The 263,594-nt window shown below is 41.5% G+C and overlaps 10 protein-coding genes across 23 annotated transcripts; 8 read left to right on the top strand and 2 right to left on the bottom strand.

Annotated features, from left to right (window-relative positions):
* Window positions 1-41,097: 41,097 nt before the first annotated feature.
* Window positions 41,098-54,916, bottom strand: ANP32E (acidic nuclear phosphoprotein 32 family member E). Of its 2 annotated transcripts, XM_029230845.1 has the most exons (7): window positions 54,517-54,916; window positions 51,524-51,673; window positions 50,918-51,040; window positions 49,641-49,806; window positions 48,389-48,570; window positions 43,222-43,273; window positions 41,098-42,490 (listed from the first exon to the last, which is right to left on the bottom strand). In XM_029230845.1, the coding sequence occupies exons 1-7, from the start codon at window positions 54,568-54,570 to the stop codon at window positions 42,420-42,422; spliced, it is 798 nt and encodes a 265-aa protein (XP_029086678.1). In that variant the 5' UTR covers window positions 54,571-54,916; the 3' UTR covers window positions 41,098-42,419. The 2 variants fall into 2 exon arrangements, with proteins under 2 accessions (XP_029086678.1, XP_029086679.1); XM_029230846.1 differs by lacking the exons at window positions 41,098-42,490; window positions 43,222-43,273; window positions 49,641-49,806 and having other exon boundaries at window positions 48,406-48,570.
* A 15,052-nt stretch (window positions 54,917-69,968) lies between these two features.
* Window positions 69,969-76,860, top strand: CA14 (carbonic anhydrase 14). The gene is made up of 11 exons (XM_029229710.1): window positions 69,969-70,879; window positions 72,840-72,860; window positions 73,825-74,004; window positions 74,517-74,659; window positions 74,886-74,981; window positions 75,177-75,243; window positions 75,441-75,598; window positions 75,707-75,827; window positions 76,047-76,067; window positions 76,193-76,277; window positions 76,400-76,860. The coding sequence occupies exons 1-11, from the start codon at window positions 70,825-70,827 to the stop codon at window positions 76,461-76,463; spliced, it is 1,011 nt and encodes a 336-aa protein (XP_029085543.1). The 5' UTR covers window positions 69,969-70,824; the 3' UTR covers window positions 76,464-76,860.
* Window positions 76,861-77,369: 509 nt separating this feature from the next.
* On the bottom strand, window positions 77,370-80,829 carry APH1A (aph-1 homolog A, gamma-secretase subunit). Its single transcript, XM_029231120.1, has 6 exons — window positions 80,548-80,829; window positions 79,819-79,989; window positions 79,579-79,652; window positions 79,212-79,334; window positions 78,931-79,058; window positions 77,370-78,509 (listed from the first exon to the last, which is right to left on the bottom strand). Exons 1-6 carry the CDS (start codon window positions 80,658-80,660, stop codon window positions 78,375-78,377), a joined length of 744 nt encoding a protein of 247 aa, XP_029086953.1. The 5' UTR covers window positions 80,661-80,829; the 3' UTR covers window positions 77,370-78,374.
* A 1,961-nt stretch (window positions 80,830-82,790) lies between these two features.
* Window positions 82,791-89,173, top strand: CUNH1orf54 (chromosome unknown C1orf54 homolog). 3 transcript variants are annotated; one of them, XM_029227188.1, is made up of 7 exons: window positions 82,817-82,960; window positions 83,402-83,467; window positions 84,659-84,742; window positions 85,144-85,202; window positions 85,620-85,730; window positions 87,855-87,953; window positions 88,634-89,173. In XM_029227188.1, exons 2-6 carry the CDS (start codon window positions 83,422-83,424, stop codon window positions 87,948-87,950), a joined length of 396 nt encoding a protein of 131 aa, XP_029083021.1. In that variant the 5' UTR covers window positions 82,817-82,960; window positions 83,402-83,421; the 3' UTR covers window positions 87,951-87,953; window positions 88,634-89,173. The 3 variants fall into 3 exon arrangements, with proteins under 3 accessions (XP_029083022.1, XP_029083021.1, XP_029083020.1); XM_029227187.1 differs by having other exon boundaries at window positions 82,820-82,960; window positions 87,852-87,953; window positions 88,634-88,712; XM_029227189.1 differs by lacking the exon at window positions 87,855-87,953 and having other exon boundaries at window positions 82,791-82,960.
* Window positions 89,174-90,825: 1,652 nt separating this feature from the next.
* CIART (circadian associated repressor of transcription) lies at window positions 90,826-95,316 on the top strand. Its single transcript, XM_029227287.1, has 6 exons — window positions 90,826-90,877; window positions 91,440-91,856; window positions 92,024-92,099; window positions 92,327-92,405; window positions 92,541-92,643; window positions 94,739-95,316. The coding sequence occupies exons 2-6, from the start codon at window positions 91,452-91,454 to the stop codon at window positions 95,264-95,266; spliced, it is 1,191 nt and encodes a 396-aa protein (XP_029083120.1). The 5' UTR covers window positions 90,826-90,877; window positions 91,440-91,451; the 3' UTR covers window positions 95,267-95,316.
* A 5,506-nt stretch (window positions 95,317-100,822) lies between these two features.
* MRPS21 (mitochondrial ribosomal protein S21) lies at window positions 100,823-113,702 on the top strand. 2 transcript variants are annotated; one of them, XM_029231208.1, is made up of 3 exons: window positions 100,823-100,870; window positions 101,305-101,419; window positions 113,416-113,702. In XM_029231208.1, exons 2-3 carry the CDS (start codon window positions 101,337-101,339, stop codon window positions 113,594-113,596), a joined length of 264 nt encoding a protein of 87 aa, XP_029087041.1. In that variant the 5' UTR covers window positions 100,823-100,870; window positions 101,305-101,336; the 3' UTR covers window positions 113,597-113,702. The 2 variants fall into 2 exon arrangements, with proteins under 2 accessions (XP_029087041.1, XP_029087043.1); XM_029231210.1 differs by having other exon boundaries at window positions 100,851-101,088.
* A 9,026-nt stretch (window positions 113,703-122,728) lies between these two features.
* Window positions 122,729-142,368, top strand: PRPF3 (pre-mRNA processing factor 3). Of its 3 annotated transcripts, XM_029229549.1 has the most exons (17): window positions 122,729-122,853; window positions 124,827-125,017; window positions 126,038-126,168; window positions 127,423-127,518; window positions 128,155-128,301; window positions 129,876-129,959; window positions 130,169-130,389; window positions 131,357-131,663; window positions 132,336-132,502; window positions 133,284-133,363; window positions 135,346-135,489; window positions 136,428-136,527; window positions 136,700-136,813; window positions 138,182-138,300; window positions 138,570-138,653; window positions 139,706-139,767; window positions 141,985-142,368. In XM_029229549.1, exons 5-17 carry the CDS (start codon window positions 128,284-128,286, stop codon window positions 142,129-142,131), a joined length of 1,647 nt encoding a protein of 548 aa, XP_029085382.1. In that variant the 5' UTR covers window positions 122,729-122,853; window positions 124,827-125,017; window positions 126,038-126,168; window positions 127,423-127,518; window positions 128,155-128,283; the 3' UTR covers window positions 142,132-142,368. The 3 variants fall into 3 exon arrangements, with proteins under 3 accessions (XP_029085382.1, XP_029085380.1, XP_029085381.1); XM_029229547.1 differs by lacking the exon at window positions 127,423-127,518 and having other exon boundaries at window positions 122,743-122,853; window positions 141,985-142,347; XM_029229548.1 differs by lacking the exons at window positions 122,729-122,853; window positions 127,423-127,518 and adding an exon at window positions 123,897-123,958 and having other exon boundaries at window positions 141,985-142,347.
* Window positions 142,369-150,730: 8,362 nt separating this feature from the next.
* On the top strand, window positions 150,731-234,772 carry RPRD2 (regulation of nuclear pre-mRNA domain containing 2). Of its 5 annotated transcripts, none has more exons than XM_029227369.1 (11): window positions 150,731-151,126; window positions 186,895-187,024; window positions 205,382-205,482; window positions 206,339-206,416; window positions 207,692-207,744; window positions 208,339-208,465; window positions 210,148-210,323; window positions 220,507-220,789; window positions 222,036-222,296; window positions 224,479-224,679; window positions 228,080-231,679. In XM_029227369.1, the coding sequence occupies exons 1-11, from the start codon at window positions 150,922-150,924 to the stop codon at window positions 230,848-230,850; spliced, it is 4,386 nt and encodes a 1,461-aa protein (XP_029083202.1). In that variant the 5' UTR covers window positions 150,731-150,921; the 3' UTR covers window positions 230,851-231,679. The 5 variants fall into 5 exon arrangements, with proteins under 5 accessions (XP_029083202.1, XP_029083199.1, XP_029083203.1 ...); XM_029227366.1 differs by having other exon boundaries at window positions 150,811-151,126; window positions 222,039-222,296; window positions 228,080-234,772; XM_029227370.1 differs by lacking the exon at window positions 206,339-206,416 and having other exon boundaries at window positions 150,811-151,126; window positions 228,080-229,261; window positions 229,402-229,706.
* Window positions 234,773-239,678: 4,906 nt separating this feature from the next.
* On the top strand, window positions 239,679-250,902 carry TARS2 (threonyl-tRNA synthetase 2, mitochondrial). 2 transcript variants are annotated; one of them, XR_003794491.1, is made up of 18 exons: window positions 239,679-239,868; window positions 240,196-240,392; window positions 240,707-240,830; window positions 241,508-241,632; window positions 242,414-242,531; window positions 242,650-242,714; window positions 242,969-243,047; window positions 244,228-244,374; window positions 244,565-244,663; window positions 244,966-245,183; window positions 245,662-245,824; window positions 246,042-246,179; window positions 246,362-246,439; window positions 248,339-248,439; window positions 248,656-248,753; window positions 248,928-249,000; window positions 249,482-249,596; window positions 250,557-250,825. XR_003794491.1 is itself a non-coding variant. In XM_029229183.1 (18 exons), the coding sequence occupies exons 1-18, from the start codon at window positions 239,803-239,805 to the stop codon at window positions 250,703-250,705; spliced, it is 2,157 nt and encodes a 718-aa protein (XP_029085016.1). In that variant the 5' UTR covers window positions 239,685-239,802; the 3' UTR covers window positions 250,706-250,902. The 2 variants fall into 2 exon arrangements, 1 of the variants encoding a protein (XP_029085016.1); XM_029229183.1 differs by having other exon boundaries at window positions 239,685-239,868; window positions 248,652-248,753; window positions 250,557-250,902.
* A 566-nt stretch (window positions 250,903-251,468) lies between these two features.
* ECM1 (extracellular matrix protein 1) lies at window positions 251,469-257,574 on the top strand. Of its 3 annotated transcripts, none has more exons than XM_029229186.1 (10): window positions 251,469-251,572; window positions 252,837-252,899; window positions 252,980-253,081; window positions 253,188-253,265; window positions 253,360-253,440; window positions 254,559-254,881; window positions 255,150-255,524; window positions 256,039-256,259; window positions 256,429-256,516; window positions 256,944-257,574. In XM_029229186.1, exons 1-10 carry the CDS (start codon window positions 251,503-251,505, stop codon window positions 257,172-257,174), a joined length of 1,632 nt encoding a protein of 543 aa, XP_029085019.1. In that variant the 5' UTR covers window positions 251,469-251,502; the 3' UTR covers window positions 257,175-257,574. The 3 variants fall into 3 exon arrangements, with proteins under 3 accessions (XP_029085019.1, XP_029085020.1, XP_029085018.1); XM_029229187.1 differs by having other exon boundaries at window positions 252,977-253,081; window positions 255,198-255,524; window positions 256,944-257,400; XM_029229185.1 differs by having other exon boundaries at window positions 252,977-253,081; window positions 256,944-257,400.
* Window positions 257,575-263,594: the final 6,020 nt, after the last annotated feature.

Genomic DNA, 263,594 nt, shown 5'->3' with positions numbered 1-263,594 from the left:
AGGGAAGCCCCATGGATTAGATTTTGAGTGTGCTTGATCAAGGGTACCAGAATATAAAACTGGATAAGAAAGAGTTTATTAATTTAGGGGCACTCTCTTGGGATATAGGGTTTACATTTCAGCAAGGACACCAGAGTTGTTTCCAATGTGTTCTTAGAGTGCTCCTAGAAGCCTGGAAAAAGTGATGTCCCACACTGAGCAAAGTTGGAATGCTGGAATTGCCACATCAGACGGTGGAGGAAAGGATTAAAAAGCTTAGGGAATGGACATAGTGGAATGGATCTATTATTTGAGGCCTGAAGACCCACCAAAGGATTATATTTCATGGAAGGTTCAGAAGACAAACCATTCACCACAGCCACTAGAGGGGCACCAGCATCACTAAGTTCAGTGGTGGCTCGTCTCTGCAGAGCAGGAGAGGCAATCACAGAGCTGGGATCATTGATAGCAATGGAGATAATCAAACCCCCCTCCCCATCTCCACCAGCTGAGGCCAAGTGGCAACAGTAGGAACCAGGGGGTCACAATTATCTTAATGAACAGCAAGATTGAAGGGCCAACCAAGGGGGCTTAACCCACAGAGATCTGAGTTGGTTAATAGAACACGATATCCCTAGGGACAAAATAGATGGGCATTGTTTAATATATAAAAAGAATGCAAGACTAGGTGAACAGGGAGCTGAACACTGTTACCCCACTAAAAAAAAATCATGATCCCTTGATGTGGAGAAATTGGAACCCTTGTGCACTGTTGGTGGGAGTGTAAAATGGTGCAGCCACTATAGAAAACAATATGGTAGTTCCTCAAAAAAATAAAAATAGAACTACCATATGATCCAGCAATCCCACTCCTGGTATATATCCAAAAGAATGAAAGCAGGATCTTAAAGAGATATTTGCACATCCATGTTCATAGCAGCATTATTAACAGTGGGCCAGAGGTGGAAGTAACTCAAGTGTTCACCAAAGGATGAATGGATAAACAAAATGTAGTATATACATACAATGGAATATTATTCAACCTTACAAAAGGAAGGAAATCCTGTCATATACTACACCATGGATGAACCTTGAGGACTACTAAGAAAGCCAGTCACAAAAAGACAAATACTGTATGCTCCCGCTTATATGAAGTATCTAAAATAGTCAAAGTCATATAAACAGGAAGTAGAATGGCGGTTTCCAGGGGCTGCAGGGAGGGGGAAATGGGTTGTTTTTTAATGGATGCAGTTTCAATATTGCAAAATGAGAAATTTCTGGAGCTGGGTTGTACAACATTGTGAATGTGCTTAACACTACTCAACTGTACCGTTAAAAATGGTTAAGATGATAAATTTTATGTTTTTTACCACAGCTAAATATATTTTTTAAAAAACACTTTATAGGGCTTCCCTGGTGGCGCAGTGGTTGAGAGTCCGCCTGCCGATGCAGGGGACGCGGGTTCGTGCCCCGGTCCGGGAGGATCCCACGTGCCGCGGAGCACCTGGGCCTGTGAGCCGTGGCCGCTGGGCCTGCGCGTCCGGAGCCTGTGCTCCGCAACGGGAGAGGCCACAACAGTGAGAGGCCCGCGTACCGCAAAAAAAAAAAAAACACTTTATAAAAAAGTCATAATCCCTTGTCCAGTTCAAAGACCTGAAACTGCTTTCAGACTTGAAATCTATTGAATGAAAAAGTGTCCAAGTCCCCAAGAGAAAGGAGCCTGCAATGTCACAGCAAGTATACACTGTAATACTTGCAAAGGGACTCACAGCCATTTTACTTGGGTGACTGTAAACTAGGAGGTTGGGGGGGAATATCCGGCAGGATACAGGCTCTGAAATGATACTGATATTCAGAGACCTAAAATGTCATTGTGGACCCCCATTAGAGTGATGGGACATGGGCCAGGTCAAAATGGAGTCCTGGCTGAAGTCAGCTTAAAGGGGGTCCACTGGGTCCATGGCCCCACCTAGTGGTCGTTGCCCCAGTCCCTGAACGTGTAGCTGGGATTGCTATATTTGGCAGTTGGCGAAGCCGCCACATTGGGTTATTGGTTTATGTGATAAGAGCTTTCACAGTGGAGAAGGACAAATGGAAACCTCCAAAACTGTGCACCTCTCCCCACTCCTCTGCTCCCCAGACAAGATGGTAAATAAAAAACAATACCCCATTTTGGAGGGAAGATAGAAATCAGTGCCACTCTTTAGGATCTTAAGGATGCAGGGATGGTGGTCGCTACCATACCTCTGTCTAATTCACCAGTCTGGGCCCTGAAGAAAACAGATAGATCCTGGAGAATGACTATAGACTGTTGCCAGTTCAACTCCACCCCGATTGCAGCCACCATGCTGGACGTGGTCTCATTGCTAGAGCATATAAATATGACTTCAAGTACATGATATGTGGCCACTGATTTAACAAATGCATTCCTCTTTACCCCAATCAGGAAAGAGGATCAGAAACAGCATTCATGTGGACTGAACAACATTCATTTAGTTTTCTCCCCAGGCTGTGGTAACTCTCCAAATCTATGTCGTGATATATTCAGAAAAGATCTAGACCATCTCGACATCCCGCAGAATATCACATCGATCCATTGCATCAATGACATTATGCTGTTTCAGGAGACTGAGCAAAAGGTGGCTAGCACCTTAAAGCCTTGGTAAGACACAAGCACTCAAGAGGGTGAGATATAAACTCTAGGAACATTCAGGGAACTGCCCCTTCAGTAAAGTCATTTGGGGTCCAGTGGTAGGGGTAAGCTAGGACACCCATCTAAAGAAAAGGCAAATTGCTGCATCTTGCATCCACAAAGAAGGAAACACAATCCCTGGTGGACCTCTTTGTTCTGGAGACAATATGCTCCACCCCCTAGGAATACTGCTGTAGCCCATATACTGGGAGACACACAAAGTTGCAGCTTTTTTTTTTTAGAAGAGCTTACACTTTTATTTATCCTAAACCTGATTCCAGTCTGACTCCAGAAAGTAACTATTCACTCATTGATCCAACTAATATTTTTTGAGGACCTCCTATGTGCCAGGCACTGTTCTAGAAGCTTGGAATATAAGTTACACAAAAGAGACAGCTCTGAGCCTTCCTGGAGTTTGTAGTCTAGCAAGAAGTATTTCCATGGCCACCTCCTTGGCCCCAACCACCATCTCTCACCTGAACCACCACAGGAACCCCTGCTTGTCTCCCTGCTTCCACTCTCACTCTCTTTCCATCCAGGTTCCACAAAACAGCCAGAGTGACATTTTAAAAATACGTTAGGGACTTCCCTGGTGGTCCAGTAGTTAAGACTCCACGCTTCTAAAGCAGGGGGCCCGGGTTCGATCCCTGGTCAGGGAATTAGATCCCGCATGCCGCAACTGAAAAAAAAAAAAAAAAAAGATCCCACATGCCGCAACTAAGACCCGTCGCGGCCAGATAAATAAATATTTTAAAATACATATACATAATACATACATATATAAGTTATATCATGCATGTCACTCCCCAAGGCTGCAGCTTTGAGTGGGGCCTCAGGGATACTGAGCCCCATCAGCAAAAGGAGGTAGAACTGCTACTACGTGGGACAGGAATATGTGTGGAACTCAGGTATCCACTTGGGCACCTCTTGGCACTCTGTGGCCTAACTGTGACATGAATGACAAGCGCAGCCCAGCCTGTGAAGGGTGAGGGTATCAGGGCTCAGACCTCCTCAAGAATAAGGGTGTGGGCTACACCACCCAGTAAGCCATCAAGATCAGCAGAGGTGACAGTGGACTGATCTCCAGAAGAGAGGGAGAGTGGAATTTAGAGTAGATAACGGAGCAGGGAGACAATAAGTTACCAGCTGTAGCCCCAGGACCAACCACAGCAACAGCCAGTGGTTGTCCCACAGACCTCCCTTTTCGAAGTCCCTTAGGACCCTGGAGAGCTCCCCCTGCTTCTCCTCTTCCCCACTCAGCAGATGGAATCCTTAGAGCACTTCCCGTTACTTGCCTACTTAAAACCATCGAAGGGACTTCCCTGGTGATCCAGTGGTTAAGACTCTGAGCTGCCAACGCAGGGGGTGTGGGTTTGATCCCTAGTCAGGGAACTTGATCCTGCATGCGGCAACTAAGATCCCGCATGCGGCAATGAAGATCCCACGTGATGCAACTAAGACCCGGCACAGCCAAATAAATAAAAAAATTTTACACACACACACACACACGCACACACACACATAAAGCCATCCAAGCTTCTCGTCACTCTCAAAATAAAAATCCAAACTTCCCCTTCATCATCTGACCCATGCACATCTCCCACTTTATGTTGCCCAGAAGCAGCCACACAGACTTCGTTTCTGTTCTTCAAACACACCAGCCTCTTTCCTACCTCAAGACCTTTGCCCTTCCTAGTCCTTCTGCCTAAAAAAACACTAGTTCTCTTCCTTAAAATTTTTTTCAAATGTCAGCTCCTTTGAGAGCTCTTTACTGGCCACTCTGTCTCAAAAGCACCCCTTCCAATGGAACTGCTCCCTATCATGTCCCTCTATTTGCTTCTTTCACAACAATTAGCACAGTCTCATTATTTGCCTCATTTACTGTGTTATTATCTCTCTCCCTGAGTAGAATATAAGCCCCATAGGGGCAGGGCCTTGACTTGTTCACTGTTATCTCCCTAGCACTCTGCTCACAATATAAATGCAAAAATTGTTTGCATAATGAATGACTGAATAAAATGGTGCCTAACCCATGCACACATCTGCCAAATTCATCACAACCATTTAGTTCCATTGTAATAATATTAATATATTTTGATGACCCATTCCAGTTTTTGTTTGTTTGTTTTGTTTTGTTTTGTTTTGCGGTACGCGGGCCTCTCACTGTTGTGGCCTCTCCCGCTGCGGAGCACAGGCTCCGGACGCGCAGGCTCAGCGGCCATGGCTCACGGGCCCAGCCGCTCCGCGGCACGTGGGATCTTCCCGGACCGGGGCACGAACCCGTGTCCCCTGCATCAGCAGGTGGACTCTCAACCACTGCGCCACCAGGGAAGCCCCCCATTACAGTTTTTAAATAGCATATTCTTGTTTGCTATTAATAGCTTTTACATACATTACTTATTTTGATCTTAAGAATTAACCCTGTGAGGAAAGTAGGGCAGAGATGACACCAAATTAAGGATTAAAAAAAAAAATTGAAGCTGAGAGAAGTAACCAAGTTAGAGAGTGCCAAAATCTAAATCTAAAATCAGGTATTGGGAAAACGCAGTGATGTCCAGCACCAACTACCAGGTTTAGGCCAAACTTCACAGGTTATGGGCCCAGTCCTCCACAAGGCTGCCCTCACTTCAGATACCAGTCACAAGAGCAGGAGTCCCACTATTCCATCAAGTTTGAGAATTTGCTAGAACTACTCACAGAACTCAGGAAAGCATTGTACTTACTATTAAAGTATTAGTACAAAAGGATACAAATCAGGACGAGCTGAAAGAAGAGACAGATGGGGTGAAATGTGGGCGAGACCCAAACATGAAGCTTCAGGTCATCTCTCATGGAGTCCTGGATAGCATTACCTCCTCCCGGTTACACCGTGTGCCAACATTCAAGAGTGTTGCCAAGCAGGGCTTCCCTGGTGGTGCAGTGGTTGAGAGTCCGCCTACCGATGCAGGGGACGCGGGTTCGTGCCCCGGTCCAGGAAGATCCCACATGCCGCAGAGCGCCTGGGCCTGTGAGCCATGGCCGCTGAGCCTGTGCGTCCGGAGCCTGTGCTCCACAGCGGGAGAGGCCATAACAGTGAGAGGCCCGCGTACTGCAAAAAAAAAAAAAAGAGTGTTGCCAAGCAGAGATGCTTACCCAAGTCTCTGGTGTCCAGAGTTTTTATTGAGGCTCAGTCACACACTGCCCACACCTCTGACCTGTAGTCTCCTGTTCCTCTGGAGGTCAGAACTGATACAGCATCTTTCAAAGCCACCATCATAAATCACATTGTTAGACTGGTCAGTGGCCAAACCCCCCAGGCAGACAAAGACACTCCTATCAGGTAGGACATTTTAGGGGCCTAGATATTACCTCCCAGTAGCTGAGGGCAAAGGCCAGGCCTCTCTTTGGGTAAAGTTAATTCTTCATTATACAAGGGAGATTTACTCTTCCTTCTTTTTTTTTTTTTTTTTTTAATTCTAAGTCTAGTGCTCTAAACACACTGCTCTGTTTAATCTTGAATCTCTAAGTCTGACCTATCTTTCCTCTTTTAGAGTCTGCTTCAGGTCACATGTTGCCCTGGAGAACTGAGAAGGATGATCAGACCTACAACCAATTATGGCCCTGAGAAAGCAAGAGAACAGAAGTAAGCAAAGTCTTTATTATCAAACAAGAAATATGCTGTTTATAAAGAAAATTATTACAAATTCTCTTTTTTTTTTTACATGATGTTGCTGAAATAAGATCTAGCAAATGTAGCTGTTAGTAAGGAAAAGACTAAAACAATGCTGGGCAGTGACATCAAAGTAACATAATACTGTAATCTAGTTGACATTCTCTGATGATATACTACTACCCTGCAGCCTGTAATTCCCTACAGATTAACATGCCAAGAAAATGCCAGTTACTTATTGGAATGTAAAATTCAGATGATTTTCACTGAGGTCAGGGAGTGGGGGCTCGTTATGGGTATGTGTATGTGTGGCTTCTTTCTCCCACTCTTTACAAAAGTCAATAGTGATCATTAACTTTTGAGGAAAAGGTGTCATCACACTGTCATTAAAAACCACTTATCAAGTCTCCAAACTGCGAAGTATATTTTGTCTTTGATTGTATCCATTTGTTTATTTTCCGTTCTCCCAACTAGATGGTGAGCAGTTCACAAAGGTACTCAATAAATATTTTTAAGGGACTTCCCTGGTGGTGTGGTGGTTAAGAATCTGCCTGCTAATGCAGGAGACACGGGTTTGAGCCCTGGTCCGAGAAGACCCCATATGCCGCGGAGCAACTAAGCCCGTGCACCACAACTACTGAGCCTGTGCTCTAGAGCCCGCGAGCCAAAAGTACTGAGCCCGCATGCCTAGAGCCCGTGCTCCGCAACAAGAGAAGCCACCGCAATGAGAAGCCCACACACCGCAATAAAGAGTAGCCCCTGCTCGCCGCAACTAGAGAAAGCCCACATGCAGCAACGAAGACCCAATGCAGCCAAGAATAAAAATAAATTAAATAAATAATTTTTTTTAAAGGCATTGAAATTGTGGCCAGAAGGCCAGGTTCCCATTCTGGCTCTTCTCCTTATTGATTGTTTGACCTTGGGCAGGTCTCAATTCCTAAATCTATTTCCGCATCTGCAAAATGGAATTACTCACATTTGCTCTACTTACTTCATAGGGTTATTGTAAGAATCAAATGCATACGTGGATTTTAAGGTATTTTGCAAACTGTGAAATGTCTTACTAATACAACATTTTTTTCCAGTTAGAAATTATTTTTAAAGTGACATGGGGGGACTTCCCTGGCGGTCCAGTGGTTAATACTTCACCTTCCAATGTAGGGGGTGCTGGTTCGATCCCTGGTTGGGGAGCTGAGATCCCACATGACTTGTGGCCAAAAAACCAAAACATAAAACAGAAGCAGTACTGTAACAAATTCAATAAAGACTTTAACAATGGTCCACATCAAAAAAATCTTTTTAAATAAATAAATAAAGTGACATGGGGACTTCCCTGGTTGTCCAGTGGTTAAGACTTCGCACTCCCAATGCAGGGGGCCTGGGTTCGATCTCTGGGGGCGGGGAACCAGATCCCACATGCTGCAACTAAGAGCCTGCATGCCACAACTAAGATCCCAGCGCAGCCAAATAAATAAACAAATATTTACAGTGACATGTATTTTACTAGGATGTAAAATATGATTGGGGAAACAGACTCAAGAATTCCAAGCCTAAGCAGATTGAGAGCAGGGAAGCTACCTCTCACCTCATCAGTCCTGTAGTAGTCTAGAGGGACCTCTTCCTGCTCTCTATCAATGTGTCTTCTGTGAGTCTCAGTTTCTTTATATCAATTTCTCTGAGCCTCAGTTATGCCATCTTTTACATGGGAATAAAACATGCCCTATTTACCCCAGATGGTTTGATGGGAGGCTCAAATTAGATCATTGTTGCTAAGGTCTCTTTGCCAGCCATAAAGTGCTATAGAAATGTAAAGAAATCTGGTAATATTTTCCTAAAGGTGATGAACTTTCAGGAATAGCTTCAATAAAGCATAAAAGCCGAGGGTATGGGAGGCTTACACTGGGAGGCACATCCCAGGAAAGAATAGAATATGCTTCACTGTCTTGGGTTGGTTTACATATTGCTTTACAAACTCCATTCTGGCAAGGTCTTGGAAGAAAGTAAAATGAAACACAGGCCCTTTCACATCCATTGGCTTATTAAATCTTACCAACACTGTGTCAACCAGGAATTATTATACCCATTTTGCTGATGGGAGAACTGAAGTTTGGAGATATTGATACTTTCCCAAGATCATGCAACTGGTAAATGGTTGCCTCTGAAACTAACTCTTCCAACATCAGTGGGAGAGGACAAAGTGTGCTTAAACCAAAGGGAAGAACAAGTGGGTGGTAGCCTTACAAAATGGCCCATTTCTCATTCCTCCCAAGCTATCAGACCCACTCTCTGTCTTTTACAAATACTTCCTGTTTCTCACAATGGCTAGGGGGCCCAGATAAACAACTGTGACAGCAGGTAGATTTAGGATACAATACAGTGACTGACAGCCATGGGTGGACAAGAGGGCATTTCTACTGGAGGGGAATATGGTCAGTGTTCACAGCTGTGGCAGCCTCCTCCCCTGAAAGATCTTTAATTGGTGAAGAAGTGTCTATGCCAGCTTCAATCCATCCCTGTTAGACATGCCCAGTTCTTAAGTCACATAGACTCAAAGGTCTGCATAAACACTCACTACTCTCCCACCTCCACCCTCATAACTACATTCACCCTAAGGCTTAGGCAAGTCAAGAGCAGTTCCTCAGTCACAAAAATGCCAGGGTCCCTGTTTATATATAAACCTTTTTTCATGACCTAAAATTCTTCCTTTATTAATTCATATCTCTTCTCTTATGTAAAAATCTAATTCAAATACCAAAAATTGGAAATAGCCCCAATGTCCATCAGTTTGGAGACCAATTTAAATAAATTATGATAACACATTCATTCAGTGGACTATTTTTTTTAAATGCATCATTCTTTTTTTTATAAATTTATTTTACTTTTTATTTATTTTTGGCTGCATTGGGTCCTCGTTGCTGCGTGCGGGCTTTCTCTAGTTGCGGCGAGTGGGGGCTACTCTTTGTTGTGGCGTGCGAGCTTCTCTTTGCGGTGGCTTCTCTTGTTGCAGAGCACGGGCTCTAGGCTCACGGGCTTCAGTATTTGTGGCACGTGGGCTCAGTAGTTGTGGCACACAGGCTCAGTAGTTGTGGCACGTGGGCTCTAGAGCGCAGGCTCAGTAGTGGTGGCGCACGGGCTTAGTTGCTCCGTGGCATATGGGATCTTCCCGGACCAGGGCTCAAACCCATGTCCCCTGCACTGGCAGATGGATTCTTAACCACTGCGCAACCAGGGAAGTCCCCTTTCAATGGACTATTAAACAGTCGTTAAAAAGAATGAAGCAGATGCGGCAAGACTGCCACAGTATAACGTTAAGTGAATTAGTAAAGGGAAGAGCAGGGTGTATGGTATGCTCCCATTTTTATAAAAAGAAAAATATTAAATGTTTTAATAAAAAGAAATATTTTTAATGAAAATACTAAAAATTTAAGCTTACAGTAGTACAGAAAACTTCTAGAAGAATACACAAGAACTAGTAACAGTGGTTGACTCTGGTTAGGGAGACATACTTTTCATTGTACAGCTTTAGTACGGTTTGAATTTTGCCGTGGCATGTATTACTCTTTCAATTAAAAAACAACTTTAAAAATGAACTCAGGGGCTTCCCTGGTGGCGCAGTGGTTGAGTAGTCCGCCTGCCGATGCAGGGAACACGGGTTCGTGCCCCGGTCCGGGAAGATCCCACATGCGACGGAGCGGCTGAGCCCGTGAGCCATGGCTGCTGAGCCTGCACGTCCGGAGCCTGTGCTCCGCAACGGGAGAGGCCACAACAGTGAGGGGCCCGCGTACCAAAAAAAAAAAAAAAATGAACTCAAAATTTTTTCCCTCAAAAGATTTCCTTGTCCATCCTACTTCTCAACTATCTCCTAAATCTGATCACCTCCCTCCCTCCCCCTGCCTCTGCCCCAGACTAACTGCTAGGGATTGACGGTGCTTTTCCCTTGGAGACAAAAAAGCAGAGAGGGAAGTTTTTTTGTTTTGGGGTTTTGTTTTTTTTTTTTACACAATCATTTTAAAAGAATAGCACCTGGTTATCCACAATATTTAGTTAAATCGAAAGCTATTGGAAGGCACATCACAGTCACACCCACTTACAAGCCATATCTTGAATTACAGAATTGTTTGAAGGTCAATTTTTAGCTGTTTGCCTTGAGTGCCAAAATTGCTTTTCACAGTTCTGTCCCTGCAGGTTCAGGCCACCAACCCTTCTCTCTTCAACTAATGCAACATTCTTCTAATTAGTCTCACTGATTCTACTCTTTCTCATTCTCCCTCTCCTATAATCCAACCCAATACAGCAATCAGAGTGATCTAAAATTTAAATTTCATAGTCATAGCCCCATTGCCCTTGAGTTAAAGTCTACTTTCTTTAACACAGTTTATAAGGCCCTCCAGATCTGGATTCTTCAGCCTCAATCTCCCTCTCCCCACTGCCTTTGCTAGATGCCTCAGGGCCCCGCCCCCTGCTCTATACTCCAGCCATATTGCATGTGTACTAAACTTTCTGTTCCCTGAACCAGCAGTGCTCTCTCTGGCCTTAAACTCTTGTATCTGCTGCTTGCACTTTGGGGAGCACCCCACACACGCACAACTTGACTGCAGAGCAGCAACCAAAATATATGTGCTGTCACAGGCTTTCCTCTCTGAGGCATACACTTCTCCTGTTGGAACAAGTATCCTTTCGATTAAAAGTAATAAATCTCCTCTTGTTTAAGGAGCAGATGGTTAAGTTTGTTGCTTTTGCTTTTAGCAATGCTCTTAAATGGGAAATGAAACCTATAGGCATAGGCATAGAGTGAGAAGAGATCAAATATTAAGGCCAAGAACTAATTCCTAGCAGCCAGGCAGAAGTTCCAGGGGGGTCGCTCAAGTTCTTTACGTCAAGACCTCCACAAGAGCTCCACAAGGGCCCCTCTCGTCATAGACTCAAAGTTCTAGCAATGAACTCAAAGTTCATCCTCCAATGTGTGATGGCCAAGTTTACTCAGAAATCTGTGAATCACTTGGACTCCACTTCCCCTCCCACCTCCAACCTCCCAACCCTCACCCAGCTTCCATTTTGATGTTTAATAAGGGAACTTTCTGTGTGCACGTGCTCCAACAGAGATAACATTTAAAGGCTCGTACTTGAACTGAAGGATGCAAATATCCCCCAACAACACAGAACAGAGACCAGATTTTTCTGGTTCTTTGGTAATGTCCACACCATACCCATTCTTCAAAATCTGTCACACTTCCAGTTAACACCAGGTAACAATGAACTCTCCCCATGTGCAATGGCAATTGTTTATTCAATTTACACTTCAGCATATCTTGTCTTGAATTGTTCTCTGACAGCAATAGGCACTTTCAACAATAGTCGAATGGAAAAATACCGAACTGGGAGTAAAATGATCTAGCTTCCAGTCAAAAATCTGCCACTAACTCCATGTAATCTCAAGCAAGTCAACTTTCCGGGCCTCAATGCTCCCTGCAGAATAAGGCTGAACTGCTTATCTCTAAGGATCTTCCACAGTCTATGGGTCAACGACTCTGAGCTCCTCAAAGTTCGGGAGCACAGGCCACATCCTTTCTCAGGGCTAGACACATAATAGGAGCTCTATTGATGAAAATAGGAGCTCTATTGATAAAACCATTGATGAAAAGGTTGCCTGGCCTCAGCCCTTCTATACCAAACCAACATGCCACAGATGATTGTGTCTTCCTTGAAGCACCCTCTCAAAGTCTACAAGTGAGTCTACAACTTCACTGATACAAATCTAACAACTTTTAATACCTTGTTCTACTGGAAAGTTATTCCTTAGCATAAACTTAAATCTCTCCAGATCAACCTTCAAGACAGCTGAGAATCATCAGCTTCAAATTTGTCTTATTTCCCCCACCCAAGGACTCCTTTTTGCTGCAGCACTTAGATTCTAGTTCAGAAAGCAAATACTAAAGCTGGGCCACTAATTTGTTAGGTTCAACTATTTGGCCCTACTGCCCAGACCCCCAGTGTTACCACTAAGCAAGCCAAGAGATTATGTGAATCACTGACTGACACTCAAAGGAAAAAGATAAAACAAAAACAAACTCCTTTTCAGTAATTTCACTTAGAAAACCAAGTAGAGTGGCAAAAAAAAAAAACCCACCAAAAATAAAAAAGCCTAATATTTTAAGCTTTTGGGGATGTTGGGGGTGTAGAGTTCTGAAGAGCTGGTTTCCGAAGGGCACTGCATACCAGACAAAGTAGTACAAGAGCCTCCCGGCTGTTGTGTCAATGAAGCCTTTCAGGCCTTCCACACTACTTCACTTGTTCCCCTAAAGTAGCGGTTTCTGGAAGCTAAACTCTCAGCTGGCGAGAACAGTGAACCCTGTGCCATTTGTCTATCAACTTCTTTAAAAAGAAAAACCTCCTGTACAGCTGTCTTGTTTTGCATTTTCTATTCTGTACTTCAGTACACGTAATGACAAACAGAGGAGGCAAGGGGCTCTTTTAAAACTGTGAAGAAAGAAGAAATAAAACAGTGCCCAGAAGTCTCTGCTTCAGCTATTGGGAAAAGTTTGCAGCCCATAGAAACGAGCACTAATTTAAAATAACAAAAAAAATTCAGTCTTGAGCACTAGGAATTAACAATAAGGCATACTTCAGGTTTTGGGGTACATAAGAAGAGGTACACAGTACATGCCTCCTTTCTAAATTAAACAATATAGTCTTCCAAAATGTGAAGGCAAAAATCTTTTCACTTGTGAATTTTATCTCAAAAATCAACTTAAAAAAAAATAAATAAATAAACTCAGAAAATCTTTTCACAATCTACTCTATTGGCACTACCGTAGGAAAATAGTGCAGATAATTCAAAGTAGTAAATATTCCCCAAAGCATTTTTTTCCCAAAAACATTTTTTTACCACACTTTTGTATACCCAGTGTATGTTTTACAGAAAATGTATCTTTGTAATTTTATTTTTCTTAAAGTAATTGCTTAGTATAAGTAGTTTACACCACTTGAGCCCACACCCATTGACAGCATAAGAAAGCAGTTCAAAGAGTGCCTAAAAAGAATGGAAACTAAATGTTTTCCCCAAATAATATATTTTTTAGAACCCAAAAACCCTACATGTTGAAAACTGGTGTTTAAAGGAATATTATTTTAAAAGAACTATCAACACTATCCATTTAGAAAAAAAACTAGCAATGTCTTAACACATCAAGAACTGAAACAAACTGATAAAACCTGAGAAAATTACAAAGTATATAATAATATAAATAAATAAGAAATAACCGGGCTTCCCTGGTGGTGCAGTGGTTGAGAGTCCACCTGCCGATGTGGGGGACACGGGTTCGTGCCCCAGTCCGGGAGGATCCCACATGCCGTGGAGCGGCTGGGCCCGTGAGCCATGGCTGCTGAGCCTGCGTGTCCGGAGCCTGTGCTCCGCAATGGGAGAGGCCACAACAGTGAGAGGCCCGCGTACCGCAAAAAAACAAAAAAAAAAACCAAAGAAATAACCATAAATATGAGGAATTGTTCGTACTTAATAGTAGTCATCAAAGAATTGATACTAAAACAATAAAATAACATTTTTTGTCTCCCAACTTAGCAAATGAAAAACAAATGAGACTACTTCAGTGCTGTTGACTGCCATGAAATGGGCCTCACACTGATGGGGACAATACTTCCAGTAAGCAATGTGTCAAAATATATCAGGAACCTTAAAAATGGTATACTCTTTAGCTTGGCAGCTCAACTTCCAGGAACTGGACCTAAGGAAAAAAACCTAAATACAAAAAAGAGTTGGTTTACAAAGATGGTCACTGAAGCATCAAATGGGCATGGCTGAACAAATGATGACACATCTATTGTCAAGTAGGTATTTTAAATGAAATATATGAACATTTTTAATGCTTGTGATATAATTTTAAGGAAAAAACCAAAATAAACAATTCTATTTCATGATCACAAGTCTTTTTAATGTTTTTAAAAGACTTAGAAGGAAATATACAGAAATAGTTGTCTTTAGAATTATGGATTCATGTTTTTCTTTTTTTCATATTTTCAAAGGGTCCTTTTCATAATGGAACAAAACAGATTAAGCTTAACTTTAAAACATACTGTCTCTATAATGTGTAAATAATGCCAGTGTGACTGCTAGGATGAATATGAAGTTGTTTTTGAAATAACTAGTTATTTCATTTTAACTCAGAATCCATGATGAACTCTCTCTCCTTCTGCATTTCTGGAACCATGAATTTAGTACTTTGGGAGTTTAGCACTTTAGGACTATAGTTTAAAATTTAACTAAATCTCTATACTAATATTACTTTCCCACTCGATTTCAAGCTTAATGAGAGCCAAGATCATATGGTTTTTACATAGTGAACCTACCACCCACTCCCCAGCTCTTCTGCATATAATCAGAACTTCATGATGACGACTGTTTCTCTAATTGGTAAAGAGCTAGTAAGTAGAGTTCAGCTAGCAAAATGATCAAATATAATTGAGACCAGTTACTATAATTGACAGGTAGTTACTAAAAATGCAGTATATTAATACTACTCTCGCCATATTAGGCAGACAAATAAGTGCCAGATGAACCTCAATTCAGAATGTGAACAAATAACCTCTTGGCCATTAAAATCAATCCATTTGAGACCTACTTAGTGGTTCTAGAGGACTTCACATTACCCCTGTATTTCTACAGGCCTGCCCTGGTCCCGGTCCATTTCTCAGAGTTTTAGAAACTCTCATTGGCCATCATCCCTGGCACTGCTCCCACAACCTCCAAAATCATAAAATTTTTACCTTTACCTGTGAGTCACCCAACTAATTGCGTGACTTTGGACAACTTATGTGCTTTCAAGGTTTACATTCCCTCCTCTATAACTTAGAGCTACACTGTTCAGTTAAAGTAGCTATTAGCTACATGTGGCTATCGAGCACTTGAAATGTGCCTCCTGCAAACTCAGATATGCTGTAAGTGTAAAATACATATCACATTTTATAGACTTGGTATGAAAAAATAATGTAAAATATCTTAACCATCTTTATATTGATTATATATTTAAATGATAATATTTTGTTAATTAGGTTAAATAAAATATATTATTAAAATTAATTTCACCAATTTTTTAAAAACTTTTTAAACGTGGCTACTAGAAAATTTTAAAGTAAATAACGTGACTCAGGGGCTTCCCTGGTGGAGCAGTGGTTAAGAATCTGTCCGCCAATGCAGGAGACACGGGTTCAAGCCCTGGTCTGAGAAGAACCCACATACCGCGGGGCAACTAAGCCTGTGCACCACAACTACTGAGCCTGTGCTCTAGAGCCTGCGCTCTAGAGCCTGCGAGCCACAACTACTGAGCCCGTGTGCTACAACTACTGAAGCCTGTGAGCTTAGAGCCCGTGCCCTGCAACAAGAGAAGCCACTGCAATGAGAAGTCCTTGCACCACAATGAAGAGTAGCACCCGCTCTCCTCAACTAGAGAAAGCCCACACACAGCAATGAAGACCCAATGTAGCCAAAACTAAATTAATTAATTCATTTTTTAAAAATTGGCTCACATTATATTCCTATTATATGGCTTGCCCTGAGGGACTACAGGACTTCAAAGACCCCTCCTCCTGGATTTAAACAGTCTTCCAGGGAATTCCCTGGCGGTCCAGTGGTTAGGACTCCACGCTTTCACTGCAGAGGGCACGGGTTCAATCCTTGGTGGGGGAACTAAGATCCTCAAGCCATGTGACTTGGCAAAAAATATATATATATATTCTTCCAAAATTTGTTTGGCTTCAAATCTCTGTTTTACCACTTAGTAGCTTTATAACCCTAGGCAGTTATTTAAACTCTCTGTGTTTAGTTTCCTCATTGGTAAAAATGGAGATGATGATAATGATAGTACCTAGCTCCTAGAGCTCTTATCAATATATGGATTAAATGACTGTACACATGTAATGCACTTAGAACTGTGCCTAGCACTTACAGACTAGTGTTAGCTATTTTCATCATCATTATTATTCACCAAGGAGAGCAAAGTCACAAACTATGCCCTTACTGTTTAAAATACCTAGATGAAAACAGGAAATATCTTGTATAATTCCAAATATAGTGTTGCTTAATATTAAGGGATGTATTATAAATATCCAGGTAGTTCAATGAATTTCAAGCTTTAATTCAGATGGATTATGTTCTATATATCCATTCATTCAACTACTAAGTATTCCTTGGACATCTACTATGTGCTAGGCATTTTTACAAGTATAAACAAAACTAGACAAAAATTGCTGTCTTCATTGGGTTTACATTCTAGTAGAGGGCAGTAAAGCCAATGACCAATAAAGTCAATCTGAACTACTTGGGTTTTTTTAAAATCACATATTCTTGGATATTTAAAAGAGGCCTTAAGGGACTTCCCTGGTGGCGCAGTGGTTAAGAATCAGCCTGCCAATGCAGGGGACACGGGTTCGAGCCGTGGTCCGGGAAGGTCCCACATGCCACGGAGAAACTAGGCCCGTGCACCACAACTACTGAGCCCACGAGCCACAACTACTGAGGCCCGCTCGCCTAGAGCCCGTGCTCTGCAGCAGGAGAAGCCACCGCAGTGAGGAGCCCACGCACTGCAGCGAGGAGTGGTCCCCACTCGCTGCAACTAGAGAAAGCCCGCCCGCAGCAACGAAGAGCCAACGCAGACAAAAATAAATAAAATAAATAAATTTATTTTTTTAAAAAGGCCTTAAAAGTAAGCTCAAAAATTATAAAAATTTTCCTAGTTTTTTCCCCATTCCCAGCACCCTTTCAAAAGAATGATAAACCTAATTAGTATTCTGTACCACTGCACCAATTAGTACCTACCCAGAGCTAAGGGGAAAGAAGCTACAACAAAGATGTGTTTAAGCTCATTACTTAAACCAAATGAAAGCGTAAGATTCAGAGAATTATTTTCATATCTGTTTCAGAGTTTGAGAAAATATACAATCTGATGCAACAGATTATAGGATTTTGCATTTTTAAACTTAGAGTTAATTGATGAGAGCAAAATATAAATATGTGCCACCTAGCAATTCCATCCTATGTGTATACACTAGAGCAGAAAGCAGCAACCTTTTTCTATAATGGGTCAGAAAGTAAATATTTCAGTCTTTGCAGGCCATCTAATCTCTGTTGCAACTACTCACTGGGCCTGAAAACAGCCATAGACAATATATAAACAAATGAGCGTGGCTGTTCCAATAAAATTTTATTTATGGACACTGAAACTTGAATTTTCATGTGTCATAAAATATCAGTGTTTCTTTTTAAACTTTTAAAAGCCATTCAATAATGTAAAAACCATTCTTAGCTTCTGGATCATACAAACACAGGTGGAAAGCCCTATGGACCGGGTCACAGTTTGCTGACTCCTGCCTTAGAGAACTCTCACACATGCACAAAAACAGCTACATATGAGAACATACATAACATCATTATGTGGATTAGCAAATAATTGGAAATAACCTAAATAACTATAATAGGAGGATGATAAATAATATTGGTATAACTGGAGATACTTTTATCAACATGGATAAATCTTATGAACATAACGTTGAAAGGGAAACACAAATTACTGTTTAGTTACATGCCATTTATAGAAAGTTTTTAAATATGCAAAAACTATATATTACTGTGCATATTTAGCATATATAATAAAACTATGAAGAAATAGATGGGATTGTTTAACATCAAAGTCATTTACCTGGGCACCTGAGCATGATGGCAGGGTGAGAGACAGGAAGAGAAGGATGCAATTGGAGAAGGGTGCACAGAAGGTTTCAGTTGGACTGGTTCATAAATGTCCATTCTTTATACTGTGTTGTATACCTTGAATGTTTAATAATAAATAAAAAGGAATGTGTAGGTTTAATGTGAGTTTAGCAAATGGTTTGTCCTGTTTAGGGGAGGGAGTTTCAATTTTTATTAAAATGCCTAAAATCTTAGGCTTCAGCCTGGATATCTCACACTGAAAAGAGAAAATATTGTTTCATTCTTAACAAGTGGACTGATCCTTAGGAAAAAAACAGAAAATGGTATTGCATTCTTCCATAGTTAACTAATGTAAATACCTTCAAACAAACTGGTTATTATTTACCTGTTTTGAAGATTCAAAGAGCTGAGTCAGACTCTACCTCATTTAATGGGTTCAATCAGCTCTGCCCTTCTGCTGTTAGTCCCCCTGTCCCAGACACATCCTCCACAGCATTACAATGATCCACATGCTCTAGGAATAGCGACTTTCCATCACCTTCTTTGACAGAGCAAATAGAAGTGTAGGTGGCAATGACATTAGTGTTTCTGTGTGTGAAAAACGTAGCATGAATTTCCCCCTTTCTCTGGCAAAAGTTCACATGGCATCATTTATAAAAAGAAGAAAAAAAATGCTTGCTCTGCTTTTACTGATTTCAGAAAGAGTAGTCATTAAAACTGTCTTTTGGCCTAGAATTACTTAAATAGTTCTTTAAGGGTCTCCTAAAGTCACTTATCTTCAAGTAACCTAAATCACAAGCTCCTCTTTAACTTCAAAGAAAGACCCCCAAAGTAAAGTAATATCAGTCACAACTGTTGGGCAGGTACTGCCCTCTAGTGCTTTACACTTTTAGAATAAAAATTTTAAATACTGACATATCAAAGTCTGTCAAAAATTAGATAGCGTCCTCTTGACCAAAGATTTTTCAACTTCACACTATTGACATTTGAGGCCAATAAGTCTTTGCTGTGGGGGCAGCCCTGTGCAATGTTGGATGTTGAACAGCATCCCCAGCCTCTCTACCCACTAGATGCAGTAGCACCCCTACCTCAATTGTGGCAAACAAAAATGTCTCCAGGCATTGCTAAATGTCCCTTGGGGAGCAAAATCGTCCCTGGTTGAGAACTGCTATAGGCTGTCCAAAACATTCATATTAGTCCTGAAAGTTATAAACAAAAAGAATCTCTCTAGATTCATTCATTTGAGTGAAATAAAAGAAACTTTCATTTCTGCATGAAAAACAAAAAAATAGAGAATTAAGATTTTCAGTTCTTCTCCCCACCCCCAAAATCTTGGCTGGTGGGAAACTCTTTACTCCGTTATGTTCCAGCTTCACTTCTTAGATCTATTCACTTCCTTTCAAAGTGCTTAAAAAATAAAGCTTGCACTTCTAGCTGAATATAGGGAACACGATCGGGAAAGGGTGGGGGGAGGTATGAGTGTCTGTACTGTGTTCTAGCAAAATTTAGAGGGTCAGGCAACAGAGAATCTGTATTGGTCATAAACATAATATGAAAATTCTTATAAAATACCAGAGGATGTTTCAAATCTGGACTTAGGAAGTTTAATTAGGAGGGTTTATTCAGATCTGCTATGAATGACTTTTTCCTCATGTAAGTGCTTTATGTGTGTAAGTCCTGATTCTATGAATTTTAAAGCCTACAAATGACTGAGGACTAGATATTTTAAAAATAAAACGTAGTTTGGACTGACATTGAATGAAACTTCCTCCCCTCATCAAATTTCTCACTGGCCCAATTGGTTTTACTGGAGAAATAAACAAAAAATAAGAATCAATAAACAATTTTAATTCACTTATATAATTAAAAACATATCATTTTTATTAATACATTCAGATCTAATATTTTATTTATTGCTTAGTGAAATTGAAAGTATTAAAGCTCTACGATTGTCAAGCTCTTATTAGCAGAACCTTGGAATGGAAATCTATTTTAGCTGCACAGAGCAGTTTGTGATCACTCCTGACCTCTTAGAGGCTGTTGCTTTGCTGAACGTTCATATCGGTTTCATTCTATACTCTCTAATTAAATTCAGTTAGAAAGTCTTCTAGTCATATAATAAAGCCAGGGACAAAGAGGTTTTAGGCTCTGATCTTTTAAAGGACAACCAAATGATTTAGAATGCATATTGTTTAAATACAATGTACATAGAAAAGTTAAAAACAACAACATAGAAAAGTTACATGACATGGATCAAAATAAAAAGCTAAAGGAAGGGATTTCCCTGCTGGCACAGTGGTTAAGAATCTGCCTGCCAATGCAGGGGATATGGGTTCGAGCCCTGGTTCCGGGAAGATCCCACATGCCGTGGAGCAACTAAGCCCGTGCACCAAACTACTGAGCCCGCGTGCCACAACTACTGAAGCCTGCATACCTAGAGCCGGTGCTCTGCAACAAGAGAAGCCACCGCAGTTAGAAGCCTGTGCACTGTGGGCAGAATAATCGCCCCACCTCTCCTCCGAAGTCCATGTCCTAATCCCCAGAACCTGTGAATATGCGACCTTACATGGCAAAAGGGATTTTGCTGGTATGATTACATTAACAATTTTGAGATGGGAAGCATATCCTAGATTATCTGGCTGAGCCAAATGCAATCACAGGGTCCTTATAAGTGAAAGAGGGAGACAGGAAAGTCAGAGGAGATAGAATGATGGAAGTGGAGGTCTCAGTGATGCAATAGCTGGCTTTGAAGATGAAGAGGTTACGTGCTGAGGAATGCGGGCCATGTCTAGAAGCTGGAAAAGGCAAGGAATGAATTCCCCACTAGAGCCTCCAGAAGGAACACAGCTCTGCCGACACCTTGATTTTATTCCCATAATACCCATTTCAGGCTTCTGACCTCCAGAACTATATAAAAAGTAATTTGTATTATTTAAAGTGACTAAGTTTGTGGTAATTTGTTGTAGCAGCACTAAGAAACTAATACAGGAACATTTCATTACTCTTTTAGTACTTTTAATATCCTGTTAATTCAGAATTTCAGCATTTGAGTAATTACCTCTCATACTATTGCCATGTTCATAATTTTTAAAGGTACAGGTGCTCTCTTTCTCTGGTTGCTAATAACTATCACATTTTACTAAAACATACTTGCTATTCACCTTTAATAACATGAATCTCAAGATTAAAACCTGGAGGCTAGTACACATACAATGAGGAGAATCTACTCTAGCACTGCAAGACAAATTTAGTGGACATGAAACACGCATTTAAATATGTGGCAATAGCTACCTATCGAATCTCAAGAGACAAAAAAAGTCCAGTAGCCCAACTATACTGGCTGTTAAACAAGTCGAAATTTGATTCATAAAATAGAATCTGACTTCAAAAGACAAAAATGGCAAAGTTAACAATGCTACTTTGAGGTGACCCTTTAGCAGAAAGCTGACCTTTGTAGCAGTTGTTATAAACAAGTTAAGTCATTGTAGGAGAGAACTGAGCTTGATATATTATGAAAAATAGGCCTATCCCTTTCATGTAGGTAGAGAGAACTGGCTGAAATTTTATTCTCATCTCATTTCACTAGTATTTTAACAGTGAAAGCTGTCACTGTGAAGGCTCATCACACAGCACCTGTGGTGCCTCATTTTGATATAGTAATTCCCAATAATCCTTTTGATCGCAAGCATCCATAAACTCTTCCTTTTCATGGAGAAGTATTATTCAGACACTCTTTAAGGAATTATAATTACAATCTTTAAGGGTTACAATACCTTCAAATAACTAAACAATGGCATATACTCCCAGAAGAAAACAACTTTCCTACCTTTGCCAACCCACTGACAAATTTGGAAAAGATACAATTCCAAACAACGGTCATTACTGCTTATGATTTTGACTCTTGAAACTTTATGAAGAAAACTCTGTATACAGATTATTTTCTCATCTTTTCCAAAGTACTTATGAAAAACAAGAATTTTTAATCCAGATGCTATTTCCTAAATTGGCCAAAAGGTGTATTCCTTGATTTGAAATGGAAGAAATTATTTTAGCTTAGCACTTGTTGTTTAAGAAAGTAAGCTTCAGAAATTCTCTTGCTTCATCTCCTCCTGTCAGGTTTCAATATCATCTGGTGATTTAAACTTTTAAAATAGTGTCTACAGAGTAAATTAATTCGTTACAGAACATCTTCTTTATTTTCACCTGGCATCACTTTGGGCATCAAGGTGTCCTTTGTACTAAGCAGTTTAATCTGAATTGGCAATATATGGATTATGCATATATATAGTAATTTGGAGATTTTACTGTATTTCTCTTATGGAATGCTTTATATAATTTATTTTTTCTCCTTCTGTGATATGGTAAAATGCCTCTAGAGAACTTTATGGTTTATGTAACATAAAATTACATAAAAGTGCAACAAGTAAAGTATGAGTTTAAGGAAAAATATTTCAAGTAAAGTAAACTCTAGCTATTTTTAACCTATACTTGAAATTTTTCCCTTCTTGTACTTCTGTAATGAGGCAACTGATAACTAAGGAATTCTAAAAATCTAAACAAGCATTATAAACAAGGCACTGCTGCAAAAGGTGGAAGATGCAAAGACAATTCCTGCCCTCCAGGAGTTTTCATTTTGGTGGGGACCAGAAGAATGATGATAAGAGACTAACAGCCACATCATGTGGGACCTCTAGACAAGCAATCCAAGGATACGTTAGAGAAAGACTGAATCCAGAGGGATCCATAAAAGAAACTGCCCTGACAATGGATAGGATCTTAGTGAATAGAGATGGGGGACATTCCAGGCAAAGGGGAAAGTGTGACCAAAACCAGAGAGATATGGTATACTGTTTTCCAAGGGGTGCTGTAACAAAGTACCACAAATTAAGTGGCTTGACATAACAAAAATCTATTCTCCCATAGTTCTGAACGATAAATATAAAAAATCAAGGTGTTATCAAGGCCATGCTCTCTCTAAAGGCTTTAGAGGAGAATTTTCCTTGCCTCTTCCTAGCGTCTCATGGTTGCCTGAAATCCTTGGTGTTCCTTGGCTTATAGACACATCAGTCCAATCTCTGCCTCCATCATCACATTCTCCTGTGTGTGTCTCTCTTCACATGACTGTCTTCCATGTGTGTCTGTGTCTCTTCTCCTATTCTTATAAGCATACCAGTCATATGGGATTAGTGCCCACCCTAATCCAGGATGACCTCGTCTTAACTACATCTACAAAGATTACATCTACAGAGACTCTATTACCGAATAAGATCACATTCACAGGTACTGGGGGTTAGGACTTGGACATGTGTTTTGGGGGGACACAATTCAACCCACAACATATGGTAATGAGAAGTTCAATGTGGCTAGAAAGTAGACTACATCTTGGGGAAGAATGAAAATAACACAGGAAAGAGTTGTAGAAGACCTTGATGAATAAGCAATGGGTTATGCCACAGAATTGTTTTTTCGTAAATTTATTTATTTATTTTTATTTTTTAGTTTTTTGGCCACGCCGTGCAGCTTGTAGGATCTTAGTTCGCCAACCAAGGATTGAACCCAGGCCCCGGCAATGAAAGCCCAGTATCTTAACCACTGGACCACCAGGGAATTCCCCTGCAGAATATTTTTAGGTAAAAGAGTATTACTAATGAAACTATCCATTTGGGAAAATTAAGTTGTCATTATTATGTAAAACTCATGTGAGAAAAAGACACAATAACATGCGGAGAGTTACTTTAGGAATAGAACATGTTTGTGATGCCTCAAATTAAATGGTCTCATGAGGTTTATAAAGAATAGGACATACAAGAGAGACTGGTTATAGGAGATAAGAGATGAGGTAAGACAGAGTTTGAGGGCTCGGAGAATAGTGGTACGATTATTATCATTAGTATGTTAGTTGTATTGCATTTTAACACCAGTTCTCTGACACTAGCTGGGTGCCCTACAATTCGACTCTGACACTATCCACTGAGAGTTAGTGCAGACCCCACAAGTTAAGGGCAAAGTCCTTCACAAGATTGCCCCCATTTCAGACACCAGCCACCTGCACATCTGCTGACTACAAATTCTCAGGTTTCTTACAACCCCTCAGGTTTGATGATTTGCCAGAACAACTCACTGAATTCACTGAAAGCACTGTAGTTACAATTAAAATTTTATTATAAAAAATACCATTCAGGAATAGCTAAATGGAAGAGAAACACAGGACAAGGTCTGGGGTGGGGGATGGGAGGAGGGGAACACATGCCTTCTCCTTATGCAATCCAGTGCATCACCATCCTGGCACATTAATGTGTCTATGAATCAGGAAGCTCCACTGAGCCTCGGATCCAGAATATTTATTGGGGTTTCACTGCATAGGTATGATTGACTAAATCACTGGCCACATGACTGAATCCAATTTCCAGTCCCTCTCCCCTCCCAGGAGGTTGGGAGTGGGGGTTAGGGGAGTGGGGTTGAAAGTTCCAATCCTTTAATCATGTGCTAGGTCTTTCTGGTATGGCCAGTCCCTCACTTGAAACTATCTAAGGTCCCACTAAGAGTCATTTCATTAGCATAAATTCAGGTATGGTAGAAAGGGGCTTGTAATGAATAACAAAAGGTACTCAGGAAATTCCAAGTTTTTGAAGCTTGTGCCAGGAACTGGCGACAAAGACTAGATATATTCTTTATTATATTACATGCATATTAATAACAAATATTTATTAAGGACTTGATCTGCAACAGGTACATTTAACTCTCACAAAGCCTTATTATTATCATCTCCATTTTACAAATTAGGAAATTAAGTCTCAGGGATCATATGAGCCCCAACTTCATAACACTAGTAAATGGTAAAAATTCGAAGTCAGCTCAGTTTACTCCAGAGCCCATGCTGGTAACCACAATGCGTACTTCCTTACTGCGTACCCTTGGGCAAATCACTTTACCTCTCCAGACTATCTAGTAAAATGAAGGGGCTATGATTACCAATGCTCCTTTCAACTCCAGTGTTTCCCTTTTTCATTTAAATTATTTCAAAACACCATAATATCCTACTTATGAGTAAAGAATAATTTACTATTACTCTGTTGTTGGACATTTAGGCTGCTTCCAGTTTTTCCTTAATATAATTAACCCTGCAGTGAACATCCCAGTGCACTCACTGCTTTACAGATTATTTCCTTAGAATAAATTATTAGAAATAATCCTATCTAAATATATTTCAGTAATAAGGATTTTTTTAAATATTGTTAATCTAATGAGAATTTTAAATTATCATTTTAATATACCTGCTTTTAAAAAGCAATATTATGCTATAATAGGAATTTAGGGAAAAAAATAACACATTTTATTTTAACTTGATTTCTTTAAAAATTTTTATCACTAATTTTTTAATATCAGGTCTAAGTCTTCTTATCTTCATAAAATTACATTTGTCAATGATAATAACAATTCATAAGAAGAGAAGATAACACATTATACTTACACCTGATTACTTTTAAATTGTAACATCTTATTCACAGATGTATCCCTAGGGCTTAGAACACAGAAATCAATAAGTACTTATTGAATGGATAAACTTGTCTTGGTCTTTTTGTTTATTCTTTTAGACTAACTTTATAAAAAATTTTCAGTTCCTTCAGTTCCCCCCTAAAAAACCTCCATAAGGAATTTAAATGGGAATTGTATTGAATTTTTAAGTTGATTTAAGATGGTGTGAAATCTTCAAAATGTTTAGGGTTTCCATCCAAAACTTAGCATGCCTCTCCTTTCATTCAGCGGTGAAAAACTAAGGGTGTTTCTATTAAAGGGTGTTTCCAATATTTTTTCTCTCTGGTAATAACTTGATAGTTTGGATTATATAGGTCAAACACATTCCTCAATAAAAGCATGCCTGTGAGTTTTATTTGTTGATAAAGTGAATGAGATATTTTTCATTACATTTTCTACCTAATTATTGCCAGAATAGTAGATTTTTTTCCTGAACTACTTTATTAATTCAAATGTTCAGTTTAACATAAAAATTCTATCATCTATTTCCCCCTAGGATTTAAACCACTTATTTATTTACTATCTTATTGCATGAGTCAGAAATTTCAAAACAATTTTAAATTATAGTGAGTGAGAGACTAAATATAAAAATGGATAATGGCCAGACCATATAGAAAATAGAAACCTGACCCACCAGCTGCACCCACCTGCCCAGGAAACCAACCCCTTATCTACAATAAACAACCCAGGAAGCCAGCCTGCTATGTCAGACTTGCAGGAAGCCAGGCTGCTATCTATAGTGACAATCCAAGTAGCTAAACAATAACTTCTCTAACAAATGGCTCAAAATGGCCAGGACTTCATTAATAACTGACAGCTTCCCTAATTTTGGTCCCCACTTCCAATGTGGGACCAACCATAGAAAGCCAAATATGCACCCCTAACCAATCACACAGGATGCCCCATTTCTAGTTAGCCTGCCTACAAGCTTCTCCACGCCAGCAGCCTCCAATCAGCGCACACCTGAAGCCTTCCCTTTTTCCACTATGAAGCTTTCCCATTTCTGCACCTGATTTTGAGTCATTGACAAAACTCAGGTAACAGAGGCTGATTCCTTTGCTATAGCAAGCTCAGAATAAATAGCCTTTGCTTTTCTCATTTGGTTGGTCTTCATTTATTTGCACAGGCAATAGCGGGCTTCCTTAATTTTGCTCCTCATCTTAATGGAAACATCCTTAATTTTTTTTTGCCATTAAGAATAATACTGTTATTTTAAGAATGGATAAACAACCAGGCCCTATTGCATAGCACAGGGAAATATATTCAATTTCCTGTGATAAACCATAATGGAAAAGAATATAAAAAAGAACGTATGTATATGTATAACTGAATCACTTCGCTCTAAAGCAGAAATTAACACACCATTGTAAATCAACTATACTTCAATTAAAAAAAGAAAGAAAGAAAGAAGAATACTGTTATTTTGAAAAATATTTTTATCATGTTGAGGTATCCTTCTATTCCATTCCTAATAAGTACTTAAAATAGAATGTTTACTTTTTATCAGATATCTTTTCAACATCTGAAAAGATCTTGGATTTTTCATTTTCTATGTTTTAAGATTAGATTTCTTATTATTAAGCCATCCTCAAGCATTTCTCAGCTGTGATTAATTATTCTTTCAATATATTTTAATATTCATTGGCTTGTCTTTTTATTTAAGATTCAAAGTCTATATTTATAGGCAAGACTCATTTTTAGTATTCAGTACTAATCTTACTAGTTTTATTTTCCAATGGATAATTTTATTTTCAGACTGAGAGGGCATCTTTTAGGTACTTAAAAAAGATGAACCAGAATGTTAGCAGCCACCTATAATTATAAAGGAATAATAAACAAATGCCTCACCTTCAAGAGTATAATAACATGGGGCTTCCCTGGCAGTCCAGTGGTTAAGACTCCGTGCTTCCACTGCACAGGGAGTGGGTTTGATCCCACAGGCCAAGCGGCATGGCCAAAAAAAAAAAAGAGTATAACAACAATTCAGATGTATTCAAAAATGAGGTGAAAATAAACCTACTTGCAAATATCTGCTTTAATTAAATAGAAAACCATTATTTTAAGCATTGTCTTTATTGGAAAATTCTCTACTGTAGAGAATCATAGCACTCAAGCTAGAGAGAAAAGTCTATTGATATTAGGGACAGAACTTAAGACTTCTCAGAAATAAGAATAGTAAATACATAAAATAATGCTTTCTTTTAATGCTAACCTGTTCCGGTATTAAATGAGAGTATATGTTTCGCATATCAAATTAATATATGTTTGGGCTTCCCTGGTGGTGCAGTGGTTAAGAATCCGCCTGCCAATTCAGGGGACACGGGTTCAAGCCCTGGTCCAGGAAGATCCCACGTGCCGCAGAGCAACTAAGTCTGTGCACCACAACTACTGAGCCTGCGCTCTAGAGCCCGTGAGCCACAACTACTGAAGCCCGCATGCCTAGAGCCCGTGCTCCGCAATGAGAGAAGCCACCACAATGAGAAGCCCGCGCACTGCAACGAAGAGTAGCCCCCGCTCGCCACAACTAGAGAAAGCCTGTGCACAGCAACAGGACCCAACACAGCCAAAACTAAATAAATAAAATAAATTAATTTTTTTAAAAAATTAATATATGCTTAAAATCTGACTTCATGAAGTTTACTATCCTGCTGTTAATGATATTAATATTTTTAAATAATTAGACATAAGTAAAATATAACCATAAAAATTTAATATATGCTAAAAAGGAGATATCAAAAATCATTGGCAAAGGGATAGATGATTCAATAATAAATAGTGCTGGAAAAACTAACAATTTGGGAGCATGGAGAGGCAAAAAAGAGTGTCCAAAGAATGGGCCCAGGGGCTCCCCCAGGGTTGCCTGACAATGAGCTGGCTGGTATCTGGAGGTGCCTGATCTCACCTTCCTCCAAAGTCTCCAAGTGCTGGACAGCTAGTGTTTCCAGCAGCTCCCTAAAGAGCTGGCACCCAAGCTCAGTCTATTTGACACCCAAATTCAGCTCCACTCTCAGCCCACTCCCATGTTTGACCACAGCACACCTGGTGCACTCAAGCAAGTACACCGCTCTACTGGAGAGTGAGTGCATGGCCCCTTGCATCCTCCTGACCCTTCTATTTATGAATTCCTGCTTGAACCAAATAATACTTGGTGTTGATTGCCTGAGCCCTTTGCTTGAGGAAATGGGTTTAAACCCTGACCTCACATTATGCACCAAAACTAATTCTGGAAGGTAAACAAAATAAAGTCAGTAAAATAAAGTTAACAACAACAACAACAGAGGTTAATAAAAATAAATCAAGACAATGAAAAGCTAGAATAAAGTAGAATTAAATGATTTTCAAATCTCTGGAGGGTGAGACAAATTTCTAGGTTTCATGAGAAGAAGATAAATCACAAATAAAAACACTAATTGATTTACTACTTACTACATAAATATTTTAAACATTCATATAACAACAAAAAGACAAAGAGAAGAAATATTTCATTTAATATGGCAAAAGGTTAAAATCCCTATTACATAAAAAATTAATACAATTGATTTTTTTAAATCAAATCATTGAAGCCTAATTGATAAAGGTTATAAACAATCTACAAAGGACCACGCAACCAGTAACCAAAGAAATGCAAATGAAAGCAACAACAAGGTACCATTTTAACCTACTTTTCCTCCTACTTTTCTGACAGCTCCTTCTTAGGCTCTTTTGCTCTTCATCTCCCCAACCTCTGTATGTTGAAGTGCTCTAGGAATTCAACAGTATTTAGACTCATTACCTAATGACCTCAACCAGTCTCATGGCTTTACATAGCACCTATTTATCACTGATTCCCAAAATTTATATCTCCAACTCAGACTGGAATATCCAGCTGCCTACTTGCCATTTCCACTTGAATTTTTAACAACAGACTCAAACTTAATGCAAATATATCTCATCCTGTACTACTGATAATGCCTCTCTCTCCCAAACCAGCTTCTCCTGCAGTCTTCTCCTTCTCAGTTGATGGCAACTCCATTCTTCCTGTTGCTCAGACCACAAATCTTGGTACCATCTTGACTCCTCTCTCTCACATGCCACATCTCAACAGTCAGCAATTTCTGTCAGCTCCACCTCCAAAATACACCCGGAATTCAATTCACTTCCCCCACCCCCACCAGGATCCAAGCCACCATCATCTTTCACCTGGATTATTGCAATAACCTCTTAACTGGTATGCTGGCTTCTGTCCTTGCCCCTCTTCCTCTGTTCTCAGAAGAGTAGCCATAGTGAACCTGTTAAAACCTAAGGCAGATGCTCTCACTCCTTTGCTCAACTCTCCAATAGTTGCCCATTCCCATTCAAAGTAAAATCCAAAGACTTTACAAGCCCTACATGATCTATTCCCTTCTTACCCTACCTCATCCCTTATCGCCGTGACTCCATCTAATATTGCTATCCCTCTTGCTTACCTTCTTCTAGCCACGTGGCTTTGGTGTCCCTCTAACCACACAAGCCATGCTCCTACCACAGAGCCTTTGCATTTGCTATTCTTTCTGGAATGCTCTTACCAAGATATCAAATCACTCACTTTCTAATTTCCTTTGGGTCTTTACTAAAAATTTGCCTTTATTTTCCTCCTCCCCTTTCCTTCATTTCCTGGCAATTCAGTCTTAAAGATATTCAGTGGAGGCAGAACAAGGTACACTGGCCCATAGTGCTGTGTCAGAGCCAAGCAGGACCAAGAGGGCACCCATGCAGAGGGGTGGTCTGGCATATGGGGTGTCAGACCTGAGCAGGGTGAAGACGTGCTTACATGGAGTGGTGGAGCCCATATTGAGCCCATATTCAGTCAGAAGGGCATCGAGGCAGGGGAAAGGGTGGCAACAGAGGAAGAGATTATTTATACACAGAGGGTTTGATCAAATAAGTAAATACGTTGAGGATAAAGACAGCTAATTTCCCACTAATAGAGTATAGAGGTACAAAGATGGAAAGGGATAAAACTAGAATGAAAACTGAAGTGTTGGATTGAAATTGAAGTGAACTCATGGTTTTCAATATAGTTATAGTATAAATATAGTATAAATAATAAACATAGTATAAATAAATATATGTGTATATTGTTTATATATATGTATATGTATACATACAAAAATATTCTCGGTCCACTGAAAGTACCTGGAAGGAGCAAAATGCCAATAGCAACGAGCATACCTAGCGCACAGAGTGTGGCTTCAAGATAGCATTCTCAAGGGCTCCTTGGAGAAATGCCTGATTCCAGGGTTGGGGCAGGAAAGTACAAGATAAGTCTGGAACATCTTGGTATGCCAGAAAGCAAGGACATGTTCAAAGAATGATCGGGACATGATGAAAAGACACAGAAGCTTAGCTTGAAATGTTCCAATGGGAAAATGTGAAAATAGTTTTACCACCAAAATAATGATACTAGCTCACTGATTAAAACAGGAAACTATGAGCTCATATAGACATAGACAAATAAACTGAAAATCTGATGAGAAATGTCATCAAGTATCTCCGCACAAAACACTTAATTACAAAGAGAAGAAGACTAACTTTAAAGTGGCGAAGTTTGGAAGACACCATTTAAATCAAGTGATCAAAGTAAACAGTATCACTAATGGGCCAAATAGAAATTATGTGCCATCTGATAAGATACAACAAGAATACAGCATTGCTTCTGTGATATTCCTGCCAAAAATGTATAACCTTAAGTCTAATCATAAGGAAACAGCAGACAACCTAAATTAAGGGCTATTCTACAAAATAAGTGGCCTGAAATTTTCAACAGTGTCAAAGTCATAAAAGTTGAAGAAACACTGAGAAACTGTTTCAAACTGAAGGAGACTAAAGAGACAAGATAACTAAATGTAACAAGTCATAAGGGAGAACTGGATCTTTTTGCTATGAAGGGCATTATTGAGACAACTGACAAAATTTGATGGGGGGGTAGGGATGAGGATAAGACAGTAATAATGTATCAGGGTTAATATCCTTATTTTGATGGTTACATTTTGGTTAAGTAAAAAAATGTCTTGGGCTCCCCTGGTGGCGCAGTGGTTGAGAGTCCGCCTGCCAATGCAGGGGACACAGGTTCGTGCCCCGGTCCGGGAGGATCCCACATGCCGCAGAGCGGCTGGGCCCGTGAGCCATGGCCACTGAGCCTACGCATCCGGAGCCTGTGCTCTGCAACGGGAGAGGCCATAACAGGGAGAGGCCCGCGTACCACAAAAAAAAAAAAAAAAAAAGTCTTTGTTTATAGGAAAGACACCCTGAAATATTTGGGGAAGGTGGAACATTATATAGGTAAGTAACTGACTTTCAAATGGTTCAGGAATAAAAAGGTTTTGCTACTATGCTTGCAAGTTTTCTGTAGGTTTGTGATTTAAATTTAAAACATTTTTTAGAATTTTGTCACTTATTCAATGAGACCTTACTAGCCACTCTAAAATGCTCACCCCAATGACACTTCACGTTCTCCTTCCTGCTTTAGTTTTCCCCTTTAGCACACATATTTCATTTATTTATCTAGTTGACTGTTTCACCCATGAGGATCTATGCGGGCAGGAATTTTTGTCTGTTTTATTCATTGCTGTGTCATGAGTGCTTAGAACATTGCTGGAACACAGCAAGTGCTCAACAAATAATGAATAAATAAATGGATAAGCCTGTTAAATAAATGTTTGAAGAAAGATATAACCATTACAAGGACGGGTGAAATAAAACTGTTACTCTCATCATCAATGATAGTTTGTTAAAAATCCTTTTGGAATTGAAAGTCATAAAAATATTAATATCCTTTAACCTATAAATTCCACTTCCGGGAATTTATTCTAAGGAACTATCCTAAAATATGGGGAAGTAATCACAATGTCAAGGTATTCACTAGAGTGAAAAAAAAAAATAAAGGAGAGAGATAAATATTCAAAAAGCATTGGATAAAGTATGCCATACCCACAGATTAAAATTCTATTTCAAATCCCGCCATCCTCTGAGCCACCTCTCGCAGTCAGCGCGTCCCAGCGCATTCCCTCCGTGCCCCTCCATCTGTACCCACATTTACACCTCCACACACACCCGAAGCCACAAAGTATACCCTGCGCGCTCCAACTGCACTCTGTTTTTACCTTCCTGGGAAACCCCACACTCCACCCACCTGGACCAGGCCCTGGCCCACGTCCCAGCCTGCAGCCGTCCCCTATGCTGTTGAAAAGAGAACATTTCCGGATGGAGGGGCTTGGGTAAATGGGCCAGTTTCCCCATCGCAGGGTGCTGGCAGTTGGGCTGGGTCCGAGAGACCGGTGCCCTGAGTCTGTTCTTCAGGGGAGAGGCTCCAGGTACAGGCAGCGATGGTCTCCTGAGACGAATTCTAGACACCTCACTACTGCTGGGAGGAACAATCGGCCCCAACAATGTGCGTTTGGGTTGCTTTGGCCTTGGACCTTGGGGCCCCATGGTTCCTGGCCAGGGGCTCACGTCACTGCCCCAGAAGAGACTTGCGCCCCTTGCGTGTTCAGCTCACTCCCCCGTTCTGGCCTCCGGCTGTCCTGCCCCTGCACAGCGTCGGAGCCAGAGCCCTGTCCCGGACACCTGGCCACAGGCCCTGAGCCGAGGCGGCGCTGCACTGTGACTCTGAGTAGGAGGGAAGGCACTGAGGAGGACTGGGGTTTGCTTAATAGGTGGGATGAGCCACACTCCTCACGGAGGAGTCTGGGACAAGGGGCCTCCAACACTGGGGCACCCAGGTGTAAAAGAAAAAACAATTAATTAATATATTAATTTAAAATAAGGCTATAGGTATAAAGTTTCAATTATGCAAGATGAAAAAGTTCTAGAGACCTGCTGTACAACATTGTGTTTATAGTTAACAATGTAGTTAAATTTAGTTAAAATTTTGTTAAGAGGGTAGATCTCATGTTGGTTTTTTATCACAATAAGAAAAAGACTATAAAATATATATAACTACATGTAAAGGATGTTTTAAAAAATCTATCATGCCAATCTGTGTATGAGTACAGATATGGAATTAAACACATTAAAAAAATTCTATTTCATTTGAAATTCCATTTGTTTTGAAATTTCATTTCATTTGAAATTCTAATAATGCGGGAAACTGCTTTTTATTAATGTATTATTACATGAAGGGAAAAAACAAACAGAATATAAATTTACAGTCTGTTAGTCCAACTAAATAAAAATATGCACTTTAATAAGCAATTATTGTATTGGAGCAAATTTTGTTCTTCTCTATTTTCCAAATTGTTGGTAATATGGTTGTAATTTACATTCTTAAAATACATCTATAATAAATTTATATTTATTTTTAGAAAACACATCATGGATGAAATCAGCTAGATGTAGAAAGTATTAACCCCATGAAAGAATAACTGTTTGGCTGAAGAGATTAGGAACATACAAACCAAATATTGACTAGTCTGCATTCAAATATGACTAAATATAAAAGAGGTAAAAAAATTTTAAACCTGTTTGAATAAAATGTTAATAGAAAAAAGTGATTTACATAAACTCAAAAGAAGAATTTGGCAGTATCAGTGTATTACTGCTGATGCAAGACATGTTAAATGCAACAAACTCTAAAACCACCAAAAAGGTACACTCTACTGGATCAGGGTAGGTTCATCATGCTTGTCAGGCCAATAAAATATCCTTCAAGACTATCCAGCACGCCCCGTTCTGATTCCATGCTCACCAGAGAGCCTTCTGATTATTATCTTGGCCTCCCAGTTAACTTCTTCTAGGAAAGGCATATCCTAGACCTTCACATAGCCACATGAGTACTTGAAATAGGGCTAATCTGAATTGACATGTGCTGTAGGTATAAAATCCACCCCTGATTTTGAAGACTCTGTATGAAAAAACAAATAAATAAACTACCTCAGTAATAATTTTCTTGATTACCTGTTGAAATTATAACATTTTGGATAAGTTGGGTTAAATAAAATATGCTGTTAAAATTAATTTTACCTGTTTCTTTTTATCTTTTTAATATGGCTGAAAAGAAAATTTTAAATTACTTTTGGGGCTCACATTTGTGGATATTATTATATTCCTATTGAACAAGTACACTGAACAAGAATACTGCAGTTGGGACTTCCCTGGCGGTCCAGTGGTTAAGACTTCACCTTCCAATGCAGGGGGTGTGGATTCAATCCCTGGTTGGGGAGCTAAATCCCACATGCCTTGCGGCCAAAAAAACAAAACATAAAACAGAAGCAATATGGTAACAAATTCAATAAAGACTTTAAAAATGGTCCACATCAAAAAAATCTAAAAAAAAATAAAAGAACACCGCAGTCAATGTAATTATACCATCTCCCTATAAAGCAATAAATTGACCCTCTGGTTTAGACATTAGCCTCTTGTGAGTTTTCATGGCACAAGCCTGTCCCTCACAGGCTGATCAACTTTGCGTTGACAAAATTAAGCCATGCTAAATGGAAGATGAGACCTTCGCTGCAGTGAGCAAGTCAAGGTTCTGGCATCCTCTGAGCTTCCTGGGCACAAGCTGTCAGCTCAGTCATTTCTCTACCTTCCATCATTTTCTCTCTCAGTTCATAATCTTGTGTTTAGACTGTGTTTTTCAAAGGATAGGGTTGTGTATTATTTATCTTTGTTTTCCTAGCACTTAGGTGCTTTAAACAAAGATATTAAAAAGTTTGTTAAATGAACATTTTTCTACATCCTTTGCCTTTGATCATAGCTACAGGCCTCCTTGCCTCGAAATACTGTGCATAACCTCCTCACTTCTTCATCCGTTAATTGCCACTTATAAAGATTGAACACATAAAAACCTGAAAGTGAAGTTATACAGTCACGTGAGCTAAAAATAATAATATCTAATGTGGAGTGAAAGCTTCATAAGCATCACAGCACACTATATTATCAAGGACAGAGCCTTAGAGACAGACTACAGAATGGATATTTCATCATTATGCAATGACCTACATTATATGACCTCTTATTTGTCCCTTAACTCCAACAGCAACCTGAGGCTAATATAAAACAGTGGTGGAAGGGAAAACAGATGACACAAAAAGAAAAGGAGGTTTATTATGGGATCAGTGTAATGATTTGGCTTCATAACATAGACCAGATGGCAATAGCCCCTTTCTCAGCAGGTGGCTTCTCAATGTCCTGTGGGTTGTAAAAAACAAATTCACTATCAACCTCCTCTGCTAATAATTATTTCTGAGTACTGTGGCAGTATCAAAACCATGCTGAAAACACACACGATCCCTCAACACAAGGAGAACTAAATAAATAAACTTCTAAATATTTACTTCTGACAAAAGGAAAATCCTCTTCTGAGAAATGCTGTTACTCAACAGATCTTGGCTTCTAAAAAGCCAGGTATGTTCTCATCTTTTATTTTAAATGAAGAAGATGGCCTTTATTTTACCCAATTTTTTGGCTGTTTTGCAAAAGCCATTGGAAATGCCTGAGAAATGATTGGCATCAGTTTTACTGAGGTTTAATATTTATAGTTGCTAATTCTGTAAAATCATGAACCCTTTTTCTTTTTTTTTTTCTTCACCACGTGGCTTGTGGGCTCCTAATTCCCCCACCTGGGATGGAACCCGTGCCCTTTGCAATGAAAGGGTGGTGTCCCAACCAGTGGACTGCCAGGGAATTCCCCATCCTTTAATATTTTTATAAAAATTGTGTATACAAGAATTCGTTTGCCTTCATTTTCCATACCTCCAAAGAAACCTTTCTGGTGTACAAGACAAACTGAATCAAATAGTCTCTGAAAGGTGACTTACCGATTCCAATAAAAAGTGTAATTTGATGACAATTTCTCTTCAATAGTTTGAGACACTTCTAACGAACTACAATTCAGTTGCCTTAACTAAAAGCCTGCAAACTGACCTTTACAAAATTTTCCCAGTAGAAGCGTTCTTTCATTCTAGGAGAGAGAAAAGATCGTACATATGTTACAGCTCTTTATCATTTTACATATGGGCTGAGCGTCATTTTTTAGTGACTTCCCTCCAGATAGTTGGTTGCTCTAATATTTTCCAGAATTGATTCGTCCTTAGGTATCGACTTGACTGAACTATTAAGGCTCACATCAATCCAGAAATTCTGGCTTTAAGATAGGGAAAATGGGAATAGGAACCGCAGAGCAGGCTAACTCCTAGGGACAAGAAGCAAAGTTCACCACCAAACGAAGGTCACTCAAGTGCAAACTTGAAGCAGAAAGGCACAAGGAGAGGGAGAAACAAAGTGGCCTCAGCTCGAATCGCATTTAGAGATCTAGAAAACAGACATAACACATCTCAGTTTATAGTCGTTAAATCGGATGATATTCGTGAATGTGGGACTAAGAATCATGCAATATTTGAAAATTAGAAAGGAAACATAAGTTCTGTAAACCGTTAAGCGAGGGCTGTAAAACCTGAGTAAAGAAAAGGAAGGTCGTAAGGACCCCACCTTCCGGGAGAGTTCCAGTCCGCGTTAGCTGGCGGACTCAGGAAGAGGAGGAAGAAGAGGAGGGAACACTTCAGCGGGACCCTTGGCGCCCAAGCTCCCGGCGCGACTTAGAGCAACAGGCTAATGCATGCGCAACTCCCTGACCTAAAGACGAGGGGGCGCCCCGGCCCTCGTTTACCTAGAGGCGGGGAGGGCGGGGCGAAAACACGTGACCGGGTTGCGGCATTTCTGGCCCAATCCGAGGCGTCTCGGAAAGCGCCCTTGCAGAGCAATTCGGGTGGCCCCTGTTCGTCCGTAATTTCCTGGCTTTTTGACTCCGCTCTTGAATGTAAGAATTTAGTTTGTCAGAACTTTCTTCCGTGTGTTCCGTGAATGAAATTAGTGGCACACTCTAAAGTGACTGGCGCTTTTTATTTATTTTTCTCTGTAACTAGAGTGTATTTCTGTAATTTCAAGTCCTGTTGCTCTCTCCCCAGCACGCTCAGGTCCTCTTCCTACTGCGTGAGACTCCAGAATCGCTGGAGGGCGCCTTTCTGTAAAATCAATCCCCTAGGAAGAGAAAAACTGCTTTATATCTCAGTGGTAGAGGATTAGGGAAATTAAGGTAAAAATTTAAAGAGGCAAGTGTCCCATAGGACTACCACAGATAGCCTCAAAGACATACCCTAAAAGACTACTTTATTTCAATATAAGCATTTAAGTAAAATCTCCCGCTCTGTTTATTCCAGGCTGCTATCAAGAATCTGAAGCAATGATACTGGGATAAGATTACCTGCAAGATGTGGTTGGTTCGCCCCAGAGGAGTGTTACGAGAAACAGGTTTTAGAGAAACTCAGTCTTAAAGCTGGAGTCCTTGAAGTGAGAAGGGCAGGGAGTAAAAGCAAGATGGATGGGGCTGATTTCTAGGGTTCTGATCCATCATGAACTTTTACAGCCCAGGAACCTTGGCATTGGGAAATCAAGCAGTACTGCAAAAGGATAAGATGCCAAATATGTCGAAACAATAAACAAAGGAAATTTCCCTCCACATATCGCAATATGGATAGCTTGGTAAAAATAAGACCCCTCACCTGGAATCCTGTTCAGGAAGAGTTCACTCATTTCCTACAAATAATAAATCCTCAACACTGCAGAAATGAGTTTGTTCATAACTCAGAATATTCTCAGAAAACGGGGGCGGGGTGCACAGCTAAAAGCTCTGAACCTGCACTGGCTTTTCTGCTAGAGTTGCAGCGTGATGGTAATTGCTGCTTCCCTTGCAGACACTAGCTTCCTCTGTTGCTGCTGTCATTGGTTCTTAAGAAATATAGTTGCTCCAACTTCAGTTCCTTCCGTGATACTTACAGATTCTTCTACCAACCCTAGTATTCCTCAGACACAGCTGTCTATATGAATGACATTGAGCTCCATTGAGTACACTGCTACTGGCTTCTTGGTGCCAAGAGATGACTGTGGGAGAAAATGCCTTCCAGTGGAGAAACCCAATAGCCTCTGTGAGTTAATTCTGGAGCTGTGGAGTGAGTCTAACCAGGAAAAGTTACAACTAAAGTGGAGGGCACAGGTCATGGCCTTCATCTGCAAGATGGTGCCGTCTGAGTATTTAATAGGAGAATCAGAGAAAATAGGGAACTGTTTACAAAGTCACTTCTTGAACAGCTAGAATGAGTTGTTTTCACCAGTGTTGTGTGCCTATTTGGTGGCGTCAGTATTGACAAGTAATGTGGATGTGTCCATTTTATAAGTAACCAGGTACAAATGATGCCTCAACAAAAATCTAAATTATTTGTAAATATTCATAACGTTGAAAGTCATACTTGCTTCTGATTCCTACTCAAGCAGAACTGCTGTCATGGGCTAACCCTGCTTCAGGGTCTTACCACCCAAAAAAGTGGCTAGATTTGTATAAAAGTATTTTACCAATATATAAAGCCTTTTTAAAGATTCTCCTGGAAATCATTTTGTAATTTCCATTTTGTGGTAGAACCTGTTCTCCTTCAAGTTAGGGCTCTTCATTAGACTAGTAGTAACACAAGTAGCTGCCTCAGGCCAAATTACCCAAGCCTGGTTCTCAAATCTTAGGCTGATTAGTACATGAAGAAGGAATACAGTAGTAGAATGCTATTATTAAGCAACAGCTGCAGAATATCATTGCATCCAGTACTAGGAACAACAGAGGGGAAATTTTCAGCAACAGGGAGAATAAATGTCACGTGTTCCAAAGCCTCTCTTTAAAATATAGAACAAGGAATAAACAATACTTAAAAGTATTTTTGAATCACAATCTGTCACAGAATTGCTTCTTTACCTTCACAATCTGTCACAGAATTGCTTCTTTGCCTAACACCTCCACCAAAAACTTTTAGTGTATTTCTACCATCTTCTTTAACCAAGAGGGGAAAGGCTTTGAATATTTTAAGCCATAAAACCAAAAAATACCATACTAATTTCAATAAATAATTCCTGCAGTTGAAATATACTTCAATATTTTCCATCTGTCAGGAAGCAGAATTCCATAATTAAAATACCCTTTCGATATTAAACTGTAAAGCAATCATGAAAACATTACTTAACATTACACTTATGCCTTGACTTTATAAAATAGATTCCAGAGTTGTCTACAAATGAAACATTTTAAAAATCACTTATGACAGGAAAGCCAAAATGAGAGCAGAAAAAAAATGTTTGAGTCAGGTTGGATTTACTCAAGGTTAACAAGCAAGAATTATTTATACTTACATTACCTAAGGACTCTGAAGGTAAACATTATACAGTATTAATGGAGACTTTGCACTCATTTTAGAAAACTATTTGGTGTACAAGAGGTTTATAATCACTTTAGTTAACTATAGATATAGTTACTTCAACTGTAGGTAATAAGTTATTACTTCAAATCAAAACACAAAAAGTACTGGCTCAATCTGCAACTCAAAAAGGAAAATCAATTTTTTCTGCTCTTTGGAAAAAAAGTTAGTAAGCTGATGAGTTAAACTATTACATTGTAGTACCTCACATCACATCCAAGCGTTTGAATGTTAACTTTCAAGCTGATTCTGTTTCTAAAAAGACCTTCATAGCCCCCAATGGTGGTGTTCAAAAAATGAATGTCATACAGTGAAACTAATCATTAACAACAAATCTTCAATTTATTTGAAGCAATTCGGTTTCAAAAACTTTAAGTTACAGCAGTCACAGAAAAAAAAACACGGAACAGTCAGAAATAATAAAATAATAATCAGGAGTACTGCATTTTTTTGTTTTTAACACTGTCATGGCTTTATTCAAAACACAGTTGCACAAAAGTATTAACTTCAAAGTTTTTAAGGAGGGTTTTGAGGAATTCAACACACTATATACATACTGCCATACAAAGAGCATTAAAATAGGACCAAAAACTTCTACAAAATATAAAACCCACCCTTACTTATTTGCATGAAAATACCACCCACAAAGCTAAGTAAGTCTTAAAAAGGTTTTTGGAGGCTCTAAGTGTTGTTTTCAAACCAAAGAACTCTCATGTTGATTGCACAATAAGATGATTGATAAGAAAGTCAATATATAGATTTAACTTTTAAAATAAGTATTTTATAATCTGGCATACTATGCAATGAGAACCCTTAACGGACTAAAACAGGGCATTATAATTGTTAAAAAGGAGTAAAATGTTAGCCTTTTGGAGATTCCAATCCCCCCACTAAACTTATCCCAACAGTTTTATTTCAGTCAGTTATGCAAATTTTTTAGTTTATCCACAAATAACTTCATCATTTTTTACTTTAAATCCCCAAGTCATACATTTTAAACCAAAAAAGAAGCAATACTATATTCAGTAATTTAAATGTGTCCCAGTACGAAAGTGTAACTTCAATTAATTTGCTGATACTAACTTTTTAAAAACTTACAAATATTCAAAACAAAGGGGAAAAAATTTTTAGATAGCCAAGATTAAGAAAGCAATTGCCTTGAACATGGAGCCTCCACAACAAAAAAAGGAGATGTACTTGCCTACTCATAATATTATATTTAGTAGCTGTATAAGGAAACACACACTCACAGTTATCCCAAATATTTTTCTATTTTTAATGGACATCCACCTGAAACCAAATCTTAATTTTAATATTGATTTAGTTTCAAATATTTTTCCAGCTGTCCAGTGTATTTCAATTAAATGCTATATCTGGTAATGCTTTAAAACTATAGAAAGAATAATTAAAGGTTCTACTCAGGAAAATTAGAAATACTTTGCAGAGTGGTATCTAAATCACTTGGGAAGCTAATCTGATTTGAATGTCTCATTAATTATCAACAGGCAATTGTTCTGACTTTTGAGGAACACACATGCTGCTTCCAAGAGCCTCCTCTGCTTCTTTTCTTTCTTCATCCTCCTAATACAGTCTGTACATCTTGTCAAGAAAGAGATTTACAGTAAGCAGAGTCTGTTGCATAAAACTGTATTGATAATAATATTCCTATTTCAGAAAATACTCAATTTCTTTCACTTAGCTTGTTTAAAGCTAAGACAGGTCTGAAAAGGTGGTTGAGGTATAAGACAAAGTCATCTTGGGTATCCATAAGTTTCCCAACTCTTTTTTGAGAAGAGGGGAGTGAAACAAGAAAGGAAGGTGATCATAAAAGAATCACTGAGAGGAAAACAAAGAATGCACACTTAAAACAAAATAACAACCGTTGGCAGGTCATGATCTTCGACTTGAAGAAAGGGCTCTCCTACATGTCTCTGAAATCAGTATAAGCAATTTTTCCTTGGAAACTAAAATCTTCTTAGTCACCTGGCTTAAAAGGTTTTAGAAGCCTTCACAAAAGCCATGAACTATATTGTTGAATAGAACCTTTACTATTCTGCTCCTACTTTCCAAGCTACTCATGTGACAAAAAAGCACCCAAATACCCTCAACCAAAAAAAAAAGTCACTGCCTTCAAACTAAAGATCTCTGGGTTGCCTCTAAAAAAATAACCAACTTATAATTCAAGAGACTATTTTCATTCCAGATTCCAGCCAACTGTGATTTCAGTTAATTTATAAATAACTTTAAAATCCTATGAATGAAATGCACCATATTACGCCTGTGTAAAAGCAATCATGTTTTAATTATACTAAAAATGACTAACACAGTGAACTTTAATTAGAAAAATTAAGATTCTAAATAAATTGCTAGGGAATTTCACAATGGGGTCAATGAAAATTTGTCTCTACATACAATATGATCATTAACAGACTAGTTAATCTTATTTGGAATGGTAAGGCAAAAATAGTAAAACCACACTTTTCCTATAAAAAGTTACACATTATCTTCTGTAGGGATAGCTATCGTACATGAAGAAACAAAGAAGATGTGATCACTCTATTGCACACCCAGGAACATTAGGGAATCTGGTCTTAGAATGATCTAGTCATCCTCTTCCTCTCCATCATCTTCAGCATCTCGTTTCCTCTTTTCCCCTCGAAGACCTTCTTCTTCTGAAAGAGTAAAAGGAAAACTGTAAAATAATTTTAACAAATGAATATTTGTTAAGCTACAGAATTTTGAATCTTAGTGAAAAGTTAATGGTGTATGAAAATTATAGGTTAAGTTTCTCCTCTGCATTACTTTCAATTTCAGTATTGAAACAGCCTTAATAGACTTAGAAATCCACAAATAATGACAGCTTGCTATGCGCCTTAATAGACTTAGAAATCCATAAATAATGACAGCTTGCTATGCACCCTTGTGGCCAAATCATGAAGTACAGATCAAGAAACCAAGGGCTTGACATCATTGGAATTGTTAGTGAATTTTTAAATTTCTTGAAAGGCCTAGGTAAAGAAAGGCAGAGAGCAAATCTAAAACGGGCATTATCTGGAGTTCAACTGTTCTTCTCTTATAAGTAAGGTTTCACCCCCTCCAAAATGAAAGGCCCTAAGAAAATAATAAACTGAGCTTATGGTTCCATTATCTCTTCATTCCTGTTTAGAAAATAAATGTTACAAGCTGTTTTTTTTCTTTTAAATGGAATTAATGAATACCCTGAGAAAACTCCTCTTTAAAAAAGGTTTTACACCAAAAAAAAAAAAGGTTTTACACCTTTCAAGGAATTCTATTATATGTTACCAACATCAAAGAGATCAGTGATAATTTGAATTATAGACTCATTCTTTAAAATCCATGAATAATAGCTTTTTAGGATCTTTGAATGGCTAATGTAACTCACCCTCTTCTTCTTCTTCCCCTTCTTCAACATAGTCATCATCATCTTCTTCATCCTTGAGATTCAAATATTCAGTTTGAATATGATGCAAATGAACTTATTTTCGAAACAGAAATAGACTCACAGACATAGAAAACAAACTTACGGTTACCAAAGGGGAGAGGGGGTGGGGGAGGGATAAATTAGGAGTTTGGGATTAGCAGATACAAACTACTATATATAAAATAGATAAACAACAAGGTCTTACTGTATAGCACAGGAAACTATATTCAATATCCCGCAATAAACCATAATGAAAAAGAATATGTATATGTATACATATATATGTATAACTGAATCACTTTGCTATATACCAGAAACTAACACAACATTGTAAATCAACTATACTTCAGTTAAAAGAAAAAAATTCAGTTTGAGAATAAATAAGCCATGACATGGGCTATTCACTGTTTGATAATAATACATTCCAATAGGAGCAAAAACTATGGTCATCCTGTGTTCTGACAACCTCTGCCTCACTTACAGAGGTCTTTTTTAAAAACCCAACTAAATCTAGTTTCTTCATGAAAACAAGTTATGTTTGAGACCAGCAATGTTCAAAAGAACTTTCTGCAACAATGGAAATGTTCTGTACTTGTGCTGTCCAATACAGTAACCACTAGCCACAGGTGGCTCCTGAGCATTTGAAATGTGACCAGTGCAAATGAGGAACTGAGTTTTAATTTTATTTTACTTTAACTAAATAAACAAATGTGCCCGGTGGCTAATGGACAGAGTAACTTTTGACTATTTCAAAGACACAGTCTTCTGTTTTATAGACTGAGGAAGGATCACCTGAATCTTAGCCTGAACATAGCTACACGTGTTGAATAAGTCACTTAATCTCTCTGGACCTTAGTTTTCCAATCAATGAAGAAAGTATTTATCTAGAAAGATCTCTAAGTTCCTTCTACATCTAAAAATCTACACATCAAAATAGCAAATGTCAATAAATATCACAATAAAACTTGATCTACAACCCCTGTGGAATGAGTTGTTCTGGATAGCTAAGATTTAAACATAGCCTTGAAACATCATAACCATTTATTTTTTAATTTAGCCAACTGGGATAAAATCTCTAAAGTACTTCTACCATTTTATGCTAAACGTAACAAATCTTTTTCTTGAATTGTCATAGTCACCATTGTGACCATGAGCAGTACACTAATTAGTATATGCCAATTCTCTCAAAGCCTATTAATATATATAAGACGGTTTTCTCCTTTTTAAAATGACCCTGGCCTCTACTTTGAGTTGTATCTTTCCCTAGTTTTTATGCCTTCTCTTTTGCAGTTAGTTACTATTTCAATTTTAATCTGCTATGGATTCAGAAAATAGATCAACAAGCTTACCAGAACTGAATATAAAAGAGAAAACAGGATTAGAATAATGGCTTGAATACTCTCCTACAAAGAAAATGTCTTTTGTTACGTATACCTTTTACAGTTACCGCCTTGTGCTTGGTTGTGTTCCAAATGATTAAGTTCTAATAGATGTTTGAAAAAATGGAATCAAGCTAGGGGTTGATTGGAGGGTCCCCCCTCCAACCCCAAAATAGTTTACCCCTCCTTAAAAATAGTTTTAATGGCAAATGTTAAGAACTGCTGGGTAGTGAGGAAAAACCTGGACAACCCACACTTTTCAAAGTATCCACAGCTCTATTTGTGTCTAGAAATATTAAACAGAACCTATTTTTCCAGCATTTAGCTTAAAGCCCCTGAGAAACTAAACTGCATGACACTTATATCAGAAATCATTCTTATACAGTCAATTCAAACATGAAAACATTCCATACCAGAACACCCAAGCTGCCAGGAGCATAAGCAATAGATGGGGTAGCAAATAAACTAAGGAACTATAGTAAAAATCAGGAGAATGTGTGGGCTTACATTTAAAGAAGAAAAGAAAGGAAGAGAAGAGGGGTAGAGGAGAGAGGGGATGGAAGAGTGGGGAAAGAGAGAGGAAAAGAAGGAGAAAGAAAAGGACATTTTAAGCATTTCAAATCTGCAAGGAATGATAAATGAGGGTATTTAAATATTTATAATTTTTAAAAAGCCACTTGAAATACTAATCACATTTATTCATGATAATTTAGAAAAGCCCAAGTCTAAAAAGCAAATTACTTCTCTGGATTTTGTTTTAAACAAAACATGATTAATCAATTCATGTTTTTATGCCTTTTTTAAAAAAATATCATCTATTAGATTACCAGAGACTTGCTCTGTAAAGATTATGGTCTTAGTTCCTAACTAGTGGGTAATAAAATGTTTCCTCATTTGTACTATGAATAGTGCAAGAACACCATAATTCCCAATTCTTCTAAAGCCCCCATCTCCATTTTTAATGAAGTATACTACACATACATAAGTCCTTCTTTATACATATTAATTCCTTACCTCTGAAGAGCAGCTGAAATAGAAACAAGACTCAAACAAAACAGAGCTAATCAAATACCATTTCTATTTCCTTCTAATTTCTTTTTTAAATCTTATAGTCTCTGAAGTTTCTCTGGCTCTTAGTTTCTAAAAACAAGGCTTCGGGCTTCCCTGGTGGCGCCATGGTTAAGAATCCACCTGCTAATGCAGGGGACACAAGTTTGAGCCCTGGTCCGGGAAGATCCCACATGCTGCGGAGCAACTAAGCCCATGTGCCACAACTACTGAGCCTGCACTCTAGAGCCTGTGCTCTGCAACGAAGAGTAGCCCCTGCTCGCCGCAACTAGAGAAAGCCGGCGTGCAGCAACAAAGACCCAATGCAGCCAGAATACATAAAAATAAAATAAATAAATTTATCTTTAAAAATAAAAACAAGACTTCATTTTAAAAAACATCCAAATTATCTCCTCATGATTGAAAACTTCTGGTCCCAGCTACCACATTGACTTAATGTTGTATGTATTATCTTAGAGATGTTTGATCTATACTCCACATCATTTTTAGTTAATATTTTCCAGTACTCAATGGAATGATAAACATTTGCAGTTAGCTGAAGGTCATTTTTAAATGACTTAATACTATTTAAAGAAGAATTACTGGCAGAGAAAATAAAAAGTCAATTGCAGGGAATTCCCTGGTGGTCCAGTGGTTAGGACTCCGTGCTTCCACTGCAGGGGGCATGGGTTCGATCCCCGGTCAGGGAACTAAGATCCCGCAAGCAGTACAGCACAGCCAAACAAACAAACAAACAAACAAAACAAAACAAAGTCAAACTGCAAAATAACAAGTCCATTATTTTACTAAGTAAATTAAAACTTAGGGGAAAAATATTCAAGTTGTATGCTGATGTAAACTGAATAGGTTGCCTTTCTCCCTGAATACTTAAAATACTTAAAAGTTCTGTTCTTCATTATTGTAAAGCTAACTCACGAAAGCCCCAAACAAATTTAAGTCCCTTTTTTTCTACACTAGTTTCATATTTAAAATGGTATCAGAGGGCTTCCCTGGTGGCGCAGTGGTTGAGAATCCGCCTGCCAATGCAGGGACACGGGTTCAATCCCTGGTCTGGGAAGATCCCACATGCCGTGGAGCAACTAAGCTGGTGCGCCACAACTACTGAGCCTGTGCTCTAGAGCCCGTGAGCCACAACTACTGAGCCCACATGCCGCAACTACTGAAGCCCGCACGCCTAGAGCCCGTGCTCCACAACAAGAGAAGCCACCACAGTGAGAAGCCCGTGCACAGCAACGAAGAGCAGCCCCCGCTCACCGCAACTAGAGAAAGCCTGCGCACAGCAAAGAAGACCCAACACTGCCAAAAATAAATAAATAAAATAAATAATAAAATTTTTTTTAAAAATGGTATCAGAGAAACATCATCATTAATTAGTGATACTGTCTATCTAACTAGTGTAAAAGTCATTAGGAGAACAAATAAAAATACAATTTCTAGTCTAAATAAGAGATGTTATTTTAATAATAAATATTACTTTAAATTATGAATTATGAAAACAAAACTCAATAATTTAACATTAGGAGAAAATAACTTATCTAAACTCCCAGGGACTAAAGATCATTTGTTCAAGTCAACTGATTTCCTGTGAACCTACTATGTCCCAGTCAATGTACTGGATGCTGAGATAGAAAAATGAACAGCCCTCCCCTGAAAGAGCTATCTAGTAGAAAGTGGCCAAATAAACAAGTTTTTACAGAAGTGTCTACAGGCAACAGACACCTAATCAAGGTTCAAAGGTAACAGAGGAAGGAGTGACTGTCTCTTAAAAATTACAGAAAGCTTCAATAATGAGGCAACGCCAGAGTTGAGTGTTTAAAGATAAGAATCACGAGGCATGATTTGAGTGGTAGTTACACAAGTATGTACATATATAAAATTTCACGGAGTTGTACATAAAATCAGTCCACTTTACATGCTTTAGTATATTTATGTTTACCTGAGAAAAAAGAAAGTAAAGTTCATCAGAAGGCATGGGTAGAAAGTCATTTCAGATAGAGTAAACAATGTGTATACAGACAGAAAGGCAATAATAGCTTCGTGTGATGATTTAATGTGGTATTGAGGGAGATGAAGCTAGAGAAGGTAGCAGAGGTTAGATAATGAAGGGCCTTGTATGTCTTGGTGGCAACAGGGAAACATTAAAGGGTTTCAAGCAGGCCAGTGATATGATCACATTTGCATGCAGACTACACAGGCAAGCACTATGGAGGATACAACAAAGTGGTGACGCTGTTCTCAAAGAGACCATTTAGAAAACTACTAGAAAAGCATAAGCAAGAAATAATTAGGGGAAAGTTTTCATGAGTGCCTATAACGTGCCAGCAACTAGATACTTTACACATATTAGTTTGTTAAATCCTTAACGACCCTATGAAGTTGGTATAATCTCAGTTTTATAAATGCAGAAACTGAGGCTCAGAAACATTTGTAAAATGTTTCCACTGTCCCATGCTGCTGAGGGAAGAACCGATTTGAAAGCTATCTAGGAGGTAAAATCATAGGGTTTATGATTATCTGGATATAATATGAACTGAGGGGCAGTGGGAAAAAAGATAGGCACACACACACACACACACACACAAGTTAGAAACAACTCTGATTTCTACACAGCTTACTTTTTATATTACTTAACCCTATGCCTAAACAGTTAATTTTCAGTGCACATAAGAAGGTCTATTCACCTGAATTTCTTCTTTCATTAAGTATGAGAGGCCCACCTCCTCTTCTCCCTCTCCCAGTTCTGAGCCTGCTTCATCTTCATCCTCATCCTCATCCTCGTCCTCCTCCTCCTCTTCCTCTTCCTCATATCCTTCAGGTGGACCAGCTTCATCTTCCTCTTCCTCTTCATCATCTTCATCTCCATCTTTAAAAATATTTTAAAAGATAAGCAAATGTCCAGGCAAATGTTTTTGCCTTGGCCCCTCAAACTCGTAAGCCAATGGGTAGAAAGTATATCAGGGTGACTTTTTTTTTTTTTTTAAGATTTCTCTTTTATAACATCCCATTTACTGTTTGAGAAATATGGTGTCTAAATACTAAAATTTTCCCAACGTATAGATTTTTCATCAAAATATTACATGGACTAAAGTTTATTTTACTTTGTGGACACTTCAAAATCTGCCTGTCCATCATTCCATCATTTTATAACACTGTTTATCTATCAAATTCTTCTTACATGTGAAAAACTTTTCAACCAGTAGTAACAGTGTCCCATTACTGACAACAGCTTTTCTGTCATCACATCTATTAGTCACCCATTTATCCAAAAATGTATATTCAACTCTCTAGAGCATTTCCATCACCACCACCACCCCCCAAAAAAAAACATATCCATTAACAGTCACTCACCATCCTCCTCTCCCACAGCCCTGACAACCATTAATCTACTTTCTGTCTCTATGAATTTGCCTCTTCTGGGCATTTCATATAAATGGTGTCATACAATATGTGGCTTGAGTATGGCTTCTTTCACTTAGCAGAATGTTTTCAAGGTTCACACACTGTAGCATGTATCAGTACTTCAATTATTTTTGTGGCTGAATAATATTCCATTGTATGGATTTATCACATTTTGTTCATTCATCAGTTGATAGACACTTGGGTTGTTTCTACTTTGTGACTTGTATGGATAATTATGTGATGAATGGTTCTTTTTTTTTTTTTAGTACTATTTTAAAAGTTACCACTTTTACTGGGTGGTGGTTAAGTTTACAGAAATATAAAATTTCATGGAGCTTAATATTATAACAATCATTAAATTCCCCAAAGCTATCAGAAATCTGAACGAATACAGGACTAGGGCTATAAGTTTTTAAATTTTTGTCTTACTAACATCTTTTTTTCCCCACACCTAAATACCCAGGCCCAATCTAATCTGCCAGCTAGACTGGAAGCTATAACTGTGACACATTTATGAGTATTAAGAATGATTACCTTCATCATCCTCTTCTTCTGAGTCTGGTGCTTCATTATCCTCCTGGTCAAATCCATCTAAGTACGTGATTTGCTGTAGCAGTTCAAAAATACTTTCTCTATAATCTTCCAGGTTTGTGATCTCACAGTTAAACAAGTCAAGACTCTTCAAATTTTTAAGATTTTGCTGGAAAAGTAAAAAGTTAAAAATTACATTCAAGATTTAAAAACTCATGTTATTTATTTTTAATTCATGAACCAGAACATGTATACAACTTTAAATCAAGAGAATGATTTTTGGATTTTTAGAATTTTATAATGAAGGGTTATTATATCAAGCACAGCTAATTCTCTTAATGAGGCCCTGGCACCTAAACTCCATGGGAGTAGGAACTTTGTTTTGGCAACTGCTGTATCTCTAGCACCTGGCTTAGTGCCTTACTCATAGTATGCACTCAGAATACTTTGTTGACTGAATCTGTGCCTAAATAGGCAACAACAATAACATGGTTAGTTTAAATCCACAGTCAAGCTTATTTTCAACAATTTCAACCTCCTCCCAAGCTTTTTTGAAAAAATCAGAGCAACAATTTTCAGAGTTTCACTTCATCCCCTTTTCCTTCCCTCATACCAGGAAACAAAGGAGCAAATAAAAATAATCAAGAAGAAAGAAAAAGGAACAGAATTTAAGAAAATACTGGAAATTTTAAAACCAGATATTCAGCTCCTGAAGTTGATGATAAAATAAATTTTTCACTGATTTAAAAATTTATCTGGGGCTTCCCTGGTGGCGCAGTGGTTAGGAATCCGCCTGCCAATGCAGGTGACACAGGTTCGAGCCCTGGTCTGGGAAGATTCCACATGCCACGGAGCAACAAAGCCCATGCGCCACAACTACTGAGCCTGCGCTCTGGAGCCCGCGACCCCCCCCCCTCCCGCGCACCTAGAGTCCGTGCTCCGCAACAAGAGAAGCCACCGCAATGTGAAGCCCGCGCACCACAACGAAGAGTAGCCCCCGCTCTCCGCAAGTAGAGAAAGCCCGCGCGCAGCAACAAAGACCCAACGCAGCCAAAAAACATAAAATAAAATTGTAAAGTAAATAAATTTATTTTTTAAAAATTTATCTGAATGTTTTACTCCAAAGGAAAATAAAGCAGTATCATCTAGATCACGACATATAAGAAATTCAGAAGTTTCAAATGAGTGACATAAATACAAGTCAGTAAGATAAAATTCAAGCAAATCTCAGAAAAATTCAACCAAAAAAAGCAAGTCCAGAGGCAAACCTTTCCACTTACCAGAGCTTCTACTGTACTAAGATCTTTGATTTTGTTTCCACTCAAATTGAGGTAGGTAAGGTTTGGACATTTCTCTGCCAGGACTTCCAAGCCTCCCGAAATTATATTGTCACTAAGTTCCAACTATATATTCAACATGGGGAGAAAACAAAGAATGGTGAAGGCTTAGGACACATCAAAGATTTCTCAAATGTATCAATTTTAAGAAGAAAACAATTGTCATTCTCTCTGGCTTCAAGGGACTGTCACAGTCTTTAATTTCCAAAATCCCACCTATGACTGCCAAATAAAATATTAGAATCTCTATATAACAGACTTCTAACTCAGGTTTGGTTCCAGTTGTATAATAGTTGGATTTTATGTTTCAAAGAAAAACATTTGGTAGATGTTAAATTCATGCCATAAAGCGATTTCATTAGTCAATTTAAATTTCCAAAAGTAATATGACAGCTGATTTCAAAACCCTACAAAACCCCATTTTCCTACCTCTAGAAACTTAGAACCTTCTAATTAAAATGCAGAATGGTTGTTTCATTTGGGAAAAAAATATACATAATAGCCCACGGCATCAAAATCATGATGCTTTCACGCCTAGTGCCAGCTTACCTTTCGAAGTTTATTTAAGCTGGGCAGCCGGGCCAGTGAACTTAGTTCCACATTAGCCATACTCAGAAACTCTAGTTTTTTAAAAGTATCATTCAGGCCCTCAATTTCCCCATTGACACAGAGGCAATTATCAAGGACCAACTCTGTCACCTATAAGAGAGAATATGAATGATTCTTTAGTTTGCAGTCTGTTTAGCAAAAGACCTGGGTCCTGACACTCTGGAAATGTGAATATTAAAACCACCAATTCCCTCATATAGATCCTTTTCATTCTCCCCCCAAATTGAAATACAGTCTTAAGTCATCATTATAAGTTAACTTTTTAAATTTAAACTTGGACTAAGAAGTTCAATGCCTGCTTCAAATCACTAATAAAAAAATTTTAATTGCATAAAAAATAAGACTTTGAAAAAGGTCCCATGTGAAAATTGTTTCTGACCCTCATGAAAAAGACCCTCAACATCAGGGCATATATTTATGCATGAGGGGATACCAAGGCTACTGAGAAAGGATTTAAGTGAGTCCTAAAACAGCAGGGAGAAGAAAGGAAATTGTTTTATTCACTTTTTCAGTTTAAACCCCCTTATTTTGGTTGATAAATGTCACCAAAACTCAAAAATACCTTGTTACCCTTCATGAAGAAATGTTAGAAAGCTCCTTCTGAGACAGCCCAGCATTCATATGTTATTTGTTCTAATATCGAGGTGAAACAATATCACCCAGAACAACACATCCTTGACAAAATGCTATTTTTCCCTGCCACCCTGGTAGAATTTTTGTGACTTCTCCCCAGTCTTGGGAAGGGGTTGCTGGATCCTCTCTTAGGTCAGAGTTGTAACAAAACTTTCTGGTGTGGGCCTAAATGGACTTAATCTTAAGAGGGAGGCAGGAAACCCTGGCTCTCCATTCTCAATGCAAAAATATGTTTGAGGTATTTTGAGAAATATAAATTAGCAACAAGGAATGCTACCTTCTCTATTTGAACATGACATAATTATTTCAGGAAGCAAAGAAGGCATCATAATCTGTTTAGAGAGGAGGAAGCCAAGGCCCAGAGGGTAAGAATGACTGCCTAGGGTCAGTCACAGTATGTGGCAGAGCTGTGCCTCCACTTTGTCTTCTGACTCCTAGTCTAGCGGAGTGGAGAGAGGGCCACTAGGTTTGGTGTCAGAAAACCAGTTCTTCCACTTGAGTAAGTAACTTCACTGCCCTGAGACTCCTTCTGCTAATTTGGATTCTACAACAATACCATCCACCTTACAAGTCTGTCGGAAGGAGGAAACAACAAACACGAAAAGTGCTTTGTAAACTGTAAAGGGCTATACAAATAGAAGACCGTTATTACACCACAGGGGAAGGAGGAGAGGCTGCAAAAAGGCAACATCCGGCACTCCCCAAAACTGGCAAGGAAATTACTAGGGATAGGATAGGTATAAGAATGGGGAAGGAGGGGCAAACCCACTTTTCCAACCCAAGACATAAAAGAGTATTCGAAATGTGTGCTTCTTTGAGGCAGCATTTTAACTTTGATTTTGTTTGTTTTTTCCTTAAGCCCCTAAAGACTAGGCCCTAGGAAACTTCAAGTTATCTGTGGGATGACAGTAGTGACTGTTTCCTCCTCCCTGCTATCTACCAATTTCAGCAAAACAGAGACTTTTTTAAAAGTACATAAAGACCTTGGATTCCCACCCTTCACGCCGCCACAGCCCACCGAACAGACCCTACTCATCCTCCACGCTGGTATGCACAAGCACCACCTCCACCCCTGCTGGAAAAAAATTATATCCCTTATATTGCAATTCTGGGGTTTATTTCAGAGGTCGCAATCAGCAAGACCCTATAGACATTTTCCTCTGCGACCAGAAATGCGAGGTTCCTCGTTGGCCATGGGCCCCGCTCTCGCGACCTGCCGCTCCGACCGACGGGAAACCCCACAAGGGGCGGGGACTCCCCAAGGAAAAAGGGGGTCGCCTCCCAGCCCGCGTTCCCCTAGCGCCTCCGCCCCGGGCGGGGAGAGCTGGGTGAAGCCGAGGAGGCGCCCGCGAAAAGGAGGCGGAAACGCCTCCCGCCCGACCCCCGAAAAGTTGACCACGACCCCGCCTCACGTGGCCCCTCCCAACCCCGTCTCTTTAACTAAGGCGACAGCAGCGAGAGCGCATCATTTAGTTTCGCCGAGCCCATCTTGAAAACACGAAACTTCTACGACCCATTTGTTAAGTTTTGTGAAACCGTCTCCAGGGATCAAAATTGGAGTTGCAGCCACCACGATACGACACGCCGAATTTCGTTACACCGCGGGGGGACGAAGGGGATAAAGCCTCGTGTCCTCTCCCCACCTTCGGTCACTGCGACGAGTCCCAAAACTTAACCGCGGCCGAAGAACGGGCCGCTGACCCAGATTCCGCCTGGCGGCGGGCGGCGCGCACCGCTTCCCGGGGGAGTGGGCGCCGCCAGCAGTGGGCCGTCCGCGGACTCCGCGAGCGACCCCAGCCCGCGCCCGGCGCGACGTCGTCCAACGCCCAGGGGACTCGAGGCCGGAGACGCCCCCCAGCCCAAAAAAAAGAGTTGGCAGCACTGCAGAAAAGTTGGACTAACTTCTCAGGCGACGATGGCTGCGGCAGAGGCGAGTGGGACTGGGGGGTCGCGCCCACGCCGCCGGCCCCAAGGAGCTGGAACGTGAGGAGCTTAGCGGCCGAGCGGCCCCCAACACCCCGCTTCCCGCCTCCACGAGGCCAGGACGTCTGACTCGAGGAGAGGAGAAGGGGCTAAGCCCCCAAGCACACACAAAAACGCCCCTAGAAACTTAAACCCTTCGCCATTTTAAGTAAAAGATTTTAATGATTTAAAAGTTAAAATTAAATATTTTCCCCCAGCCCTACCCCCAGATGGGGGTTAATTCATTACCCCGCCCCACACACCCACCAGGACCCCCAGAAACCCGATCCTCCGAATACAGGGCTGGTGAGGAAGGGGAGGGGGCTGAGTCATCTCACCTCCTCCGGGGCTCTGTCCCTTAACTCCAGGTTAATCCTCTTCTTCATCTCCATGTCCTCCTCCTGCTCTTCTGCTACTACTCTCCTCCCTTACCTTTTCCTGCCTTTCCCACTACCCCCAACCCTAAAATTTTAAAAGATTTGGAAATGAATGAAAAGAAATGCAAATATAAACGCCCACCACCACCACCAGATAGGTGTGGGGGAGAAAGAAGGGAATAGCAAATGGAGTCCAAGGAGTTGGGACTCTAACTCAGCTGCCCCCACCTTCTTGTCCACACACTCGCGCGCGCACTCACACGCACACACATACACACACCCGCAGTTCCTTCCCCTTCAATGGCTGCTCGGAGACTGAGCCTCCATGACACGGCACCGCCAACCCCCTGGCCTACACTCCACCCACCTCCCGAATGTATTGGTTGATTCTTCAGCATCTCACTACTCCATTGGGTTACATAAATGTCTATCAGTCTTTAGGGAGGACCTGAGCCAGAAACACTGTGCCTATTGGCTACGACCAAGCGCGCAGTTAACTCCGATAGGTCCAGGAAGGTGTTCGTCCCGGGGAAATGATTTTGAATCCCAATAGCCCCCCTCCTTTTCTTTGTGTGATTGGCGCGCTTTCCCTAGGCGACAGGACGGTTTTGAAGCCTGTTGGGTTTCTTTTTGTTTTTGTTTTACCTGATTTTAGTGTTAAAGGAAGGAAGAAAGCATCCTTCTTACGTGTGGAAGTTGCGAGACAGATAATTTAGCACACGGCACCCACCCCGCTCTTGGCGGTTTTAAAGCACAGCTCCTGCTTTGCAGCCAAAGTGTACAGCAACGTGCACATCACATAAAAAGGACGCCTTCGTGGCACTGTCCTGCCGGAGATAGGCTTCTGGTGCAGAACCAGAGCAGGGATAAAGATGGTAGTTTAACTTCCAGCAGGAAGGACTGAACGATTTTGAAAGCAGTTGGGTGAGGTATAAGTTAGGCACCTTTAAATAAAACTACCCTGGAGGAATTGTTACTGAGGTAATTGTTGCTGTAATAAACACTAAGACCTTGGAGGGAAAACAGTGCTGGCCTAACGAAAATCAGACATCAACGCGCATAGAAATGGTACTGCAATGCCTCTCCTTTCTAAAATCCCTTTGGTTGGTTTCCATGGAAATCTGTAGTTTAAATGTGCTTTTAAAAGTCTGTCAATGTGGAATATAAAAGAGGTGTAAGAATGATTTTAAAAAATTTTGTCTTGAGAGTCTAGTTTTTCTTAGTTCTTGCTTAAATTCTGTCCTTTCCATTCCCTTATACCTTTCTCAGGATAAATACCCAAAGAAATTCCAGATGATTTGGGGAAGGAAGTGGGTGACTTAGTACAACCTCTCCCAGAGCTGAGTGTTTTATTTGCTATTTTTCCAGCTTCTCAAGTTAGAGACCTTAGGATACAGATTTCTAACCACTCCACACCACCTCTCCTCCCATACTGAGACACACAGCTCCTCAAATAGGCTTACATTTAAAATGTAAATATCTGGTATTTGGCATGTTAAGTACTTTAAAGGAAAACAAAATAGTGACTGTCTTTTCCTTGCCAAGTGTTTCCTTTGAATTCCCTGAAAAGGAAATTTTATGAAGATGAAAACAAAGCGGGAGAGGGAGAGCTTTTGGTATAAAATGACATGGCAGGGGGCAGGTATTTGGAGTTAGTTTAGTTAGTTTGTTTGTTTGAATACAGGCCAAAGGAAGCCAAGATGATATAAAACTGAACCAAAATGAACTGAGGAACAGTTCAATGAAGAGTTTAAAAAACAAGAGAAGGAAAAAAGGGGCTACAAAGAAACCTGGAAACACATTTTAGTACCAGCTTAGGAAGAAGTCCTGTGTTCTGATCCCCCTAGCCATTGCAGAGTCTGGAACTCTGGAATGGAATCCCAGAGAGAGTTCAGGGAAGGAGATTCAGATTTGGGAGTCATCCACATATGAGTGATAGTTGAGGGCATGAGAACAAAATAAGATGTCCACAGAGAATGTATATAAGAAGACTTATCAGGCAAAGGAGAGCAAAACATGGTTGAGGGGAAAGAGGAGAGAGAAGTTAAGTTGTCTACCATAGTTGTCAAAGAAATTGAGGAGCAGGTAGAAAAGAAGGAGGTGAATTTGTGGGGAAAAAATGTATGGAAGCCAAAGAATTTAAAGGGAGAGATGATTTTGGGGGTTAAATGGTAGGGCTTTTGTAACAGAACACAGTAGACAGAATGGGAGAGTGGGCTAGAAATACTGAATGTGAGGAAAGGCCATGAATTCATTTCCCCACTGGATAGTGGCTGCAGAAAGTACACCATAGTAAGCATAAACAGGGATCCACGAAAGTGGGCCTTACCCCCCATACCCATTGTCCCCACCCTCATATCATCTCTTATCTCCATTACCTCAATACCCTGAAACTTTCTAGTCTTAATCAAGAAACCAGGATAAATAAGATGCAGGGGAATAAAAATTCCCCACAGGGCTAGTACACAGAAAGAAAGGTGCCCGGGAAGGGGTTGGATGAAGAAGAATACTACCAGACTAGCAGACAGGTGTATGGAGCTAAATGAAGGATAAAAGAATGAAACACAGTCAGACATGGAAACAACCTAAATGTCCATTACAGATGAATGGATAAAGAAGATGTAGTGTGCATGTGTATGTATGTGTGTGTGTGTATATACCTTTAAAAAATGAAATAATGCCATTTGTAGCTACATGGATGGACCTAGAGATTATCATACTAAGTGAAGTAAGTCATAAAGAAAAAGACAAATACCATTTGATATCACTTATATGTGGATGCTAAAATATGACACAAATGAACTTATCTATGACACAGAAACAGACTCATAGGCATAGAGAACAGACTTGTGGTTGCCAAGAGGGAGGGATGGATTGGGAGTTTGGGACTAGCAGATGCAAGCTATTATATATAGAATGAATACACAACAAGGTCCTATTGTATAGCACAGGGAACTATATTCAATATCCTATAATAAACCATAATGGAAAATATGAAAAAGAATTATATATATAGGGACTTCCCTGGTGGCTCAGTGGTTAAGACATCACACTCCCAATGCAGGGAGCCGGAGTTCGATGCCTGGTCAGGAAACTAGATCCTACAGGCATGCTGCAACTAAGAGTTCACATGCCACAAATAAAGAGCCTGTGAGCCGCAACTAAGGAGCCTGCCTGCCACAACTAAGACCTGGCGCAACCAAATAAATAAATAAAAGAATATATACATATATATAACTGAATCACTTTGCTGTACAGCAGAAACTAACACAACATTGTAAATCAACCATACTTTAATTTTTTTTAATTTCTTTAAATTAAAAAAAAAAGAAATAGAGTCAGGAAAAAAGCCAAACTTGTGAAGTAAAACATGTTTTAAGCTGAAGTAATGAGGCAGGGTTTAAATGGTAGAATAAAGAGTGAGGTTAAGGATTCAGGAGTAAAGGAGCAAGGAGTGGAATGAGTGAGAGGATAGTTCAGAACACTCCTTTAATGCACCAATAAGAAGCATGCATCAGGATATTATTAACTCAACATCTTTAACGTTCAAAAACTAAAGTCATTTCTGCTGCCGAATATCTTCTCTTGCCTCTCCAGATCCACTCTTCACCCTTCTCCACCCTGCTCTGCTACCCAAAACCCACGTGAACTGCATCAAGTCCTATGACTTCCTGCATTTGGTCCATGGGGGAGGGGCACTGACAGGAAATTGGAAGTCTGCAGCAGACTGAGGTTGGAGTATTTTTTCCCCAACTGCCTCTGTGTCAGGTGGGTACAAGAGGACCAACTCCTTCTACTGAAAGCCACAGATCTGTTTGGGGCTATAGCCAACACTGTGATGCACCACCCAGATTTTCCTTCAGGAACGAGGACTTATTCCATGGTACTGGGAGTACTGCCGGAAGATGACCTTCAGCTGTCAGTACTTGTAGGGGTTGCCTCAGCTGAAGAAAGTTGCCTTGCCCAAGGTTATACCTCCTTCTGGGGGCATCCTACATCCAGTGAGTGATCAACACTGGGGTATAAAGGCCCAGCCAGCCCTTTTGCCCTGACAAGACTCATTCATCCCAGCTCTAGAGCACCCCCAGGCATTGACTGAGAATTTTGTTGGACTGCATTGCCATTCAGTTTCTCCCACAGCTTAATCCTGCTTCCTTCTCCTCCCTTCCACAGGTATTGGTCCCAAGAGCATTCCCCTGAAAATCTCAGTAAACATCCCAAATGCTATTTCCATCTCACAGTTGAGTTCCTAGGGAACCAAACATGTGACAAAGCCACTCTCTACATAGCTACCCTCTGAGAAAGCCCAAACTGACCTATGGGAGAAACTACATGGAGAAGCCTCCAGCCTACATGAAGAGGTGAGAGGTACCCAGCCAGCCCTCAGTTTCTCCAGGCCCCACTGTTTCCAGCTCCAGCCACTGTCTGATTGCAACCACATAAGAAATCCAGAGCCAGACCACCCAGCTGAACCTGTCCCCAATTCCTGTCCCACAAAAACCATGAGAGAGAATAAAATGATCATTTAAACCTCTAAATTCGGAGTTGTTATACAGCTATTGTAACTTGAACAACCCCCTCGATCACATTTTTCTGATCAAGACTCACTAGTGCCCTTTTGCTCTGTACTGGTGATAGTCATTCTACTCTTTTTAGTTGTTTTGCTTATGCTGTTCTTCTACTTTAACCAAAATGATTTTTACCTCCTCTGAATCCTTAGGACTTATTAAACGTATTCAGCGTTTTTCCTATGCTGCCTTGCAACGTCTCATATGTGTTATCTAATTCAAGTTTGCCCGACCAGATTGGAATTTCCTAGAGAAAAACCAAGTCAGTAACTTGGCTTCCTCTGGCATCACTCACAGGCCTTAGCACAGTGCTGAGCACACAGTGGGTACTCAAGACATGTTCAGTAATTGATTATGTCTCAAATAACTCTGAGATGGTAGTTTAAATTCATACTCCCACTAGGAAATACAGAGTTTGGTTGATGCCTTCTTGAGGAATAAGTAATAGGAGCTAAGGATAACTGCAAACTTCTCTTCCTCTTAACTTTTTACCTTTCCGTTTTCCAAACTAGTTAATTTGCACTCTCAAGACAAAACTAAGCTGGTGCAACTAATGCCAGTGCATTTTCTCCAGAGTTCAGATTGATTTAGAACCACGAGAAACTTTTCCTACCCATACCTCTGAGAAATCCCAGAAAACCATCCAACAGGGTCACTACTGCCCCTCTTGGCACCAGGATAGATGATCAATACTCAAAGAATATGAACAATTCTACAGGCTCACTGTGCTAATATTCGGTGAAAAGCTTCCAGGTCAACACCCGCCAAGGCAAAGTAAGTTGTTATATTTGTATAGGATCTTAGAGTTAAGGGCTATATATCTCTATATCTATATCTATACCTATATCTATAACTATCTAAAATGAGCTACCTTTCCAAAGGAAAAAAACCCTGAAGTTTATTGTGGCTAAATGGTGGGGTAAATTGTCTCCAAAGATGGCCATGGACGATTTCTCCCACCCTGTGCATATATGGCACTCATCCCATCAAGAAGTGGAGTGTATTTCCCCTCCCGTTGAATCTGGGATAGCCTTGTGATTTGCTTTCACCAATAGAATGTAGTGGAAATAACACTGTGCAAGTTCTGGGCCTAGCCCTTAAGAGGCCTGGTATTTTCTGTTTTGCTCTCTTAGGGATCAGTTCTCAAATAAAGAAGTTCAACTAGGCTGCTGGAGAGAGAGGCCATATTTAGAGAGAGGCCCTAGATGATGAGAGACTATAAAGAGAGAGAGAGCCCAGACATCCCCCAAGCTGTCCCAGCCACCCCAGTGGAGGTCCCAGCTATGTGAGTGAAGCCATTTTGGATCGTCCAGCCCTTGTCAAGCTGTCCCAGCCAACATCATGTGGAGTGGAGATGAGCCATTCTACCATGCCCTGCCCAAATTTCAGAATCTTAAGTAAATAAAGCATGGTTTTGGTTTTTTTTTTTTCCAGCCACGCCGCACGGCTTGCAGGATCTTAGTTCCCTGACCAGGGGCTGAACTTGGGCCTGGCAGTGAAAGCACCAAGTCCTAACCACTGGACCACCAGGGAGTTCCCAGCACAGTTGTTGTTGTGGGGTTTTTTTTGTTTTTTTTGGCTGTGTTGGGTCTTCGCTGCTGCGCGCAGTCTTTCTCCAGTTGTAGCGAGCAGGGGCTACTCTTCGTTGCCGTGCACGGGCTTCTCATTGCAGTGGCTTCTCATTGCGGAGCACGGGCTGTAGGCACGTGGGCTTCAGTAGTCACGGCATGCGGGCTCAGTAGTTGTGGCTCGCGAGCTCTAGAGCACAGGCTCAGTGGTTGTGGCGCACGGGCTTAGTTGCTCTGCGGCATGTGGGATCTTCCTGGACCAGGGATTGAACCACGTCCCCTGCATTGGCAGGCGGATTCTCAACCACTCAACCACTGCACCACCAGGGAAGCCCCATGGTTGTTATTTTAAACTACTCAGTTTTGAGGTGATTTGTTAGCAATGGATAACAATAGCAAAACTAGGGATATACTCAAGGTCCTACGATTAGTGCTTTGTGAAGATGAATCTCAAACCCGGTTCCTCTGATCAAAGTTCACATCTTTTTCCGAAGGTGACCATTATAATCCTGTTTAATTCATGTACACAAAATGTTCTGCTCCCTAAAATATTCTTACCCCCATTAATGCCCCAAATGCCACACATAGATATTCAATCTTATGACCCCTGTTGAGATGTAAGAACTCCACTAAATTTTAATTTAGTTGAAGATATTTATCAGATTTTTTTTGAGAAAAGGTTTTGATTGGCACCATGAATACTATAAAATGATTGAACTGCCACACATTTTCCAGGTTTTTTCCAATCTCATTCTTTCTTTAATTTGGGAACATTTTCTCTGTAGGGATTTTCAGTGAGTGGTGAAAAGGGAAGCATACCATTACAATAAACTCTTGATTTTTGCTGTATGAATACCAAATTCTATGAAATATCTGCAAAAGGTTAAAATTCTAGGTTGATATTCCCCAGTTTGAGTCACCTCTTTATGAGGTGTACAAAGGGAGTACAAAACAGTTTTAACATTAGTCGAAGTAAAACAAAATTGGGAGAGTAAGTCTCCTAGAAATAAATCTATATTGCAATATCAAATAGAAATGATTTAGAGATTTTGCACTCTAAGAATTATTGCATCATTGCATTTCTCCAGTAGCACAGATAATAGTTACCTTAAAAGAAATGTGTAACCTTGATAACAAGGTAACTTTCAAAAAATAACTTGAAACTTCTAGTTAAACATGGAGAATTTAATATAGTATATACTTACCTCCATTCCTTCCCAAACCTACTAAAATGACTTTGAAGGAATAAACCTAAACCCAAAAGGACAAAGAGACTGAACAAGGAGAAGACAGTTGATGAGAGAGCCCAACAAAATTATGGAATATGTGAAGCTGATGAACCATGTAGTTCAGAAAGGCTTTCTCCTCACTTCTGATGTTTTCCTTCTTGAAAAAAAAGAGCTCAGTTAGTACAGCTGGGCCTCTCCCAGTCCTTTATTCATCCACCCTAAGTGGAGTATTCCACTTCCCTCCATCCTCTGTGCTCCTGGGAGAGAGAGCCTGTTCATCAGAACACACATTCTGCTGTGTTCCTCCACACTGAGGTCTGCCCCAATCCAGGCTGCCTGATTCTGGGGTACAGTTAGCAGGCCCACTGACTGTCAAACTAAGCTGCATCCTCCAATCTGGCCTCCAACAGTAATAAAGGAGATATGTTGACCTCCATATTTACTTTTTGCTTTATTTCTCAACTTGTTCAGGATGCTTGCACAAAGAAGGAATGCTAGTATTGGGACCCCCTCAGAGACCCCATTAGACTAGAGGTAATTGTCTTAGCAGAGAGGAGAAAGTTGAAAACTTACTGCCTGCAGGAGATTGAGAGACAAACTGATTTACACTGTAGAACCCCACAAAGATTTTGAATTTGGAAACACTAAGAATCCTTGAAGATGAGGGTGAGCATAGGGCTAAAACAGAAGAAACAGGGCTTCCCTGGTGGCGCAGTGGTTAAGAATCCGCCTGCCAACACAGGGAACACGGGATTGAGCTCTGGTTTGGGAAGATCCCACACGCCGCGGAGCAACTAAGCCCATGTGCCACAGCTACTGAACCTGTACTCTAAAGCCCGCGAGCCACAACTACTGAGCCCTCATGCCACAACTACTGAAGCCCACACACCTAGAGCCCGTGCTCCACAACAGGAGAAGGCACCGCAATGAGAGGCCTGCACACCGCAACAAAGAGTAGTCCCCGCTCGCCGCAACTAGAGAAAGCCCACGCACAGCAATGAAGACCCAACGAAGCCAAAAATAAATAAATAGTACACACCCCAAATTAAACCCAAAATGAAATATCACTACACACCTATTAGATTGGTTACTTTTTTTTCAACTGACTGTATCAAGTGCTGGAGCAACCAGAGCTCTCAAACACTGCTGGTGGGAATAAAAAACACTATGAAGAACAGTTTGGCCGTTTTCACAAAGTTAAACATACACTTACCACACGACCCAGCACTAGGTATTTAGTTAAGAACAATAAAAACGTACGTCCACTCAAAAACCTGTACTTGAATGTTTATAGTGGTTTCACTTGTGGTTGCTGAAAACTAAAAACAGCCCACATATTCTTCAACTAGTGAATGGATAAACCAACTGTGTACAACTGTATAACAGAAAAACTCAGCAGTAAAATGAAGCAAACTCCTGATACGCAACAACATGAATGAATGCTGAGTGAAAGAAACCTGACTCAAAAGGCTACATGCTGTATAATTTAATGCATAAGACATTCTGGAAAAGACAAACTTATAGGGTGAGAAACAGATCAGGAATTATGTCCGGGACAGGGTGATGTCCTGATTATGATGGTGGTTACACGGCTTTATGCATTTGTCAAAACTCATAGAACTCTACACTAAAAAGGGTGGAGCTTCCCTGGTGGCGCAGTGGTTGAGAGTCCGCCTGCCGATGCAAGGGACACGGGTTCGTGCTCCGGTCCGGGAAGATCTCACATGCCGCGGAGCAGCTGGGCCCATGAGCCATGGCCGCTGAGCCTGCGCGTCCGGAGCCTGTGCTCCGCAATGGGAGAGGCCACAACAGTGAGAGGCCCGCGTACCGCAAAAAAAAGAAGGGTGAATTTTACTCCATGTAAATTATACCTCCAGAAACCTGACTTTAACAAAAGGAATGAGTTTGAAATTTTTCATAATAAAGAGTTTTTTTTTAAAGTATACACCCTCTTTCAATTCTACTTCTGGGAAAGAGTTGGACAAATGTGTAAATATATATGAACAAGAATATTCTGATTGAAGTATTGTTTGTCATAGGTAAAAATTTTTTTAAAAACAAAAAACACCTACCAGTCCAAAGGCAGAGGATTAGTTAAACACATTGGGTTTCTACAATACAATACTATGCAGTTTAAATTGCTGACAGGGATATATATTTATTGACATAGAAGAATGTTCACAAAGTAGTGTCAAGAAAAAAGGTTATAGGCCCATTATGTATATAGCTTGGTCCTATTTTTGTAAAAAAAATAATATTTATACACACAAAATATATGCATTTAGATATAGCATCATAGAAAAAAGATTGTAAGTTAGCAGAATGGTAACAGTGGTTATCTCTAATTAGGAGAATTTTGAGTGATGTTATTTTTCTTTTTTGCTTTTTGGAATCTTCTCTTTTCCTTAAAATAATCAGGTATTATTTGTATATTGTAAAATAATAATTAAGAGGAAAAGTGACAAGCCATTGCTAAGATCTGATATTCTCTACCATTCTGGAGCCAACTCCAACATTTCCTTTTTATTTTTTAAAAAAGGAACAAAAAGAAATTCTTGCCAATGTGCATGGATTTGTAACCAGCCAGTGATGGTGCTATTTAAATAAAATATATGTAATACATGAAACAATAAGCATGTTTGATGGTAGAAAAATGGGGAGAATGCAGGATCTATGAACTCATAAATAACTGCATTTCACTTTTGCAAGTATTGCCTTAGAAATGACTTGAACCTTTAAAAAAAAAAAAAAAGGTTTGTTGGTTTTGTATTTGTATTTCCTCCTCAAAGCAATGACTTCCCACCAGCTACAGGGAATTAACTGAGGCAGAAGCAGCCAGAGTCAAAAATGTCATCTGTTTCCTTTAAAGGTTTTTGGTTTTGTTTTTAAAGTATCTTACATTTTGAGTGGTGGGTCTGTCAGAGCCTGCTGCTTTGTCCTAGTAATATTTCTACATGACCCCAACCAAGCCACTTTACCCTTCAAGACTCAAGCTCTTTTTTTTTTTTTTTTTTTTTTTTTTGCGGTACGCGGGGCTCTCGCTGTTGTGGCCTCTCCCGTTGCGGAGCACAGGCTCCGGACGCGCAGGCTCAGCGGCCATGGCTCACGGGCCCAGCCGCTCCGCGGCACGTGGGATCCTCCCAGACCGGGGCACGAACCCGTGTCCCCTGCATCGGCAGGCGGACTCTCAACCACCGCGCCACCAGGGAAACCCTCATGCTCTTTTTTAAAAATATATATAGATATTTTGAAGCAAATAAAATGTCGATGAAAGCACAGCAAGCTCTTTTCCTTTAAGGTTTCAAAGAAAACCCAAATCATTTGTCACAATCTGATCTGAGAACAGACTTCTTATTTGGGGGATGATTAAACCAGTAATAAGCTACCATCGTCACAAGATTTTGCTATATTATCATCTGATTCCTATTCCTATAGCAATTCAGACATAACAATTCTTTAAAAAACAAAGAAAAAGATATCTTTAACTAGAATCTTCTCACTATTGAAGGGAAGTGGCATAAGTGTTACTGTCTTTTGCTTGGGTTGGAACACAACCTTCATTTGAGTTAGATGAATGGTAAAGAATAAAAAGAAAAGGGAGAAGTCAGGCAGAATGAGGAGGCCACCAGAGCAGATGGAACAAATTATTATAATTCCGGGGCACCATGATATCCTTCCTTGCAGAGGAAGCAGTTTATTAAATATATTAAGGAGAATCCTGCTTTGACATAACGTATCCTTTGGCGTCATCTCAGAGACAGTGAAGCATGGGTCTGCCTGCTGTGGAGTGCACTTTTTATGTTCTCATATATAACTATAGGCCCTGGTTACGCACCCATCCTGTGGAAACATTGTCGACATCAGCTAAAGAAAATCTCACTGCCAATTGTCCACCCCCTTGGTTCACATAACACTTTGTTCTACCACTATTTAGAACTTCTCACTGTTGTATTCTAGTAATTGGGTAAGGTATCTGCATCCCCTAAAGAGATTGTGAAGTTCTTGAGGGCTGGGATTATGTCATTAATTTTTTATTTCTAGGGCCTGCCATGTTGCCTAGCACCTAGAAGTACTCAATATATGTTTGTAAACTAGTGAAAGTATTGTTGCTAACCTTTGCAAAAGGGACTGCAAGAACAATTCCAGATGGCTGGAATCTCTACAAAGAATGGCAAACTCCTGGGAATCCCCTGGCAGTCCAGTGGTTAGGTCTTGGTGCTTTCACTTCCGTGGCCCAGGTTCAATACCTGGCTGGGGAACTAAGATCAAGCCAGGCCGTGCGGCAAAAAAAAAGAAAAAAAAAAGCAAACTCCTTACCACCTCTGCTCCTCCAATAGGTGTAGAGCACTGATTCTCAAGTGTGGGCCCTCAGACCAGTACCATCTAACAGGTCACCAGGGGACCTATTAGAAATGCAAGTCTCTGGGCCGTTCTCACCTTCTGAGAAGGACCACATTCTGCCTATGGAATGTGTCTCTCTGCTTTCGCTTTTAGGGATTCAAGAATCCCTCTTGAATTCTTTCCTGAGTGAAGCCAAGGACCCTCACTTGGCAGCCTGTCCCAGGAACTTGCCCAAGACCTGGGACATGACCATCCTCTTGTGCCCCATTTTCCTCCAACCTCTTTACAAAGCGTTATTAATAAATCTACTTTTTACCTATCAAAAAATGCAAATCTCTGGACATACCCCAAACCTACAGAATCAGAAACCTTGGGTCAGAGGCCCAGAAATCCGAATTTTAACTAGGCTTTCCAGGTGATTCTGATGTACAATGACGTTTGAAAACCAAAAAGAGAAAGTTCAATGGCACCTATGTCCTTTTTCTGGTTTAGCTTAGCAGCTCTATGACTAGCCATGGGAGAATCCATAAATCCCTCAAAACTCAGTCTTTATAGGGTATAACAAGAGAGTTGAAATGATGCCTGAGGACCCTCCTGGCCTAAAATTCTGGGAAAAGGCAGAAAGAAAGTAAATAAATATTCCAGTGACTAGACTCATTCATTCAATCAGCAAATATTTATGTACCAGGCAGTGTTCTGAGCATGGAATCAATGCATGACACAAAGTTACTCCTTTTTAATTAAAGTTGCAACATTTCAGACCACAAACTTTGACCTGTCTTCTGTCTACAAGATTCTCATACTGCATCTGTCATGCGATGTGAACTGGAAAACCGAGAAAATGATCCAGAGTTCTGACCAGCCCCTCCCCCAAATTACTTTGACTTTAATTCTTGAAAGCTTTTGTGTTTGCTTAAGGGCCTTCAGTACCAGTGTGTTAGAAGACAAGCGTGTGATAATAAATGTGATTATCAAAATAGAGTATCTCTATGTTACTATGTTACTCTATGTTACTACTCTATGTTACTATGTTACTCACGGCGCAAAGTTGCTTGCCCTTTTAGGAAACTGAATCCATCTAATTCTGTCTCCTCATCGATTCTCTCTTCTAGGCAATTAGTCACCACCTGTACTGTTTGAGCAAATTCCTGTGTTGACCATTCCTCTTTCCTTTTGATCTGCCTCCCTCCCTCGCTAAACTCTCATATTCCCCACCACACAAACTCAGAGCACTTAGTGGGTTACTGCAAGGTGTTTTAGACTATTTACCGTATTTAGTAAGTTTAAATATCCTTTTAAGACAGGACCCTTTAAGGGACTTCCCTGGTGGAGCAGTGGTTAAGAATCAGCCTGCCAATGCAGGGAACGTGGGTTCGAGCCCTGGTCCGGGAAGATCCCACATACCGCGGGGCAACTAAGCCCGTGCACCACAATTACTGAGCCTGCGCTCTAGAGCCCGTGAGCCACAACTACTGAAGCCCTCAAGACACAACAACTGAGCCTGCGTGCCACAACTACTAAAGCCCACGCGCCTAGAGCCCGTGCTCTGCAACAAGCCACCGCAATGAGAAGCCCATGCACTGCAACGAAGAGTAGCTCACGCTCGCCGCAGCTAGAGGAAGACCCAACGCAGCCAAAAATAAATAAATAAATAAATTTATTAAAAAGGAAAAAAAAGGACCTCTTAAGGAAAAAACAAACCCTTGGGACTTACCTGGTGGTCCAGTGCTTAAAACTACACGCTCCCAATGCAGGGGGGACAGGCTCGATCCCTGGTCAGGGAACTAGATCTCACATGCATGCCACAACAAAGATCCCACGTGCCGCGACTAAGACCTGGCACAGCCGAGTAAATAAATAAGTAAAACAAGGCAAGAAAAAACAAACCCAAAAGTCACCACACTTGGATACCTTTGACTCTCTGACTGGTTCATATTTCACTGCATTTGGAAGGACAGGAGATGGCGCCAGAAGGCAGCAGAACTTGGTTTTAGCAGGGTTTCAGCCAACCCCAGAGTGAGCAAAGGGCTAGAGGGAGAAGTAGGAATTAAAACAAAGGCATCAGAGTTTGAGTAGCAACTGTGGGGGGCTTTTTTTTTTTTAACATGTAGGGGTCCTCCTGACACTACTCCAAATCAGCCTGGTGACAACAGGAATATCCACAGTAAAGCCAAAGGTAAAAATAAAGGCAACTCCGATAAAAATTTTTTAAAAATAAATAAATAAAGGCAAGTGCCTGGAGTTTGCCTCCTTTCCCCCTCTCTCCTAGATACCAGGGCCTTTGTCCTTTTGGGAAGCATGAGGGCCTGGAGGGACTGCTCACTCAGAAGTGGGAAGGTGCTGATTTGGGGCTAAGACATCTTTGTGAAACATTATTCAGTTGTGTAGGCAAAATCCCAAAGCCCACCAGTAGTGAAACACTTCCCAGAAGGAATCACACACAAAACATTTTGAATTGAAACTTTAAAAATTAAAAAATTCATAGACAACCAGGAGGTGGCGCCTGGTAAGATACATTACCTACCTTGGGAGGCTGCATCACAGCCCCAGACACTCCAGGGGAACTCTGTCCTGGCAGAGGTCATTCTGTCCGGGCCTCTTCTTTCCTACCTTGCAAAAGATGTCTCTGCTTTCTTTCTTTTTTCTGTTCCTCTGTGTTAACTGTCCTGATTCCCAGGAAGTCTAATTTACACTTTAAGCCTTTTCTTCTTCTTAGATGGGATGAGTGGGGCTTTGGGGGAACTTTGAAACATAAAACTTATCTGTAAGGGAAAAGTAATTCAGAGGGTGATGAAAGAATTAAAAAGGAAATGACATCTGCAAAATGGCTTTGCTTTCCAGATCAATCACAGTGGACAGAAAAGCATGGTAGGCTCCTGCCTCTGCAGGGGCTGATGATCTAGCAGATGCATTATTCTGTTCAGTTGGCTTTTATCCTGCACCCTTATTTAGCTTCCGCTCCCTTTGTTTTGGCTATTTATTGCTACTTGGCAGAAGCAAGGAGGGCAGAAGGAGCTCAAACGGGTGCATCTTTCTGGCTGTGACTCCGGTGAAGGGTATCAGGAAAAAGAGATTTCAAGGTCTGGCCTGAAGTTATCTTTGGGTTTCACATTCTGTAGTGAGGGATTTAGGATGTACATTCCAATCGGGATTTCCAGTCCCGTGGGGGAACAAACACCAGCCCACATTCCTGAGACTCGGCAGCCTCTATGCTCCACTTGCCCAGTTCTCTGGTGGCAGGTTTCACTCAGTCCCAAAAGTCCTGCCTCAGCCCTTTGTCGGGCAGGAGGGAAGATCCTGGGCCCCTCTTCCACTCCAACGGGATCACATGGTCTCTCTCTGCTCCCTCCCTCTCTTTCCCTGGAGTCCGCCTTTTTTCTGATGGTGGTAGTGATTGTTTCTAAGGTCACCCCGTCTCTCCTCCTGCCCTGGCCACCGTGCCAGGGGTCAGTGTCCTCTTTGGTGACAAAAGCCGCCCTAGATCTGGGCTCCCTGGGGAGGGAGATGGCTGGGCCTCACAGTTGGAGCCGCTGTCTCTCCAGGGTGTTGCTGCAGCCCCGCCCCCCGCTGGGCACACAAATGGTCTTTATTCAGCAAACAAAACCACCCCCCTCCCAGGCCACACAGGCACGTGGACCCAGCCTCACCGTGGGAAGCCGGTGGTGACAGGCGCAGGAGAAGGAGACCGCTCCAAACAAATTCTCTTTGCCTCACTTCTCTTCCTTATTTTCCACACCCCACGTTCTGGTCCTTGACTTCCTCCCCTCCACCCGCACCCTGAGTCTCCCAGCTCCTTCTCGTTTACCTCTCTCCTAACTCTGCACTCTTCCTATTCCAGGGCGCTCACATTCTGCAGGGCGTGGGGAACGGGTCCTCCCACCATCTGCCCTACACCATCCAGGGAGTTGCTCCTCAGAGGAGAAGCCAGATGGGGAATAAGAAACCCTGAGGGAGCTGGATGGGACCCCAAAGGATCGGACCCCCAAACCCTCCGTTCCTGCCCCCGCCCATTCCAGGGGACACCCTTCTCAACAGTGTCTGTGTGAATAGCAGAGGAAGGAAGAGCTCACCCCAGCTGCGCTCCTGAGCCAGGGCCAGGGCCCCTGTGAAACCCGCTGCGCTGCGCTCTGAGCAAGGCCATCCTGCATGCTTAATCGGCTATTTAAGGAGCTGTTCGCCAACAACCCAGACAGTCCCCACTCCCCACGTACACCCGTCCAGAGCCACCTTAAAAGCGGGAGGCAATTGTGAAGTAGCTGGCCAGCAAGTGGGGTGAAGACTGCAGAGGGAGATAAAAAGAGAGGGCAGAAAGAGAGGCAGAGAGAGATTTATCCTGGGGACCCAGAAACTCACGGTACCCCACTGAAAACCAAATCCCCTGGAAGCCCGCAGAGGCACAAAGAAAGCAAGAGAAAAAGATAAATACACTCAACTCCAGGAAACTTCTCTTCTCTCTCCCCCACCCCTCCGCCTCTCTCTCTCCCCTCCTCTCTTCCCCCGTCTCCCTGCCCTAGTCCTCTATTCCCCAAACTCCCAGTACCTTGTGTTTCTTCCAGGGATACCATGTTGTTCTTCACGCTCCTGCTAGTGGTGATTTGGACCCTGGCTGCCAACGGGGGTAGGTACATCTGGATGTCTGTGTGTGTGTCTGTGTGTGCTGATGTACACATGTTGCCATGCATGCTTAATGGAGGAGGAGGAGTGTAAGAGGAAGCCTAGGGCTAGAATAATAGGCTCAGGGATGCAGGGGGAAAGACGGACTGGGGAGGAGACCACTTTCCTTCTTTTTCTTTGCCATTCCAGCCTTGCTGTTAGTGGGGATGGGGGCAAACTAGCCTGGGTCAGGATGTGTACACACACTGCAGGAGTCACTTTGCAGGCTGCAAATTCTCTCCGGAGCTCCTTCCCCCACTGCCCTGGTCCCAGGCAACCCTCCTGGTCTTCTTTATTTACAAACTCATCCAATTAGGGAGCCAAAGAGGCCTGGAGTGAAAGGATAGAGGACTGATGGGGTGGGGGGAATACTCTTGCCTCCTGCCAAACTCACACCCTGATCCCTGACTATGAACCTCATGGCCAAAGTCCCCTCTCGGTTCTATGGGGCGACTAATTTCCCGGTTTTTCCTGAAAGCTGTAGCAATAACAGTCAACACTCTTGGGCCCTTTACAATTTACACAGGACTTTCAGGAACTCCCAGGAGAGGAGGAAGGACTCTTGGGGGGGAACAGGCCGAGGTGCTCCAGGAATGTCCCCAGAACCCCTAGCCCTCATTTTTGTGATCCCTGTGCCTAGCACATAGCAGGTGTGTAATTAAAATTTGTTGGAAGAACAGGATGAGGGGGGTATCTAGAGGGCAGAAGGGGAACACAAAGAAGATGATGGTGAGGGGCACCCAGCCGAGGAGAGTTGTAAATTGCACCTGAGGAGAAAGGAACAAATTGGGGAAAAGGAGGAAGAGATGTAAAACTACTGTGCTGAGGATTTGGTGGGAGGGGAAGGGCAAGGCTCTCAGCCTGCCCAGAACCAGGGAATTCGAGTTGTTGAAGTGTCCCACTGAGCTGGTGAGTGAGAGGCTGCCTCTAGCCCTCCCTTGCGCTGCTTTTCAGAATTGTCTGAACGAAGGGATGGGCCAGGAGAAGAGCCCAACGATGAGATAAAGGATATCTTAGAAGTCTGAGGGGTTTGTTTAAGGGAATAAGAGAGAGAGAGAGACAGGGAGGAAGTTAGAATTTTTCTCCAAAGTTTCTAGCAGTTTTAATAATGCAGAGACAACCCGCAGGAAGGCCTCCCTTTCCCCTTGAAGCAGTTTGGCCCTGGGTGAGAGCTGGACCAGCAGACCCCCGACCTTTTAGCTGGAGACAGGACTGCATGAGAGCCTGGCATGTGACCCAGCTGGCAGTGCCCTTTTCCACACACAACGCTTCACTTTCATCCTGTCCCTGCCAGCCTGGCGGCCTATGCCCACCCACTACCCTCAACGTGGAGCGGACCCTGCCTGATTCCCACCTTCCCCAGCCATCTGGGAATCTAGGGAGCAGAGGTTCCTGGTGATGGGGAAAGTTTCCTTTAGAGTTCCTGGGACCAGAGGAGGAACTTAAATGTTAATTCACAGCTCAGTGCCTTCTTTCGTGCAATGCTTCCAAGCAAAGGAATAATGGCCCTCTCCCCTCAGCAGCACTGCTCGCCCACACTGAACTCCTTGCCCCTCTCTTTGTTCCAGTCCCTTTCCTCCAAACCCTACACCGTCACCTCAGCCCCATCTTCTAAGGGTTAGATTGGCTTGGCAGAGGCTGTAGAAAAGTGAGGGTTGGGTATTTTGCACATTTGGATCCAGGTTAATTTTAGTCTCCTGGCTTTATCTCTTTTCATTTCTCCTCCCCCTTTACTCAGCGAGCACAAGCACAGCCTGGCTGGTGATTTTAAATAGGGCCCCCCCCTCGACCTTTCCACCGAGGTGTCCAGTTTCAGGGCTTCCTTTGGGAAGTGCTAGAGCAGAGGGAGGAGAAAGGGGGGCGGCGTGGAGGAGGGCCCTGCCCCAGGCTGCACTGGCTGTAACTCAAATTATTCTGCCTTGCAGGTCAACACTGGACATATGACGGTGAGAGCAAAACCCAAGGCCTACCGACGCCCCTTTCCCACTGGGACCTCTTCACCTGGAGGGAAGACTTAGCCACGTGGGTTGGGAGGTTTCCTCCAGCTTCTTACCCTAGCTCCTTCCTTCCCCGACTCCCCATGCCCCAGCTTTCACATATATGATTCCTAGACGCTGTTCTAACAATCAAATCCCACACACCCTGATTCAGCAGAAAAGCCAGTTATGTCCTCAGTCAATCTGTGCGGGAGTGAGGGAGCTGGAGTGGAAAGGGAACTGGGTGGGGAAAGGCGCCATAAGCTTAGCTGCCAATTCTCCTCCTGGCTCTCTTTCTATCCTGATGGATCCTACCCCCACCTGAATCTGGAATTGGGACAGAGCTTGAGGTCAGGGGTGAGGAAGAGGTCGGCAGGACAGTTTGTGACCCTGGCAGAGGTGGAACCCGATTCCTTTGCGTTTCTGATTAATAACTTAAACCGAATTCCAGAGTCAATGCAAGGTCCAGTGTGAAAGCAAGAAGTGAATGATGGAAAGTCAGCAGATCTGAATCTTAAGGCCACCTGATAGGGAGTTCCCAAGAAGACCCTACCTCTCTAGGACCATTTCATTTCCCCAGTTTTCCTGCTCCTACTCAAATCCCACCTTTCTGGGTATGCGGGCTTTCTATCCATCCCCTCTTCCTCTCATTTAGCTTTCTTGTCTTCCAACAAGAGGACAAGTAAGTAAAAGCAACTGCTCCCCGTTCATCAGGAGAGCTGGGGAATCATCACTGCCTCTGCGTAGGTGAAGGGACTGCAGCAGCAAGTCCAGCAGGGGCTCCTTGCTCACCCAGCCCCGCACACCTAGGGGCTTCATCTGGGGTGGAGAGAAGTGCATTTCTGCCTCCACACGGGTAAAGCTGGGTGAAGGGTGGCTGAAGGGTGGCTAGGGGCTGGAGGACAGGACAGATGTCTGTGGTAACCCTCACCAGGTCCACATGGTCAAGACCACTGGCCAGCCTCTTACCCTGAGTGTGGAAGCAACGCCCAGTCCCCCATCAACATTCAGACAGGCAGTGTGACTTTTGACCCTGAGTTGCTACCTCTGCAGCCCCATGGATATGAACAGCCTGGCACCGAGCCTTTGGACCTGCACAATAATGGCCACACAGGTAAAAAGACCAGGTCTCCAAGGAGATATAAGCTCCAGTTCCAATCTTAGGAGTCAGAAGTGAAGAAGCATTCTCCTAACTTCTAAATTCTCAGAAGGTTTCATCTATAAATTTGGAGACATGAGAATGGGGATCAGGCTCCTGTAGCCAAAGGTGGGAACTGAATGTGTATGATCAAGCTTTATGGGTGGGTTAGCATCATAGCATTGACTAGATCTTTATTAGAAAAGCAGTGGCTAGGACTTCCAGCCAGTGGTCCAGTGGTTCAAACTCCAAGCTCCCACTGCAAAGGGGCACGGGTTTGATCCCTGGTCGGGGAACTAAGATCCCACATGCCACACACAGGGCGCGGCCAAAAAGAAAAAAGAAAAGCAGTGGCCTATGGGAAGAAGTGGGTGATGTGCAGGGAGACAGAAAAGGCTGGCCAAATCTCCCCAAAGTGGTGGCAACCCAGGGGTGGGAACATACCCACATTCGTCCACCAACCCTAACTCGCTCTCTTTCCCTCACAGTGCAACTCTCTCTGCCCCCTACCCTGTATCTGGAAGGACTTCCCCGAAAATACGTAGCTGCCCAGCTCCACCTGCACTGGGGTCAGAAAGGATCCCCGGGGGGGTCAGAGCACCAGATCAATGGCGAAGCCACAGCTGCAGAGGTACCAGGGAGCAAAGCCTCGATTAGGACACAGTGGTAGGCACTGTCGGTGCCAGGGGAAAGGAAGGATCTGGAAACTGGGAAAAGTCATACTTGGGGGAAAAGGGCAAGCTTTGTGGGACAGATTTAGGGCGTGCTAGAGGTGGTGGTGGTGGCTAGGATAAAAGCTTTAGGGAGGGGGTGGTGGAGAAACATTAAATGATTCAATTCCCTCTCCCCTCCCTCAGCTCCACATCGTACATTATGATTCTGATTCCTACGAAAGCTTAAGTGAGGCTGCTCAGAGGCCTCAGGGCCTGGCTGTCTTGGGCATCCTCATTGAGGTCAGTGGCCCCCAATCCCTCCTTGGTCTCCCTCCACTTCCTCTGTATCCCTCAGTCCTATTTTGCCCATGTCTGTTGCTGGTCGCCCTCCCAAGACAAGTCAGCAACCCATTCTGACTATTTATCCTATACACAAATGTCTTACTCCAAACGTGGACTCATCCCGAACTCTCTCACCCTTTCCTCCCCATATAGGTGGGTGAGACTAAGAATCCAGCTTATGAACACATTCTGAGTCACTTGCATGAAATCAGGCATAAAGGTGAGCCCTAAAAATCTATCTTAAGACAAAGTAACATTAATTAGGCTTCAGGGAAATTTCTCAAAAAGGCCTGAGAGGCCTGGAATGAGGCAGTGAGTTGGGGCCGGAGGTAGGTAGGGTGTTCGCTTCTAGGAGCCCTGTCTAGGTAAGCGAGGGTGCAGTGAGAGGGAGATGAGTCCTAGTCTGTTCTTGCCCAGATCAGAAGACCTCAGTGCCTCCCTTCAACCTGCGAGAGCTGTTCCCCCCACTGCTGGCGCAGTACTTCCGTTACAATGGCTCGCTCACCACACCGCCCTGCTACCAGAGTGTGCTCTGGACAGTCTTCAGTCGAAGGGCCCATATCTCAATAGGACAGGTGAGCGGTGGAGAGGTGAGACAGCAGGCATAGTTGTAACCTCAAACCCTTTCCCACTCCCGAGAGCGAGTGCCACTTGTCCCTTAATCCCACTCTTCTACTTCTCAGCTGGAAAAGCTTCAAGAGACACTGTTCTCCACGGAAGAGGAGCCCTCTAAGCTCCTGGTACAGAACTACCGATCCCCCCAGCCTCTCAATCAGCGAACGGTCTTTGCTTCGTTCATCCAAGGTAACTGTACAGGGCTCGGAAAAGGAGACGGGAAACTGGGGGACTCAATGGCAGGAACTAGGGAACCCCTGGGAAGGAAAAGAAGGCTAACAGGGGAAGGGATTTCCAGGACTTGCTTGGACTGGGAACCACGCCCCAACCCCGAGTACTGGCACAGTGTGCTACTCCCAACTGGGGTGGGGATCTAGTCTCACTGACCCAAGTTTTCTTCCCTTACAGTGGGATCCTTGTATACCACAGGTAAGACAGGCCTACCCATGTATCGAGGGGTGGAGTGCAGGGTAGGGTTCTCCTCAGTGAGTTAGGGAAAAGCTCAATATCTATGTTAGTCTTAGGCTGACACCTTCCATCTTTCTCTCTCCCAGGTGAAATGCTGAGTCTGGGAGTGGGAATCCTGGTTGGCTGTCTCTGCCTTCTGCTGGCTGTTTATTTCATTGCTAGAAAGATTCGGTGAGTTCCTATTCTCCATTCCTCCAGTCCTTTCTTTGGCATTGAAAAACATTCGCCTACTCCACCTCGAATCTGTTTCGCCTAGGACATTAGCCAGTTCCACGAACCATTCTCCCTTTCAGGAAGAAGAGACTGGGAAACCGGAAAAGTGTGGTCTTCACCTCAGCACGAGCCACCGAGGCATAGACTCCTTCCCGGTCACCACAGATGGCTTCCCCTCGCCTATCAGGGAGCTTCTAAAGTGGAGTGCAGGGACTGGCCAGAAAATACTGTAGGAGTAGGCTGACATCCCTCCTTCCTCCAGACAGCCCCTACACAGAGGTATGGACAGGCTCTCATTCAAGGAAGAACAGAACCTTCAGCCTCTCAAAACATGTAGATAAGGACAGCCCTATGTTGACAATGCAGAGGGTGAACTGTGTTTAGTTGTAGGGGAAGCTGGGGATGTGCCCCAAAGTCCCCCACCCCCTCATCTTTGTATCCCTGTCCCGAGATATAGTACAAGATCTCCCCTTAGGAAAAAGGGTTGCTGCTGCTATGTTTATTTCCCTCAATATATTAGGAAATTAAATTTGCCGACCCCGCCTCTGGCCTTACTTTGGGGGCTCTTCAGAATGGGAGAATTCCTTAATGTCTCAGATAGCAGAGGTGGGCAAAGGGTATGGAAAAGGAAGAATGGGTGAGTAACTCCTTCTACCCCAATCCTGGAGAAGGGGAGATCCACTGCTGGAAAATGCTTAACCCAGAGCTTCTGACATGTTAGACCCCCAGCCCAGATTTCTGCCCTTGTATCAAAGCTATGCTTGGAGGGAACCAGAGGTTGCCAGGTTAGGAGGGAGGTTGGAAAAGAGACATGAGAGGGCAGAAACCTCAATCAACATGTTATCCCCTCCTTTTAAAGCCAAGTTCCCCCACAATTATAAAGTCCTTTTTATTGGTCAAAATCACAATCACCTTGATTAAAAGGATGGGATACGCCATCCTCAGCAGAAAATGATACAGTTTATAGAAAACCTCCCCGCCCCCCCCCCCCCCCCCCCCACCAAAAACAATAAAAAAAAACCCCCCCCCCCCCCCCCCCCACATCCCCCAATTAAAAACTAGAAAAAAATCTGCCCTCCTTCCCTGCGATGTCACGGTAGGCTGACTCCCCCAGTGGCACTGCAGCTCTGGAGTGGGCCAGCTCCCCGCAGCACCCTCCAGTTCACCTTGGGGAGAGGAGGGATGCTGGTGGTCAAGGAGGTTGAAACATTAGTTCCAGTAATACCAGTTCCCAAACATGCACTTCCTTCCTTTCCCCCAAAGCCTGGGACCAAGGGGAAAGCTGGATAGATATAAGCCCAGCCATAAGGAGCAATTTGAGGAGGGAAAATATAGTCCAAGGAGGTTAGGAGAAGAATTAACACATACTTCCTCCCTCCTCCCGCTTCAAAAGAAAAAGGCAATTTGGGGGTCTTTATCACACCAGAAATGGTTCCCCTCAGACCTGAGAAAAAGACTTAAGATATCCAGTCTGGGGAGGGGGTACTGGGAAACTCAGAGCTCGTCTACCCTTGAACCTCCAATTGACTTCATCTCCACAGCAATGGCTAAACTAGGTCCCTTTTCTTGGCAACCTGCACTGTCCAGAACAGGAGATGGAGAAATACAGGGCGAGGAGATCAGGAGGGCACCCCAGGCCCAGGGGTCCCGCCCAAGGTTCCCTCAGTCCTCGGGTGGGATGCGCAGGGCAGAATACACCATCACCCGACTGTCCTCCTGCCGTCGGCCTGCAGAGGGGAATGGGGGTGAGTCTTGGGCAGGGTGAGAGCAGAGCACTGACACATGGGGAGTCCTGGACAACAAGGGGGGGGGGTCCCCAGATGGTGGGGATAAGTGCAGATTCAAACCCACCAGTCACTGACTGGCTGAACCCAGACTGCTCCTGGTAAAGCCTAGAGACTAAAGGTCATGAGTGGACAAAGCAAAACCCTGAAGGTGGTGGAATAGACCGACGAGGAGACAGAGAATGGTGGGCAATGGACCCGGGCTAGGGCTGGGCTCAGTCACGGGCAGTGGGCAGGCAGGTGGGATCTGTCAGGCGATCAGTCCAGGTAGTCAGTCCTTACACGAGAGGCTGCGCTGGATACTTCGGAAGGACCCTCCAGCTGTGATGAAGGCCCAGAGCCCCATGGAAACAGTGACTGCATAGATGGGCAGCAGGCTGGCCTCGTACCAGGGGTTCAGGAATGTCTGGGGATGGGGGAAAGAGTAGAAAAGAGGTTAGATTCTTCCTCTAATCCCCATATTCTCTTTGTGCCTTTGACCCAAATCTCCCCCAGATATCTCACTCGGATCTCCCAGTCCTTCAGAACACCGATATCATCACGGTTAAGAGCATTTGTGATTTTTCAGCCCCCTCAGAGGTTTCTGCCACTCCTGCTCACCTCAGGCCATCTGCATTAGTTTGACTAATCCATTCAAACTCCTCCCTAGAGCATCCCCAGAGCAGGTTATACAATTGATGCTGAGGTGAGAGACGTCTAAAGACTCACCTTTCTGCCTCCTCCCAACGTAAGTTTTTAAATGTTAAGAAGTGAGAATATATTTCCCCTCCATCCCACTCACCATTAAGTTCTTTTCTCTCTAACTCAGGCCCCTGTCCCCAACTCACCAGTCCCGATGTCAGTAGGTGACTCCCAACCACCAGGCCCAAAGCCCAGTACCGTCTCCTCTCACAGGCATCAAAGAACACAACTCCCCAAAAGGTATGGAGCAGGATAATGGCTGCTGTCAGAAAGGCTGCAGGGAGGGAGATGGGGATGAGATACATCCCTCATCTTCTCCCAGCCTCCTGAGATGTTGAGCCAAAGAAGTCTCCCAGGGGAGGCCAATAAATCAAATCAGGGTCAGGGATGAATGGGGCATGGAGGCAAGAAAGAAAGTGGACCTTACCTGAAGTCAAGAAGTAATAGGGTGAGTCTCCATGGATCCCAACCACACCTGGCCCAAGAGCATCGGCCAAGATATTGATAACAGAGAAGACACCACTGATGATACCGAAGGAAAGACCAGAAAGTGGGGGGGGGGGGGGGGGGGAGGGCTTCATCAATATCAAAGAACACTATAGCCTTATTACCAGTGATCCCTCTCCATTCCCAGTCACAGTTCCCCCACACCTACTCTCCCTCCAGACCACCTCTCCTTGGAAGTCAGGTATGAAGAAAAACAAGAAGCCGCTTAGGACATGTGGATGTTTAGAGGCTTCCCTGGGAGAGAGGAGTGTCCAACTCCCTCCTCCAGTCCCTCTCCCTTGGCTCACCATAGGCCATCTGGCGGATGGAGATGGGTGATCTTCCGTCCTCACTCAGCGATGCTAACCCCTCATCTGCCTTCCTGGGGTGGGGTGGGTGGGATAGGGGAAACATGAGGGAGGGCAGGAATCGCCTTCCCCTCTAATATCTTCCCTTAGTACCTCCTCGTTCAAACCACCACCCAGGGCTGCCCCACTTATAGTTCAGTCTTCTGCCCTTCTCCCCTCCAGACCACCCCAACTCCTTACTTAAGCAGCTTGTAGTAGGCAAAGCGGAACACCTCCTGTAGAAGGACAGAGACTGCAGCACCAAAAATCAGGAGGCCATACTGGAGTCGGGCATCCGACCGGTCGGTCACATGGACCAAGATGAACCAGACCACAGAGGCCAAGAGCAGGGAGACCAGCCAGAAAAATGCCCTGAGGAAAGACAAAGGCAATCAGACAAGCAAGGGTAGGGGGCAACCAGGGAAATCAAAGAGGGGAACCAACCAAGGCTACAGAATAAAAAGTGGAAGTTAGACTTCCGGATTGTCCAGGGAGACAGGGAGGAGATAGGATAGGTGTCTCCACCAAGGGAGTCTGTAGGGATCTGAACGCAGGGAAAGGGTAAGAAATCTGATTAAAGAGTCTTCAGAGTGATGAGAGCCAGAGTGTAGGAGGACAGGAGGGCGAGGTATCCATTCCTGGATACTCCCTTAAGGCCGGCCGAGGTCAGCACAGCCCCCTTCCAAGTCTTCGCCTTGGGCCTCCTCGGACGTCGCAGGAGGAGTATAGGAGCAATCTGTGCGATCTCTGGAAGGCGGAAACCAACTACAGGAAAGGGCGAATCACCCAGATCCCTGACTCGACCCTCTCCAATCTTCACCTCCGACTTGTCTCCCCCTCTCAGGCTACCAGGCTCGCCCCAGTTCCTCCAGCCCCTTTCGGATCTCTCTCTTCGGCGTCCTCCCGCGTCTCCCCAACCCCTTAACTCACCCGGCGACCAAGATGATGACGCGAAGCGGGTCTCCTGCCACAGTGATCAAGAAAAGCGCAAAGGCCGGGCCGAAAGCGACGAAAGTGCATCCGAAAAACACTGCGGCCCCCATGGCTGGGCAGCTGGGGGCGAGGTGGGGGCCCGGCCAAGAGAGGCGAAGGGATGAAGCACGCCAGCCAGGGAGTCCGCGTGGGGTGGCGACGCGACCCCGTGAGGGGCGCGGTGCAATGTCACCCCGGACCCCCGGGAAGGCGGGGACACCGAAACCCCAGATACAGGTCGGCGCGACTTCCTCTACGGAAGCCGAGGAGGGGACAAACCCCTGCCGCGTCCCCATGGCCACCTCCCATCTAATCCCCACCCCCTGGAGGCCAATGGAGAACTCGCGGGGGCGGAGCTGCGGAGGGGGGCGTGGCTTCACGACGTGCTGGGAGTTGTAGTCCTGCCCTCCTCCTGGACCTCGGCCCTGGGAGTGGCTCCAAACTGTTAAACCAGTGGGCTGGGCCCGAGCTCAGTTTCCTGGTTCGGTTCGACTTTGGTCGCTGTTCCCTTTCGGTATTTTATGGGGCAGGGTGGTAGCAATCCTACGCTTCTTGAAGAGCTGCAGAGGGGGGAAGATCCTGTTGGAACCTAAAGGACAAATACAAAGAAAGCACAGGATAGAGGGTGCAGGGAGATAGGGACGGGTATTGTTCTTACTTGAATGAGAGGAAATGAGCTAGAGCTACTGCCTAAGAGATGAAGGTTACACTTAAAAGTAGGAGCTCTTTGAACAGGCTAGTATAGGAAGCATGCAATACAGTGTATCGCTAATGAAGCCTTCATCCGTAATGACAAGAGACTCAGAGGGAAGTAAAAGGAGCCCGGAGAGCAATGTTAGGAAGGTTAGAGGGGATTTTGAGTTAAAATCGGGAGTTAGAGTTGTTTGTAAAAAGCAATTCGAGCTATGGAGTTGGAAAATGACACCCCACCACCACTAGCCCGCCAAGTTACTCAGTTCCTTTTATGTCATACTTCCTCCATTTATTTTCTGAAAATGAACCTCAGTGGTGTCTTTTCCTCAGGCTGGGCGCAGAGGATGCATATTAGAGCAAAAGAAAGTTAAAGTATGAGAAGTATGAGAAGTATGAAAAGAGGGTATAAAGTATGAGAAGTATGTTAAAGTATGAGAAGTTAAAGTATGAGAAGGTATAAAGTATGAGAAGTATAAAGTATGAGAAGTATAAAGTATAAAGTATGAGAAGTATAAAGTATGAGAAGTATAAAGTATGAGAAGAGGGTATTGTATCCTCATTTGGATGCAGGTGGGGTTAGTCCTTAGGGAGGATGTTTGGGAAAAAGAGTACCAGGATGGGAAAGTGAGGGAAACTGGAATATTTTTCTTGAGAGAGTAATCAAAGTACCCAAAAAAACTATAGAAATTCTTCAGAGAGAACCAGGCTTACTTTCCTTCCTGGAAATGATTTATGGCAATGTATAGATGTACATCCACATAAGAGTTTTCCATTTTTTTCCAGGAAATTCTGGAAAGGAGCTGAAGGAATAGATTATATAGATGTACGTGAGAAGTCACCATGCAAATCCTCCCCCAATAAGGTTAAGAGGGTGGGAACATCCTGGCCAGTGCTCAAGACTCTATTGTCTTGCTTCTGAGCATAGCAATCCAGAAGAGATAGGGATAAGACAACTCTTCTCATCTCTCCTTTGAGCTGTTGCCACAGCATTTGCTGACTTAAGAACGGGAATCAAACCTATCTCGTTCATTGGTAGTTCCACAGAGACTTGCGTAGACTACTCATAGTAGATGTTGAATAGATGTTTATTAACTCCCTTAAAAAAAAATACCTGCATTCTTTTCTTATTCCCTTGCCCCTGAACCCTGAATTGCCTATCAGACTAGGCCTAGCACACTGTGCCTAGCACATACATTATGTTTGATGTTTCTAAATTGAATTGAATGAAAATGGGAAATATAAAAGCAGAGAGAAGGATAAGATGAACTCCACCCCTGTAGGCTAGAATGAAGGGAACATACCAAGTGACTGAAAGTGGGAGAAGGGGTGTGGCGTATACAGCAGGAAAAGAGACTACCTGCTTCCTCCCTTTTCCCATACTGTGTGCAGAAAGTTGAGAAAGAAGTGAGGTGAGATCAGTACTTAGCAGAGAGGAAGTAACTAGTCTTGACTGAAAGCTGTTTTTTTTTTTTTTGAAATCAGAAGCAATCCAGCAGGTGCTTGGAGAGTCAGACAATGATGTTGATATTGTTCCCATACTTCGTAGTCTGAGACACGCAGAGAAGGGAGACTATTTTCAGTCTAGAAAAAATGCTCATCCCTTCCTAAGAATATTTTGACCGTGAAGAAAGAGATTGTGATGAAGCCTCAGAGAGAAGGGCAGCTCTGGATAGTGATAGTAAGTTAGGGACAGTGAGAGGGAGTGTGAGCTTTTTGTGAGGACTGGGAACAAGGAAGGAAAGTAGGTGAGAGGGGAAACTCCTTGGTAGGCTGGGGTTTTTGTTGTTGTTTGGTTTGGGTTTTGGGGGGTGTTTTTGTGGGTTGGTTTGTTTGTTTTGTTTTTCTGGAAGTGGCAGCAGGAGGCCTGAATGGATCTAGTCTAGAGCCAGAGGGTCTCAATGAACATGCTTCCATCAAAGTTCACTTTGCCTCTCTTGATCTGGGCAGCTGTGGCTGAGGACCGCACTGGTAGTAACTGATGGCCCAGTCAGTAAGCAAGTGGGCGGGGAATTCCCCCCCTGGGAGAAGGATTGCTGCAGCTCCTTCCCTGCTTTGGAGGAGGGCAGAAGGCGGGGTAAGTTTGGTGGGAAACGCTGTAATTTCCTTTTTTACTTTCAAGGCACTAGTGCAGAATCCAGAATGGATGTCCTCTTTGTAGCCATCCTTGCTGTGCCACTCATCCTGGGTAAGTACACGTCTCTCCCTGAGCTTTTGAGCCAGGTCTTCTACCATAAATGGGGTGGGAGAAAAGAAAATGAGGAGAGGGCGGGAGGTGCAGTTCAATAAGGAGTGGTAACACTTTCTCAACTGTGTTAGATTTCAGGGGCAGAGGGGGAACCTGGAAATTTGGGCCAGGAAAAGGGAAGGAGAGCATAGTCCTGTCAAAGAAGAGACAGCTGATGGGGATGGAGCCCCAGCCATGGGGAGGTCCTAACAAGAGTGAACTCAGCTCGCCATAACCACAGAGTTGAACAAGATGAGAAGGACTAAAGTGAGAGTGGAGAGAGGTGGACTCTTTGAAGGTGGGGCAGTCTGAAACTAGCAAGGGAAGCCAGGGTATCTTCTTTCCCAGCGAGTTGGAGAAAAACTTTGTATTAGTAAAGACACAGAAGAGGTGGCTTTTAGGATAGTGAGTACTGTCTGCCTTCAGGGACAAGGTCCCAAAAGTAGCTTGGCTCCTTCCCTCCTTTGTTCCCAGTCTGCCAGGTGCTCTCATTGTTTCCTTTTCCTCCAGACTCTGTGTCATTGCTTGGGGTTAAGAGAGAGCAATCAAGGAGCTTAGGGAAATATTTAGCAGGAGGCCTAGAATTCCTGACCCAGTCAATTCCAAGCCACATATTTTTAATCCTGGAAAGGAAGAAAAACTAATGCAGATGGATAATTTAGTCCAGCTGACTCATTTTAAGAAAGCAGATGTTAACTGGCTTGTTCAGAGATATTCTACCAGTTAGCATTGAAACTGGAACTAAAGCCCAAGTCCAAGAGGCTGTGTGTGTGTTAGTTGTGGGAGACACTGATAAGAGAACATCTCTCACAAATACAGTAGGTCTAGAGCATACTGAGGAGTGGATTTGGAGGTCTTAACTTCTGGTGTCTCTCTGCTTCCTACCTTTTTAAGGCTTAGTTTGGGTTACAGTGTGTGAAGGGACCCGTTTTCTCTTCTGGGAGTTCCCGGATTGAAAGGGCACAGTGTAACAGGTCTCATCAGAGTTATGGAGCCCAGAAGACTGAGAAAGGTTTAGAGGTACAGAGGCAGGGAGATAGTAGAGTGGAAGCAGAAGGAAAGGAAACTGATAGAGCTGAGGTCAACGTCAGGTGTCCTTCTATTGCTAAGGAGTTCCAGATGCCCCCTGACTTCTAGTCCTTGTCCCCCTAGGACAAGAATATGAGGATGAAGAAGGACTGGAAGAGGATGACTATTATCAGGTGGTCTATTATTACACAGTCACCCCCAACTATGGTGAGTATGTATAAGGTTCTGACCCTTCGCAGGATGGAGAGAGGTTTGGGAGATGCTCAGTTCTGACACTTTGACGTTTCCTTTACAATGGTATAACTAGGTCAGAGAGAAATGTGGCTATGAGCAAAGACTATCAAGCTCATGATGTTATGTCTCAAACTAGTGATTTTCAAGCCTTTAGAAATTAGAAAATTTTCAAATTTGTACATGATTTTAGACACCAGATTGAAAATATAAATGCATACACATTCACAAACATTTCAACATCAAAAGTTCATTAGACTTATACCAGTAAATTTTACAACTTGAGCAAATTGAAGTATTCTGAACAGTTTCTTCCTCTTCTCATTTCCAGATCTAGTGCTACCTTTGTTACTACTAATTTTTTTTCTCCTCCCCAGATGACTTTGGTGCAAACTTCACTGTTGATTACTCTATGTTTGAGTCAGAGAACAGGCTGGTGAGTGATATCTACATGACCCTCTAGGAGGATCAAGATAGGTAACAGTTAAAAAGAAACTGGTCATTGTGGAAATGTAAGTGATGAACAGGAATAAAAATTAGTTAGGTGAAGTGAAACTAGGTAGTGAGCCCAAAACAAATTTGTTAACCAAAGCTGGGGAGGAAGCCAGAATGCAGTAGGTTTGCTAAGACACTGAAAGGGAGGAAAAATCCTTGAGACAAGGGAAATGGTGAATGGGATGGGTACAAAATCCATGCAAACATGAAGTAGGGAAGATCCCTGAGTTTAAGTCTTGGGGGATGGGAAGGGGGGAGAAGAGGTGGTGAAGGAGAAAAGAACTCTAAATAGAAAATCTGTGAGATTGTTGGATGGAGGCAGTGATAACTCTGTGTTTCCGATTCCTACTGAGGGCAGAACAAGTGGGATATGGAGGTAATGGAAGCAGTAGAGACTACCATTAGTCGTGAAACAGACCCTGCAGACCATCAGAAGCCTGTAACAGAGAAACCAGTGACAATGGAACCAGTGAGTGGATTGGGGATAAGGCGGGGGTGGGGGGGGTGGAGGGAGACAGACAACCCTTACCCTGGATAGATCCCAGAGCTGGTGACGTGCAGCAGAGGGAGGCTTTGGTGGATGGGGGAGCCAAATAACTAGTACTACAATGCAGGTGTTCATCTCAGCTTGGCCATCATTTCTTTCACTGAGATTTAATACTAGCCCGTATACAGAACACTGGGAAGATTTGGTGCAGTTAAATTTCAGTTGAATAGTATTTAGTGTGTAAGTAACCTATGCCTAGAGCTGCTGCTGCTGATGATGATGAAAAAGAAATCTGTGATGTTGTTATTGTCCTCAAAGTATTCATAAAACTCAAGTTCACACTTATGAAACATTTAAAACAAAATGAAAAGATCTGTAACAATGTTAAATTGCATATACATTTGACAGCATATGACAAACAAGTGCTTTAGGCTGTGGAAGGAGAGAGACTAGCACAGGCTGAAGTTGTCTGGAAGACTTTTAGGAGGTAATTATGCTTGAAATACACTTTGAAAAATAGGTGAGCTTTTGGTTGGCAGGAAGTTATGAAAGAATGAAAGCAAATAGGGGGAAGAATAGTTATTCCAAGAGTGAAAGAGCTGCATAGACAAGGGGGATAGAACAAGCAGGGTATGTTTAGTGGATGGAGTATGACTGAAGGAGAGGGTATATGGAAAGGAACAGTGGGAAATTAAGAAATAAAATTTACAATGCTCCAAATATTTGCTTGATAATCTCACATATGGGAAGATAGGGCCAAATTACAGAGTCTGAAGTATCAGGGAAGGTTCAGACTTATAAGCAATAGGGAGCCTAGTAAGTTCTTCAGTGTGGTAAACACACAATGAAAGTGGTATTTTTGAAAAATGATTTATCTGGTTGTATGAAGGATGCAGTGGAGTGGAGAGAGACTCATGAGATTTGCATCATTCCAGAAACAATCCATTAAAGGTCTGGACTAGGGAAGTGGCATTTTGAATGGAGAGGAGAAAAATAAGAAACATTTTGAAGAAAATGCCTTGCTCCAGTGATAATTTCATATGGGCAATAAATGAGGAGAGAGTTAAAATAACTTAAAAGTTTTAAACATGGATATCTGGGAAAACGGTTGACCAAAATGGGAACTGTGGGAGATTAGAATGATTTAGGAGTGAAGTTATAAATTTGGTATTGGCCAAGCTGAATTTATAATGACAGCCCTATGAGGGTGTCGTAAAGGTAGCTGAATTAAGTCAGTGCTACAGTTCTAAGTGCCAAGTCACAGTCACAAAAGTAGAGCTCATTAGAGCCAGTACACACAGAAGACCAAAAGGCCAATGACTGTGCCGGTAGTTAGTAGAAGAGGAGTCAACAAAGGAAATGGAGACGAGCTGATTGGAGAGGTAGGCAGATAGCCAAATTTGTATTTTAAAGTCTAGAAGAGAAAGCTTAATACAATCAATCAAAAGCTACCAAGAGGCCAAAGAGAAAGAGGTGATTGATAATCAGAGAGAAAGTAGTTTTAATTGAGTGGATGTAGCAAAAGCTAGATTTTGTGGTGTTAGAGCGGGAATACATTGTGAGGAAGTGGAGGGAGAGGATAGACCAACCATCTGAGAAATCTGGTAATGCAAAAAGAGAAGCAACAGCTAGAAAGGGCAACAGGATCAAAGTGCAGTCTGAATATAGTTGAACACAGATGGGAAGAATTAGTAGAAATGGAAAGCTGATGCTTGACAAGGACAGATAAATATTTTAAAGTGTATAGTAGGCTCTCTTTAGATTGTAAACTCTGTGAGGACAGAACCACTGTCTTAATTATATTTATGTCCCCCCTATGGCACCTAGCACAGTGACTAGTATAGTGTCATGCACATAGCTTAAAAAACAAAACAAAAAACATCTCATTGAATTGAGTCAGGTCTCCCTGGTACGGTCAGGAATGGCTGAAAGGCACAGAGGAAAGGACTTCTTATAGTGATGGGGAGGAGGGCTGGATCTTTCTCTAAGCTCAGAGTAAAGAAGACAGAGATTGGTGTAAAGAGATGGTTATCCTTCCAGAGTGGGAGGTGGGCAGTAGGAAGGGTGACACTAGCCTACTATGAGGGGATGTCTGTATTTTAGCAGAGTCCAGATCTGAACAATGCTGTATCCAGTCTGCAGAGTCCTGGTGCACTCCTCCTGTCCTGGGCCCTCGTTCAGGGGGGGATGTATTTCACGTAGAAGGTGAGAGTGCAGCCACTGGCCTTGGGGGAGTCTGTGAAGCAATTTTACCAGTATCTCTGGCTAGTGTTTCCAGCCTGGTCAATTCTGTCTGAGCTGCTTAAAGAGGGATCACATATAGAAAAATCTTATCTAACTTTAAGGAGGTTTAGGAGATGTTGAGGCAAAGGCCTTTGTCATAAGAGTCATTACTCTTTCTGAACTGGGAGGATTTCAGGACCTCCTAGAGCAGAAGCAGGTGGAATGGAGAAGAAACTTCTCCAGGTTTCCAGTCTGCCTCGAGGAATCAAAGCTGGTTCCAGCCTGGCCTGGTTTAAGGCTCTTCAGGTGCCAGATGGCAAAATGGGAGGGGCCCTACAACCTGGCAGAGTCAAGAGGCAGAAGTGGGGGTGGTTCCCTAATGTAGGGGAGAGATGGTGGAAAGGGGGAAGGAAGAGAAACCTGTATTATAGGGAAGGAATTTAAGTTGGTAATCTAAATAACTATGGGCATGAAGGGGTTTAGCAGAAGGAAGGAGTAAGGAGGGGAGGGGGACACATGTAGTGGTTGTCATGAGGAAATCTAGCTCAAAATAAGAAATCTGGGGGGTTTCCATAGAGGTGGGAGGGGCTTCCTGAGTCCCCTGACCCTGTTTTTTTGTTTTTCCCTTTCTTCGTTTTTTTTTTTGTTGTTGTTTTTTTTAGGAGAGGGAAGGCTGCTACGACTCATTGGATGGGGATTTGGGAAGAGGAAAGTGGAAGATTAAATAAATAAATGAAGTAATCTGGTTACTCTCTACTCCTTTATGAGGGTCAGTTCTAAAGCTGCAACACTGAAGAGAGCACCAGGATATAGGTGTGTGAAGGGTAGATTAGAAAGGGAGTTAGGCGACAGTAGAGTTAGAGGGAATTATTAGGGCTGTGAGAAAATAAACCCTGAAATTTTGGGAAGAATGGAGAAAAACACCCACAAACAACAGGTTTATTCACAGCCTATAATTCCCTCTAATTCTACTGTTTTGCTTTATCATATATGGTGTTGAGACAGTATATCTGGAGAAAGAAAGTTGAAGTGGAACCCTTTTTATAAAATAAGCACATTGTTAAACATACGTAAAATATCAAAAACTACTTAGAATAGATTTTTAAAATTCACACCCTCCCTCCCTTATCTCCCCCCTCCAGCCCCTAACTATGTACCTTTTCAGTTAGTAATTAAGGCATTCGAGGACAGACTGTTTTTTTCTTTTTATAAATTTATTTATTTATTTTTGGCTGCTTTGGGTCTTTGTTGCTGCAGGCTTTCTCTAGTTGCGGCGAGCGGGTGCTATTCTTGGTTGCGGTGCGCGGGCTTCTCATAGCGGTGGCTTCTCTTGTTGTGGTGCACGGGCTTTAGACGCGTGGGCTTCAGTAGTTGTGGCTTGCGGGCTCTAGAGTGCAGGCTCAATAGTTGTAGCACATGGGCTTAGTTGCTCCGCAGCACGTGGGATCTTCCTCGACCAGGCCTCGAACCTGCGTCCCCTGCATCGGCAGTTGGATTCTTAACCACTGCACCAGGGAAGCCCAGGGACAAACTTTAAAAAGAAAAAAATTTTTTTTCCTTTTATCCTTCGACCCTAAAAAGAACTGGGCTGCCCCCTTGCGGCCTCTTCGGTGTTACAGCTTCAATCAGCCCACAGTCCCTGGGTCCTGTCCCCTCCTCTCCACTGTGCTCTCAATACTGCAAGGGGGAGTTCCCCGGTGGCTTAGTGGTTAGCACTCCGGGCTTTCGCTGCGGTCACCCGGATTCAATTACTCGTTGGGGAACTGAGATCCCGCAAGCCTCCTGGCACAGCAAAAGAAAACAAACAAACAAAACAAAACAAAGCACTGCAAGGGCCAGTGAATAGTAAACTCCGGACTTGCCACCCTCCGTCCTTCAAATCTTCTCCAGAGGACAAATGAAGAAACTGAATCTGGACAAGTACATAATCTAGGAGATCAGAGACCTACCCACTCTCCTTTTCTTGTGCTAAGAAACACAGAACTAAGGGCGCAGGGCCCGGGGAACCGGGATAGAAAAGTCAGGAGCAACCCAGCGGGGCTTTGACCTCTGGAGTCGTGGCGGGCTGGCATCTGAGCTGGTAACGTGCGTGGCGGGTTACATAAGGAAAGGGCTGGTGGAGCCGCCCCAGCGGGAGCCGGGGAGAGGACGCGGTGTTCTCGGCAGCAATCCCCACCCTCCTCACCCAGCAGGGCAGGAGGCACCCAACTTGTAGGAGAAGGAGGAGGAGGGGAGGGTGAAACAGAGACCGGGAAGTCACGAGAGCTGGGCCGCCGAGAGGGGGAGAGTATACATAGTGGCACACATCCATTGTCTCACACACGTTGCAGACGCAAGTCGCTTATCGTTTCCACGTGCTGCACTCGTGAGCGGAGGCGCTGAAAGAGGGGTCGGTTCCCAAGGAAGAGCCAAGAGTCCCACATCTCAAGGCTCACTCCTTAGGTCACACAACCAGTCTGCACACTCCAGCTGCGCGGCTCGGGCACACCACCATCCTATTTAAAGCCACAGGCTCCGCCCTTTTCCTCCCCTCCCTTCTTTTCCACTCTTTTTCCATCCTCCTCCTTCTCTCATCACCGGGTCCTCCTCGCTAGCCGCATGTAGGGGCGGAGCACGGAATGCCTACCTTCCAACCAATCGTCACCTGACTGCCTCTTTATTGGCCGAGCCCCTGTATGCTGTAGCAAATGGAATGTGAACTTCAGTAACGAGAGTCACGTGCCACCGGCTAGACAACCAATGAGGGTGCGAGGTCTGTGTACGCCGGGGGAAGGCACGTGCGGAGCTGCACGTGTCTGGGCGGGGGAAGGGGCGGGACCCAGTGGGAGGGAGGCGGAGGTGGGTAGCCCTGACCCGACAGTCGGAGTAGGAGCTGGAGACAGCCTGGGCTGAGCCGACCGACACAGGTGAGGAGACTCAGGTCAGGGAGCGATCCGCGCAGGAGGATCAGACCCGGTGGGAGTGGGCTTAGGGACTCAACGCGGATATTGGTATTGAGAGGGATCGCATCACGTGGCAGGCGCGACTGGAGATGGTCCGGCGCAGGGATCCTGATCAGAAAGATTGGCAAGAGGAGGGAGGTTGCTGCCGGGTCCCTAGGTGGGTTCGGGTGCCGCAGATTTCCGGCTTGCCGGTGGCGTGATCTCAGGTAGAGAGGCTCACTGCGGGGTCAGGATGAGACCAGAAGAGGCGAACCGGGGAAAGGTGTCAAATCATTATATTTACTCTGAACTGAGGGAAAAGAGTCTGTGTCAGGCTAAGAGCTGCTCTGCGGAGGCCAGAGAGGCAATCCAGGTTCTTAATGGAGGAGGGGAGGCGGGGAAGATGACTTTTTAAATTGTCCCTGAGACAGGTAATATTGGGGAGGGAGGGAGGAGATATTATGATCGCAGACAGTACACCCTAGTCTCCCAGTCCATTTCCTAATACTCAGATTCTGGTTTCAAACTCCCTTGCTTTGCTCTTCAGTTGCAGGTCCCGATGTTTGGGTACTCCGGGAGCTGCTCTCCAGCCCCTGCTTCTAAACCCATGGATTCTCCATCTAGCGTTTCTTCCTACTCTCTTTATTCCTCTTTTTCCACCTCCCCAGTGAACAGTGACTCTGGCTTCCCCTCCGATAGTGAGAGGGAGGACAAGTGGGCCCATGGCCCCAGGCTAGACACTGTTGGTCAGAGGGGAGGTTCTAGGCCCAGCCCTGGTCCTATCCGCTGCAGGCAACGACCCAAGGTTTCCAGTAAGCAACCTACAGCATCTCACTCGGAACAGCGGGGCTTGGCTTCTTCTATGTCAGGATCTGGGGTCAAAAGATCAAGAGGTGGTGAATTGGAGACCAGTCTAAACATCCAGGGTTGTACCACAGAAGGAGACCTGCTCTTTGCTCAGAAGGTAAGAGAAAGCTGGGGAAAGGAGATACGACCAAGTGGCTTAGCACCCAGTTGGTTGGTAAGGACCCCATGAGGATAGTATTGGCTCTCAGATTGGGAGATGGAAGAATAAGTACTGGTGTGGGCAGTTCTTGGTCTCCTCATACCCTTTGTCCTGTTTTTCTACAGTGTAAAGAGCTCCGAGGATTCATACCCCCTCTCACAGACCTACTGAATGGACTGAAGATGGGTCGATTTGAGAGAGGTAGTTATCTGATTACTTGCATTCATTTGAGCTACATTCATCTCTCTGTCTCTCAAAATATGTTTTGAATGTGTATTTCTCTTAAGTCTTTGTTTGGGGCCTGGATGATTAGCTTTTTCTCCTGTGACAATTTCTTTAGGTGAATCCATTTTAACCCCTTCTGTCTTTCCTTTACCTGATTAAATTCTTGAATCTCAATCCTTGATCTTTCTCTTTCCTGACCCCAGGATTGAGCAGTTTCCAGCAGAGCGTGGCAATGGACAGGATCCAGCGTATAGTAGGTGTTTTGCAGAAGCCACAGATGGGGTAAGTCCCCTTGATTCTTTCCTCAGTACTTCATAAAAGAGCTCTTTCCTCAGTACTTCATAAAAAAGGAGCTATCTCCAGTCCTGTCCTGTTGCTTTTTTCACACCTAATGGCTTTTTTTTTTTCTCCTCACAGAGAGCGTTATCTAGGAACCCTGCTACAGGTAGAAGGAATGTTAAAGACTTGGTTTCCTCATATAGCTGCCCAGAAGTCATCATTGCATAGTCAGCTGACCAAGGTGAGAACTTATAAACCTGAGGAAAAGGTGGGGAAATAACCAAAGAAATGAAGTGTACATGCAGAATTGGGCTCCCTCTTTAATTTTCTTTTGGAACTTTTCAACAGGTTTTCTTTTCAGGGAAGGGAATGCCTAAACTTCCTTCATTGTCTTGATTTCTAGGTGTTTGGGGGTTCTATTTTGTTTGGATCATCTCAAGGAACTCCATGGAATTTAGCCCTGTTCCTCATGTTGTAGCTTATCTGCTTTCTGCATAGATACAGAATGCTTTTTACCTGGCCAAATGAATCATGCAGGAAGATTCCTCAGCTTCTCTCTGCAAATCTTTTCTCTTCTGCTGCCCCTAAACCCCTTTCCCTCTCCCTCTTTTTACTCCTTCCCAAGTACCCTTGTATCCCTCTGGAAGCATGGGTTTTGAGGACTGGTCACAAGAAGTACATCACTGGGAGGGGTGAAGGCACCCATGGGGCACCCATAAGGAGAGTATTGCAAAGATTCTTTTTTTTTTTTTTTTTTTTTTGGCTGCGTTGGGTCTTCGTTGCTGCACGTGGGCTTTCTCTAGTTGCGGTGAGCGGATGCCAGTCTTCGTTGTGGTGCACGGGCTTCTCATTGTGGTAGCTTCTCTTGTTGTGGAGCACGGGCTCTAGGCGCACAGGCTTCAGTTGTTGTGGCACGTGGACTCAGTAGTTGTGGTGCACGGGCTTAGTTGCTTCGCTGCATGTTGGATCTTCCCGGCCCCATGTCCCCTGCCTTGGAAGGTGTAATCTTAACCACTGCACCACCAGGGAAGTCCCTGAAAAGATTCTTAGATCTAGTGTGGGATGACCTATTTTCTGTGCCTTCAAATAATAGAGTATGTAGGGGGCACTCAAATGATAGGGAGAGGAATGTTTCCTGTAGCTAATGGACAGTCCTTGTTTTCAACTGCTGTGGGAATAATTGAGTTGTAAATAAGCAGGAGGGGACTTCCCTGGTGGCACAGTGGTTAAGAACCTGCCTGCTAACCCAGGGGACACGGGTTCGAGCTGTGGTCTGGGAAGATCCCACATGCCACGGAGCAACTAATCCCGTGCGCCACAGCTACTGAGCCTGCGCCCTAGAGCCCACGAGCCACAACTACTGAGCCCACGTGCCACAACTACTGAAGCCCACGTGCCTGGAGCCTGTGCTCCTCAACAAGAGAAGCCACCACAATGAGAAGCCCATGCGCCGCAACGAAGAGTAGCCCCCGCTCGCCACAACTAGAGAAAGCCCACGCAGCAACGAAGACCCAGTGCAGCCAAAAATAAACAAATAAATAAATTTTAAAAAAAAGCAGGAGGGGGACTTCCCTGGTGCTGCAGTGGTTAAGAATCTGCCTGCCAATGCAGGGGCACGGGTTCGAGCCCTGGTCCGGGAAGACCCCACATGCCGCTGAGCCACTAAGCCCGTGTGCCACAACTACTTACTGAGCCTAAGTGCCACAACTACTGAAGCCCGCACGCCTAGAGCCCGTGCTCCGCAACAAGAGAAGCCACCACAATGAGTAGCCTGTGCACCACAACAAAGAGAAGCCCCCGCTCGCCGCAACTAGAGAAAGCCCATGCATGCACAGCAATGAAGACCCAAGGCAGCCAAAAAATAAATAAATAAAATAAATTTATTTTAAAAATTAAATACATAAACATAAGCAGGAGGATCTTGCCTGCATATTAATCTACACTTCTTAAGGAACTCAACATAGGAAATTAGAACTTAAAATACAGAAATTGGGAAATGATGATTCCAGTTAAAAATAGACTTTTTAGAAAGAAGTTCTAAAATAAATTAGTTTATAAATAGTGAGAATCTATGGGACTGTTTGTTTTATTTTGTATATGTGTGAATAGCCAGCGCCTATATAGTGTGTGGTACAAGAATTTGTTAAGTAAATGAAAGTACAGTTTGGTTACTAAAACTTTTACTTAATCATGGCCTGACAGGAAATTATCTATTGCATAAAACAAGGTATGTTAGCATTACAGAGTTCCCAAGGAAAGCAAATGTTTAAGCAACCGGGTGGAGTTAATCTGAAAGCTTTCTCATATAATTTTTTCTCTTTTCTCCCCATCCCTAGCATTCTCCAGGCCACCACAGTTATCCAGCTGCTTCCTCTCCTGCACTTTCTGTGGAAAAGATGGACCGGACACAGCTAGGACAGCTAATATTGAAACCAAAGCAGCCTTGGCACCTCACTGAATGGCCAGCTATGAACCTCACTTGGATCCACACTACTCCAATTTGCAATCCCCCTCTCAGTTCCCCAGGTACCATCTCCTTTAGCCATGGTCCTTTAGGCACTGGAACCAGCATCGGTGTCATCCTTTTCCTCCAGCATGGAGTACAGCCCTTCACCCACTCAGCCCCAACCTCTCCAGTTCCATCTACTACTACAGCATCTCCTGTCATCCCTGGTGATCCTAAGAAACTATCTGGAGAGGGGCCTTGTTGCCACAATTTGCCAGTAACTCTGCCATCAGACTGGAGCTGTACCCCATCCCCTCCTGGTCCACCCACCATGACCAGAGAGATGACCATGGGAGACCTACAACAGATGAGAAGCCACCCTTCTGTTGCTCCTGATGTCCATCCTCTCAATCCCTAATGCAGGACTTGAGACTGTAGTTTCTAATTTGTGTAAATATATGTCTCTCTATATACTTTTTAAACTGTTAATGTGTGAATTTGTGTTGAGGGAAGAGAAATCCTTTCTGATTAAATAAATTTTATACCTAAACAGTTTGCTGACAGGGGGAAATTGAAACCTTCTGCCTCGAATACCAATATTTATCCTCTGAGCTGCAGGAAAGAAAGGGGATGGGAATGTTTGTGAACCCGAGCTCCACCAAATTAGAAGTCTGGATGGGACAATATACGTCCTGTGGGAGAGGAAAAGGGACTCTCTGCTGCTATCTTCCTAGGGAACACCCTTGGGACAGTTACAGGGTTCAGAGTTGGGTTGTTTTTTCATTCAGGCCCAGAGACTAGTACCTTTCTGTTTGTGTCTCTCACTCTTGTAACCTTCCAGCTGGCCCAGACTAGCAGGTTCTACTGCTCTGGGGCAGCTCTTTGCTTTATTGGGAGCTGTTGATGCTTGTGGCTAAATGCATATGTAATCTACTGCTGCCAGAGGAGGGACACAAAAGCCCAGAACAGCCGCTGTGGTTGCCAGTTTTGAAGAGGAAGCAGTGCCCCAGAACTGTCAGAATGGGAAGTCCCCTCAGATGCTGGGCCTCCTTCTTCAAAAAACTGCAGCTGCTAAATGTATGCTACCCAGTGTCATCAAAGGGCAAAACTGAAGTCTGTGAATTTACCTACGTCTACCCTTCTCCATGCATTACTCTTTCTGATTTGTCACAGTTTCCATCAAAACCATGTCCTCTCCCAGCCTTGGCAATGTTTCAGACTACTTAGTCATTTTAGTTATTGCACATTGGCTACTTAGCATATTTCTCATAGCTGGTTATACATCTTTCACCTGTTTCCCAAGTCCTCTGTTCTCAGTGAATTATTGTCTCATTTTATTTCAGACAACATGCCCTCCCCTTAGGGCAAACTTCTCCAGTTGTGCTTTTGATTACCTTGCACCTCTGGAACTTTTGCTGAGTCACTTACACCCTCTTTACCTTGTAACTTCCATTTGTTATTGAATTATTTATTCTTTCTTTCTCCTACAAGTAATAATTATTCCTCCCGCAAGTATGATTAGGTACCCCTTCTTGAAAATATCTCTCGAGAGACTTCCCTGGTGGCACAGTGGTTAAGAATCCCCCTGCCAATACAGGGGACATGGGTTCGATCCCTGGTCCAGGAAGATCCCATATGCCATGGATTAACTAAACCCATGTGCCACAACTACTGAGCCTGCGCTCTAGAGTCCGTGAGCCACAACTACTGAAGCCCACACTCCTAGAGCCTGTGCTCTGCAATAAGAGAAGCCACCGCAATGAGAAGCCTGCGCACCAAAACGATGAGTAGCCCCCGCTCGCCACAACTAGAGAAAGCCTGCGTGCAGCAATGAAGACCCAACGTAGCCAAAAATAAGTAAGTAAATAAATAAATTTAAAAATAATTTTTAAAAAAAGAAAATATCTCTTGAGCCCAATTGCCCTCTTTCTCATCTTTTCTCTATAATTCTTGACAGAGTAGGGACTTCCCTGGCAGTCAGTGGTTATGACTGTGTGCTTCCACTGTAGTGGGCATGGGTTTGATACCTGGTCGGGGAACTAAGATCCCCCATGCCGTGCAGTGCAGCCAAAAAATTAAAAAACAAAAATGAAAAAACAACCCCCCCCAAAAAAGAAGAGTAGTCTAATCATACTCTTTCTGACTCCTTTCCACAACTCAGTCCTTAAATTCTTGCAGCCTAGCATCCACTGCTATCACTCTACTGCACCTTCTTAAGTCACTAAGAAGATCTTACAGAATTAGAGTATTATAATGTAGCTTCCATCCAGTCAATAGCTAGATCCAGGGGCTTTTACAAAGCCTAGGTACTCCATGCTCTCAGTATCATTTGACACTCTTGGTAATGCCTACTGAAACTCTCCTCCCTTGGATCCCATGTCAGCACGCTATCCTAATTCTCCTCTTACCTATCTGGCAACAACTTCTATATCTCTTAATAGCCTCACTTCTGCCCACTCCAGAGTATGCATGTTCCCTTAGGCTCAGCCCTTGGCTCTTTTCTCTAACTACATTCCTTCACTTCAAGGTTTCATCTCCTTTCATGGTTCTAATTATTGCCTCAACTTAGAAGACTTCTGAAGCTTCATCTTCAGTCCCAATCTTTCCTGAGATGACATACTGAATGTATACATTTCTGCTGGACAGTTCCATTTACATATTACTAACACTTAAAACATTGAAAATTTCAGCATTTTAGAGCCAAGAGGGTACCATCTGTATCTAATTCAACCCCTTCATTTTATAGATGAGAAAACTTAGGTAGCTTGTGTAAGACAACACAATGTGTCATACGGAACTCATTTTCCAGTCTGGTACCTTTTCTAGTGCTCACCAATCAAACTATTATCCTTCTTTTAGAGATGTCCCGTTCTGCCTTTTTACAACCTCTTTTTTTCTGTTAATGATGGTACCATCATTTTTCTTTTAATTCTTTAAAATATTTATTTATTACTTATTTATTGAGGCCGCGTCAGGTCTTAGTTGTGGCACACGGGATCTTCATTGCCGCGTGCGGGCTCTTTAGCTGTGGCGTGTGGACTCTTAATTGCGGCATGCGAACTCTTAGTTGTGGCATGCGGGATCTAGTTCCCCAACCAGGAATTGAATCTGGGCCCCCTGCATTGGGAGCACAGAGTCTTACCCACTGGACCACCAGTGAAGCCCTGGTACCATCATTTTTCTATATAACTAGGCTTAAAACGTGGTGTATTTAATCACCAAATCCCTTTTATTCTGTATTTGGAATGTCTCTTGAAATCTGTTTCTTCCTATCCATTCCATTGCCACCTCTCTGGTCTAAACCTTAACTATAGCAATAGTCTCTCTTACCTCTAAACCCTTCTCACTGATAACAAGATTAATCTTCCTGGAACAATGCTTTGCATGTCATTACCTATTCAATGGCTCCCTGGTATTTTGAGAAGAAAGTCTAGAGCCTTTAGTCAAGGTCTCTGTTTCTCCCTCTGCTCCCCTGTATGATCCCTCTGTTCCAGGTTTTTGTTGTTTTTGTTGTTTGCCCTGAACACTGTAAGCCTTTTTGCCTCTAAACTCCTGTTCATGCCATTCACCTTGCCCAGCCTTTCCTGCTTCTGTTAACTAAGCCCTACACTTCTTTCCATGACTAACTCAAGTCCTTCTCCCAATTATTCGCTCCATTAAAGATATATATGCTTAGTCTTTGGCCCTTTACTCCTTCAAATGAAGTCAGGTACATAAACTGCTTAGTACAAGGTTTGGTATATTGTAGGTTCTCAAAAATGCTACTTTTCCTCTTCTTATCTTTCAAAGTATTTTTATATTTTATCCCATTTGATTCCCATGACAAATTTTGTGTGATTGACAGCAGATATTAGTTCCATTTTACAAATGAGGAATAGACTGAGCGTTTAAGTCAGGGCTTAGCAAGAGCCAGATAGATATATGCTTTGTGGGCCATACATCTCTGCTGCAACTACCCAACTCTGCCATTGTAGCCCAAAGCAGCTATACCTAATATATAAACAAACAGCACAGCTGTGTTCCAATAAAGTTTTATTTACAAAAGCAAGAGTGGAGCTGGATTTGACCGGTAGGCAGTACTTTGTAGACTACTGGTTTAAGTGACTTGTTCAAGGTCATATGCCTCAGTATCAGAATTTGCATAGAATCCAGATCTCCTGACTTCCAATCCTTGCTTCACACTATATTATGTTGCCTATATAATTTATTTTGCATTCAATATATGCTACCTTGTTTTACTATTTATTTTTTATGGCTACTTACTGTCTTTTGGTAGTCCAAGAGTCAGCAGCATGACACAAAGTAGGCATTCAATAAAAGTTTGTTGATAAGCATAATCATGTTCCAGTCTAGCTCTATTTTGGTACTTTGAACCTGGCTTACTCTAAAGCAGGCTTCAGGGTTTTTTTGTTTTTAGATTTTTTTTAAAATAAATTTATTTATTTATTTTTATTTATTGGGTCTTAGTTGCTGTGCGCAGGCTTTCTCTAGTTGCGGGGGCTACTCTTCCTTGCGGTGTGCAGGCTTCTCATTGTGGTGGCTTCTCTTGTTGCAGAGCTTGGGCCCTAGCCCCAGTGGTTGTGGCTCACACGCTCTAGAGTGCAGGCTCAGCAGTTGTGGTGCACAGGCTTAGTTGCTCCGCAGCGTGTGGGATCTTCCCAGACCAAGGCTCGAACCCGTGTCCCCTGCATTGGTAGGTGGATTCTCAACCACTGCACCACCAGGGAAGTCCAAGGCTTCAGTTTTTGTGTGAGGTCTATTAGCATAATTGATGACGATACATCTGTGTGTGTGTATGTGCCTCTGTGTTTTAGGGGAGGTAACCAAAGAACCTTATTACACAAGTACCTGGTTAGGACCTACTTTCTTCTGCGCCTTTCCCTACTGTATTCCAGTAGATCCGAACATATGTGAATAACCATAAAATGATATATATGTAGAAGTAACATACGAATAAAATAAAAGGAAAGCTGTTTCCACAATGAGGAAGAAATAAAAAAGGAGTTATTTATACTGTCACTAGGAGACAAATGGGATAGAAGCTGACATAAAAGAGTCTTTGATTCTAAATCCTGCAGGTGTTTCCCAATTCTTGTTTTTTTTAATTTATATTTTTGTCTGCGTTGGATCTTCGTTGCTGCTCACAGGCTTTCTTTAGTTGAGGCGAGTGGGGACTACTCTTTGATGTGGTGCACGGGCTTCTCATAGTGGTGGCTTCTCTTGTTGCAGAGCACCGGCTCTAGGCGCGGGCTTAGTTGCTCCGCGGCATGTGGGATCTTCCCAGACCAGGGCTCAAACCCGTGTACCCTGCGTTAGCAGGCGGATTCTTAACCACTGCGCCACCAGGGAAGCCCTGTATTGATTCTTTGTTCAGTGATTTCACTTTATTTAGTGAAATGTCTGAGAAGGTGATGTTATAGGAATCTGATAGTATGTTCATTTCATTTTTTTTTCCCTTCGTTTTCAGGCAGATGAGGGGGTAAAACTCTTTTCCATCCGGAGAGCAGATCTCAAGGAATCTGTCCTTGGCGAAAACAGGAAGCATGCTCAGGAAGCTTCGCCTATTCTTATTTTCCTTCCAGAAAAAGAAATGGATTATCTATTTAAGGTTTAATAGGATTACAGCAGAGATTGGCACCACATTTTAAATCAACTATACTTCAATTTTTAAAAAAAGATTTAATAGGATTAAGGGGTACGGAATCGGGCTGACCTCTGATGCCGAAGGACGGCGACTCCACGAGAAAGCGAGGAATCCGTTTAGGGCGGAATTTAAGGCAACAAGTATTTTGCTTTGTCAGGTGTTGAGTCCAGGCCCGGGGGTTGGCGGTGGTGGGAGAGGATTAGAGAAACAGCCAACCCCGGCCAGAAGGACGGTTGCCATGGTTTCCACGTAGCTTCATTTCCCTTTCAGCCTCATTGTCTTCGCGCGGCGCTGGAGATCACGCAACTTCCGCTTCCGGCCGGGGCGGGCTTCCAGTCGGCTGGGCGCCGAGCGTTGAGGACCTTCTGCGAAGGAAGGGTAAAGTGAGGCGGGTGTGGCGGGAGGGCGCGGTTCTCGCGATTCCCGCCTTCCAAGCACGGAGAGACCCTGTTCCCGGCTCCCACCCCAAACCGTCCTGGGACGAGGAGCGGTAATTGGGAGGGAGAGGGGACGCCTGCGGCGCGTCCCGGTTTTCCATGACCGGCCAGATAAATCTACGTGGGGACGCCCTGCTACCGTCTGTCTTCTTCCCTATGGTAGGGTTTGTATTGGCAAAGAGATCGGGCGAATCTTGATAACAAGTCGCGTATACTTTCTAGGATATGAGGACTTGCACGTGCCCCAGTCGCGCATGTTCCAGAGCCCGTTGCATTTCCGGGCCCTGAATAAGCTACGTCGTTGTGTATTCTGTTGTGTTTCTCTTTATTAGCTGGTCTCTATACTTTACTACCCCTTTCTCCGCCATACTTTAGGTCCTGCAGACTGAAGACTTAAATCCAAGGTCATGGCAAAACATCTGAAGTTCATTGCCAGAACTGTGATGGTACAGGAAGGGAATGTGGAAGGTGCATACAGGACCCTAAACAGGTAACTGGTTAGGGACCAGAATCAGGCCTAGACCAACTCTTGAGAAGTGCGGTGGTTATTCTCTCACTTCCCCTGTTGTAGGTTGTCTCAAACCAGTGTTCACAGCCTTGAAACTTCTCAGACCTTCAGTTTACTATATTAAAAATGAAATTCTTTCCCAAACCTAACTGTGAGGCTTACTTATCAGCCGTCATTCCTTTGATAATGAACCTGAATTCTATCCAAGACTTTAAAAAGAGACCAAAGGGAAAATCAAGTTATAAAATTGCTAGTAAGTGAAAACATAGTACATGATATATAGAAAGCTGAGTGAGGGATTGGTGTGGGACAAGGCTAATGGAAAAGATGAACTCAGATTTGGGATCTTAGAGAAGCAAGAGATAGAAAAGTGTTACAGGTTCAGAGAACGGTTAACAACACAAGCAAAAACAAGATGGAAATGAACTGGCTGGAGTGGAGGAGCTGTATTGAAAGGTTTTGAATGCTAGGGTAAGAGATGTAGAATGACTCTAATAAAAAACGCCTCACAGTTGTGGTTTCTCAAGAAAATAGTTCCTTAAGCTTCCCTTATCACTAGTTGTAAGGATTTTGACTTTCACTTATCATTTTCTCCCCAGTGAAGCAGAGTTTGGAGAAACAAATGCTTGTTGAGTTGAATTATCAAATAATTATATGAAAGAGATGTTAATATATGAGCTGGTCCTCTGCCTTAAGGCCACTAAGGTGGTAGCTTTATGTCAGAAGTAAGAGAAGCCTAGGGAGATTGAGTTATATTCCTTGGGTTACAATTGTTGAATGGTGGAAAGAAGCATAGATCACAATTTTCTAGTGCAATGTTCTTTGCTCTGTTACTACATTATTGACTAGTTTCTCTGGAAATGGAGAGACCTACGGCAGTCACTCTCCAGTTAAGAATCCTTATTTGATTGGGTTTAAATATAGGTGGGGTTCTTGGGGACTAAGAAGGTAAATGAAAGAGAACCAATTCTTATCCAAGCAAAGAGTTCTAGGTGTGTAGGGCTGGATGGCAGAGGACCATAGTAAATGAGGACAAAGGTGCTGTCAGAAGCTATGTAATTGAGAAGCAGTTGTAGGCTGAGGATGATTTGTATGTCTTTTAAAAGGATCTGGTCTTGGGTCAGCCTCTTCTTTCAGTGACTGTGCATGCCAGTCATATCCTTGGGCAGAAGCTGTTCCCTCTGCATTTTCACTTGGGTTGAAAGTAAAGATAATCAGTTAAGTACAGGGCAGTAAGATAATCCTATTTCATGTTTTTGTATTGCTGCTCATTCCCTACTCTCCTATTTTAGACCTTTAAGTGGCATGTCTGTGGGAGGGTTGAGATGTCTAATGATCTTTCTCTGCCCCTATACTGGAAGCACCAAGTGAATGTCTTTACAGATTCTGAAGTGAATTAGCTAGTGAGATGAAATGCTGAATTTGGGGAAAGGAAGTCTTGTAGATTACCTCACCCTTCTGACCTCTTCCTGTAAGTTTTTTGTTTGTTTGTTTTTTGGTTGTGCAGTGCAGCTTGCAGGATCTTAGTTCCCTGACGAGGGATCGAACCTGGGCCCCCTGCAGTGCAAGCGCAGAGTCCTAACCACTGGACCGCCAGGGAATCCCAAGTTTTTTTCTGTATGATTTATTTTGGTGGATTTAGATGGGTCTTCTAACTAGGGTGACTGTGATGTTTGTATTGTTAAGGGATGTCAAAGTAAAACAAATTTCCAGAGGCTCAGCTTTAGCTCCCCTCACCTCTTTTATTCTTAAAGAACAAATAACACAAAAGCAAGAATTTTGTTTTTAGGAAATTAACTACTCTGATGAAGAACCAAAAAATAATTTGTGCAGCATTATTTATTGAACCATTTCTTACAGTTGTATCAAGAAAGTAGCTACAGGGAATTCCCTGGCAGTCCAGTGGTTAGGACTCTGCCCTTCCACTGCAGGGGGCACGATTGGGGGTGGGGAGGTGGGGGCGTGAACTAAGATCCCACATGCTGCGCAGCATGGCCACAAGGCCAAAGAAAGAAAGAAAGAAAGAAAGTAGCTGCAACTTTAATACTTTTGACCAAAGCCAGGCCTAAAAATAGTTTTCTCACATAAATGAGGCAGCATAACTTAGTGGTTTAGAGCACAGAGCCAACTGACTGGTTCAGATCCCTGCTGTGCCATTTATTGGCCTCATAATCTGTGATTAGCTACTTAATATCTCTGCCTCAGTTTCTTCAGTAAAATGGAACTAATAATAGTGCCCACCTCATAGGGTTGATGTGAGGATTAAGTTAGTAATGTAAATAAATTGCTTAGGACAGTGCTTGGCACATAGTAGGCATTATGTGTTAGCTATTATCATAATTTGGAAGTAACTGTAAGGGAGTTTTTACCCTTTTGGTTTTACTTCGTGGGTGATTTGTTTATTCATTTGTTTTGAGAGATTGACAGTTTGCTTTAACTGTTTTTTCTCTTATGCTCCCTGATTATCAAGTTATGCTCAAGGTGGCCTGGAGGTGAAAAAATGAGAAAATAATTTAGCTTTATTTTGTCCTGAGGCTCTAGTTGGCTACTGGTATATTGGAATGACTTTTCCTATACATGCTGGTACTTTCCAACCAAGGCTTCTTCTCTATATGCTAATGCTAATCTCATTTTGAAATAACAGCATTTATTCCCTCTGTATGCACTGCTCCCTCATCCCCCATTTCCACTTACAAAAATTTAAAACCTGAAAAACAAAATGTTTCTAACTTCCTGCCTAAAGGAGTTGATCATCTCTCTATTGATGCCAAGTCTGCAGAAAGCATAAGGCCAATTCATCTTCGGAGAGAAGACTCTTCTTCTATTTTTTTGCCTGGGATTGTTCTAATTAACCTGGAAACAAATCTCTGTATCTCCGCCTCTTATGAAATCCTAATTTAGCAAATACCTTTTTATTTAAGCAACATGAGGGTTTTGCTTTTCCTGTTTTTTCTTTTTTTTTTTTTTTTTTTTTCATTTTATCTGAAAATCTTTCCTGATCGCAGGTGTGGAGTGGGTGTAGGTGAGAAAAAAAGAAATAAATGACAGAAGGTGAGGTGTGTTTGGATACCTTCTGTCATCTGGCCTGGCCTAGTACTATCTTATACCTTCTTGTTCCTAAGAATCTGTTTTCAAATATTTCTAAATTGATTTCTTCCTTCTTTCCTTTCTTCTTCCCTCCTTCCTCCTTTCTGTTAAACAAGAGTCCCATACTTTTAAGATTCTCTTTTTATAGGTGAATTGCAGTTTATGCATACTTTTTTCCTGGGTAGAAATGCTCATTTTAGTCAGAAACAGCAGGAAACTGGTCAGTGTAACGCTATGTGGTTTTTGACCCTGCTGCCAATCACCTGGGGGAATCTTTATTTAAAACAAAAAACAAAAACCCTCGTGATGTCAGGGCCCAACCTGAGACTAAATCAATCTCTCGATGGTGGCGTCTGACCAGCAGCATTTTTTACAATGTCTCGTGAGATTTTAATATTCAGCTAGGATTTTAATAGTCTTAAGGGTAGAGACCTATGCTTTTTCATTTGTATATTCCTTGCATTTACCAAAGTGTCAGGTGCATAGAAAGCTCTCAATAAATGTCTACTTAATGAATATAAATGTTCCTTTATCTTCTGTCACTCCCTAAGTTTAGTGTTTGTCAAACCTTTCCACTGAAGTATACTTAACAGGAGAGGAGAGTGAAGGAACTGTAAGGGGCTCTTCCACCACAAGCAAACATGGAATTTCTTTTTTTAATCTCTCTTTTTTTAATTAAAATTTTAGGTGATTTTTATTTGTTGTCTTTACGTTTGTTTTAGGGCTAGCACCCCCACTTCCACTCTAGTTAAAGTTGGTCCTCCAGGCAGATGCATTGAATTTATCTAGAGATTTTTGTCTTTGGATAGTACCCTTGGCATTCTATCAAGTATCCTAGGTAAGAAATGTGGTATTACTTTTTCCTCACTTCAGGGATTAAAACACCAACATAGGAATAGATCTGGGGGGGGGAAAACAATTTACATTGCTGAAAAAGAAAAGAATTTGATCAGAAAGGAGAGGCATGGTTAGGCAGGAAAAAAAAATGAAGAAATTCTGGTCCCAGACACTTAGGGCCTGAGGTGTGATGATCTCGTTTTAGGCTTCCTTATGAATTTGGAAAATTCGAACTTTGTGACTAAGGTTATCTAGGAAAACAGTGCAAGAAGTGCATGGTTGGAAGAAGCCAGCTTGGAGCAAGTATTATGGCAGTGATTTTTATAATCTTTGGGGAGGATATGTATTTTGTCAATGTAGATTTATTCTTTGGGAAGCTGCATATGTTCCTTTTTATCTTGGAGTGTTAGATACATATCCTTAAATTGTATTTTAGCCTCAGGAGAAAAAAGTGAACAAATATTTTGTTCTTAGGATAGGCAAGGACTTTTAAGCATCCAAATGTGAGCAGGTTGGTTCTGGAGTGTCCCAGCCTTCCTATCTGTCAGTCTGTCAGATAGGTACAGTCTGTCAGATAATACAGTAAACACAGTATTTTCTTTCTTTCCTTTTTTTTATAAATTTATTTATTTTATTTATTTTTGGCTGCATTGGGTCTTCATTGCTGTGTGTGGGCTTTCTCTAGTTGCGGGGAGCAGGGGCTACTCTTCATTGTGGTGCACGGGCTTCTCATTGCGGTGGCTTCTCTTGTTGCGGAGCATGGGCTCTAGGCGCACAGGCTTCAGTAGTTGTGGCTCACTGGCTCTAGAGCGCAGGCTCGGTAGTTGTGGCGCACGGGCTTAGTTGCTCCACGGCGTGTGGGATCTTCCCGGACTAGGGCTTGAACCCATGTCCCCTGCATTGGCAGGCGGATTCTTAACCACTGCACCACCAGGGAAGCCCAGTATTTTCTTTCTCTTTCTTTCTTTTTTTTTTTTTTTAATTTATTTAATTTATTTATTTTTTGGCTGCGTTGGGTCTTCATTGCTGCGCGTGGGCTTTCCCTAATTGAGGTAAGCAGGGGCTACTCTTCGTTGTGGTGCACAGGCTTCTCATTGCGGTAGCTTCTCTTGTTGCGGAGCACAGGCTCTAGGCACACAGGCTTCAGTAGTTGTGGCATGCAGGCTCAGTAGTTGTGGCTCATGGGCTCTAGAGCGCAGGCTCAGTAGTTGTGGCACATGGCTTAGTTGCTCTGCAGCATGTGGGATCTTCCTGGACCAGGGCTCGAACCCATGTGCCCTGCATTGGCAGGCAGATTCTTAACCACTGAGCCACCAGAGAAGCCCTTTTTTTTCTTGTATTGAAGTACAGTTACTGTATAATATTATATAAGTTACAGGTGTACAATATAGTGATTCACAATTTTTTAAAGGTTATACTCCATTTATAGTTATTGTAAAATATTGGCTATATTCCCCATGTTGTACAATATATTCTTGTAGCTTATTTATTTATTTGGCTGCGCCATGCAGCTTTGGGGACCTTAGTTTCCTGACCAGGGATCAAACCCGGGCCCTGGCATTGAAAGTGGTGAGTCCTAACAACTGGACCGCCAGGGAATTCCTCTTGTAACTTATTTTATACCTAATAGTTTGTACTTCTTAATCCTCTACCCCTATATTGCCCCTCCCCTACCCTCTCCCCACTGGTAACCACTAGTTTGTTCTCTATATCTGTGGGTCTGCTTCTTTTTGTTACTTTCACTAGTTTATTGTATTTTTTAGATGCCACATATAAGTGAGATTATACAGTATTTGTCTTTATATGACTTATTTCACTTAAGCATAATGCCCTCCAAGTCCATCCAAACACAGTATTTTCTGACACTTTACTTCTTTTCCTCTGGTTTTCCGTAATGTCCTCTGGCTGCCTTTGGTGTATATCTCTCTTAAATCCCAGGCTTCTCCTCGTTTCTCTCAGCTTTCTGATAGTTGGTAGTTTAAAAATAAGTTGCATGTTCTGCGGTCTAATTACAACAGTAGGTATGAGAGCAAATGAGAGGAAAGGGAGGTGGTTAAAGCTTTAGCATGTTTGGAGCACAGATGTAGTCTTACAAAGGAAACAGCCTATGTGTCTGCACAGTGAGACCACCACAAAATGCTTGTTATATAACCAAGGGCCCTCATTGGTGCCCTGGGATGAAGAGATGGAGAGTGGGGGTCATTAGGAAGCCCTGCGTGATTGGCTGGTGCCCAAGTAAAGAAAGGCAAGCACACTGGAAGCATGCCCAGTTGAACCCTTTTATTCCTGGTAGGTGAGCTTCTGGGCCCATTGAGTCCTTCTGTGTACATGTTGATCCTGATGTAGGCTGGCTACACTGACATGTGAGTCTGCCACCCCCAAATTCCCCAGCCCAGGCAGCTCAGCTCCTTTTACATAGTCTGTTGAACTGGCAGCTGAGTTCTTCTTAAATGTTAGGTTGCCAGGCGCCCAAACTCCGGGTTGATCTGTTTACTCTAAACCCCTTGGTTGACTAGTCCTTGAACTACCTGTGAAAGCAGAAGCATCATTAGTAACACCCTCTCTATTTACTTCATGAGTTCTACAAAACACTTCCTACATCCTTTATTAGAAATGAGTTGAGTAGATGCCTCTACTTTAGGGATTCTGGAACATTTGAAGATAATCTGTGCTTTTTCAGGATACCTAGAAAGTGCAAGGTAAGGAAGGAAATCCTCACCTTGCACCTTGGAATTTATTTGGTTTGTGTTTTGGAACTAGAACCATCCAAGGAACACCATTTAGCAATCCCATCATTATGTTGGGGGCCACCGATCTTTTCACTTTTTTCACCTCCTCTGACATTCCTTTGGTACTTTTTTCTTGTCTTTCTTTTCTGCCTGACCACACAGGCATTTACTTGGTAAGATGATCACTTCTGTTTCAGAACCCTTTTGAAACTCCAGTAGGATACCTGAGTGTGTTTCTAAACTCCTCCTCCTTTTGCTGTTTTCTTTCATACTACTTTAAACTGTCTTTGTCATTCCAGTAGGCTCTTCTTCCTAGGTGAAGTCATATCTAGGGTCTCTGTTCTTTTCATAGTTTCTCCTCAAATCCAGTCTCCTTGCCCTTTTTATATTTCCAGTCTTTCCCTTTCAGGCACTTTTTTTGTTCTTGTTTTTTCTGTTTTTTCTCTAATATACTAGTCTCTAGTCCAAAAAGTGGCCTTCATTAAATAGCAGTAAACAGGGTCTAGACAGAAATAAATACTTAATTGTTTGGATCAATTCCTTTCCCTTTGTATGCCATGTCTTCTTGGCTTGCATCTTTTTACTCTAATTAAGGAGCCTGGCCCAGCTCTTTCCTCCCTCATTTTTCGCTTTGCCCATGGGCACCACAATAATTTGTCTTTCAAACCTCAGTGGTTTTTGTTTGAGAAGCAGAGTGCTGTTACAGAGCACTGCACTAAAGATCTGAATTCTACTGCTAGCTCCATTTTGTGATCTTGGGCAGGTCAGCCTCTCTAAACTTCAGTTTTCTAATCTGTAAAGAGATGACGGGAACTCCCCTGGTGGTCCAGTGGTAAGATCCTGCATGCCACGTGGTGCGGCCAAAAAAAAAAAAGATGACATTACCTGCTTAATCAGTTTCATAGGATAATGATTAGGGTCATGGATATGAAAATGCTATCTAAAGTCTAATGTGCCATTTTAGTAAAGGTAATATTGAGGCCTTCTGAGCTAATATCCCCAAGAACTGTGTCTGTTAGAAAGTAACTTAATCCCTTGAGCTGTGGACATTTGTTAGTCACCAAGAGGATTCATTTTTGTCATACATTTACTGATATTTGCTCTTTTGCCAAGTACTATATTAAATGCAAAAATGAAAGACTTAATCTCTAACCTTAGAAAGCACGCAACCCCGTAAGGGAGAATTTAAAAACTAAAAAACCAAACATGGCTAAATATAATACTGTCTGATAAGTGCTTTAAAAGTGTACTGTGGCATTGGTTCTCCCTGGACCATTAGCAGCGAAATCATTTGGGAACTTGTTAGAAATGCAGATTCGTGGGCCCCACCCTAGACCTGTGGAATCAGAAACGAGGTGGCACAGCAGTCAGTGTTTTAACAAGTTTTCCAGGTGACTGTTGCATGAGTCTCAAAGTTTGAGAACCACTGTGCGTTGGGAACAGAGAGAAGGAGTGATTAATTTCTCCTGGACCAGTTTACAAATGTCGTTACCCCTTGATCTGGGCCTTTGAAGAATAAATAGCCTTTCATAAAACAGAAAAAGAAAGGAATCATATTCTCAGAGAACATCATGAACAAATGTAAAAAATACATGTGTAGTGTGTTTGGAAAACACCTAGTTCAATATGACTAGACATAGGCTTTTTAGGGCAAGTTATTAAAGATAAAGCTAGAGAGAGAGAGGGTGAAGCTCAGTTGTTTAGGACTTTGAGCTTAGACTAGTGGTTCCCAAATTTATCTGCACATTGCAATTACCTAGGGAACTTAACAAACCCTGCCCGTGTCCCTCCCCTCTTGTGACTTAATTGGAATGTTTTAAAGATCCCCAAGTGATTCTAATATGCAAACAAGTTTGGGAACCACTGGCTTAGACTATTTTGTTTATTGGGAAAGATTTTTTAACGTCAGAGTACACAATCTGATTTATTTTTTATAAATTTATTTATTTATTTTTGGCTGCATTGGGTCATCGTTGCTGCGTGCAGGCTTTCTCTAGTTGGGGCGAGCGGGGGCTGCTCTTCGTTGCGGTGTGCAGACTTCTTATTGTAGTGGCTTCTCTTGTTGCGGAGCACAGGCTCTAGGAGCACGGGCTTCAGTAATTGCAGCACGCGGGCTCAGTAGTTGTGGCTCATGGGCTCTAGAGCGCAGGCTCAGTAGTTGTGGCGCACAGGCTTAGTTGCTCCGTGGGATCTTCCCAGACCAGGGCTCGAACCCGTGTCCCCTGTATTGGCAGGCGGATTCTTAACCATTGCGCCACCAGGGAAGTCCCACAATCTGATTTATGTTTTAGGACAATAATTGGTGTAGGGAAGGAGAATGGAAATAGGGCAGCCTGTTTACCCTTCACAATTCAAATAAAGTATCCGTTAGAAAGCTTTCATAACCACCTTCTTATCAAGTCCAGATTATATACCTCTCCTGTGTGCTTCCCTTATCTTTGCATCTATCACATTCTATTGTAATTCTTACATAATTGTCTTCTCTACTAGACTGCAAGGGTAGGGAACTATGCCTAAGTTTGTTTTATATCCTCAGCATTTAACACAGTGTCTGGTACAGAGTTGGGATTCCATAAATACTTATTGATTAAATGACCAGTTAGATGATTATTTCAGTACAGGTATAAGGACCATAATAAGAGCTGTAGCTATAGGGAAAGGAGAGAAGGAAAAGATCTAAGAACTATTTCAGGTTATAGAATGTATAGGATATTGTAAATGTGAGTGTAGGAAGTAAAGGAGAAGGCCTACTCCAGGAACATGGTGAGATTTTTAGCTTGACTAACTGGTGATGCCATTAGCAGAGAGAGTACAGAGGAGGAAGAATGAATTTTAGGAGGAGATAATAAAATTCGTTTTGGTGGGGTTTAAGGCAATTGGAAACATCAGTCTAGCTCTAAGATAAGATTGGGGCTAGAGATAATGATTTAAGAGTCAACCAATGTCTGGGTCCGTTCTCAAGTGTGGCTCTACATTAGAATTACCTGAGGGGTGTTTTAAAATATACCCAGTGTATAACCCCACTGGAGACCAATTAAATCAGAATCTCTGAGGAGTGGGACCAAGGCATGAATACTTTTTAAAGCCTCTTCAGGAAATGATTGCATTGTGCACAGGGTTGAAGCCTGTGGTAAAGTTTAAGGGAATCATGTAGAACCAAAAAGGAGGTGGTTTACAGTCAGAATCTGGAGGGATACCAACAGTCAAGGGTAAATTAGGAAGAAAGCCAGCAATGGAGACCCTTTTGTGGGCCAAGATACTGAGTCTTTGGTGCCCTACTTTTTTTTGGCTGTGTTGGGTCTTCGTTGCTGCACGCAGGCTTTCTCTAGTTGCGGCGAGTGGGGACTACTCTTTATTGCAGTGTGTGGGCTTCTCATTGCGGTGGCTTCTCGTGGTGGTGGCTTCTCGTTGTGGAGCATGGGCTCTAGGCGCGTGGGTTTCAGTAGTTGCAGCATGTGGGCTCAGTAGTTGTGGCACGTGGGTCCTACAGAGCACAGGCTTCAGTAGTTGTGGCACACGGGGCTTAGTTGCTCTGTGGTATGTGGGATCTTCCTGGACCAAAGATTGAACCTGTGTCCCCTGCATTGGCAGATAGATTCTTAACCACTGTGCCACCAGGGAAGTCCCCTGGTGTCCTGCTTTTCTATTGTACAACTCTAGTGTTGGATCCACATGACTTCTGGGCATGACTGTGTTTTCAACAGAACCTGAATTATCTACTCCTCCCACTTCTGGGAGTTGGCAACAATTCCCTTGCCTCGCATCTCCCTGCCACTAAAACCTAGACAAACTGATCTTACAAATCAGCAGGAGCCTAGGAGAGGATCCCAAAGGATAGTGGTTCCCATGTCTCTTCACATTTGTAATGTACCCAAAGCTCAAATCTTTTCAAGTACATGTTCAATCTATTATTGTTATCTTGGGCTTTTGGTATAACATACTAGCAATAAATAGGGTTTCCCACTGAGCGGAAGTAGCTGGTAATTTCTTATTTTTATTTCCTTCTGCTGTCCCCCTTCCAGTTATAATTAAGCCATGTCTCAACTTCTCTACCTCCAATTGTGTTTTTGACTTACTTTTTACATGTAATGAAAGGAAAGGGTAGGCAGGAATGGGGTCATGTAAACAGTGCCAGGATGGAGGGCAGTGCCAGGATGGAGGGCAGTACCAGCAGGTGCCTCCAGACCTCCTCAGGACCAACTGATGATGAGTTGAGAGGGAGAGACAAGTTGCAGATTGGAGCCAGAGCTCTCAGGAGCCCAGGGATAAGGTAGGTTATAGAATAAACCCCCGTGTCCTCTTGGCTCAGTGAGAACAAAGGGGCTAGTTTGAGTTAAGCGTGTTATGAATCCAAGAGAAACTGTGTTGTAAGGAATTAGGTGGGCAGGAAAAAACAAATTGAACTAAATTAAGATTAATAAAATACGGTTTCTGTCTTCAGGGATTATTAGTCTAGTGAGGGAGACATTTGTATAAATAACTAACAGAATGGCAAAATGAAATAATCTCTAAATAGGTATACAACAAAATTATTTTCTCTAAGAAGATGAGAAAGCTTTTGTGGAGAGATGGCATCTGGATTTAGCATCAAAAAGATGTGGAAAATCTCAGAAGGTTGGCAGCTAGGGGTTGGGGATGGCATTCTAGGCTGGGGAAGCAGTGTGAGTAAAGACTTGGTATTAATGTGTGTTCAGAGAGTAGTCATTAAAGTAGTGTGGTTGGAGCATGTGGTACATGGAAAAATTATGGTTGAGGCTGTTATTTTAATGCTCCCATTTGTATCACTGTTGTGATAAGGGCCTCTCCTTTCCCTGTATTAAGTGGGCCCAGATATTTCTCAGACTTACAGACTTCAGCTGCATCAGCTCTTAAACACAGTAGGGGTGGAACTACATTCCCCACTAAGGACCACGTAGGAATCACCCCTAGTTATTTTTTCCTATTGCAAATGACTCACCCATTTGAAAATTCTGAAATGGCCCCTTGGTTGAGACTCACTGCCATAGGGAGCCACTGTTCTTTTGGGTCTGTGCCATATCCCTCAGGTGTGTTGTGGTAGGAAAAAAAAAAAAAAGGTTGAGAACATGACCATGACTATAAACTCCCCAAGAACAAGGACTGTATAATTAATTGCCTTTTTATTTCCCCACATATTACTGTTTGGTGCCTGGCCTCTGTATGTTGGCAGTTAATGCTGTATTGTCACTATTTCACACCATTTTTACAGACACCAGTTATTTGGTCAATTGATTTCTGATCATTGTGAAACTGGAAAAGAACAATAAGGAGCCTAAGCCTCTAACTTCATTGCCTGTCTTTATACAGAATCCTTACCATGGATGGGCTCATTGAGGACATAAAGCGACGGCGATACTACGAGAAGCCTTGCCGCCGGCGACAGAGGGAAAGCTATGAAACCTGCCGGCGAATCTACAACATGGAAATGGCTCGCAAGATCAACTTCTTGATGCGAAAGAATCGGGCGGATCCGTGGCAGGGCTGCTGAGGCCTGTGGATAGGAGGCCCCATGTGAAAATCCTTATCCAGCTGTCTCCACCTCTTTTCTTTCTCCCACCCCATTTTCTCTTACCTTTCTTACAATAAACTCACATATATGCGAGAAGGCCTGCATATATAGAAGCAATCCCACTAGTCAGCAATAGACACTTTCTTGTATTAAGTCAAAGAGAAACCGAGTCCAAAAGTAGTCTGGGAGTAGAATGGTGGTTGCCAAGGGCTGGTGTTGGGAGGAGGGGAATGGGAAATTATTGTCTAATGAGAGCAGAGTTTCAGTTTGGGAAGATGAAAAAGTTCTGGAGGTGGATAGTGGTGATACTTGCACAACAACGTGAATGTACTTAATGCCACTGAACTGTACACTTAAATGATTAAAATGTTAAATTTTATGTTTTGTATATTTTACTGTAATTTTTTAAAAATATTTATTTATTTATTTGGCTGCGCCAGGTCTTAGCTGCAGCACACAGGATCTTCGTTGCCGCCTGCGTGATCTTTAATTGTGGCATGAGGGATCTAGTTCCCTGACCAGGGATCGAATCTGGGCCCCCTCCATTGGGAGCATGGAGCCTTAGTTGCTGGACCACTAGGGAAGTCCCTATATTTTACTGTAATTTTTAAAAATGTAGTCTGAAGTGGGAAATTTTTTAAAATGTAGTGGAGTATATCTACCATGTCTAATTTTTATGAAACCCAAAGCAAGATCTTGTTGGAAAATGATCTATTCCTCTTTACTGAACCGCCTTCCAACTATTAGGTAAAAGGAAGAGGAAACATGTATATATTTGGAATAAATTCTACTTCTGAAACACCCATCAACCAGGGTAGAGAGCTGGAACCCTTCCCCAAAGGAATCCTTAAGACAGTCTAACATTCACCCCTGTTTTGTCTTTCCTGTGGTTTTCCTAAAGGAGGCTAGTGGAGGGTTGGTGGAAAAGAAAGCAGTAGATGGATGGTAGGAAAGAGAGAATGGGGGAGTGTTAAGAGAAAGAAGGGCACAAAGCCAGAAATACCTACAGCAGTGGCTCTCAAAGTGTGATCTTCAGATCAGTAGCATCACCTGAGAAATTGCTAGAAATGGAAAATTTGGGACCCTACTTTAGACCTTCTGAATTGGAAATTGAGGTTGAAGCCCGGCAATCTAGTTTAACAAGCCCTGCAGGTGATTCTGATGCAGGCTAAAATTGGAGAACCATTGCCCTATAGTACTCAAAAGAGATTCCAGGTGGAGGTCCCAACTACCACCCCTGCCCTCCTCAACAGGCACTCCTGGGCATGGGACTCTTGACAGCTGGGGCATCTGACCACTGTGGGAAGACCAGCTGCTCTGCTTCCTCTCCTGCTGTGTTTCCTCTGATCTTGGTCCCCTAACAGCCATGCCTGCTAGTATAAGGAGAGTTGGTGCCAACCCCTGTAGGAGAATGCAGAGGGTAGGTGGAAGTGGCTAGCCCACCTCTCCTCACCCTGAGTGGAGCCCACTCAGCATAGTGTTTAAAAAGGAAGTAAACAATGTATAACTGATTCACTTTGTTATAAAGCAGAAAATAACATACCATTGTAAAGCAATTATACTCCAATAAAGATGTTAAAAAAAAGTAAACAGAGCCAACTGCCAAGCCTCCTATCTCTCCAGATTACTAGTGTTCAAATATTGCCCCCTTGTGGTACAGTAGCGTGGCTTCAGATTTCTTCTGGTCTTAATTCTGTCTTCAGTGTCTTTTTCTCTCTTTCACAATAACCATACTTACTGATTAAACAGCAGATATGATGGAACCAGTGTTCCTTGTGTCTCAGGGCTTGATTGTCTTTCTTCCACTCATCAGGAATAAGGCCCATGGTGAATAAAGCATATTATTGGGCACTACATAGAAACAGCTTATAAATAGAAGATCTGGTCCTTGTCCTCTAGAAACTTACATTGTGGTTTGAGAAATTCTATATACAGACTGTCTTCAACTCTTACTTTTGTACAACCTCATTTTAATAAGTTAACAAATTAGACACTGATACTTCTGGCACCTTTCAATCTCTGAATTTGGTCTTCAGTACATTACTTTTGAATGATTTTGAGCCACAGCATGTTATCACCTGTTGCCGATTGCTGTTGCTAAAGAATAAAGACCTGGCTTCTGCCAAAATGGCAGGATATGTTTGTGATAGCAGAACTAGGTCTGTTACTTGGCAGCATTTCTCCCTGTTAAGTGGCAGCTTTTCTCTGAGGCTAAAGTTGCTTCTGTCGTCTCTCCAAAATACTAAGGGGTGGCTAAGCTCTGGAATTCGTCTCTGAAATTATCCCCTGCTTGTCCTAATCTCCAGTCCTGACCACTGTCCGTGTGCCCTGGAGCAGTGAACAATGATGGGTTGTAGCAGGTAGCCAGTAGAAAAGGCCTCGTGTGTGAGAAGCAGGTAGCCGACTTGGTGAGGTCCCAATCAGCTTGTGCTGTCATGGAAGGAAGAAAGACCTTCCACTCCCTGCTCTGGGAAGCTAGAGGATACCTCATGGTCATTTAATGAGTGGGGATTGCCCTAATCTTTTTATTCCTGCATCACCTTCGGGAGAGGGGTGCTTTAGTATTTACACAGTTACAGGGCGATAGATACAATACCTCCTACCTTGATCTTAGGCACCTATGACATCTCTTAGATGTCCACTGGATTACCTCTGTCAGGCATGTTTAGTACTCTGGAAACAGGTACCCCTTTAAAATTGGACTCTGTTGAGTAACTTTGACATTGTACTTTTAAAGTTTTCAGAAGTGCACTAAGTACAAAATAAGTTTGCCTATATGTTAACTGAAAATACTAAGGAATAACTACTCACTGTATACAGTAAGTCCTCTACATACAAACCTTCAAGTTGCGAACTTTCAAAGATGTGAATGTGCGTGCCAGCCCCTGCGTGCCAGCTGTTGTACTGTACTACTGTACTTCTCAAGGTACTATAAGATTAAAAATGTTTTATTTTTTGTGTTTGTGTACACATTATTTGTGTGAAAAGTATTATAAACCTATCACAGTACAGTACTATATAGCTGATTGTGTTAGTTGGGTACCTAGGCTAACTTTGTTGGACTTACGAACAAACTGGACTTACGAACGTGCTCTTGGAACAGAACTCGTTCATATGTAGGCGACTATTACTTCAGACTGTATTAAGTGTAGGTAGTTGAAGAAAAAGGAAAAGATTGGAGCTTCTAGTATGTTCCAGCTACCTTATATGTATAGTTTTTTACATAGTCAAAAAGATCTAGATTCAGGGGCTTCCCTGGTGGTCCAATCGTTAAGACTCCTCACTCGGGCTTCCCTGGTGGCACAGTGGTTAAGAATCTGCCTGGCAATGCAGGGGACATGGGTTCGAGCCCTTGTCTGGGAAGATCCCACATGCCGCGGAGCAACTAAGCCCGTGTGCCACAACTACTGAGCCTGCGCTCTAGAGCCACAGCTCCTGAGCCTGCGTGCCACAACTACTGAAGCCCGAGCTCCGCAACGAGAGGCCACGCAATGAGAAGCCTGCGCACCGCAACGGAACAGTAGCCCCTATTTGCCACAAATGGAGAAGGCCCTCGACAGCAACGAAGATCCAACGCAGCCAAAAATAAAAATAAATAAATTTATTAAAACAAACAAAAACTGCTCACTCCCAGTGCAGGGGGCCCGGGTTCGCTCCCTGGTCAGGGAACTTGATCCTGCCTGCCGCAAGTAAAGATCCTGCATGCTTCAGCTAAGATCCCACATGCCACAACGAAGATCCTGCACACGGCAATGAAGATCCCATGTGCCGCAACTAAGACCCAGCGCAGCCAAATGCATAAATAAATATTTTTAAAATGTATATATAACATGAAGTTTACCATTTTAACCATTTTTAAATGTACAATTGAGTGTTATGTAACTATTACCACTATCTATTTCCAAAACATTTTCATCACCTGAAATAAACTAATCATTAAGCAATAATTTCCCACCCTCCACCCCCTGCCTCCCCATAGCCCCTGGTATTTGTCTATTCTATTTGTCTATTCTAGGTACTTCATATAAGTGGGATCATACAATATTTTCCCTTCTGTGTCTGGCTTATTTCACTTAGCATATTTTCAAGGTTTATCTATGTTGTACTATGTATCCGAAATTCATTCCTTTTTATGGAGGAAAAATATTCCATTGTGTTTATATATATGTATACATGTGTGTATATATATATGTGTGTATATATATATATATATGCCACATTTTGTTTATTCATTCATCTGTCATTAAACACTTGGGTTGCTTCCACTTTTTCACTAATGTGAATAATGCTGCTATGAACGTGGATGTACAAGTATCTCTTTGAGACCCTACTTTTAGTTCTTAGGGTATATACCCAGAAGGAGAATTGCTGGATTATAGAGTAATCCTGTTTTTTGAGAAACCACCATGCATTTTTCCATAGTGGTTGCACCATCTTACATTCCCACTAACAGTGTGCAGAGTTCCGATTTCTCCATATCCTTGTCAACCCTTGTTATTTTCTGGGTTTTTTGATAGTAACCAACCTAATGGATGTGAGGTGGTATCTCCTTGTGGTTTAGATTTTTATTTCCCTAATGACTAATGATGTTGAGCATCTTTTCATGTGCCTTTTGGCCACCTGTATATCTTCTTTGGAAAAATGTGTAGTTAAGTCCTTTGCCCATTTTTTAATTGGGTTATTTGTTTTTTGTTGAGTTATAGGAGTTCTCTATATATTCTATATATTAATCCCTTATTATATATATGACTTGCAAATATTTTCTCCCATTCTGTGGATCTCTCTCTTGATGGTGTCCTTTGATGCACAGAAGTTTTTAATTTTGAAGTCCAATTTATTTTTTCTTTTGTTGCTGTGTTTTTGGTGTTATATCCAAGAAAATCATTGCCAAATTCAATGTCATGAAGATTTTCCCGTTTTCTTCTAAGACTTTTTATGGTTTTCGCTCTTACGTTTAGGTCTTTGATCCACTTTGGGTTAATTTTTGTATATGGAATGAGGAAGGGGTCTCATTCTTTTGCATGTGGATGTCCAGTTTTCCCTCCACCATCTGATGAAAGACTGTCCTTTTTCCATTGCATGGTCTTGACACCCTTCAAAAAATTCAACTGACCGTGGACCTCCCTGGTGGCGCATTGGTTAAGAATCTGCCTGCCAATGCAGGGGACACGGGCTCGAGCCCTGGTCCGAGAAGATCCCACATGCCACGGAGCAACTAAGCCCATGTGCCACAACTACTGAGCCTGCGATCTAGAGCCCGCAAGCCACAACTACTGAGCCCACGTGCCACAACTACTGAAGCCCGCGCGCCTAGAGCCCGTGCTCCGCAACAAGAGAAGCCGCTGCAATGAGAAGCCTGCGCACCGCCACAAAGAGTAGCCCCTACTCGCCGCAACTAGAGAAAGCCCACGTGCAGCAACAAGGACCCAATGCAGCCAAAAAAACCAAACCAAAACAACAACTGACAGTATGTGTGAGGTTTACTTCTGGGCTGTCTAATCTATTCTGTTGATCTATATGTCCATCCTTATGCCAGTGTCACACTAAGTATGTTTTATTTGTTTTCTGTTGTTGTTTTTTTAAATCTATTTTATTTTTGGCTGCGCTGGGTCTTCGTTGCTGCACATGGGCTTTCTCTAGTTGTGGCGAGCGGGGGCTACTCTTCGATGCGGTGCGCGGGCTTCTCATTGCAGTGGCTTCTCTTGTTGCGGAGCACGGGCTCTAGGCGCGCGGGCTTAGTAGGTGTGGCGCACGGGCTTAGTTGCTCCACGGCATGTGGGATCTTCCCAGACCAGGGCTCGAACCTGTGTCCACTGCATTGGTAGGCGGATTCTTAATCACTGCGCCACCAGGGAAGTCCCTAAATATGTTTTATAAGTTACATTTAATCCTCACAATATTCTTGTAAAGTAGAGACTTATTCTCATTTTATAATTGGGGAAACAACCTCAGAAAAATGTATTACCTGAAGGAATCACAGACTTACAGCTAGTAACTGCGAGACTAAGATTTAAACCCATCTGATTCCAAATACTGGAAATAAAATCAGTTCCTAAAAAAAAAAGAAAATCCCTATGGGGAATTGAATCCAGGTAGTTAAAAGCACTGAAACTAAATTTACAACTCTGCAGAGTTGGAACTCATTAACCCATTCAACAGACTTTTTGGAGTGACTACTTATGTGAGACATTGGTTTTAGGTGCTGTAGATACAATGAGGAAACTGAGGCATGAATTAGTTGAGCAAGAAGTACGCTCAGTTTGCTACTCAAAGTCAGGATTTATTCATTGTTTCATCCTGCACCATCAGGGAAGGTAGATTTTGGTACATACTTCTCAAGCTTATTAAAAACCAGACTTTAAATACAAAAATCTGGTGCTCCCTGGGAAATTCTAATAACCTCCCTAGAGAATAACTGCATTTTCCAGTGAACCTACTATCTAAGAAAACATCTTAGGGTTTTCATTTCTGTCATTTGTAATCTGGAAATAATACTTTTTTTTTGAATTTTCCATGTATAAAATTGTGTCAATTTGGGGTCGTGCTTTTTCCAAACTATACTTCACCCACACACAATGCTTTTCAGAAACACTGGTTAAAAGGGTATTTAAAGTAGGTTTAAAGCCTCATTTTGAAGAAAGGGAAAAATACAGGCTTATTGGTAAAATGAGAAAAACATTGAGCCCTTACTATGCCTGGTACTATCCTAGGTCCTGGAGATACAATGTAACACAATTCCTGTCTGTAAGGAATTTCCATTCTTTTTTTTTTTTCTTTTTGCAATCACATTATTGTTTCAGGCAAGATCATCAATGAATGCTAAAATTAGAAGGTGAAAATTTGATAAGAAACATGACATTTATGTAGTCACCAAGCATCTCCCCCATATTCTTTTTTTTTTTTTTTTTTTTTGGCCGTATCTTGTGGCATGCAAGATCTCAGTTCCTGGACCAGGGATCGAAACTGCGCCCCATGCAATGGAAGCATGGAGTCTTAACCATGGACTGCCAGGGAATTCCCAGGAATTTCCATTCTTTGGGACACCAGACTTCAGCAGGTTCTGAGGCCTGTAAGATCCACTGCTAAAAAAGATCTGTTCTTTAATTCAACAAATATTTAATTGTGCCAGGTGGTATTGTAGGCATTTAAGATATATCAATGAACAATGATTACTGCCTCTATGGAGCTGACATTCTAGCAGAGGGAGCCAGATGATAAGCAATAAATATAATAAGAAAATTACCTAGTACTAGTAGCATAAGTGGTGATAAGTACTATGGAAAAAGGAAAAAGGAAACCAAAAATGGGATAGTTAACTGTGCCAAGCAGACTTCAGAATTAAATAGGGTGGCTGGGGAAGACTTCTCTGAGGTTAATTTTGAATAAAAATCTGAAGGAATTAGGGAGCAAACCATGCACATATCTGGATGAAGAGCAATTCAGGCAGAAAGCAACAAGTGCAAAGGCCTTGAGGTGAAATTATCCTTGGCATGTTCAAGGAACAATAAGGGGTAAGATCCTGGAGTTGAATGAGTGAAGAAAAGAGTAGTAGGTGAGATCACAGAGATAATGGAGTGGGGCAGATCTTGTAGGGCATTTTGCTCTGAGTGCTATGTAAAGCCAGTGGATAGTTTTGAGCAGGGAAGTGATACAACATTTCTGATGTGTTAACATGATCGTGATGGCTACTGTGATGAAACTAGACTAAGTGAGGACAAGGTGGAAGCAAGAGAAAACAGTAAGACTACTAAAATAATCCAAGCATAAAGGTGATAGTAGTGTAGGGTAGTGAGAAGCAGATGGTTTCTGTATATATTCTGAAAGTAGGGCCAATGGAACTTGCTGATTGGCTGGAGAAAAATAGAGGGGTTGAGGATGACTGAGATTATTGGCCTGCATAACTGTCAACTGAAAGAAAAATGTACAACATGAGAGTTGCGAGTTTAGTTTTATACAGGGTCTTACTGAGGGAGACACATGTTCAAGAAGCACTTGAAATGTGTTCCACCAGACTACAAAATGGGGGAGGCTTATAAAGGCAAAAACCACAAGGTTATAGTTAGTTACGTGAGTTCTTTATTAATAATTATAATTGGAGCTGGCAAGAAGTAAGGGTGCTTGTTTTTTGGGGGTTTTTTTTTGGCTGCACCACACGGCTTACACAATCTTAGTTCTGAACCCAGGCCCTGGCAGTGAAAGCGCCAAGTCATAATCACTGGACCGCCAGGAAATTCCCAAGGGTGCTTGTTAAATAAGGGTTGGTTGGGGTCCGAATTGGTTGCACGGTTACAAGGGGAGACCTTGAGACCATAAGGATGCAGTGGCATGTGTTGTTCTGAATATGACCAGTGGTGTCCTTGGGTTCTGTACAGTCCAAAGAAAGTTCAAGTTCTCGGTGGGGCAGAATTGTGTCTGAGACCAGATCCTCAATGGCCTCCCAACTCCATTTTTGTATACCTGTATTGTGGTTACTCCATTATAATTTCAATTTGTCATCAACTGTAAGAATATGGTTGCCATTAACTGAGATGAGGAAGACTGTGTTGGGAGCTGGTTTTTTGGGGATGGTGGTGGTTAGAATCAGGAGCTTAGTTTTCATCATGTAAGTTTAGGATGTCTACTATACATTTATGTAGCCAACTGGATATATTATTATATGTCAAGTAGCTGTATTGAACTCTGTGAGAAGCACTGTCACTCTTGTGGTCTTCACAGCAACCCTATGAGGTGGATTTTTTTTTTTACAAGTGAGGAAAGAGAGGGCTTAAGTAACTTGCCTAATGTCGCAGCTAAAGTGGGAGAGCTGGAATACAACTACAGACACTGGCTTTAAAAAAGTCCAGGTTTAGCCCAAACGCAGAAGCCCCGTTTTTAGTTCTACCATGACCTTAGCGCACTTATTCTCCACACTAGGAATGCTACAAGTAGCCCAATTTATGCTTCAGGGAACATTAACTTTGCAATAACCTAGCTAACAGATTTACCTGGGGAAACCGAAGGAGGCAACTAACGCGCAAGCGGAAAACTTTAAAGCGCCGCCACGCAGGCGCTCCGCCGCCGGGAAAGTAGCCACTACGGCTGCGCGAATCGGCGGCCCCGCCCTCCCTCGTCACGTGCTGTGGGACCGCGGCGTGGCGGCGGCAGTGGCAGTAGCGACGGCAGGCCATAGGGCGGTCAGAAGGTTTCCGGTTCCGGTGTAACGTTCGGGCTCCGTCTCAGGGGCTGAAGTTAGTGAGGTGAGTAGTGGCCCCGGGCCCGGAGAGGGTATCCTCGCTTCCTAGTGACTGGGGCTAGGGTTCAATCCAAGGGGAGGACAGAGGCGGGAAGGTTCAGTGGAAAGGAAGCTGAGAAAAGAGCAAGTTCTGTGGGAGAACGGGTTGGAATGAGATTGTTGAGAGGAAAAGGGCGGGGGCGGGAAAGGGACGAGCTGAGGAGACTACCTCTGAGATGAGGAGTTGGGGTAGAACGAGGCTGGGTTGGGGGCGGGTCAGAGAGACGGAAAGAGCAAAAAGAGAAGAATGGGGGTTTCAGGGAGGAAATTGGACTTGTAGCAAAGGAGAGCACAGAGTAAGGAAATGCTTCAGAGGATTAGAACCTGCTACCAGCTCATTCAGAGATCATTCTGCCTTCCTCTCCTTCCACACCATAACCACACCCCACCCCAGCCCCGCTCCACGCAGTTATTGTTGAATATTTGATTCGTGACAAAGCTAGTTATCGTTTGGAACTTTTATTTTGGCCACTGGCTGTTTAGTTTGCACGTTATCTTATGGAAGAATGGGTTGAAGTTGAGTACATTTGTTCATATGGTGCTTGGGCACACATTTCATCTGATAGAATTAGTTATGCAATCAATAGTTATTGAATGAATTAAGTGCCATATAGGAATGGCAGTCGTCCTCATTTTGTAAGATGAGCGAACCCAGCCTGAGAGGAATTACTTGTCAGAAGGCTGGTAAATGGTAGAGCTCGGTGTGAGCTCTTCATTCTCTGTGGTGTCTGAATATGCTTTTGAGCAATGCACATGTTGAGATTGATAGGCTCTACTGCTATCTCATGATGGGTAAATAGAGCCACTGTATTCATATAACATGTCACTGAGGCACAAAATCTTTCACTCGTAGTTTCATGACTTTAATCTACTTGCTTCATATGGTTATACCAAAATTAAATACACTATTTAGCAACAGTTCTTATAGAGGATAAACCTGCCAAAAATGTAGAAGATAATCAGACTGTACCTTATAGGAGAAAAGGTGTCTTAAAACATCTTAAAAGATTGAATTCCAGATTGGACCCTGATGTGTGGCGCTGCTGGGAGGAGGTTAGCTTGGAATTGAGGTCAGTCTAGCTTATTGACTTTTAGGCAATATGGAGAAAATTAGGGAAATAAAAATTTTCTTTATGCTCATGAAGAGTTTTGAGATTTAAGTAGGAGATAAAAACGTAAACATGAATAAAATTTAAGAACTCTACTTCATTAAACAACAAATTAAAGATTGTTGTAGAGTCTTTTATGATGGTGTTTTCTCTATTAAGCTAAAAAGTAGAATAAAGGTGAAAAGAGAGAGAGTACATCCAAAACGAGGGTAATCTTTTCTGAACTGAGGGATTAGTTATGACAGAGACCCTGTAGAACATGAGAGAAAAGTATCTAGGTACAGAATTCCCACTGGGATGAATATGAGTACAGAGAAATGTGATAGAACAGTCTTAAGGATTATGAGTTTTAATATAGGATGACTGACCTGGATAAGCCCTCTCATTTGTGTCCCTTAAAAGAAGGCCTGGGTTAAGGAATGCTTGCCCAGAAGTAGGAAGAATAGAATGGCTGGGCTCTGAGTGGGCTTTTTCAGTCTTGTTTTCATGTTATATGCTTGCCAGTCCTTGTTGAATATGACAGAATCAAAAAAGAAGCTAGGACTCATTTCTCAGACTAGGTTATTCCCAAGGTTTGTTTGTTTATTCCACAGGTTTCACTGATCCACTGATACTTACTGAGTTAGGGTTAAAAATCAAACAGAATGTAGTCCTTTCTGTTTTGAAGTATGAGTTGTAGGGAAAGTATTTGGCTTGAAATGAAGTAGAAGAACTTGCCTAGGATTGAGAATAGAGGTGGGGAAGGCATTCCTGATATACTTACTGTTGCCTGGGGTCATTTTAGTCTTCTCCTGTCCTCTAACTTAACTCTTTACTGGTTTCTTTTTAGGTGCAGTATTGAATCCTATTTTGAGCTATCCTCCTTTTCCTGAAGAATGGCACTGTCTAAGAGGGAGCTGGATGAGCTGAAACCATGGATAGAGAAGACAGTGAAGAGGGTGTTGGGTTTCTCAGAGCCCACAGTGGTCACAGCAGCACTGAACTGTGTGGGGAAGGGCATGGACAAGAAGAAGGCAGCTGGTATGTACCTTTCTGAAACTTCTGGCTTAACATGTAGGATGACCCCAAATACTGCTTTGAACTTCCCCAAATTCTCTGTTGGGAGTGTCTAAAAAAAGGTCAGGCCACAGTTTCCCTTGCATTATAATGGAAATAGCCTAAATAATTAATATTGCTTTTTCTCTTATTTTTTATTTTTTATACTATTTGTGACATATTTTGAATCTCAGACTGATTTCCTTTGACCACTGCACTGAGTTACCTAAATTATATTTACTTAGGAAATATACTTAAGTCAGATGGGTATATTCAGATTCATATCGACATCTAAACATATAGAAGTCTCTATAAAATACATGAAAAATGTTGAGGGAGGCAGATTTTGTTAAGGTAGTCTCCTCCAACTGCTGTTTGGGAAAAGTTAGAGTGGTTATTCATCTTAAACTTTGATGCTCAGCCTAAACAGGTTACTCTGGCTACGCTACTTCCTATGCCAAAAAATTATAACTATTTTTATCTCGCGGGGCAAGGTCGTTCAGTGTAAGAGAATGTATGAGAATCCTACAAAGAACTTAAGAAAGCATTTCTCTCCCTCTTAGGGACAAAATTCCAGTGTTGGCATCTGTTGTATGCCTAGTATTGGACTAAGTACTTTTTTTTTTTTTTTTTTAATTTATTTATTCTTATTTTTGGCTGCGTTGGGTCTTTGTTGCTGTGCGTGGGCTTTTCTCTAGTTGTGGCGGGCGGAGGCTACTCTTTGTTGTGGTGGGTGGGTTTCTCACTGGGTGGCTTCTCTTGTTGTGGAGCACGGGCTCTAGGCGCACGGGCTCAGTAGTTGTGGCTCGCGGGCTCTACAGCGCAGGCTCAGTAGCTGTGGCGCACGGACCCAGTTGCTCCGCGGCATGTGGGATCTCCCCAGGCCAGGGCCCGAACCCTTGTCCCCTGCAATGGCAGGCGGACTCTCAACCACTGCGCCACCAGGGAAGCCTGGACTAAGTACTTTTACGTTTTCAACCTTACCACCTCTTTTTTTCTTGCCAGACCACCTGAAACCTTTTCTTGATGACTCTACTCTCCGATTTGTGGACAAACTGTTTGAGGCTGTGGAAGAAGGCCGAAGCTCTAGGCATTCCAAGTCCAGCAGTGACAGGAGCAGAAAACGAGAGCTAAAGGTAGGTTACAGTTAACTATCTGACGAGCTTGGAGTGTTTTGAATGGTAACAAAGTTGCTGAGCTTACCTGGCTCACACTTTAATATCCACTATTAGAATACCTAATATTTAAGAGAGGTACTTAGGCATTGAAGTAGAGGTAGTTCATCTTATGGTGATGAACTACCTAAGTTCATGGGTTGAAACGTTCCAAGGAAACAGTAGGTAGCTTTGTCCTTTTTCATATACAGTTAGGAGTTTTGGTTCTCATGTTTCCCTAAGTCTTTCTCTTTTTCTTTTTTTTCAATAAATTGATTGCTCTAAGATTTTATGCTTTGATATACTTGAGGCCTAATAGATTGCTTCAGAATGTGACTTCACTGCTACCTAAGCCATAGACCTCATTGTTGGTCCTTTAGAGATATTACTCTGCAATGGACTTGTAGATGGGACACCTAACAGCAATTGATTTTTTACTGTGTGTCTTGAGAGCCTACTGTTTTCCACATAGCAAATTGCCAGTCCTCTGGCCCCATGAGTGGAATACTTAAAGGGACCATTATTACCTCCCTTACCTCCTTCTCTTTTTATCCTATAGTTGCTGATTGGTCATGGCCTCTTTCAATATTAGCAGTGTCAAGTAGCTGATCTATCTCTTTTCTCTGTCTGTCTCTTAAAAAAATCCTTTCTGTGACTCCCATCAAAAACCTTCCAAAGTGCTTTTGATATCCTGGCTATCCTTTTGTTTTTCCTGAGGCACAAGAGTGAATAAGCAGTGTCTGCTTGGTCCCTGGCCAGGCTGTGGAACCAAGAGAAATAGAGATTTGTGTGCTTTTTGTGTTTAGGGTTTTGTAGGGTTATCAGAGGAATGAAAGATAGTCCTTGCCTTAAAGGAATTTGCAGTTTAAGGGTTGGGGGATGGGAGGGCACAACAAAATACAGTCACAAATTATGAAATCTGAGTAGCAGTTTCATGTAAATTTTAGGGTTGACTAGAGTTTCAGACTTCCGTTGAATTTTGTTACATTTAAGGGGGAATGCTTGATCCATAGTATACACAGATCTGTAGAGTGAGGATTATGTTTTGATAGGGCGTGCTACTGTATAAGTGCTGAGGGCCTGCTGTGAATAAAGTGACTACATTGGGTGGGATTAATAAAAATGGTTTCTTGAAGGAGGTATCTAGATAGCCTTGGGATTCGGGTCCCATTTTGGTCCATTCAGTCCCCACCCCACACAATATATTATGGGAGAGTCCTTTTTCTTGAACTGTAGGAGTTCCAGGAAGCGCTCGCCCCTGGCCGAGGATATGTCCTTGCAAAACACGAGCCCTCCTAGTGAAGAGGGGATGTCACCCAAAGCCTACCACCGGTGTGTACATTTGCTTTTTCCCATTGTCCCTTCCAGTTGGCCACTCTTGGTCCTGTTAAGTTCACCTTGCAAATTAGTCAACATATTTGAGTTCCCATTGTTTGATGAGAACAAAGTGTTATTGGGGAATACAGAAAAAGAGAGAAAGCCCCTGTCATGGAAGAGCTTAGACACTAGTTGGGAGAAAGTATGTACTAACATTGAAAGACTTAACACTTGGCAAACAGAATATCAGCAGTGTAATTTTACTTAGTATGAACCAAGCTCTTAAGCGCTAAAAGGATGTGAAACAACAGTTTGATCAGAGTGGGATGAGATTATTAATGAGAAAAACTTCCTGGAGGAGGTGAGTTTTAGGCAGGATTTGGACTGGGGGAAAAGTTGAGGGAGATCATTACAAATGTGGGCAGTAAGATGTGCAAAGACCTTGGGATGGGAACATTTATAAGCACATGGGATGAAATTTGTTTGACTGGAGTAGGAGAATAATGAAATTGAGATGGGTGAGATGGTCCATTTGGTGGAGGGTCTAGAAGACTCTGGGAAAAGCCACAAAATGCTGATAAGGACTAGGATTATTCTTCCCTTCTCCCATGGGCAGGGATACAACTCTTCTTTCATCTTGGGTTCCCTTAGGAAGTGTTTGGTGATGACTCTGAGATCTCCAAGGAATCATCAGGAGTAAAAAAGCGACGGATACCCCGTTTTGAGGAGGTGGAAGAGGAGCCAGAAGTAATCCCTGGGCCTCCCTCAGAGAGTCCTGGCATGCTGACTAAGCTCCAGGTTAGTAGTTAAGAACTGGAAGCGGTGGTTTTGAGAGTTGAAGAAGTAAGAGATGGATGGGTCCAGATTTATCGTGGCCTTAATTTGAATTAATTGTTAGCATTGGAAAAATTTTATGTCCTGCTTTATGTTTCATCATTTCTTGGTTTAACCAGGAGTATTCCAGTTGAAGGCTTTTGAAATAGCATTTACTGAGCACCTATTATGTGGCAAGGAAGGTGTGTTACGTACATCATTTGCCCAAATATCTACCTCACTGTGTCAGTAAGAAAATTATTGAAATGATTAGAACTTAACATGATGGCAGAGAAGTATTTCCAAATACTATAACACAGAAAAGATATAATCCACTTAAATAATTTTGAGTTCACTTTGTATGTTTTTAATAGGAATTATCTGTGTATTTAAAATGGGCACTGTTAAAAAATTTGGGGGCTTCCCTGGTGGCGCATTGGTTGAGAGTCCACCTGCCGATGCAGGGGACACGGGTTCGTGCCCCGGTCCGGGAAGATCTCACATGCCGTGGAGCCGCTGGGCCTGTGAGCCATGGCCGCTGAGCCTGCGCGTCCGGAGCCTGTGCTCTGCAAAGGGAGAGGCCACAACAGTGAGAGGCCCACGTACCACCAAAAAACAAACAAACAAAACAAAAACAAATTTTGATACTACATAAGTAGTAAATATTTCTTGTACCACTTAAAATTTGTTACAGGAGAAATAGAATATATACATATATATGGATGGGTGGGTGGATGGATGGATTTGCGTATTATGTATGATATTTCTGAAAGGAAAGAAACTGATGGTAATTTTTTTTATAGAAAATGGGGTGGAAGAATTCACAGTATACCCTTTTGTACTTTTTTGCATTTTAAACTATGTAAATATACCACCTATTCAAAAAAATGTTTAAAATAATTTTTTTAAAATATCTTGAAGCGCCTTGACACAGGACTCTTGGAAAATTCAAGAAGAGTTATTTGATCATGTCCTCAAAGCTTACTATTCTGAACTTCTTTAGGGCAGAGGAAAGTATTTACAGAGATTAGGAAGTAAGTCTTCACATTGTTGGCTCCCGTTACCCAAACTAGGAACTCAGGGACAAATAGGTGATTTTTTTTTTTAAGTGTAATAATGTTTATGGGTTCTGTCAGTTTTGCATGCATTTTCTAAATGTTCACAGTTGCCCTGTAAGGTAGGTACCATTTTTACCCCTTTTAGACACTTGGAGGTTTAGAAATTAAATACCGTGTTCAAGGTCACACAAGCTTTAAATGGCAGAGTTAGGATTCAAACTCAGGTTTCCCTGACTCCAGAGTCTTAATTAGCAAGCTATGTTACTATCAATACTTAACATGCCAATCCTGCCTTGGGAAGAAAGGTTGAAAAATTCCAGTGCTCAGCTGTGTACGCTTATCTTTATTACATTTTCTAGCCTATGGTACAAGCAGAATATGATGGGGTCATTCAAAAATTTTTTGTTCTCTAAACCTGAAAGCCCTTTGAGTTTAGGAACCTGTATGAGAGAAATAAAAAGATGTTAACAGTTTTTCAACTTTTTCCCCCACTGAGAGCAGATCAAACAGATGATGGAGGCAGCAACACGGCAAATCGAGGAAAGGAAAAAACAACTAAGTTTCATTAGCCCCCCTACGCCTCAGGTATTGTAACCAGATTCTCTGAAAATAAGAATCTTTAGCACAGAATTTCTTGCCACCCACTCAAATGAGAGTCCAGAAGATGACTGCATGTTCCACCCCCAATTTACCACAGTCTACCACTCTGTGGCGGGTGGTGGGGGCGTGGTCGGGGGAGATCTGCCTGCCTGTCTAATTTTTCTGATTCTGATTTCTTTTTCTCTATCTCACAGCCAAAGACTCCTTCTTCCTCCCAACCAGAGCGACTTCCAATTGGCAACACTATTCAGCCCTCCCAGGCCGCCACTTTCATGAATGATGCCATTGAGAAGGCAAGGAAAGCAGCTGAACTACAAGCCCGCATCCAAGCCCAGCTGGCACTGAAGCCAGGGCTCATCGGCAATGCTAACATGGTGGGCCTGGCCAATCTCCATGCTATGGGCATTGCTCCCCCGTGAGTATCTATTTCATGGAACTCGTTTCTGAAGCTTGAGAAGCAATAAATACCTTTGAATGTTATTGATCCTCTTCTTGCAAGGAACTTAAATAATTTCTTAGACAGTTTCATATTTCTTACATATACTCAATAAATACCAATTGAATTTATTCTCTTGGTTACCTTGTTGCAGAGTTTAATTATCTTCTTTTTACAATTGGTAGAACTGAAGTTAAGATTATTCCTCTAATATTGGAGCTAGGAATAGAGCCAGGTTTCCTGGATCCTAGGTCAGAACTGTATCCATTAAACCACATTGAGTGAGACCAGATCTGAGAGTTCTCTACAACTGGGTAAAGGTGATAGACTTCATTTTTAACACCTTAATTGGTTTGCCATCCCCTGTCTGACTCAAGAATTAAGGAGTAAAGGAAAATATGATTCCAACTTCTTACCATTGTAATTTATAAGTTCATTTCATCTGATTGTACTCTATACTCAACTGTCCAGTTTGATAGTTTCAGTCAGGATGTTATTATTCACTGATGGGTTTATGTTCCTTAGAATTTTGTAACCTAGTTGTCTTTGTTGGGTTTTGATTTTTCCTTTTTTTTTTTTTTTTTCTAATTTTATTTATTTTGGGCTGTGTTGGGTCTTCGTTGCTGTGCGGGAGCTACTCTTCATTGCGCTGTGCGGGCTTCTTATTGTGGTGGCTTTTCTTGTTGAGCATAGGCACGCGGGCTCAGCAGTTGGGCCTCACAGACTCTAGAGCACAGGCTCAGTAGTTGTGGCGCACGGGCTTAGTTGCTCCGCAGCATGTGGGATCTTCCTGGACCAGGGATTGGACCCGTGTCCCCTGCATTGGCAGGCGGATTCTTAATCACTGCACCACCAGGGGAGCCCTGTTTTTTATTTTCTGCTTGGTTTTTTTTTGCTTGACTTATTGTTCCAAATGGGATTTATTCCTTTGTGGGCTATTTTTCAGGAAGGTGGAGTTAAAAGATCAAACTAAACCTACACCACTGATTCTTGATGAACAAGGTCGAACTGTAGATGCAACCGGCAAGGAAATTGAGCTGACACACCGTATGCCTACTCTGAAGGCCAATATTCGGGCTGTGAAGAGGGAACAATTCAAGCAACAGCTAAAAGAAAAGCCATCAGAAGACATGGAGTCTAATACCTTTTTTGACCCCCGAGTCTCAATTGCCCCTTCCCAGCGCCAGAGACGCACTTTTAAATTCCACGATAAGGGCAAATTTGAAAAGATTGCCCAGCGATTACGGACAAAGGTATCTGGCTTAGAATATAATCTAGAATTTTGAAGAAGTTAGGAAGGTGACAAAGGAAATTGAATATAGTCCTGAAATAACCGTCAACTCAGTTCTCTACGTTTTTGGCAATTAGATAAACAAGTAGTAAAGCAATGAGTAATTTTTAAAATACTGTATTTTTTCCTGGAATACTTGATTTTTAGCTGATTTGTCTTCTCAGTTACTTACATTCTACTTAGGTGGAAATAAAATTGAATTTGAAAATTCTTCACATAAACGGTCAGTGGAGGGAAACCGTTGAGAACCCTCAGGGCAACTAATGCAAGCTAGCCTGGTGTTAAAATTTACTGCAGACAGTCCACACACTTGGATAGTTTGATTGACTGTATATTTGATGACTTTTACCTTCTTGTTTTCATCCTCTCAGAATGAGGTTTTTCATAAAATTCCATTTCTGCATATTTGCTGCAGGCAGGCACTGTGGGGTAAAGGGCTAGTGATGAGAGTGAAATGTATGTAAATCAACCAAGTAAAGGATAAAGTAAAGCAGAACAGCTCCTTTGTCTAAGCTTTCAGAAAGTATGAATTTGTTGCATTAGATGTAAAGAGTTCAACAAGGGAGTGTTTTAAAGTTTGGGATTCTACTACTTCCCTGTTTTCTTTGACTTCAATTTATCTTCTTGTCTTTAGGCTCAACTGGAGAAGCTGCAGGCAGAGATCTCACAGGCAGCTCGAAAAACAGGCATTCATACTTCAACTAGGCTGGCCCTCATTGCTCCTAAGAAGGAGTTGAAGGAAGGTGATGTCCCTGAAATTGAGTGGTGGGACTCTTATATCATCCCCAATGGCTTTGACCTGTGAGTTTGTTGGTTAATACCTTTTAATAAGGCTAGAGTTTTAATGGGAAAGATGGTACCTGTGCATTAAGTAAAAAATTTAAATCCAAGGAAGATAGATAACCATATACAAGCTCATATATTTGTAAAGAATATGTTGTATGGGTTGTTTTAGTTTTTTCGGTTAACTAGGAGGATTGGGCACATATAGTCTAAATAATCTATACAAATCTGTAAAATTTCTGCTTGCTTTGTTATACATTGTTATTTGTTTTTACCGTATTTGTTTTCTTAATTACCTTCTTTTGCTACTTTTAATAGGTGTTTAACATTTCTTAAAGATCCAGTCCTAGAATAGAGCAAGGATTCTTAGTTGATGGGGGAGAGAATGATAAATAAAGCGTATAAGAAACATTTGGCAAGCTTCAATCATATCTGTTCCATTATTCTGATACATGGCTTTAGGAGACTGTCTCAGCCTTTCCTTATGCTTCCTTTGTCAGCCTCTGTCCCAGCGAATTATTGTTACTAATGAGAGAATATGGTGTCCATCAGGGGTGTTAGGGTAGAAAAAAAAGGTTGACAATGACTGGTGTAGAGAGTGCATCCAACCTCAGTGGGACCATTTTGTCATCTTGAAAATTATAAGTAATATATTACATATTATAGACATGCAAATACTGTAAAAAGTTCTAGAATGCATTATGGGGGGTGGATTTTTTCATTGTGTTTCTAAGATTCCCTCTCTCTTGGAATCATCTCTACCCACATATCCTGTTTTCCCTTCTTCCTCCAATTTTAGTACAGAGGAAAATCCCAAGAGAGAAGATTATTTTGGAATCACAAATCTTGTTGAACATCCAGCCCAGCTCAACCCTCCAGGTAATGTAGAGATTACTCAATCAAAGCTCTAGAGAAGTATTAGCCAATAGAAATTTATGTGATAATGGGCATGTTCTCTGTCTGGGCTGTCTATACTATAGCTGCTGTGCACACATGACTATTGAGAACTTGAAAACCAAGTTGCATTAATACAGCTGAGGGACTGAATTTTTAATTTTATTCAATTTTAATTTTAATTTAAATAGCACATGTAGCTAGTGGCTACAGTGTTGGACAGTGCAGCTGTAGAGCATTGAGGTCTAATCTATAGATGGCCTCACTGATGTATATTACAAATTGGGCTTTTGCCATAGTGTTGACTCCCAACTCTAGTCTAGTACACCACCATTAAACTCCTGGCCTTCTTCAATCTTCTTTTTCTTCAGCCTTTCTCTTTATCATTTTTGTAGTGAAAGTCTGTTGGCTCAGTCAGAAGAGATGGGTTTTAGTTGTGGCTGTGAACTAGCTGAATCCCTTGGGTAAATCACTTATAATACAGAATTTCCTCATATGTAGAGATAATACTGATATTCCCTCTTAAGCAATCACAGAAGATTTTAAAATTTTCATCAAATTTGAGATGAATAGAGGAGGTTAGTTTTTACTCAGTACATTTACTCAGTAAATTTGCTTGCCAGTATCTCTAATAAGTTCAGAAAAATAGATTGAGACCCTGTGATAATAAAAGAATAATAATCATTGAATTATACTTAATCAGAATGTACTTAGCTGTCATCAGCATGAATCATTAGAAGAAAGTGGGGGATTTTGTTTGTTTTAACAAATTGAGTAAATCTGCTTTGGGAGCTCAGAAGATTTTTCCCAATCCCTATGACTCTTAAATTATAAATTTCTTAGTGTTGGCCAGTGGTTTTCAAATTGTATTCCATAGGCACGTTGAGGTTCAATAAGTAGGATCCAAATGGGATTCTGGATACCCCCCACCTACTCCAAATCCTCACACAGAGCAGCCGGAGCAGCTCTAATTTTGTTTTCTATATTTGCCACATTTCAGTTTATAAAAGGGTTCAACTGCTTAAAGAAAAACAAGTTAGAACATTACTCATGAAAGATAAGAATGCTTTTGAGGGGCTTCCCTGGTAGGGCAGTGGTTAAGAATCCGCCTGCCAATGCAGGGGACATGGGTTCGAGCCCTTGTCCGGGAAGATCCCACATGCCGCAGAGCAACTAAGCCCATGCGCCACAACTACTGAGCCTGCGCTCTAGAGCCTGCGAGCCACAACTACTGAAGCCCATGTGCCTAGAGCCCGTCCTCCACAACAAGAGAAGCCACCGCAATGAGAAGCCCTCACACTGCAACAAAGAGTAGCCCCCACTCACCGCAACTAAAGAAAGCCTGCGAGCAGCAATGAAGACCCAAGGCAGCCAAAAATAAATTAAAAAAAAAAAAAGAATGCTTTTTAAAGACATAACTATAATACCATTATCACGACCTAAAATTAACTAAAAGCAAACTAGAGGTCCTTTCTTTTTTTTTTTTATCTTAATTGGAGTATAGTTGATTTACAATGTTGTGTTAGTTTCAGGTGTACAGCAAAGTTAATCAGCTACACATATACAGATATCCACTATTGTTTAGATTCTTTTCCCATATAGGCCATTACAGAGTATTGAGTAGAGTTCCCTGTGCTATACAGTAGGTTCATATTAGTAGTGTGTATATGTCAATCCCAGTCTTCCAATTTATCCCTTCCCGCTTACCCCCCGGTAACCATAAGTCTGTTTTCTACATCCGTAACTCTGTTTCTGTTTTGTAGATAAGTTCATTTATACCCTTTTTTCAGATTCCACATATAAGTGATATCATATATTTGTCTTTCTCTGTCTGACTTATTTCACTCATTATGACAATCTCTAGGTCAATCCATGTTGCTGTAAAGTTCCTTTTAGTGTGATTGATATTCACCTGTATCCCACTAATATGCTTATTGCTTTGGTACATTCATTTCTCTGCCTGACAGTCGACAATGACACACCAGTTACTCTGGGGGTATATCTGACCAAGAAGGAACAGAAGAAACTTCGAAGGCAAACAAGGAGGGAAGCACAGAAGGAGCTACAAGAGAAAGTCAGGCTAGGCCTGATGCCTCCTCCAGAACCCAAAGGTACATATCTTAGAGGCAGGGAAGAAAGGGTGACAAGTTTATCTCTGTCATTCTAGAGGAACTTTAGCATCTCTCTATATTTGGGTGCTTTTTGTTCCTCAGAATCATTCATTGGTTCTTCCTTTCCTAAATTTTCTATTGTCTTTGCTTATTAAGACAGGTCAACATAGTCATTGTAGATGTCATTTAAGGCTTTTTTTTTTTTTTTAACTAATATTGACCATAAAACATTCCTATACTCCTGGAAGAATAACAGGCTTGAAATTCATGAAGATAGTAGTTGGAGTATTTGCATAGAGTTGTTATGTACATAATTCTTAAATGTTTGAAAAATGAAAATGCAGTTTAAAAAACCTCACTCCTGTAGTTTCCATTATCAGTTAGTAATATTTTGAGTGAGCACTGTTATGTATAGGATCTTTCACTAAATGCTATGATGAGAGTGAAAAATGCCAAAGGGCTTCCCTGGTGGCGCAGTGGTTGAGAGTCCGCCTGCCAATGCAGGGGACGTGGGTTCGTGCCCCGGTCCGGGAAGATCCCACATGCTGCGGAGCGGCTAGGCCCGTGAGCCATGGCTGCTGGGCCTGCGCGTCCGGAGCCTGTGCTCTGCGACGGGAGAGGCCACAACAGTGAGAGGCCCACGTACCACAAAAAAAAAAAAGAAAAAAAAAAAGCCAAAGAAATTAAGTTCCTTGTCTTTCGTAAATTTTCAAACAATGTGAATAAATGCATACCAGTTATTTAGATTAATTATGTGACCTCCCTCAAATGCTGAATTAATTGGATGGGCTTTCAAGGTAAGAGTATTTGGAGGAGGTGAGTTTTGAGCAGAGATTTGAAATAGGTGAATGATATGAATTAGTAGAGAAGAGATTGACAGGTTATCCCAGCTGGAGGAATGACTTATGAGATTGATTTCTATCATCTCTTCACTGCAGTAAGAATTTCAAATTTGATGCGAGTATTAGGAACAGAAGCTGTTCAAGACCCCACGAAGGTAGAAGCCCATGTCAGAGCTCAGATGGCAAAAAGACAGAAGTAAGTGCCATGGGATTGGGTGGAAACCCAGGGCAAGTACCTTTCCCAGACTCTTCTGGGGGATCCATATTTGGAGGGAGGGGAGAGTTCTCCGTTGCTCTCTCTTTCCCTCAGCCCTGCCTCTGATCTTCAATGCCTTTCTCACTTGTGGATGTCCTTCCTGTCACGACAGAGCGCATGAAGAGGCCAACGCTGCCCGAAAACTTACAGCAGAACAGAGAAAGGTCAAGAAAATTAAAAAGCTTAAAGAAGACATTTCACAGGGGGTACACATATCTGTTTATAGGTAGGTGTCCAAACTGGGCCAGCCTTTTCCTTAGAAATACCAAAACATTTTCCAGGTGATTGAGGCAGAATCACTGGTGTAAAGCATACCTAATAGCAGCTCTACTCTCTTTTAACGACCCTAGTGTAAATCAAGAGCTAGTAGATCTTTTTCATTGGTGAGGGTTAAAAACTTAGTCTTCTATCTCTGAGGTCTTAGTGAACTAATACTAGTTCTGAAGAATGAATGAACAAATATGCTTATTCAGGCCAAGATGTGAACTAGGGATCATTCATACTTTATGAAGCATAAAATATTATTTTTTTAGGAAGCATTAAAAGTTTTTTTCCTCAGTTAACTATATCCTTATCCTAATGTATTGCAGTAATCCTTTTATTCCCACTCCAAAGTGGACTTTATTTATTTATTTATTTATTTATGATTTATTTATTTGTTTTTATTTTTGGCTGCATTGGGTCTTCGTCGCTGCGTGGGCTTTCTCTAGTTGCGGCGAGTGGGGGCTACTCTTCATTGCAGTGTGCAGGCTTCTTGTTGTGGCTTCTCTTGTTGTGGAGCACAGGATCTAGGCACTCAGGCTCAGTAATTGTGGTGCACGGGCTTAGTTGCTCCATGGCACGTGGGATCTTCCCAGACCAGGGCTCGAACCTGTGTCCCCTATTGGCAGGTGGATTCTTAACCACTGCATCACTAGGGAAGCCCTGGACTTTCCATGTTGTAAATATTTTCTACCTTTTGTGTTGATTTAATGTTTTCATTTTATTCTTTTATGTCAAGTACATGTGTATCTTCTGTTTAGACGTGCTCCTGTTTAGTTCTTTATTATAAAAACGGCACATTATAAAAGTAGTGAATGCTTACTAAGATAAAAAACATTCTAACAATACAGAAGGACATTTACTGAAAAAGTTCCCTTCCTATTCTCTGATCCCTTAGGACCACTCACTGTGGGTAATTGCCACTGACAGTTTTTCGTATATTCTTCAAGAAATTTTTCAGGCATAGCATTGTGACTACTTTATATTATAAGCATCTAGAGGGCAAAGAATTTGTTGGTCTTTATACTGTCAAGAACAACTAGCATATAAATATTTTTGGATGATGGTAAATATCTCTCCTTCATTCTTAGAGTAAATTTTGATTACCTGCTATTTGTTGTAAAGTTTACAGTGCTAGACTTTGAAGAAGTTTAAGACAGTAGAAATACTTCTGGATTCATCAGTTCTACCTTTAAGCATTAGTATATTTGCTTACTCCAAATGCCTTTGTTTTTAGAGAGAAAACTATTTTGGATCCATTTTTATTTGCCATTCCATTCAGGCAGCTGCTGATGCTAAAATGAAAGCCATAACTAAACTTTCCCTTCTCCAGAGTTCGAAATTTGAGCAACCCAGCCAAGAAGTTCAAGATTGAGGCCAATGCTGGGCAGCTGTACCTGACAGGGGTGGTGGTACTGCACAAGGATGTCAACGTGGTAGTAGTGGAAGGGGGTGAGTCTGAAAAAATTGAGGCAACCGTAGGCCTTGAAGTGATTAACATGGTGGGAAGAAAGGAGAAAAAGAAAGTATTTTAGAGCCATACCTGGGTTTAATATCTTGGGCCTCTGTTTCTGTGTTTATTGGAGTAGAAGGACCTAAGATGTGGTTCCTGGGATTGCTTCAGCTACCACATTAATGTCTGAGCGTTGAATGCACACAAACGTTCTTTCTACCCCATTGTCTTCCACAACTCTGGCAAAATTCTCCTTCTCTGTTTCTAGGCCCCAAGGCCCAGAAGAAATTTAAGCGTCTTATGCTGCATCGGATAAAGTGGGATGAACAGACATCTAACACAAAGGGAGATGGTGAATGGGGGTTAGAGGGGATTAAGTGGGAGGTGGGATGGTACTCTGTCCATTCATCTGTTCCCTCTCTCTGACACTCTTGCAAATACCAGATAATGTTTAAGAATTTTAGAAAGACCCATTTGGACTTTAAGCATGCTAGACATTCATACAGTATTTATTATATGATCATATACATGAGTATTAGTTATTCTCCTGCCTATCCTTTAAGGCCTTTCTACTAGCTGGTTTCCCTGTTAGCCCAGACTCTGGATACTGGCTACATGAGTGTATTTAGTTTGTGAAATTTCAGCAAGCTGCGCATTCATATGTGCATTGTCTATATTATATAATTTTTTGACAAAAAGTTTTTTAAAGGATTGAGAGCAAAAAATATTTTTCAGATCGAAAAAAGCTCTCTGCTTCATTCAAGAAAATAAACTTTTATTCTTTTGCCCAAGTTTATCTTGTATATTTATTTGACATCCTTCAGGCCATCTTCTTCCATCAATATTCATTCTTCCCTTCTTTGAAGACCTGGGTTAGCATTTAACATATGCAGAGAACCTTACTTTTCTTAACTTTGGCCCTTCTATACTTTTTGTTCTTCCCTATTTTTGTACTTAAAGTACACTTTTTACTATAATTGACCTATATTTTATTTTGTTTCGCAAGTGTTCCTAAGATATTTTCATTCACTATATCTGTCCTCCTTCATTAGACTAAAAACTCCTTGAGAATGGACTCTTATCATTTTGGCATCTGAAGTGCTTAGGACAAGTTTTTATTGTTCTTTTATTTATCTCCTTATTCCCAGTACCTGTCACAGCTCTTGACACGTAATTGGTCCTCAATACATGTTTGTTGAATTAATTAATGTCCCTACCAGTTTGGAGATTTCAGTCTAATTGGGGGGAAATAAAGAGTAACAGAAGACATTTGATCCCAATACATGAGAAAAGGTGATGATATTTAAAAGAATTTGGGTAGGCTTGAATACTGTTTGTTTAGAACCTAAATCTTGATGTCTGATCTAAGTCTAGAGCAAGATTTAGCTATATTGTCTTTTCCAGATGATGAGGAATCTGATGAGGAAGCTGTGAAGAAAACCAACAAATGTGTACTAGTCTGGGAGGTAGGTGATTAAACACTGAAGCAGGACTTATGCTAATTCCTGATTGTTTATGTTATGCAAATGGAGCAATATAATGGTAAAACTAAATAATGACTAATCCCTTAAGTAATTTGTATTTCTTTTTGGAATTCATTGTTAAGTATTTGGCAGCAAATCCTTCCTGATTATATTAGTTAAATTGATGGGTATATAGTTTATAACATCTGGGGAAAAGTATGGAAACTGGTGGCAAGAATACAAATTCTCGATTTATTTATTTCACAGTCATGGATATGAGACTTGGAAAGAGGGAAATGAATTGTAGAATTTTTCTTTGGATATAGTGAAAGAAGTACTAGACTTAATACAAAGTTGGGAGTCTGGGCAGTATCACTTACTAGCTGTGTAACTGGGCAAGACACTTAATGTCAAAAACTGTTGCTTTGTCTATAAAATGTGGATATTATTTTCTCCCTATTGTCAGTTTTATTTTGAGAACGTAATTTGATTATTATGTAATGATGCTTTGCAAAATGTGACTAAATCACTCTTAAAATGGAATTTTTTTATAGTTATACAATTCTTTCATCCCTCAGATTTTCTTAGTGAGCCACACTATTCTGAAGAATGAATGAATGAGTGAATATGCTTGTTCAGGCCAAGTAGTGAACTAAGGATCATTCACCCTTTGTGAAGTGTAAAATATCATCGTATTTCTCCAGGAAGCATTAAAAGTTTCTTTCCTCAGTAACTATATTCTTATCCTGATGTACTGCAGTAATCCTTTTATTCCCACTCCAAAATACATTTTATACATTGTAAATATTTTCTACCTTTGTGTTGATTTAACGTTTTCATTTTATTCTTTTAGGTTGCATGCGCGTGTGTATCTTCTATTTTTTAAATGTGCTCGTATTTAGTAACTAGTTCTTTATTATAGAAGTAGTACTTTGGGACTTCCCTGGCAGTCCAGAGGTAAGACTCCGCACTTCTCCTGCAGGGGGCGTGAGTTCAATCCCTGGTCGGGGAACTAAGATCCCACATGCCATGCGGCATGGCCCGGAAAACAAAAAAAGTAGTACTTTACTACCAAAGTAGTGAATGCTCATTAAAATAAATTCTGACAACACAGAAGATCACTTACTGAAATAGTCCCTTCCAATTCACTCATTTTTTAAGACCACTCTATAGGTAATTGCTACTGTTTTTCATGTATCCTTCTGTCTTACCCCAGATTCCTCCAATTTATGCATACTAAGTAGGTAATAATAACCATAATAACTGTTTCTGTGTCTCATAAGTCCCCATCTGCATATTTAATATCCCCCAGCCCCTTCACTTCTTTAAAATTGTTCCATTTATCTCTGAGAGTCCTCAGGAATTATTTCTCAGGTTCAGAAATAAGCCAAGTTGTGCTTTAGCCTCCTTTTTGGAATCTGATCCCTGAAAGCCTCTAGCACTTTGTGACTGCCATTGCAGCTAGTCCCTTTGGTGAGAATGCGGTTCCACTAAGTACTGAATCTTTCTATTGTAGTTGTCTGCAGGTTATCCCCCTTGGCTCCCATTCCTCTCTCCCCCGAACCCCTGTATTGTTCTTTGTCACTGGGCCCCAAAACCTCCTGCTTATATACATGGTCTCACTAAGTCTTATGAAAAGAGTCCTTTTAGCCTCTAACTCCTTTCTCCTTAAATGCCCAAATCTGGAGGCCTGGTGGGAGGCAAGTTCATCCCATCTCACCCTCCCTAGTCCTTCCTGACTTACTCTTCCATCCAGGCACCAGAGCACAGAACTCCTCATCTTCCATTCAGTCAAAAAAACAAACCCATATAAAGTCATGAAAACTCAGCAAATATCCAAGGGGGTGGAGGTTAGAATTGTTTGTTTTGTTTTGTTTGTTTAATATTTATTTAGGCTGCACCAGTTCTTAGTTGCAGCACTCGGGATCTTTTATTTGAGGCATGCGGGATCTTTAGTTGTGGCATGTGGGCTTCTTAGTTGCAGTATGCATGCGGGATCTAGTTCCCTGACCAGGGATCGAACGCGGGCCCCCTGCATTGGGAGCATGGAGTCTTACCCACGGGACCACCAGGGAAGTCCCTAGAATTGTTTTTACCATAAAATTATGTTCAGGTAGGCACATTGCTACACAGGTGTTACTAGGTTTTATAAAGGAATATTATATCTGATTTAAATTAGAAACTGCAGTGTTTTTATTAAAAATTTTGTCTCTTTCCCAGGGTACAGCCAAAGACCGGAGCTTTGGGGAGATGAAGTTCAAACAGTGCCCTACAGAGAACATGGCTCGGGAGCATTTCAAAAAGCATGGGGCTGAGCACTACTGGGACCTTGCGCTGAGTGAATCTGTGTTGGAGTCCACCGACTGAGACTACTGCAAGCCCTTGCCTCTCCCTTCTTGCCTTTGTCTCTTCAGTCTTCTCCCTTATTCTACTTCCAAACCCAGCCCTACTTGTGTGTGTGATCTCAGAACTGTGCCAGGCTGACATTGGGACAAAGGGAGAACACCTTGCTTCCTTCCCCAGACAGCCTGGTGCTGCCCTTTATTCCCCTTATGTGAATATGATTAAAGAGTTATTTTTAAAGTCGGTATGATATTTTTCACAACGTTCAAAGGTATTGGAGTTTGGGTCTTCAGGTGATCTTTTCTCCAGACTTCTAGCAATTGCTGTGGAAAAAGAAAATTTTGTCATTGATATTTATGAATATATAAATGGATGAACGAATGGATGGATGATTGGATAATGGAAATTTCTGACCTCATCTTAGAGTAAGAATGATAAATACTGTTTTCCTGGAGCAGAGTGAAGAAGGAAAAGGTATTAAGTGGATAGGGGAGAGGGAATTTCCATCTCTTAACCTTCGGTGGATAGTCACGAGGTTCAGATTACTCCTGGTCTTGGCTGAGTAGTCTTAACAGGAAATTAGTTCCTCATATGGGTGAATGTATGAGAAGGTATGTCGTGGGTGAAATGGACACAGAAGGAGAGTCCAAAGAGGATGTTATGGGTCAGTTTGTAAAAGGGAATAGGATTTGGGAATTTAGCCTATTTCTTCTCTTTACTAATTAAAGAAACCAATCCTTTTCTAAAAGACAATGTGTAATTTCTTTTTCCCACCCACCCCCAAGAATCTGACAAGATGCAGTTCTGTTTAAGCATTTAATGTTTCTGGTTTGATTTTAGGAGTATTTGGGTCAGAATAAGTATCCATAGAAGTCCAAAATTCTTACCATAAATATCGTTCCATTTCATGTTGCCTGTTGAGGATGTATTGAGAATGGATTGAATATAGGAGCCATTAGAGTTCCTCCCTGCTAATTGGAGTTTACTAGGAAGTAGTGTCAGAATGAATACTTGACCAGAAGTTAAAACATTCTATGTTATCAAATTAACCCCTTTAAAAAAAATGTGGGGACTTCCCTGGCGGTCCAATGATTAAGACTCCATGCTCCCAAGGCAGGGGTCACGGTTTGGATCGTTGGCTGGGGAACTAAGATCCCACATGCTATATGGCATGGCCAAAAATAAATAAAATTTTTAAAAATTAAAAAGTTACTGTTTCAGGCCCTAGTTAGAGTTCCAATTTTAAGGCAGTATTAGAGAGTGCTAGGATAAAAAAGGTGGAAAGAGACAAGGGACTGCAAAAGGCCTTAAGGAAAAACTATACAACCTCTTTTTTAGAGATAAGCAAACTATAACCCAGACAGATGACATTACTAATTCCTAGAGCAGGAAGAAACCTAAAAAAAGCCTATATCTGTGAGACTTAGGAGCTAGAGAATTGATATATCGTGATTTAAGCAAATCCAGGGGAAAACATTGTCAGAAGTAAGTGCTTTTGCTTTTATTAAAGGATTTATTACAAACACGAGTGTAAATAATTTATACACAACTTCAAAAATGTATTGTTTGCTGAAGACCTAAAAGGAGTCTTTTTGTTCATTATAAAGTTCAGTAAGTTCCCTACATAAAAGAATGAGTTCCAGGGCTTCCCTGGTGGCGCAGTGGTTGAGAATCTGCCTGCTAATGCAGGGGACACGGGTTCGAGCCCTGGTCTGGGAGGATCCCACATGCTGCAGAGCAACTAGGCCCGTGAGCCACAACTACTGAGCCTGCGCGTCTGGAGCCTGTACTCCGCAACGAGAGGCCGCGATAGTGAGAGGCACGCGCACCGCGATGAAAAGTGGCCCCCGCTTGCCACAACTAGAGAAAGCCCACGTACAGAAACGAAGACCCAACACAGCAAAAATAAATTTAAAAAAAAAATTCCATTCCGAAAGCACGTTCATAAGTCCAATTTGTTCGTACATCCAACAAAACCCAATTCACAATTGCTGTACTGTAATCGGTGTGTAATACTTTTCACACAGTAATACATAACAGAACATTTTGAATCTTACAGTACCTTGAAAAGTACAGTAGTACAGTACAACAGCTGGCATACAGGGGCATGTTTGCATCTTTGAAAGTTCTGAACTTGAAGGTTCGTCTGTAGGGGGCTTACTGTACCCATAGTGAGACTTAATCCTTGTTTTAAGTCTTAACTCCCTGTGCTTCAGGGTGGTGGTGGTTTTTTAATTTATCTGATCCTGTACTGTATTAAGCATTGTGCTCGATAGGCATTGCCTCCTTTATCAGAACAAATTTATGAGGAAAGTAGATTTTAGAGGTGAGAAATTTGAAGCTAAGAGTAAGTAATTTGCTCCAAGGTTATGGCTAGTAAGTGATGGAGTTTAATTTGAACCCAGGTTTGACTAGAACCCAAACTTAGTCCCTACACATGCTGCTTCATTTGTGAAATAGGTGGTAGGGACAGATGTGTTCTTTCAGATGAATGCTAGACTCAGAATAGTTCCTATCTTGGGATGCTGTTATCACTTAGAATACATTGTGAACTTTAGTAATTTCTTTCATAATCTGAAGTTATATCTTTAGTTAACGGCAGTTATTTGTCCTCTGTAGCGTTCTGGAGAGAACTTTAAAAGTCATTTGGAATTTATCATGGAGAATTAAGTGAAATGCTCAAGGTAGATAATAGCTTTCTTTGTTAAAAAATGCAAATATAAAGTTACTGGACTGATTTGTTCTTCCTATATGTGGCTTACCTTGATGAATTTCCAGAAATATCTTGAACAATGGCAATATCATTGTAATATAGGTACCAAATAATTATTTTTGGATAAGACAATTCAGTCATAACTAACAGTTTAGCAATCAGGGTGCTTTTACATGTTATTCAATGCAATATTCTGTAGTTAACATACATGTAATTTTATTCAGGGCAGAAAATGCTACTGTTCAAAAGACTCGATCCAGTTGGAATGATCAGGGAAGTTTGCCTGAAAGAGGCAATTTAAGATAGTTCTTGAAAGATAGGTAGAATTTTGGTAATAGAAGAGGATATTTTAGGCAGAATTAATTATAAATAGAAAATTACAGGGTATATTTAAGGAAAAGGAACAGTTTGGAGCCCAAGGAACCTTGGAGGAAAGGCATTTGAGATAATACTGGGAAGTTAGATTGGAACCATTGTGGAGGGTCTTAAAAGTTAGGGCTTTACTTAACTTGGTACATAACAAGGAAGAAGTTTTTCGGTTTTGTTTTTTGAGTAGGGGGAAACTAGGAGATTAGTCTGGTAATGTATATAAGCTGAAGAGATATACTAGGAAGCTGATCGTGATGCTGTTGGTATGTAGAAAGGTGATAATCTTTAGGTAGAGGGCAAGGGGAATGAAAAGAAGGGAATTCACACAAGAAATATCTAGGTAGAAGTCTACAAGATTTGATAACTAGTTGAAGGGGTAGAATCAAAGATAACTAGGATATCCAACTTGAATAAATCTGAATGCAGGTGATAAATTTAATCTTTGGGAGAGAATGAGCATAAAAATGAGAGAAGGGCTAAAAATGGAACTTTGGCAAACACAAGGGGGTAAGAAAACTAGCAATGGGCGGAGAAAGGATCCATTTAGTGGGATCTGATTAATGATTGTATATTTAACAGAAGCAAAGGGAAATGAATTTTAAGAAAGATTTAAGTATAATAAATAATAGCTGACATCAACGTCATCAAGCCTTTACTAAGCCAGGCACTACTTTAAACACTGTGCACACATTAACTCATTTAATAATTATAGCACCACAGAGAGTAAATTGCCAATGGTAAGTGGCAGTAAAGTAAATTGCCACTCGCAAGTAACTTGCCAACGGCAAGTGGCAGAGCCTGAATTTGAGCAGTCTGGTTCTAAGTGTCTTACTCTAAACCATTGCACTAACAGAAAAAGCTGAAGGCTGAGACTGTAAACAGTGCACTGGAATTGGCAATTAATAGATCCTTGATGCTTTTTAAGAGTGTGCTTCCTCAGCACCTATTGCAGTGCCTACCTATTTCACTGAGAAAAGAGAAGCAATTGAAGAGAATTTCTGCACATTCTCACCAACACATCTATCAACCTACCTGAATCTCTACCTAGATTCTACCTTCCTGTTACAAGAAAGGAACTGTCTATGAACCTATCACCTGATCCTATCCTCTTCCACTTACTCGAGGAAATCAGCCAGCAATTGTCCCATCTCTATCCTGTATCAACTGTAGCATCTGATAATAGCTACATTATTTCCCACCTTGGAAAAAAGAAATGACCTTTTGAACCCACATTTCCCTCCAGCTTCAGCTCCATTTCTCTGCTCCCATTTTATTTCTTGAAAGAGTTGTCACCACATGATAACTCCACATCTCCCATTCTCTCTAGAACCCTCTCTAATCATTTCACTTCCTGGAAACAGCCCTTGTCAAGACCACCAGTGACTACTGTGTTTGCCAGATTCAGTGGTTATCTCAGTCCTCAACTTATGCAACCTATGCAGCAACACCTGACACAATTACTCCCTTCTGCTTGACAAATATTCATTACATGGCTTTCAGAACATTACTTTCTGGGTTCTCCTTCACTGGTCATTCATTTTCAATATCCTTTGAAACTTCCTCCTTATAGTCCAGTCCTTGGTCCTCTATTCTATCTACGCTCACTCACTTCTGGGCAACCTCATCCATCTCATGGCTTTAAGATCATCTATATACTGACAATTCTTAAACTGATGTTTCCTACCAAGAACTTTTTCATGAACTTTAGACTCACAATATCTGGTGCCATTTATGCCTCTGATACTCAAGATGTTTAACTGAAATCCCGATTTCTACTCATTTCTCACAGGACTGCTCCTTCCCCTTTCCTCCCCTGGTCCGTCTGAGAAAATGGCAATCCATTCTCCGAGGGAACAATATCACCCCACATGGAGAAAAAGTTGGCTCTTGGGGGATGAAAAAGTCTTAAATATTACAATGCTTTGTCACCTTCCAAAGCTCAACTCTACCCAACAAAATCTTACTCCTTATTTAATTTCTCTCATTTTCTTGGGTGTGACACAAGCAGCAATGACATTGAGTTCATGGAAGATACAAAAATTGTATGCAAAGTCAGTAAGCCCGTGTGCCACAACTACTGAGCCCGCATGCCTAGAGCCTGTGCTCCGCAACAAGAGAAGCCACTGCAATGAGAAGCCCGCGCACCGCAACGAAGAGTAGCCCCTGCCTGCCGCAACTAGAGAAAGCCCACGCACAGCAACGAAGACCCAACGCAGCCAAAAATAAATAAATAAAATAAAGTTAAAAGTTCACTAAATTTTTTTAAGAAATTAAATTTTCAATTATTTTACTTCTGCTGGAAATATAACAGTTTTGAATGATTTTTTAAAAACTCATTCCCGGGCTTCCCTGGTGGTGCAGTGGTTAAGAATCCATCTGCCAATGTAGGGGACACGGGTTTGAGTCCTGGTCTGGGAAGATCCCACATGCCGCGGAGCAACTAAGCCCATGCACCACAACTACTGAGCCTGCGCTCTAGAGCCTGCGAGCCACAACTACTGAACCCGTGTGCCACAACTACTGAAGCCCGCGTGCCTAGAGCCTGTGCTCCGCAATGAGAAGCCACCGTGATGACAAGCCCGCTCGCGGCAACTAGAGAAAGCCCGTGTGCAGCAACGAAGACAAAACGCAGCCAAAAATAAATAAATAAAATTTAAAAAAAACCACCGATTCCCTGGTGGTCCAGTGGTTAGGACTCGGTGCTTTCACTGCCATGGCCCGGGTTTGATCCCTGGTCAAGGAACTAAGATCCCACAAGCCGCATGGTGTGGCAAAAAAAAAAAAAAAAATTCAAAAACTGATTTCATTGCTATTATGTATTTATATAAATTGCTAATTTACATATGTAATGCAGTGAATTGCAATTTATATACATAAATTACATTAAAGTTTATTCAGCAAATACAGTTATGAAGTTAAATATTATTAGCGTTAAAATTTTTAAGTTTTGGGACTTCCCTGGTGGCGCAGTGGATAAGACTCCATGCTCCCAATGCAGGGGGCCCAGGTTCGATCCCTGGTCGGGGAACTAGATCCCACATGCATGCTGCAACTAAGAGTTTGCATGCCACAACTAAGAAGCCCGTGAGCTGCAACTGACCAGGCACAACCAAATAAATAAATATCAAAAAAAAAAAAAAGAAGAACCCAGTGGAAGAAAGACATCAAAAATTTTTTTAATTTTTAACAAAGATTTTAGTCACACTTAACTCTGCATTGAATAAAAAGTAAACTTCATGCTTACTCTTGTATAAAGCACAAATATACAGACAGTACATAAACAGATATACAATATAACTGTGGTATTAACATTTCATGGGGGTTGGGGGAATAGGAAAAAATATCTAAGAAGAATCTTTAGGGTCAACAGCAATGGAAAAAAAGGCTGAGAAACACTGTTCTAGTTAATCAGGTCAGAAACCTTGGTGTCATATTAGACTCTTTTTTTTTCTTCTTCTCATATTCCCCTTAAATCCATGAGCAATACTTTCGGCTCTACCTTCAAACTATCCAGGATCTGACGCCACTCCTCTTTTTTTTTTTTTTTGCCATGCTCGTAGAAGCCACCATCATTTCCTTGTCTGGATTACCCCAATAGCCTCCTTAACCGGTGGCTCTGCAGTCAGTCTATTTTCAACATAGCAGCCAGTGTAATCTTTTAAAAAGAATGCTATGTAACTTTTCTGCTTAAAACTGCTCTGCTTAAGTGTTCCCCACCTCAAAGTTAAAAGCCAAAGTCTTTACAGTGGCCTTCAAGGCCCTACATGAACTCTCTCCCTTCACCTCTCAGATCTCATATTCTAACACTTGTCCTCTTCTCTAGCCACAATGGCCTCCTTGTTCTTCCTCTACTATATCAAGCCATTGCTGTTTTAGGTCCTTTACACTTGCTGTTCCACCTGCCAGCATGTTTTTCTCCCCCTCTCCCATATTTGCTTGGTTACCTTGTGCTCAACATTCAGATCAAGTATCACTTCCTTCCAGAAGCCCTCCTTGATCACCAAACCACCATTCCCATTCCCTTAAGGACCACACACACAACCCCTCTCTCTTCCTTACCTTGCTTCATGCTACTTCATAGAACTTATTACTCCCTGATATATTTTTTATGGTCTCCTGCCAATAAGCCCCAGAAAAAAGAGATATTTGTCTATTTTGCTATGTTACTCCCCCACATCTAAAACTGTACTTGGCACAAGACGTTCAACAACTTTTTGTTGAATTAACAAATACTATACGTGAGCTTGACAAAACAGGTTCCCTGCCTCAAAAAACGTGAGTCTACTGGGAAGACGTGAAAGAATTAAAATACAATAACTGCATGTGTTCAGTGGAACAAAGAAGTCTCCAAATCTGCCCAGAGAATTTACATAGGCATATGCAATTGCACGGTTAATCTAGGTTGTGCTAATCAATGTAATAATAAATATCTAAGGCTTTTGTAAACTATAATGTATTATGCAATTGTGAGACTGTAACATATCTGGCGAAGGTGAGATCACATCTTGCCTTTTATTGTTTCCGCGTCTCGAAAATTCTACGGGGAAAATTTTCGTTTCACTTCATTTACTTCCTCTTCCTATAATCCAAAAAGTCAAGTGGCTGTGAGTGTTAATGTCCCAGGGGAGTGTAAAAAATTGTTTGGTCTGGGAGTCTGCGTAGTGAACGGCTCCCTGGAGCTGGCGCATGCGCATCCTCTGAGGCACCGCAAGATGGCTGCTAGCTAGTTTGTGGCGCGTCGGTGCCCCGAGAAATTAGCAGCGGCGGCGGCGGCGGCAGCTGCAGGTGCCAGAAAATAACAGTGGCCGCTGAGCGGTGGGAGTTTCTCGGCCCTGCTGTGTGAGCTGGACAGCCCCAAGGGAGACACCTCGCTAGGAAGCAAAACGCGGGGCGGAGCGGTGAAGCCCCTCCCCCAACCTCTCCTTAGTTTGACCAACTCCCTCTCCCACCCTTCTCTCCCCGTTTTTCCTCCCAGCCCGCTACGCTCTGGCCTGCTGCGCAGGCGCACGAATACTCGAAGCGCCTCCTTAGCCCTTGGGGCTTGGGGGCTTCTGCGCGCGCTTCCCGTTCTTCTCCCTTGATTGGCCAGATTGCCCCGCCATCACACCTCCCTCTGCTTTTTCTAGGTTGAGAAGGAAGCAGGGGGGCGGGGCCAAGCAGCGCGTGCGCGATAGTGTTGCTGTCCCTTTGCTGCTGTTGCGTTGCAAAAAAAAATCCTGACTAGGTAGCCTTGGGCCTTTCTGTGCTAGAGGATCTAAAGGAGAGAGAAAGATTTCTGCAACTGAAGGGGCAGTCGGGTAGTATTAACTTTAAGATATTCATGCCCGCTCTTAGAGGAGTGTGGGGGACGGCCTTAAGCGTTGAGAGCCGAAGAGTATAAAACCATTAATTTCCGGGCCAGGCGTTTAGAAAGGCTTTGCAGGACCTGTTTTCTGCGCAGTTCTTCCGTGATTACTGACTGGTTTAAACACAATCCCTTGAACAATTCCGATAAACCTTCGAAATCCGCAGCCCCTCTTTGCAGCGTGTAGGAGCCGCCAGCGTGCCCAGCATCTGGTCCTCCCGTCCTACCTCCAGAAGAGCCTAGCGCGTGCACCATCCCCACCCCCCTGGCCCCCCTCCCCACCTGCGGCTTTCACGCACTCGCAGTGATTGTTTCGCCCGCTCCCGACGCCGCCGCCGCCGCCGCCGCCGCCGCCAGAGGAGCAGCAGCGCTTGTGCAAACCGGGAAGATGGCGGCCGGCGGCGGCGGAGGCGGCAGTAAGGCCTCCTCCTCGTCGGCCTCTTCGGCAGGGGCTCTGGAGTCCTCGTTGGATCGAAAATTTCAGTCGGTAACTAACACCATGGAATCTATTCAAGGCTTGTCGTCTTGGTGTATAGAGAACAAGAAACACCACACTACTATCGTCTACCATTGGATGAAGTGGCTCCGGAGATGTGAGTGTTGGGGGGTGACTAGGGAAGGGAAGACTGGGGATGGAAGGAAATACTACCCGAAACGCTTAGGGTTTCCCTGTGGAGCCGCTGCATTCGGTTGGGGTTGTTCATATTAAAGCTTCGACCAGAGTGTACCCAAACTCAGACCCTATTCCTAGCCAGGATTGTCCTGAATGCAGGAGGCTCATCATTTCTTGGATTTTATAGCGACTGACTTGGTGTGACCTTGGGCCGTTGGGCCCAAATCTGTTGAGATTTACATGTTGTTTCAGAGCTTTGTAAGGTGATGTTGTTTTTACTGAACCTTCACAGAAATGGTTGCGTCCGTTTATTTCTTATAGGCCCTGACGTGTTAATGATTTCTTGTTTTCCTGGTGATAGACACGCTGTGGTTTAAGCAGTAGTAAATGCACCTACTTCGCTGGAATATGTGGGACCATTCTATTTTCCACTGACCTAAAACGTGTGATGTGTAATAAGAAGGGCCTTACCTAGATGAAGAGGTAACGTGAGCTCCACATAGAGCTGAGGCGACCACCTGAGAGGTTTTTGTAGCTATGTTTGCTGCAGTAAAATACAGGCTTCTTGATACTGACCGGAAACAACCGTAGTCAGTATCGCCACTAACACCATAAAATGGAAAACATATCCGGCTACTTTTCAACCAGTTCAGATACCTTTTTAAAGAATAGGAATTGGTTTCATAGGTAATCAAAACAAAGAATCAGGAAGTGTGCTTTTTGAATAGGTACTACTTTTTTACCCCAGTTAATTGCTTTTTTGTCTACATCGTGCAGTTTTTTTCACTTTACTGCGTTACTGCAGAAAAGAGGTCTGTTAGACTGTCAGGAAGCATGGATTGTTTGCAGAAAATTTCAGATCTTTTAGGACAAAGTGTGGAGAAGTCATTTGTTGCTTCCTGCTGAGAAGAGAGGGTTGACCCTAAATCCATGTATATCTATTTGAATTTTAGGTCTGCTTCCTGTCTATGGCACGTCACCAGTGAGACCCATCATTCACTTATTCTTCTTATTCCACTTTTGCTATTGCCCCTATAGTGTTTGAATTTGTGTTTACTTTTAGGGAACAGATGGATAAAATTTACAAAATCATAGACCCCAAACTTCAAATCATTTGTGTATAAAGTTATTGTTGGGAGAGATGTTTTGTGGCTCTTTGAATAATATATGCAGAAAGAGTTGTATAACCAAGGCAGGATTACCTATATTTACCAATAGCAGATCAAAGTTACTTTCTTTCCAAGAGGTAAAATTAGAACATACAATATCAAGTACCAGTCATTATCAAAGACTCACATAGTAAGTATCTACTATGTACCCAGCCCTTTGTCATTTACAATATATCTAGTATCTCATTATACCTTAAACTAACCCTAAGAAGTAGATTTTTTAATAATTGATTTACAGATGTGGAAACTAAGCCTCAGAAATGTTAAGTAAGCTGCTTAAGTTTATACAGTAAAATGGTGGAGTTGGGATTTGACTTCACCATATCAGATGACAATGGCCACATTTAACTTTGTAAAGTAATGTTTTCATGATTATTCTTTAATGTTTTTGGTATACCAGTGGTAGCAAGCAGTGCTCAAGCCTGAGGACGTATTCTCCTTAAACATATTTTTCTTCCTGTTTTAAAACATTTTTACTTTTTCTACCTTTGGGCTCTGGTGCTTTAACTGTATGGTTACATCATTTGCAAGAATAAGTTGGTCGCCATCCCTGCCTGTGGGATTACAAATGCAATTACAATATATTTTTTACAGTCAACGATAACGAGATACACTGGAGCCAGAATTTTTCTTCCTCTACTTTTGATATTGTGCCTGAGCTTATTTCCCTTGTTGATATTTTAAGAGTGAAAAAAATGATTGCTCTAGGAAGACAGTACTTCATTTGAAGTGTATTATATACAGTTTGTATAGTTCAATGCTTTTGGCTTTCTATAAACCTGATTTTTTTTTTGTCTGGTGGAATGCAACTTAACTTTCTAAAATGGTTAAGGGTAATTTGTAGTTGTTTTATGTTTACGTTGAGTGAACATCGTTTATCGTATTGTAAATAAAGCCTTTTGAGAGAAATATTCAGGAGATTGTTGTTAGAATTATTTTAGTTCGAGTTTGGTTTTTAAGTCAGCTTTAGGCAAATTTGTGAAATAGGTGTCTTTGGCATTCCCAGCCTTTCTGTCCATTTTCCTGATGCCACTTTTGCTTCTCCTTTTTTTCTTTGGCATCCATTATTTAGTTACTTATATTTAGACCTCAGTGGGAGTTTAAGTGACTATGTTAACTCTTCCTGAGATATTTTCATTTTTATCCTTTATTTCATAATGTGTAATAAGAGACTTTTGTTCACTTTAAAGGAAATACTTTAGGGAGTTCCCTGGTGGCCTAGTGGTTAGGATTCTGGGCTTTCACTGCCATGGCCCAGGTTCAATCCCTGATCGGGGAACTGAGAGCCCGCAAGCTGCGCAGTATGGCCAAAAAATAAATAAATAAAAATTAGAAAAACAATAAAGGAAATAACTTAGAGAAGGCAAGTAGTCTTCCTCAAGCACACTCCATGGTGGGTTATACTGATTTTTTTTTTTTTTTTTTTTTTGTGGTACGCGGGCCTCTCACTGTTGTGGCCTCTCCCGTTGCGGAGCACAGGCTCCGGATGCGCAGGCTCAGCGGCCATGGCTCACGGGCCTAGCCACTCAGCGGCATGTGGGATCTTCCAGGACCGGGACACGAACCCATGTCCCCTGCATCGGCAGGCGGACTCTCAACCACTGCGCCACCAGGGAAGCCCTGGGTTCTACTGATTTTATTCAGACTTGTTTTAATTTGTTTGACTGAAGCTTCCACTTACACTATCATTTTTCAAAAGTGATCTTTCTGTGGCATAAACAGATGTCATTTCTGTGCTTTAAAATCCTTCAGTGATATCCCATTGCAACAGGCTTAAAGGGTTAAACTTCTTTTTACTACAAGTAAAAGGTCTACAAGGTCCTACACCACCTGCCCTGCCTACTACCTCTCAGGCTTCTTCTCATTCTATCTTCCCATCATTTAGATCCAAGCTCAAATATTACCTCCTCAGAAAGGCCTTCCCTAATGATCGTATTTCAGATGGTTCCTTCAGTTGCATTATAACACATCACTTTATTTTCAGTATATGAAATTACCTTATTTATTTGTTTATATGCTTACTGTTTATTTTCTTCCACCAGATGACAGGGCTGTGTCTTCTTTGCTGCTACATCCCCAAGCAACTAGAACAGTGTTTGGCACACAATAAGTAATCAGTAAATATTTGCCAATATAATTTTGTGAAATAGTTAATCAAGAACTTGAATTGTTTTAATTTCTGTTTATCAGAAGGCAGCATTTATAATTTAGTAAAAGAAATGATAGGTATGGTTGTTGGCAGTTTCAAAATATGGCGCTTATATGGGCTTGATGTGCAATTTGACTAGACTGTCATTTCTGTATTTTGTTCATCTGTCCCATTTTTAATGTAACATGGAAATAAGTATGGAAAAGTAGAAAAACACAGACTTTAGAATTAGACCCAGGTTCAAATCTTAATTCCATCAGTTAATACCTGGGCACAGTACTTAAATTGTGAGTCTCAATTTCTGATCTGTGAGTAGAGATAATTATCTCTCATAGGCTTGTTGTCTAGATTTAAGAAGATAATGCATGTATTTTAGTATAGGTCCTAGCATATACATATATGTTCACATTATTTATTATGGTGACAGCGATGATGTAGATAGTCTTAAGGTCCTAACTATTCGAAATAATTACTTTGTTTTGGGAACAGTGCTGGAAATTACATTCCCAGTCAGAGGGAGATGATTTGGACCAGCCTTTCTGTAGTGAATTAGCAAGTTCTCTGAAGAACTAGTAGGACAAAATGGAAAATACTGTGTTCATGATATCTCCAAGTTGTTTTGCTTCTAACCATTGAATGGGTTGGTCTGTTTTAGAAGGTGTATGAGAATTGAAGTGAGTTTTTGAAGAAAAGGGGGTTATAGGAAAGTAGAATCATTTGTAGAGCAGAAAAGCTGTTAAGATTTCCCTTCAGCTGTTTTTGGTACGAACTTTAAGTATGTACAAGATTAGGAAAGTAATAACACTCCTGCCACCACTGATCACCCCACTTCAAAAGTAGTTATCTTTTTTTTTTAATTAATCAATTAATTTATTTTTGGCTGCGTTGGGTCTTAATTGCCGTGCGCGGGCTTTGTCTAGTTGAGGCGAGCGGGGGGCTACTCTTCGTTGCGGTGCGCCGGCTTCTCGTTGCGGTGCGCTGGCTTCTCGTTGCGGTGGCTTCTCTTGTTGCTGAGCACAGGCTCTAGGCGCGCGGGCTTCAGTTGTGGCTCGTGGGCTGTAGAGCGCAGGCTCAGTAGTTGTGGCCCATGTGCTTAGTTGCTACACAGCATGTGGGACCTTCCCAGAACAGGGCTCGGAGCCGTGTCCCCTGCATTGGCAGGTGGATTCTTAACCACTGCGCCACCAGGGAAGTCCCAGTAGTTATTTTAATGGCCGATCTTTTTTCTTCTGTCCCCTTTACTTTCCCTTCTCCTCCTCCTCATTTGAAGCAAATCTCAGTACAATCTGGTATTTTCTCCACAAGAGAAATATGGACTGCCCAAAAAAACCCTCTTAATACAGGATTAATTTGTTGCAGAGAATTCGAAAAGTGCAATTTACTATTTTTGATATATGGCAGTGGTTTCTCAGATCCCTGAATGGACCATGAAGCTGGTAATAATTTTCTAGCTAACTTTTATCAAGTGCTTATTATGTGCCAGGCACTGTTCCAAGCATTTTACACTTATTAATTCATTCAATCTTCATAATTCTTTGAAGTAGGTATTGTTATGATCCCCACTTTACAGATGGGAAAACAGAGGCACTGAGAGGTTGAGTAACTTGCCCATGGTTAGAGAGCTAATAAGTGGTGGATCCAGAATTCAACCCAGGCATTCTTGATTTAGAGCATACACTCTTAGCCACTGTACTACACAGCCTTTCCTATTCATAAAATATTTTCTACAATGTTAGGCCATGCAGATTAACTAGAATATCTACATTTTGAAGCTTTGTGGGTATTTTTGTTTTTATTTTTGCTTTCTGTGGGAAAACTGATTATCTTGTATAGATTTGAAGTTCTGATAGTCATTTATAATTTTAAAAAAGGGAAAACAAGTTGAACATGTTACTAAAGTTGTTTACTTGATAAAAATCTCTAAATGTTAGGTTTTAGATTAAATAATAGAAGGATTTTTTTTGGTGGCAAAAAGTTTGGGGTACCACACTGGTACCTCCATTGGTCAGTGGAGAGTGAAGTCTATAATCTTGTATTTGATATTGCACAAATCTGAGGGTCTGGAACTATTTTTTGCAGCTCTGGTATCTGAAATGTAGCTATTCCTTTAACCGTTTACTTTCCTTGTAATTCATCCTTTGTAGCAGATATGTTGGCTACACATATAGAGTATAACAGTACTGCCATAGCTTTTTAATCACATATCACATGTATACAAATATAGGTGGACTAGGTACAAATTCTTACTTTAAGTTCCAAGATGAATTTTGCTTACAAATCCCTAGTTTACATTCAGTTCTTTTAACAAATATTTATTGAATACCTACTGTGCCAGGCACTGGGGACATAAGCAGGTGAATAAAATGGAGAAAAATTTTTGTCCTCTCAGAGCCTATACTGTTAGAAGAGGAGACAAGCAACAAACAAACAAAATATTAAATATATTAGAAGGTAAAAAATATTAGGAGTGCTAAAGAGGAATATAAAGCAGGGAAGGGGAATACAGAGTGTTATAAGAGTTTGCAGTTTTAAATTAGGTGCTAAGGGAAGGCCTCACTGAGAATGTGACATTTGAGCAGGAAGGTGAGGTATAGGCAATATAGATAGGAGAGTGTGAGAGAAGAAGGTTCCAAGACAAAGAGAACAGAAAAATACAAAGGTCTTGAGGTTAGAGTGTGCCTGGTGAGTTGAAGAAAGCTTTTGTGGCTGGAAAGAAGTAGTGAAAGTAAGGATTAGCAGATGAACTCAGATTATGGTGGGTGATATGGCAGGAGGGGCAGATCACAAAGAATTTTATAGGCATTCTTGGGCTTTTATTTTGAGTGAGATGGGGCAGAGGAGTGATGTGAACAGATTTCTGTTTTTAAAAGATCATTCTAGTTGCTGCAGAAATAGGGATGCCAGTAGGTGGCTATTGAAGTAATCCTGGGATAAAATACTGGTGGTTTGGACAAGCTTTATAAGAAGTAATTTAATTCTAGACCTGTTCTGAAGGTAGATCCAAACGGCTTTCTAGATGAATTAAATGTGGGGTAAGAGAGGAGAGTTTTCAAGAATGACTCTGGGGTTTTTTTGGCTGAGTGACTAGAAAGAGTTGACATTTATTGACAAACTTCACTCATTTAAAGTGTACAATTCATTTGTTTTAGTATATTCACAGAGTTGTGCGACAGTCACCACAGGGTATCTGCTTAGTATGTAAATTGTCTTTAGAGCCATCAGCCTGGAAGAGATGTACTAGGAAGTAAGTGTAGATAGAGAAGTAAGTGTAGTAAGACAAGAGTAATAAGTATAGATAGAGAAGATGTCCAGAGACAAGGCTCTGGGGCATTCTGGTATTTCAGATACCTCTTTCTGCTTACTTGGTCTAATGTGTTATTGTGTGTGGTTCTTTCTGAGGTTCAAGGTAAACTTTCAGCTCCCCAAAGAAGTAATAAATCTATTTTGATCTCTTGCATTATTTCTACTCTTGGGTTAGGTTTAATGGCACTTCTGGGTTAGGCATTAGGTCTGTTATAATTCCCAGTTGTAAAATTATTGCACAATCAATCTTCTTTCTGCCCTTTGGATGCCTAGGTCACCTTTTCTTCCATCCATTGCCCTAGGTTCATAGAGATGTAGATAATTTCCATGTTCTCTGACAGTGTTTCAAAACATGAGCCACCGTGATTATTACATGTGATTATTGTAATGGTGTATACTAAATGAGCCTTTTTATGTGTATTATGAGACTTTACAAGCAGTTATATTCTTCATTTAGCTGCTTTGTCTCTCAAATGCAGAAGGGTTGTATTATATACATGGCCTTAGGTGGATTTAAAGCAATATGTAAAACATACTTTTGCTGTACATCCCATAGTAAGCTAAATGTTAAATTATATAGCAAATAAACATTCCCATAAATCAAAGTGTGAAACAGTATTGACAAACTTCAAGTGATTTTGTGGTGTGGAAATATCTTGAAAATTCCATTGGAAATTTCCATTTCCAATGTAAAATTACTAATATTAACATTTCCTTAAACAGGCCACCCCAGAATTACAGTCCTGTTGGTAGAGAAGGGGTGAGTGTATGTTTGTGTGTAATTTCTTAGAGAGTGGAGACTTCTGATTTTATTCTTAGTGATTTGGCTTCCTGCCTTTCATAAACTAATAAATAATAGATGCATCCAAACTCCCTTTTCTCCTAAGCTTTTGTCATTCAGTTATGATCTTTTTTTAAATTTTTATTTATTTTTTAATTAATTTTTTTAACCCCTCTGGCATCACTCATGGACAGATAAAGCCACAATTCCAAGATTCCTAACACCCTGGTCTCCGGATTCAGGGTACAACTGGCAATAGCCTCTGTCCACCAGGCAGGTGATGGAAACCAGTTTGCAAGTGTAAGCTGGCTGGTGGGAAGATAAGGAGGGGGCTGAAGGGGCTGTGAGGCTCTTTTTTTTTTTTAATTAATTAATTTTTTGGCTGCGTTGGGTCTCTGTTGCTGCACGTGGGCCCCCTTCAGCTGCGACGAGCTGGGGCCACTCCTTGCTGTGCGCCGGCTTCTCATTGCAGTGGCTTCTCTTGTTGCGGAGCACAGGCTCCAGGCACACGGGCCTCAGCAGTTGTGGCTCGCGGGCTCCAGAGCGCAGGCTCAGTAGTTGTGGTGCACAGACCCAGTTGCTCAACGGCATGTGGGATCCTTCTGGACCAGGGCTCGAACCCGTGTCGCCTGCATTGGCAGGCGGATTCTCAACCACTGCGCCACCAGGGAAGCCCAAGTTATGATCTTTTCTTTTAATCTTTTTTTTTCCCACTTTTCCCAAGTGTTTAGTGTTCTACAGCAGTACCTTAAAATATTTTGGGTTAGTTGTTTTAAAATTTCATCTGAGAACTAAGACTACATGAGGTTTTTTAATGTGTAGAAGGAGCTCAGAGACCCTAGTAAAAAAAATTACTCAAAAACTTAACACTGCTGCACAAACCACCTTGACTGAGTTTCTCATCTGTTTGTCAAGGAAACAAAAAGGAGTTGGTGCTTTGTAGTGCTTTTGATTCCACTGCATCCACAGATTTTAGTTATAGAACACTGGAGAGATGCACATCTTGTGGAGAAGTAGTAGAACCTAGTTATTCCTTCTGGAAAAAGGCAGCAATTCCGTTTGTGCTTTAGAACATTAAAGTATTTCTGGCTAAGATAAAGATAGTTTAAAAAAAGAAACTCATTGTTTTTCTTGTTCTCTTAGAAACGTTGAAATAGAGGCTGTTTGATGAAAGAAATAAAATGTTTAATATGCTGGGTTTAAATTTTGGTTGCAGCCTTTTATCTTTCTCTCGTCTCTTCCTTCACTTCACTTGCTAGTGATTAGTTTCACTTACTTTCACCCTATGGTTCTTTGGTACCCACCAGAGGTGGCTGGGGGGAGAAAGGAGATTGATTATTTCCTTTAGTGAAAGTTTCACTGTTAGAAGGGAAAAGATTTTTTAATGTTAGGCATTATAACATCATTTTCAATTAAAAAAAGACCCGAATGGATCCTGTGCTGTTTTTGTGTTCCCTTTACTGTCATTATAGTTTTAAAATGGTAGCATGACGCATTATTTTAAAATGATGATCTCTGTCCAAGAGGCAGTCAGTATTACTTGAGTTATTAACATTTCTTTTATAGTGTATTCCTATGTCCAAAGATACAGAGTTCAGAAAATTAATTTAGGAATATTGGGTGCTTACTCTATGTAAAACTTTATGTTAGGTCGCTCGCTGAAAGAGATGGAATTATAAGGAACTTAACGTTTCATGACTAAGATAAGAATTGAACAAAAATAACTTGTTCTGGGAATGATAATATGAGTTTTTACATGCTGTACCAGTTTCGAAGAGTTATCACTTTCTGGTTGGAGTGAAGGTATCATTCACTGAGCACTCTTACTAGATATCAAACATATACATACATACATACAGATATATATATATATATATATATATATATATATATATATATATTCCTATCATCCTAACATAAGCTCTGGAAGGTAGGAGTTATCCCCACTTAAAATTCTTATAAACCGAGGCTTAGGGAAGTCAATTGATTATTTTGAGGAAATTGTCAGACCATTTTTATAGTATAGGAAAGGGAAACTGCCTGGTTTCAGGGTGGCTAAGCATAAGCTTAATTTTTTTTCCCCCCTTGGTTTTGTTCTCTGAAGGCAGAAGGTGAGAGTGAGTGGGAGAAATACAAGAAGTACGGTGGATTCAAAGCCTGAGTTGCTTACAATTACTTTGTTATTATTTAACAATGTTCTTTATTAAGTTTCCAATCATTAATACAGTTAACTTCACAAACATTATCACTAATAGATTTAGTAATAAATAGTTAACATTTCCTGAGTTCTTATCGTGTGATCTCATTTAATATAACAATTCATGAGGTATTGATATTATGTAATTTTTATTACTTAGTAAGGCTATTAGTGATATATATGTAAAATTACGCTGGTGAAGGGAAAATAATAAAGAAAACGTTATAGATGATATAACTGAAGCACTTGAAGGCTCAGTGAGGTAAAATTAATTGTTCAAGTTTCATAGCTAGTAAGCAGTAGAGCCAGAATTAAAATCTAAGCAGTCTTGACTCCAGCGCCTACTCTCTATCTTTGTGCTAGACTGCGTTCCACTTCTTTCAAAGTCTGTTGGTATTTTGTAGTGTTCCATAGTGTGGTATATATAGTATAATGGTTCCCAAACAGCCCTTGTGCCTGTTTTTTCCCAGCTTTTTAATATATTATTGACATGTAACATTGTGTAAGTTGTGATGATTAGATACATGTATAAATTGCAAAATGATTACCACAAGATGTACTTAGTAACTTTCAAGTATATAATGCCATATTGTTAACTATAGTCACCATGTTGTATGTTAGATCCCCAGAACTTATTTATCTTATAACTGCAAGTTTGTACCCTTTGACCAACGTCTTCCCATTCCCCCACTCCCTGGCTCCTGGCAACCACCATTCTACTCTCTGTTTCTATGAGTTCTGTGCCTGTCTATTTTGATGATTTCACTAAGCTGCAGAGGTGAAAAAAATTCATTAATTCGTATATAGCAATAAATTGAATATAGAAGCAGATATGAGAACTTAGCTGTCTTCTGTTGAGCCAAAACATTAGATTTTCAAGAATGTAAAACAGTGCTACTCTCCTCATTAAATTTTTTTCTTTTGCAAATATAGTTATTTTTAATAAAATATGTATAACTTATTAACTGAATGGTTTTATTATTTTTAATGAATTAATAGATATTTTAAAATTCTTAGTTTTAATTTATAATACAGTAAAGAGCATAGATGTAACTAACCCACATAAGCAAAAGCTCTTTGGGGTCTTCAGTAATTTTTAGGAGGGTAAAGGTATCCTGAAACCAAAAGGTTTGAGAATTCACTGATTTATTGATATGTTGTAGAATGACCTTTATTAAGTTTCTGCAACGTACACATCCATTGTCTCTCATCTTAATACTGTGTATTGCCCAGGGGTTACCAGATGTTATTTTATAACCATTTAATTACTGTTTTTTAATTTGTGAGATCATAAGTTTGATAACTTTTTATTTTGCCAAATAAGGATGTAAAATACACTACCATTTATATTATCACTATCATTTTATAAATTACCACTTTATATGAAAAATTTGCCTTAATGTCCTTGTCTTTCAGGTCTTAGCTCATCTCCTTAGAGGTTGATCCCTATCGTCCTAGCCAAAGAGCCTACCCTACCCCACTTTGCTCCTATCATTCTCTTATTGCATCACCCTATTTTATTTTCTTTATATACCTTTTCCCATTATAAGATATTACCTTATTTATTTGTTTATTTACTGAGATGCATGTCCCCTCTCACCCCCAACTAGAATGTAAGCCCATGACAGCAGGGACTTTGTTTTGCCCACCACTACATCCTCAGCACCTTGAAGATGGTGTAGAACATAGAAAGTGCTCAATTAATGACTTTCTTATATCTGACCACAGAGCACACTTCGAGAATTGTTGCTATAGAGGTTTTACATAGTTTTGTTTACATAGATTTACATATGTAGGGGGATATACAATATTGTATAGTGGTTAATTGGCAAAGTACATGGGCTTTCGACTCCAGTAGGCATTATAATTGTTACTTAACCTCTTAAAGCCTTTAAATAGGAATAATAATAATACAACACACCTTATGTGATTGTTGGTGGTATTAAAAAAGATAATTCAGGGCTTCCCTGGTGGCGCAGTGGTTGAGAGTCCGCCTGCCGATATAGGGGACACGGGTTCGTGCCCCGGTCCGGGAAGATGCCGCATGCCGTGGAGCGGCTGGGCCCGTGAGCCATGGCTGCTGAGCCTGCGCGTCGGAGCCTGTGCTCCACAACGGGAGAGGCCACAACAGTGAGAGGCCCACGTACCGCAAAAAAAAAAAAAAAAAAAAAAGATAATTCATATAAAGTGCTTTGCAAACTACCTGACATTTAGAAAGCTCAGCACTGTACAACAGAAATTAACACAACATTGTAAATCAACTACACTTCAGTAATATATATATATATATATATATATATATATAAAGAAAGCTCTGCAAATGGTAACTATTGTTGTTTTTAAATGCAGTTATGGTATGTATTTTTATTACACCATGTTTCATGCAGGCCTGTGTGCTTAAGCTTTAAATTCTTCCAGTTAATCCTGCATACCCTAGGTGAAATTTTAAGGTTAATAATCCAAAGGAATGAACACAGATTTTTTAGGCCTTTTTATTAATACTAGAGAATGCCTGGAAAACACACTAATTTGGAAACTATTTATCTGCTTTGAGTATTTCAAGAACCTATTTGTATAAAAACATCTTGCAGTTCTAGAAGTTCATAGAATTTAAGAATCTTTCATATATTTTTATAGCTGTTGTGCTAATATGAAAATGCATCTCAAAGAAGGGATTTCACAGGGACAGCAATATCTTTAGTGCTGCTGGATTTTTAAAAATAACCTATCAAAAACAAGGGGTTTATAAAAATTTAAGTTGGAATAATAAAGACCAAATATTAATCATATTTTCATTTAAAATTTTAAATTTGAAATTCAAGATTTTTTTAAAAGAAAATTTCATTTCAAGACACATTTTGGAAGATCAATTTTACTTTGTTTTAAAAGTCTTTAAAAACCTGGTAATAGAAAAGTGAACAGCTTTTGAAATCCATTTATAGGTCATCCTTACACATATATACTGTGTTTAGTATAAACTAGGATAAGAATTCATCTCTATTCTCCTATTGATTCTTATCCTCAGATTGCCATGTACAGTACATATGTATAAACTGATAAATGTGGATAAGATACAGAGAAAATAAAACATAGCAATAAACAAAAAATATGAATTTGACTTTGTACAACAGCATTTTCTAGAAAGTGGTGATGTTTAGTTTAGGTTGTCACTGTCAAAGCTTAGGTACTACGAAGTTAAAGTTAAACCTGTTTCATGCTGCTAGACTTTAGCACCTTTAATAAAATGCTTCATGAATTTCCAGAAGGAGTGGGGGATGGGCTGTTCAGTATTTTCCAAACTTATTTGACCATGGAGTTCCTTTCATTTCTAGCCATCTCATGTGATTACTGTTCTACGGAACGCACATTGGGAAGCTTTGTTATGGATGTTTTTCTAGGAAACCCCCAATTAAAGAGCAGAGAGAACCAATTTATATTTGTGTGTAGTAAGAAAGGCTTCATGGAGGAAACAGTTGTTCAAAAAAGATGTGAAGCAGGTGAAAGAAGGTATCTCAAATACAAACAAAGGTGTGAAAGAATCAGAAGCAGAGAGTGAACAATCAGAAGTACACATAGACAAGTGAGGATGGAAAAGACAAAGAGAAGCAAAGAAGCAGTAAAAACCATGATTTTTAAGACACGGTGGGGAGGGGAAGGTATGTTGAAAACAAAGTAACTATGTATGTATAGGCACAAAAACTACAATAGATAGTGATTGTAACACTGGACCAAAATTACTTTTTTGTAATACTGGTAGTAGTATATTTTCGGATTTATTCAAAGCTTTTAGAATTCAAAAATTGAAGTTAAGTCTGTGAGCCCAGATTTTTAATGTATTTCATATTTTAAAACATCAAGTAAAAATGTAAATTTATAAAAACATAACTATTAAGCATAGATTATCATTGTAATGTAAATCATCAGCTCCTCCTGGTTTTGCTGCTTCCTTTGACTTTGGTCTTTTTGTCTGAGGTACGTTTATAATTGCTTTGTGTGATGTAGCTGGTTGGGTTGGACTTTAGTATCTTCTTGCCATATTTAACTCCCCTGACCAGTGCTTTCGGAACCACCTGTCTATGTTCAGTAGTTCAAAATTGCCGAAGTTTTGACTTCTTTCTTGGCCAACTTGGGAAACGTTTCCCTAATGGAGTTTAAATCCTTTCTTTTCCCTAGGAGAGATTCTTTGTTACGGAAGGTTCTTTCCCTCAGGGTCAGACTCTCTCTATAAGTGGGCCATGACAAAGGTAGAGGGGGGTGAGTCAGGGGAGTTTCCTGAACTGCACAGGAAGTAGGGTAAGGAGTTTGTGGTGAAAGTGAGAGGAATGGGGGTGGGTGAGTAGGTAGGAAAGAGATAAAGACAACTAAGGACAACGAATGAACTTCTTTTGTATTATGCCAACAAAAGTATTGTATTTTGGTCTTTAAAATAGCAATACCTGAAACTGATATTACGGTTTCCAAAAATAAATGATAATATGTTTGGGGGAAATGTTCAGGAGCCACTATAATAATCTAACCAAATGACAAAGATTTGAAAGAATATAACTGGTAGTGGAGAGGACAGAAAAGATCTAAGAGGTATTTAGAAAGTAGAATTGGGCAGAACTTGCTGATCAGTTGGATGTACGGGATGAAGTTAGAGGAAAGCTTGGAAGATGGATCCTGTGGATTCTGTCTTGGGTGACAGGAAATTTGGGAGGAAATAGATGATAAAAGCAGGCTTGCACACATGGAGTTGGAGCGTCTGGAGGGCATCTGAGACAAGTTGTTTAATAGATAATTAACCATTTTGATAGTGCTTATAATCCTAATATTGGCTAATATTTATTGACAGTTATATACTTGATGCAATTCTAGGAGTTTTTTGTGTATTTTGTCATGTAATCTTGAGAAAAACCTTTGAATAAGTGGGTACTATTATTTCATTGTATAGATGAGAAAAGCATCTCATTGTATAGATGAGAAAAGGTCATGCAGTTGGAAATAGGGGCTGGGCTTTGAAACTAGTTCTGACTAACTTAAATATGTTCATAACCACTATATTGTATTTGGGAGGGAGCTTTGGACTAGAGATGGAGACTTGGGAATTGTAATCATACTGGTAGTAGTTAATGAATGAGCACTTCAAGGGACACAGTATTTTAAGTGAGAAGAGAAAAGGGCCAGTGAAAGAACTTGGGAAACACCAGAGTTTCAGAAGAAAAGGTGTCCTAGGTAGAGGAGAAGATCAGAGCAAAGTAATTTCTCAGAAATTAAGGGAAGAGAAAGTTTGCCAGTGGAGTTTCCAAGGAACATGGTTCTGGGAAAAGGCATGATTGTACTGGGGAGAAGGGTGAATAGGACAATTTCTGTTTCTGATGATATGACAAACTAGATATTTTGCAGAGAGACTACATTTTTTTTGCCCTAAAAAATAACTAAATCCTGCAGAAATTGTAACAAACATAACTTTTAAAAATAAACTTTATTCTAGAATAGCTTTAGGTTTAAAGAGAAGTTGCAGAGATGGTATAGAGGGTTCTAGCATACCATGCACCCAGTTTCCCCTGTTGTTAACATCTTACATTGGTATATGGTACATTTGTTACAGCTAATGAACCAATACTGATAGGTCATTATTAACTAGAGTCCATACTTTATTTGTGGATTTCCTTAGTTTTTGCCAAATGTCTTTTTCTATCCCAAAATCCCATGCAAAATTCCACATTACATTTAATCATCATGTCACTTCAGGCTCCTTTAGACTGTGAACAGTTTTGAGGAGTATTGATTAGGTATTTTGTAGAATGTCCCTCTATATGGATTTGTCTGGGGAATTCTCTGGTGGTCTAGTGGTTAGGACTCTGCGCTTCCACTGCAAGAGGGCCTGAGTTTGATTCCTGTTTGGGGAACTAAGATCCCTCAAGCCGCTAGGTGCGGCCCAAATGAATAAACAAAAATATGCGTTTGTCTGATATATATATTTTTTCATGATTAATTGGGGCTATAGGTTCTTGGAAAGAACACAGGAAAAGTGCCATTTGCATCACATCGCGTCAAGAGTATCCTGTCAACATGACTTATCACTGATGATGCTAACCTTGATCACCTGGCTGAGGCAGTATTTATCAGGTTTCTTCACTGTAAAATCTCCCCCCACCCCCTTATCAAACTATACACTTTGGAAAGAAGTCACTGTGCACAGTACACACTTAAGGAGTGCAGAATTGATGTTCCACCTCCTTGAGGGGGCAGTATCTTTGTGCATGGAAGGTTACAAGCTTAATTTTTAATGCATTACTGAGTATGCTAAAAAAGTTAGGGCGCTCTCTAAGGGTCTGTTCTCACAAAAGTGAAGAGTCAGCTGAAGCAGGAACAATGAGCTGTGAGCAAACAGAAAAGGCAAGGTTGCTCTCAAAGGCAAATGCCCATATTAGCACTAATGGGAAACTAAGCCTTTGGCCCACAGCAAAATGGAAGAACCCTCTGAGAAAGATGATAAATTGGACCAAGGTCAGTACTACCCTGATTCTGCCATAGCACTTGCAAGTACACTTTGAGAGAAAGCTTTTTCTGGTTAGGCTCTTTGAATTCCCACAGATAAAATTCAACAGAGAAATACCAAACACAAGGAAATAAGTCACTTTGAGTGAGATTTGATAGAAACAAACCCCTAAAGACTTAAACTATTAATGATAAGATACAAAATATAAAATAATCATGTATAAAATGTTTAAATTAATAAAAGGGGCTGCTCTTCGTTGCGGTGCGTGGGCTTCTCATTGCGGTGGCTTCTCTTGTTGTGAAGTGCGGGCTCTAGGTGCACGGGCTTCAGTAGTTGTGGCATGCAGGCTCAGTAGTTGCGGCACACGGGCCCTAGAGTATGCGGGCTTCAGTAGTTGCAGCACACAGGCTCAGTAGTTGTGGCGCACAGGCTTTGTTGCTCTGCAGCATGTGGGATCTTCCCGGACCAGGGATCGAACCTGTGTCCCTTGCATTGGCAGGCAGATTCTTAACCACCGCACCACCAGGGAAGTCCCAGAAGGCAGATTCTTAACCACTGGACCACCAGGGAAGTCCCCCAACAGCATTTTAAAATTAAGGTGTGTACATTGTTTTTGTTTAGACATAATGCTATTGCATACTTAATAGACTACAGTATAGTGTAAACATAACTTTTATATGCACTGGGAAACCAGAAAATTCATGTGACTCACTTTATTTCTATATTTGGAACTTTATTGTGGTGGTCTGGAACCAAACCTGCGATACCTCTGAAGTATGCCTGAACTGAAAGGAAAATTTACCAGCTTTGTTATCCTAGTGAGAGAGTTAAAATGTAGCTGTTAATTATTGGTAGTTTAAGCAGATACAAAATATGTAAAAATATAATTTATACTATACTATCATATCTGATTTAACTGACTCACATATGGAGAGTCAGTGCTCTGTGCTCTAAAATTAGAAAATGTGCATTCTTTTTTGAACAAACAAGGAATATTTAAACCAATTAGTGATGTGTACTGGCCCCTAATGCAAGATTAGTATAATTTTAGATCCTTTGTATCATGCAGATTCATGTTCTTTAGCCATATAGTACTTTTAACTTAGAAGTTAATAACCAAAACAAAAATTTCCCCTTTGCTTGGAAATTAAAATGTGCATTTCCAGATAACTCATGGATCAGAGAATAAATCATAGTAGAAATTTAAAAATACATAGCACTGAATAGTAATAAGAACACTACATCGAAACTAATAACTCATTTTATTGAGTGCTTACCATTTGTTTATTTGGGATCCATCAGTGATCCCACTGATGGGATCCATCAGTGATCAAGATTTCTGACCTTGTGGATCAATAAATATAATGAAAAAGTAAATTACCTATTATGGTAGAAAATGAAAAAATCTTATGGGAAAAAAGTAAAAAGAGCAGGGTAAAGGGCATTGGAATTAACGGTGGAGATTGGGGGACAGGTTGCAGTATTAAAGGAAGCACTTAAAATAGGCTTCATTGAGAGAGTGAGAATTAAGTAAAGACCTGAAGACACTGAGTTAGCCGGGTGCATATCTGGAGGAAGAGGATTCTAGGTAAAGGGAACAGTTAGAATTAAGACGCTAAATTATGAGTATATCTGGTATGTTCAAAGAATAGTGTTCCAGAACACTATGGCTAGAATGGAGTGAAAGTAGACGAGGTCAGAGAGATAAAGGAGATGGCAGATCACGTAGGGCAAAGTCTTTGGCTTTTACTTAGAGCAGAAGTAGTAACCATTGGAGAGTTTTGAGCAGAGAATAACATGCTCTGACTTACCTTTTAAAAGAATTCTCCACTGCCATGGCAAGAATAGACTATAAGGAGGAATGGACAGAAGCAGAGAGACCTATTATAAGAGTAATGTAATAGTCTAGGTGAGAGATGATGATGGCTTAGATTGCAGTGACAGGGATAAAGGTCATAAGAAGTAAATGATTTCTGGATACGTTTTGAAGATAGAACGAATTGCTGACAGTATGAGAAAAAGGAGGAATTAAAGATAATTCCAAGATTTGTGTCCTGAGTGATAGAAGGATGGAGTTGTCATTAACTACGTGATGAAGGCTTTGAGTAGACAAGATTTGGGAGAGATCAAGAGTTTAGTTTTTAACATGTTGAGTTTGAGATATCTTCTAGATACTTCAGTGGAGATGTCATGTTAGACAAGTAGGTATATGGGTCTTGAGTTAAGAAGTCTGGGCTGGGATGCAGTAAAGCTGTACCTAAGGGAAATTTGTAACCTTAAATGCAAGAGGCTGAAACTTAGTAAGCTAAGCATCTTTTGTTTAAAAAAAAAAAAAAACAAAAAAAACAGGCAAAGAACAACAGAATAGGCCCAAGGAGAGTAGAAGGAAGGAGATTAAAAATAAGAGCAAAGAATAAGTACAAAAGAAAGATAAAATAGAGAAGGTCAGCAAAGACAAAACCTGCTTCTTCAAAAAGCCCAGTAGGGGCTTCCCTGGTGGCACAGTGGTTAAGAATCTGTCTGCCAATGCAGGGGACATGGGTTCGAGACCTGGTCCAGGAAGATCCCACATGCTGCAGAGCAACTAAGTCCATGTGCCACAGCTACTGAGCCGGCGCTCTAGGGCCCGCAGGCCACAACTACTGAGCCCGTGCACCTAGAGCCTGTGCTCCGCAACAAGAGAAGCCACTGCAATGAGAAGCCCGTGCACCACAACAAAGACCCAATGCAGCCAAAAATAAAATAAATAAATTTAAAAAATAATAATACTAAAAAAAAGTAAAAGATAAACCTTTGTCAGGACTGATCAAGGAAGAAAAAAGAGGAAGCATAAATAAACAATATTAGGAATGGAGAGGGGGCATGACTACAGATAAAGTAGAAATTTAAAAATCATACAAACAACTTTATGCCAATAAATTTGAAAACTCAGATGAAATGGACAAATTCCTTTAAAAATTAATAATCCAAGAAGAATTAGAAAATTTGAATAGCTCTGTAAGTATTAACCAGACTGAGTTAGTAGTTTGTAAAATCTTCCTATGAAGAAAACATCAGGCTCATGGAACGAACATCTTTGGCCGGAGGGCAAGAAGGTCTCAGGAGAGCTCAAAGATGAATGAGATCATATGAAAAGGATGTAAGAGCTGGCTTGAAAGGGATTTTACTAGCTAACTGTGGGACAGTTTGTACATCAAAAAGAATGACAGTAATGCATGAAGAAAAAACTCCCTGTGTCTATAGTTACATTCATTAAAAGAAAAGAGAAAGAGAACAAGGGGAGGGGCAAGAAAGAAAAACTCTTTATAGAAGAATGGCATCTAATAAATTGCATACTTTTTGTATGTTTAATGTTAAATGACTAATATATATATATACGTTTTTAAAATTAATAAATAGCTTGTCCTAGGTGAGGACATGGAGAGACATCTGGCCATTGTAGTAGACAGTGTTCCAAATATTTGAAGGAGGAGGGAAGGTAAGAACTGAGAAGGTAGCTATGATGGATTATGTAATTAAGGGAGGGTTATTTTCAAATGAAAGTCACTTCAGTATACAGAACTAGGGAGCCATTAACTAGTTTGTTTTTTAACAAACTTTTTTTTTTTTTTTTTGCGGTACACGGGCCTCTTACTGTTGTGGCCTCTCCCGTTGCGGAGCACAGGCTCCGGACACGCAGGCTCAGCGGCCATGGTTCACGGGCCCAGCCGCTCCGCAGCATGTGGGATCTTCCCAGACTGGGGCACGAACCCGTGTCCCCTGCATCGACAGGCGGACTCTCAACCACTGCACCACCAGGGAAGCCCTTAACAAACTTTTTATGATTATTAAAGTACATTGTAAAATTCAAACTATACATGTGTTACAAAATGAAAAGTAATTTACCCATCACTTTCCTCTATATGCCAAGTTCCATTATTAACAGTTTCTTATTTTCTTCTTATATACGTTAACATTGTTGTGCAACCATCACCAACATCCATCTCCAGAACTTTTTTTCATCTTCCCAAACTGAAACTCCGTACTCATTAAAAAGTAACTACCCATTCCTCCCATCCCATAGCCCCTAGCAACCACCATTCTACTTCCTCTTTCTATGACTTTGACTACTCTAGGTACCTCATATAAGTGGAATCATATAGTATTTGTCTTTTTGTGACTGGCTTATTTTACTTAGCATAACGTCTCTTCAAGGTTCATCCATATTATCTTAGCATAACGTCTCTTCAAGGTTCATCCATATTATGGCATGTGTCAGAGTTTCTGTCCTTTTTAAGGCTGAATAATATTCCATAATGTGTGTGAGATTTATATATACGTATATCACATTTTGTTTACCCAGTGTGTTCTTAAAAGAGAACTAACTATAGACATAGATTTTTTAAAATTACAAATACATCTTCAGCTTTACATTAATAATTTTCAAAGCCTAAAGGAAATGGAGAAAATGTCCATAAAAATATTGGCTTAATATATAGAATATATATATTCTTAATATATAGAACGCTTATTGGCTTAAGCAATAGAAAACCTGAAAAAGGCCTAGAACCCAGCTGGTTTAGCAGCCATACGATCATGTATGTGTGTTTGCTTTTATTAACATGTGTTTTGTGGCTGAGTATTAGTTTGAAATAATTTTTTGTCTTCAAAATTTTAAACAAGGCTGTTCTTCATATCCAAGTGGATGTCTTTGCAAGGCTGCATCAGATCTCATCAAATTAAAAAATAATCTCTATGATTTACATTCAAGGTTGTAACTATTCAGGATTCAATCTGTATTATAGTTATTTGTCTGTGATGAATAATGCTGCTATGGATACTTTTGGGCACATGTGCAAGAGAGGAATTGCCAGATTGAAGGGATGCAACTGTTTGACTTAACAAGTATGTGTTGTCAATTTGTTTCTCATTTAAAATCCCATTAAAAGTACTTTAAAGTGATCAATAAAACCGACAAATCTTTAGCCAGACAAAGGAAAAAAAAAAGAAGATGCTAATTACTAATAGCAGGAATGAAAAAGGAGCAACAGTACAGATCCTGCAGACGTTGAACTTCTAGAAGTTTTGTAGTTAGATTTTACAGTTAGGTCTATAATGCGTTTCGAGTTAATTTTTGCAAATGGTATGAGGTGTGGGTCAAGGTTGTTCTTTGTTTTTTTTTAATGGATGTCCAACTGTTCCAGTACCATTTGCTGAAAAGACTGTCCTTTCTTTATTTCTTCATTAAATTGCCTATGCACCTTTGTCAAAAATCAATTAACCATATGAGTCTATTTCTGAACTCTATTTTGTCCCATTCATCTGTGTCTGTCCTTTTGCTAATGCCTCACTGCCTTGATTACTATATCTCGTACTGAAATCAGGTAATGTGAATCCTCCAACAAGATTTTCAAAATTACTTTAGCTATTCTAGGTCTTTTGTCTTTCCATTCAAATTTTATTTTATTTATTTTTTTAATTAATTAATTAATTTATTTTTGGCCCTGTTGGGTCTTCGTTGCTGCATGCGGGCTATCTCTAGTTGCGGCGAGTGGGGGCTGCTCTTGTTGCAGAGCACGGGCTCTAGGCACGCAGGCTTCAGTAGTTGTGGCTCGCGGGTTCTAGAGCACAGACTCAGTAGTTGTGGCACACAGACTTAGTTGCTCCGTGGCATGTGGAATCTTCCCAGACCAGGGCTTGAACCCGTGTCCCCTGCATTGGCAAGTGGATTCTTTTTTTTGCTGGGATTTTGATTAGGATTATATTGAATCTATACATTAATTTGGGAGAGAATTGACAACAATATTGAGTCTTCCAACCCATAAATATGGTATATCTCTCCACTTATTTAGGTCTTCTTTGATTTCTTTCATCAGTGCTTTGTATTTTTTTCTCTGCATACATACCTTATTTTGTTAGATTCTACCTAAGTCTTTCTTGCTGTTATAAATGGTTCTACGTTAAAAAAATTTTTTTTCTATTATGTATTCTGCAACTCTACTAAACTCACTCACTAGTCCTTGTACCTATTTTGTAGATGCTTTGTGGTTTTTCTATGTAGACAAATCATGTTGTCTGCAACAAAAGACAGTTGTAATTTCTTCCTTTCCAATTTATATGCCTTTATTCCTTTCCCTTGTCTTACTGCACTGGCTAGAACGTCTAGTTGTAGAGAAAGGGTGAAAGTGAACATCCTGCAGCTTTCAGTGTTTCACCTTTATGTATGAGAAAGTCTGATCTTGGGATAGGCAAAGATTTCTTATGACACCAACAACACAATCCATTAAAAAAATTGTTTTTATAAGCTGGACTTCATCAAAATTATGAAATTTTGCTGTGTTAAAGATGCTATTAAGAGATGTTTATAGTGGTTTTATTCATAATTACCAAAACCAAAAAAACCCAAGTACCCTTCAACAAACAAACTGTGATACAAACAAACTTTAGGACATCCTTGAAATGGAATATTATCTTACAATAAAAAGAAATGAAATGTTATGTTTTGTATATTTTACCACAATTTTTAAAAAAATGATTTAAGGGAATTCCCTGGCAGTCCAGTAGTTAGGACTCTGCGCTTCCACTTCAGGGGGCACGGGTTCAGTCCCTGGTCTGGGAACTAAGATCCTGAAGGCTGTATAGTGTGGCCAAAAAAAAAAAAAAAGACTTAAAAAAAGAAATGAAGTACTGGTACACACACATAGATACATGTCAAATGTATTATGCTAAGTGACTCAAAGGTTATGTATTATATAATTTCATTTATGTAACTCTCTGGAAAGGACAAAACTATATGGTTAGAGAGTGGGGGTAGGGAGAGGGTGTTCACTAAAAATGGGCAGGAAGGATTTGGGGGGGTAATAGAACTGCGGGGGTTACACCGCAAAATTTGTCAAAATTTATATACCTGTACATTAAAAAGGGTGAATTTTGGTGTATGTAAATCAAACCTCAATAATAAACCTGATTTTTTTTTTTAACACAAAACACCAACACAATAAATAAGATGACTTTCTGTTTATCCACATCTTTGCCAAATCTTGGTACTGTCAGCTCTCTTTAATTTTTTGCCAGGCTTGGGGGGCGGGTAAATGCTGTCTCCTGATCTTAATTTGGATTTTCCTGATTATTAATGAAGTTCTTTTTTGATTGGCTATTCAAGATTCCTATTCTGTGAAATGCCCATTTGTTTCTTTTGTCCACATAAGAAGTTACAAGGAGTTTCTCCCAGTTAGAGGTATGTCTTTGTACTCTCTTTATGATGTCTTTTTGATGAAGAGAGGTTCTTAATTTTAATAATATTAGATTTATATATGTATTGTGGTTAACCCACTTTTTATTATGGTTGGCACACTGTGTTTGGTTTAAGAACTCTTTCCCTACCTTATGGTCATAAAGATGTTCTCCTGTGTTTTCTGCTGAAGCCTTTGGTTAGCCTATTGTATTTGTCCTTATTCCATTCAGAACTGATTTTTTTTTTTTTTTTTTTTTGCGGTACGTGGGCCTCTCACTGCTGTGGCCTCTCCCATTGCGGAGCACAGGCTCCAGACACGCAGGCTCAGCGGCCATGGCTCACGGGCCTAGCCGCTGTGTGGCATGTGGGATCTTCCCGGACCGGGGCACAAACCCGTGTCCCCTGCATCGGTAGGCGGACTCTCAACCACTGCGCCACCAGGGAAGCCCCAGAACTGACTTTTGTATATGACATGATAGAGTTCATTTTTTTTCCATGTAGAAACACCATTGTCCTATCTACTTTAATGAATAGCATTCTCCTTTTTTCCCAGTGATCTGCAGTGCTACCCCTGTCATAAATGTCAGTTAACACAAATCTGTGTATGGGCTCTCCATTTGGTTCTAATGGTCAATTTGGCCATACCTATGCAAATTCCATAGCCTGTTATATGACATCATGGTATCTGGGAGGCCACATTCTTCTACCTTGTGTCTTTTTATTCTTAGGCCTTTGTACTTCCATATAAAATGGAGAATCAGCTTGTCAAATTCCTTAATGTATTTTATTAGGATTTTGACTGGAATTCTATTGAATGTGTTGATCAATGTGGAAGAACTGATCTGATATATATGATAGTCTTATCCCTATGGTACTTCACTCTTTGTATTTAAGACTTCATTATCAGGTTATGTGGTTCCTTTTTATTTCTAACGGAAATTGTTATTTGCTAACAGTATCTACTTCAGCAGACACAGAATTTTATCAAGAATTTTTCTGTAAATATAGTGAATGATATTTACAGATTTTCTAAGATAAAGCCATCCTTAAGTTCTTGGGATAAATAAAAGACCATCTTTATACACTAATGCTGCTTTTGGCATTTTTGTGATCCACAGATCATGGGTCCATGTAATCTCAAGAAAGAAATTTTTCCAGCACAGTTAACACACAAGTCTAATTATTGATCATAAAAAGCAAACTAAGCAATGAAGTGTTTAAGCATTCATTTATTTTGGTAGCTCACAGTGAGTCAGGATCAGAGGAGATCTATTGGACTAGTAGTTTCTAGACATGGGCCAATCAATTTAAGAAAATAGAAAAACTAAAGGTACTGAAATAGGATTGTTCGTATTTCCAATTGAGGACATTAAAATCATTACCATCATTTCATAAAGATATTTTAATTAGCAGAAAAATAGGAAGAAGATAATAGAGAACCATTCTTTAACTTGGATACATTTTGCTTCAGGAAAAATAAGCTGCTATGTCCTTATTTTTCTCATTTCTCTGCAAACCAATGGAAATTTCATCACAGGCTATGGCCAGAATTTGGGAACTGCTGCACCAGGCCATATTATACTGCTTCTTGGAAATTTTTCTATAGTTATTAGATAGATGGAGAAAAAAGGGCACAGTACCTGACTTTGACAGCTGATTGGCTGACATATTATGAAAGTGTTATGGAAATTAATTCCTCTAAGTTTTTGGTAAATATATAAGTTTATAACTCTTGGTTTCACATATACTTTCTTGGTGGTGGTGGCGACGATGTTGAAATATCATATGACACCCTGGTTATAAAAAGTTGATTGTTTTCTCACAAGTTACTCTTTCCTAATCTTGTGGCATCTCTCTTCCTTCTCTGTTAGAGAAGTATCAGGTGTGGAGAGTAAGGTGGATTATTGTGACATAAACTTAAGTACATAATTACCAAGATAAATTTGTTAAAAGAATTGATATGATATATTCTAAATGTACAGTGGAAATGTTTTGGGAATTAATTTGTTGGGATTAGCCACACTAGTATTTCCCTTCATTAATGTAAATAATAAATAGTTGTGCTAATACTCATTGAAGATGAAAAGGAATAATCTGCTTTTTTTGGCCTCAAGTTAGACTATGGAAGTAGGCAGTCAGTCAACAAAAACATAATAAATGGCTAGTTTGTATTCAGCACTATGAAAGATGGAAAAGAAGTAAATGATATAATTCTGTTTCAAAGAGTTTACAATCAAGCCAAGGAAAAGCTAATGTGTGAAGCAGTACATGATGTTAAATATAAGAGCAGTGTAAGTTCAGAGTTAAGAAAGATGGAAGTGGTTTCAAGAGCTGTCTTTGAGGACCAGGGTTTTGACTTGGGTTTTGAGATGAGAATTCAAATAATAAAAGGAGAAGAGTAATGTCATTTTAGATGGAAGAAATAGTGTGAACATTTTTTAAAATCCATGAACAGACAGCTTGGCTATTTAATTAACCAACATTTGAATCGTTCTTGAACAGAGTTTTGGTTATAATCAACTTTTTAAAACATTTCGCTTATTAAATGATATGTACATAGTTACTCTGCATAGTTATTAGGTGTAAGCAATTAAACAACTCATATAAATCTCTATATTTAGTATTACTATAGACAAACCAAGTGTTTCTGAGGTCAGCTGAGAAGAAAACTGGTTGAGTTGAAGCCCTTGGACTTCTCCGAAGACTAGGGTTCCCAAGTGATTCCGCTTCTGATTTTTTTGCAACCTAGATGTTTCACAAGCCTCCTAGATGTCAGGAGCCAGAATAGAGCAAGGGAGTCCTGGAATTGGAGGAGCTAAGAATAAAATAGCCTTTTCTCTCCCCGTTTTCAGAGGCCAGGGTTAAAGAGAAAGAAACTATTGTCATACATACCTTAATTTAGATTAGTTTAATCAAATGGCATTTTCCCCTCATACTCACCTGATATATACTAGCTTACAGGGAAGGAAAACTGGGAGAAAACAACTGCTGTTAGTGAAGTATTTGACTTGTTCTCTAGTAGGTACTATAAACAGACATTTAACATATATTATTTATTCCTTCCAAAGTCTTGAGCTATTATATTCATTTTAAGGATGGAAATAAAGGCTCAGAGACATATAATTTTAGTCAAGGTCATGACTCAGTTATTGAGGTAAAATTTGAATTGATGTATGTCTGAGTCCAATTTCTGTTTTCTTTCTGCTATACCATCCTCTGAAAGGAATAATTCTGCTATATGTATTTGAGACAGGACTCTCCTTAGCACTAAGGTGGGGCAGATTACATTATTTATTTGATATTCCTCTTTTCCCCAGCATTTTCGTATTAGTGAAATCAGGGTAAACTTGAAAGAGTAAATGATATGAAAGAGCAATGGTGGGGGGTTGTTGTTTAAGACCCTGTAATATAGACTTACAGAAGATGGATTTGGTTAACAAGGGACAGGAGTAAAAGGTTCAATCTCCTTCACATCCTAGATCATTGCTTGGTGTTATCTAGGAGACCCCAAAACATTTGGGGATAATTGATAAGAGAGAGAAACAGATAATTTGGAGCATGGGGGAAGATGAGGCCTGGATGGGGATGATTTTAGAAGGGAGGCTTTGGTTAGTATTCATTTATTCAGTAGAAGATATTAATTGTATACCTGATAAATAGTTGATTGGCATTGAGGTACCAAGCCAGTGTGCTGAAAGAACTCATGGTCTGATGAGGAAACATTTATAAATGGATGCTTTAAATTCCAAGTGAAAAAGTACAGTATCTATATACAAGGTGCTTTAGCAGTATTGAGGAAGGACATAAAATATAGTGGCATAGGGGTGTTTTCTTTTTAATTTTTAATGTATTATTTTGAATAAGTAAATACATGCCCAAATTCCAAAAAGTGTACGATAGAAAATGAATTGCTCTGTCATGACTGTCTCTCTCTCTCTTGATCCCTTGGTTTCCTTCTGTAGAGGCATTACTGTTAGCAGTTTCTTATATATCTTCCCAGAGGTATTCTCTATAAATATGAAGTATATGCTTGTTTGTACTTTTGTACACATATACTAGCAAAGTAGACCCATCGTATCTTTTTTTTTTTTTTTTTTTTTTTTTGCGGTGCGCGGGCCTCTCACTACCGCGGCCCCTCCCGCTGCGGAGCACAGGCTCCGGACGCGCAGGCCCAGCGGCCGCGGCACGTGGGATCCTCCCGGACTGGGGCACGAACCCGCGTCCCCTGCATCGGCAGGTGGACTCCCAGCCACTGCGCCACCAGGGAAGCCCAGATCCATTATATCTTGTTTTTGCTTTATATCTTGGAGATAGTTCTAAATGAACTATAAAATGAACTATTAAAAACACAAGTTTTTTAATAGTTACATACTTTTCAGCTAGATGGAGGTAACAGAATTTATTTAGCAAAGCCCCTATTAAGAACTTTTAGGATATTTCCAGACTTTTGTTGGAAATAGTGCTGCAAGAATATCTTTGTACACAGGGACAAGCATACTGGTGGGATTAATTACCAGCAGTCTGGAAAATGCATTGAAGCTACAGACAGAGATCAGTTATTAAGAAGTTTGTTGTAGTAATGATGAGAAACTGAAGTAGGGTAGTGGCAAAAGAAATGGGGAGGGAAAAAATGAACTAGAAATTAATGTACTTCATCAATTCTAGGATGTACATTGTCTTTTCACATTTTAACATGTTTGAAAGCAGTATGTATTTTACAGTTGATGGTTTCATTCAGCTAACTGGAAGCACTTTTAAAATTTCTTGGTGGTGTATAAAATGTGCATGTTATAAACAATCTTATCTTAAATTCAGAAATACGCAGTAATAAGAAGGTAGGATTAACAGGACTTAAAAGTAGAAAGTAAGGGGAAGCAAGAGGCAAGGTTGACATATATTTTTTGTTTTCTCCACTTTCAATATGTAAACCATTTTTCTATTTTCTGTATGGTCTTCATATTTGATTAATGATTGTCAACTCTGCTACTGTTGGATATTTAGATAATGATTTTCTTTTGGCTCTTTACAGATCATTGATAACACTGAGTAGTTTTCTGTTTAGAGTTAGGGAATGTTTGGATTTAGTAGATTTCTAGATAATTATATATAACGATATTTAACAAATGTTCCTAGTGGCAAATTATTCAAAGAACTTCTGAGTTGATACTTTACAAATGTTGAGATACCATTTTGAATTTTTTAGCTTAGATGTGGCTCTTTCAGTGTACATTGAAGTCATTTACTCGGGTTCTAAAATCAGTACCTAAGACAAAAGATTAATTCTTAAAATCGTGCACTAATTACAGTACCTAACGGTATCTTAGATGGAAGTCTGGTCCCTATCTACTCTGTAGGTACTCAGAAGCCAGCTACCTTATGGGATTATTAACCAAACTGAATAGAAGACCCTAGTACTCATTTTCATGAGTACTTTTTCTTTTCTTTGTATTTTCCTTCTCCTTTTTTCTAATTTATTCAAGAAATAGTTACTGAAAGCCTACTATGTGTTAGGCATGGTCCTAGGTGCTGAGAATTCAACACTAAACAAAACTGACGAAAATCCTTGTCCTCATTGGGGGAGACAGGCAAAAGATAAAGTAAGTAAATTATAGTATATCGGGTGGAAAAAACAAGGGGTGATAGGAGTGTTGGTGGTTTGATGTTGCAGTTTTCCTGGTCACGGAAATACAGAAAGTCACTGAGAAAGTGACATTTGGGCAAAGATTTAAAGGCAGCGAGAGAGTAAACCATGAGATTATATGGGAAAAGAATGTTCCAAGCAGAGGGAGCAGGGAGCTCAAAGGACCCTGAAGCAAGAGTATGCTAGGTGTGTTGTAGGTCTTGCAGTTGCAAGGTGGCCAGAGTGGCTGGAATGGAATGAATGGTTACCAGGACTGGGGATCAGAGAGATAATGCAAGGTCAGATTGTTTAGGACTTACAGGCCATAGTAAGGACTTTGATCTTTACCCTGAGTAAGGGCGAAAGCCATTACTGGAGGGATTTAAAGCAGCAAAATAATAATATGATCAGATTTATATTTGAAAGGATCTAGACTGAAGTGGGGCAAAGGTAGAAGCAGGGAGACCAGTTAAGAGGCTAATTCAATAATTCAAGCAAAAGATGATATGACTTAAACCAGGAGGCAATGATAAATAATAGTTGGAGTCTATGTATTTTAAAAAATTTGTTATTTTTAAATAATTTCAAATTTAAAGCTGCAGTATATTACAAATACCTCTTGTGTGCCTTTCACCAGATTCCCCAGTAATTAACATTTTACCATATTTACTTTAATCTCTTATTGCTCTCTTCATATACACGTACACACACACACACTTATTTGAGAGTATGTTGCAGACATGATGCCCTGTTTAATACTTCAGTGTCCTTAAAAGCAGTTCATTTCCTTATATAGTTGTATCAGTAAGCTTGGGCTGCCATAACAAAATACCACAAACTGTGTGGCTTAAACAGCAGAAATTTATTTTCTTACAGTTCTAGAGGGTGGAAAGGCTAAGATCAAGGTCTGACAGGGTTCAGTTTCTGGTGAAAGTTCTCTTCCTGGCTTGTAGATGGCCACCTTCTTACTGTGTCCTCACGTGGTGGAGGAGGGTTTGGGGGGAGGCAGAGTTCCTCTGATGTCTAAGGACACTCGTGTCATCTTATCAAGGCCCCACCATTATGTCCTCAGGTAACCTTAATTACCTCCTTATAGACCTTATCTCCGCATACAGTAACATTGGGGGTTAGGACTTCAACATATGAATTTTGGGGAGACACAGTTCAGTACATTGCAACAGTTGTTATGTAACATCTGTGCAACCACCAAAACCAGGAAATGAAAACTGATACAGTACCACCATCGAATCCACAGACCTTAATTGAATTTTGCCAGTTATCCCAATAATGGTCTTTTTTGTTGTTGTTTGTTTTTTGCGGTACGCGGGCCTCTCACTGTTGTGGCCTCTCTGGTTGTGGAGCACAGGCTCCGGACACGCAGCCTCAGCGGCCATGGCTCACGGGCCCAGCCGCTCTGCGGCATGTGAGATCTTCCCGGACCGGGGCACGAACCTGTGTCCCCTGCAGCGGCAGGCGGACTCTCAACCACTGCGCCACCAGGGAAGCCCCAATAATGGTCTTTTAAAAGTCCAGGGTCATTTGTTAGAGTTGTCATGTCTCTTTAGTTTACTTCAATCTGAAACAGTTCTTTAGTCTTTCCTTATCTTTCATGACCCTGAAATTTTTGAAGACTATAGACCAGTAACTTGTAAAATAATCCATAAATTTATGTTTGTTTTTTTGTTTTTGTTTTTAGATTCAGGTTATGCAGTTTTGGGCAGGAATACCGCAGAAGTGACGCTGTGTTCTTAAAGCATTATATATATTTGGAGGAACATAATGTCAATCTGCCTCATTAATAGTGACATTAACTTTTATCTCTTGAATAAGTATATGTTTTCTATATATAACTGTGAATTCATACCATGACTTCCAATTACAGTCCAGCACCACAGGGTTTATTCTAACCTCCTTCTTTCTGCATTTGTAACTTCCTAAATCTGTATATATTTCAAAGGTAGCGTGACTGAGATCTGCATTGTGAGTTTGGATATGGAGTGTGAAAGAGGGGAGTCAAGGATGACCCGATTTTTGGCTGAAAAAAACCACCACAGAAGAAATGCCATTTACTGGGATGGAGAAGACTATAGGAGGAGAGAATTAAGAGGAAGAGATCAGAATATCACACGTTGAGTCTGAGCTGTGTATTAAATATCCCAAGAGAGATGTTGGGTAGGAAGTTGGATATTTGAGTCTGCAGTTCAAAGAATAGGTCCAGGCTGAAATACAAATTAGTTTAAGACAGTCAGTTAAACTTTTTGGACAAAAGCGATTATATTTCCTTAATCAATAATGGAAGCAGCAAATATATATTACAGAAAATTATAATACAGGCAAGCAAAAGTGAAAAAAATAGAGATCAGTACTGTTAAAACTTAATTCCTTATTCTTTCTGATCTCTTTCACAGATTTTTTTCCTAACATGAGATCATTCTATAATTACTGTGTTTTCCCTCCAGTTGATGATTTATTTCCATTTCCGTAAATTTTCATTTTATCTGATCCCAGACCACATTCACATTTCTTCAGTTGATCCAAAAATGTCATTTATAGCTGGCTAGTCCAAACCTATATCCATTTCAGAAACACAAATTAGTTACATCAGATTGCTCTGTACCTTGAGTCTCTTAATCTCTCCAGTAATAGTTTAGGGCGGGAATTTCCTGGTTAGGACTCCAAGCTTTCACTGCCAAGGGCCTGGGTTCAGTCCCTGGTGGGGGAACTAAGAGCCTGCAAGCCACGTGGCATGGCCAAAAAAAAAAAAAGTTTGGGGTGATTTGTTTTGGGAAGTTGAGGTAGAGAGGGGTCAGAATCTGACATGAATTAAATTTAAAATTTTTGACTTTTTCCTATGGGTGAGTAGAAAACACTGAAGATTATTTAGGATGGGTTATCATAGAAAAGGAAAGTTCTGTGAGAGAGAGAGAGGTGTGTTTCTGGGAACTGTGAGTAATTCATTAAAGGTGGAATTTCGAATTTGAAGGGGGAGGAGATGAGACTGAAAAAGAAGGTAAGATCCAGAATGTAAATGAAGACTAAGGTGTTTGGGCATTTTCTAGTAAGCAGTTGGAAATCATTGACAGATTTGGTCTGAGAAATAGTTGGATACTGTTTACCTATTAGAAGATGAATTTAGCAACAATGTAGAGAATAAATTTGAGAAGACCGAGTCCAAGGCAGGATAACCAGTTAGGAGGCTATTTCAGTAGTAGTCCGGGTCAAAAGTGATGACCCAGCAAAGAGCAATGGTAGGAAGAGAAGGAGAAGAGGGGATAAATTTGAAAAATGTTATTGGGAGACAAAATTGGCTGGACTTGGAGATTTATCAAAAGGGGGTGAGGGTCAGGTAGGGAAGAAGAAGAGCCAAAGAAGACTGCTGAAATTCTAGCTAAATACAAGAGCAGTAACAGATGGAAGAGGAGGAAGATTATTAATAAAATATTGAAAAACCAAGTTCAAGGTATCTCTGAGACTTTGAAGTAGATGTGTGCATTGACTGGTAAAGGGAAATCCAAGCATGAAATCTATGGATATGGGAGTCATTGGTACTTAGGTGGTAGTAGTTAAATGTGGATAATTATGCTGATAGCATTCCATTTTCTGTTGGCTAAGCAAAGTCCTAAATGCTTTACATACATTGTTTTATTTAATTCTTATAACAACCCATGAGTTTGTCATTTTGCAAAGAAAAAAAAAAGTAACATATAGAAGTTAGGTAATGTATAAGACCCTAAAGCTAATAAGTGATAAAGCCAGGAATAGAACTGACTATCTGATTTTGAACCTGAAATCTTACAACTCTATGCTACGGGTGAATCGAGAAGAGTGCTCAGGAGAGAACCCTGGGGAGCATCAACATTTAAAGGAGGATTGAGGACTTCACTGGTGGCACGGTGGATAAGACTCCACACTCCCAGTGCAGGGGGCCTGGGTTTGATCCCTGGTCAGGGAACTAGATCCCACACGCATGCTGCAACTGAGAGTAGCATGCCACAACTAAGCCTGTGTGCCGCAACTAAGAAACCTGCATGCCACAACTAAGGAGCCTGCGACCTGCAAATAAATATTTTAAAAAACGAAATAAATAAAGGAGGATGATCACAGGCAGAGCTGCCTACCTATCATGTCCACCTGTGTATATATATGGAGGAAGAGCTAGAGACGTCAGAGGAGAACTAAGAGAATGATTATAACAGAAACAAAAAGGGATTACTATAGCACATTATTCTGTGTGCCAAAGCCTGGTGGAAATGATAGTTCTTTGTAGAAATAGCATTTAAAAAAATCTCCTTTTGGGGCTTCCCTAGTGGTGCAGTGGTTAAGAATCTGCCTGCCAACGTAGGGGACACATGTTCGAGCCCTGGTCCGGGAAGGTGCCACGGAGCAACTAAGCCCGTGTGCCACTACTGAGCCTGTGCTCTAGAGCCCGCAGGCTACAACTACTGAGCCCATACTCCTAGAGCCCGTGCTTCCCAACAAGAGAAGCCACTGCAATGAGAAGCCTGCTCACCACAACAAAGAGTAACTCCCGCTCGCTGCAACTAGAGAAAGCCGGCACACAGCAACAAGACCCAACACAGCCAAAAATAAATAGATAAATATATTAAAGAAAAATCTCCTTTGGGTTGAATAAGTTGGAGTTTATTGGTAATATTGGTAATTGCTGTTTGAGTGAAGTGATGGCAACATAAATGAGATAGCATAATTTATATAAGGCTCCTCACATGGTAGATTGCATTTTTTAAAATAAATTTATTTTATTATTTTATTTTATTTTTTGGCTGCGTTGGGTCTTCATTGCTGCGCGTGGGCTTTTCTCTGGTTGCAGCGAGCGGGGGCCACTTCCCGCTGCAGTGCATGGGCCTCTCACCGCAGTGGCCTCTCTCGTTGCGCAGCATGGGCTCCAGGGCGCCGGCTTCAGTAGCCGTGGCGCACGGGCTTAGTTGCTCCACGGCATGCGGGACCCCCCCAGACCAGGGCCCAAACCCGCGTACCCCGCATTGGCAGGCGGACCCGCAACCACTGCGCCACCAGGGAAGCCCGCATATTTTTTAAGTACAAAAAAAGGTAGCTCCTATAATTATGGAGTTACTAGAAATTAGAGACAGTGAGTATATAACACTCTTTCAGATCCCTAATCTGAAATATCTTAACTGACTTAGGTAAATTGATCTGGATGGGTTTACATATGGGTACATTAAAAAAAATAATAAATTTATGTATTTATTTAATTTTGGCTGCATTGGGTCTTCGTTGCTGCGCGCGGGCTTTCTCTAGTTGCGGCGAGTGGGGGCTACTCTTTGTTGCGGTTCGCAGGTCTCTCATTGCGGTGGCTTTTCTTGTTGCGGAGCATGGGCTCTAGGCACGCAGGCTTCAGTAGTTGTGGCACGTGGGCTCAGTAGTTGTGGCACACAGGCTTAGTTGCTCCGTGGCATGTGGAATCTTCCTGGACCAGGGATCGAACCCATGTCCCCTGCATTGGCAGGCAGATTCTTAACCACTGCGCCACCAGGGAAGTCCCTGGGTACACTTTTTGAGAGAACATAATTCCCATCTAATGATTTCTGCTTCTCTGTGAAATAGCATATTAAGCTTATCTCCTGAGAGTGAGAATGTGGTAAGAGAGGGCGCTTGACAAGAGTGGTAAAGTTTGAAATAGCTCTTACAGCAAATGAGAGAGGATGCTGATTAAAGACGTATGGAAGGAGGGCCCACTGAAGGAAGGGACTGAATTTACATTGTTTCAGTACTTCTGGTGGTATGATTTTTCTTCAGCAGAACCCAGGGGCAGAAATAAAGGTGCAGTAAAGGCGTTCAGTTAGATTGATCCAGATTTAGGATTTTGTTGAATACATGTGATAGAAAGCCTAAATTGTAGGGAGGACGAAAAGCAAATGAAGGTTTTGATATGAGTGGTTTCGATAATGGATCAGAAAGACTCGAACTGGTAGAGAAAGAATTGAGTACCAAAAGAGACTATATGTGAGTTAGAGAAAATAAAGAACTGAGATCTTGATGAAATTGAAGGACAAATATAATGGAATGGACGGTTGTGGTCAGAAAGGGTGATTTTAAAATGTAGAAAGAAGTGGTTCTTGGAGGTCGCTGCATTTGAGATCGAGACTAGAAAACATGATGAATCATCTTCCATACAGACAGTAAAATTTTTCAGGATAATAATAAAACTTAGGGTGGCTTTGCTCAAGGTTCCAGATAGTAAATTGATTGGGCCCTGTCCTGGACCTTAAAAAAGGTTGATGTGGGTGAGTTTATGGGCTCAAATTACTTATTTCCCAGGACATTCGCCTAGTGATGAAAGTGGCAGCAGAGCCTCTCTTCCAGTAGATGGGAGGACTTAGGTGTATCTGGACTGGTTGATGAAAAGAGTCTGTCTGCAATAATAATGTAGAGGAGGTTAAGCAATTTGCTTGCCTAAGGTCACATTCTGATTGGATTCTAAAACTCATTCTCCTTCCACTAACCCTGGTGTTTCTGCAGCAAATTGAACTACTTCAACTCAATTTTTTGTCTTCCCAAATGTTTGGGAGAACAGTTTTGTTTTATTTGAGCTTCTCCAGAGTTAATGGGTTTTTTAGTGCCAAATACAAAGTGAAGTAGAAATTTGCTAAAGGAATACGTAGAACAGAAACTTAACCTGAAGCAGTCAAGGTTTTTAGGCATTAGGTTCAGTAACTTGATCCGTTAGCTCATTTGTCTGTTTATTCATCATCCATCCTTGTAGTAGCAGTTATACAGTTTGAGAACACTGTATTTGGAATAAGTTGTACTAAGTACTCATTTGGTCTTATTTATTGTCTTTTGTCATCTCCAGCTGCCTATCCCCACCGTTTGAATCTCTTTTACCTTGCCAATGATGTCATACAGAACTGTAAAAGGAAAAACGCAATCATATTCCGTGAATCGTTTGCTGATGTACTTCCGGAAGCAGCTGCTCTAGTGAAGTAAGTAAATTCTTACTCCTCTTTGGGATCTAAGCTTAGAAAATTTAGAATTTTAGTTTCCTGTTAGTAAGAACTGTGATAGTTGCACATGCTTGAAGATCCAAGGATATTTTGTCCAAATTGTTCATTGTAACTTTCCTGGTAATACACTTTTTTTTTAAAGACTCTTTCCTCCCTTTTTGAAAACTTGTCTGTTATTTATGCTCTGCCTCTTCTCTCCTAACTTGACCAGGAGAGTGTATCTCCTGGTCATACTCTCTGGCTGTACTGCTTTCTAACTGCTTTTTCTGTTTTTGTGTTTTTTACACATTTCCATTTTTCTTTCAGAGTCTTTCTGAAATCTTGCCCCCTTCATGAAATCTGTGTAATTAGGGAGAAATGAAAATATTTATTCTTAATTCCATATTGATTTACTCCATTAGCAAAGTTGTGTCCAGCATTTCTCAAAGTGCTGGAACACTTATATTTGATCTTATTTTTGTCCTGTATTAATAGTGTTTTCCTTGTGTTTCATCCATATTTGTAAGCTGTTTGCTTGGTGTGAGAAACACACACATCTACACACAATTGGAGGATAAACAATTACATGGAAAAATCAAAATAGCTAAATATTTCCTCGAATTATGTACTTATTAGCATAATATATATTTGAATATATGACTATCGTATATTATTGATCCATTTGTTAGTATTAACCCAGTTAGAATGGAATGATCCTTGTTCCTTCCTTTGGATTGTAGACTTAAGATGTCTACTTTGGTATTACAAAAGATTAAAATGTGGTCTTATTTTTATATACTAAGTAATAAAGATTTATACACGTCAGGAGTACATAAAATAATAACAGTAATATCACCTACGTTTATTGAGCAGTCATAATTGACCAGATATTGTTATTATTATACAAAGTGCTTCGTGTACTTCAGGTTGTTTAAACCTGAGAACAACATTTAAAGTGGCTATTACTATTACCCCCATTTTAAGGCGGAGGAAACTGGCTTAGAGACATTAAGTAGCTTGCCTAAGCTCTCACAGCTACCGGGTTGGGGGCGGGGGGCTGGTATTTGGCAGAATTCCTACCCAAGCCTGTCTAGACCCCGAAGCTTATGTTCTTTGCCACCTAACCACTAGTCTGTGCTGCTTCTTTACATATATAAATCCAGTATAATTTTGAGTAAGAAAAGCAGTGTGCTACATGATCTCCACTACTTAGAGTTTCTGCTGTAAATATTATAGTCTTAAAAACTTAACCTAATGTATCCTATACTTAGATTTCATGACCTAGTTCATGGATTAATATAGGGTTGTCACCTTTTATTTTACCATGTAAGGATATTTTTAAAAACAACTACTTTGTATTACTATTTCACAGAAAAACGTAGGAATGGCATAATCTCAGAATAAAGTACAGTCCTTTAAAATTTTAAGCTCTGAAAATGTTTTTAACTCAATGAAGGATATCTTCAGAAACCTATGATAAAATCAGACTTAATGGTGAAACAGTAAAAGCATTTCAGGACAGTAATGCCCTCTATCATCATTACTGTTCACCATTATGTTGAGATTCCATTCATTTCTAAATAAATAAATAATGAGAAGGCATTTAGAAGAGATAGAATTATCATTATTTGCAGATAATAGGATTACCTACATCAGGGGTGGGCAACCTTTTTCTATAAAAGACCAGATAGTATTTTAGGCTTTGCAGGCCATAGGATCTCTGTTGCCACTACTCAACTCTGCCATTCTAGCGTAAAAGCAGCCATAAGCAAATGGGTGTGGCTGTGTTCCTAAAACTTTATTTACAAATCAGGCAGCTGGCCAGATTTGGCTTGAGGTTTGTAGTTTGCTGACCCCTGGCCTACATAGAATCAACTAATAAGAGAGTTCAGTTAAATAGCCAGATTCAAGTTCAACGTAGAAAAGCAGTAGATTTCCTATATATGCTAGCAGTAACCAATTAAAAATGTAATTAGAAAAAAAAGATTCCTTTTGCAACAAGAAGTACTGCCTCCCCCCCCAAATAAAGGAAACCCCACCCAAAAATAAATATAATAAGAAGTATGTAAGGCTTTTATAGAGAAAATTTTATAAGAAGACCTGGATAAGTGAAGAGATAGATACATACTTTTTTTGTGTGTGTGTGTGGTACACAGGCCTCTCACTGTTGTGGCCTCTCCCGTTGCGGAGCACAGGCTCCGGACGCGCGCAGGCTCAGCAGCCATGGCTCACGGGCCCAGTCGCTCCGCGGCATGTGGGATCCTCCTGGTCCAGGGCACGAACCCGCGTCCCCTGCATCGGCAGGCGGACTCTCAACCACTGCGCCACCATGGAAGCCCAATACATACTTCTGAAGGGAAAGATTTGGTATTGTTAAAAATATGATTCTCTCCCAATATGTAATCTATAAATTCATTGTGTAATCCCAGTCAGAATCTCAGTAGGGTTTGATGTGGAAGGATATATATTCAAGATAATTGTTTATAAGAACATCAGAGTCAGAGTTCCCCTGTCAATTATCTTGTATATATTTTAAAACAATAATAGAATCAGGAGTAGAAGACTATATCAGTGAAACAGAATATATTCTCACTTATAAAGAAATTAATTATAAAGTATATGATAAATGAAAGTATATTAGGATATGAGCTTTAGTATTCCATAAACAACCCCATCCCATCCCCCTTTTAAATTTCTGTTCACGGTTATACTTTAGACTCATTTCTACCCTTTTGTGAATTCATTTCTCTTAATTTAAGGCTATCATTTAAATCCCTTTAATTGAGGAGGGGCAAATGTTTAGAAGTTCCAGACAGTTAACCCAGGTGAGTGAAGTGGGTGGACTGTAAGGAAAAACCCATCTAAAAGGGGCAACAGCTACTCAGCCCTAGCCTATGGCCATAAAGAAACATGAGTTCACTGTTGACCTATGCTTTCAGACCTTCCAAAGATTTCTCATTTTTTAAGCTAGGTCAAAATCTAGATTCTTATATGAAGCCTCCCAATTTTTAAATGTGTGAAGCTAAATCACATTCTAAAAAATTTATTGCTAGCCAAACAAAACACATCTGATGACTAAATTTTGGAGTTACAAATAAATTTTAGTAAGTGGGTGAATTTGCAAATACAGAATCTGCAATTAACGAGAATCAACTGTATCTAGAAATAAATCTTAACAAAAGATGTATAAGATCTCTATTGAAAAAATTATAAAACATAATTGAGAAACAGTATAGAAAACCTAAAGAAATAATTTGTGGATAGGGAAGACTCAATATTTAATGTCATTTCTTCCCAAATTGATTTATAAATCCAAAGCAGTCTTAATTAGGCTCTGAGTAGTGTTTTTCCCCACTATTTTATTAATTGATTTTGAATTTTGTATGGAAGTGCAGAGAGCTCCTTCTTCCCCTTCCCCCACAAAGAGAAAGCCTAGAAACTCTTGAAGAACAACAAGGTGGGAAGACTGGCTCTACCAGATTTCAAGACTGATTATAAAGCTACGATAAATAAAACAGTGTGATATTTGCCCAGAGATAGCCAAAGAAACTGGTAGAACATAATACAAAGTCTAGAAACAGACCAGTATATATACTTGGTCTCTGTATGAAACTATTAGGTAGTAGAAAAAGAATAACTTTTTCATAAATATTGCTGGGACAAATTGGCTATATAGAAAAAATTAGATCCCACTCACATCATACACAAAAATCAATTGCATATTAAATACTTAAACATGAAAGAACTACAAATCTTTTGAAGACAATATAGGAGAATATTTCATGACCTTACCTCATAAGATTAATAAATACAGCTACATTAAAATGAAGACCCTTCCATTTAATTGAAAGACACTATGAAGAGTGAGAAGACAAAGGGCTTCCCTGGTGACGCAGTGGTTAAGAATCTGCCTGCCAATGCAGGGGACACGGGTTCAAGCCCTGGTCCGGGAAGATCCCACGTGCCGTGGAGCAGTTAAGCCAATGTGCCACAACTACTGAAGCCCGGGCGCCTAGAGCCCATGCTCCACAACAAGAGAAGCCACTGCAATGAGAAGCCCATGCACTGCATCAAAGAGTAGCCCCCACTCGCCACAACTAGAGAAAGCCCGCACGCAGCAACGAAGACCCAATGCAGCCAAAAATAAATTAAAAAAAAAAAAAGTGAAAAGACAAGCCACAGAGTGGGAGAAAATATTTTTATGCAGTCAACAAAAGGTTCATATCCAGAATATATAAAGAGTTACAAAATAAGAGAAAGACAAAAAATTTGAAGATTTTAGTTTTACCTGGCACTTGTAGAAATCAAACCAGAAATTATTTAAATATTTATTAATAACTTTTAAAACAATAAACGTTAATAACCAACACTTAAAATTTTAGTGAAAAGAGTGGTGGTGTTTTGCATTCTTGCCAGATCTCTTTAATGTCTGGCTTAATATCAGACAGCTATATTTTCTTACCTGCTTTTTGCATTCAGTCTGTTCTGATATCATGTCATATAGCCCTAGAACTGCTGAGACATATCATTACATATCATATAAGTTAAGTCCCAATCAGGAGACATAAATCACATATCAGTAATTTAAACAGGGAAGATTTAATATGAAGAATCGTTAAGTAGGTAAAAGGTAGCTAACTACTAGAAAGAATAAACTAACTCTAAGGTGTTATGGAATAGTATCTGCTGAAAGCAGCTACTACCACTGAACCTGAGGGAAAAGTAAATAAGGACTCACCCCACCCCACCCCAAGCTAAGATTCAGACCTGAGGAAAGAGTGGATTGCTGTAAGAACATGCTACCTGTCACTAGTGGTTAAGAAACAGGCTGGAGAGCACTCACCGCTGAACTACAAAAGCTATGCTAAAATGCACCCAGGATGCCTCTAAGCTGATCCACTTGAAAATAGAACACCAAAAGAAGAATCCGTACTGCCTCTTCTAGCCTCTTGGTGTCACTCTAGGGCTCTCTGTTGTCAGAGTCCAACACTGAACCAAGGGGAAATAGAGTTTGCAGAGTCTGGCTCCGGTACCACAAGGGAAGGGCATGTTAGAGCTGAGAGACAGTAAATTAATAACCAGCACACATACGTACCAGATAAGGCATAAATCTTAAAGTCCACCAGTACGAACATTAGCAAGATTGTGGCACAGTGGAAGCTCTTATATACTGTTGCTTTGAGGGTTGATTGGTATAAAACAACCTCATTTTTAAAAGTTTATGTACAGGGCTTCCCTGGTGGCGCAGTGGTTGAGAGTCCACCTGCCGATGCAGGGGACACAGGTTCGTGCCCCGGTCCGGGAAGATCCCACATGCTGCGGAGCGGCTGGGCCCGTGAGCCATGGCCGCTGAGCCTGCGCGTCCGGAGCCTGTGCTCCGCAACGGGAGAGGCCACAACAGTGAGAGGCCCGCGTACTGCAAAAAAAAAAAGTTTATGTACAGATCTTGCAATGTCCCCATAGGCTTTTACCCCTGAGCAACTTTTGCATATGTGCAGCAAGATCAGTGGAAGGGAATTTTCATAGCAACATTGTCTATGGTAATAAAAATTTGGGGAATTCCCTAGCAGTCCATTGGTTAGGACTCTTGTGCTTCCACTTTAGGGGGCCCAGGTTTGACCCCTGTTTGGAGAACGAAGATCTCACAAGCAGCGCAGCACAGCCAGAAAATAAATTAATAAAGTGAAAACCCTAATAAAAAAAATTTGGAAACATTTTTCTACAGTAAAGTGAATGAATTGTAGCATACTGGAATACCAGGCAGCAAGGAAAATTAATGAATTTCAGTTATATGCAATGACATAGACAGATCTCACAAAATATTGATTGAAAGTACAAAGGAATATTTACGTATATATAGTATGAATCCATTTATATAAAGTTCAAATTTGGCAAAAAATGAACTCTTGTTTATACCTACCTACATGTTAAAGAAAAGTAAGGAAGCAATTATCACAGAAGTCTACCATCCCAGGTAGGTGGAAGGGATTGTAAACTTGAAGGGGTCCACTCAGGTCCTCTGGGGAGCTAGTGATATTTTATTTCTTGACCTGGGTTGTGATTACATGGCTGTTCACTTTTTAATCATTTGTTTATAATATATATCATATGTAATTATATGCAACTTTTCCATAATGTAAGATTTATTTGGACTAAACAATTTTCAAATTACAGTATTAAGTAAATGAATTTAAGAAGTTGATTCCTTTTGAAAATCAAATTGGCAGCCTAGTAGAACAAATTGTATAATCAACCATAGAGCAGTACAGTATTCCCAATTAGGTATGAACTCTGTAGAGTTTTGTTTGCTCTATCCTTTCACCTTCCTTATACACTTACTATCCTCAAGAAATTTTCCCTTCCTGACTTCTACTTCCTAGTCTGGATTAAACAATTCTTCTTTGCTACCATTATACCTGTCTCTACTTCTGTCATAGCACCTAACACACTGCCTTGTAATTGATACACATGCTTTTTTTTTTTTTTTTTTTCTGTATGCGGGCCTCTCACTGTTGTGGCCCCTCCCGTTGCGGAGCACAGGCTCTGGACGCGCAGGCTCAGTGGCCATGGCTCACTGGCCCAGCCGCTCCACAGCATGTGGGATCCTCCCGGACCGGGGCACGAACCCGTGTCCCCTGCATCGGCAGGCAGACTCTCAACCACTGCGCCACCAGGGAAGCCCGATACACATGCTTTTTGTCACCAGTTTCTATCTCCCAGACATTCTGCTCCCAGCACAATGCTTGTCACATCATAGGTGGTTGGTTAGCTTGATGCATGGATGGAAATACCATGGAGAGCTGTAAAGCTGTATTTCTTAAGTACAGGCCTAGATATTCCTAGGTGGGTCCATAGATATAGTTTAAAGGGTCTGTGGATTGTCTAAGCGTATTAAGTGTCATCCGTATGATTACCTTATTAACAGTTCTGTGACTCATTTTCAGTGGCTGTGTTATCATGTGTTTGTATTTTGACATAAGATAATATTACTTTATCAAAGGCTAATGAGGAAAGGTTAAAGATGGCTTTAATATATAAATAATGGTTTGTATCAGTTGAAGGCACTAATAATTTCGACTAAAAAAAAGTTCATAGTAGTTCAAAAATTGTGAAATAATTGAATGATAATAGTATTATAGGCTTGATAAATTAAAAAAATATTAAATTCAGTGTATATATTCAGTATCATGTTTGCACTGCACCTTGTACTTGGTTTCGACAAAATATTTATCACTTTAAATCAATGTTAGTATGAATGGTATTTACTGTATTTTTGTTTAATTTGCAAATTCTGATTTATAGTTGAAGAACTATAAAATGTTTTCAGGGGAATCATATAGGGTAAAAAGATAAATGGAGACTTTGCGATCATATTCATAGGAAATCCAAGAGAATTTACAGACTAATGAGGATTCAGCCAGGTTGCTGGATACAAATCAACATATAAGAATCAATAGCATTTCAGTATATCAGAAATAACCAGTTAAAATATAATTTAAGAAAAAAGGGATATTATTAGCAGTAATAACAAAAGCTTATAGGTACCTAGAACAAAAGTGTGTTGAGACCTTTATGAAGAAAATTATAAACTGTTTCAAAAAGACAAAAATCAGCATGTAAATACAGTACACTTTAATCAAGTTCCCAGTAGGACGTTTTAAGAAATTCGTTATACTGATTCTAAAATTCATATAGAGGAGTCAGTGTCTTAGGAGTAGTCAAGACTGTTGATAAAAAGCCAAGTTGGACTTAACCTATGAAATATCAAGAATTATTATTTGGCTATAGTAATTAAAAGAGTATGGTATTAATACAAGCATAGACAAATAGATTTAAGGAACAAAACAGAGAGCCCACAAATGGACTCATACATATATGAGACCTCTGTAAATGGTAGCAGTTGCATTACAGTTCATTGGGGGGAAGATGAACTCTTCAATAAGTGATTCTGGGACATGGACTTTCTGTGTGGAAAAAATAAAATTAAATGTTAAATGTTTCCCAACACAGTACACAAAAATATATCCCAAATGAATTACCTTGATGTATAAAACAAAATGTTAAAATGTTAGAAGAAAATATGAATATGTTCATGAATATAAGGGTTAGTTTAGAAAGCTCTTAAGACACCAGGAACAGAAAGTATTTGTAAGTTTAAGTACATCAAAATTAAACTTCTACATTATAGAAGACACCATAAAATTAAAGACAAGTGACACACTAGGGAAAACATTTGTTATAGGCAAATAAAAAAGATAAGTTTTATAAATGGGGATTATTTTAGGAGATACAGAGTAGCAAGTTTTTAGAGATAAAAATCTCTCTCCATCTAATTTCTGAGCTACAAGGTTTTTTGGGTTAAGTATTGACTGCCTCCTCCTTGAGTTGACCCAATATTTGGTCTTCCATTCAGTCAGTTGGCAAATATTTATTAAGAACCTGCAAGATATATAGCACATTATTCTGATGATGTCCCAGAAATAAGATACTGATAAAGAAAAGATATTCTTGAGTGAGGCACAAGATTATGCTGTTTGGTTCTGGTTTTGTTTTGTTTTGTTTTTTTGCCACTCTGCGCAGCTTGTGGGATGTCAGTTCCCCAACCAAGGACTAAACCTGGGCCCTCGGCAGTGACAGCGCGGAGTCCTAACCACTGGACCGCCAGGAAATTCCCTAGTTCTCTTTATTTTATCTGTGATACCTGGGCACCTCTTGTACTCCTTATCAACTTTATGCCTTGAAATAATTGGCTAATACCTTGCTGTTTTAAAAGTGGTCCAGGGGTGAGGGTTGCTAGCATAGGAAGCATCTATTCAACATCCTAGCAATTCTGCAAGTCAGTCAATTTTTTTGTTACTTGTAAGTCAAACAACAAAGTTTATATTTAATTATGTTGTGTGTGGTAATAATTGTATGTTCTGTAGAAATTAAGGTTGTGATCAGTAATGGCTGAAATAGAGGTCTAGAATTACAAGGTAAGTAAAACTGCTATTTTGGATTTTGTTTTGGTTTTTTATTTTAGTTGAATTTGGAAGTTCAAGAGATGGTTGGATTGTGGAAGTTTGAGAGTTCTGTGTTCATATAAAGAACGAATCTAGCCAAGAATTTTAGAGCTAACAGAAATTGTTTAGTAAAAATCATTTTACAAATGAAGAAACCTAGTTCCCAAAAGACTTCTCACTGAAACCAGAACTAAAACCTCTAGTTTCCCCATCTAGTGCTATTTTTTACTATATTATACCCTGGTCTTATTTTTATGATTTCTTAGCAGTTGCTGTTTTTCCAGCATATTTTACTTGAGACTTCGGTGAATAGCTGTTGGGACTTCATAATGAATAGTTGGATTTGAAAATGACAAAATCCAGTAGTCATTCATTCATTTACTATTTAGTGAACACTTTGTAGGTGCTGAAGAAGCAACAGTAAATAAGTTATAACTCCTGCCAGGAGGAAGCTCTGTAAACAGACATTTACAGATAATTATGACTTGGCTTCTGGCTGAATGGCCAGCCATCAATTCCAAAGGGTCCTTTTTTATAAAACAATTACATTCTTGACAAAATATTAGCTGAACCAATAACAGTGGACATATTAGAATGGCAGAGCTGACATTAATTAGTATGCCTGTCTCAGAGTACCTACCACATGATCTGGGCTCTGGAAAGGGGATAAAGTAGTCTTGAGTCATAAGTCCCCCTGGCTTCCAGTATAGATTTGCTCTCCAGGAACACATTTCCTACTTAGATCACCAGGAATCTCATAGATCAAAAAAATATGTGCTCACCTTCAAAGGTCGCCAAATACATTGGGAAACAAAGCACCACAAAGGAGAATCAGCAGATTTAGATCCCCTCACAATGAGCTTCAGATACTAGAATTATCAGACAGGGTATATAAGACAATTATAAGAGATGTTAAAGAAAGATTAAATGGAATAAAATGAACAATGGATAAGATATTTGGGCAAAAGAACCAGTAGGAATTCTAGAAGGGAAAAAGAGATTAAGCTAGAAAATAGTTCTGAAGAAAGTAGAATGCAGCAGTAGAGAGAAGGAAGTAGAAAAATGAAGAATAGAATGAAAGGCCTAATTAACATCAAATGAGAATCCTGGAGGAGAGAACTTCTGAGTTCTTTCAAAGAGGTAATGGCTGAGAACACTTTGAAAGTGATGAAACAAAACAAAACATGAATCTTCAAAGATAGGAAGCACAACATATACTAACCAGGGTAAATAAAAAATTTATACCTAGTCATTCATTGTGATGAAATTACAAAACAAAAAGATTTTTAAAAGCAGCCAAAGCGTTCACACCTACTAGGATAACTAATTTAAAAACAAAATAAAACCAGAAAATAACAAGTGTTAGAATGAGGAAAAACTTCTGCATCTCTGTAGGAATGTAAAATGGTGCAGCTGCTATGGAAAAAGTTTGATGGTTCTTCAAAAAGTTAGAGAATTACTGTATGATCCAGCAGTTCTACTCCTGGGTATGTACAAAAAAAAAATGAAAGCAGGAAATCAAATGGATGTTTGTACACCCTTGTTCATAACAGCACTTTTTACAATAGCCAAAAGAAGGAACCAGCCCAATTTTCAGATGAACAGATAACAAAATATGGTATATACATAAAACAGAATATCATTCAACCTTAAAAAGGAGAGAATTCTGACACATGCTACAACGTAGATGAATCTTGAAGACATTATGCTAAGTGAAATAAACCAATCACAGAAGCACAACTATTGTATGATTCCACTTATATGAAGTAACTACAGTAGTCAGATTCATAGAAACAGAAGGTAGAATTGTGGTTATATGGGAAATACTGTATGACTCCATTTATAGAAAATGTCTAGAATAGGTAAATCCATAGAGACAGAAAGATTAGAAGTTGTTAGGAGCTGGAGGAAAGGGGTAATAGGGAGTTAATTGTTTAATGGGTACAGAGTTTCTGTTTAGGGCAGTGAAAATTGTTGGAAACAGACAGAGGTCATTGTACAACATTGTGGATATAACTAATGCCACTGAGTTGTACATTTAAAAATGGTTAAAATGGCAAGTTTTATGTTATTATTTTATGACAGTTGAAAAAACAGTAAACAGAAAACAAAGTAGTCAAGAGAAAAGACAGAGTCAGATCACATGCACAAGGACTACAGTTAGACTGACAACAGACTTCTAAACTGCAACAGTGAAACCAGAAGGCAGTTACGAAAAATATTTTTATAGCATTGAAAGAAAATAGCCGTCAACATGGATTTGTGGGACTTCCCTGGTGGCGCAGTGGTTAAGAATCTGCCTGCCAATGCAGGGGACACGGGTTTGAGCACTGGTCTGGGAAGATCCCACATGCCATGGAGCAACTAAGCACGTGCACTACAACTACTTAGCCTGTGCTCTAGGGCCCGCGAGCCATAACTGCTGAAGCCCGCGTGCCTAGAGCCCATGCTCCACAGTGAGAGGCCACGACAATGAGACGCCCGTGCACCACAACGAAGAGTAGCCCCCATTTGCTGCAAGTGGAGAAAGCCCGCGTGTAGCAATGAAGACCCAACGCAGCCAAAAATTAATTAATTAAAAAAAACATGGATTTGCATACAAAGCAAGACTACTTTCAAGAGCTAGACAAACCATATAAAATGATTCTCCAGAGAAACAAAAACTGAGAACAATTTACCATCAACAAACTTCTGAATCACTTTTACTCTGGGAAGTTAGCAGTAAGAGGGATGGTGAATCATACTAGCAATAAAATATATGACATACCTAAGAATAGCCTTAACAGGGAATATGTGAGACCTTTATGAATAAATTGTATTTGGGAATGTTGAATATAAATTTATTAATGCTTTGCTGCAGTAAAGAATAATGTATTAATAATTCATAGATATTAATTAGAAAATAATGCTTTGTTTAAATTAATATATTCTCCTAATATAATTCAAATTAAAAATGCCAGAGTATCACCTCTTTTGGAACTTAACATTACTCTAAATTTACTCCAGGAAAATAAGCAAATGAGAATATAAGAAATGTTCTGAAGTATAATCGTAATGAGGGAAGATAAGCTACAGTTTTGAAGATAATACAGTATAGTGTAAAAATGGATCAGTGGTGGAGAATTTACAGCCAAGAAAAAGATTAATAATTATATTCTAGAGGAAGCACAGTAAATGAGGAAAAGAGAAATTATGATATTGAAACAATTAATTGGAAATCTGTTTAGATTAGAGCTTAACTTTACATTTATACACCAGTGGTCTTTAAATGAATTATACAGCTGAACATTAAAAAGAAATATTAGGGTATGCCTATTTTCCATTAATTAATAAATAAACCAAAACAGAGGAGGAAAAAAAGAAACGTTAATCATGAAAAGAGAGATGAAAGAAAATAAGTTATAATGTAAAAAATCTCTGGTAGGAGGACTTTCTACACTTAAAACCTGGCAGTAGACAAACATTCAAAGAAGATTTAGTACCTGTCCTCCTCAAACTATTTTAAAAAATTGAAGAGGAGGGAACACATCCTAACTTATTTTACGAGTCTGGTCACCCTGATACTAAAACCAGACAAAGACAACACACAAAAAAGAAAATTACAGGCCAGTATCTCGTGAACATAGATGCAAAAGTTCTCAACAAAACATTAGCAAGCCAACTCGGAAATAAACCCACATACCTATGGTTAACTAATCTTCAACAAAGGAGGCAAGAATATACAATGGAGAAAAGATAGTCTCTTTAGCAAGTGATGTTGGGAAAACTGGACAGCCACATGTAAATCAGTGAAGTTAGAATACTTCCTCACACCATACACAAAAATAAACTCAAAATGGCTTAGAGACTTAAATATAAGACATGACACCATAAAACTAGAAGAGAACATAGGCAAAACCTTCTCTGACATAAATCATAGCAATGTTTTCTTAGGTCAGTATCCCAAGGCAAAAAAAAAATAAAAGCAAAAGTAAACAAGTGGCACCTAATTAAACTTACAAGCTTTTGCACAGCAAAGGAAACCATAAACAAAATGAAAAGACAACCTATGGACTGGGAGAAAATATTTGCAAACAATGAGACTAACAAGGGCTTATTTTCCCAGATATTCAAATAGGTCATACAGCTCAATATCAAAAAAACAAACCCAATCAAAAAATGGGCAGAAGACCTAAACAGACTTTTCTCTAAAGAAGACATCCAGATGCCCAACAGGCACATGAAAAGATGCTCAGCATCACTAATTATTAGAGAAATGCAAATCAGAACTACAATGAGGAATCATCTCACCAGTCAGAATGGCCATCATCAAAAAGTCTACAAATAATAAATGCTGGAGAGGGTGTGGAGAAAAGGGAATCCGCCTATAGTATTGGTGGAACTGTAAATTGGTGCAGCCACTGTGGAGAACAGTATGGAAGTTCCTTAAAAAAACTAAAAATAGAGTTACCGTATGATCCAGCAATCCCACTCCTGGACATGTATCCAGAAAAGATGAAAACTAATTCAAAAAGATACATGTGCCCCAGTGTTCATAGCAGCACTGTTTGTAATAGCCAAGATGTGGAAGCAACCTAAGTGTCCATCGACAGATGAATGGGTAAAGAAGATGTAGTGTGTGTGTGTGTGTGTGTGTGTGTGTGTGTGTGTACACACACACACACATACAATGAAATACTACTCAACCATAAAAAAGAATGAAATAATGCTGTTTGCAGCAACATGGATGGATCCTAGAGATTATCATACTACATGAAGTGAGTTAGAGAAAGACAAATACGTGATATCACTTACATATGGAATCTTTTAAAATGATACAAATGAACTTATTTACAAAACAAAAACAGACTCACAGACATAGAAAACAAACTTCTGGTTACCAAAGGGGAAAGGGTAGGTGGATAAATTAGGAACTTGACATTAACAGATACACACTACTATATATAAAATAGATAAACAACAAGGTCCTACTGTATAGCACAGGGAACTATATTCAATACCTTGTAATAACCTATAATGGAAAAGAATGGGAAAAAGAATATATATGTGTATAACCAAATCACTTTGCTGTACATCAGAAACTAACACAACATTGTATGGGGCTTCCCTGGTGGCTCAGTGGTTAAGAACCTGCCTGCCAGTGCAGGGGACATGGGTTCAAGTCCTGGTCCGGGAAGATCCCACATGCTGTGGAGCAACTGGGCCCATGTGCCACAACTACTGAGCCTGTACTCTAGAGCCTGTGAGCCACAACTACTGAGCCCGTGTGCCACAACTACTGAAGCCCATGCTCTGCAACAACAGAAGCCACCACAATGAGAAGCTCATGCACTGCAGTGAAGAGTAGCCCCCGCTCACCGCAACTAGAGAAAGCCGGTGCACAGCAACGAAGACCCAATGCAGCCAAAAATAAATATAAATAAAATAAATAAATTTAAGAAAAAAAGAAACTAACACAACATTATAAATCAACTATATGTCAATTAAAAAAAAAAAGGAAAAATATGTTAGCAAGCTGAATCATAAAAGGATCATACACCATGATCCAGTGTGATATATTCCAAGGATGCAAGGGTGGTTCAACATCTGTAAATCAACATGATACATTAACAAAAAGAAGGATTAAAAAACATATGATCGGGTTTCCCTGGTGGTGGCGCAGTGGTTGAGAGTCTGCCTGCTGATGCAGGGGACGCGGGTTCGTGCCCTGGTCCGGGAAGATCCCACATGCCGCGGAGCGGCTGGGCCCGTGAGCCATGGCCGCTGAGCCTGCGCGTCTGGAGCCTGTGCTCCGCAACGGGAGACGCCACAGCAGTGCGAGGCCTGCGTACCGCAAAAGAAACAAAAAATATATGATCATCTCGATAGAGGCAGAAAAAGCATTTGACAAAATTCAACGCCCAGTTATAATTAAAAACCCTCAATAAAGTGGGTACAGGGACTTTCCTGCTGGCGCAGTGGTTAAGAATCTGCCTGCCAATGCAGGGGACACGGGTTTGATCCCTGGTCCGGGAAGATCCAACATGCTGCGGAGCAACAAGCCCCTGCACCACAACTACTGAGCCTGTGCTCTAGAGCCCACGAGCCACAACTACTGAGCCCATGCACCACAACTGCGGAAGACCACGCACCTGGAGCCCATGCTCTGCAACAAGAGAAGCCACTGCAATGAGATGCCCACGCACCACAACGAAGAGTAGCCCCTGCTCGCTGCAGCTAGAGAAAGCCCACGCGCAGCAACGAAGACCCAACGCAACCAAAAATTAAAAAATAAATTTATTTATTAAAAAAAAAATAGAGTGGGTACAGAAGGAACGTTCCTCAACATAATATAGGCAGTATATGACAAACCCACAGCTAACATAATACTCAGTGGTGAAGAAAGCTGTCCTTCTAAGAATAGGAACAAGGCAATGATGTATACTCTTGCCATTCTTATTCAATATAGTACTGGAAATTCTAGCCAGAGCAATTAGGCAGGAAAAAGAAATAAAAGGCATTGGAACAGAAGAAGTATAACTGTCACTATTTGCAGATGACATGATTTTATATATAGAAAATCCTAAAGACTTCACCAAAAACCTGTTAGAATCAGGGACTTCCCTGATGGTGCAATGGTTAAGAATCCGCCTTCCAGTGCAGGGGACACGGGTTCGAGCCCTGGTCCGGGAAGATCCCACATGCGGTGGAACAACTAAGCCCATGCACCACAAGTACTGAGCCTGCACTGTAGAGCCTGCGAGCCACAACTACTGAGCCCGCGTGCCTAGAGCCCATGCTCCACAACAAGAGAAGCCACTGCAATGAGAAGCCCGCACACCACAGCGAATAGTAGCCCCTGTTCACCATTACTAGAGAAAGCTTGCGTGTGGCAATGAAGACCCAGCACAGCCAAAACTAAATAATTAATTTAAAAATTGTTTTAAAAACCTTTTGGAATCAATAAACAAATACAGTAAAATTTCAGAATATGAAATCAGTGTACAGAAATTGGTTTCATTTCTGTATGATAACAATGAGCTAGCAGAAAAAGAAATTAAGAAAACAAAACAATCCCATTTACAATTGCAACAAAAAAGAATGAAATACCTGGAATAAATTTAACCAAGGAGGTGAAAGACCAGTACGTTGAAAACTACAAGACATTGTTGAAAGAAATTGAAGAAGACACAAATAAATGGAAAGATATTCCACGCTCATGGATTGAAAGAATTAACGTCAGAATGTTCATATTACCTAAAACAATCTGCAGATTCAATGCAATTCCAATCAAAATCTGAAGGACGTTTTTCACCAAAATAGAACAAAAATTCTAAAATTTGTATGGAACCACAAAAGACCCTGAATAGCCAAAGTAATCCTGAGAAAAAAGAACAAATCAGTAGGTATCACACACCCTGATATCAAATGATATTACAAAGCCATAGTAACCAAAACAGCATGGTATTAACAGAAAAACAAATACCTTGATCAGTGGAACAAAATTGAAAGCCCAGAGATAAGCCTATGCATTTATGGACAACTAATTTACAACAGAGGAGCAAAGAGCATACAATGGAGGAAGGATGGTCTCTTCAGTAAATGGTAGTGGGAAAAACAAGACAGCAACATACAAAACAAACCCCAAAACTAGGCCACTGTCTCACAACAGACACAAAAATTAACTCAAAATGGATTAAAGACTTGATGTAAGACCTGAAACTATAAAACTCCTAGAAGAAATCGTAGGCTGTAAGGTCTTTGACATTGGTCTTAGCATTACTTTTCTGGATATGTCTCCTCAGGCAAGGGAAACAAGGAAAAATAAACAAATGGGACTACATCAAACTAAAAAGTTTCTGCACAGCAAAGGAAACCATCAATAAAACAAAAAGACAGCCTACTGAATAGGAGAAGGTATTTGCAAATCAAATAGCTGATAATGGGGTTAATATCCAAAGTATAAGAACTCATACAACTCAACAACAGCAAAACCAGTAACCTGTTTAAAAAATGAGCAGAGGGGCTTCCCTGGTGGCGCAGTGGTTGAGAGTCTGCCTGCCGATGCAGGGGACGCAGGTTCGTGCCTTGGTCCGGGAGGATCCCATGTGCGGCGGAGCGGCTGTGACCGTGAGCCATGGCCGCTGGGCCTGCGCGTCCGGAGCCTGTTGCTCCGCAGCGGGAGGGGCCACAACAGTGAGAGAGGCCCGTGTACCGCAAAAAAAAAAAAAAAAAAAAAAAAAATGAGCAGAGATGCTGAATAGACATTTTTCCAGAGAAGACATACAAATGGCCAACAGGCATGTGAAAAAATGTTGAACATCACTAATTATTAGAGAAATACAAATCAAAACCACAGTGAGATATCACCTCACACCCATTAGAATGGCTGTTATCAAAAAGGCAAGAAGTAACAAGTGTTGGAGAGGATGTGGAAAAAATGGAAACCTCATACACTGCTGGTGGGAGTGTAAATCTGTGCAGCCACTATGGAAAACAGTATGGAGATTCCTCAAAAAATTAAGAATAGAACTACCACATGTCCAGATATCCTATTTCTGAGTATTTATCCAAAGAATATGAAAATACTAATTTGAAAAGATATATGCACCCCTCTGTTCATTGCAGCATTATTTACAATAGCCAAGATAGGAAAACAACCTAAGGTGCCCATCGATGGATGAATGGATAAAGAAGGTGTGAGATATATATATATATATATATACACACACACAGTGGAATACCATTCAGCCATTAAAAAAAAAAAAGACGAAATCTTGCCATCTGTGACAACACAGATGGACCTTGAGGGTATTATGCTAAATGAAGTTAAGTCAGGTGAAGAAAGATGTACCTTATGTTTTCACTCATACATGGAATATATTTTAAAAATTAAAAATAAAATAACTGAACAAACCAAACCAAACACACACATGGATACAGAGGACCGAGTAGTGGTTACCAGCGTGGCAGGGTAGTGGAGGGAGTGTGAAATGGATGAATGGAGTCAACTATATGGTGATGGATGGAAACTTAAACTTTTGATCATGAGCATGCTCATGAGTGTATAATCATTAGTGTATACAGAAGTAGAAATATAATGTACTCATGAAACTTATATTATGAACCAATATTACCCTCAGTAAATTTTTTAAAAGTTCAATGTGTTATCCATAGCCTTATCTATATCAGTAGTAAAAAGTGTTGAATAAGAGTTTTTAAGATTTTAGCCCTAGACACCAGGAAAAAATGTTTTAAAATAAACATGAGAAGACATTTGGAAAATAATTTTGTTGACAACTTTATTTTCAGATTTCTAGTTTGAGATGTAAGTTAACATTTTTATATGTCTGTCTCACTTTTTCTTTCTTCTCAGGGATCCATCTGTCTCTAAGTCTATAGAACGAATCTTTAAAATCTGGGAAGATAGAAATGTATACCCAGAAGAAATGATTATGGCGTTAAGAGAAGCTTTGAGTAAGTATTTTTTCTCTCCTAAAAGAAAGATTGAGTCGTTCAGTCTTTAAGATTATATATATATATTTTATAGATTTGGTCCTTTTGCTTAATAACGAAAAATAAACTTTTGGATCTGGCCCTGTTTGTTTAAAATTAAATAATTGTAAAAATCGGTTTGCATTAAAATTTAAGTAGAATTGGTTTGGGGAGGGTTGAATTTCGTTTTTATTGACTAAAGAAAGTAAAGCATATTAAGTGATGTTGACCATCTAATTATTTTCCTGCATTTGCTTTACTTTAGTTGAGTGCTTTAAACTGTTCATCTTTTGTGTTTAATAATTACTGCCCTGTCCTCTTACTTATGGGACAATTTTTGGACAGGGTTTCAGTTTTCAGTAAGCTGTTGGGTAGTAAGCATGTATTGGCATTCTTCGGTCTCTCTTTTGGTTTAGATTTGCAGTAAGTTGTGTACTGGTGTTATTTAAATTACTTAGTTCCTATGTATTAGATACATGTAATTAAGTCATTGACTAGCAGTAGGTGATATCTGATACCATGACCATAATTTGACTAGAAATTTGCTTTAAAAATAGCATCTTCTAAGAAGCTGTTAAATTCTTCATTTGAATGTGTTACCTGGTGTTTTTAAGCTTCTACCCTATTCTCAAAATTTGTTATTTCATTGATGTAAAATCATGTTTATTTATCAGCTTCTTAGATCTGGTGGGTGTTTTTATCTTTTTATAAAAATGAAAGAAAAGGAAAGAAAGAAACAACACACAGTCTCGGATTGCCTTTTTCATGCTTCAACTGAAGTGGACAGACAGAACAGCTTCCCATAACGCCAGATTGCAAAAACTGAAATGTTTTCCAGGTACCACTTTCAAAACTCAGAAGCAGCTGAAAGAAAATCTGAACAAACAACCGAATAAGCAGTGGAAGAAATCACAAAGTAAGGAACAAAATCTCAACTAATATAAATTACCTCCTCTTTTTGGAGCAGAAGAAAATGTAGACCATTTGACATCGTACCTGGCATAAACCATGGGCAAGCCTGTGTTTTCCAGGCCTGGGAGGCTCCCAGTGACTTGCACTAAACAAGCCATCATGGAGTTACTTCTTTAAAAAAATAAAAATAGAACTACTTTTAAACAAAGGAAATGCAGAAAAAGGGTTTAAATGAGTGAAGATTCAAGAGTAGTTGGGGGATTGAAAGAAGAAAAAAATACGTGATAGTGCCCAGGCTACCTTTCAGGTTCAAAGATATGTGAAGTTAGAGGCAGCTGGCATTAAACAACAGAGCTGAAGAGGAGACTAGGCATTAAGAAGCCTTTCTGTGGGAGCCATGAAATCCTTCAGATTTGGGGATATACTCTACCAGATTAGACATGGGCCTCAAATCCTGGCCAGAAGCTCATTCTCTAACAGGAGCTCCTGCTGTGTTTATCATGTTTACCCAGCATGAGATCAAGGGAGTGGAATACTGCATGTGATAGGCTGCTGTGGGCCAAACTGAGGAATATTGAGAAAGACTTGAAGGTGTGGAGGGAACAAGGTAAAAGACAGTGAGAATTGGGAGGTGAAACAAGACACTTGGGATGGTTTTGCTCCAGCAAGCATGTGATATTCATCATGATTAAGGGAATCCTCTCACATCCTTTTGGTCGTAAGTTGCATGCTTAGGAACAACAAGAGTCATCATTTCAGCCAAAGTTCAACCACAGTGGTATTGTACTTAGAACTTTCCCTGCCTATTTTTGCTATGAATTGAGTCAGCAGAAAAAGAAATCCAGAATTAAATACATAGGAATAGAGTTGATGCTTCTAAGTAAATTTTCTTCAGCCAGTGCGCAGGATTAATTGGATGTCCTGCTCCTGAACACTCTTAATTTGAGGTGTTAAGATCCTCTTACACTCAGACTAGGCAAAAAGGTACTTCATGTATCTCAGTATCTCCAAATCAATAATTCTAGGACTTCAGACTTACAGGGTATGTTGGAGGTAAGTAGGTTAGACCTATCTAAATAGTGTATTTTTATATTTACCATGCTTGGGAGTGTTCAAATTTCATATTCCACTATTCTAGGAATTATACCATGATTTAAATGTGCATGTTCGACATATATTCAAAGAGTACACCCTTAACTATAAAACTGGAAATTTTCCTGAATATTAGTCAACATTTTGTGTCTATATTCTTAAATGACCTTTTGTTTAATTCCAACAGCATCCACGAATCCAAAAGCTGCTCTCAAGTCTAAGATAGTTGCTGAATTTCGAGTAAGTTACAGAATATGTTCAACATGCCTAAATATTATTCACCCCTTTTGTGTTAGCTTTCTGTATAGTCCATCCTGAAAGATTTATTTTTATTCAGTTATACATCAGTTATATTTTAAACATGTTCAGACTGTCTAAAACTTAAGAGTTTTATCTGTATCTCTAAAGGACGAAGTAAGCTTCTTCTGAAATATCTATTACCAGCTGAATTTTGTGTTGAATCCCAACAAGGGATTCATCTTTCTGTAAAACTGTATTAAATTAAAATTTGCTTAAAGTTAACATAATAAGACCGTTTATCTAGTTAAAATTTAAAGAAGATATAAGTGGACCTTTGTCTGTTTCAATCTTAACTCTGTATCCATAAATTAGCTTTGAATAAATAAGGAAAAGTTTCTTTTAAAGTATGTAACTGAAAATATGGTTTTGACATGAGAATTGATGTTGATATTTGATATCCCTGATTATGAGGAAATATGAAGGGTTTTTGCCTCTCGTGGCTTTGTTAGGTTTTATTCATGTTTTACTTCAGTGTGGAAAGGTAGAATAAGTGGATGATTTCATAAATTAAATATGACCCTGGTCTGTGTTCAGTCTCAGGCCCTCATTGAAGAGCTGTTGCTATACAAGCGCTCAGAAGATCAGATAGAATTGAAAGAAAAACAGCTGTCAACTATGAGGGTGGATGTGTGCAGCACAGAAACTCTCAAATGCTTAAAAGGTAATACCTACATCCCTTTAAATAGAATAAGTCAAATTTTCTTTCTAGATATGTCATCTTCAAGTGATCAGACTGACTTCTTGCATAAAGACCTCACATTATAGAGAATAGTTGTGGTACCTCTTTCCCAGGTGGTGATTTCATGCATGTCAATTTCATAAGTAAATTCCTAGCCTTCAAATTGTACACCTTAAACAATGTTATATGCCAATTATATCTCAATAAAGCTGGAGAAGAAGTAAATTTAAAAAAAATTTTTTAAATAAGTAAATTCTGTCCTTTTCCCCACTTCTAGTCCTTTCTTGATGTATTGGATTATGATAGGGGTATTTCACATGAGTGATTAACTGGTTTGGCTGTGCTCTTCAATAAGGTCACTGTAGGGAATTCCCTGGTGGTCCAGTGGTTAGGATGTGGCACTTTCACTGCTCTGGGCCTGGGTTCGATCCCTGGTCAGGGAACTAAGATCCTGCAAGCCACATGGTGCAGCCAAAAAAATAATAAATAAATAAGGTCACTGTAATGCCTCATAAAATCTAGTGACTTGCTCTCTTTTCCTTACATTGTAGATTATAAATAATAATCATTAATTTATTAGAATGTAAATCTCATGAAAGTAGAAATTATCCTTATTTGTTCTTGCTGTATCCTAGTGCCTAGAGCAATACCTGGCACATAATAGGCATTCGATAAATATTTTTGAAATAATGAGTAAATGACTACCAGCTATTTGTTTTGGCACCTATTTTGTTCTTGTACCATGCTTTAAATTTAACATATGTTATCTAATTTAGTCCTCACAACAACTCAGAAGCATGTTAAAAACCTCTGTTTTGGACATGAGAAATCTGAGGCTTCATAAGGAGATAAGAAGCTTGCCCAAGTTACACAGCTGATAAAATGCAAAGCCTAAATTTATATCCACACCTAAGGCCATATTCCAACATCACTGGGAAAAAAGTACTTAGGAGAGTAAGAAACAGTTTACAATGTCATACAGTGTTACTATTGTTGAAAAAGAATTCATGGTACTCTTGTAATATCAAATTACCAGAGATCTTCAGATAGGAAAGAATAATCTTTAAGCCTGATACACAAAGAAGTCACTTTATCTTTCTTCTTCTTTTTTTTTTTTGCGGTATGCGGGCCTCTCACCACTGTGGCCTCTCCCGTTGCGGAGCACAGGCTCCGGACGCACAGGCCTAGCGGCCATGGCTCACGGGCCTATCCGCTGTGTGGCATGTGGTATCTTCCCGGACCGGGGCACGAACCTGTGTCCCCTGCATCGGCAGGTGGACTCTCAACCACTGCGCCACCAGGGAAGCCCTATCTTTACTTTTCTGAACCTCTGTTTTTTCATCTAAGAGATATATCTTATTATAGTCTATAGTATAAAAGTTAATGGTATAAGTGTACAGAATTGAGCCTCGTTCCATTATTCCTAAGTAGCAGTGTGACATCAAATTTGTGAATAAAAGCAGTCAACAAACTTTCATTTAGTTGAACTTTCTTTCTTTACCTTAATTACAAGTGCCTTCATCATGCACTCTTGCTTCACTACAGCAGGATCACACAAACCATTTAAATAATCTGTTTTGTGATTTTTGTGATTTAGAGAAGCTTCTTTAAGGTGTAACTATGAGACTAAGAATATTACAGAATACTTCCTCTTGTTATTTTAGATAAGACAGGTGGGAAGAAATTCTCCAAAGAATTTGAAGAGGCAAGTGCCAAGCTGGAGGAATTTGTGAATGGACTAGATAAGCAGGTGAAAAATGGGCCCTCACTAACAGAAGCACTTGAAAATGCTGGAATTTTCTATGAAGCACAGTACAAAGAAGTAAAAGTGGTGGCCAATGTAAGTAATGATTAAAGCTGTCTTACATCAATTGCTTACCATATATCTGTGACTGTTTATATGTGTTATCTAACTCTATTAGGATAAGTATTATTATCTCTAGTTCACAGATGAAGAAGTTACTTTTATTTTTATAAATTTATTTATAAATTTGTTTATTATTTGGCTGTGTTGGGTCTTCGTTGCTGTGCGCGGACTCTCTCTAGTTGCGGCTAGCAGGGGCTACTCTTCGTTGCAGTGCGGGGGCTTCTCATTGCAGTGGCTTCTCTTGTTGCGGAGCACGGGCTCTAGGCGTGTGGGCTTCAGTAGTTGCAGCAGCACATGGGCTTGGTAGTTGTGGCTCACGGGCTCTAGAGTGCAGGCTTAGTAGTTGTGGCACACGGGCTTAGTTGCTCCGCATCATATGGGATCTTCCGAGGCCAGGGCTTGAACCCATGTCTCCTGCATTGGCAGGAGGATTCTTAACCACTGCACTACCAGGGAAGTCCCAAAGAAGTTACTTTTGAAGAGGGTTAGTAACCTTGTACAAGGTAGTATTATAGCTAGCAAGTGAAGGTGTCTGAATTAAGACCTAGGTCTTTTTGATGCTAAAGCTCGTGAATACCCTGACCATTAAGCTTTGCTAAAGCCTTATGTCTTAGTGTTTCAGTGGGAGTGTGCCAAGTTACTGTTACGGGATATAAAATTGGGCAGAAGTATGTATATATATTTTTTTAAACCCAGGATACTAGATGGAAACATTGTTTCTGAATTTCATCAACTCAATTAAGGAACCTCTTTCTCCCCACCTCAACTGGAAGAGGGGTTGATAATTAGACATTTGTCTAATGCCCCCTGAAAGAAACTGTTTTGTACTTTATTTTAATTTTTTTTTAGTTTTAATCACTATATATGGTTATAAAAGTATATAATACTTTAAGTACTTTTTTTTTTTGGCTGTACCACTCAGTTTGTGGGATCTTGGCTACACCACCCAGTTTGTGGGATCTTAACTCCCCAACCAGGGATTGAACCTGCGCCCTCGTCAGTGAAAGCAGGGAGTCCTAACCACTGGACCTCTAGGGAATTCCCAGTATATAGTACTTTTTTGCTTTTTAATAAATTTATTTATTTATTTTTGGCTGTGTTGGGTCTTCGTTGCTACGCATGGGCTTTCTCTAGTTGAGGCAAGCGGAGGCTACTCTTCGTTGCAGTGTGTGGGCTTCTCACTGCGGTGGCTTCTCTTGCAGCATGGGCTCTGGGTGCACGGGCTTCAGTAGTTGTGGCGCACAGGCTTAGTTGCTCTGCGGCATGTGGGATCTTCCGGGACCAGGGCTCGAACCTGTGTCCCCTGCATTGGCAGATGGATTCTTAACCACTGCACCACCAGGGAAGTCCCCAAGGTATTCACACTTTTAATTTCTGATTTCAACTCCACTACTCACTCCACTTTTTTATACTCATCATTTCCTGGATCAAAACTTCTCAGGGATTCTGCAAGACAGGTCAGCTCCTTTCCCAGGTATAACTCCCTTTCTGCATACTCCTAACCTCATTTTTCTCTACCCTGCCTCATTACTTCTTACTCTTACAAAACCTTTTCCTTGTTACTGGTTTATACCTTTGTGTTCCTTTACTATTCACTTTGTAGGAGTCCCAGGAGGGAGAGACACTGAACAGGAGTGATTAGTTTACCATTTTTACTCAAAAGACCATTTTATAATTTTTGAGAAGTGAACCATCGTTACTTATTTATGAAATTATATAAAATCATTTAGTCTGCTTTGGAGGATCCTTAGCAAATGGCTGGGAGAAGTTTGTTCAGCAAGCATTCATTGAGCACACATAATTGCAATTCTGTGTAATAAATGCTATAATGAAGGTAACTATAGGGTGCTAAGAGAACAGATTGAATAGGTACTTTAGCTAATTTGGGAGTGGGAATGGAGGATATGGAGAAAATTTTTCCCAGAGGAGCTAAACTCTGAAGTTGCAGTAATTAGCTAAATGAAAGACCATATTCTCTGAAGAGCATTTTCAAAGCATGGGAATGAAAGAGAGCATGGCAAAATTGGTGGACCTGAAAGTAGTTTCTTATAGCTAGGCATTTATGAGGAAGTGATAAATAAAACTGGAGAGGGAGTCAAGAACATGGTCCTGAAAGGCCTATATTTATTCTAAGGTCTTTGAATTTTACCCTGAAAGCAATGGAAGGCAGTTGTAGGATTTTAATTTTGCCGATGATGTGATCAAGTCTGCATTTTGGAATCAAGATAGCAGAATGGAGAATAGGAGACTATTAAAGGTAGGGAGACAAGTTAGTAGGTTATTGAAATAATCCAGGTTGGCTTTTGTGGAAACAGTTAAACCTTAAAGCAATATTCTCAAAAAGATTTTGACCACAGTCCATATGAAAGAAAAATCTTACATGGAAACTAAGAACCATACACGCATGCACATATACAGCAAAAGTTTCACAAAATAAAACTTACTCTTGTTATATGCAGTACACTGGGAGATATTCTTTCTTCTATATTATTTCATTTCCTATACTTTTTCTGATTTTTTAAGATGAATATTTAGATAATTGATTTTCAGCTTTTTAAAACTATGTATATTTAATACAGTAAACTTCCCTCTAAGCTGCATCTCACAAGCTTTTTGTTTGTTTGTTTTTGGCCGTGCCAGGTCTTAGTTGTGGCATGCGGGATCTTCGTTGTGGTATGTGGGATCTTTTAGTTGCGGCATGCACGATCTTTAGTTGCGGCATGCAAACTCTTAGTTGAGGCATGTGGGATCTAGTTCCCTGTTCAGGGATCGAACCCGGGCCCCCTGCTTTGGGAGCTCAGAGTCTAAGCCACTGTACCACCAGGGAAGTCCCACATCTCACAAGTTTTTATACTTAAATGTGTCTTTTACAAACAGCATATAGTTGGATCTTGGTTTTGTTTTATGCTTATTGTTTTTTAATCAAATCTGGCACTCTTATTGCCTTAAATTAAATTATCTTAATTTAATATTACTATCTTAATATTGTTATAATAAAACCTTAAATTAATATTTTGTTACTTCATGTATAATGTAAGAACCTTAACAGTAGTAGGATTCCCTTCCCCCAGGTCTTTATGCTATTGTTAACTATTTTACTTATGTATATTTTATGTAGTATAATTTTTATTATTTTTCTTAAACAGTGAGTAGACTTTTAAAGAAATTAAGGGGGAAATAGTCTTTTATATTTACTATTTCTGGTGTTTTTCATTCCTTTTTGCAGATCCATGTTTCCCTCCGGGATCATTTTCCTTCAGCCTAAAGTCTTTAACATTTCTTATAGTGCAGGACTGTTGGTGATGAATTTCTCAGTTTTTGTTTATCTTACAGTGTCTTTATTTTACCTTCATTTTTGAGAAGTGTTTTCACTGGATAAAGAATTATAAGTTGGCAGTTTTTTTCTTTCGTTACCTGAAAATGTTTCCTTACCTGTCGTCCCTTGAGAAGTCAGCTGTGCCTAGGTTTCTTCTTTGTACTTATCCTGCTACAAAGGGATAAAAGGGGTTCACTGACCTTTTTGGATCTGTGGTTTGATATTGTTCATCAGTTTTAGAACCTATTCGACAGTTATCTTTTAAAATATTCCTTCTTTTTCATTCTCTCTCTTTTCCTTCTGGGACTCCAGTTATACGTCCCATGTGTTCTTAGATTTCTGTCTGTTCTGTTCATTCTTTTTTCTCTCTGGACTTATTTTTGGCTACTTTATATTTACTTGTCTTCAAATATTCTTTGTTCTACTAAGCCCAGTCTGCTGTATTTTTCAGTTCTAGAATTTTCATTTCGTTCTTTCTTAGAGCTCCTTTTCTTTGTTGAGATTTCCCATCTATTCATCCGTTCTTCATCTTTTCCTAAAAATTCTTTAACGTAGTATTTGTAATCACTGTCTTAAAGACCTTATATGTTAATTCCAGTATCTGGGTCATTTCTAGGTATACTCCTATTGACTTTTTTCTGTGATGTGTGTGTGTGTGTACACTTTAATCATACCTATATATACTATCTGTTTGCTTGTCTAAGAATTTATTTTATAGGAGACCTTCTGGGTGATACTTGTGGAAACTGTGAATTGTATCATTTTACCTTTAAAAAGTGTTGAGGTTTTTTTCTGGCAATCAGTTAAATTATCAGTGGATCACTGTGATGTGAAGGCTTGGTTTTAGGTTTGTTTGGACATAACCCTTAGTCCTGGGACATGATCCTTACTCCTAATCAATGGCCTTTGTGGGGTTTTAATAGGAAGTGAAGGTGTTTACTAAGCCTCTCTAAATTGACAGTGCATAAACTCTAAACTCTTTGCCTGGCACTGGGCAGCTGCTGAAATCACTGCTTAGGTCTTTAACTTCATAACTTCCTTGGAGATAGCATCAAAGGAACTATTTCCACCATTCAGATTTATATGTTTATATGTTTTTATTGTTATATATTTTAATTATACACATACATATTCTATAGTTGTTTTATGTAGTCAGTATTTATTGTTATTAGCCTTTTTATTTTACTGCATTTGATTTGCTATTAATATTTTCTCTTTATCTTTGGTTTTCAGTAGTTATACAGTGATGTGCCTAGGTGTAGTGTTCTTCGTATTCATCTGGTTTAGGGTTTGCAGAACTTTTTGAGTCTGTGGTGTATTAATTTACTAGGGCTGCTATAACAAAGTACCTGCCTGAGAGTGGGTAGCTCAAACTACATTAATTTATTGTCTCATACTGTAAGGCTGTAAGTCCAAAATCAAGGTGTTATTAGCAGGGTTGATTCTTTCTGAGGGCTGTGAGGGAAGATTCTGTTCCTGGCTTCTCCTGTTTAACTTGTAGATGGCTGTTTCTTCCCTATGTCTCTTCACATTGCCTTCCCTCTGTTTCCAAATTTTCACTTTTTTGTTAAGGATACCAGTTATATTGGATTAGGGCCCATCCTAATGACCTTGTTTTAACTTGATTACCTCTGTAAAAACTCTGTCTCCAAATAAGGTCACATTCTGAGGTATACAGTTAGGACTGTCAGTGTATGATTTGAGGGGCACAATTCAACCCATAATGAGTAGCTTAATGTTTCTTATAAATTTTGGGATGTTTTCTTGCCAAGTATTGTTTCTATTCCGTTATATCTCTTCTCCTCCTGGAGCTCTGTTAATTTGTATACTAGATCTCGTCAGTGTTCCAAATGTCTTTTTATGTTAGTTTCTGTATTTTCTATCCTTTTCTCCTCGGTGCTTCCCTTCTAGATATTTTCTATTAACCAGTCTTCTAATTCATTAATTTTCTCTTCTGCTGAATCTTATCTATTGTTTAACCCATCAGTTAATTTAGTTGGCTTATTTTTCAGTTCTAGAATTGCCATTTGATTTTTCTTCAGAAATAATTCGATTTTTCTGGTAAAATTCTGTCAGTCTATTTTCATTTTTTCCTCTCTCATTTTTTTTCAGTCTTCTTTGTTTTATTTTGTAACACTCTCAAACTTAAAGAAATAACTTAAGTATATTATGAAGACCTTTTTGTGGGGGGGAGTCATTTGAAAATAAGTATAACTGATTCACTTTGCTGTACAGCAGAAACGAACACAACATTGTAAAGCAGCTATACTCCAATAAAAATTAATAAAAAAAGAATGAAGATAAGTAAATATATACATAAATAAAAATAAACACACACCCCCAAAAAAAGAAAAAAAGTTGCTGACACCCCATTACCCACAAATATTTTCATGAGTATTTTCCTCCAAGACAATTATTTTCTCCTTCATAACCATAAGGTGTAGCTGTTTAATCATGAAATTAATTGATACATTTCATGCATTATTATCTAATCCTCAGCCCCTATTCAAATTGACCACTTTTTATAACAAAAGCTCCTGTCCAGAATCAGAGGTTTCATTTATTGCATTTCCGTTTTCCATTGATCTGGAACAGTTCCTCAGTCTTTTCTTTAATTTTCATGACCTAAATATGTTTGGAGATTACAAGTCAAATAGTTTGTCCAGTGTCCCCCAATTTGGATTTATATGATGTTTCTTTGTGATCAGATTGAGGTTATATATCTTTAGTAGGAATATCACAGAAGTGATTGTGTTCTTCTCATTTCATCCTTTCAGTTAGCACACAAGTTTGATTTGTTTTACTACCTGTAACATTCCCTTTCGTATCTTATTAGTGTGGCATCTTCCCAGCTTGTCCACTGAAAAGTTTTCACTTGGTAATTGCTGTGGGTTGAATTGTGTACCCCAGAAGATAATGTTGAAGCCCTAACTCTCTGGTACACGTGAAAATGACCTTACTTGGAAATAGGGTCTTTACAGATGTACTTAAATTAAGATGAGGTCATTAGGATGAGCCTTAATCCAATATAACTGGTGTCCTTGTAAGAAGACGGAAATTTGGATACAGATGCACACAGGAATAATATCATGTGACAACCAAGACAGATATTGTAGTGATGCATCTGCAAGCCAAGGAATTCCAAGGGTTGATGGCCACCACCAGAAGCTAGGAAAAGGCAGGGAAGGATTCTGCTCAGTCGTAGAGGGATCATAGCCCTGCTCACACTTTGATTTTGGACTTTTAGCCTCCAGAATTATGAGACAATAAATTTCTGTTGTTTTAAGCCACTCAGTAATAAAGTACCACAACACTAGGAAACCATACACTAATTAATAAGTGTCTTGTGGGGAGGTGTTTTGAAACTATGCAAATATTTTGTTCCTCTTCAAAGTTTCAGTTTATTCATTTATTTATATCGGTATGGACTCAGTCGTATTTAGTCAGTGTTCTAATTCATTACTAACTACTGATTCATTGCAAAATAATTATTTTGATGCTCAAATTGTCCCAGTGGGAGCTCCTTTCAAGCCGCTTTCTGTGTTCTTTGGACATATCCCCATCATTTTTTGAGCATTTCCAGGTTCATCTTGCACTTTTCTGTCCAGCCCAGGAATCAGTCATTTCTCCAAAGAGCCTTGGTTCCTTTTAGTGAAAAACCATATTTTGAAACCAAGATCTGAGTACTAGGTGTACTTATTATTATTGGGATATCACTGCTTCCAGACCATATCAGTGTACAGAGGTAGGAAATGTGTGTGTGTGTGTGTGTGTGTGTGTGTGTGTTTAACCTGTATACACACATTTACATCTATATATATTTCTGTATCTGTCTATATATGTCAGAAACCATGAGTTCACACTATTATCTCCAATCCCAGTCTAACACTACAAGGTTCATTCTAGTTTTCTCCGTTTCCACATTTATAATTGCTTTTTCTAAAAATGTAAAATCTTGCTCCCCTTATCTTCAGCATAATCACTTATTTGATCATTGCCCATGTGTATAGCCAGTTTTCCAGCACTTCCATCTCTCCCAGCCATCTCTGTTGGCTTTCTTTTTATCTAACTTAGGCTTCAACATCCCATGCAATGCCTTCCTCCCATGCAGTCATTTTCCTCACCCTATTTTGGCTCCGTTACCTAACCTAGGCGACCAAGGCTTCCCTTCAACTCTTGCTAATGAATTTTGGACTGAATTGTTCAAGATGGGATTTTCTATATTTTCTTGAACGTATAAATCATAGCTATTTGGGTTTTGCTAGGTAATTCCGATGTTGGCTATACTTGTTTTGAGTCTGTTCATAGTGTCTGTCTTTTCTTTCATCTCTTGGCATGCTTGCTAATTTTTTATTGAATACTGAACATTGTATATGAAAATACTTCTGGAGTCTCAGTGATTTCTCTTCCTGCAGAAAGGATTCACCCTTTCCTTTGCTAGGCAGATATTGTGAGAGCTTATCATATATATATTTTAAAATTTATTTATTTTTTATGTATTTATTTTGGCTGCATTGGGTCTTCATTGCTGTGCACAGCTTTCTCTAGTTGCAGTAGGCGGGGGCTACTCTTCACTGCGGTGCACGGGCTTCTCATTGCAGTGGCTTCTCTTGTTGCAGAGCACAGGCTCTAGGCGCACAGGCTTCAGTAGTTGTGGCACGCAGGCTCAGTAGTTGTGGCACGCGGGCTCTAGAGCACAGGCTCAGTAGTTGTGGCACATGGACTTCGTTGCTCCATGGCATGTGGGATCTTCCCAGACCAGGGATCGAACCCATGTCCCTTGCATTGGCAGGTGGATTCTTAACCACTGTGCCACCAGGGAAGTCCAAGAGCTAATCATATTAATCAAATCTGAAACTGAACTGACTTCAGGCTGAATTGCAGTTTGGGCAAACTTGATTTCCTGTGGTTCATCCAGCTTCTAAGTCACAGATTTTTCCCACTGAGAGCCTGCGACATCACTAGGGCCCCTCCATCGTTGTGTGATTTGAATGCTAATCCTTGTCTCTTCTGCACCATGAGTCTATGTTTAACTCCGCTTTGCTTTTCAGAATTTTTCTGCTTGACTTCTTTAATTCCCTCTTAAGCAAGCTTCATAATTCAGCAAATATCTTTTCTTTTAATTGGAGTATAGTTGATTTACAGTGTTCTGTTAATTTCAGGTGTACAGCATAGTGATTCAGTTATACATATACATATGTTTGTTCTTTTTCAGATTATTTTCCCCTGTAGGTTATTACAGAATATTGAGTAGAGTTCCCTGTGCTATACAGTAGGTCCTTGTTGGTTATCTATCAGCAAACATCTTGAAGGAAAAGCAATAGCATATTGTTGAGCCAGTTCTGTCCTTCCTCTTTCATCAAAATTTTGGCCTTTCTAATTTTTTCTAATTTATCTCTACAGGCCAGCAAGTCTTTTAAAAGTTCTCCTTTTTTCTTTATATTATTTAGTAGTAACCCTCTGCCTTTTCCTTTTGCCTGAATTCTCAAATTCTTGCCTAGATCCCCAAAATCAGCAGGACCCTGAGAGAAGAAGCAGCTGCAGAATGTCAGCTTGACTCTCCTCATGGTTTCCCCCTGCTATAGAATTTGCCACTTGGGTTTTTGTTGCCTTAGCACTCTACAGTACATTCAAATATGTGTGTGTGCGCGTGCGTGCGTGTGAGTGTGTATAGATATGTATGTGTATATATCTGGCTTTTCTAGTTGTTCTTGATGGGAGCATTTGCTGTGCTATAAACTACTCAATTATGAAACAAAATCTCAATTCTAGCATATTATTTTCCGTTCCACTCCATTTTTAAAATAATGCTTCTTGTGCAGCCAACCAAAATGATGCCACAATCTAATGTTCCAAGACCCTTAACAAAAAAAAGAAAAAGACACACAGCTTCAAGGCACTGGCAGTTAAGATAATCAGGTGAATAGGATTTAAGCCAGATGATCAAGGTTAACAACAACAGTAATACATTGTATTGATTGTATGTACCCTTGATATGATGTGATGACAATCACACTTTACCTCTGTGGTCTTCCTCCCCAAAACCCATAACCCCAGTCTAATCATGAGAAAAACATTAGACAAACCTTAGTTAAGAGACCGTCTACAAAATACCTGACCAGTACTCTTCAAAACTGTCAAGTTCATCAAAAACAAGGAAAGTCTAACAAACCATCACAAACAAGAGAAGCCTAGGAGATGTGACTACTAAATTATGGGATCCTGGAATGGAAAAAGAACATCAGATAAAAACTGAGGAAATATACATAAAGTATGGGCCTTAGTTAATAATAATTATCAAAATTGGTTTATTAATTGTGGCAAATGTATCATGCTAATGTTAGGTGTTAATAATAGGGAAAATTGGATGCGGGTTATATGGGAACTCTATTTTATCTTCACAGTAATTTTGTACACCTAAAACTTTTTAAATAAACAGTTTCTTTTTAAAAAAAAATCAATAGTATTTAACCTCTCAGGCTATGCTTTATTTATTGATTTGATTTTTGTCTTCTTAGTCATTGCTGTATCTCCAGTACCTAGAAGAGTGGCTAGCACATTTAGACTCTTGATAAATATTGGTTGCTTGGAGAGATACAGCGGAGCAAGGGAGGATGAATTGCAGATAACTTCTAAGTCTCTAACTTGGGCAGCTGTGGATGGTAATATTGACTTAAGGGATATAAAAAGCAGAGATTGGAAACTACTCCATGCTTGACAGATGATATTTTCTTGTTTTATACCAGTGATATAGTTAATAATAATGAAGAAATCTGATCAAGTCAAAATGGTAGCTTCTTGGTTACTTCTCAGAGGAGTAAACTCTTCTTTTTCTTTTAGGCATATAAAACCTTCGCTAATCGAGTGAACAATTTAAAGAAAAAGCTGGATCAATTGAAGTCAACCCTTCCTGATCCTGAGGAATCACCAGTCCCTTCCCCAAGCATGGATGCTCCCTCCCCAACTGGCTCTGAGTCTCCTTTTCAAGGAATGGGAGGTGAGGAATCCCAGTCACCAACCATGGAGAGTGAGAAATCTGCCACACCTGAGCCTGCAACAGATAATCGTGATGTGGAAGACATGGAACTCTCAGATGTGGAAGATGATGGGTCAAAAATCATTGGTATGTCCTATATGATTAGTAGACAACTTGCTCCTTATCTGTTTTGCCTTCCCCACCAATAAATCTATCACAGGCAGGTATTAAAAGATGGTTTAATCCTCATAAAATTAGAACACCAAGGTAGTAGTATTGTCTGTAGAGCAGTGGTTCAGGATTTGGTATGCCACGTACGTTGAGAATCATTGCTTAAGATCTGTGCTGTTCAGGGAATTCCCTGGTGGTCCAGTGGTTAGGAGTCCGTGCTTCCGCTGCCAGGGACCCAGGATCCTGCAAGCCACGTGGTGTGCCAAAAACAAAACAAAACACACACTGGATTCTAGGAACTTGGTGCTTTAAAAAAGAGTGAAAATATCTCAATAATTGTTTATATTTATAACTTATTAAAATGAGAATATTTGGGCTATATTGAGATAAGTAAAATATATAATTAAAATTAATTTTACCTGTTTTTCTTTTTTTGATATGGTTACTAGAAAATTTAAACTTACATATGTGGCTTGGATTACATTTCTTTTGAACAGCACTGCTCTAAAGGGAGGGCCACTTATGCTGGAATTCCTTATTCTCTGTCACTCTTGACCGTCAAGATTCCAAAGCCACATTTTGTTAACCACACTTTCAGAATTAATCTGGATTGGTGAATTGTTTCTCTGACATCCCCAGCTTTTATAATTATTCTTATTAGGCAGTTTGACTTAGGTTGAATTTAATGCACTATCCACATAGTGCATTGCCTTTAAAGTATTAAGAGGAAAGTATTGCAGAGGCATCAAGAGTTAAAACATTGCATTAGTGCCTGATTGCACCCCCAGTAGACCAATTTCAGGAGGCCAAAGGATAATACATTAACATATGTACAGAGTTTCTGTTTCTTAGAAAGCTCTCAGGTTAATAATGGCAAAGAAAAGACAGGACAATTTATGACATAAATATTACTGAAAGAACACAAATGTGTACCAAATAATAACATGCTTCCAGAAATGTACAAATTTAATATACAGATACTAAGAAGATGTAAAGAAATCATTAAATATAAGATAAAAGATGCATTTGGGGAATTCATTTTAAGCAGCTATTAAAGGTGGGAAGGTTCATAAATTATAAAGAGCATGACTTTTTAAAAAAATCATGAAGTGAATGATTTTTCTCTAAAGCATAGTACTTTTTAGGAAATATTGGGACATGTTGCAAGCAGAGTCTGGAAAGTAGTAAGATGCAATACTATCTCTTTTCTTTTTTTAAACAGTAGAAGACAGGAAGGAAAAACCTGTGGAGAAGTCAGCTGTATCCACTGCTGTACCTACAAAGCCAACAGAAAGTATCTCAAAGGCCTCTTCATGTACTCCAGTGCCTGTGACCATGACAGCAACCCCACCCCCTCCAAAGCCTGTGAATACTTCTCTTCTCTCCCCTACTCCAGCACTGGCTTTGCCAAACCTGGCTAATGTGGATCTGGCAAAGATCAGTTCCATCCTTAGCAGCCTGACATCAGTCATGAAAAATACTGGTAAGTAGCCCTAGTAAAGAAGATAAAAGGCTTATTTCCACCTTTCTAATTGAACCATCAATCTGGGTTTTGTTTTTTTTTTAATTAAAAGTAACTTTTTAATTAAAAAATAAAAATAGGGATTTCCCTGGCAGTCCAGTGGGTAAGACTCCAGTGCAGGGTGCCTGTGTTCCATCCCTGGTCGGGGAGCTAGATCCCACATGCATGCCGCAACTAAGACCCAGTGCAGCCATAATTAATAAATAAATACATACATACATACATACCGCTACGTGGTCATCATAGAAAAATTAGAAGATAAGTTAAAAGAATAAAATATCCATAATTCTGCCATCCCAAAGGAAACCACTTGTGTTTAACCTTACAAGTGTGCGTGTATGTGTGTGTGTGTGTGTTTTGGGAAATAAAATGTTAGTAATAATTTTTCTTTCAGTAATTGAAGCATATTGCGTATACAGTCGGTCCTCCATATTCACCGGTTCTGCATCTGCAGGTTCCACGTCCAAGGATTCAACCAACCATGGATTGAAAATATTTGGGGGAAAAATTTTTTCAGAAAGTTCCAAAAAGCAAAACTTGAACTTGTCATGCCCCAGCAACTATTTATATAGCATTTACATTGTATTTACAACTATTTATATTGTATTATGTATTATGAGTAATCTAGAGATGATTTAAAGTATATGGAAGGACGGGGACTTCCCTGGCGGTCCAGTGGTTAGGTCTCGGTTCTTTGACTGCCATGGCCCAGGTTTAATCCCTGATCAGGGAACAAAGATCCCGCAAGCCATGTGGCATGGCAAACAAACAAACAAAAATAAATAAATAAAGTATATGGAAGGATGTGCATAGGTTATATGCAAATACTATACCATTTTATAAGGGGCTTGAGCATCCACAGATTTTGATATATTCAGGAGTCCTGAAACCAACCCCCCATGGGTACCGAGGGACAACTGTACTCTTTTGAAAGCAACTACTTAAAATTTAACTACATATCATGGATGTTTTTGTAAGTCATTAAACATTCAGCTATATCATTTAATAGCATTCAATAATTTATGTAAGCCTTTATTATCAGAACATCTAGTGTGTTTCCAATTTTTCGCTGTTATAAAGAATACTGTAATGAACAACCTTGATGCTAAAATTTTATGCACAACCCTTCTTAAAAGGGTTGATAAGTATATGGGACTTTTTGTAATGGAAGATTTAATGAAGATAAATAAAGTAGAGCTCCTCTACATGCTCATCACTCATCTTCAACACTGTAAACACATGGCCAATCTTGTTTCTGCTATGCCCTATCCAATCCTGATTATTTTGAAGAAAATCCTAATTATTTCATTTCTTCATAAATAACTAAGTATTTCTAAAAGATAAAGACTCCAAAAAATTCAGCATGTAGGTTTTTAAGTCTTTTCATGTTATAACTAAAATGATCTCCAAAAAACGTACTATTTTATGTACCAAGTATATGAAAGTTCCCATTGTTCCTCAACCTGTCCAACCTGTTTTGTTTTATACTTTGTCAAATTCAGTCTTAAAAAAATTGTTCGTTTGCATTCCTTTGATTAAAGATGTGGTTAAAATTTCTTTCATATGCTTATCATTTTTTTGTGTGAAATACCTGTCTATATTTTTGATTGTTAAAAAAATCAAAAATCATTTCCTCTTTATATACCATTTTTCCTATGTTAAGAATCAACCCAGTATTTTAAAATGTAAAAATGTAAAGATTGCTTATATAACCCTCATTTTAAAGTCCATTTCAAAAGGAAATAACTTACTTATCACATAGAATTATGCAGTGGCCCAGTCTGATCATAATTAGCCAGCAATATCTATTGAGCACTTAGAGGAGTCTGAGGTGTAGGTTCCATTTGGTAGAGAAAAAAGAAATAGGTTCTCTGGTCTCTTTCTGTTGGGACTCTGAAAACTAGTAAATGCATATGAAAAAAAATAACTTAATACTTATCTAATTTAACAGTGTTCCAAGTAGATAGGAGCAAGTCTTAATCTAATTTTCAGATTTTTTCTTTGTACAAGATGGACAATTTGTGGATCATTCACAGAAGAATTCCTATTGAACATACCATACTCAATTAAGTGACTGGAAAGTATCGTGAATTTATAGGTCATTTTGAATTTCATTTTCTTGAGTTAATCTTTCTGCCACCAGGGGTCAGTCCTGCATCAAGACCTTCTCCAGGAACTCCTGCAAGTCCCAGCAACCTCACCAGTGGTCTGAAAACACCTGCACCTGCCACGACAACATCTCATAACCCTCTAGCAAATATCCTCTCGAAGGTGGAGATCACCCCAGAGAGCATTCTGTCTGCTCTTTCCAAAACCCAGACACAGTCAGCCCCTGCACTGCAAGGTAAACTGACATGCGCTAGAGGGACTTGAATCGTGAATGTTTGTCTCTGGCTTAATCCTGGATTCCATTTCTGAGGAATCCAAAGCTATGAAATGTATAATACAGTTAATTCATTATTCTCTTTATCATGTACAAACTGACATTTATAGAATTCTGAAATGTCAAAGCTGAAAGAGACTTTAAATATCCTCTAGTCCGATACCCTCCTCAGGTGAGGAAATTAACACTCAGTGAGGTGATGTGACCTGCTTAAGATCACACATATGTCTGTTCAGTGAAGAGCTGAGACTAAAAGCCAGATTTCTTGACTGGAGTCCAGTATTCTTTCACTTAAACCATGTATCCCAACCTCTTAGTATAAGTTAGTACATGTTGAGTTCTACACATTTTAATGTTAACTGAAGCTAAAGACAGTAAGAAAGATCAATCTATCAGAACTCTTATGAGACATGATTATCTCTTTTTTTATGTCCTAATGTTTTATAGAGGCCTCTATAGATATCATACCTTTTTTTATTTTCTGCCTAGCTATTATCGCTACCTTATTTGAACCTGTCTCTTCACCTTTGCTAATTATCTTGTTTTGTGCTAAAACCATCTGCTTCTAACATTTTTTCATAAAGCTTACCTTGCTCTTTGTTCTCAGACCCTCCAGATACCAACCTCAGTATAATTATGCAGTGAATTACAGCTTCAATATAGTGACTTACTCTTTATCAGTAGTTCTCAACCAGGAGCCTCCAGGGGACATTTGGCAATGTCTGAAGACGTTTTTGTTTGTCACAGCTGGGGTCGGGGTCAGGGTGCTTGTACCTCTAGTGGGTGGAAGCCAGGGATGCTGCTTAACCCTACAATGCATAGGACAGTCCCAACAACAAAGAAGTATCCCGCCCAAATGTCAGTGGTGCTGAGATCCTGCTTTATATGAATAGAGAGCAGCAGTACAGGTATCTGTTAATTTTCTTATTTCCTAAACTGTTCTGTAAGTGTATCCGCCAGGCACTGTATTATAGTGAGCTTTGTCTTACCATGTAAGAGAATTTTGTTACACATAACTAAATACTGTGAAATAGTAATCCACAGCTGTACATATTGGAACCAGCAAAAGAATTAATGATGATGCTACAGTGCATCTCATACTACTGATTTCAGGGATAATTAGTTTGAGAGATTGGCATGTTTATATGATTTCTCCTTTCCACTCCCTCTTCTATCACCATCCTATAGTTACAGTAAAAATTTTGAACTCGTATTTTAACTTCTTATATAGATATAATACTTAGATCTTAAAGAAGAAGCCTTTTTTTTCAGCAGATTGTAACAATAGTATCATGTGGACCTTCTCATCAGGCAAAATTTGAACAGAACTAGGTGTGTTATGACAAACTGAAAAGTGGGAATCTCAGGAAACAAGCTTTGTGGAATAACAGGGCAGTTTATCACCTTTCAGTTCCTTATGGAAAGTGGAATTCTCCTAGCCTTTTATTTTTATTTTATTTTATTTTATTTATTTATTTATTTTTGCGGTACGCGGGCCTCTTACTGTTATGGCCTCTCCTGTTGCGGAGCACAGGCTCCGGACGCACAGGCTCAGCGGCCATGGCTCACGGGCCGGGGCACGAACCCGTGTCCCCTGCATCGGCAGGCGGACTCTCAACCACTGTGCCACCAGGGAAGCCCCTCTCCTAGCCTTTTAAAAGAACTGTGTCCGGCAACTTAAATAGATACATTTCTTCAAAGACCATAAAGGAAATCTCTTAGAACTTTGCTCTGAATCACCCACAGCACTTATTGACTGATTTCAGCACAAAAGAATGACTTCAGTAGGCAGAGGCCATAGACTATGGTTTAAGATTGAAGAAAATTAATATTTAGCGGTAAGAGATTATTTCAGCTTTTACCAGAAATCTGAGTAGTATCTTTGTTAAGAAGATGGTCTTCTGAAGAATTTATTTCACAACAGCTGAAAGATAATACTGAAATATCTTTTTTAAATCATGATATTATCATATCTCACTTTCTAGTGCTTGAAGACTTCTGGTTTTGGTAAGAGCAGTTACTACTAAGAATTAAATCAAACTGTTAGGAAGGGGAAAATTATATAGCCAGGGACCTTTTTGGAAATGAAACATGGATTTTTTTTTCAGGAGGATAATAACTGAAATAATATTTCAATTATTTGGATATTATCAAACACTGGATAGTAATAAAAGCCGTGCATCATTATTTAGAAGTTGATGGCATTTGAAAATGTCACAAGGATGGAGCAACCTTAAAATTCTTAAGACCTTAAATCTCTTAGCAAATAAGGATAAAAATTGATATTTTAAAGAAACATTAATTGAAGTATCATATGAAATATTATTTTCTTTCACATATCGTTATGAAGGAACAGTTTTAATGTATGACTAAAAGCTGTAAATTCAGGTGAAGTATACATAAACTTTTCATTTGTGATCAGAAATTGAGGAGATTTTCCAAAATGTGATTGAATATAAAGGACCTTCTGTTATCTCTTTATCAAGTATTTTTCCAAGCATTTTTCTGCAGGAGCAGTTTGCTTTGGTGAACTTTAGTCTTCTTTGCCCTAAAGAATTCTTTCTCAGTGCTTCTGAGAAGGTTTTGTCTGTCAGTGAGTGGGGTTGAATCTCATCAGTGTCAGCCTGAATAATCCTTGAATTTTCCAAGCTATAAGAAGGGGATTGTATGTTTTCTTGTGAAAGAATCAGTGCCCCAATGGTCTAGCTTTGTGGTGTATGTTTGTATATTTATTATTTTTACATTTTACAACTAAAATTTTTACAACCAAAGCTCTGTTTCCCCAAAGATAACACCAGTGTGGCAAGAGATGCTCCTTGAAAAAAGCGTCCCAGTTCAAATAAATTCCTGCAATTTGCATATTGCTATCTCTCTCCTGAGAATAACAGTGTAGGTTAACTTGTTAGAGACAGTTGTGGAGGTTGGAAAGGAAGGATAGGGCAGAATATCTATTTGCGTTTAGAGAAACAGTTCCACAGACCAAACATTAAGAAATACTGGCTTAAAGTGTTATTTTTAAAGTAATTTTGCACCCTTTCTTTTCCTGCTTTGTTTTGTTTAAACCGTGAATGATTCTGACACTAAAATCTCCCCCATCCTGTTGCCTTTTATTTTGCCATGTTGGACTTGTTTCATGACTACTAGAAACATTTCAGTAATTTGCTCTTCTTATATTGATAAATAGGTCCAATGTTTTCTATGACATTTAGCCAGTACTTGTTTGGTCTGGATTCCCTTTGATCTCATATTTTAATGTCTGTCTAGTTCCCACTGGAATGAATGAGAATATCCAATTAGCCTACATTGTTTTCATTGGAAGGTAGGGAGTTCTTTTTAACTCCTCTAATCTTTGTTTCTACAGGCCTGTCATCTTTACTTCAGAGTGTTACTGGGAACCCAGTTCCATCCAGCGAAGCTGCATCCCAGAGCACTTCGGCTTCCCCTGCCAACACCACAGTCTCTAGCATAAAAGGAAGAAATCTGCCCTCCAATACCCAATCCTTTATTCCGAAAAGCTTCAGCTATTCCCCTAATTCATCAGCTTCTGAAGTCTCTTCAACTTCAGCCAGCAAGGCCTCAATTGGGCAAAGCCCAGGGCTCCCCAGCTCTACTTTCAAGCTACCATCCAACACTCTGGGGTTTACAGGTACCCACAATACTAGCCCTGCTGCCCCACCTACTGAAGTTGCCATGTGCCAATCTTCAGAGATCTCCAAGCCAAAGCTGGAGTCAGAGTCCACCTCCCCAAGCCTGGAAATGAAGATCCACAACTTCTTAAAAGGTAATCCTGGTTTCAGTGGCTTAAACTTAAACATCCCAATCCTGAGCAGTTTGGGATCCAGTGCCCCAGCAGAAAGCCATCCCTCAGACTTCCAGCGTGGCCCTACTAGCACATCAGTCGACAACATTGATGGAACCCCTGTGCGGGATGAACGGAGTGGGACACCCACCCAGGATGAGATGATGGACAAGCCCACATCCAGCAGTGTAGATACCATGTCCCTGCTTTCTAAGATCATTAGCCCTGGTTCCTCAACACCCAGCAGTACAAGATCACCACCCCCTGGGAGAGAGGAAAGCTACCCTCGAGAGCTCTCCAATTCTGTATCTACATATCGACCCTTTGGCCTGGGCAGTGAATCACCCTATAAGCAGCCTTCTGATGGAATGGAGAGACCATCTTCCCTGATGGACTCTTCACAGGAGAAATTCTATCCAGATACTTCTTTCCAGGAAGATGAAGATTACCGAGATTTTGAGTATTCAGGGCCTCCACCCTCTGCCATGATGAACCTAGAGAAGAAACCAGCCAAATCTATCCTGAAATCAAGCAAGCTTTCTGATACCACCGAGTACCAGCCCATCTTGTCCAGTTATAGCCACAGGGGCCAAGAATTTGGGGTAAAGTCTGCCTTCCCTCCATCTGTAAGGGCCCTCCTGGACTCTAGTGAGAACTGTGACCGTCTCTCTTCTTCCCCTGGGCTTTTTGGTGCCTTCAGCATAAGAGGGAATGAACCTGGGTCTGACCGGTCACCATCACCGAGTAAGAATGATTCATTTTTCACCCCTGACTCCAACCACAATAACTTGTCTCAGTCTACCACTGGGCATCTCAGTTTGCCACAGAAGCAGTACCCAGACTCTCCTCACCCAGTTCCACATCGTTCCCTTTTCTCTCCGCAGAATACCCTTGCTGCTCCCACGGGCCACCCACCCACGTCAGGCGTGGAGAAAGTCCTGGCCTCCACCATTTCCACCACATCGACGATTGAGTTTAAGAATATGCTTAAAAATGCCTCACGAAAGCCCTCAGATGATAAACATTTTGGCCAGGCCCCCAGCAAGGGCACTTCAAGTGATGGTGTCAGTCTCTCAAACCTCTCCCAGCCCAGCTTGACAGCCAGTGATCAGCAGCAGCAAGAAGAGCACTACCGCATAGAGACCCGAGTCTCCTCCTCCTGCTTAGACTTGCCTGATAGTACGGAAGAAAAGGGGGCCCCTATAGAGACCTTGGGTTATCATAATGCATCCAATAGGAGGATGTCAGGGGAGCCAATACAGACTGTAGAGTCCATCCGAGTTCCTGGGAAGGGAAATAGAGGACATGGGCGTGAGGCTTCAAGGGTGGGTTGGTTTGATCTGAGCACCTCAGGCAGCTCTTTTGACAATGGCCCCTCAAGTGCCTCTGAGTTGGCATCCCTTGGGGGTGGGGGCAGCGGAGGCCTCACTGGCTTTAAAACAGCACCATACAAAGAACGAGCACCCCAATTTCAGGAAAGTGTCGGCAGCTTTCGTTCCAACAGTTTCAACTCAACATTTGAGCATCATCTCCCCCCGTCCCCATTGGAACATGGGACACCCTTCCAGAGAGAGCCAGTGGGGCCATCATCTGCCCCACCTGCCCCTCCTAAGGATCATGGTGGTATCTTCTCTCGAGATGCACCCACTCATCTACCCTCTGTGGATCTTTCGAACCCCTTCACAAAGGAGGCAGCCCTGGCCCATGCTGCCCCACCTCCTCCTGGAGAGCACAGCGGAGTTCCTTTCCCCACCCCACCCCCTCCTCCGCCCCCTGGGGAACATAGCAGCAGTGGCGGGAGTGGCGTCCCTTTCTCCACTCCTCCTCCTCCTCCACCTCCTGTTGACCACTCTGGGGTTGTACCCTTCCCGACCCCACCACTGGCAGAGCACGGAGTGGCGGGGGCTGTGGCAGTATTTCCCAAGGACCATAGTTCCCTCCTTCAGGGGACCCTGGCTGATCATTTTGGGGTGCTCCCAGGACCCAGGGACCATGGGGGCCCCACCCAACGGGACCTCAACGGCCCTGGCCTTAGCCGTGTACGCGAGAGCCTGAGCCTACCCTCCCTTTCTCTGGAGCACTTGGGCCCAGCCCATGGAGGAGGAGGTGGGGGAGGCAGCAGCAACAGCAGCGGCCCCCCCTTGGGTCCCTCACACAGAGACGCCATCAGCCGGAGTGGTATGATCTTGCGGAGTCCCCGGCCAGACTTCCGGCCTAGGGAACCATTTCTCAGCAGAGACCCTTTTCACAGTTTAAAGAGACCCAGGCCACCTTTCGCTAGGGGCCCTCCGTTCTTTGCACCAAAACGCCCATTCTTCCCTCCCAGGTACTGATGGAAACTAAGGGAAAGGCATTTTGAACAGTCTAGAGAGAATTGGAAGTAGGAGTTTGGTTTATTATTGTTGTTTTTGTTTGTTTTCCCTCCTTTGATTTATTTTTTCTTTTTTTTATTATGACAGAGGACCTCCCTTCCAAATTAAAAAGTCCCATGTGCATATGCCCACATTTCACTATTCCATCCAGTCCTGCCTCCCACTGCACTTACACCCACCTTCTCCAACTTGTTTGTATTTTAAGGGGGTGGGGGGCAAAGAAACACAACCAAAGCCACTTCATTTGGCTGGGGGTTTGAGGGGTGGGGAGGAAAATAGCTCGTATCTTACCCCATCTATGGAAGAGTATTATTACATTTGAAATAAAACTTCCATCAGTACAGATAATAACATGTGCAATGTTGGGATGTTATTTTGGGCTTGGCATGTCAAAAGTAGTCAGTGGAAGGATTCCTGTCCCCTTCTCTCTCCAGCTCCGTTACTGCTGTAACCAGTGTGGCTCTCTTCCCTGTATGCTCTGTGGCCTGCTGACAGCCAGGAGATGTTGCAGGGGAGAAATGTGGGAGACCTGGGACCTGTCAAGTTGTTTTGTTCTGCTTTGTTTTGTTTTTAAAGGCATGTTGCAGTTGAGTTCTTTACCTCTCTCCTAAAATCTAAAGCTTCTTTTTTTTTTCTTCTTTTTTTTCCTCTTCTAAAGTACTATCAGGCAGTAACTTTGAGGAGATACGGACCTCATTTTATCCTAGTAAAAAATTTTCCTCTTTATACTTGGAGTGAAAGAAAGGGGGCTGGATGTAATTTAAAGGTTAAAATAAGGAGTAGCTACAATATAGAGAGCTAGAGAAAGGAACTGTTAAATGGTGTGTTGTGATCTGCCCATCTGTCATAAACAAGGAAACATTTCTGAGGTAGTTTCACACATCTTGCACCAAGCTCTTTCTTCCTGCTTTTCTTTCTTGACTTTTTCCTCCCTCAGTTTTCATTTCTGCTTTAGCTAGAGAGAAAGTCACTACAGTTAATTGATACGAAGGTGTAACTGAAATGTTATCAAATATTATCCCTGTATTTTTTTAATAAGTACACATTTTTACCATGGTGCCTCCCTAACGTAAGTGACATTTGTTGGTAGTTTTCAGCAAAAGTTAACTACAAGGGAAAGGGAAATATTTGTCTTTATCTTTCTTTTCCCCTTGACCTAGTCCTGTATTCACCCCTCTTCTTGGTATTTCGAAGGAGGAAGTTCAGTAGCATCTTTTTTTATATTATACCTCTTTAGATCTGTCTTAGTGACAAGTGGATATTATTATATGTATCTTTACAGAGAAACAGGACGACCCGATAAATTCAAATTTACCCCGCTCTACAGATAGCAGCCTGTCACATTTCAAGGCTCAATCCTTAACCTCACCTCCCACTCTCAACAGAAAATAATGTTTCTGCCCTTAGTCATTTTCCACGAGAAAGGAATGCTTTTCTTGTCCCTGAACTGAAAGGCTTCTTATTTGTATTTCTACAACTAGTACTGGGAAAAAGACAATCACTGCATTCTGAGTGTTTATATCTTTATATCTAGGGACACTGAAAGGCAAATGTTGCTTTACTACTCTTTTTTATTTAGTGTCTTACCCCAAGGTACACACTGGTCATCTCCAGCCAGATGAGTAAAAGAAAAGGAAATTCTAGCAAGTTTCATATTTTCTTCCAAGTTAGTATAGGAGTAACTGTAGGAAGTATGGGGATTGCTCTGGATTCCTCCAGCGAAATATTAAAGATGGGAGAGAGTGGGCAGTGTAGTGACAGAAGATGATGATTTGTCTCAAAAGAAACTTGCTTTTCAGATAAAGAGCAGCTTAAACCAGGTGTGCATCATAGTTTGGGAGTTTTTGTGTAATTTATTCCATATTATTTATTTGGGCTCGTCATGTTTTCTTTGGTTAGGATCCTGCAAGTCATTCATCTTCCTAATGCGTTTCTGGTTTTAAGCCAACTGTTCTTTCTTTCTTTGACTTTCTCAAGCCTCTCTGCCCTGTAGCTTCCCCCCGCCCCCCCCCGCAAAAATGCATGATACCATGACCTTGTAAGTGGGGTGGGGTATATAGTGTAGCAAAGCAAAGAAACAGTACAGTTATATTGAGTCCTAAGACATTTGTTTAGAGAAAAGTATAAGAGAGTGTGAGGGTGGGGGTGGGGGGAGGGAAAGGGAGAGTTCTCTCTGACTCGAAACTGGGATAGGTTTTTTCTTCCTTTGCAGAAAAGTGGGATTTTTTTTATTCTAGAATAAAAGAATGTGAATTCTTTTTGCTGCTCTCGTTTAAGCTAAAAGTAGTGTTTACTTGAAAAGGCTCTCTGACCATTTGATTTTATCAGAAAATGCGGGGTTGTCAGGACAGTGGCTTCCTGAATGTTGGGGCAGGGCTATTGTCCTCAAAAGCATGATAGCTAATCCATGAAAGAAGGACCTTGTACAGTTTAAAAGATGGACTTTTAAGGGTTGGTTTTTTTGTGGAGTGTTTTTTTTTTTTTAAGCCACAAAATCCTCAGTGCATTTGTTTCAAGATGGAAGTGAGGATTTGTATGTGACTTGTCAGCTGTTGTTAACTTTAAGGAAATCTGTCTACAGCAGTAAATGAAGACAACAATGTATATATGTGATATAGTGAAACAAAAAAGACAATTCTGGTATTCATAACATGAAACAAAGGGGTTTTATTCTTTCTTTGTCTGTGATTTAAAACTCCGTGCCCATGCTCTGACTTTTGTATTTCAACCTGAGTTTAAAAAATAAACAAGATTTTTTCAAAGAAAGCATAGCATAGTGTATCTTGGCAAGGACATGATTCATATGCAAGCAGAATATGTGAAGTTCTTACTAACGTCCTTGGTGCTCACTGTAAAATCACAGACAGAGAATCAGTGGGTGGGGGCCATGAATACACTGGTACCACTTAAAACACAGTGATACAGTATCAGAAATTGAGTCCTTGAGTATTTTGTAAGAGTTTACTCTTCAGTCAGCTTAGATGAAACCTGTCTCCCTGCTCCCCTCTGCCCTCCCAAAAGTTGAGAATAAGCAGAATTTGGTTTGTTTCCAGGGAGGGTAAAATGATAAGAGAATAGGCCTTTTATCCTTTCCGATCCCAGGAGTACAATGTTTGTGATATATATGGTACAGCAAACCTATCTAGATAATGTGAATATGCTAAACTTCTAATCGCAAAATATTCACTATCAATCCTGAAGTTACTGGTTCATGCAGAATTAAGCTTCAGCTGTTATTGTTTTGAAGCCGCTGTAAATTACTGCTTTTCCCCTTTTTTCTTCCCCTCCTCCCCCTCCCCCCTTTTTTCGAATGGGCTGGGGTGCCTGTTAAGATTAAAATTAGATATGTTGGATTGATATTCTCACGTGTTCAGTGTGGAAAACAAAACAAGTACATGCTTTAGAGGCAACAACAATGAAATCCTTTTGAAATGTGTATTAATATCATTTAATAAAATAACTAGTTCTAAAGGTTTGACATTTTTCTTTGAGATCTGGGGCTTTGACCAAGGGCCCCTGGCTTCTCTGGTGAGTGCAAATAGGAGGGAACTTCTCCAGGAGTTGAAACCGCTGCTTTGTGGAACAGGCCTATGGTTGGAAAGACCTAAATTTTCTCCAGCAAAGACCCTACATGACTGTCCAGGGCTGAAGGTGAAACCAGCTACAGAATGCAGGAGGAAAAGCCTGGATATATCTCTGAAGATACAATTGTATTGGCTTTTTGGTCTAAGAGTGCATGGAGGGTAGAGGGGCTGGTGTATGTGCCTGCACGGTTCTAAGGCAAACACAGATGCCACAGACCACCCATCTCATCCCTTCCTTGTGACCACTTGCCCTTTCCTCTTTTCCAGTCATTCCTTTTTTTTTTTTAAATCTCTTTGCCCCCAAAATTGTTTTTGTTTCCTGTTTAATAAAGTATGGTTTCCTTTGTTGTGTGGTTGACTTTTCCCCTCTCGCACTGATCTTGTCCAGCTGTCGTCCCCTTTGACTTCTGCACTCAGTGTCACTGAAGGCAGTCTGAGCCTCTTGAGAGATCTTTATGGCCTTGTGGTTTTCTCTTTGATCCTTTATGAAATTCAATTTTGAAAGGGATGATGGGTGGGGTGAGATCAAGATGTTCAGGGAATGGTTGGTAATGAAGTGGGTATACTGTATGGATGATAACTTGTGTTATGTCTTCAAAAAGTACAGTCGTGAGCGAAGAAGCATTTTTAAAGCAAACATAAAATTGGGGTAGTGGTGATAGGGATCCTTCTGGTCAATTCTTTGCCCACATCTGCCCTTCTTGCATATTGACAGTCTGTCATACAGAACCCCTCTCTCTTGCCCCATCCCTTTTTCATAACCCAGTGAGGCTTAATAAATCGAATGTTGGCTTAAGGGTTAAAGAGAGTTGCTGCGTGTAGACCAGGCTGGGTCACTGGCAGGGTAGAATGCTCTAAATAGCAGCCTTGAATACGTGAAGCTACAGATGTGTCACCAGACACTTTGGAAATAGCCTAGGAACACACCCAGCAGGTAGGGTGTACCACTATGCCAGCTGCTTCTGGAATCTGGCTCACCCTTACTTCCTGGTCCCCAGTTGGGACCTTGACTTGCCCTCCTGATTCCTGTCTCCACCCCAAGGAAGCAACAGCTTTTAGAATTCCTCATCGGCCTTTCTGAGCATGTTGAAAATACATAACTTCCCCAAAATTGTTCTATTTAAGCCAATATGGTATAGAAGGAATGAGTTACCCCCTCATGTATGTAGACAGAATAACATAAACACTATCTGAGTGGGTTTTAGGGTATTGAGGCATTTCTCATACTTGTTTATGAGTAACTGTATGGACAAGTCAGCTGCTGTTCACAATTGCTGAGTAATAACTCATTGAGTCTGCACAGACAAAGCTGCAAGAGGGATACCCACAAGTGAGATGGCTCCTAAGTAAACATCTTGTTCTCCCCCCACGTAGAAGTAGAAAGAAGCACATAATGCCTTAAAGGAAAGGAGCAAGTGCAATGTAGAATTAAATATCAATTTCTGACGAACTGCTGGGGGAGGACAGAAGAAACCTTTAATGCTTAGTTACAAGTTTGAGGGGAAGGGGATAAGGAGGCTGAGATCTATCTAGAAACTGATATTACAGTTACCTTACGGTTCTATTTTATTTTTTTCCTGTCCTTTCCCTTTGTTATCACTGTGGCAAGAGTCAAACGTTGAGAACACAGATATGGGTGGAGGGGCTAGTGAGCAGTGCCAACAGAGAGAACAAATACAGGCTGCAGTTGTTTGTGTCTGACTTAAAAGGATGTTGGCTAAACCAGTACACCCTGGATCTGCTGAGGTTCCTAGCAAATTAGATGTTCCAACCACATTACCTCCTTTCCCTTCCCCATTGGATACCCTTCTTTTTGAGAATTAAGTCCTTTGCCACATAATTTGTGGGAAGGAGATAAGACTTGAAACTTGCTACGTTTTTTTTCTTGGAGTATTTCAGTTGGAATGGGTAGAAAGAAGATGGGCAGCATGCAGTTCCTTCTGTTTTCTCCTCCCCTGGCTAGGAATCCTTTGCATCCACATGAGGCAATACTTAAGGTCCCATTTTCTAGGTAGCCAATCATTGTCAAAGGCAGTAGAGATTAATGAAGTATTAATTTGAAATCTTGGTTTTTTGGGTAGTGGGCCATTAGTTGTATGTAATCTTCCGTAGATGTAGCTAGGGCCTTCTTTCATAGTACTTTGCTCTTTGCTTTTGTTTTTTGTTTTTTTTTTTTACTTCAGTATCAAGCAAGTTGGCACTGACTCCTGTGTTTGGGAGACTTCATATTTTTCCGTTGGTCTTGACCTGATCAACCAGGGTCATTTAAAAGGCAGGGTGGAGGTGGCTGTTTCCTTGTTTCTCAGGCTGAAGAAATGTCTTGGGAAAGGGAAATGTTAGTAGAGATATTTAGGTGAGCCAAAGGTTTTGTCTTCAAAGTTCAATTTATCCCCATGCTCTGGGTAGGAAGCTTCTCCCTCTTGATTTATTCAGCAAACTTGGCTGGACTTTCTCTTTGTAGCATCTTTAAAGCAAAGTTAAAGTTTGGCTGCGTCCTAGATCTTCATTACTAAGGAAAAAAAATTTTTTTTAACCTAAACTCCCCACAGTACCTACTGTAGGCTTAACCACTTGGCTAGTTCTTTGGGCCTCAAAAGCATTTGGTGGCAATGATGTAAACCTTTCTTTATGTATCTTACCTTCTTACATTTCTCTCTTTTACCTCCAATATCTTTTAAAATTTCTTTGGTGCAGGGAAATTTTGCTTCTAAAAACTAAGATTTGGAGGTAATGTGTTGATCCTGATAACAAGTGGGAAATGTACTTTACCTTCAATGGAGAGAATTCTTACAAATAGTTTAACGTTATAAAAACAATACCTCCTCAACCAAAGCTTTAGCTAACAGGGTGTCTATTCTAAAAGTGGAGTAAAGCTGAGAATTTCCCAAAATTAAGGGTCTAGTATACCCTTTACTGAGGATTCCCTTTTCCCTAGACTTCTGTGAAATCTTCTGCCATTATTTCCTAAACTCTTCTTTTTCCTTAACCTTAGTGTGGTAGAGGATATTTGGTAAGATGCCGCTTTGCCTCTTTTCTTGGCTTTTTATTGGACCTTTTTCTCCACCGTATATTAAAGACCTCTTAGGCCCCAAAGGCTCCTAGAAGTGTACCCTGGAGAGACAAAAAGCTGTGCTACCAAACATGATGCATTATGATTATCCTGGTCCCTGAGAGATAGCATAGCATGGCAGAACACAGGCCTTGGTTTCAGACGGACTGCAGCTTGACTTGTCTGAGAGTCATTTTCAATGTTTTAAAGGGAGCATAAGAAGAGCTACTACTTGTCGGGGTTCTAGGAGTTAAATGAGATAGTGAAGCATGGTACTTGGCACATAGTAAAATTCCGAGGCTGAGACATGCTAGTCATAGATCAAAATCACTGTGAAGGACCAGTGCTTAATGCGTTGGCCTTAGCTAGCTTGCTTTTTGCCTGCTTGCTTGCTGGCTTGCTTGCCACACAGGGAGGAATGGAATAACTTGACATCCCTTCCTTCCTCCCTCCACTGCAAAACAGGTTACATAGGTGATGATATAGTAGTCGATTGATTGGCACCTCCTGAGCAGTCAGCTCAGTGCATCGCACACAGTAAGCAGTCAGTAAATGTTTGAGGGATGAGTGCCGGGAGCTACCATAACTGTAATCTACGTATTCCACCATCCCTCTACTATCCTTACAAAGTAGAATGATTGAAGAAGGTGTGTATCAGTATATGAATACTTTGGACTTCTGAGTCAGTACAGTGATTGGTGTATTCTTAAGTCAATAATTATTTATTGAGCAGCTACCAATTTGTTGCCTGCAATGTAACACTCCCCTGTCCCTTTTGGTGCAGAGCCATGGGTAAAGTTTGTCACACTTTCTGAATGCCATTTAAAAATTCTCCCTACCTTCTCCCAACCACACACACACACACACACACACACACACACACACACACACAAGTAATCTTCCTCTTCCACAGTCTTGTTTATTTCTTTTTGTATTTCAGGGTGTGTAACATACCAGAAGATGGAGCCAAGATCCAGGGTGGTGCCTGTGACTCAGATCAACTGCTGCCTCTCTCAGAACCTCTGGAAACTTAGATTAAACATCTTTCTCTGACAGCTTTTCCTCCACAATCCTTGATAACATCACCATTGGAAACTTGAGAACCAACTCCATCCAGCCCCACCCCCAGGTGAGGGGACTAATGGGAATTACTGAGAACCTCACAGCTGTCCCCAAATCCATTTCCCCTCATACTTTACTACATATCTGGTTGTGTTTCAATTTTTATTGTGTAAAACAAATCAAATATACCTAGTACTGTGTTCTGGATATAGCAGGGAGAGGGAAGAGAAGGGATAAAGGAAGTTGAGAGCTAGGATGGGAATGATTGGCAAAGGTCTTGTGTAGGAAGCAGAGAGCTAAGATTCTAGGGTCAGGCACTTCTTTCTGAAGTGAAGAGGGAGTTGCATTGGAGTAAACTCTATTACCAGAGAAAGTCTGGTGTGGTAGAAGAATACAAGATGTGGATTCAGAATCCAGTGTCAGTGCTTACTGTTGTGGCCTTAAACCACTTACCTTCTCTGACCTTAAATTCCTGATCTTTAAGATTAAGAGGTTTCTAAGGTCCCTATTTAAGCACGATGAGTATGAAGGGACTCCAAGGAGTGCCCTCTGCAGATTTTTCGCTCTAGCCCCAAAGCGGTTATATTCATTTGTTCTCATAGCTTGTAGCTATTGTTGCCCATTACTGTGTACCATGCAGTATATTAGGCGAGTTACATAAAATTAACCTCAACAATTCAGAATAACTATTATTATTCCCATTTTATAGATAAGAAAATTGAAGCTTATTAGAAATTAATTTACCCAAAATTACATAGCGATCCAGGATTTACACTAGGTCTGCCTTGTCCCAAAGTCTATGCTTTTACCTGTTACCTACCTGCCAGTGGAGACTACGTAAAAGAAAACTTAATGGTTAAAAGAAAATAACTATCCTTTCTAATCTGTTTTTCTCCCGCTCGCACTCTGGAGAATTTTCCTGCCCCTGCCCTCAAAGCCGCAGGATATCTTATTGCTACTTTGGTCTGAAACTGCAGGTCTCTGGAATTGCCCATATGTGTAACAGTTTAGGTCTTCCGGTCAGCCGGAACCAGCCGCAACGCTGCTCTCGCTGTGTGGGGTGTACCTCTTCGGAGTTCCTGGAGGTGGTCCCAGACTGGAGTGGCAGCTGTAATAACCAATAGGCATGGACATTGTTGGGCCGGAAGCCAATGAGGAATCTGGCGATGGAGAAGCGGCGATCATTTATTTGAGGGTGTAGGACGGGTCTGAAGGAAAATGGGGCTGTGTCAGAGGTGGCGGCGGCTTCGGATCCCAGGGTTACAAGCCTGCGGGCTGCACATGGTGCGTGAGGTACCCAAAGATCCCGAACCACATTGGACCCAGCCCAGCGGAACCCCAAAGTGTAGGCTCTCAACCCAGCCTGACCCCCTCTACGTCCCGCCCTGCGTCTCCAGACCCGGCTGCTCTAGCCCTTAGATGCGCCATCTTTTTCCTAGGGTCAGCAGCCTGCGGGGCCTAGGGCTCCCAGCCTAGGACCCGTTATCACCCAGTCCTTTTAAAGACTAGGGATTAGGACCACGGCCACATAAATGTTCTAATTTCCCACTGTCCCCAATCCCAAGAAGGGATGGTGGGACATGTGTTACCTCCTAACATCTTTCCCTCCAGGCAGCTGTGCCGACCCCTCCACACTGGTTGGTAGAGCGGCTTGGCCTTTTTGAGGAGCTATGGACTGCTCAGGTAAAGAGGTTAGCAAGCCTGGCACAGAAGGAACACCGGACTATCAAGATATCACTTCCTGGAGGCCAGAAAGTGGATGCTGTGGCATGGAACACAACCCCTTACCAACTAGCCCAGCAGATCAGGTATCAGGCCCATTCTGTACCTACCAGGATAATCCTTCTGTCTCCGTACTTTCTCGATTTGAGCAGGGAAAGAGCTCTGTATGTTTATTCCATTCCCATCAAGACAGCTTTTCCTGCTGATCCCTTTTTATCTGCATTAGTTTCATAGTCTCTGCCCTTCCTCTATCATGCATGGGGGAAAACAACGATAGGTTCTGTTGCTCTGGTAACACATTTCCCCTTTCAAGTTTGGAGTTGCTAAGAGATTAGTCCCTCTCTACCCCTTTGGATGGTAACCTTGTTTTTCTCTTTTTCCCCATCCCCCACTGCTGAAGTTCTAAACTGGCCGATACTGCAGTGGCTGCTCAAGTGAATGGAGAACCTTATGATCTGGAGCGGCCCTTAGAGACAGATTCTGACCTCAGATTTCTGACATTCAATTCTGCAGAGGGGAAAGCAGTAAGTTTCTTCCTTATCAGGGATACAGTGGCTACTAAACGAAGAGATGTTTAAGTGGGCACTTCTAGCATTTATTTCTTTTGCCTCAGTTTCTCCATTTGCAGTTGGGAGGGAGGCCTACCGCAGATTGCTTGTCTTGATTATTCCTGACTAAGCTGGAAACTTCGGGTGAAAGTTTTTACTTAGCCTGGGTCTGTTAAGCAGTGATCATTGTGCTAGTGAAAGGGAGAGATATAAAGTTGAAAATAGAGGATAATATGCCATGTTAGCCCTCTAACTCTTGAGACATGCATTATAAGTCATCTGTAGCATGTATTTAATTTTAATGTGGCTTGCACAACCGAGCACATCACCTGGCCTCCTCTCCACTTTTTCATGTCAGCTTGGATAGCATGAAAACTGACTAGCCTCCTACTGTGCTCTAGAACCGGAAGCACTGAGGAGTGAGGCTTACTCTCTTCTGTGTGTTGCCTCTAGTGGCCTTCTTTCTTTTCTATTCAGTTGTTTTTGTTTTCATTTTACTTTTTACTATTTAGTGGTCACCCCAAAGTCAGGTTCCCCATTTTGTGATAGTTATTCATACTAGTTTCATGCCAGCTTCTCTGAGGAAAGAATCCGAGAGCTAGGGGCTAAAGGAGAAGGTTATGAACTCATGAACTCCTTTCTTGTGAACCCAGGTATTCTGGCACTCCAGTACCCATGTCTTGGGGGCAGCAGCTGAACAACTTCTAGGTGCTGTCCTCTGTCAAGGTCCAAGCACAGAATGTGGCTTTTACCATGATTTCTTCCTTGGAAAGGAACGGTGAGTAGTGCAAGGAAGGAGGAGAATGATTCTGGGGTGGTTTCTTTTTCAAAGATTTCACCATATTTTACTTTATTTTTCTGTTTTTTTGAGCTATAGTTGATAAATAAAATTGTAATATAAAGTGTACACATGGTGATTTGATGCATGTATACATTGTGAAAGGATTCCCACAGTCGAGTTAATTATCACATGCTTTTTTGTGTGTGTGTGAGAATGCTTAAGATGGGCTCTTAGCAAATTTCACTTATGCAATACAGAATTTATCGACTATAGTCACCATGCTATACATTAGTTTTTCAGACCTTATTCATCTTATAACTGAAAGTTTGTACCTCTTTCCTGGGGTGTTTTCTGAGGCCTTTTTCTGGGGCCTCAGGCATGTTCAGTTTGGAGGAGAAAGAAAGCTAGGGGCAGGTCCCTCCGTGCCTCAGTTGTGACATAGGTACCACTTTCTCCACTAGTCCATGTCTTTCCTTTTCTAAATCTGCTTGAAACTTACCTTCTCTAGCTTTTATGAATTCTTCAACTTTTACTTCATCCCTCATTACTGTTGCTCTAGTTTTCTTTATCCAGATTGCCTGCACACAACATTTAATTTCGTACAGAGAGCTTTTGCTCAGCTGTAAACTTTGTACCTGATTTCCTATTTGTTTTCCCCTAGTCTGTTTGTCTTTGCCAATAATTTTAGATGTTTTTGGAAGGCAGGATTTCATCCCATGGCCAACACCCAGGTGATGCTCCTTAGAGGATGGAAACCAACCAACCCTCATCTTTCCAGGACAATCAAGGGCTCAGAGCTGCCTGTTTTGGAACGGATTTGTCAGGAACTTGCAGCTGCTGCTCAACCCTTCCGGAGACTAGAGGCTTCCCAGGATCAGCTTCGGCAGCTCTTCAAGGTAGAGTGGAGACACACAAGTTTAGGAGGATAATCTAGAGACATGAGGGAAGGAGTGGCTCTCTCTCAGGACTTATTCGTGGGAATAAAGACTTGTCTTCACTCTTCCCTTCTTCCAGGATAACCCCTTTAAGCTTCACCTGATCGAGGAGAAAGTGACAGGTCCAACGGCAACAGTATATGGGTGAGAGCTGTCAAGACTGAGGAAAACAGGGAGAGGTGGGGATGCACTAAAGAAGGCCAGAAATGGGATAAGGGAAAGAAGATAGAAGGTAATCTGTTGCTCCCAAAAAAGAAATGGGAATTGATTTTTATCTCCCATTGCTTTCTCTGTGGAATAGTTCTTTATGTCTCTTTCTGTCAGCTAAACACCCTAGAGGGAGAATCCTAGAAGCTCAAGAATCTGGAAATCACTAACTGGCCCCTTCTTTCTCCCAGGTGTGGTATGTTGGTTGATCTGTGCAGAGGCCCCCACCTTCGTCATACTGGACAGATTGGAGGCCTGAAGCTGCTATCGGTCAGTTGTGAGGGCTGGGTTAGGTTGAGATTACTGTTTTCCCTGGAGTGAGCTGGGGAATGGGAAGGTGATCCTCTCTGTCAGCCCCTTTTCTGCTCTGATAGCTAAGGGGGGCAATCCAGAAATAGAAACTTTGTCCCTGCCTTTTAGAAATCCCCATCTGATGACAGATACTGGATACCCTGTCAGGGCCCAGAAGCCAATTCCGAGTCCATAGTCAGACATTAGCACTAAGGGAGATGGCGAGGGAGGGCATGAACAGGCTGGACACGGTCATGTAGGGAAGGCTCCTGTGGAGAGAGCCAGTGTGGAACACCATTTGACAGGCACAGAGAGAATACTCTTAAGTCAAAGGCCTGCCCTTTCTGAAAATATTGCTCCTGGGCAAGGTGAGCTATTAGTCGGAATAGGAGCAGAGAGAGAGGGGAGAGGCAGATGTGCAGAGCAAAAAGCCCTGGACTGAAAACCTAGGCATCTGCTCTTAGTCCTGTCTCTGCCACTGATGAAGTATACGGCCTTGGGTAAATTTCCTTACCCGTTTTCCCCATCTATAAAATGAAGCTGTTGATTCCTGTCCTACCAGTAAATCCACATCATAGAGACAAAACCAAGTAACGCAAGAGAAAGTGTTTGAGGAAAAGTTAAAAGTGCTATAAAATGCAGGCTGTTTCTTATTAGTACTATACAATTGTTCAAGGAAAGAACAAGCAGAGGCATTTGAATTTCATGGATCCAGGAACAGGACCTAGTGTGGGAGACTGAGTTTTCTAGCAGCTGTATGGGAGATTGATAAGGGGATGGATAGACTAATATTTGACCAGAACTTAGGGTTACTTCCCTGAGCAGTCATTGATTAGAAGGGAAAGGAACAAAGTACACGGGTGCTGGTAGGGCAGTGGTAGTGAGAATGGGGACAAAAAGAGGTGGCAGGGTAAGGTTAGAATTCAGCAGGACATATGTAGAAATCAAGGCTCAGGCACCTCCGGGGTGGTATACATGGCAGGGGGTGTCTGGAGGATGGCGGAGGCCATCCTCCTGGTGGTGATGGTGGGAAAAGTAGACAGACAGAGATGAGATGGGATCGTTGTCATACCTGTGATGCTTATGCTCAGAGTATCATATGAGGATTGAAAGAGGGGTTGTCCTCATCTTCCCTTTGACTCCCTTTGTCCTCCCACAGAACTCATCATCCTTATGGAGGTTTTCCGGCACCCCAGAGACACTGCAGAGAGTGTCAGGGATTTCCTTCCCCACTGCAGAGGAGCTGAGGGCCTGGGAAGAGTGGAGGGAGGAAGCAGAGTTACGGGACCACCGGCGCATTGGGAAGGTACAGAGACTGGGAAAATGGGGGCGGGGGGGGGGTGATGATGAGGGTTGGAGAGAGATGAAGGAACCTGACTGTGAAGTTGAGAGCAGATTCGGAATCCCGCAGACTGAGCAGCTTGGTCAGTTATCTTTTCTGGGTTCCCAAGCCCCCGCTTCCCCGTTGAAGTGACCGTTGCCGTTCCCGACTCCAGGAACAGGAGCTCTTCTTCTTCCATGAACTGAGCCCCGGGAGCTGCTTCTTCCTGCCTCGAGGGACAAGGGTGTATAATGTACTCGTGGCTTTTATCAGGGTAAGGAGGACCCATGTTCAGGGGAAGGAAGACTGGGAAGGGACTGAGGGCCTAGAAGAAGCCATGTGTTAAAAGAGGGGGATTAGAAGTTTAAACATAAATATTGTAAAGTGCTAGTGACTTTTATCAAGGGCCTAGAAATGTGTGGTCTACAGTGAGGAGCATAGTGAGGGAGGATGGTGCTTACTAGGTTGTAGCTGTGTTCAGCATGACCTGAGAGCCCAGAAGAATCACACAGCTGCCATCCTGCTTCCTCTCCCCCTAGTCACTCTGGCCTTCCATGTCTGTACCCTCCTCTCTAGGCCGAGTACACCCGCCGTGGTTTCTCAGAAGTGAAAACCCCCACGCTGTTTTCTACGAAACTCTGGGAACTATCAGGGCACTGGGAGCATTACCGGGAAGACATGTTTGCCCTGCAGCCCCCAGGCTCTGACAGCCATGACGGCTCCCAGAGTGACCACTCTACCAGCCATCCCACAGGCACGCTTGCCCTCAAGCCCATGAACTGCCCTGCGCACTGGTGAGCTGGGACCCAGGAGACCTGGGTCCTCCCAGGGCTAGGGCTAGGTACCTGGTTACTAAGTACTAAGTTGTAGAAAACTTGGAATCGTATTGGAACACTTGATTTGAGTCTTGAATCTGCCCTCTAGCTCCCTATGTGAATTTGGAAAAATCATTGCACCTCCCTAAGCCTCAGTCTCCTCATGTGTAATATCAAGGGTTTGGAGTTGCTGTCTAAGGTTCTTCTTTCAGTTCAGTGCCTATCACAGAACAGGGGCACAGTAAGTGATGTCTGTTATTGTTGTTACTGAGATTCACTTTTGAACCAGGCAGGGCCCAGATTGTGATGAGTGGGATTGATAGGACTCAGGCATGCCGAGGCTGGAGAGCGCGTTAGCTGATGGTGCAGAGAAGGGAAGCAAGCAGCCTGGGTGGAGGAGAAGTCTTCAGGGGCTAGTTTTCCCTGTGGCCCTGACTCCTCCCCACCCCAACCTCAGCCTGATGTTCGCCCACCGGCCCAGATCCTGGCGAGAGCTGCCCCTGCGACTGGCCGACTTCGGGGCCTTGCACCGGGCCGAGGCCTCTGGCAGTCTGGGGGGACTGACCCGGCTGCGGCGCTTCCAGCAAGATGACGCTCACATCTTCTGTGCACCCGATCAGGTGGCTCTTCCCCAGCTCCACCAAAGCATTTCTAAGCCGCCTTTCATTCTCCTTGTGAACTGCCAACATTCCTGACTCTCAGTTGCCCTCTTTATATACGATAATTTAGCTACATTCTATCGCAGCCTTTCCTTTATGTTTTTGCCCTCTTTTCCCCAAACTACCACCACCCCAGAGCTCTAGCTAGCACACAGCTCATCTGCCCTTATTCCCCCAGCTGGAAGCAGAGATCCGAGGCTGTCTTGATTTCCTCCGCTCTGTCTACACTGTCCTTGGGTTCTCCTTCCGCTTGGCACTGTCTACCCGGCCATCTGGCTTCCTGGGAGAGCCTTGCCTTTGGGACCAGGCTGAGCAGGTGAGCAGGTGGTAGGGAAGCAGAGGCAGATAAACCAGTCTCTGATGGAAGGAGAAGGGAGATGGGAATCAGGGTCCCTGGTAGAGGCGTATGCTGAGAGGGTCACTGTTGGGGACTAGAGGGATCTGTTGCTCATAAAGTTTAAGATGACATATTCCTCTCTTGTATCCTTTCCTCTAAAGGTCCTTCAACAGGCCCTAGAAGAATTTGGAGAACCCTGGGACCTCAACCCTGGAGATGGTGCCTTCTATGGGCCTAAGGTAAGCTGGGGACCGTGGTTAGAGTCTTATTTATTCCTTTTTTTGTTTTGTTTTATTAACTGTTTAATAGATACGAAGGAATGTTTTTAAATTTGTGTAAGATATAAAGAAGAGCAATACATCTCCTGCTCTCATGGAACTTAGGTCTGGTGAGGGCTCTGAGAGGTAAATAGGGTGTTTCAGCACCGTGGGATCAGTGCTGTGTAGGTACTAAGGAGGGTCAGGAAAGACTTCCCATAGGAATCTCTTTCCGATCTGAAAGGTAATCGTTGGCCAAGTAAAAAGGTGCTTCAGGAGGGAATGTTGGGGGCTTCCCTGGTGGCGCAGTGGTTGAGAGTCTGCCTGCCGATGCAGGGGACACGGGTTCGTGCCCCGGTCCGGGAAGATCTCACATGCCGCGGAGCGGCTGGGCCCGTGAGCCATGGCCGCTGAGCCTGCGCGTCCAGAGCCTGTGCTCCGCAATGGGAGAGGCCACAACAGTGAGAGGCCCGCGTACAGAAAAAAAAAAAAAAAAGGAGGGAACGTTGTAGGCAGATCCTGGGGCGAAGAGTAAAAACTCACATGGCAAGTTGGAAGAGGTGAAAGAAGTCGGGGAAAAAGGACTGTAAAGTGTCTGCTGGATTTAGTGAAAAGGCTGTTAGGTTTTGAGGGTCCATTTTTCAGTAAAGTGGGGACTGGACGTGGAGTCAGAAGTGAATGAATGAACCTAACACTTCCAAGAACATTGGCTCTTATAAAGGCAAAGGAGAGTAGCTGGCAGATCGAAAGAGATGTTGATGAAGGGAGAGACTTGAGAATGTTTAAATGCCGTGATAAGAGGGAGCCTGTTTGGGTCAGGGAGAAATTGAAGTTGTAGAAGGGGTTTCAGTAGAGGAAAGTTTCTGGGGAGTCTTGAGGGTTGGGATCCAGAATGCTTCACAGAAAGAAGCACCTGTGCTGTTGTTTAAGGGGTAGAAGGAAAGGCTTGGGGGTAGGTGCCAGGATATTTATAGGTGTGGTGACAGAAGTTGAGACATTTTCCCATCTCATGATACCAACTATCAGAATTCTCCATGAGATGGGAGGCAGGATCATTTGCTGAGATAGGAGTGGAGAATAGGAGAGTTGTCAGTGCGGGGGTTGAAGATGGGAAGAGAGGAGAAAGCTTGAAAATCCTTGAGGAGAACAGGATGCAGAGCTGATTAGGGCAGCCAGAGGATTGCAGGCAGCAGCCAGGGTTCAACTGAGGTTCACAACAGCGACTTGCATCAGTTGCTGTGTTTGCGTCTGTGTGGCATGTGGCGTGTTGGGCAGCACTGGGCACTTCTGTTCCAGGGCCAAGGAGGTGGGATGCTAGGGTGTCACCAGGGTGGGGTTTTGTCATGTGGATGTGACAGAAGAACAGTGATACCAGGGAACCAGGGAGAGTGGTTACAGCTGCATGGGGAAAGAAACAGGGGTGGGAGAGGCTGAGAGGCCTGTGAATGGGAAGAAAAATGAGGAGTTAAGGAGCCGAGAGATTGAAGAGCCATTAATAGGAATAATTGTCAGAGCTGGAAGGACAAGAGATAGTAATCAGAGCAGGTGTCTGATGGACTGTTTCAGAGGTGCAGCCATTCTGGGCGATGACAACATGAAGGATGTAGCCATAGTGTGGGCACGGATGAAGGTCTCTGAGATGAGGAACTCTGGGAATTGAGAGGCCAGGGTGAGGATGGGCTGTTCATGTGAATGTTGATGTTCCCTAATAATACACCACTATTAAGTGGAAAGAGCCACCGCCAGAGTCTGCAGCACGATGCAGCTGGGTGACACGTCTCTCCACACAGCCTGGGATGTGGCTAGGTATAAGGGGGTGGCACGCATAATGGAGGATACTGGTTCTGGTTTCTTTCATGTCCTCCCTTCTGTCTACTCCAGATTGACGTGCACCTCCGCGATGCCCTGGGTCGGCCCCATCAGTGTGGGACAATCCAGCTTGACTTCCAACTGCCCCTGAGATTTGACCTCCAGTACAAGGGGTACAGAACCTTGTCCTGTCCCCTTTTCCCTTGGCCCGTGGAATAGGTGGAGAACAACTTCCCTTTCTGCCTTTGACCCTAAAAACTAAACCACATCCTCCACACCCTCCCTTGCCAGGGCTGAAGATTCTTGGAAACTGGAAGGTGATCTTGGGTGCACATTGTGTGACATTTTTCCATTCCATCCACCCCCCCTCCCCTTTCCCTCCAAGGCAGGCGGGGGCCCTGGAGCGTCCAGTCCTCATTCATCGAGCAGTGCTGGGCTCTGTGGAAAGGATGTTGGGAGTGCTGGCAGAAAGCTGCGGGGGAAAATGGTAAGACCTCTGACTCCCGATTCCTGTTCTGGCCCTCAAGCCAGGTAGTGCGTGCTCCACATCCTGGCTCCCTTCAGACTCCACTTCTGTTTCCTTCTAGAATCTGCTCCCTACATCCACACTTGGGGTCTGAGCCAGGATAAATAATTTGCCTTCCTCTGTTCTCTCAATCAGGCCACTATGGCTGTCACCATTCCAGGTGGTGGTCATACCTGTGGGGACTGAGCAAGAGGAATATGCCAGGGAGGTGAGGAGTTGGGGGTGAGGATGGGGATGAGCAGTGGGTAGCAGAGGCCACATGGGGTAATGAAAGAGGCACGGCACTTGGAATCACAAGACTGCACTCAAATTAATAAATGTTGAATGCTGACAACAGAGCACTTGGCACAAAAGGGGGCTTGGAGAAATGTTTGTTTTATTTTTCCTTTCTAGAGAGAAGTAAGGATATGGACAGTACTAGAGTCGAGCAGCTGGTTGGGTAGAGTGGTGTCTAGAAACAGGCAGAGTCCAGGGAGGCCTGGCTCCAGGAGGAGGCCGATAAGGAGGCTGTGGGGCTGGGGAGAGGCCTCAGTGTAGAGAGTGAGGAGGGTTTGTCCCTGAGAACTGGAGAGCCTTGAGGCAAAGGAAGGAGGGGCAGATGGGGGAGCTTGGGGAAAACTGGCATCAGACTATTCTAGCTCCTCAGCCTTCCGTTAAATCAGGTTCCTGTCAATGATCCTCTACCCCAGGCACAGCGGAGCCTACAAGCTGCAGGACTGGTTGGCGACCTGGATGCTGACTCCGGACTGACCCTCGGCCGGAGGATCTGCCGGGCTCAGCTTGCCCACTACAATTTTCAGTTTGGTAAGACCGGGTTAGCACAGCCCTCAGAGCCTTGCACTCTTTCACTCGGCCTGTCTGTTGTTCTTCCCTGTCTACTACGTTTGGTCATCCGCGTATTTGGGTAAATTGCAGCTCATTACCTGAGCTGGGCAGGAGCCAGGATTGAGAACTCCTGAGCCATTTGGACTCTAGGCTCCTTCACCCCCTGACCAGCACCTCTGACCCTCAGAACAGTTTTCTTCTGACCCCCGCCCTAGCTCTTGGTGTCTGTTAGTAATTAGCCAAGGGAGCATCAGAAAGGAACAGGAAGGGTTAATAAGGCATTAATTAGTTAGATTTACTTATTCTAGACCTAGATAGAGTCAGCCCTAAGGGATGAGGAGAAAGGCCTTAAGAAAAATAGTCTAGGCCTACCTTGCTCCTTTTTTTCATTTTCCAAGGTTCAGAGCTCTGTCTTGAAGGCAAGGAGTAGGAATGTCTCAGCCAGATTACCTGGTTCTCTAGTTTTACACATCCACTCATCCTGCCAGCCTTGGAGCAAGCTGCCCATGATCCCTTGGACTTGCACGTGTGTCATCCACCCTGCCACCCTCCCCTTTCTCTAAAGTACACACACACACACACACACACACATACACACACACACACACACGCGCGCGCGCGCGCGCGCGCTCTCTCTCTCTCTCTGGATCTGCTTCTTGATCTGTTTGTCTTTCTTTGGCTGACCCTACTATCTCTGACCCCTGGGATCCTGAGTGGAAGTGATAAGGCATGTAAGAGAATGTCTGGAATATTTCTTTATCTCCTCAGGATGACCAGGGAACTGGAGAGCAAGAGATAGCTAAATATATCCTTTCCCGGAACCATGTCTGAGCTCTGCTCTTCCTAAAGATTTCGGTCTCTTAAATTTCTGCATAGCAAAAGGAGATATCCTCTGGATAAATTTGCCCTGAGATTCGCAAACCTCCCCTCTTTCTGCAGTGGTTGGCCAGAAAGAGCAGAGTAAGAGAACAGTGAACATTCGGACTCGAGATAATCGTCGACTTGGGGAACGGGACTTGGTCGAGGCTGTACAGCGGCTACTGGAGCTACAGAATACCAGGGTCCCAAACGCTGAAGAAATTTTCTGAGCTTTTGTGTATAGATGTGGCAAAGACCTGTAGGAGCTATCAGGCCCCCTTAACATGGAGGGGCCCAACCTAACTGACAAGAGTCTGAAGTCCCCCAGACCCCTCAGAACTCGTGTGGAGGCATGAATCTGCTCTCATGGAAAGAGATTTGGCCTGGGGGAAGCTGTAGCTGTTTGGATGTGAGGAGAGTGAAACTAAAAATAATAAACTTGAAGCTACTGGGAATGTGTCTTCATCTCTGACTCCTGATGGGGACATAAAAGGGAGTTTGACTCTGTCTCCCACTCTTTTGTCCTAGGGGGTTGGGGTAATTGAAAAGGGGCTCTCACTGGTCGGGGAGCTCCCTGGGATAGCGTCCTGTTCCCCTGTCTAAACTCCTCAGTGCCCTGTTTCCCCAGCCCCAATTCAGCAGGTTGTCAGATCCATTCTCCAAAGAAGGCCAAATGGAGAAATTGAGGCACAAAACAAAGTCTCAGACCTCTCTTGCTCCAGGATTCTCAGAATCAGTTTCTCTTGGGGTTGGGTTCACCATTGTTCTCAATCCTGTCAGGAGCCTTCAGGGTGTGTGGGAGGAGTGTCTGCCAGAGGAGGAGCAGCTGGGACTGAGTCACGGCCGGATGCTGAGGAGGGCGGTAGCTATCCCCAGATAGACTATAAAGAGGAGAAGGAACCAGCCCTGAAGTTCACAACAGCAGTAACAGCAACTGGAGAAGCAGGTTTCCAGAAGCCCGGCTCTTCAAATCAGATCTGCCTGAGAGGACCTACTTGGGTGGCCGCTGACCAGTCCTTGCCCCAGGATGGGGACCACGTCCAGAGCAGCCTTGGTCTTGGCCTGTTTAGCTGTTGCTTCTGTAGCCTCTAAGGGAGGTGAGTTGGGGTCAGAGCCAGCACTTGGAAAGGGGGCCTGGCCAGCATGGGCCTGGGGCCTGGGTCCGGCCATCCCAGATGGCTCATCACCAGCAAAAGGATGCCCCATTTGGCTGCCTTTTTCTGAGCAGGCCTGTGGTGAGCCTAGGCACTGGAGCCTTTAACCAGGGAGGGGAGCAGGGGTACAGAAAGAAAGGAGTTCCTAGAGATTGCTGCCAAGAAACACATATTGGAGTCAAACGGACAACTGCGGGGGTGGATGGATTCACAGAGTGAGGGGCCTGATGTATATGTGGCACCTATTAGCCAGAAGTGAGAAGAAGAGGAGCTCCCAGGCTGCTCAAAACCAGTCTGCTGACCCAGAGAGCCTTGACTGGCTCCCTACCTGGTTAGGAGAAGAGAGGGCATCATCCATCTACAGGGCACCAGGCACAGCCACTCTCTAGCTCACACACACGTTATCTGCTTGGATGCCAAACAAAACGTTACTGTGGGAAACTATTGCATGTGTGTCATAGATCTAATCTATCTGGAAGGCCCTGTCTTGTCCTTCCCAGGTCCTGGTCTTTTGTGACTGCAGATCAGCTACAGGTGATTACTTTCCCTGTGGCTTTCTCTTACATGCCTTTCTCTTTTCTAGTTGTGGCGCATAGGCTCCAGGGCACATGGGCTCTGTAGTTGTGGTGTGCAGGTTCCAGAATGCGTGGGCTCTCCATATTGCCTCAGGAGTCCTGAACCATCCCAGTTTCCCAGGTCCTAAATTGAGACCTGAACTAAGGGGGATCTGAGACTAGCTGAAGGGGAGGCACTTCAACTTCTGCGTGGGCTCCTTACCAGAAGGCCCAAAGATGTTTAAAGGGCCTGTGGTAGGCAGGAGGGTGGAGGAGATGGGCAGGTGAGGCTCCAGCCAGTTCAAGGTCTGGACTGTGGAGAGAGCCCAGAAGCTGTAAGGGAAAGGCACTGACACAAGATTAAGGCCTTCCTCCCCAGCCCCATGTGTCACACTCCCTTTAGGCCTGGACTTGGGAGACCCAAGGCTTTGAGCATGGTAGAGGTGAGGCTGTCAGATTATCACACCCAATCGGCCTTGACCAGGTGTGTTTGGGGGGTGGCTTAGGGGACATGGGGCAGGAGCAGTACAGAGAGGCTTCTGGTGTCTTGGTCATCTTTTCTAAGCTCTTAACCTCTACTGCCTCCCCTTCCCATGCTCAGGGCCAGGAAAGGGCCCCTCAAAACCACCCCTGACTTACCCTTCCTCTTCCAGGCATCAAGGCTTCAGGGCAGAGGGAGCTGGGGCCAGTGCACCTCACCCACCCCCTTCAAGAAGGTAAGAGTTTGGGGGAGTGGCATGGGATTGGGGTTCCAGGAGGAAATGTAGGCTCTGACCATCTCCCTTCTTGCCAGTAGTTGGCTATGCTGCACCCCCTTCCCCACCTCTGACCAGAGCTCTCCCCATGGATCACCCCGACACCTCTCAGCATAGCCCTCACTTTGAAGGACAGAGTGAAGGTAAGTCTCAGTTGCACCTCTAGGTTTCTAGTCTGACTTACTTCCTGATCTTCAGAATGGGAGGGGAAGAAGGAGTGGGCTACTTAACACACTCCGCTTTCTGTAGTACAGCCATCTCCATCTCAGAAAGCCATCCCTGTCCAAGAGGAGCTGCCCCCTCCCCAACTCCCTGTGGAAAAGAAAGGTGAGTGCTTACCCTTTCCCTCACTTCCACCCACTACATCTTGCTGACATCAGCCTGAGCCTTGCTCTTTTGTGTCCTCACCCCTATCTTGCAGAGGATCCGCCTCTCCCTCAAGAGGCCGTCCCCCTACAAGAAGAGCTGTCCCCTCCCCAGGTCCCTATTGAACAGAAGGAAGGTAAGTGACTCCTTCCCCTCTTTACCCCCCTGCCTACCCGTGGCTGACAGCATGGGCTTTGGGGCTTCTGCCACTTACTAGCTGTGTAATAACCTTGGGTAAGTTACCTCTCTAAGCCTTAGTTTATTTGTAAAATTGGGGAAATAATACCTATTTTATAAAATTATAAGATTACGTGACACAAAAGTAGCATTTATTTTCACTTCTCTATTGAGTTACTTTTTTTTTTAAAGCATATGCTATTTCTTTTTTTTTTAAATTTTATTTATTGATTGATTTTGGGCTGCGTTGGGTCTTTGTCGCGGCACGCAGGATCTCTGTTGAGGCATGCGGGATCTTTCGTTGCAGGATGCAGGTTTCTCTCTAGTTGTGGCGTGCGGGTTTTTTTCTCTTTTCTAGTTGTGGCGCATAGGCTCCAGGGCACATGGGCTCTGTAGTTGTGGTGCGCAGGTTCCAGAATGCGTGGGCTCTCTAGTTGAGGCGTGCGAGCTCAGTAGTTGTGGCATGCAGGTTTAGTTGCCGTGTGGCATGTGGGATCTTAGTTCCCTGACCGGGGATCGAACCCGCGTCCCCTGCATTGGAAGGCGGATTCTTTACCACTGGACCACCAGGAAAGTCCCTCTATTGAGTTACTTTTTATGAATGGGAACTGGCCTGTCTTCTAGAGATGCCCGTCCCAACATGAATGTTGTTTTACGCATCTCCTTCTACCCGAGTAGACCCATCTTTCCTTTATCAAGAGGAGATGACCTTCCAATCTAAACAGAGAGAGAGTGAGTGACAGCTTTAGTGTGTCCATCCCCCAGCTTTAATGCTCAGACCCTGGTCGGGGTAGTGCGGTGGGGGAGCAGGTATTCTGAGCCTTGGGAAGCAGCAAAGGGAGCAGGCGTGATTCGGGGTCAGGGAGCTATAAGGGTGACACCTTTCATGACTCAGGTCTCTTCCTTTTGGTCAGTCATTCTGAAGTTAAGAGCCACGAATTCATTTGTCCCCTTTTCCTCTATATCCTCCCAACACTTTCTCCTCAACCCCAACTTCTTTCAATCCTCCCAGCTCAATCCAGCCTTTCTCTATCCCTCTGCATGTTCCCCCTTCCCACTCTGTTCTCCCCATTCTAGAAAAGCTGGCTCCCTTCATGGACTACAGCCCCCCAGAGCCTGAGTCTTCGAATCCAGCCCAGCACTGCCAACAGGGTGGACACCAAGGTGGCTGGGGCCACCGGCTGGATGGCTTCCCCCCTGGGCGGCCTTCTCCGGACAATCTGGACCAGATCTGCCTTCCTAATCGTCAGCATGTGGTGTACGGCCCTTGGAACCTGCCACAGACTGGCTTTTCCCACCTTGTTCGTCAGGGTGAGACCCTCAATTTGCTGGAGACTGGATATTCCCGCTGCTGCCGCTGTCACAGCTACACAAACCGCTTGGACTGTGCAAAAGTCACGGTAAGGGTTGGGCTCTTGATCCTGGGGATGTCCTTTAACCCCCAGACAGTATGTGTGTGTTTCAAGGACTAGAGGCCTAGGCCTGGGTATGCAGGAACCTCAGGTCCCTTTCATTGGCCCTACCTTGGGCCTCCTCATTGTGCCAGAAGAGCAGAGGACAGCCTCTGCCTCTTTATTATCTGCATACCCAGGGTCCTTTTTGGAGCCTGGGAGGAAAACAGGTATGTGGAGAGTGGGCTACCAGGCTGATCTACTCCTCTTGCTCTAGTGGGAGGACGCAATGACCTGGTTCTGTGAGGCTGAATTTTCTGTTAAGACCCGACCCCATTGGTGCTGCAAACGTCAAGGGGAGGCTCGATTCTCCTGCTTCCAAGATGAAGCTCCCCGGCCACACTACCAGCTCCAGGCCTGCCCCAGCCACCAGCCTGGTATTTCCTCGGGTCCTGAGCTGCCTTTTCCCCCTGGGCTACCCACACTGGACAATATCAAGAACATCTGCCACCTAAGACGCTTCTCCTCTGTGCCACGCAACCTCCCAGCTACTGACCCCATCCAAAGGCAGCTGCAGGCTCTGACCCAGCTGGAGGGGGAGTTCCAGCACTGCTGCCGGCAGGGGAACAACCACACCTGTACATGGAAGGCTGTAAGTGGGCATCCCAGCATTCTGAGAGCCTGTCTGCCTGCCCTCCTGTCTCTGACCTCTGATCCCACCAGCCTATTTATCATCCATGTACCTACCCGCTGTGAGCATGTCTGCCCATTCATCTGCTTGTGAATGTCCGTGCATCCACTGTGTTCTTTGTCTGAGTTTGTTCATCGTGCACTTTCATCCTGCACTCCTGGCCTCGTCCACCCAATACCCTACACATGTACCTGTCTGCCATCTATCTGTCCAGCTCTGGCCTCACCTGACCCTCTGTGTCTACCGTTCCAGCACATCTCCTGTGGCCAGCTCCGAACCTCATCTGTTGTTCTACCCTTCCACCTTCCCAATCCCATACATCCACAGCTGCCTCCTTGCCCTCTGGTTCTTTGCCCTTCCCTTTTGGCACCTGGGGCTGAAAGTCCCTCATCTCATAGCGTAGGGCAGTGAGGGAAGCAGTGGGTCAGGAGGGCCAAGTGTCCAGGCTTCTGATTTTCCTTTCTCTGGCCCACAGTGGAAGGATACCCTTGATGGCTACTGTGATCAGGAAAAGGCTACAAATACCCACCACTACTCGTGTTGCCACTACCCTCCTAGCCCTGCCCGAGATGAGTGCTTTGCCCGGCAGGCTCCCTATCCCAACTATGACCGGGACATCTTGACCCTGGACCTCAGCCGAATCACCCCCAACTTCATGAGTCATCTCTGTGGAAATCAAAGAGTTTTCACCAAGCAGTGAGTCTTGCCCGGTTCTTCCCCAACTCTTTTCCCTTCTCCAAAACCTCCCTTTTGGGGCACCCTCTGGGGCACTCTTGGGAAGAGCAAAATCATGGTCTGCAAGCACCATTTTGATGCCTGGAGACACCCAAAGACCCTGACCCCTACCTGTTTCCCACCAACATAGTAAGCAGATTCCTGGGCTGATCCAGAACGTGACTGCCCGCTGCTGTGACCTGCCGTTTCCAGAGCAGGCCTGCTGTGCTGAGGAGGAGGTGAGTGTGAGGGCAGGGGGTCATAGTCTCCAGAGGAACGCAGAGGAGGGGAGAGAGAGGGCTGGAACTGCAGGATACCCCTTCTTTTAGTACCTCAAACCAGCCCATAGAAATAATGAGGACTACTGGGGAGATCTTTTTTCTTCGTTCCAGGAGTCTTCACTCCTGACCTGACCTGCTCCCCATCTCTAAGTGCCTATTATGCCTTCTCTGGGCCTCTAGCTTCTGGCATTTCCAGATGTTCACATCTGTCCATCACACGGAGTCTAGCTGTGGAAGGCAGCCTTGTACTCTCTCTGAGCCCCAGAAGGGATCTAGGGAGAGAGCAGTAGAAACTGAGGGAAGGGGGACTTTGGACATCCAAGTAACCAGGCCTGACCTCTGACAACCTTCCTCCCCTATCATGTCCGCTTTACTCCTTCATCAGAAATCATCCTTTATTGATGACCTGTGTGGTCCCCGACGTAACTTCTGGCGAGACTCTGCCTTCTGCTGTAAACTGAGTCCTGGGGATGAACAGATCAACTGCTTCAACACTAATTATCTGAGGAATGTGGCTCTAGTGGCTGGAGACATTAGGGATGCCAAGGACCAGAGGGAGCAGGGCCCAACTTGGGGAACAAATATCAGCCCCACCCCTGAGCCCAAGGAAGAGTGAGTCACCCCAGAGCCTTGGAGGATCAGATTGGGGGACCCCATCCCACCCTCCTGGAATACTCATTACAGTAAACACCTCTTGGATTTGGCCTCATTGTGTCTGTTGTCTCACACAAACACACCCTCCTAAGCCTGCCCGATTTTCTTCAGTGTCTGGCCCCTGAGGCCCACTGCCCCACCCCCACTAACTGAGCTGAAGTCTTTCCACAGGCTTTGTTGGGACCAAAACTAAATGGTTTAACTTCAGTATTTGTCATCTTGAATTTATTCACACATTTAAAAGGAATGTCACTTTGTTAGCTGGCTATCAGGATTCAGAAGTGAAAAAGATATGATTCATGTCTTTGGTGAGCCCCCGAAATGCACAGTCCTGCCTGACATTTTTTAATCTTCACTTCTGATCCTTGGAGTCCATGTGTTTATTCATTCAGTATACATTGATTGAACTGTCGATGTGCACTGTGCTAGACTGCAGGATACACATTCGGAAAACATACAGTTCCTTCCTTCAGGTTGCTCACATTCCAGGAACCTAGCAGGTGTGATTAGTGTTGTGGTACAGGGCTGCCAGAGTGCCAGTATGCTCAGAGCACTTGATAACCGGGCCAGAGCTGGGAGTAGGGCTGGGGGCAGTAGGGGTGCACCAGGGAAGGCCTCTGCAGGGGTGAGGTCGGAGCTTCTCCAGGAGAAGTAGAGGGTACAAGAGGCAGGTACGGACCAGGCGAAGGGGCAACTCATGCAGAAGCACAAAGGCTGAAAGGACCTGACGGTGGTTGTTCCTCCCAGATGAGTCTGGAAAGATGAGCAGGAGCTCATCACGAATGACTCATCTGCCCGGCTTAAAGGGCCTCTTGGCACATCTGCCCGCTAGGGCACCGGTGGTTTCAAGCAGAATATGTGTTCACATTTGCCTTTTAGGATGTCTAGTCGGCAGCCAGCCAGGCAGGAACCTGGGAGGCCACTTCGGACAGTGTCGTGCCAATGCCTGAGGGGAGGGCGCCGTAGCACTCAGACCGGAGCTAGACCACAGGGTGGCGGGACCCTGCGGCCCTTCGAGGTTGACCACAGGAAACCGGAGCCTCCAGGCTGGAGCTGAAAGAACTGGAATGAAGGCTTAGTCCCATGGGGACCCGTCCTCTGTGATTCTGCTGCCTGGACAACTTTCCAGAAAGCAGGACGTCCCCGGCCCAGCTTATGGAGGAAGAGGGTGAAACAGGGACTGCCGTCCTTCCCCAGCCGGGGACTAGATAAGCCCCAGCAGCTCTAAAACTGACACCCGCCATTCCCTCCGCTCCTCCACCGCCTTTTATTTATTTACTTACACTTTGCCCGCATAGCAGTTTTTAACCCATCAGCGTCTTAGCAGCTCCTTCGCCTGTCCGTCAGCACGAGGGCCAATGAGCGGGCGAGAGGCACTCCGTGCCCCGCCCTTGCGACTGCAACCCGGCCAGCGCGGGCCTGCTCGACCCCGGCCGCGCGCTCGCGCTCGGGTAGCGCTCTCGTAGGGCGTCAGCTTCTATGCGCGGACGTCTGGGCCCATTCTTTTTTTTTTTTTTTTTTTTTCTCGGTAGGCGGGCCTCTCACTGTTGTGGCCTCTCCCGTTGCGGAGCACAGGCTCCGGACGCGCAGGCTCAGCGGCCATGGCTCACGGGCCTAGCCGCTCCGCGGCATGTGGGATCCTTCCGGACCGGGGCACGAACCTGTGTCCCCTGCATCGGCAGGCGGATTCTCAACCACTGCGCCACCAGGGAAGCCCTGGGCCCATTCTGATCACCTCTGGGCGTCAGAGACCGGGCTGGCAGAGGCAGGGCGCACTCCTTCCCCGACCCCGTGCGCCCGTTCGCCCTCGGTGTACTGGTCCAAACCAGCTCGCGGGGCGGAGCCCCGGCCGGTGGACGGACGGGCGGGCAGCTCCGCCGGCAGAGGCACCACTAACGGCCTCTGTCCCTCCAGGAGCTTCCCGGAGATGCTTTCGTACTGCATTTGCAAAGCGCCCCGCCAAGTCTGGAGAGGGAGTCCGAGACGAGTTGGACCACAGTCCCAGCCCCGAGGAGTTGACAGTCTACCGGGGAGGAGAGGAAGGAAACCAGGAAAGCAATAGTAAGCAGCTATCATGAAAGAATATCAAGTGCTAAATAGATATAAGCATCAAGAACTGAGAGTTAAAAGAAGTAATTATCTGTAGGAATCGGGGTACTGTTAAATGGAGGAGGTGGCTTTCCACAGAGCCCCGAAGCATGGATAGGATTGCTGTTAGTTACCATATGGTGAACCTGTTAACACTTATGGCAATTCGTTGTATAGAAAAACTTAAAATATATTAAATTCAATACAGTGTTGTATGTCAATTATATCTCAATAAAACTGGAAGAAAAAAATAAGTAAAGTAAAATGTACTAAGTTCAGATAAAGGAGTCAGAGACCCTAACTACTTGGAGGGGCCGGGGAAAGCTTTATGGAGGAATGCAAGCTTGAGTAGGATTTTGCTGGAAGGGAAAGGGAGGATGAACAAAGCACTGGGTGTATGCAAAGTTCAGCTAAAGTAAACAGAGTGTATGTTTGTGTTAAACAGAGTGCTAAGTATTCTGGCTATAAAGAATATTAAAAAATCGTCCTCAAGGATTTTTAGCTCTATGGAGACCTGAATATCTAATGATAGATATTCTCAGGATTCTTTGGGAGCCACTTAGCCTGGCTTTCAGGTAGGTCTTCTGGAGGAGGAAATAAAGCAGGAAGTGTGGTTGGTATATTTGAAGAGCCACTAAGTAGTAAAAATACTGTGGGGGAGTAGCTAGGCATGAGGTTGGAAATTTCAGGCTTTCTGGAAGATCTTGAAGCACTATAGAAGTCACGCCAACTTGGGGATAAGCACCTATAAAGGGTTGTAAAAGAAAAGTGATGTGAACAAGTTTATTTTTAAAAAAGATAAATTAGATGGACAGACAAGTGGGTAGGAGTAGATGAGCTGGAGAGAGGGTAGAGACCCGCACCTGTTCAGAGGTTGAAATTGTAATTCTTCAATATCAATAAAACTGAGAAACTCTGATATCCAGAACTTTGTTAATGGTAGAGAGGATGAAAAGGGAAGGGACATCTTTTAAAGACATTTAGGAGATGGGATTGACAGAAGCTGTTTGCTCCAGGAGATGTCTAGGAAGACTCCCAAGTTTGAGGTTTGGGTAAAGGATATGCAGAATGAGGAGCAAGTTTTACAGGACGATGATGAGTGTTCAGTTTTGGAGTCCTCAGTAGTCAGTGTCCTCAGTGAAAAGCACCTTCAGGAGGAAGATGTCAGAAGCCAAATTCTAGGGAATTGATTGTGAATGGGAGGTGAAAAAGAGGAGGCAGCATGTGTAGCCTGCTGTTTGAATGTCCTTCTAAACACGACACTTGGAAGTCCCTTAGGTAGCACAGGTTCAGCTTGTTCAAAAATGAATTCCTCTGGATATATGGGGAGATGTGAAAAAGAAGATGTAGCAATAAGTGACCTGTAGAATCTGGGTGGTGGGCATATGGGTGTTCACTAGTCAGTCTGTCAACCTTTTTCTTCATTTTTGACATGAGCTTATCATCTCTACCCTCCAACTATCCCTGCCCCTGTGAACCCCATCTCAATAAACAGAACCACCATCTACTCAGTTATTTAGGCAACAGACCTGGGAGTGTCATTTAATTAGTCCCTCTCCTTCTCCCTTCTCTTCCAATCAGTCACCCAATCTCCTAAATATCTCTTACATCCAGCAACAATGGAGTTGCACCTTATACCAAGGTTAGGTTCTAAAGTCAGTACATAAGGCAAAAGTTACATAGTCAACATAACTTTTGGAAATCCCTTAAATCACTCATAAAATACAGCAGTCATGGGACTTCCCTGGCGGTCCAGTGGTTAAGACTTGGCACTTCCACTGCAGGGGGCACAGGTTGAATCCCTGGTTGGGGAACTAAGATCCCTCATGCCACACCGTGGGGCCAAAAGTTAAAAAAAAAAAAAATACAGCAGCCATGGTTTTGTGTGCACAACTCTGTAAACAAAATGTATGTGCAAGTATGTATGTATAAGCCAGTGTATAGTAATGTACAGTATATAATAGGGTATACAATATAACATTAAAGTATTTTCAACTACATACAAAAATGAGATAGCGCTCTCTCCAGCTGCAGGACACGTGGAAGCTCAGAGCCTGAGGCCAACACTGCCAGGACCTCAGGGGGAGAGGAGGGTCTCTGCTCTTGTACTTCAATAAACCTGTTGATCTTAAAAAAAAAAAAAAATGTTAAATGTACACAGGGCACAAGGATGCTGCATTTCTCACCTCTTCACTGCCTCTACCCTAGTCCAAGCTTCCATCAACCCTCAGGATTATTGAAACAGCTTCCCAACTAGTCTCCTGGCTCCTTCCCCAGAGCCTGTCCAATCCACGCCCTACACTCCAGGCAGATTGACCTGCTGACTGATTTGAGCAGGTCACTTTGCTGCTTTAAAACCCCTCAGTGACATCCCACTGGTCCCTTAGGACAACGTTTAAAACACCCCCATATGGCTGCCCCAGCCTTCTGCCATCTGGCCTCTGCCCAGTCTCTGGACTTCATGTCACACACACCTCTTTCCTCTTGTTCTCTAAGCCCTGTCAGAATTGGGCTTTCTGTTCCTCAGGTTCACCATACTCTTTTGTGCTTCAGGGACTTTCCCATGCTGCTCTGTCCGCATAGAACTCTCTTACCCGCTCTGCTCAACTGGTTAACAAACACTTCTTATCTACTCAACGAACCATCCACCTCAATCCCCCAATACTTTGTTCTTGCTAAATTTTATTATTTTAAACTTTTTAATTTATTTTTATTTTTTGGCCACGCAGCATGCGGGATCCCTGAGCAGGGATCAGACTCGTGTCCCCTGCATTGGAAGCATGGAGTCTTAACTGCTGGACTGCCAGGGAAATCCCCTTGCTGAATTTTAAATTTAGAAAAAAAACACTGTGAAAAATAATCCACATATTTAAAATGTACTAAACATAAATGTATATTTCAATGGATTATTATAAAATGAAACCCCCCTGCAACAGCGACCCAGTTCAAGAAAAAGGACATTGCCTTCACCCCAGAAATCCCCCATAATACTGCTTGCTGGTCATAGACTCCTTCAACCCTCCCAAAGTAACCACTGTCCTACTGTCCTGATATTTATCGTAACCATTTACTTGCTTTTTCTTTATTGTTTTACCACCTAAATATGAATCCTAAAAACAATCATTTAGGTTTTCAAAAAACCTTTATTGGGATATAATTCACATACCATACAATTCACCCATTTAAAGTGTACAATGCAATGGTTTTCAATATATTCCATTATTAACTTTTTAAGATTGTGTTAAAATATATAAACATGAAATTTGTCATTTTAACCATTTTTGAGTGTACAATTCAGTGCCATTAATTACATTCACAATGTTGTGCAAACATCACTGCCATATAATTTCCAAAACATTTTTATCACCCCAAATGGAAACTCTATGACCATTAAGCAATTACGCCCCATTTCCACCTCTCCGCAGCCCCTGGTTACTTTTTTTTTTAATTAATTAATTAATTTGTGGCTGCGTTGGGTCTTCATTGCTGTGCGCGGGCTTCCTCTAGTTGCGGTGAGTGGGGGCTACTCTTCATTGCACTGCACGGGCTTCTTATTGCGGTGACTTCTCTCGTTCTGGAGCATGGGCTCTAGGTGTGCAGGCTTCAGTAGTTGTGGCATGCAGGCTCAGTAGTTGTGGCGCACGGGCTTAGTTGCTCCATGGCATGTGAGATCTTCATGGACCAGGGCTCGAACCCGTGTCACCTGCATTGGCAGGCAGATTCTTTACCAGTGCACCACCAGGGAAGTCCCCCTGGTAACTTCTAATCCATTTTCTGTCTCTATGAATTTGCCTATTCTAGGAATCTCATGTACAATATTTGTAGGTACTTCTTTTTTTGGCTGCATTGGGTCTTCATTGCTGTGCACACGCTTTCTCTAGTTGCAGCGAGCAGGGGCTACTCTTCGTTGCGGTGCACGGGCTCTAGGCGCACAGCCTTCAGTAGTTGCAGCACATGAGCTCAGTAGCTGTGGCTCGCGGGCTCTAGAACGCAGGCTGCGGCGCACGGGCTTAGTTGCACCGCGGCATGTGGGATCTTCCCAGGTCAGGGCTTGAACCCGTGTCCCCTACATTGGCAGGCGGATTCTTAACCACTGCCCCACCAGGGAAGTCCCCCATTCATCTGTTGATGGACACTTCAGTTGTTTCCATCTTTTGGCTGTTGTGAATAATGCACAATCATTTAATTTTGCCCATTTTTAAATTTTATGAGAATGGAACGGGACAGAATATATTCTTTGTTATGTCTGGCTTTTAAAGCATGCATTCGGGGCTTCCCTGGTGGTGCAGTGGTT

Source organism: Monodon monoceros, unplaced genomic scaffold (assembly GCF_005190385.1).
Source record: "Monodon monoceros isolate NGI ecotype Baffin Bay Population unplaced genomic scaffold, NGI_Narwhal_1 Super_Scaffold_18, whole genome shotgun sequence".
NCBI lineage: Eukaryota > Metazoa > Chordata > Mammalia > Artiodactyla > Monodontidae > Monodon > Monodon monoceros.
Note: the sequence above shows the minus strand (reverse complement) of the source record. Positions and strands in the feature narration are given on the sequence as shown.

Coding starts and splice junctions, on each gene's coding strand:
- ANP32E (XM_029230845.1), bottom strand. CDS start 54,570: ATGGAGATGAAGAAGAGGATTAACCTGGAGTTAAGGGACAGAGCCCCG. Junction 49,807..50,917: donor TTAGTACAGTAGAAGCTCTG/GTAAGTGGAAAG, acceptor TTACTTTTCCAG/CAAAATCTTAAAAATTTGAA. Junction 43,274..48,388: donor TAATGAAAGAAGAAATTCAG/GTGAATAGACCT, acceptor TTGAATCTCAAG/GATGAAGAAGATGATGATGA.
- CA14 (XM_029229710.1), top strand. CDS start 70,825: ATGTTGTTCTTCACGCTCCTGCTAGTGGTGATTTGGACCCTGGCTGCC. Junction 74,660..74,885: donor GCGAAGCCACAGCTGCAGAG/GTACCAGGGAGC, acceptor CCCCTCCCTCAG/CTCCACATCGTACATTATGA. Junction 75,828..76,046: donor CTTTGCTTCGTTCATCCAAG/GTAACTGTACAG, acceptor CTTCCCTTACAG/TGGGATCCTTGTATACCACA.
- APH1A (XM_029231120.1), bottom strand. CDS start 80,660: ATGGGGGCCGCAGTGTTTTTCGGATGCACTTTCGTCGCTTTCGGCCCG. Junction 79,653..79,818: donor GCCTACTACAAGCTGCTTAA/GTAAGGAGTTGG, acceptor ACCCCACCCCAG/GAAGGCAGATGAGGGGTTAG. Junction 79,059..79,211: donor CTATTACTTCTTGACTTCAG/GTAAGGTCCACT, acceptor CCCTCCCTGCAG/CCTTTCTGACAGCAGCCATT.
- CUNH1orf54 (XM_029227187.1), top strand. CDS start 83,422: ATGGATGTCCTCTTTGTAGCCATCCTTGCTGTGCCACTCATCCTGG. Junction 84,743..85,143: donor CACAGTCACCCCCAACTATG/GTGAGTATGTAT, acceptor TCTCCTCCCCAG/ATGACTTTGGTGCAAACTTC. Junction 85,731..87,851: donor AACCAGTGACAATGGAACCA/GTGAGTGGATTG, acceptor TCTGTATTTTAG/CAGAGTCCAGATCTGAACAA.
- CIART (XM_029227287.1), top strand. CDS start 91,452: ATGTTTGGGTACTCCGGGAGCTGCTCTCCAGCCCCTGCTTCTAAACCC. Junction 92,100..92,326: donor GATGGGTCGATTTGAGAGAG/GTAGTTATCTGA, acceptor TCCTGACCCCAG/GATTGAGCAGTTTCCAGCAG. Junction 92,406..92,540: donor TTGCAGAAGCCACAGATGGG/GTAAGTCCCCTT, acceptor TTCTCCTCACAG/AGAGCGTTATCTAGGAACCC.
- MRPS21 (XM_029231208.1), top strand. CDS start 101,337: ATGGCAAAACATCTGAAGTTCATTGCCAGAACTGTGATGGTACAGGAA. Junction 101,420..113,415: donor GCATACAGGACCCTAAACAG/GTAACTGGTTAG, acceptor GTCTTTATACAG/AATCCTTACCATGGATGGGC.
- PRPF3 (XM_029229547.1), top strand. CDS start 124,873: ATGGCACTGTCTAAGAGGGAGCTGGATGAGCTGAAACCATGGATAGAG. Junction 128,302..129,875: donor GCATGCTGACTAAGCTCCAG/GTTAGTAGTTAA, acceptor CACTGAGAGCAG/ATCAAACAGATGATGGAGGC. Junction 129,960..130,168: donor TTAGCCCCCCTACGCCTCAG/GTATTGTAACCA, acceptor TCTATCTCACAG/CCAAAGACTCCTTCTTCCTC.
- RPRD2 (XM_029227369.1), top strand. CDS start 150,922: ATGGCGGCCGGCGGCGGCGGAGGCGGCAGTAAGGCCTCCTCCTCGTCG. Junction 151,127..186,894: donor GATGAAGTGGCTCCGGAGAT/GTGAGTGTTGGG, acceptor TGTCATCTCCAG/CTGCCTATCCCCACCGTTTG. Junction 205,483..206,338: donor GGCGTTAAGAGAAGCTTTGA/GTAAGTATTTTT, acceptor AATGTTTTCCAG/GTACCACTTTCAAAACTCAG.
- TARS2 (XM_029229183.1), top strand. CDS start 239,803: ATGGGGCTGTGTCAGAGGTGGCGGCGGCTTCGGATCCCAGGGTTACAA. Junction 242,532..242,649: donor AGCTTCGGCAGCTCTTCAAG/GTAGAGTGGAGA, acceptor CCCTTCTTCCAG/GATAACCCCTTTAAGCTTCA. Junction 243,048..244,227: donor GAGGCCTGAAGCTGCTATCG/GTCAGTTGTGAG, acceptor GTCCTCCCACAG/AACTCATCATCCTTATGGAG.
- ECM1 (XM_029229185.1), top strand. CDS start 251,503: ATGGGGACCACGTCCAGAGCAGCCTTGGTCTTGGCCTGTTTAGCTGTT. Junction 255,525..256,038: donor ACACCTGTACATGGAAGGCT/GTAAGTGGGCAT, acceptor TCTGGCCCACAG/TGGAAGGATACCCTTGATGG. Junction 256,260..256,428: donor CAAAGAGTTTTCACCAAGCA/GTGAGTCTTGCC, acceptor CCACCAACATAG/TAAGCAGATTCCTGGGCTGA.